Here is a 217,686-nt window from a genome sequence, read left to right as displayed (position 1 = left end):
ACTGCTTCCTCCCTGGCTGTCGGGCTGTCAGACTCCGCCTGGCTAAATTTCCACCCAGGGTGGGCGCGCTGCACTTTGGGACGTGTGGTCTTCCGAGGATCTCGGGCGGGTCCCGGGATCCCGCTTCCCCTGGCGTTCTGCAACCAGCTGTCCCTCAGTGGGCTGCCGAGTCCCTCGGAACCCGTCAGGTCTTTATCCCTCTTCTTGCGAATGACGTTTCCCTGGAGACTGGCAGAATGAGGCTCACATGTCTCCGGGTCCGTGCTGCACGTCTTAGGCGTGCGTTGGAGTATATAGCGTTGGAGTATATAGCGTTGGAGTAGTCCTCTGCGCTCAGGGAGATTGCAAAGCAATAACAGCAAAAAAGAATTGAGCCTTTGACGGCACTGTGCTGAGTTTTACTTGCATTCTCTCCTGCACTCTTCTAAACTCTAGTAGGTAAGTACTACCATCCCCATTTTGCAAACGAGGAAACCGAGGCTAGAGAAGTTAGGTAACAAGTCCTCGTCACACTCCTGGATGAGATTCCAACCAGCCTCCGTGACTCCGAAGCCCTTGCGTGTGACCACGTCTTTGTGCAGGACCACAGGGATGAAGGCGGGCACGTGAGGCCTCGAACAGGATTAATAATAGTTATTGTAAAAGCTCAATGTAGGGAGAGTAGTGTGAGTGCAAGAAAGTTTAATGAAGGAGAATGGAACTTGCGATTTCTTTTGATAACTGTCTCAGGTTAATCATTGGTAAAATGACGAGTAGGCTCCTTTTGAAAAACCACGTTGTTTTTCTTGCGTGATAATTCAGTAGGTAGGTGCGGAGTCTAGGAGCGTGGATGTGACCTCTATCACCACAGTCAATCGCTCATTCGTCCTCCTCAGCAACTTTCAGCTTTCTGGAAGCTTTCCTCCTTGATTTCTATGACCTTGTATCATCTGCTTCCCTCTCGGACCTCCCATTCAGGTTACATCAATGACCTCTTCCTTCACTCCCCCTCTCTACAGGTGTTCCCTGCATTTTAAGGTTTACTTTTTGTCTTTTTTCTCTTTGTACTCTATTCCCTGGTGATTTCTTCCACTTATGTGGATTCAACCATCATATCCCTGTGGTTGATTTCTAAATCAGTATGTGTCCTGGTCTCTAAACCCACATTTCCACCTCCCTAATAGAAATTACCTTTCTGTCTCGCCCAAGGGTACCTCAAATGTAATATGTTCACTGGTGCAAATTAATGCATCAAAATCAACAACTTCTCCTCCTCCTTCATCGTTCCTGCCCAGTCAGTTGCCAGGTTATACAGATCCTACTTCTGCTATCACTAGTTTTCTTTCTACTCCCACTTCTTCTCTGTTTGAGTCTCCATTACCTCTTTCCTGAACCACTGCAATGGCCTCCTAAATTATTTCCCTGCTGCTCTCCTTTTCTCTACATTGCTACCGGAGTTGGCATTCAAGGACATCTACCAACCCTCTGAACACATCCTCTCCCTTCTACTGCTGCCCTGCCGTCAAATCCTATGTGATAAGTAACAGATTTTCGTGTTATTTCCCTTCTCTGCCTTTGCTCTTACCATCCCTTCTGCTATCCCACCATCTGTCTGTAGAATACCCACTACCCATTAAGTCTGCTCAGATTCCTTCCACAAAACCCTTCCAAAACCTTCCAGTCATTAGAAGTCACCCTCTCCCCTGTTCTTCCACTGTATTCTGTGTCTTTATTATTGCATTTTCACAGTCTTCCACGTCCACTAGATGGTGACCAGTTGGAGGATATTGACTTTAGCTTATTTACGTATACGTTCTAAAACTCAGCACTGTGCCTCTCCCATTATAGATGCTCAATAAACGTTGAATATACTTATTTCCTTATGCCTTCAGTTTCCTTATCTATAAAGTGGGAATAATATAGTTCTTTTATTTACTTACATGGATGCTGTGAAAACACATGAGGTCATTTCTGTACAATATTTAATTTTATCCTTTTTATGGACACGGGTTCCATCCTGGATCCTCTTGAACGGCTTTAATGATGAAGTTAGCTAAATAAATAATACCTGTGAATTTTTGTTGGCTCTGGCATAGAGAACATGACAAACTAAAGGTCAACATTAATCATCCAGTATTTGAAAACTAGGAAGAAAGCAAGTAGAAAAATGGGCAGTGACCTTCAGTTATATTGAAATGTAGTCAAGTCAATTATTTATAGTGGATTATTGGCAGTAATTCAGTTTTCTTTAACTCCCTGATGTTCCAAGCCTTTATAAGAAGTCAAAATTTACTATTAATTATCATTAAGAAACAATGTACTCAAGAAGGAGAAGTACTGGCTTTTAATGTGGAGCATTTTCTGGGGTTTTTCTCCTTGGCTTATTTGTTTTCAAGCTAACATTGCATTTTAAAAAGTGTATAATGAGAACCCAGAACACGTTCTTTGTTGACTTGCTAAAAAATAAGCACCTTTTTCTCCCTTACTGAAATTCAATTTCTAGCCGATGGTTGAGTCCATTTTTCACTAATCTCGGCAAAACCATATGTAGAAAAGCTTGTGTGGCCTAAAAAGCATTGCAACTTATCACATCTGCTGTGGAGCCCATGGAAGTAAAAGGAAAACATGTTTACAAAGTGCATTTCAAAAGAGAATCCATTTTAACCCCTTAATGGAAATAATAGACATTCTTAGCAAATTGGCAGTTTATGGACACTAGGAAAAATTTACATTCCTTATTTTAAAACCTATACACTTAGTGATAAAAAGGATATGGAAGTTAAAACACTGGTGGAAAGCATTAAGGAGAATAAAGATAGGGACTTATAAAGAATATGGAAGAGATTTTAGATGTGTAAAGCCCATTAAAAATGGTGAGAAATAAGATCCGTTTATAAAATGCCCTTTAACCGGTTAAGAGTTTGTTTGCACAGCCTTGTAGCTTATGTAAATATGTATGCTCACCTGGCCGTTCTCTTTACTTTCTTGCCTGGATGGATCAGGAGTTAGGGAGGGGTGGGAACCCTGGTTAGTCATATGGATTCACAAACATAAGGGAGAATGTCCACTTTAATATTATGGCTTGGAAATCGTCGCAGGAGGCTGTGACCAGCTGTGTGAGACTGACCATACAGCAGCAGTTGCCCCTAAACAACTTGAATTCTTTAGTACAAGAGATCTAGTTACTCCTCAAACTCTAGCATGGAATTTGGGAGTGGTGATTTTGTCATTCTTCAAATCGCTTTTCCTATTATTTGATAGTGTGTGGAATTTATAGAACACTTGTTTTCTTGAGAACCCAATCTTGCAAACATTAAATACAGTACTTATTCTACGTTTACAACTAGGGATTTTAAGACCCCATAAAGAGTGCTTCATGAAAAAGTATTCAGTGAGTGTTGTAGACTGACTCCATGCTTGGCTGTCTGACTTATGCAAATTCCAAGAAACAGAATGGGAAATTCAGATGATTCACTACCCCCAAAGATGTCCCCAGGGCTTTTTCCACCTCTCAATCATGATTCAGGATCTTCAAAATCACTTCAGCTTCAGATTATTATCTCCCTTCCCTCAGTGACACCTGCACGAACTCTTTCAGGCAAGAGATTTTGCTCCTACATCATGTTTACTGTTAAGCTCACTTTTGTGGTTGGGTCTCTGGTTTAGTAGCCATTTTCCATTTACTCCATGTATCAGAAACAAAGCAAAGTCATATGGCTCTTCACAAGCAAGTGCGTCTTGCCCCTGCCCCTTATCCTAAATCCCCGTTTGCATCACCGACATAGTTCCCACTTCGCATTTCAGTCTGGCCACGAGGTTTTAAGTCAGCACCGTTCAACCACATTCCGCACAGGTGGCATAGCTAGTGGAGTAGCCAAGAACAATGGCTCTGAGCCGGCTCTGCCGTGTTATCTTAAGCAAATTGTTGAATTCCTTTGTGCCTTAGTTTCCTCATTTGTAGAATGGGAATAAGAATAGTACCTACCTCACAGGGTTTTTGAGAAGGATTAAATGGTTTAATTGTTGTAATACCTTTCTTCTAGGGGTGTTATGAAGATGATGAGATGATGTATGTAAAATATTTAACACAATTTGAGAGAGCTCAATAAATAGTAGTGTTGAGGAAGAGGGAGAATCCCCCCTCTGCCCTTTCCCTTAAGGTTCTTATGGCTGGCCAAATAATTAAAAAGGCAGGTTAGCAGGAGAAAATGATACCAAGTTTAATAACATGTATACATGGGAGAAACTCAGAACTGAGCAACTCATCATTCTGTCTAACTGCTTGCTTAAGTATTTTAGCTAAAGGCGTGGAAGGTGTTGGGAGGCGAGTGGTTTGGGATTTCAGAGAGGAAGAAGACAATTCACGTGGAGATGGAAATGCAAATGGTTGTCTGACAACTCTTCAGGGCCACCTAGAGAATGTGGCTGGGGAGAGACAGAATTTTTGATAAAATGGACTTGGTGCCTTTCCTATCTTTCCTATCACAGCATCTTATTTTACATTATACTACAGCTATCATATGGTAGTAGCTCCTTCCTGAAACAGATCTTCTATGTGAAATTCTTTAGGTGGTTTGGGAGGGGAAACTCAAATGTTCTTCCCGAGTCTTCTGAGCCTTTATTGTCTTTAGCTCGAAGTAATCCACGTACCAGAGTGGCCCATATTGGGGTGGCCTGCCCTGAACACCATCAGTTGTTACTGATATTCTCATTATTATGAGGTAGAAAGGAAAAGTTACCATTGCTGAGAGCAAGACTGAAAGGTAGGCACATAGGGCCCTGATTCTACTCTCAGCCCCAAATCTTGTCCACTTCCTTGGCTTGCTAACCTTGTGGCCACCACTGCAGGCTGCCTGTCCTAAAATGTAGCCTTCCTAGACCTTCAACTGAAGAGACCATTGAATTCAGGCTCGGTTTCTGCCGTGGAGACCTTGTACGAGCTATAGAGCCTCGTCCATGTGTTAGAGAAACATACATACAAATGCAAGGTATTTTTCTCCCCTCTTAAACTTAAAAGTGCCCTCATCTGCAGGGCATGTGAAATCATGGAGGTTGTGAAACAGAGTTGTCAGAAAATCTTTTCAGCTCTTTGTTTGTGTGACTTTCCCCAGTTTTACTTTGTTTTTGCAAAAGCACATCTTACCTCCACTCTCTATGGGATTTAGAATTTAATCAATTTTATGTTATTTTAATTATATATGAAATTGGGGATCAAAGTGAAAGATGCCCAGGTGATCAGGTCAAAAAGCTTTAGGTAGAGCAATCTCAGCATTCTGACACTTAAGAATTAAAAATAAGCTATTTCTGTAGTGATGCTGACGTTACTCATTATCCAAATCCGAAATTCTTACTTCCTAGAAACCCCCTTTGCATATACATGTATACACATATATAAAATTTGTACACACCTAATACTATCTTTTCAGGCTTTCTTCCTCTTATCCCATAATCCTCAGATGGAGTGATCCAAATTGGTCGAACCCCATCCTTTGTTAACCTCGGATGTCTGCTTTCCATTGAAATAAATGCTGACAGTCCTTAAATATTAAATATTTCCTGGCTTTCTTCTCCAGCTTAAAGTTGTATGAAAATAGTACTTTATTTCTATTTCTTCTCCAAATGTCTTGAAAGGTTTTTGTGGTTTTTTTGTTGTGATTTTTTAATTTGTTTTTCTGCTTTTGTTTTTTATTAGCAGAGCTTTTAGTATTTTCGGTGATAAGCCAGAGAGAGGGAAGATTTGTCATGGATGAAAAATAGAATAAATAGTTCTTAGTTTCTTTGCAGATCAATCTCCTTGTGATGTTTTAAACTCAGTGTACAACCTCCAACACACATGATTGTACTTAAAACTTGGAGAGATGTGGGTTTAGATACCACTGCCCTCTTGACCATGATTTTTGTGGCATCAGGCAGTGAGACAAGCACAGTTACATTTTGCTTGGAAATGTACTATTGTTAGTCTACTGCTAAAGATTAATATACTTTATTATTTATAGAACTAGCTCTTAAGCACATATTATCTTCAGAGCCTTCCTAGCCCTTCTTTGGGGCTTCCACTCAATTTTAGCACCCTCTTTGGGTTCCCAGAGCATCCCACTCTAATGTCTGATGTGTTTTTCTGTTTTTTCTCTGTGTTCCTCTCATCATTTCCCTTTCCTTCCCACATCATCCTTTCATTTGGCATGGGTGCAGGAACATGCATGCTTGTGCGCGCGCGCGCACACACACACACACACACACACACACACACACTTGCTTTGTGCCTACTCCTGAGCGTTGAACTTCAAATCACATGACTTGAGTGCTGGACCTGGGTCTGCCATTTTCCATCCTTTGCCAGTCAGTTTCTCTAAGACACGGTTTTTTGTTTTGTCTTTTTTTTTTCATTCCATATGGCCAACAGAGGTGGGCAGGAGTTTCAGATGTAGAATCATATTAGTGGTTAAAAAGAGGGAAATAACTTCCAAATAGTTAAATCATGCAAAACTGCTGGCTTATTTTTGGTAGATAGTGATAGCAGCCAAATTACAGGAATTGGGGTGAAAATGAACTATTCTCCAACAACCTCATAACCAGTTTATAATTAAACCAAGTCTTAGGCCAATTTCTGTCATACATACAGACATTTATTAAACAAACATTTGTTAGCAGAGACAGGTAACACATACTGCCTGTTCTGTGAGTCTGAGCAAGTGCCAGTTCTCAATACTTTTAGGTTCTGCAATCAGGGCCTTGCCTGAAAGATTCACTGGAGGCATACGAATAATAATCCAGACTCGGGATTCTATTACTGTTATAGTAAGCATCAGACAACTGGAAGTCTTCCATCCCACACACCATTCTTAACGGTCCAGCCTCTTACCACTTATTCATACAAGGGTGGGAGTACCTCTAAAATATTTTAGCTAGTCCATGTATCTTGGAAATCACTAATTCTATCAATGAGAGCTTATTTCTAACATCCATTATGATGACTAACAAACCATAATTTCAACAATGAAAATTCATTTTTGACATTTGTTGTATGAAATACAATGATCTTTGGTCATAGTAGAGATAAGATGGAGAGATGTGCTTGTGGTACCTACCTCTATAGTCTTCCTGATGAGACCACTAGCTGCCACCCCGGAGTGGGGATTTCTTTCTTTCTTTCTTTCTTTTTTTTTTTTTGTGAGGAAGATTAGCCCTGAGCTAACATCGATGCCAATCCTCTTCTTTTTGCTGAGGAAGATTGGGCCTGGGCTTACATCTGTGCCCATCTTCCTCTACTTTATATGGGACGCGGCCTCAGCATGGCTTGACAAGCGGTGCTTCGGTGTGTGCCCAGCATCGGGGCCTGTGAACCCCCAGCTGCCCCCGAGGCGGAGTGCACGCACTTAACCACTAAGCCACTGGACTGGCCCCTGGAGTGGGAATTTCTGATTGGGGCAACTGACTGCACCTCCAGTATAACTTCACCTAATCCATTTATAATATCATCCTGATTATGTTGAAGAATTTTAAGCAAAAATGCAGACATCATCATGCTAATATTTGTGAAGAATATACACTATGTCAGGCACTTCCCCCCTCCCTGAACACATGAGAATTATTATCCTTGTTTTACAGAAAGTTTAGAGAAGTTATATCACTTTGCACAGGTCAAAATCAGGGAAATGATACAGTCAAGACTCAGATATAAGTCCAGACCATTTCTACCGTACTAGGATGACCATAAATTCTGGTTTGCTGTGACAATTTTTTTTTTTGTGTGAGGAAGATTGGCCCTGAGCTAACACCTGTGGTCATCTTCCTCTATTTTGTATGTAGGATGCCTGCCACAGCATGGACTGCTGAGTGGTGTGTAGATCCACGCGTGGGATCCGAACCTGTGAACCCCAGGCCGCCAAAGCGAAGCACGCAAACTTAACCACTATGCCACCAGGCCAGCCCTTGTGACAGTCTTTTTGTGTGTGTGCCAATCTTCCTCTATTTTGTAGGTGAATCACCGCCACAACATGGCCACCAACAAGTGGTGTATGTCCACATAGGGCCGGCGCCAATGACAGTCTTGATTTATATCATTGTCCTGTTATCCTATCTGATTAGTACCTCCTTTCATTTTCAAAAATGTCCAAATTTAAACAATAAGTTATATGATCACGCAAACTATACAACATTGCCTCCAAAGTCCAAGGACCTCCATCCCCCAACTATGTCAGATTCTATCAGATGTATGAACACAACATAGCAAGTGCTCCTGGCCTGGCTTCTTCTTGCCCCACCACACTATTTTGAATAAAAGGGAGAAAAAACGGTGTAATTAGGTGGCACAAATTCAGAAAAAGAAAGTCCTGCTAACAGGAAATACAAGTAGTCTCCTCCGTTACTAAGAAAAATGTGATAATGAGTCACCAGGAAATTAGACAGACTGAAGTAATCAATGCAATGAAACTTATAGAAGGAAGAATAAGACCAATATTGAAATTAAGCTATAATTTCAACCAGGTTTGCCCAAGTACATTCATATTGACTAAATTTGGTGTCTGTTTTGTCTGTTTCCATTTATACTTACCCTGGAACACTAAGGGGAAAAAATAATTTTGCACCAAAATTTTACCACTTTAGATAAAATATATAACTCACACCTTGGGTTACAAACTTCCAGTTATAAATTAAATAAGTCATATGGATGTAATATACAGCGTGGTGACTATAGTTAATAATGCTGTATAGCATATTTGAAAATTGCTATAAGTAGAAAAGTTTTCATCACAAGAAAAAAAAATTTGTAACTATGTGTGGTGATGGATATTAACTAGACTTATTGTGGTGATCATTTTGCAATATATACAAATATTGAATCATGTCATACATCTGAAACCAATATAATGTTATATGTCAATTATATCTCAATTAAAAAAAAATCATACCTTTGGTATGGCATTAGATTTACCAGTCAATTGTGGGAACTGGAAAGCACTTCTCTAGGATGCATTGAAAATTTACTCAAAGAACATTCCTTTTCCAAGCAAAACTAAAATCCCTTATCCCTGCCATGACCTTTTCCTGAAATGATAAAGATAGCTGTCTGTGGATGTGTATGGGTTGAGAAATGCTGACTTTTTCTCATCTGTGGGTTCACCATGGCAGAAACACATTGCCATGTGACCCAGTGGTGAGCAGGCCTCCAGAACTAAGTGCTCCTGTGTGAGGCAAAGGCGGCCCTCTGTCACTCATCATCCCATGACTGGGTTGACTATCAGAGGCTATTGTTCCATTGGTTTTACTGGCCCCTTCTCTGAAGTTGACTGTTTGGAGCTTCTGCACCAAGATTAAGCTGCAGCCACACTCTCTTCCAACCTCTGACATTGCCTGAGACCTTGCCAACAGTGGGCTCTCAACAGTGACTGGCAGCAATGGCAGACTGAGACATTGGAGGAGGCCAACAAGGCCAGCTAGACAACCTGGAATTCTCGGATTTATTCTTTGCATTGTGCCTTAGATTTGTTTAGATCCAATCTCTTTCTTTAAATTCTAGGAATCTTTTGTGGGGAGTCAGGTAGGGAGGACGAGAGAAGGAGACAACCACACAATAAAATCTGTTACCTTGGTCTGAGAGGGGAAATAAGTCTTTTTGAGTAGGGAATGCTAAAAAGGATAGAACACAATTTGTGCAGAACTTACACCTATTTGATTTATAATAAAATGTGTTTCAACTCTTACCTACATCTTGATAATACCTACTAGGCATTTGTGATGTCATGGACAAGGTGGGGGTCAAGGGGGTGTTTTTAGCTGGGAAGATAGGAGAAATGTCTATATCACATTTTCCAAAGAAGAAAATTCCATTCTTTCCTAATCCAATAAATGATTGTGACCCGCTTTCTTCTTGTTAGGATTATAAGAAAATGATGGTTATGGTCTAATGAGTTCTCACACCATTCTGGGCGCTTTATGTGTATACATTATTTTTCATCCTTTTAACAATTCTGTGAAATAAGTACTATTATGATTCTCATTTTCCAGATGAGGAAAGCGAGGGACCAAGAGGCCCTCAGCCTCCCAGCCGTTGAGGGCAAAGCCAGGTTTCAAACCCATGCAAACCTGGCCCTGGAGGCAGCATTCAACCAGCCAATACCTTGCCTCACAAACAACTTTCTAAGATGAGTTGGCATGCTCCCCGCTGCCTTAAAGTACTAAAACAAAAATCTATAATTTACTTAAATGTGCAGTATGCTACTTTCATGTTGGAAAACATTACAAACTTGATAACACAGTTTACTTGACTTATAGGACATTTGATACTACCGTTAAATGAGTTTTAGTGATATGGAAAAACATTCATTGACTCAATATTTACTGTTCTCCTTCCACATATAAGGCACAAAATTGAGTATGCACAGAGTCTGTGTCGGGGGGGGTGGGGAATCTCTCTGATAAGAGAAATAGGCTATGCACACAAATTATCATCAAATGAAGCAGAAAATAAGTGCCATCAGAGAAAGGCAAATAAAGAGCTAAGGGAGTTCAAGGAGGCAAAGCTGCCAAATGTAATGACCTTAAACTCCAAAAAGTGTCCTGTCTTCTCGAGTATCCATTGGAATAGCTAATGTGTATAAACTCTGATGAAATCTTTGAAGGTATCATAACAAGGAGCAAGACCCTAGAAAAGCTATTAATAATTTAGCATTTCTTGGTCAGGAGGTAAGATTAACTGAACGTAAGTAAATAATATTCGTCCCACTTAAAATACTATGACTACTCTTTTCTGACAAACCATGTTCCTCATTTCCCTGAAAATATTGTTGAAGTCTAATCCTTAATGAAGTCAGTGTCTAGCACACTGCCTTGTACTAATAGGCACTTAATAAATACATATAAATTTGGTTGAAGAATTTGTTTAATTAAACCAGCCTTTAGCACTTGTGTGCACATTTGAACACAAGCTCCATCAGATCATTCTCAATAGTTACCCTGTTTTCTTCATCATACTTGATCCGTCTTTCTATTCATTCATTAATTTGGTCGTTCAACAAACATTTTTTCAGAAGTAGTAATATGGGTTGATACTTTTATTTCTTTATAACTTGAGCAATTTCTTGGATGGTGGTGCCACTCACCAAAATGGAAACTGTAGGATGAGGGGCACTTAGGGAGAGGAGGATAGATGATGAGCTCAATTGGGACATGATGAGTTTGAGTTTAAGGTGCCTGTTTGACAACCAAGCGAAGGAATGCAATAAGCAGCTGGATATAGGGGTCTGGAGGGAGGGAGAGAGAGAGGGAGAGAGGGAGGGGGAGGGAGGGAGGGAGAGGAGGAGGGGGAGGAAGGGAGGGAGAGAGAGAGAGAGGGACCCCAGCTAAAATAGAAAAGATTTGAGAGTCTTCAAGCACCATAGCTGGTAGTTAAAGCCATGGAAAAGTAGTTCTTAACCTGAGGGGTAAGGACCCTCAGGGAGTCACCAGTTGCTTCAGGATGTCCACGTAATCCTAAAATTACTTGCAACAAGCCCTCCCCCGAGAATGTACTTCATCCCATTCTCCAAGGGGTTCATGACTCCAAAAAGGCTAAGAATGAAGAGTGAAAAGAGAAGGTTCAGGAAGGGACACTGGGAATCTCCAACATTTCAAAAAGTGGAAGAGTAGCAAAGAAAAGAAAATGAGGAAGTTTGGAAGCAAACCAGGGAAAAGAGTCACAGAAGTCAAAGGATGAGGAAGTTTCAAGGAGGGAGTGACCGATAGTGTCCCCTGCAGCAGAAAGGCCAAGTGAGATAAGGACTGAAAGGTCCTTATCTGACTTGCAAATTCCCTCAGGGTGGGTTCTGTATGCAGTGGATACTCGGTAAATGCTGACAGAAAAATTATATCCATGAAATAATTTGAGAGGAATAAAGTAAAAATTGATAAAATGATATGCCGATGTCGGGTTTAATTAGGTTTGCCTTTACGTCAACAAGTGAAACACATATGAAGTCAGACAGTTGCACCTTACGAGGTGATTTTATAAAGTCTCTTTCAAGTGGTGAACTGAATCAGTTTCCCAAATAACTAGCGCCAACTTTATACATGGGTAAAGTAAGCAGCCACTTCCATGGAGTAATTGAAAAGATATAGGTCTCTGTATGCTTCAGTATCCCTCCTCTGCCAAGTGACAATGCCTGAAAAGCCAATTATTCTGGAAGCATGTGCATGTGGACTGGATTATGTCACCTGGGAGGTGGGCCACATTAGCTGGCTAAAATGTTTGCATAAATACCATTAACCCACTACTCTCACAGATTGTTAGCTTGAGATTAACATAATGACTTTGTTTTTGGTTTTTTTGGTGACGAAGACTGGCCTTGAGCTAACACCTGCTGCCAATCTTCCTCTTTTTGCTTGAGGAAGAATGGCCCTAAGCTAACATCTGTGCCCATCTTCCTCTATTTCTGTATATGGGTCGCCGCCACAGTGTGGCTTGATGAGTGGTCTGGGTCTGTGCCCAGGATCCGAACCCACAAACCCAGGCTGCCGAAGTGGAGTGCGCTGAACTTAAGCCACCGGGCCAGCCCTAACATAATTACTTTTTATTTGCAACCCTTTTAAGTTTACAAAGACTTCATGAATATTGTATTGTATCATTTCATACTAACAATCCCCCCAAGCAAGTAGTCATAGAAGCCTTCTAAGTTAAAAAAAAAAAAAAAAAAGTCCCCATGTTTTTTAAGGAGATAGTTTCATATGTAAAGACAGTAAAATATAATAGACAAAAGCTTTGAACATAGTACAAATGATAGTGATGATGATGCTAAACGCTTTTATTAGTTGTGGTATAAGACAAGCTGCTACAAGAAAGAGATCCCAAATATGATGATTTATATAAGATAGAAAATTGTTTCTCTCCCAGACAGCATTCGGAAGCAGGTGGGTGATTCAGGGCTGATGGGCAATTCTATTCCACGAAGTCATCCAGCAACTCAGGTTGCTATTCTATGCCCTGGTAGGCCTCTGTATGATAGAAGCTGGTTTGCCAGCATCACATAAACCTTCCAGCCAGCCTGAAGGGGAAAGACAGAGAGGAGGACAAGCAGTTTCTTTTATAACGGCTATGACCAGGAAGTTGCATACATCGCTTATGCTCACATCTCATTGGAAAGGAGTGAATCACTTGGTCACAACTGGCTGCAAGGAAGGCTGAGATCTTTATCCTCTAACTGGGCAGCCATGTGCCCAGCTTAAACTCAGGAGATTCTAGAACTAGAAAGGAGAAGAGGGTACAGGTATTGGCAGACACTTGGCAGTCTGGGCCAAACTCTTGCTTTGGTGGTTTTACAGTCATGATTATACTTATGGTGAAGATGCAAATATGAGTTTTTGGTATGTTCATGGATTCCTAAAATGGATTAACTGTGGAAAATCTGTCCCATTTTACTTTTCATTTTGCATATTATATATAGTTTATCTGTCAAATCCCTAAACAGTGTAAATAACTAATAGGAACTCCTTACAGAGGTGTTAAAAAAACATCATCATTTTGACTGAGACTTGGGGAAATTTTACAACCACAAGGGTAGCCCAGCTTATCTTTATGATTTCCTCATCCTTTCTCCTCTGTATAAGATGCATAGAGATAACATGTTACTGGAAAGACTGCAAGGCAGCTTCCCTTGAGAGTACTTAAATCCCGTGGTGATGAGACATACAGCGAGTACACAGTAAAAGCTGTAATATGAGTAATTGCAGTTGCTCCTAGAATAAAAGAATTAAATTAAAAATAAAGTTAAATAAAAGAATTAAATATTAAATACTCCTAAAAAGTAGGAGTAACATAAAAGTACTAGAGGGTTGTTATTTACTGTTCCACTTTTAGAGAGATGGAGCCTGTTAGAAGTTGATAAGAAAACTTAGTGGTTGGCAAAGTTATTTAATTTACTTAATATTAGCTTTTGGTGAGAAAGCAGGGAAATTATGAGAGAAGTTACCTAAGGAAGTGTGAATGTACACAAGTTAAACAGAAGTGTTTTCCCATCACTTCCGTTCCTCCAGTATGCCAGGGAACCTGGATTCTAGAAACCATTTTTGTGCATTCCTGAAGATTTTTTTTTTTTGCTCCCAGAAACGTGATTCATGATTTCATTAACAGCATATTTTAGAACCCTACTTTCCAATATGGTAGCCATAGCCACATGTGGCTGAGCACTTGAAATGTGGTTAGTTCATAAATATAAGTAAATGTACACTGGATTTCGAAGACTTGTTATGAAAAAATAATGTAGAATATCTGATGATTTTTAACATTGATTACATGTTTGATAATATTTTAGATATATTGGTTTAAATAAAATATATTATGAACATTAACTTCACCTGTTTCTTTTCACTTTTTTAATGTGACTACTAGAAGATTTTAAATTACATGGTGACTCGTATCATGTTTCTGTTGGACAGTGCTGGTTTAGAAGCTACATGAGAGAAAGGATAGACAATCTCTTTTTCCAGGCTTGAATTATCTATTCTACGGCACATTGTCTTAGTTCAAAGGTTATAGAGTTTCAAAACAACGGCTTCTCCAGCCTACACTCTCTCATACCCCACATCAGTGTATCCCAGGGTCATTGGCCTTGGGTTGAAAAATTTCTAAAGGTGGATGTCTCACTATTCTGCATGATGACCCTTTCCACTTATGGACAATTCTAACTTTCAGAAACCCTTTCTCTACAGTGGGAAGAAATCTGGCTTTCTATACTTTCAACTTCTTGTAAGATCTTTTCCTTTAGAATAATTCAATCTAATCCTTCTTGCCATATGTGTCTTACCATTTAATTCAATTTAAAACTTGCAAGGTACTGTGTAAGGAACTATAAACAGTATTGTGCCCTCTCCGTCTTTTCCAGCTCAAGTCTATTCCTCCCCAGGACAAACAGAACAATTCCTGTTCCTCTCACTTGTTTGACACATTCTCATTTGTCAAAGAAGTTCTTTTATCAGAATATTCATTCTCCAAAACTCTGCAAATACAAGTTTGTGGAGGAAAACAAGTGTTTTATATTTTTTTATATAATATATTTATTTATATATATTTATATTTATTATAAGATGAAAATGTTCATTAATGAACTGACCTCTAAAAAAGCTAGTCTGCACTCAAACATCATTTTCAGTTTAATACCAGTGTCTCTAGGACACAATAGGTTCTTCCGAAAAGAGTGATTTAAATATCAAAGGATTGAGAAGCACCAGGAGAAAATTGATGAAGCCCTTCAAAGAATGATTTTTATGATGGTGTAGCAAAATTCATATGATGTGAATTGTCTCCTATACTATCAAACAACTTTTGGGGAAAGATTTGTTATAAAACAACAAAAAAACACCACCACACTTGTATGATAGGTTGAAAAACATGGCCTAAATATTAGATGAAGGAATGAATCAGGGAATATCTAGGAATGTAAATTTGACATCCTGGAAAATAGGATATTGTATTTTCTTGAAATTCTACTACATTTTCTTTCTCAATCCTGCATCCTTCATTTTTGAGAAGAAAAATCCCAAATCATTACCCTTTCATCCCTTCCCTCTTGCCACCCTCTTGATGTTTTTAAGTACCTTGTGATACCTTGTAAGGCCTTTGTAAGTTGTGGTTTGAATGGTGGCCCCCAAAAGATGTGTTTATTTCCTCACCCCTGTAACCTGTGAATGTGATCTTATTTGGATAAGGGGTCTTTGCAGATATAATTGAATTAAGGGTCTCATGAGATCCTGTTGGCCTAGCAGTTAAAGTTTGGCATGCTCCACTTCGGCTGCCTGGCCCGGTTCCTGGGTGTGGAACCGCACCACTCGTCTGTCAGTCAGTAGCCCTCCTGTGGCGAAGGCTCACGTAGAACAACTAGAAGGACTTAAAACTAGAATATACAACTATGTACTGGAGCTTTGGGGAAATAAAAAAAAGAGAGAGAGGAAGATTGGCAACAGATGTTAGCTCAGGGCGAATCTTTCCCAGCAAAAGAAAAGAAAAGAAAAGAAACAGAAGAGAAGACACAGAGGAGAAGGCCATGTGAAGACTGATGCAGAGATTTGAGCCATGCAGCCACAAAGCCAAGAACACCTGGAGCCACCAGGAGCTGGAAGAGGCAAGCAAGGATTTGCCCCTAGAGCCTTCAGAGGGAGCACGGCCTTGCTGACACCTTGATTTCGAACTTCCAGAACGGTGAAAAAATAAATTTCTGTTGCTTTAAGCCACCAAGTTTGCCGTAACTTGTTATGGCAGCTGGAGGAAACGAACCCAGCGTTGCTTGTGATAAAAAGCCTTAATTTATAAACTAGCTGAGGAGAGGGGAAGGAAATAGTCAACTTTCATTCTTTACTTTTGGACCAGGTAGCCATTATACTTTTTCTTGGTATCCAGGTTGGATTAAAGGTATAACATGTCAAGTTTCTCAGCCCTAAATCATAATCCCTACTCTGCCACTATCTTGGTAATTTAAGCAAGTTATTTTTTCTCTTTGGGTCTAAGTTTGCCCATCCCTAAAATTAAGATAGCAAATTACATCAGAACATCCCAAACTGATATCTGGAGGAATTCTGTTTTGAAGGATATAAATGGGTGTACCCCACAATACCCTCCCTTAAACCCAGGGACTGGGAGTGGATAACGTTCTGTGTTCAAATAAATTTAGGAAGCTCTGCGCCAGATGTGTGCAATGTTTCCTCAGCCCCTGGTTACAGCTGATTTGGATGACGGGTAGAAACCTGACCCAAATTGGGCCTCACAGAATCTCCCTCCCAGGAATTTGGAATCAAGATTCAGAAATTATAGTCTTTGCTAAAAGACTATATTTCTAGAAATGGGGATAAGTAAACTCAGGGGCTATGAGTTAGTCACAGTCCTCCCTATGTACAGAAAAGTAGAGAAAGCTACATACATTGCAGATAGATGAGAATGGAGCAAATATGCAGAGAGAAGCAAAGATGGGAGACCAGCTAGCCTCAGAGAGAAAGGTGGAGAAATTATCTCATGGTGGATTTTGGGTGCTTTAGTTTCCATGAGATACTTCTATAAATGTAAAATAAACTCTCCTCTTTTTGCCTAAGCTAGTTTGAGTAGGGTTTTGTTACTTGCATCCAAAATAGCATTGACTGGGACAGGAAGATCAGCACCTGGTAACTAACATCCTATTGGTGAATCTAAAATACTATAGAGAGAAAAGTATTGCAAAACAAATCCTAGCTAAAGGCCTAGGGATGGGAGTTAAAGGTCCAGGCAATTAATGGAGGAGAAGAAAGCAAATTTTACATACTTCACATTTAACCTCATCACTTACATCTTAGCACTAGTTTAGTCAGCAAGAGGTAAGCATAAAATTTAATGCATAATCCCTGCTCTCAAGGATTTTATTATAACACTGCTGATTCCAAACTAATATTTTTCAAAATAGATTCTTAATGGCAGCTGTGTATAATTTATAAAGGGTCACCAGTTTTAATCTAGTGGAACAAAGTTATTACTCTCAAGATAACTAGTATATAACTAGGAGTGAAAAAATATTTCATTTAAAGGAGTGTCTCTCCAAATTTTATGGGTTTACTAAATTTTAAAGAGTAATTACGAGATTGTCTTGTTCATGGAGATGTGTTTAAAATGCTTTGTATCCATGTGTTTAATCTCATCCTCTTAATGGAGTCTAGCAACTTTATCTTGAGGTGATATTTACCCACTGAGAGAAAGTTTCCATCTGTGGTTTTGATCTAGAAACTGCTATTTTTCAAAGAATATAAAAGGACACGTTTATACATCAAAGGATATTCAGATGAAAAATTTAGAACTCAGTAGGCTTTTCAGACTTTGAATAACCATATGTTGTGTTTTTCACAGCATGTCATGTTGTGCCTTAATGAGTGTGATCTCTTTCATATTTGTAATTTCTTAAGGCATATCAAGCAAGCAGTAATGGGCTTAAGTCAAGTCAGCTTTGATGTTAGACCTCTTGTGGGATTCCTCAGTAATACAAGCCTGAAAATAGAACCCAGGAGTTCTTAACCTCCCACTGGGCAGTCTGTCAGATCTTGCCATGCCCAGGTGCCTGGCTCTCCATGGTGGGAAGAAAGTACCAGCAAGGTGGTCTGGCAGATGCCAGGGCATCACCATTGGAATTCTGGTGAAGATTTGAGTCAAGACCAGAACTTCAAAGAAGCAGCAGAGCCCATTAGAGCAGCACTCGTCAAGTGGTTATCTTAGGAGCCAATTTTAACTTGGCAAAGGTTTCTAGTGACTTTTTCCCTTTCGCTTATATATCACTCCCAGTTATACACTGTTGTTAACGGGCCTAAGGATAGGAGTAAATGCACCCAAAGAATCCCTTAACTTATAGGATTCTAGGAAAACATAGGACCTTTTTGCCAAATATAAATTCAAATTTAAAATATCTTTAAACATCCATGTTTTTCTGATTTTGACAGTAATACATCTTCACTGTGAAACATGGAGGTCAGGGTGGAGGATACAGAAGACAATAATAACCACTTAAAACCTCACCAGCCCAAACCAATGTTTTCACTTCAGCAAATTTTCGTCCAGGCTTTGTTGCCTATCCACATGCATTTAGTCTTCTTGTGATTTTTTAAAAACTCAAAACCATGGCTAAGCCTTTCCCACATTATCACAAACTATTTGTAAACAATTCTTTTCAAGGTTAGTACCCAGCTATATTAAAAATAAAATAGCTCAGCAGAAAGATTTAAATGACTCTTCTTGGTGTTTTGAAGTTCGATGCAGCTGAGTTTGGAGACCTGCAGGGGAAGACAGTTCTTTCTCCTCTCTCTTCTTCCTGCAGTTTAAATGGAGACTCTGAATCCACTTTATTAGATGAGTGACGTAGGCTGTATCTTGCAGAGCTTCTTGCTGGGGAGAGTGGCATTCACATCCTACATAAGCTCATGGTGTGGAAGTCATCGCCAGGCACAGGTCACATTTCTCAGTGATAGTCTAAGCCACCGTATTCGTGATGTAGTCTTAGCTCATGTTGGTAAGAATCTGGTCATAAACATAATTTTTAAATGACTGTTCTATCAGTCCAGGTTCTTGGTTGCAAACAACACTCTAGCTAATTAAATTAATTAACTTAAAATTTAAATTAATGTAAATATGTTAATCTCCTGGAGGGCCCAAGAGCCAGGCTTGAGGAATATACATCCCAAATTACAGCACCGGGATGCTTCAGGAATTTAACAGCACCACTGACTTGGGAGGTGGGATACTGCTGCTAGGCCCTCTGTCACTGCCCCTCTGAGAGCTGAATGTCTCTCTGCCGCAATCCACCACCGTCAGCAGAAAGGATTTTTCACAGACATCTTCTTCTTCCTACCACTCTTTTGAACTGCAATTTTATAAAAGTGGGTCTGACTGACCACATACCCATGCCCTAACTGCAAGGGAAAGTGGAAAACACGTTGATGACTTCTGATTTAGAAAGGGAAAAATTTTGCACATATATGAAGGCTGTTCATAAGCTGCTGGGCAAAGAAAAGGTACATCAAAGTCCAAAACAACTGTGTAGTGCTTTATTGTGTAAATATTTAATAATTTCCTTATGGTTGAAAATTTGGGCCATTTAAGAAAATACATTTTTTTAGTCATGTTTATTGAGGTATAATTTACATACTACTAAAATTCACCCTTTTCAGCATACAGTTTTGTGAGTATTGACAAATGCGTGTAGTCGTGGAGCAACCACCATAATCAATATATACAACCGTTCTATCACCCCCCAAAATTCCCTCCCATGCCATCTCATAGTCAGTCACTCCCACCAACCCCAACTGCAAGCAACCAACAATCTGTTTTTATCCCTATAGTTTTTCCTTTCTCAGAATGTCATATAAAAGGATTGTCCTTTTTTGCAGGAGTTCCTCTTATCCAGTTTTCAGTTCCATCTCAGGGGTAATTTTTCCACGAGTAGTTGTAAATTGGCTGTGTCTGTGGAAGGAGATGAGTTCAGAGTCTGCCTACGCCGCCATCTTGACTTCTCCCCTCTAAAAGGAATCATATAGTATGTATCCTTTGTTGTCTGGCTTTTTTCACTCTGCCTAATTATTTTGAGACTTGTCCGTGTTATTGTATATGTCACTAGAGCATTCATTTTTATTTTTGAGTAGTAATCCATCATAGGGATGTACCACAGTTTGTTTGTCCATTCACCAGCTGAAGGACATTTGGATAACAGCTAGAACCCTCATACACTGCAGGTGGGGAAGCGAACTGCTGCATCCACTATAGAAAACAGTATGGAGGTTCCTCATAAAATTAAAAATAGATCCAGCTATTCTACTTCTGGGTATTTATCCAAAGAACATGAAAAAACTAATTTGAAAAGATATATGCACCCCTATGTTCATTGCAACATTATTCACAATAGCCAAGACTTGGAAACAACCTAGGTGACCCTCATGGATGAATGGTTAAAGATGTGGTATATATATACAATGGAATACTACTCAGCCATTAAAAAAGATGAAATCTTGCCATTTGCGACAACATGGATGGACCTTGAGGGCATTATGCTAAGTGAAATAAGTCAGATGAAGAAAGACATATACCATATGATTTCACTTATATGTGGAAGATAAAAAAAAAAAACATACAAACACATACATAACAGAGAACAGATTGGTGGTTACCAAAGGGGAAAGTGGGAGGGGGAGAGCAACAGGGGTAAAGGGGCACATGTCTATGGTGAGGATGGCAATTAGACTTTGGGTGGTAAACACGATGTAGTCTATACAGAAATCGAAATATAATGATGTACACCTGAAATTTATATAATGTTATAAACCAATGTTACCCCAATACAAATTAATTAAATTAAAAAATATATATATAGAAATACAGCAACTGTAGACATTGGCATACAGGTTTTTGTGTGAACGAAAGTTTTCATTTCTCTTCAGTAAACACCTAGGAATGGTATTACTGGGTCACATGGTAAGGGTATATTTAACTTTGTAAGAAACTGCCAAACTGTTTTCTAAAATGGACATCCCATTTTGCGTTCCCACTGGCAGTTTATGAGAGTTCTAGCTACATCCTCACCAACACTCAGTTTTGTTTTCGTTTTAGCTATGATAATGTGTTAAAAATAATATTGATATTAATCTTTGATGAAATTCTAGGACAGAAAAGATATACAACCTAAGATCCTCAGTGAGAAGTCACTCTCCTTCCCCCACTTTCCCCTCTTTGCTCCTCTATTCCTGCTCCCCACCAACTTTCCTTATAAAGGCTCATCTCCTTGCGGACAGGAAGAGAAATATGAAGTAGCTGCTAGTAGAGTTTGGTGAATTTGTAACTGGTTACCTGATCAACCCAAAAAAAGTTCCACGTGGGAGAAGGTCCTTAGAAAAGAGCTAGAAGACCTGTCTTGTACCAGATTTTTGTTTATCAAAAGCCCTTGTGGGGTTGATCTCCATAATATATAAAGAACTCACACAATTGAACAACAAAAAAACAAACAACCCGATCAAAAAATGGGCAGAGGAAATGAACAGACACTTCTCCAAGGAAGATATACAGATGGCCAATAGGCACATGAAAAGATGCTCAACATCACTAATCATCAGGGAAATGCAAATCAAAACAACACTAAGATACCACCTCACGCCCGTTAGAATGGCTATAATCACCAAGACAAAAAACAACAAATGTTGGAGAGGATGTGGAGAAACAGGAACCCTCATACACAGCTGGTGGGAATGCAAATTGGTGCAGCCTCTATCGAAAACGGTATGGAGATTCCTCAAAGAATTAAAAATAGAGATGCCCTATGATCCAGCCATCCCACTACTGGGAATCTATCCAACGCACCTGAAATCAACAATCCAAAGAGGCTTATGCACCCCTATGTTCATTGCAGCATTATTCACCATAGCCAAGAAGTGGAAGCAACCTAAGTGTCCCTCGACTGACGATTGGATTAAGAAAATGTGGTATATATATACAATGGAATACTACTCAGCCATAAAAAAAGACAAAATCGTCCCATTTGCAACAACATGGATGGGCCTGGAGCGTATTATGTTAAGTGAAATAAGCCAGAAAGAGAAAGACAAACACTGTATGATCTCACTCATATGTGGAATATAAACCAACACATGGACAGAGAAAACTGGACTGTGGTTACCCGGGAAGTGGGGGTGGGGGGTGGGCACAAGGGGTGAAGGGAGTCATATATGGGGTGATGGACAAACAAAAATGTACAACCCAAAGTTTCACAATGTTAGAAACCATTAAAACATCAATAAAAAAAAAAAAAAAAAAAAAAAGCCCTTGTGACTTCAGACATTCCTTTACTTTCTGTAGCTTCTACATTTGTCCGTTTGTATTGAATTTGCTCATTTAGGTTGTGACTTGGCTTAGTTCCTGGCTTCTGCACCATTCCTATCCATTGTTTTTCCTCCCTTGAACAACTCTTAGTACAAAACTCACTAATTCCCCTGGCTTCGGGCCTGCTAGTGTCAGCATTTAGGCACTTGATATTGGCTTCAGACCCAGCCATGTCTTCCGGTTTCCACCCGACCCTTGCCTGAATGCTCGGGACTTGACATTACTAATGAATGACTTGGACGGAAACACCAATGATATGTAAATCAAATTTATGGATGACATAAAGCCAGGAGGATAGCTAATATGTTGGATGACAGAATTAGGACAAGGAAGATTTCCATAGGTTGGAACGTAGAACTGAAACTAACGAGGTAAATTGTAGCTGAACGGAGTTCTGAACTTAATTTTAAAACTCAACTGCGAGAGCGCAAGATGAGAAGTCATGAATTACTTCTGCTACATATGGAAATGACATCAGGTTTCAGCAGACTATGTTTCATGTGAATCATTAGAGTGATGCACTAAGTGGGACTGCCAAGAAAATCTTAACATGGCCTGAAGCTACATTAATAGACACAGAGGGGATCAGTCAAAGTGGAGACAATCCCACTTTACTCCACCAGTCAGACCACAGTTAGAATATCAGGTTCAGTTTTGGGTAAACGTTCCAAGGCAGACAGAGACAAACTGGAGTGTATCCACCTTCGCCTCCCATCACAATCTGGTGTCTGTCTTACCAAGGTACCGGTGCCTTTTTTGTCAGCCAGTGGACACATTTCAGGCCTATCACACCTGCCCTCGCTGCTGCGTTTGACACACTGACCGCTCCTTCCTTCTTCAAGTTTTCTTCTCCTTTGGTTTCTTGTCATATACTCTTCTGCTTTTTACTACTTATCTGACCATGACTTTTTCTCCTCCTGCTTCACAAATATTAATGTTCCTTGAGTTTCCCAGCCTACTTTTCTTCTATAGATTTTCCAAGGAAGATCCTATCCATTGCTGTAGCTTCAACCACCAAATATATGCCATTGACTCCCAAATCCTTATTTCTAGCCTTGACCTTTTTTGAGCCTTTGTTCTATATATCCTCTTTTTTTTTGGTGAAAATATTTGATCAATAAATGCCCAGAAGACAACAAAGGGGTCTCTAAGGGGAATGATAAAATGTCAAAAGGAGATAGATCTTCCTAGGTAAGACAAATCTAGTGGAGATTACTTGCAATCTAGAAGCCCTTCTGAATAAGATTTAACCATTGAAGCACTTGTTTTGCCTGAATTGCATTCTGGAAAGACGTGCTTTCTTGAAGGAATGGGTTCATTATGGCCTTCTCCCCAAGCTAGGGTCAGAAGTGGAGAGGGCATGTTGGTGAGCCTCACCTTTGGAAAGAAGTAGTGAGCTGACAATCCACAAGTCTTCATCTTACCTTCTCAAAAGGAGTCAAAAATGGTGGACCTGGAAACTTAAATCTAAGAACTTTACTTTTTTGTAACTTTTAGAGTTTTTTTTATCTTTATCTCCTTTATCTTCCCACAGTGCTTGAAAGCAAATGCTTTACTGTGAAAAAAAATTGCTCTTTGCTTTCCTTTGAAGATAACAAAGAAGGGAGGAAGTGACAAGAATGTGTCTTACTTGGCTGGGCTCAGGGAAAGAAGATTTTCCAGAGAAAGGGTGCTGGACTATGAGGTAGAGGCTAACAAGGGAGAGGAGGGGAGTTTTGAGGAGCTTGCTTCAAGGAAGAAAGGAAAAACACGAACTATTTTGTACCTGAGTTGTAAAAAGACTCAGCATAGGAACTCAAAGTCATGTCACATAAAAAGGAGAAGAATTTGGGGATATTTAGTCAAGAGAAGGGATCTGAGTTGTTTGGAGATGTTTAAAATCTGTCGTGCGGAGGGGCCGGCCCCGTGGCTTAGCGGTTAAGTGCGCGCACTCCGCTACTGGCGGCCCGGGTTCGGATCCCGGGCGCGCACCAACACACCGCTTCTCCGGCCATGCTGAGGCCGCGTCCCACATACAGCAACTAGAAGGATGTGCAACTATGACATAAAACTATCTACTGGGGCTTTGGGGAAAAAAAAGGAGGAAGATTGGCAATAGATGTTAGCTCAGAGCCGGTCTTCCTCAGCAAAAAGAGGAGGATTGGCATGGATGTTAGCTCAGGGCTGATCTTCCTCACCAAAAAAAAAAAAAATCTGTCGTGAGGAAAAGAGCTTAGAATGTTGTATACAGCCACGACAGACAAAATTGGACCCATGAGATGGAAATTATAGTTGAGGATGGTGGTAGAGGAGGAGTGGAGAATGAGAGAGTAAAATTTTTGCTCTCTAGCCATCAGAGCTGTCTGAAAAGGAAATGATCTCCTTTAGGAGATAGTGAGTTCCCCATCCCTGGTGGATGGACTCTCAGAAGGAACGTTTTAAAAGAAAAATGCAAGCACTATGGATGCCTTTGCACTGGATGAGCATTAGGGAATCTTCCAACCCTAAGAGTCTATGATTCTGTGAACATATTGAGAATCTAGACAGGCAGGGAAAACTCCCTCTCCTCCAAAAGTTATGGTCGAAACACATAGGAATCATTAAAAATTTCTTGGTGATATGTATTTAAGTGCAAAGATCAATGATGTCAGCCAAAGGAATAGCCAAAGGAATTCAGAGAAAGAAGGCTTGAAATGATGCTGGGAGCAGAACGTGAGTCCTGATGTGGTCCTGTGTGTTCGATGGACAGGAAAAGAAAGAACATTCTTGGTGAGAGGGCATCCTACAAGATGTGGAGCAAAACTGTTGTAAGCCCCAAAACCTTTTATTTAGCCTTGATTAAAATTTTAAAAGAAAACCATAGGTCATTAGGCACAACAATATTCTAGCAAGAAAACTAGACGGGAAAAATCTGATATAAGTGCTTTTAAAAATGTTATATCCTGGGGATCATATTTTAACAGGAAAAGGAGAGAGGTTAGGAACATTTACAAATCAGTTAGAGTTACAATGAATAAAGAATATTAAGCAGAGAGGATAAGGTTTTTCGGGTTTTTTTGTTTGTTTTTTGTTTTTGTTTTTTTGTGAGGAAGATCAGCCCTGAGCTAAACATCTGCCAATCCTCTTTTTGCTGAGGAAGACTGGCCCTGGGCTAACATCTGTGCCGATCTTCCTCCACTTTATGTGGGACGCTTCCACAGCATGGCCTGACAGGGGTGCATCTGTGCGCGCCTGGGATTCGAACCCTGGCTGCCAGCGGCAGAGCACACGTACTTAACTGCCACGCCACGGGGCCGGCCCCAGCATAAAGTTTAAGTAAGATTTACCCTTATTTAATCGTTTGGTGGCAGGAAATAGAGTTTATGGCTAGTTTTAGATTTCTGTCTTGTTTTGTTTTACTTTTGAGAAAAGAGCTTTCCTTCAAAAGTGGGTATTTTTAGTTATTGCCTCAAAACTGTAATCTTTTCTCAAGACTACGATTGTTTGCTGTGGAAAACTGCATCTGTTATTGACATTTGTTGTAGAGAATTGTGCTTCTTTATCTGAAGTTGTATACTTTATTTGTCACAGGTCAAATTTTCTCATTCACCTTGAGATAATTAAATGTTGACCATGACTACTGATCTTGTTATAATTAATCTAAGCAGTATATAAACAATATGAATTCTATTACTAAAATAGAGGGGAAAATCTCCTTTGGACTTTTCTTCTTACAAGGTTTTTAAGTTTTAAAAAATATTTTTAAATAGAAGATTCATTTTCAAAACCAATGCAAAAATCAGGATTCTTTGATAGATCAAAGCATTGGAGTTTGGAATGATCTCGTTTTGTTGACCTAATGGTGAGTGGGGCTAGAGCAGCACTAGGCATTGGGGAAGTATGTGAGGGGGACCAACGCTGGCTGTGTGAGTGTTTACAGTTAGTACAGCACGGAGACAAGAGTATCGGTTTTAGAGTCAAGCAGGTGTCATTTGAATCCTGGTGAGGTAGGCTGATTGCATTGATGGCCCCAGTTAATGGCCTCCTTGGACTTGTGCCCAACGCAATGTGACTTTGCAGCTCTTCCCATCCCTTGAATCTTGCCCAGCCTTGGGACTTGCTTTGGCCAATAGAATATGGCAGAAGTGTTGTTGCGCCAGTTCTGAGCTCAGATCTCAAGAAGCTTTTGCCTCCACTCTCTCTCCCTTGCTTCTGCCATAAGAATAAGTCTGAATCAGCCTGCTGAAAGATGAGAGACCACATGGAGTAGAGCCCAGTTGTCCCAGCTATGGCTAGGCTAGATGAACATACAGCTAGCCAACTCTCAAACATGTTGAGAGAATCAGCCAAGATCAGAACTGTGTACTAGGCGCTTGACCTGTAGTCTTCTGAGCAAACTAAATGCTTACTGTTTAAGCTACTGAGTTTTGGAGTGTTTCTTTTCTTTTCTTTTTCTTTTTTTTTTTTTTTTTTGTAGTGATTGCTAAATCACTAGTTCAACCAGTTACTAGCTGTGTAACTTTCAGGACCTTCCTTAACTTCTCTGAGTCTCATTTTATTCATCTGTGCTTAAATGTCTATTATACATTATCTCAGTTAATCCTCACAATAACTTTGTGATGTGGGTGTTATTATTCCCATTTTACAAACAAATTCTTTTAAAGGTTAAGTGAGTAACCCAAGTTCACACGATAAGTTGACAGCCATACAATTTTCTCATAAAGGATCTCAAAGACAAACTTATAAATCAAATTTATAAGCAAACGGTGAAGAATTCTAAAATGTGATCTGAAAGGTGGAGAGGCTCATTTGTATTGAGTATTTCCTTCAGTTGAAAAATTAAAATTTGCACTGCAGAAAAGATAACCCACAGTCTGAATGTAATGAGGTCAAGGGCTGATTGTTTTGTTCTCCACTCTATTCCCAGGGCCTGGCAGAGTCCATGGTACATGAGCAGATATCAATAAATATTTTTTGAAAAAATGAATCCATGAATGAATCCTGATGGTACATGGAAAATATCATTTATCCTAAGAGCTGATTCAAAAATTCAAGGGTTTAAAACTTGAAGCCTGCAATATATAGAAACGAAAATACCTTCCTTTTCCCCACATGATCTCTCTCAAACCAATGAACAGAAAAACTGTCCCCCACGTGATTCAGGCAGCAGCACAGAACAGGGGCAGGGAGTGGGGGTGCTGAAGTCTTACCAGGAGAGGTCGGCTCTTAGCTTCAAAATCACATCAGTGTCTTGTAGGAATTCCCCAACACGTAAACCCACTTTCCTACCCCGACTGTGTCTGCTCCACTTGGAATTGCTAATACAAGAAAGCCCTCACCACTACATATGCATACCCTTTTGTGTAGAGACCACAGGGGGAAAAACACAACCAGATTTGCAGAAGGTCTGGGATGGCATCCTTAGAGAACAAGATTCCTGGAAAGAGTGTGTAGAGGCTGGCATAAAAGGATCTTGATGAAAATTTTCTTCAGGGTATCTGTAGGCAGCTGGATTTTGGATTCTAGTCCATGAGAGAGAGGAAATAAAAGACGCAAGGAATAAAGGGCAGGCTTTTTAGGTTCAACAATCAAACCTGCTGTTTCTAGAGTACAGTCATTAGTTGCCACTTGTGCTGCCAGAACCCTTCCTCCTTGTCTTGCAGAACCACCATTTGCTTCTCAGTCTTCACAACTAGACTGAGTTCCCTAAAAGCATGGACCACATCTTCCCTGCTCCTTGCCCATCCTCAAGAGCAAGGCTTGCTAGAAGGCAGATGCTGTCCATTAATTCTTGGGCATTTGCTCATGTTTCACAGGCTTAGATGCAATTCAAGGGTAAACTTCTTAACTTTTTTTGCACTGTTGACTCCACAGGAACCTCAGGAAAACCCCGTAGAGGCTACTGTCCTGAAAACTAGGAGGTGGTTCACAGTAGCTAGCTTGGTTTGGGGGCAACATGGCTCTGGCACTCCCTCCCAGAGGGGTGGGGTGTGCACGAACACATGATCAAGTTTCATCAGTAAAGCAGAACTCTCTCAGTAGGCTGAGGGCGAGTAAAGTTACCAGCGTCACAGATCCTTATGGTGTGCTGGGGAATCATCAGCTATATCTCCACCTGTCTCCTACTTCTGGGATCGGTGATATTTATTCATTTATTCAACATTTATTGAGCACTCGCTATACACAAGGACCTATGCTCTGCTAGGGATACGAAGATTGAAGACAGGGTCCCTGACCCAAAGGCACAGGGAAGGTAGACGGCTGCAGTAGAGTGAGAGAGGGTGACCAGCAGTAGGAAAGTGAATTAGGGTGAGAGTTAGCGAAGTATTATTGGCGGTGGAGGCCGTGTTAGGGGATTTGTCCTGACTTTTATAGGAAAAGTAGGAAATGGCCAGATGGAGAAGGGAGGGTCAGATGTTCTTGGCAAAGGGAAGACTATGTCAAAGGTTGAGAGGTGTTCAAGCGGGAGTGGCTTCAGGCATGGCTGAGGAGAGAAGAGCTTTAGTTCACTCCTCCCAAGACCTCCATCAGTCCCATCCAAGCCACATCAAATAAAAATATAATCTAAGAAAATACTATGCAAAACTAGTAGTTTCAAATCAACCCCCTCACCTCCAATTCCAGTCTGATTATTGGCCCTATATAGACGTTCTGGAGGAGCCACTCTGGGAATGATTCTTGCATACCGGAAGTTTGGTATGGAAGGAGGAGAGGGAGCGGTGAAGTTTATGCCACATCATGTCCCCATCGCTGCTGGACTTGATTTCTCCAAGGTGTCTTCCTCTCTTGCCTGAAGCTGTTGGTGTAGATAGAGCTAAAGCTCAGATTATACACAAGGCTTATGCCAAGGAAGCAAATACCCATTCTGGGCTCTCCCTGGCCATGTCCACCGCGAGAATTTGAGTTTGCTGATGTCAGGGATCATGTCCACCATGCGCACCTCTGTTTCTCCAGCACCCACGAGAGTGCCCGCATATAAGAGATAGACAATCATTATTTTTTGGGTGGATGAATGAGCAACTGTGGATATTGGTGAGTAAATATTGTTTTACAATTATAGAAAGAATGAATGTTTCACTGTTACCCATTGAAAATAAATGTGTTTGAACAGCAGTTCAATTATGTCAAGAGTAATTGCCCATTGCTGTATTATAGACATAATCCAATTCCTAGAGAAATAAGCACATGCATTTTTAAAGCATAATTACACCTGACATGAAGTGACTGCCCCGTGGATTCCTTCCTGACAGAAAAGTACAAGTTCCATAATACAGTGACTCACCTTTTCATCTCTGAGGGCTGTTCCTCCCAGCTCAGCTGTGACATTTGCTTAAAAGATGAAACCAGCCCTATTCCAAATAAATATGACATCTGGACACCTCTTCAAAGATGAATACTTTATTGGAATATAGGTACTTGGCAGAGTAAATATGTGGTTACAAAGTGTTTTAAGTTTATTTGCTTTATATAGTGACAAGAAGAATCATTCCACAGTGTAGATTTTTTTCTTGATGTTGCAGACTTCAGAAGGCAAATCCCCAACCCATTTGTTTACAGTAAAATAAGAAGGCATATGTAGCCAACTTTTTACCTAGTGAAACTGTATTATTGTTTTAGTCATTTATGTCCGTCCCTTCCCCATATTAAAATTGCTATGTAGCATCTATCATTTAGCATTTTTTATAAAGAAATAAAATCACTTGTCTTGGAGAATTGTGAAACCTTTTGAAATCACTGGCTCCAATCTGGAGGGTTATAAAACCAGATCTGAGAAACGCTGTAATAAAATGTAGAAGACTGGGCCTAAAGACCTGCAGTTCTTCACATTCAGCCTCTTTGCAGAGCTTTTGGACAAATTGGAATTTGATCCTTGTGGTCTCCAAAATACTTTCTTTGAAAATAGAGTTTACTCTGCATAATGCAAGGCACTGCTCTATGCTGCAAAGGAAAAAATGACAAACTAATTTTTTTCAAGGAAAATGTTCTTTCTTTGTGAAAGGTCAATAGTGACATAACTTGTTTAAGGTCATGGAATTTTTGCCAAAAACCACGTCTTGAGGTTTTATGCATTTTTAATGGATTTGCCCATAGGAGGGATCCCCAGAGCAGCATGCAGAAGCTTTGCATGCTGTTCATTTAAATCACAATAACCTTGCTCCAACCTGGAAACCATTGAAGCAACACATACGAGTCTGTATTAAAAGCAAGACAAACTCTTAGCAATATGAAGTTATTCCTTTCAACATGTTAAAATGAATCAAGACAATTTTTAATGCACTTTAGTTTCCTGTTCCATCTTCAAATGGAACAATCTTCCTGCTTAGTCTAGTGAACTTGCCTTTGGTGAAATATGTACAGAAAAATTCTGTGTTCTCAAGTACGTCCTTCCACTCAGTGCCCGGTCCCCTCTGGCCTACAGGACGGGTAAAAGGAGGGCACTGATGTTCATCCGTCCAATGCAGTGAAATGTTCTCTCTTGTACAGTAGGAAAAATCTTCTAGCTTTCCGAGGGTTCACGAAGCTCTGAGGTGAGCAAAGGTGGGAAGCTGGGAAACTGCGTGGGCTCCGCCTGGGCTGGGACCTCCTCACTGGCACGATTCTCCCAGGGAGAAGGTCAGGCCTCGGCACGGCTGGGCACGGCTCCTTAGGCTCCTGGCCTTACTGGGCAGCGCATCTGACCATCTGGCCATCCACCCCTTGGACTTTATTTAAGGGAAGCCTCCACAAGGGCAGAAAGCCCAATTAAAAACGTCTGCCTGCCTGACAGTAAGCCCCAAATAGCCCCAGCACAGCAGTGTGGCGGGTGCTCCGCTCTCATGTTTCCTGAGCAGTGACACAGGCCAGGTCCTTGCAAGGCACTAGGGATATTAAAGTGACTTGAGGGGACAGGGAGCCATTATTCAAGGCTGTGTGTTTCTAGCAGGAAGCACATATGATGACTAAACCCTAGTATCTGTCCTTGAAGAGACCAGCCCCTGGGAGAGAGAGAAAGTAAACGTAATTTCAATACTCCCCGCTGAACACAAGGATATGAGCGAGCACTGGGCACTCCAGGGACAGGAGTGGCCTCTACCTCCTTCACCTGTGACGAGATCCTTTGTAGACGTGGGGATCTAAATACTCTAAGAAAAGCTGAAAAAATGCAACATGAGAGTAGACTGATCCTGATTATTTTGCATCCTTTATGACCTAGAAATCCAAGAAATTCTTCATGGGGAAGGGAAGAGCGAGATATTTTAATTCCTGGTTAAATGGTTAAACTGTGGGACAAATTCTCCAAAAAACTGCTATAAACTTACTTGCTGATGATGATGAAAATAAACCGTTAGGACAATATGTTGGCATCTAACATTAAAATTTGTGGAAGGAAATTTCCTGATGTAGTACTGGGACTGAAGCTTTAGGAAGTAATCTGGTATTTTTCTGAAGGACACTAGAACACATCTTTTTAATCTTTTGCAAGTAATTCCATTCCTCCCTTAACAGTTATAGATCATGATCCATTTAAAAGATATATTTCTGTCTATTTCCATTTAAGTGTTAACTTCGAGGAGAAAGGAACAGGGTCTTTTTCACCACAGTGTCCCAGCCCCTGGGCCATAACAGGGACTCAATTAACTTGCTGAACAACTGAACAAATGATTTCCACTTTTGGTAACCTCTTTGGAACTTGATGGTATATATCTTGTCTTCTCTCTCTCTCTCCGTCTCTTTCTTTCTCTTTTCTTTCCTTTCCTTCTTATTTATTCATTTATTTACTTATTCCCTTCTGGGAATGAAGCAGGACTGTTTCAATGGAATGACAGAAAGCTGTCATGGTTTGAAAATTGGCACCTGTTTTCCTTCTAGATTAAGTTCTTTGGGTCTTTTAATTTATACTAGACAAAGCACTTTATATTTCCTTCTTTTTTTTGTTACTATGCCAAACATAGCGCGTAGCATAGAGTAGCTTTTCAAATAATGTTGATTTAATTGGAAGGCTTTATGCTTGGTAATTTAGCTAAGGTTTCTCCGCATAGTCTAAGGCTAATTTGGAATGCTTTCAGGCTTAAACATGCCAAGGAAATTTTCTTGCCTCATCTGAATTTCCCCAAAAGGTGATTAATTAATAAGAATCAACAAGATTAATGAAAAAGAAATTGGTAGCAGAGTTAGGAACAGGCCCAGACAGTCCCACAGACCACAGCCTCCCTCCGTTTTTGCTCAGCGTCCCTGAGAGCTCTCAGGCTCCGTAGGGCTGCACACAGCAGGGGGGACTGGTGTTCCCCACCCACCCTTCCTTGCAGCCTGACTCTGGATGGACGCTGAGTCCTCATGAGACAGTGAAGTTGGTATAGTAGATGGTGAAGCTGGATTTACAGTATACGTTTGCATTCTTACAAAAAATTTAAAAGCCTGCAAGTGCATTAGAAGAAAATGTGCAGAGTGTATTGCACACCATGCTCCTATTGTTTTCTCAGTCTTCCCGGCAACACCACTTCCTCCCTCGGACACCCTCAGCTGCCTCTCACCCCAAACGCTCCACTACCTTTGTAATTCCTAGTAAAATGCGAAAGCAATAATTCATGGTAGAACAGCTCAGTTTCACAAAGGTTTGCCCTGTGTGCGTTGCCTTTGGTTTCATTATACATATTAATGAAGTCCTTAATAAAATTTTTTTTTTGGTAGCAACTTGCATGCAACCCCTAAGTGTCCCCATAACTATAACCCTTTGGCTGAGTTTGTTCCAAGAAATACTTTTGCCAAATTGTCCTTTTCACTCCTCCGAAGGCTGCTCTGGGGTGCTCTCCTTTGCATCCTCTTTTTGTGAATCTAGGATATCAGTGTCTGGAGCATTCTCGACCACCCACTGACACTCGTGAACATGGGTAGGCTTCATCTCTGCATCCATGCTGGCAGTAGCTTGGGCCATGCTGCTTTCCCCTCCCACTGCAGCTTCTTCCACAGAAACCTGGCTCTCCCTGGGGCCGATGGGGTCAGAACTTGAAATGCAATCTTCTTGTGGCTCAGCCTCACCATCCACAGTGCACGTGGTCCCTCCTCCTTCCTGGGCATCCAGTCTGGAAGCCCTCTCTGTGAGCTCCCTCTCAGTGGGCTCCCCAGCCTCTGCTTGCTCCTCTATGGGGTCTGGGCCACTGGCGCCCTCACTGAGCCCCCCACTGGCTGGCTGAGCCTCTGGAAATCCCCCTAACTCCACCCCACTGGCCTCGGCCTCCAGAGGGGGAGCATGGGCCTCCCTCTCACTGACATAACTTTCTCCACTCTTGTCCTGACTGGAGGCAGCTGCTTGATGGGGCTCTGTGTAGATTTGAGTTGTTTCCTCTTCTTTTCCAATTTCCTGGGGAACCAGGGTCTCATTATTTGTATCTTTTTCAATCGCGAGGGCGGTGGACTCCACAGGTACTTCAACGGTCATCGTCAACAAATTCCTGAGCTCCTTTAAGGAGCCTGAGGCAGAGGTGGATTCTGGCTTTTCGTGGGTGGGTTCTTCCTCCTCAGGAGTCCCTCCAAACTCCAGCTCTGACGAGTGTGCGCCCAGGGCTCCTGCCGTGTCCTCTGCAGCCACAAGACTCACAACAGGGTCATCCAGGCTTGAAACAATCACCTGCTCGTCCCCACCTGGGGGAGGACTGGGCACAGGGGAAGAAAGGCTTTCTCCTTTGGCCAACAGACTAGGGACCTCAGGCTGCTTCTTTTCCCCTGACTCCTGGAACATTTCATTACTCAGGATCTCACTATCTGGAACTCCTGGCAGAACGGCTGAGGCTCTCCTGGCAGGGCTGGCCTGGGTTGACCCCCCGGGAGTTTTTAGATCAGTTAAGCTGGACACGCTTTCACTGGGCAAGGCCATGTTGTCTTCAAATAAGTTGTGTTTCTTCAGGATAGCAGCTTCCTTAATCACTGAAAGATACCAGAAAACAAAACATGACATTAACACCCTGCCCTGACCAACCTGGATTTTCTGATTTTATCCAGAAGCCAAACTCCCCTCTTAGCTTTTCCAGCTATCCGAATTTCTCAATTTCGAGTTCCAGCTTACATCAACCCTGTTCCAGGTAGCCTTCCCTGATCACGGAAGCCTGCAAACTCATTCCAAACTCTGGACCTCTCTAGTGTTCATTCATTCATTCCTTCACTCATTCACTTATTCAAATAGCAAACATTTACTGGGCATCAACTATGTGACAGGCTCTGGGAATTCAAAGATGAATAAAATATGGCCTTTGCTTTCAAGGAGCTCACAATCTATGATCGTATCATCCGAATCACTCATGGAGGCCCCCATCGCATTTTATTAGCTGCTGATATGTGTGGTTCCAGTCTGCCCACCTCGACTGAAACTCTTCTAAGGCAGGGGCAGGCCTTACATGTCTCTGCTTTTTCTTATAATACAGTCCTGACTATGTAATGGGTACTCAGTACTGAGCATGCAGAGGGAGCCCTGTTGACCTGTAGTGTCCAAAATGAAGATCTATGTACATCCAGCTCAGTCTCAGACCCCTGAAAGAAGTAAAAACAATAATAATAACAACAGCAGCTGACACTTTTGACCAGGGGCCTCTGCTTAGGGCTGTGCAAGTCGTATAGTGCCCAACATATTACATCCAAGGGAGTGCCATTCCCATCAGAGATGGCGTAGATTTGTGTATTCAGCATAGTGATTTCCCAGGAGCTAGCAGTAGAATGTCCTGCTCTAATAAAATCAGGACATCCTGGCAATTTTTTGACAGAGAGCAGTCAAGTTCCTGGAGGAAGGGAGTCTCCTTCTAATTTTGCCCAAAGGGGCCGTGGTGGACTGGCAGTGGCCTTGACTGAGCTCTTCCTTGGTGCAGACACTGTGTTGACATCTTTACAGTCCTCATCTCATTGGATCCCCTGTGATTAGCTACTGTGACCTGGGGTTTATGCTTGGCCAGTTTTCTTTGTAGAGGGGTTTTTGTGATACTCAACACCTTCCCCATGGAGACCAGATACGTTTCAGGCCTACAGTTCTATGGATGGTCCTCTCCAGCATATTTCTATCAAAATGTTCCTATCCACACTCCTATCCCAAGCAAGACCTGATTCCACCGGGTGCCAGAGTCCTAACAAGGCTCACAGAGTACTGTGTCATCGCCCCGGGTCTTTTTCTGTCCAGCTGAGAGGAGGTGAGGAATGTGCTGAGAGAGCAGCTGTTAAGCCCTGCTATTGGAGGCACCTCCTCCCAGCTCTGGGAGGGGTTGTGAGCCTGTGGTGAGCCCTTTTTCCTTTGTTCTGTCTGGAACAGCTGGAGGAAGACAGCTGTTCATGAGACACTCCAGATTTAATCTCTCTAAAGCTCAGTTTTCTCATCTGAAAAATGAAGCTTAACATTCCCATCCCACAGAGTTCTTATTTGCATTGAAAGAGAAATAACATCCAATGGGCCAGCATAGTACGTGCCAAATCATGAATGCTCAGTCAAGGTCAGTATCCCTCCCTTTCTTCTCTGTCTCCCCAGCACACCAATGTCAATCTCTTCCCCTTTCATTCCTGTCGATAACCTAGCTGGCCTTACTGGGTCCTATTTCAGGGGTGCTCCCCGATACCTAGAGTTCCCTCCAGCACCAGATAAACCTTCCTTACCTTTCATAGTTTCATCAAGGAGGATCTGATGTAAAATCTCCTCATAAACATTTTCAACATGGATCATATTGGTATGATCTGCAAAGATGAACTGCTCATATTTCTGAAGCTCCTGGAGAGCAAGAGATAAGAATATATAGAGGACAAGGCATGAGATGTCAGTTCAGAGAGGAGATGTGGAAAGGGCCACTCCCACTCCTGGATCCCCTCCCTGGAGTGTGTGGCACTCAGCCACTGGTTGTTCCATCCCTTTCCCTAGCCACCATTCCTTGTACTGGGCACACGCTCTGTGTACTTCAACAGAGTGGACACCAGAGATTTTGACCATCTCAAGGCCTTGTCAGTGAGTTTGGGGCCCTCCCTTTTTTCCATCATAACCAAAATGTTTCCTTCTTCCTTTTTTTTTTTTAATGCCAATAGTACTTTATGAAGGTATAAGTTACACACAGTAAAATGCACACATTTTAAAAGTATAGCTCAATGAGTTTAAATATATAAATAAACCCATGAAACCAAAACCCAGATCAAGTCAGAGAACATTACCATTACTCCTATGCCCCTTTCCAGTCAACATCCCCCAAGAGATAAGCACTGATCTGATATCTATCATAATAGATTACTTTTTCTTGTTCTTCAACTTTATATAAATGGAATCATATGTTCTTTTGTGTTCGTTTTTGAGATTCATCCATGTCGCTGCATGTATTAGTAGTCTGTTCTTTTTTATTGATAAAAGGCATTCATGATATGGGCAAACTAAAATTGTTTATCCATAATCCTGTTGATGGATATTGAGATTTTTCCATTTTTTTGACTGTTATGAATATAACTGCTATGAACCTTCTTGTGCATGTTTTATTTGTGTGTGGATTTAAGGACTTATTTATTGTGAATATACACCTAGAAGTGAGATTGCTGGGTCCTAGAGTAGATGTATGTTTAACTTTATTAGAATGGGACCCCTTTTCAAGTGTGGAGAATCTCTAGTCAGGAACTTTTCAGGAACATTCTCCTCTTTCCCTCCAACTGGCCCTGGCACTCCTTGATTCCCTCTAGGACAGCCCAGGCATGATGTAAAATCCTTTAGCCTTCCTGCTTTCCAAGAGTTTCCAAATGGTTTGCCCATTATCAGCATGAGGACAGGGCAGGGATCAAAATGTACCAAATCATACCCCAGTGATTAACTCAGTAATCCTACCACCTGATGGTGCTGGAGGAAGGCTCCCAACACCTGGCTCTTAGAGGGCCAGGGACTTGGCAGCGGGATTTGATGCCTTTGGCTTAAGGGATGGGATTTACAGCAGGTGATCAGAAGCCACCACAGTCAGACAACTCTCAGTGCTAGGACTTGGGGGTCTGTGGCCCAGGACCAGATCACAGCAGGCAATAATGGGGTCCCTTTATACCCACTCTAGAGGAAGCCAAAGGATTGAAGAGACATGAGCTTCCATGACCCCAAGAGGGTCTGTGAGACAGAAATGACACACAGACAAGTACTGTATGGAAAGAACACTGCCCAGGAGACTGGACACTGCCCTGGACTAGCTGTGGGACCCCGGGCAAGCCATGTCACCACTATGCACGGGCTCTTCCTCTGCAAAATGAGGGGCACAGGCTCATGTCTGCAACAACGTTTTGTCTCCCCAGGTGGCCTCCCATTCCTTACTCCTCTGATTCTTGTTCATCCCTCAGGACTAGGCAAAAGCAAGACTCTGGGAAGTCCTCCCTGGCCCCAGAAGCAGAGTTGGGCAGCCTCCTCGGAACTCCAGCCATTACTCTTCCCCATGAGGCGGGGGAAGGCGTCCTGTGTAATCATATTTGATACATACTTAATACATGTTTGCTGAATAAATAAACAGTAGACCTTTAACACTGCAACCAGCTAAATAATTCTATGGAAAGGAATAATTCCTAGGGATGTTTATAATGTTGCAATGCATCTGACTTTATAAACCAGTCTTCTATATTGAACTGATTGAACTGTGACATATGTTTAATTCCCTGGAGCAATTAAATTGGAATCCCTGAGGGTGGGTCTTGGGGAATCAGATTTTTTAAAAAAATGTCCAGGCAATTCTAATGTGCAGCTTGGGTTGAGTACCACAGACCTAGGAAGCTGTGACTTCACCAAAGGAAACACACTTTAGTAAAATGAAGAATCCTTCTCTGAGCCAGATACTCCTGTAGTTTATCTGCTCTGTTAATCCAGATTTTAAAAAATCTCTTGACACTGATACAATTCCCTTCATTGCTGAAAACTCTGGGCCATGTGTTCTTTTGAAACCAGTCTCTCTTGAAAATCACAAGAGCCTCTTACACGTTGGATACAACTTTGCTGACGCTGGGAAAGAGGGGAGCAGATGAGAAGGGGGACTTTCTTTACCTTCTCCTCTTCTGAGAGGAGGTGGCTCTGAGGCCCCCAAACTGCGCTTGGGATTGAAAAAGAAAAACACCCTAATCAGAATGCCTGCATGCAGACATATCCAGAGGTAGACTGAGTCATCCTTTGGCCGGCTGAACTTTTCCATCCTCATAAGGCCTAGGGACAGTCATATGGACAGATTCTTTACTCCTCTGACTCAAGCAAATCTTTTTCTGTGAATGAAATATACCCCCAGAAATAAATGCCAGGTACTAGATATGCTGATGACTCTTTGAAGAAAAACAGCATTTATAGAATATAAAAATGACCAAAGAAATTTCTGCAGTAAAATAACTCATGAAAAGTATGTTACTGTCCCAATGTTTGGAGGATCTTTAAGCTGCCAAAAAGCTCTTTGTAAATTCTAAAAAGCTCTTTATCATCTGCTCCAAGAGGGAGGGGGCCTTGCAAATGTCCAGGCCCACAGATCATTTCTGAAATGTAGAAGTAGTAAAGGGAGTAGAATATACCATTTACTGAGCGCATACCATGTTATCAGTGAGTGTGAGCTGGTGGTTACCAGCTCTGTGACTTTGGGCCCCATTACTTAACCCACCAGTTTCCTCATTTGTATGGAAGGATATGAATAGCACCTCCTCACAGGGTTGTCATAAGAACCATTGAGACAATCCATACAGTGTATAAGCACATGCTAAGCACTCACCAAATGTTAACTGTATCACTCTAGTCTTCTCAATCTTAAGAAAGATACTGCAAAGTATTACTATCTCCATTTTCTAGAAGATGAAATCTAGGCCAATAGAGAGGAAAAGTGACTTTCCCAGGGCCCCAGAGCCAAGACAAGCAGGAGCCAGGACTTGAACCCAAGTCTTGACCCAGCCTCAGAGTCAGCTCACCCATTACTCTGCTCTGGAGACTAAGTCTCACACCTTCATAATCACGGGTGTCACTGGTTGCCTGGTGTTTGGAGTAGTTGAAGTTTCAGCTTCATTGATTTCACTAAACAAATGTTACTGGATTTAACAGAACAAATATCCTTCTGTAATCTTGTTATTAAGGTCTTTTCCCGGAGTAGTGGTCAAGTGTCAGAGGACACGTTGGACCTATGACTCATACTATAATGAGGAGTACCTGGCAGCCTCAGGTGTTCTAGGACAACCCTTAACTTGGCTCAAACTCAGATCATTAGCCTTTGAGATTTTGTCTTATCCAGAGGTTGGCAAATCCAGCCAGCTGCTTCTTTTTTGTAAATCAAGTTTTACTGGAACACAGACGTGCCCACTTGTTTATGTATCATCTATGGCTGCTTTTGCACTATAACAGCAGAGCTGAGTAGCTGCAACAGAAATAGTATGGCCCACGAAGCGTAAAATATTTACTACCTGACCATTTACAGAACAAGTTTGCTGACCCCTCCCTGTTCTAGTTTACTGTTTGCAAGCACATCATGGTAAAAAAAAAAAACCTGCTGGCACTTCCTAGGCAATAAGAGCAGGCTCTCTGGAGTAACCCATCCCCTTACTGGTTTGCACGTGGATGCCAGTGCCTTCTGCACGGTGGGAAGTGTGATTTGAACCAGCGCCTCTTGAAATATCCTCTTCCGGATGGTGCTGCTGTCATAATCATATTGCTGTCAATACAGAGATGGAAACATATGCTAAATAGCAACGTTGCAATCTGCTAACTTTTGCTTAAACAAAAACTCAGCTACTCACTTCGTCTCCCTTTTTCCCCTAATTTCTGAGGATCCTTGCGTTTCCAAGGTCTCAGAGATCTTTCTATGCAATTCTCTCACTCTCTAGGTGGAGGTTATGATTGATAATGACCCATCTTACCCTCCCCTCTTACAGATATGGAAATGGAGGTAAGTCAAAACAGAGTGACTTCTGCGTTATAAAGAAATTGAGGATAGAACTGGAGGATGAGTTTGTACTTTGTCACCCCTGTCCTGGGCAGGTCCATGGGAGCCATGACTATCTCCTTCTTTCCTCTATATCCTGAAAGCAGGATTAGTAGGTTGCAACGATTTCCACAAGGGAAGCGACGGTCTAGCTGATAGCTACATTAACATGGTCGCCCGTTAACCAAAGAAGTTTAGTATCTAGAACAAGAGAGATGACGATTCACTCCGTTCTGTGTGGAACATCCAAACCTAGAGACCAGAGTTTGCTTTTAGATGTCACTTTAAAGGGGTCACAGACAAACTGGAGCATTGTCACAGGCATGTGGGCAGAATGGTCAGACCAAATAAAGAATGGTTAGAGAGATGGGCATTTATACATACTGGAGATCATAACTGGGGGAAGAATTATACTCTATTCAAACAACCAAAGGATACCATGTGGAAGAAGGGCATGAACAAAGAGGGTAGGACTAGAATTACCAATGTTGAGAACTTTGGCTTAACGTTAGGAAGCATGTTCTTGTAGTTAAAAGTGTCCAGAGAAGAAATGGACTGTCCTGGGAGATATAAAGTGTCCTGCCACTGGAGGTGATATTGACATTGATACTATCTTTTCTTTCTCAACTGCAAGTTCATTATTTTTTGTGTTACCGTGATCAATACTGCTTTTAATGTCAGTGATTGGGTTGCCAGAGTTTCCTACTGCCTATGAGGCATCAAGATCAGGTCTGAAATTCAGGGACCACCTCCTAGCGTCTGTGAAACTTTCATCTTCTGTTCCAAAGCACTGTTTAGGGGAAGTAGGTAGTAAAAAATGAGTGGACTAGTTTTAGGGATAGTTTTAGCTCTAGGCTCACCATTGACTAGCCTGTTGAGCTTACACAAGTCACGTGAGCTCTTAGAGAGTCAATTTTCTCATCTCTATAATGGGGACATATTCTAATTATCTCATAAGTTCTTGTGAGGCTCAAATGAAACAGGATAGGTTAAAAAAAAGCTTTAAAAATACACCATATTTGTGCAAGCTCCTATTTTTACAACCATTTTGATATATACTTATGCATGAAGCACATTTAAAACAATTCCACATGGCAAGTATCTTTTCCTTGGAGTATTTCCTTTGCCATGAGATTTTGATTTTTCTAAAAAAATGTTGGCTAATTTAAATGAGTTTTATTATACTGTAAACTCTTTGAAGAAGTAAGCTGTGCCTTGCCTATTTTTATATTCCATATAATACCTATCACAATACTTTGCTTATAGTGGATAGACAATAAATATAAAGGCCAATTGCTATGAAAGTAAGCTGGGACACGTCCCTTGTAGCTGATGGGCAATGATGCTAAGGACCCGTGGTCCCTAAAGTAGCCACTAGATGGCAGAACAGGCAAGAAAGTCATGCTGGGGGACCTGCTGCTAGATGACGGTCACAGGTACAGATGGGAGGAAAGATCAGAAAGGAAAGGGGGTGGGTGAAAAAGAGAATTTGGGATTTTCCACTTAACAAAAGAAACAGGGGTCACATTCTTGTTTTATGCTTCCCACAAATGAGAGAACGGTTTTTACCTTTAAGACTCGAAGCTTAACCTTCTCAATGGCGACTGCAGTTTTGGAGGCCTCTCCTTGGAGATGTGGGGAAAGCAACTGCTCAAAAGTGAATACTGCGTTCTCCATTAGCTAGAAGCCAAAAGCAACACAGACATAGCGCAGTCAGAGGCTGGATCACCACCCCCAGGTCTGAGTCGGCTTGGAGAGAAGGGAGGGCATGACCATCAGAGATGAGAACCCTTGGGCACTACTGGAGGACCCAGGGCGACAGGTCCTCATCCCACTACCTGGATTGTGAAATGAACAGGCACATGGCCATGGTGTGCTCAGTGAGAGGCTAGGAAATAAACACACGCTCACACACGTGTGTATGTATGTATGTATACATATATATTTTTTTCTTGTCTCTTCTCCTTCTGCTCGGAACCGGAAAACCCAAGACCATGGGATTGAGAACACCATCATCTCCTGCTGGCACCCGCTTCCTCCTTTCTCTGGTACCTGCAGCCAGGGCTTAACAAGGTGAGGTGGGAGCCTTCTCCAACTATTTTTTGGCTGCTTTAATCCTGCACCTCCACTTCTAGGTGGATGTAAACCACTCCAGCATGTCTTTCTCTCTACTTTCCAGCCTACCACCTCACTTCTCTTCCTTTCTCTCCAGGCTGGGAGGGGAGGCAGGGGCAGGGCTTGGTGGAGACAGCGGCTGACATGCTCACCGGTCAGGAAACAGAAGCAGTTCAGATTTCTTAGTCTCTGCACTTGCGCCTGTGTGGGTTTCACCAGGGTTCAGGATTATCAAAGGGACTTCTGTTACACTGCTATCCAATATTATTCCTTGTCCGTCTTTAATCCTCACAACTCAGAGGTTAGATAATATGATGTATCACTTAATCCTGCCTATAACTTTTAAGAAAAAAATGCTCCTTTCTTCCCCAAACGTGTGATCCCAAAGCATTGAACAAATACCTTTCTCACAGCACTGTCAACACTGTCGTGAATTTATCTAAGAATCTGTCTCCCTATCAGCTCCCTGAAGTGGGATCTGGCACAATGTCCAGTCCACAGTTGGCTCCCCTGGAACATCTGTGAAATAGAACTGTGCTCTTATAGCTTCAATGATCACGCCCTTTCTTCATTTATAAAGCACTATAATATGGAAAGAGTTTGTGCTATTCATTCCTGTTCCTTTGTGGGAAAAAAAGGAACCTATTAAGTAAACTCAGGATATCCAAATATGAAGCTGTGATTGATTGGTTGATTCTTAACTAGGTTAGAGAATTCATTTAAGCCAGTGGATCTCAAACCTGGCTGCATATTAGAAGCAGTGGGAATGAGAGTATGGAAAGTTTTTTAAAAATGTCAAAAAAAAATATATATATATATAATCAGAATCACCTGGAGGTGGGGCCTAGCCATCAGCATTTCTTAAAAGCTCCTCAGATGATTCCAATGTGCAGCCAAGGTTAAAAGTTCACTGATTTGACAAATCAAGTAATTATCAATTAATGCCACTTTCTTTCCCTGAGATATCAGGGAATCAGGATATCAACATGGAAGAAAGATGAAGCTAGCTGTAGGGACAAAATATGTCCTCACTCAACGTGATGACTAAAGAAATGGGCCTCACTTTTCTGGGCTACACTAGCCCACCAGTCTCATTTGCCAGCACGTTTCTCTGCTCTCTCCATCTTCATCCACCATGGATGCCCCTGCCGCTCTCACCTCTTGCATGTAGTTCTGTGTCCTCTGGACGACCAGGTCGACGTGGGGGAATCTGAAGCGGCTCTTGAGATCCTGCAAGCGCTCCTGAAGCAGGTTGACTTGAATATAACAAGGTTCCATCTTCACAGAATCCAGTGGAAGCTCCATAAGCCTGTCGAGATGCTGCATTTTGGTAAAGCGAAAAATTAAACACGTTCAGACATAGGAACCATACTATACACCTATTACATACTACATAGATTCTAAACAATCAAATGTATATTATCGGAGTGAATCACGTCTCGCATCACTACATCTGTGATATCTTCATTGTCTGATTTCCCTCCTTCAGTGCGTCCCTGGGGCAGCTCTCTTGCTAGGACGGACACTGGTAGAAGAACCAACTGGACGATGGGAGGACCCAGGGGGGCATTCAGAGGGCTCCATCTTCTTAAGCTCTTGATGGACTCTAAGCTCCCACTTCCAGAGCTCAAGAACTAGGCAGGCAGGGTCTGTGGCACATGGAATTGCTGCTGGGCCCACGAGCCTCCAAAGCATCTTTAATGAGTGACATTCCTCTCAGAAAACTCCAAGGAGGTCAGGATGCCCTCCCTGAACTCCTGGACTCTGGGAGTGAAGCCAGAGTCCTCACAGTTCTCTGGGGCTCTGTCAGTGCCCACAAGCTTCCCTCTGCTGTAGGTTCTCTATGGTGCTAGTGGGTGGGGAGGTGCGTGATAGGAAGAGGCCTGGCCGGGGAGAGGCATCCAGTGTTAAAACTGCAGTTCCCCTCCCTCTAGTTTGCACAGGTGATAACCTGATGGATGAGCCATACGGCTTCCAGCAAGAAGACAATGGAAGACCTCGTCTGCTAAAGACCCCAAGTCTTATCAACATACTCTTACACTAGGAGTGTTGTTGCTAACTGAATGCATTCTATTTTCCAAGCTTATTTAAAAATAATTTTAAAAATTGAATATTGGAGATCTAGAAGAAACAAGAGAGTGGGCGGAGAAGGAGAAGACAGAAAGAAAGGTGCTGAAAATGGAGCCCTTAGGGAGAACTGGGGAGTGACACAGGGTGAGAGTGAATAATACAGGACGTGCTGTCTGATTTTCAGGTCACAGAAAAGAGAGACATCCAGTGGCCCGCCTGGTGGTGTAGTGGTTAAATTTGCGCGCTCAGCTTCGGCGGCCCAGGCTTGGCGGATTCGGATCCTGGGCGCGGATCAACGCGCCGCTCGTCAAGCCATGCTGTGGTGGCGTCCCATATAAAATAGAGGAAGATGGGCATGGATGTTAGCCCAGGGCCAGTCTTCCTCAGCAAAAAAGAGGAAGATTGGCAACAGATGTTAGCTCAGGGCTAGTCTTCCTCAAGAATAAAAGAAAAGAGAGACATCTAGATTTCTCTAAACAGGAATTTTTTTGTTTGCTGTGGTGTAGGTCTGCGCCCAAGAACCAAACCTGGGCTGCCGAAGCAGAGTGTGCCAAACTTAACCACTAGGCCACTGGGGCTGGCCCTAAACAGGAATTTTTAAAGGGCCCATTCTCATTGTTTTCATAAAGGGAAAACCTTACTCCTTTTAAGAAGTGAGTTATGGAGAGCTCCACTGAAGTGGAATTAATGATCACAAGCATGCTGTCAAACATGCTGTCACACAATATGTAATGTGTCTATTTTTAAGAAATATCAATTAAGCAGACAGGAGAGGAAACACAGGTTACTACTTTGCTCCATTGAGATTGGTGAAAGTTTAAACAAGTGATAACATTTAACACCGATGGGAATGTGAGGGAGCAAGTCCTCTGCCATGCACAAGTGGTGGGGATGTAAAATTTCAGTCCTTTTTTTGGAATGCAAATGGCAACATCTGTTAACATTAGAAATATACTTACCTTTCAACCAAGCAATCCTGTCCTAGTAATCTAGCCCATAGAAATGAAAGCATCAGAGTATAAGAATATATGTAACAAGGTTATTTACTGCAGCTTTTTTCATGGTGCCAGCAACATTTGGATGGTTGAATAAATCATGCTGTATCCATACATGAAATATGCAGCCAGTACAAAGAATGATTTAGAGCTGGGACAGTTAACTTGGTAACAGTTTCATGAGGTGTTTTTGAATGAGAAAAGTGATAAGCAGAGTAGTATATACAATATAATCCCATTTTTCTAAGAGCAAACAATCTAAAAAATAGCCTATAAATGTGTGTATTTTATATACTATATAAGCATGGGGAAAAGTACAGAATGGCATATGCTAGGTTGTTAACACTAGTTACTTGAGAGGCGGTGGGTGGTGTGGGGGGAAGAGGGAGGAGTTTAACTTCCTTTAGGAAGTTAAAAAAAGTCTGCAATAAGAAACCTCAAAATATTTAGGAAATGATCTTGTTTATGTACAATTACATGTTTATGTATGCATAAAGAAATAACAAAGGAAAGAAAACAGAGGTGTCTGGCTTTATCCACTGACTTGTAGGGATGTCCACTATGATATGTCAAGTTAAAACCAAGCGCTAAGTTACACCTGTCAGAGATTTTCAAACTTTAGGTGCATCAAATCCCCTGGAGGACCTGTTCAAACAGACTGCTGGGCCTACCCCAGAGTTTCTGATTCAGTAGATCATTGGTGGGGACCTGAGAATTTGCATTCTGTGTGTGTGTGTGTGTGTGTGGGTGGGTGGGTGTGTGTGTGTATGAGAGAGAGATAGAGAGACATGTCTGCAGTTGTAAACAAACCCGTTATCATTTGCCTATTTTCTTTCACAATTGCTTCAGGTTCTCTTTCTTTCTCTTTTTTTAGTATTGCTAATTAATACTGTTTGTACAAACAATTTGTACATACAGAGAATTTGCATTTTTAACAGCCAGGTGATGATGACACTGCTGGTCCTGAAACCACACTTTGAGAAACACTGGTTTTGATCATGAGTCTATACCTTCGGAAACAAACAAACCAACAAACAAAATTTATATAAATGAGGATACATGCTTAAATATTTGTATGAACAAGAAAAAAGTACATGAAAACACAGATTAAGCTATTTATATTAGTTAATTCAGGGAGTTGGGAGTAGAGGTGGCCTAGGAGTTGGGGGTGGACTAGGATTAGGTGGGAATGGGTGATTAATTCTGCCCTTATATATATATTTGAGTATATTGTTTCCCTTGTACAAGCATTGTTATTATTTTTGCAACTTGAAAACCATTAATAAAGGAAATCAGGTAGATAGATGGATGAATGGGGTGGTTGGATGAATGGAAGAATAACTAGATGTAAGGGTAGATGAATAGAAGGAAGGAAGAGAGGGGGAGAGGGAGAAAGGAAGGAAGGAAAGAATGGATGAATGCAGACAAAGCCCCACAGAAAAGGCAGCCCCAGGCAGACCATTCCCACTCAACTCCTTGGCTTCGTATCCTACCTCCTTTAGCTGGGCACCATCTTTGGTGGTCTGAAAGTTCTGGCTAAGTTCATCCACTTCTTTTTCAAAGAGCGAGCGCACTTCACTGAATCCTGAGCTCACGGGTCCCATGAGCTCCTCCAGAATGGACGCCAAGAATGGTTGCACACTCTCTGCACAGCTTCTCTCTGCTGGCTGGGCCACCATGGCTGAGGGAGGAAATAGCCAGAAAACCATGACTTACGGTGAAATTGGATTCAAAGTCACTGGAGCCAGGCCAGGGCTGGACAGTGCCCCACAGAGCCATTTAACAGCTAAGGCAAGCTCAAATGGGCAAGACAGACCAGTCCTGTGCCAGAATTTACCAGAATGGAAAACCGTTAGATGCTCTAAGATGAGAGCATCTGAGAACTGGAACAAACAGAATCTCTCCCCTCCCCAAGCTTTCCTCTGCCCTGGGATGAAATGCATTTTTCTGCTTGGTCCCTATGAACATGTAATGACTAATACAAAACAGAAAAAGTGGGTGCCCCACTTATTTACTCTCAATCATCGTCAGTATATATGCATAGTTTGTCTTCTAAAAACACAACTTACTATGTTTTTTTTAATTGAGGTATAGTTGACATATAACATTATATTGGTTTCAGGTGTACAACATATGATTAGATATTTGTATATAACAATTTCTTGTTTTAATTCATTTCTCTGAGAATTAATCAGCCGATATAATTCAATTCCTCTCTCCCCTTCTCAAGAGACTTTTTAAAAACTCAAGTACAGTCTTTTTTTCAGCAGATGGAAACAAATCCCATTCAGCTTGCCACCTCATCTCCCATTCCCAAGTTTTAAAAAAACACTATTTTTTCTGATAATCAAGGACAACATGCACAGTGTCAAAAATGTGGAGAATACAGAAAACCATAAAGAGGGATGAACAAATGTAACCATACTCCCACTCCCCAGAGGCAAATACTGCCCTCTGATTTAGACAAGGAAGAGCACAGTAAAGATTCTGATTCAGTAAGTCTGGATAGGACATGGAAATCTGCATTTTTTAAAGTGCTAAGGTGATTCTCAGGATTAGCCAGGTTTGGAAGCAGCCATCTAGTAAAGGAAGCCTGAGCTGGAAGGGGCCTGAGCTCGCTCCGCGGACCAGAAGGCCGGCTTTGTGGAGCTGGGTCAGTCATGTAGCCTTGTCACAGTATCAAAGAACTGAGAAAGGAAGCACAAACTCATCTGGGCGGCCAGGCCCTCCATTTACAGATGGAAAAGAGAGGCCTGGAGATGTGAGATGGCTTGACCAAAGTCACACCCTGATTTGCAGACACAGAACTACAATTCAAGTGCATTTCTTAAGTTTTTATTGGCAAATAACTTGCTTACAGTGAGATGACTGCCCACACTATTTCCATTTGCAGAAATATTTCACAGAGCTATGGAGGATTAGACTGCCTCTTATTCTGAGAACCTGAGGTGACCAATACTATTAATATTACGAATAACATAAATATTTGGGATATAAAATACTAAACAGGTCATAGAGTTACTAGGAAAAGAAAACCTTTCAACTGTATGATTCAAATACGAAACAATCTATGACTCTTCTTTTAATGACTTGTTTGATACCAAAATGCAAAATTGTTTGCCAGGAGAAGAAATGAATTATTCATCAATGAACTTTGAGAGAAGAACTATTTGAAGAGCATCTAACTGAAATTTCAGAGTAAGCATGAACACAGTTAATATACAGGAAAGATTTAGCAGCAGCTGGCTGATTTCCCCTGCTGAGTGGGGCAGGGCTAGGCCCAGGGAGGGGTGAGGGAGGGCATGTTCCTCTCTGCCTGACCCCGGATGCCTGTGTGCCACCATGGCTCCTGCCTCCTCTCTGTGCCCTTATTCGGCGTTCCTTTTACCTGTGCCTTCCTTCCTCCACCTCTGTTTGTAAACATCCTCCTGCCTCTTCAAGGCCCAGTTCAGATTCACCCACTAGGACAGCCTAATGCCCTGGAACCACCATGCAGCCTCCTGCACTGTGGTCTACCGAGGTTTCCTTATGGACTGAATAAATTTCACAGCCCACACAGGTATGCTCTGCTGTTTTTCAAGGTGCAGAGATGCACGTGATGAATCCCGTGTTGTGACACATTCATTCAGGCCTGTACAGAGAAGTAAAGGCAGCTGTGGAGAACCAGCTGAGCAGAGTGATTAAGAGGGAAAGCCTGGGGCTAGAGGCCCAGGTTTGGCCTGATTCTGCAAACATTCTAGCTGTGGAATCTCAGGCAAATTACTTAATCTTTGCCTCGGTTTTCTTATCTCTAAAATGGAGATCCAGAGTAATTATTCTTAGGGGTATGGTGAGGATTAAATGAGTTTACTGAGTTAAAAGTGCTTAGAACCATATGTGGCACTCTGGAAGCACTCAGTAACCGTCAGCTCTTAGGGTACCTGTGGCATTACCATTTTTTCCAATCAACCGAAACGACCACAGTACTCTAATTATGAGGGGCCCACGCGGTTTCTGAAGCTGAAATGGTTCCTGCTTGGGAACCACTGTGCCCTCTGTTCCTGCCTCTCTTGTGGCATTTGTCATATTTTCCCTTGTTTCAGTGTCTGTGACATGCCTCATATCCACTTCTACTTGTAAAATCATGTCTTCTTTGAGTCCTCATAGCCCTTGAACTCAGCAGGAGCAGAATAAATGCTTATTGAATGAACAGATAATTGTGGAGCAGAACTAAAGACTGCTCAAGAGCCTTCTGGGAGGAAATAGAGAGATCACTACTCAATACTCCCAAAGTTTTTTCAAAATCCAAAGCCCTTATCGACACAGCCTGAAGTACACTTCCTTGCTTTAAAGGTGGAGAACCTTTTAAATATATGTAAACTGTGTTTCTGATATTAAAACACTTGATCATGACTTCCTTTCAAGGCTTCTTTTAGGAAACAAACACTAGTCCAGGGCAGGATCTTTTTCCGTCTTATGTGGAACACACTGGAAACACAAAGATTTCAGCAAGAGAGAAAGAGAGAGATTGTTTTAAGTCAGGCCATGAGAATGGCCACGGTCACATCCAGCTCGGCCCCAGATAACAGGAGCGTGGGCACAGGAGTCAGGTGTTGGCAGTTTTAAGTTGTGTCAAGTATTTCAACGTATAGTCAATCTAGATCAGTTGTGCTAACGAGGAATAAGAGACCTGGATAATAGTCAACAGAAAACACTCTGAAGTTAATTTATATCTGGCTTCGGAAGGCATCATGTGGACAGACACACGCAGATTCAGACATGCGCACCTTTGCTGTAGTTAAGCCTCCTCCAATCTCCATGAAGTAGGACCTGTCAGAGGAGCCCAGTTAAGCAAGCTGGGCTGCAGTATGAACAGGGCCTGAAGTGCAGAGGATAATCCACCAAGCAGACTGTCCTCCACCTTGTGTCATTGAGGTTTCCATGGGGAGGTCCAGGCCCTTCACAGCACCTCTAGCACACTCCTATTAAAACTGTCATCACCTCTTCCCGATTCCCTCAGTTTAAGTCTCCTCTGAAACCATGCATTCCAACTACGTGGGGGAGCCCTACACGCACAGTTTATTGAGTTAGCAGGAGTACAGATTATCTCTACTGACCTTTGATCTTTCCAATTAAAAAGTTCTTTGAGTTCACAATCTGATCCATGTCTGAACGGATGGTTCCTTCCAGGCCCTTCGTCAGAGTTCTGCATTCCTCCTTCAAGGCACTTAATCCTTCTGAAACTTGATGCTGAACCAGGTTGTAGGCCTCCTCGAGGAGCTGACACAGAGAACAACACATAAATCGGGGCTCTGTCATGCGTAAGCGCCTGACAGAGTCAGTAAAGGGAGGAGGGTGAGACTCAGACTATTATAAACAAAGCTGCATACACATTCTGATTTTTCTTTCAAAGTTTGAGTCTGTTTGGATTAGTCCTCACGTAAGTGAGATTGAGCAGACTCGAGGTAGGCATTTCTCCACCCAGGGAAGGAATTATTTTAAAAAAAGAGAGAGAGAAGGGAAAGGAATGTTCATTTTGAGTAGCTCAGTCGCAGAGCAAAATCATCGCTTACACCGAACCAGGCCCTCTTTCTGTCGTTCTTCTTCCCCTTCATTTTAGGCAGAAGGTCTGTCTGAAGGGTTGGCAGGAGCTCCTCCATCACCAGGTTACTCAGGATCTGCCAAGCGGAAGAGAGCCCCAGAGTCGGTGAGTTGGTGATGGCTAAATCAGAGCATCGGGCCAACCGAAGACGATATGGTTGGCCGTCCCTATCCTGCTACATAAGATTGTCCTGGGCTACATGAAACCTGTTAGGTTAACAGTTTCACTTTGGTTCTGAGGCTACAGAGTCTCAAGAAGACAATCTTAGAGGGTAAACATTCTTAAACATCCACAAGGAACAGTAACGTCTGCTGACGTTTTCCCATCGGAAAGGACAAATTCCTCAAATTCAAACTTATCATATTCAAACTAAAAAATCTAGTGCATTTAGGGTAAGAGGAGAAACTTCAGTTATGGATAAGGGCCTCCTTAGCAAAATTGTGAAGAGTGTCAGACTCGGTTTTGGTGGCCTGAGTCCTTGTCTGTATCCCCTGAGACCATCATTCCTCCTCAAGCTCCCCTGGGATCTAAGTGTCATCAGGCTCTTTGTCTCTACTGTCCGCTGAACCTCACCCCCAACCTCTTTAAAGTTTAGAAAAAGAAGAGAGTAACAAATACTTTGGAACAACTGGACATTTGTGGGATGAGCAGAATATGGGAGGAGGTCTGAAGTTTTCAGGATGTTTTAAAATAATTTGTTCCCAAATCGCTCCTAAAATGTTGCTTGGCTCAATGAAAGTGTTTCTTTTGAATCTGAGCAGCGTTCTTCATGTCCACATATTACAACGCTCCAAGTAACATTGGCCTCTCCTTCCTTAAACCCCCCACCAGAACTGAAGCCCCTTTATTGTTTGAATTCATTCTACCATGAGTTTTTTGGGGGCTCACAGCTCAGTTTTCAGTATCAGGCTGCAGACCAAGATTTAGAAAAGAACAAGGGTAATTCTGGGAATAGAGGCAGGCGGAAAAGTAGAGAATTATTTGACATCTGTTCTACGAATTTAAAATAATATTTGTCCAAAATAATTGACCTCCTTCTCATAAAAATTCAGACTAAGCTTTGGGAATTAGGAAAGATTTTCTTGAGGTCATTGGTCAACCTCATGCTAGTGGAAATATTCATGAGCTCACTAGATTTTGCCTTTCACGAGGGTTCTGTTACGGCAGGGTGTAACGCTTTAGCTGAACTGAACAGGAACACTCCCAGGGTGGAGGTGGGCGAACTATCCAGTCCCCCTGTGCCTGTGGGTTCCTGGGAGAGACGGCTGCTCAGGTCAGTGCAGAGAGTGGGGCACCTGTCATCTGTGATGTGGAACTTTGTGTTGTGACAAAGATTATAATGGGGATAGGATTTCCACTAGTCCTGGTAATTCATTGGTGGGGATGTTTTTACCTTTCTTAACCATTCTCTGGGGGCAGTCAAGAGGTGAACTGGCATTTTTGAGGAGTTTAAGAGGAACTTGACATGTGCAAACTCCATGGAAATCAGCAGGTCTAACAATTAGATTCAAGCAGGTAATTAGTAATCGATGTACCCGCATCCTGTCAGTGGAGTAAGTTCTTGTTTGGAACATATCTGCCCAAGAGTGATGTAAGTGTGCATGGGGAGAGTGAGCTAAGAGCCTAAGGAGACTGAAGCCAGAACTTAAAACCAATGGGAAATATTATCTTAGTTGAAAAGTGTTAAATTCAAGAATCATAATAATGGCTCTAATTCATCCTTTGCAGAGATTGGTCTGAATCTGAAGATAAGCATGAAAGGGGTTTGAAAAGATGAAAATGTTACAAAGGCCAAAGAAAAAGAATGTTCCATTGGGTGGGCTTATAGTTTTCTTTTAGTCTTTCCCATACAATGTTCCAAGAAATTTGGTTCTATTTTATAACTTATGGAATTGAAAAGGAAATATGTCTGGAAAAAAAAGGAGGGGGTTGGGAGTGGGTTGCAAGGGCAGGGGGCTTAGGGAATAGCCACAGGCCAGGCAGAGCCTCTGGGTGCTGAAGCCCAACTGTGTCTCATCCTGGCACCATCATCCTCTTCCTCTAACCTTCAGCCCCACCCCACCCTGACCTTGTGCTGCCCCTCACCTGCCCAGGTCCAGCTCTGGCATTCCCTACCTTGGTCAGCTCTCCAAGAGCAGGGACCAAAGCCCTTGGGCTATTCTAGAGAAAGTAGCTAATCTAATAAATGAATCACACTAATGAAGGGGTTCTTCAACCTTCTCTCCTCAGAACAGGATCCATTGAGTTTTACTATAAGGGACCTAAAAATATCACTTTTGCTTTAAAAAAGAGTGAGTGTAAATTTAACTGCTGGGAAGTGGAGATTTTTAAATTCCATCACACATATAAGAAACCAAACATGCCATTAAATTGATCAAAATCAGCAAACCTGGGCTCACTCCTCAAAGGCCACACCAGTGTTACCTTCCAGATGCTGAAGCTGTGAGGAAGGTGTGAGGTCCAGAGAGACCACCCTCTTTCCTGAAGCTGGCCCCAAAATCCAACCAGGCTGTTGGCCTTGTGCCCTTTGTGTTAACTGAGTGGCCATGGGTGAAAGAATCCATTTAAAGGGGTCACATTCAAGGTCACTGGACAAAAGACAACTCCAGAACATATGGACAAGGCCTAAAAAATGTAGATAAGATTCTTGTCTTGAAACCACTCTGTTGTGGGGGAATTATGAGCTGCTCTTGCATATGTATCTCCCATATATTTATTATATACCAAATAACTGTAAATACTTTATATTTAGCAAAACACTTTCCCTCATAACCTCATTTGATATACTTATATTGACAAATAGAAAATATATTTACTGGTGTGCAAATATTTTCACCTTAATAGTCTGTCAGGCACGTTAGTCTAAGATATTTGCTTTGCCTGGACATTTGCCTAAAATAACCATTGCCATAAAGGCCTACCATATTTGCTGCGTGAGTCATTATAATGAAGATAATAATGTAACGACGCTGAAAATCTTCTGAATACAGGCCCCTAGGATAGAGGGGTTAGGATAATATTATGATTCAGTTCTTAGCAGACACGAAGAAAAAATGCAAATAAACCCAGTGTTTTAAACAAAACATGTCATATTCTCAAACTCAGTTATGCCATGCCATTTTCTTTAACTACTTGGTAGCTTTTTGGGGCCTCTGCCCTCTTTTTTCTGTGAGTCTTAGGACAGATGCTACTGCAGCTCCATGTATAATAGGTTATGGTCTTACCATCACCAGGCCCCACACAGGAAAGTTCTAGAAGCCATTTCCTTTCAGCAGCTTCTCCAAGGATAGTGTGACATGGCTCAAAATGCATTTCTGTCACAGACTGGCTTTGTGACTTCAGCCACTTCTCAGAACATTTTTTCTCTCACCTGGGGGATGCTGGACAAGTAATCCTGAAACGCCCTTCCAGTGTTCACATTTTATGAATCTGTGATTTCACCAAAAAAACTCAGATTCCTGGGGGAGCAAAACTTCTTATGGGGTCACTTGATAACTCCAGCTTTTACTGATCTCTTCTCTGTTTTTTGTGTTGTTCTGTTTTCCCACTTATGGTATTTTTTATACTGCAAAATTAGCACCTTCCTGTGACTGCTTCATGCACTTGCTGTATGATGTCCATATATGTACAGACCCACGTAGGTACCCACACACACTTCTAACGCTGCCGTGTTCTCTGGATGTTTCTAGGTATGCCTTGCCTCACCACGATGGCAAGCGATGAGTCATTTCGTTCTCTTGCACCTTATAGCACTTCACACATATCAGCTCAAAGCAAAAAGCAGAAAGTCAACGAAACAAAACTAACTCAATACTCAACCCCCAGAAAGGATTTATTAAGTGCCTACTTTCAATGGCATCATGAAGGAATGTGAGCTGACATGAGATTTGAAATGAAAGAAAAAAATTACGCAAGTGGTATAGCTAAATTCAAGGAGCTAAATACATGTGTAACTTAGTACATTCCCATGGCTGGTGTTGATCTTTCACTGGGCCAGGAGTCAGAAGCTATCATTTCCTTTGCCATTTATCCACTGATCATGTGACCCCAAAACTTTCAGCTCCACAGGGAGGGACCGTTCTGTCTTGGCCACCTCTGGATCGCTAGTACCCAGCACAGTGCCTGGCATATAGTGGTTCAATAAATAGTTGTTGCATGAATAAAACTGGGCAAGTCACTCAACTGCTATATGCTTTGCTCAGTTTCCTCATTTACAAAATTGAAATAATAACTCCTCTATCCACTACATGAGATTGGTAAGATGAACAGATAGAATTATGATTTGAACATTAAAAAGTATCACACAGAGGCATTTTAATAATGGTTTCTGTATTAAATATGTTTGTTTATATGAGAGGCCAATCAGTGTCAAATGCTTTAGCCTCCCCTATGCTTTCATTTTTCTCTCAGGCATAAGTACAGTTAGTCCTTAATCTTCTCACATTTATAAATGGATGTGCTTTCCCAAAATATCAGAAACCAAGAACTGGTTAAAGTTCTTGAATAAGTGTCAGGATGGGAAATAAATGAGTTTACAATCCACCAGGAAAAAAAAAAAATAGAAGATTCTGAGACATATGGTAAAACAATAAAGAACAGCCCCAACATCATGAGAAAATGCTTTTGGTTTTAGATGTTAAATGGCCATACAAAGGCAAGGCATCCTCTGGCACCTTCCAAATATTGTTCCCTAATAAGAAGTTTCACTGGCCCCCAAAAAAGGCACTCTGGGAGAGGAGGGGAAATTAAAGAATAGTATTCTTGGACCTCTGTGCGTCTAGTTAAATAATGCCCATACCCAGCCTCCTCTTCCTGGCTGAATCAGCCGTGTGACTGGTATCCTCATGGAGGATGGGGTCACATCATGAAACACAGTTTCCTTGGAAATTTGTAACAATGTCGCTGGTACCAAGCCAACCAAGGTGCTTAGCCTATGACTGGCATTTAATCAAGGTCATGGGAAGTTATACTGGATCACAGAGGATAGAAAACCAAAGAAAGTAAATGAAATGTATAGAAAACTGTCTAATGTTTTTAAAATTTCTTTCCTTTCATTACTTCATTTACAAATCATTCAATGGATAAAGACAACTATGTGTCAAATACTTTTCCAACAATATCTCGTTTAATTCTCACAACCCTGCAAGGCAAACATTATTATTCCTATTTTCTTTCAGAAGAGTAACCTGAGATTAAAAGAGGTTAAATAACTTGGCAAGATTTAACCCAAGTCTGCTCACCTAAAGCCCCACCATACACTTTACACTATGCCACACTGCCCACATTTGCTGCTAGTCTGGAAGCATGAGGTCATTTGAAGGAATAATGCTTTTTATAGAAAACAGTAGAAGCAACTCTTCCCATGGCAGCTGCAGTGTTTTGGGCTGCCCTAATTAGTACCTGGTCTGGAGACGTTGGAGAAGGTGCCCAATAGCTTGCTGACCAAATGCTTCTAGACAATGAGAGAAACGGCCTTTGGGACCACATCTCCCATTCCTGCAGTTTTTTTGGTTGTCTGCTTATTATGACCCTGACTTCCTACCAGCCAGAGAAGAGGATCCAAAATTCTGAGCCCCACATTACCTGGATTTCATCCCCAGTGAACATTTCCCACGAGCCATAGTGTCCCTTCTCCTGTCGGAAGAATTGCACAGCTTCTAAAAAGGCTTGGGCTTCAAATGTCGTCTGTTTCATGTAATCTAAAACAAAGAGGCAAGGGCCTTTAGCAAAGAAAAATACTTTATTTTACATTTTTCCCATAGTCCTTCAAATGTAATGGTTCAGAGACCTAGTATTCCCTGAATACTACAAGGGATAGAATCACGAGACAGAAAAGTTAAGCGAGTACTGAATTCAAAGTTCGTTTGCAGGTGTGTATCACATTACTTGCTCACTATAATAGCCAATTAATTCTTTCAGTTACTGGGCATACTGTTTAGGACTAGAAGCGGATCTGTCCCCCTTTATCTCTCTCATAAATGCTTCCCTCAGGCACCTACGCACCTCGAGGCCTTACGCTACCGTAACACCTCTCTAAGGCAGACTACTCCTTAACAGTGCCTCTGTATCCAAGGTATCCCCTCCTAGTTTCCTGGACAAAACTCCAATTTCTGTGCGACCTGATAACAACTTTCTGTCAAGAGGACATCAATATAATATGCTGATTTATTCAAATGAAGTATGATAATTGCTAACACACACAATGAGATACTGTTCTTCTAAGCATGTTACATATTTCATTGAAACCTCACAAAAACCTCTGACCTGAGTATTATTATCATCTCCATTTTATAGATGAGGAGACTGAAAGCACAAAAAGATGAATTAATTGGCTAGGGTCTTACAGCTAGTACGTGTGTGAACTCAGGCAATCTGACTCTAGAGCCTGTTTCTTAGCACTACCTCACATACTGGTTTTATGAGTTTGCCCTTCCAAACATATTGGATTTTAAAAGGTATTATGTCTGAGAGGTAACATCCTACCACAAAGGAGTGAATACAGGATTTTAAGTGTGGTTGAGGGAGCAGGAGCTGAATGGCCTTCCCAGAATTCCACAAATCACACCATGCATGCAGATGTCGTCATTTCTGCTATGAACTGAATGTCTGTGTCCCCCCCAATTCATATGTTGAGACCCTAATCTCCAGTGTGATGATGTTTGGAGATGGAGCCTTTGGGAGGTAATTAGGTCATGAAGGTAGAGCCCTCATGTTGGGATTAGTGCCCTTATAAGAAGAGACACAAGAGAGCGCTCTGTCTTGCTCTCTCTCTCACTCTCTCCCGCTCTCTCTCGCCAGACACTGAATCCTCCAGTGCCTTGATCTTGGACATCCAAGACTATTGTATTTTTGTCATAGCAGCCCCAATTGACCAAAACAATTTTCAACACATAAAACTAGCTTTTGGAGATACAACGGTAACAGAATTACAGAAATCTTAGCAGGTAAATGAATTTTAGAAATAAGCTAATCTAACAATAAAGAAATCAAATCTTAGAAAGGGGAGATAAAGTGGGCAAAGTGAAGTCGTTGAAAGAGCCAAGTCTCTTGCCTCCTGCTTCTCCCACTATAGGACACAAAGTTCTCTTGCCAATAGCATATGATTTGCATTTATAGGGCAATATTGGATTGGTCAGTTGAAGGCAGCTGATTCACTGAGGGGACCGTCAGAGCTTTAGACAGTGGGATTGCTCAGTCAAGGACTGAATGGTTGATATAGGGGACCAGGCAGAACTAAAAGAGATCAATCTGCTCTGAAAGATAACAATCAATTAATAGGTTGTAGATGCCTCTTTTGAGATTGGCTTACTAGGTCATAAGCCTCATGAACTTGGAAAAGAGAAAATACAATTCAAGGCACAGCCTCTACAACAGTTCAAGCAGGGCCGGCCCCGTGGCTTAGCGGTTAAGTGTGCGCGCTCCGCTACTGGCGGCCCGGGGGTCGGATCCCGGGTCCGCACAGACGCACAGCTTCTCTGGGCATGCTGAGGCCACGTCCCACATACAGCAACTAGAAGGATGTGCCACTATGACATACAACTATCTACTGGGACTTTGGGGAAAAGAAAGGAGGAGGATTGGCAATAGATGTTAGCTCAGAGCCGGTCTTCCTCAGCAAAAAGAGGGAGATTGGCACGGATGTTAGCTCAGGGCTGATTTTCCTCACAAAAAAAAAAGAGTTCAAGCAAAATTCTTCACAATGAGGATATCATGAAGCCCAGAAGCTCCACCTTCAAAAATGTGGAAGAGTAACTGACATTTCTAATAACAACATAGAGATTTGGTCAAACTCTAAATCAGAAAAAGGGCATGTCCCAAGAATCAAGTTTTTAAATTAAAGTATTTTCTTCCTTGTTATTTCTTCTGGTTTGGCCATTGATTTAGCGTTTAATCTTAGAGGTTTGGAAAACACAAATCCTGGTATAAAATTGACAACCAGGGGCCCATGATATGGGGCTCAGTACACTGGGAGGGAGTTTACCAACTGAGATGGAAACTGTAATTACTACACGGAGATTCAAGATTGACTCACGCGCTCTTATTTTTAACAGCTGTTTTCATTTCCAACTTAAGGAAACAAAGAGATGGAAGAAAATGTGGTACTTGGATGGAGTGAGCATTGCCAGACCCGCGAGCCTGGGAATGAAGTTTTAAATTCTTCACATCCTTACAAGCAGCATAAATTTACTTATTTCTTCCCCTGCTGACCTCAGTAACTGGAGGAGGTATTTGAAATCCTGCCCATACCTTCTATATAATATCAAAGCAAACAACGACACTCCCCATGATGGCTGCATTTTCAAAGATCTTTGAAAGAAATAACTAAAGAAACAGGATTTGGAGACAATGATGTGGGAGTCAGCAGTCAAAGAAGAAGCAGAAGAGCTAGAATGTACTAGTGGTGGAGGATGAAGCTCCTTAATATACGCAGAGAAGAAAAGTATTAGTAATCAAATGAACCACAAAGGAAATTATAGTAATTGAACATCAGCAAAAGCCTAAAAGAGTGAGGGCGTGGATCTGAATTCTAGACCCTTTACCATTAAGACAGACTTAAACTGGATTTTAACTACTCCTTTTCCAAAGGGAAGAAAAGGATCTAATCTACTGACTCATCATTAGATTTTCAGTTTATAAACTGACCAAATAAATTAATTTATGTAAAACTTTAAGAACAGTATCTGCACTATAGTAAGTTGCTTTATAAATATTGGTTCTTAGGATTATAAGCAAAGCTCAACGGCAACTGCCATATCATTAAGGACATAAAGAACAAAGTTTGGCTTTGTAAAAGACAGAACTATATTGCAATGGTAATACAATCTTCGTTTCTCCTAGGTTGTTTGCAAAGGCATTGCTGAACTCAGCCACAATGTACAGGTGTTTGAGAGAAACCAGATTATCAGTTATTTGATCAACTTCCTGCCACAAATCTCATGGGAACAAAGCCCAGGATCACAAGCACCCACTCTCCTGCCAACAAGCAATTGAGAGTTTAGTTCAATGGCTCCCAGAATCAACAATGGTTTTTTGGTCTTTAAGCCTTCTCCCTGCAAGCCGACTCAGAAAAACGGCAGGTATCAGCTCAAACTCTACTTTTCCAACATGCTGTAATTATGAGGATGCTCAAGGAGGCAGATGTGCTGGGGAGAACTTAGACATCATTAAATCCAGTTCCTGAGTTTTATAGATGAGGGAGCTGGAATAAGAAATGGTTAATTTCTTAGCTGAAGGTCACACAGCTGGTCAGAGTCAGAGCCAAGAATTGAAAAAGTGGCTCTGGCATGTCATAAGCGGCCTTGGCATTCATGCTTACTTAAATCATAGACTATGGGAGTTGGAAGTGATCTTAAAGGTCACCTAGCCCAAGCTTTAGTTCAGCACTGGGAGCCTTCAGAATCCCAGACAGACACTGGTCTGGCTTTAGCTTTAATACTTCCAGTGACAGGAAGCTCACAATTTAATGCAATAGTCCTTTTTGTCACTGAACTGCTCTAATTATTTGCAAAAATTTTCCTTTCAGTGAGCCAAAATCTGTTTCCATGAACTCTCTCCCATTAATCCCATTTCTGCCTTTCAGAGCAAAATAGACAAGTTTACTCCTCTTCCATATGGTAACTCTAAAAGATAGCTGAATATCCTTATTTTCCTTAAACAACATAGTTTTTAGATCTTGCAAATTTGGCCCTCCTTTTTTTTTCTTCCCTTAGTGACCAGTTCCAATTTATCAATATCTTTCTTAAATTTGGCCTCTAGACTGAATACAACACTCTGAGTATTGTCTAGGGCAAATTACGTAAAGTAGAAGGATTACCTTCCTTTTTCCTCCTAGGTTAGGTTTCCTAACCTGCTTTTTAACACAACCACATCATACTGTTGACTCATACATTTCCTGTAGTCAAATAAAATCCCTACACCTTTTTCATATAAAACGCTTGTCAGTCTATAAGCCCTTCCTAACCAGTACTTCTGCTTTTGATTTTGAAGTACAGGTTTTAACATTACCCCTATTAAATTACAACTTACCATGATCAGCTCAGTGCCCCAGAGCCTGCCAAAATCATTTAAAAAGTGTTATTCTGTCCCCAAACTTCCTTTCACCTCAGTATCATTCAAAAATTTGGTGGGCCTGCCTTCTGTGTTTCTATCCAACTCACTGATAAAAACATTCATCAGATTAGGGGCATGGAGAGAGCCCTGGGAAACTCTAAACATTTTAGGAGACATGTGGGAAACACATCTTGGCCGTTCATTCAACAATTTCATCCTCAGGACCAAGACGTGTCTATTCTCCTTAGTCTCTCCCTATTTCTCATCTTGTAGCTACACAGAAAACTCAGATTTGTGAGACATGATTAAGGATTTTGCAAGGGAAGGAAAGCTTCTCTAGGACCCTTGGGGACAGTTATTCAGGGGGCCAGACAGAGAGAAATCACTTTTGTTTTTTTCCACTTACAAGATTTACAGCACGTCTGAGTCAACTGCAACGCCAAGGCTCTAAGGCCTATGTAGTCATTCTGGGTTTTGACTCTGGCTGTTGTGTCGGGACTCCCTGACTCGGGTTTGGAAGCTGCCTTGTTATTTTATCAGTAAACTGCGCCAAGCCATGTTAGCTGATCCGCCTGGTGATTTGTAAAAGTTATGTAACAGCATTACTCACTCCACTGCTATGGGGTTCATCTCACTAATGTATACTTCTAAATTGTCTTCAGCTTCAGGTCATATGTTGTCCTTTCTAGGAAAGCTGTAGCAAGGCTGTTGGCCCTAGTTTCTACTCTAGAACAAAGGAGAAGGAGTACAGGGGAAAGTAACCAACATTTACTGAATACTATCATGGAGTAGGAACCATGTGAAATGTTCACACACACTGTCTCATATAATCCTTCAAAGAATCCCATGAGGTAGGAATTAGTAATCCTGTTTTAAAGCTGACAAAGAAACTGAGTTTCAAAAAGGTTAAATAACTTGTTTACGCTAGTATGTGGTCAAGCAAGGCCGACTTACTTCCAAAGTCCTGTTATAATACTCTATGGTTTCATTTTTTTAACTTCTTGAGATAATTATAGATTCACATGTTTTTGTAAGAAATAATACAGAGGTATCCAATACACTCTTCACTCAGTTTCTCCTAATGGGAATATCTTGCAAAAACAATATCACAACTAGGAAATTGACTCTGATGCAATCTAATCACTTTATTCAGATTTCATCAGTTTTACATGCATACACATGTGCGCACGTGTGTGTATTGAGGTTTAATTTAAAAATGACTTTAAATTTCCTTTCATTCTCAAAGTATAGAATCATATAATTCTAGAGTTTAAATATACCATAGGGATCATCTGGTCCAAACCACTCATCTAATGAGTGAGCAGACTGAGGGCCAGACAGAATGTGACATGATGTTATTAAAATCAAAAGAAAATGCTCTCACTGGAATTAAAAATGAATGGTGACCATTCTAATGAAATGGTAACAAAAGTTTTGATTTTTATTAAAAAATTTAATCATGACCAACCTAAGCAAATATTTATTGCCATACTGTAAATGATAACTCTTATGAGAACTAGCCCCAGGATTACTTAGAAGTCCCTGAATTATATTTTGTAAAATACTAGACTAAGATACTCATCTACTGAGCTGTGTATCACCTACTATGATTATATCTGTGTTAGTGGACACAGTCCTACCAGGAAGAGAAGAGGAATAAGCTAAGAAAAAAGGTACACTTCATGGAGATACAGAGACCCGAAGAAAACTTACAATGGTGTTGCTCTAGGTGAAAATACCAAGATACAAGAACTCACTCAGAGGATATAATAGACTTCTCAAATAAATGGAGGAAAGGTGTTTCTAGTGAAGATATTGTTTTGATAGAGATTTTTAACCATACAAAAAAATGCTGCATGCCTCATCCAGCTAAAAGCAGCACATCTCATGAATTCTTGACTTGTCAATAAATATTAAAAGACTGTTTGTCAACAGAGTAAAGGAAGTGGTGATGACTAGCATAAGTGAAGACAGACTACCCTCACTTCCTTTAGGTAGACATACTAGATTGGTATATTGGAAGGCTGTTGGAGTCATCCTGTATCTAGATTTTAGCAAAGCAATTATTAAAGTCTTGCATGATTTTGATTGACACACTGAGGAAATTCAGATTGGTTGATAATGCAAAAAAACATAATCAAACAGTTAAACAACCTAAATGATGGGTGCTGGTTAAAGGGCTGAGGTTACTGACATCCTAGAGGAAAATCTCTAGGGCACTTCCTTAAATATTTTCAATTACTCAGAAAAGGTAAGAAAGAGAGAGAGAGAGAACTCCAGGTTTTACTTAGCTGTGAGCCCAGTGCAAGCCAGTGGGGTGATACAGCTGTCCACACAGCAGGTGAGGCTGGGCCACAAGAATGTGAACTATACCAATGACAAGGACGGTCATAGATGGATTCCAAGATAAGCTCCTCTGAGCATATCATTCCATACTTCTAGCTCATGCTGAGCAGCAGAATATTTTACAAAAGCTTTAAAAACAAAGAAAAAAGGGTGGAGTACTTCTGAAGAAGACCGAGTGAATGAGGAATCTCACATAGAGAGGAAAAATCTAGGGGGAAGAAACTGTCATCTGCATGAAGATCTACAATGTGAAAGAGGACTGGATTTGTTCCACGGAGATTCAGATACTGGAGTCAGGATTGCGTGGTTCAGAGTAGAGTGTGGCAGATTTTGACTCAATATAGGGAACAAATTTCTAACATTTAGATTTATCTTAGAGTGAAATAGGCTCCAATAGGATGTCAAAAGTCCCCCTCAAGAGGGAGAGTTCCATGAGGGCTGTTACCTTGTAGAAAGTGTACAGACTTGCTCAGATCCCTCTATTATACACTCTCGTGACATCATGTGCCTCCTCACTATAGCACTTTCAGTAATTATAGTTTCATAGCTATTAGTGTAATCATTTGAAACATGCCTTTCCCCTAGACTACTAGCTCCAAGAGGACAGAGAATTGCTGTCTACATTCACATTGCATCCTTAATCCCTAGTCCAGTGCGTGGCACACAAGAAAGAAAGAGAGAGACAAAAGGAAGGAGGGAGGGAAGGGATGAAGAATGGGATTCAAACACTAAAGGGAGGGCTGGATTAAATTGCTTTATAAATTCCTTCTAAACCAAGATTTTTTGGTTACAAATAAAACCCAAGTGTTGCAAATGAATCAGATTCTCCTAATGAGTCCCTTCCCTACTGTTGTACAGAGCTACCAAAGGGAATTGGTATACTCTACCCCATGCTTCTCAGACTTTGGTGAGCACCAGAATTACCTGGAGGGCTTGCTAAAACAGATAACTCAGAATCCAGAGTTTCTGATTCAGTAGCTCTGGAGTGGGGCCCAAGAATTTGCATTTCTAATAAGCTGCCAGGTGATGCTGAGGCTGGGGGTCCAGAGGCACCCTCTGACAACCACTCCTCTACCCAACATTAGAGAAGTGGTTCTCAAACATCAGAGTCACCTGTGGTGCCCGTTAAAAATGCAATTCTTGACCTTACCCCAGAGATTCTGATTCAGCAGGTCTGGGATTGGGCCGAGGAATCTGCATTTAAAAAGCTGCTCAGGTGATTCTGCTGCAAGTGGTTTACAGACCAGATTTTCAGAAAAAAGTTACACAGAAGAAAGAGAGACAGTAGAAGACCGTGACTGTGGAATGCTTAGGGTCTTGCTGACCTTGTTCCCTCATTATCAGGTTAAGAAAGGGCCCCTCTGTCGACTGCTCACCCACTGAACACAAATGAACCCTTGTACTTCCTCAAAGTGACGTATAAAAATAGTACCAGGATGAAGCTTCATCAAAAGCTATGTGGTTAAGGAGATACTCTGGGCAGGTTCATAAGGACATCATCCCATAAGGTAGAACTTATGAGTGGAGGGGAACCCCACTCGCTTCAGAAGCAGTCATCATTGTCCGGACATAAGTCCTCAGGTGTAACCCTGATTGAATCTCGTCTTCCCTTTTTTGGTACTCAGTGGATATGTGGACTCCACCTTCTGTGTGGCAGCCTTCTTTTCTTTAGCATAAATGAGCTCATTTCCTTTAACTCAAGTTTTTTTCAAAGCCTTAAAAAAGTAAAAATGACCCATGCTCCTGTCTCTTCCAAAAAGTAAGGATGACGTCATCACGCTCCTGATAAGGGAGGCGAGAATATTTGCTTCTTTCTGAATAGCATGAAGATACTCTGAAAGAGTTCATCGATCACCCTCTGTGCCTTAGGTAGCTGGGCAGAGTCAGTCCAAGAGAACGACACAATCCATTATTTCCTATCTGCCCAGGACAAACATATATGGCTTGACACGGGTGAGATTTGTATTCTAAGACAGTGAGTGCAGAACTGTCTCCCAATCTCCTAAGAACTATTTGTGGAGATGGTGCTGAAATGACCTCAGGAGAAAAAAAATAATTACACCCCAAAACTAAGCAAAACAAATGAAAACGAAACTATCTAATTTTCTCTTTCAAATGTGAATTTTAAAAAGAGCTCACTATGTAATGTTTACAGGTAGTTGTGGCAGTGCCCAGGTTTGGGTAATCTTTCAGCTCATGCCACAAAAACTGGGTCGTGTGCCTCTTGCTGACGTTGTGATGAGTTGTGTGGTTTACTTCCTGCAGGCAAAAATTTACCACACAACCTGGACACCATGTAAAGTGAGCTTGAGTTTTCACATAAACAGGGAAGATGCTCCTCTAGCCATAGACTTGTCCTTCATTTTTGATGACACTTTCTCTTATTCCTGGAAATGACTGTGTACACATGGGTCTTGGTATAATTTTCACTGCAGCACAGAAAAATATTAGGGAAATTCTTCCTGACTGATTCTATGGATGACTTTCATTTTGTGGGCTCAGAACACCTTGCCTAGTCTTACCCACATCCATAGGAGCACACTTTCGACAAGCAAGGCAGACAGTGGAATGAGTTGGCCATGTTTACGTTACAGAACAAATCACTGGTGTTAACTCTTATCACTTCATCATATCCTAGCCTGACACACCCACAGAGTGTAGCACTGTCTGATGATGGTCTCTGGGGATTTTCCACTCATCATCATTACCAACGATGAATAATAGCATCCACCTTGTACTTGTCAGAAGATTTTACAGTCTACATCTCATTTCATTCTCACAGCAATCTCATGAGACAGGTAAGCCAGATGTAATCACTCCCAGGCTGAACATAGAAAAAAACTGAAAATCAAAGAAGTTTAAGTCATTGCCCAAGGTCATATGAATACATAATTCATTTTATCGAGTCATCAAATAAGAGTAAAAATCATAGGCAGAAAATAAATTTCTACTCCCATACAGACTCAACTCCAAAAAGGACCTAACCTTACTTAAAACATTTAACTACCGCAGAAGTTGTAACTACTTTTCTAGGATAAAATATCTCAGTTTCCTTATTTGTAACTTTTTCCCAGACCTAAAAAATTAAACTGACACATGCTCCATTCCTTTCCTAAGTAGGGATGGCAGCCACAGGTTCCTGGAAACCCATTACCCTGCCCTGATCAGGAAGGTGAGACTGGCCAATTTCATGGTAAATAATAGAGGTTTAAATCCTCTTATTTCTAGAATTATAGCAATTGAACCTACTCCTAAGAATTCAAAAATCCTCCTCCTTAGGTTTGAAGGGGGCAGTATACAACTCAGTCCTCAGGTTCTAAGGGACCAGATCATTTTTTAAAAACTGGGAACTTCAGCAGTCATGTACCAATAAAAATAGTGTCTACATTCCTGACCTATTACAAGAAGGGGCAGTGCTGCCAAAAGAGTTCTTTTTAATTTCTGGGTTAGCTGGGCCCACAATGTGTACCCATTTTGCATAATCGGTTTAAGCCAAAAGACACTTGGAAAGTATCTTGTTGTTGGGATGGTCAAAGGCCTATGAATCTGCATCAGCATACATTGTCTCACTAAGGGATCCACTGAACGTAGAGTAAATATGCAATTTTATCGTGAAAACTCTAAGCATTTACAATTATTTTCAGTAAAGTCCAAGGAGCATCTTGTTTAATAACTTGGCTAATAACAAGTTTAAGCAAAACGTGATAGGAATACTGAATGGAATATTATGCAGTCACTAAAATAACAATTATGATGACTGAGATGCATCATGGAAAACCAGTTTGGAGATCATTCTAATCGCAAAAACCAGATGATAAAATTACACATATATCTTGATTAAGCAATGTAAAATATTCACCCATATGAGCAACGATTGAAAGAGAACACATAAGAAATGAAAAGTAAGTTATGGGAGATTTTGTATTTGTGGCTCAAACTTTATGAAGTGTTATACTGTTATCCTTAGGGAGATCCATGCTGATCTAATAATTTTTTTTTTTTTACCACTCCTCTCATGACCATGAGCAATATTTGCCTTTCCAGAGGCAAAATGCTCCTGTGGGAGTTCGCCTCTTAGAAACTTAGAGAGCCCCCATGACCACCGGCAGCTGCCAAACCATGGCACGTTCCAGGGTCCCGACATTCAGGGTCTTACTGAGGTGTCTGTAAAGTAAATTAACTGCAGTGAGTGGCACGGCCTTTCTCTCCCTCAGGACGGGTGGAGTGCGAGCCTGGCTCCTCATTCAGTCCAACAAGCAGTGTCCAGTGTGATTTCAGCTGAGGAGGTCATTCTTTTTTCCCTCTCCTTAAGGGTATTGTTTACTGTGGTTTATTCAGAATAGGTCTCTGCCGCCTCCGAGTGTTTTCTTTTCATGAATGGAGGGAAAACCCTTACATCTTTTGGGCTTGTCACAAATGTCCTTTAAAGTATTACTACCATTCCCTGCTTGCCACGAAAACTGAGCAAGGTCATGGGACGACACAAGTGTAACATGCATCAGAAGTTGGAGGGTCATCTGTGACACAACCGGATGAACTCGTGTCCCTCTACACTATAATGTCCTTGAGGACAAGGAATGTCATATTCATCACTGTATCTTAAGGCCGTGGCACAGTGCCTGGCACTGAATGTTCTTTTTTGTGTGTGTGAGGAAGATCAGCCCTGAGCTAACATCTGTTGCCAATCCTCCCCTTTTTGCTGAGGAAGATTGGCCCTGGGCTAACATCTGTGCTCTCTACTTTATATGGGACACCGCCACAGCATGGCTTGACAAGCGGTGCGTCGGTGCATGCCCGGATCCGAACCCGAGAACCCCAGGCCGCCAAAGAGGAGCGTGCACACTTAACTACTATGCCACCAGCCCGGCCCCCAAATGTTCTTTTGAACAGACCAATGAACAAAGAAATAAATGACTCAATAATATGGAGGCAGCATGGAATAGTGGGGACAACTGTCTAGTGGGAATCAAAACTGGGTGCTATTTCTACTTCTGCCACTTCGGCTGCGGGACTTGAGGTGAGTTACTTTGCTTCTCTGGGCCTAATTTATCTCACTTGAAATGAGAGGCAGACTGTCAGGTCTCCTTTTTCAGCTATAAAATAGTGTAATTCTCTGAAACTGCAAATACAGTTAGTTTATCAACATTTGGATAGTGCTTTCCATGACAGTGTCCCAACTTGGGGACACAAAGTTCCAGCTGCAGGACCACCTTATCCTTTTCTTCCCACTAAACCTTCTCTCTCTTTCAATATGCATCTTTCTCTGGGCTGCAGAAAGTAATCGATGTGGCTACTAGACAATAGTAAATGACACATGTGGCTTTCAGTACATTTCTATTGGACAGCACTAATCTGAGTCCCTTTGCCCTTCCCTTTTCCCCTTCCGTTAACCTGATTAACAGTTCAGTTTCTGGTTATTTCCATTGGGCTCACCACATGGGCTATTTCATTAATTAAGCTAATAAAATAGTGAAAATATTCAAGTTTGCCGTTTCATGGTCTATGACAGGGTTATAGTAAAACTGATTTGTCTTATGTAAAATACTCAATCATTAACAGACAGTCATATGGACTTGGTCTCTAAAATACATCCTTTTTTTTTTTCTTGAAAAAGTAGAATCTGCCTGATATCTCTTAATTTAACATTTAACAAAAGCACCGTGATTTACAAAATCTTCCAGTTCTCCAGAAAAGCCACCATATTAGTTTGGGTGTTTGAGTCTAAACTTAAAAGATTAAAAGATTCTGTCTCAGCCAGAAATTTCTCTTTTACGAAATGCTACAGAACACAACACATTACACCCTTTGTCCAAATCAGGACTCTCAACTGGGATGTAGGTCAGTTCTTATTATCTTTGTTAACTAAAGAAAGCGATGACAATGATACTTCTTAAAACTTTATGTTTGCTTCTGTACTGAAGTTATGGAAACTTTGTGAGTATTTACATTTGAATTCTGATGAATCCGATTCACCCTATTTTAAAACAAGAGCAAAGTTGCCTTGTGGAGAACTAACTTGTCCTCAGCTATTCCTCCTTATTTCCTTTCAGTGAGAGTGGACGGCATCTCAGAACAACGCTGGTCGAAACTGCCCACTTCTCTTCCCTTTTTTGTTCCTTATCCTTCTCACTGAACATTCTCCTGCGCCCACGCATGCACTCACATGTGCACACACATACACACAAACAAATCTCCCTGGGCTGCAGAAAGAAATCAATACTGGTTTTAAAGGCCCCCTCCAGGATAAGTAAGGGCCAAGTGGGAGGGCAAAGAGACTCTGCCAAATCATGGTACATTCTAGGGTCCCAACATTCAGGGTCCATACTAAGGTGTTCATAAAGTAAATTAATTGAAGTGAATGAACAGCCTTTCTCTCCCTCAGGATGGGTGGAGCTCAAGCCTGGCTCCTCATTCAGTCCACAAAGCAGTTTCCGTTGTGATTTCAGCTGAAGAGGTCATTCTTTTTTCCCTCCCCTTAAAGATTTTGTTTAGTGGCCCACTGGCCCAATGATAAAAAAAAATTGAGATATTTTACACTCTTTTTTTTAGTACTAAGTTTTTGAAACCTGGTGTGTATTTTACACTGACAGCACATTTCATTTTGGACTAGCCACAATTCACATGATCAGTAGCCAATATGTGGCTGGTGGCCACCATATTAGACAGCACAGCTCTTAATGCTCATGGTTTGAGTTACACTGTTTATCTGAGTGGGGAGAGAGGAGGGAGGCAATAAAAGAGAGCACACCACTGCATACCTGAACCATATTCACGCAGCATCATTACAAAGGGGATCTGCTCAGGTGTACTACTACTCTAAATCATGATAAATAAACGAAAAGCAATAGGATAAATTGGAGTATATGAGGAAGCCATTTGGTTTAAAACTAATTCGGCCTGACCTTGTTTTTCCAAAAGGGCCTGACGTGGCCTGTTGAGCGTGCATTGTACATCTGCTTTAAACATTTACTACGTCCCAAAGACAAGAATGATGCCCTTGAAGATAAGGATCCCCCCATATAAGCATTTCTTCAAGGATAAGCATCCCTTCCTGGGAACTAACAATTAATTACCAACCTGCTGTGCTCACTTTGTGACCACTGATCTGCTGTGCCAGCTAAGCATCTTGTGACAATTATAAAAGGCACATTCCTATCATATGTGATGTATGCTCTTTGTTCCAAGCCAGTACATAATCACTCTGTACACCCCACTTCTTTGGTGCCTTTCCTTCCTTGGGGAAGGAAGGCCCCGGGTGGTCTTCAGATCTGGCTCATAATAAACTCACCTCAATTTTGATTTATAGATTGATTATGGATTATTTGCATCGACAATCAATAAAGAAGGAAGAAACCTGACTTTATCTCTAATTCATCATTACACACATAGCACAGTTCATCTAATAGAACAGTCCCAGGATCAGAGTAATGCACAAAAATAAGAAATAATATGACTTGTAACAAGTCCCTATATAGATTAAGTTTAGAGTTCAAGAACCTTGACAATAATAGCTCACTCATAAACCCTGCCTTATGGGCAGTGGGGAATCCTGTGGCTTCAACTCTGAGGGCTCTCTCACAACAATGCCATATCATAATAGTCCTGCTCAGTTCAGTAGAAAACTGCTAACCACCAACAGACATATTAGATGAGATCATTTCCAAACAGGATACAGCCTTACAACAATCTGCTATATTTATAGCAACAAATTGTTCACCCCCCTCTTACTCTCTGCCAAGAAGAAAAACAGCTAAAAAGCTTGATGGATTTAGGTGTTCCTATTGTAGACAATCTCAATAGTTACTGTAGACTTGAATTACGTGATTATGTTCCATTAAACTATTTGGAAGAATTGGCCCAATGATCTAATTCCCTGATGATAAAACAGAGAAAGAGGAAATAAAAACAAAACCTCAATCCCTGTGTTGGAAGTGTCAAAGCTTTTGAATGTATGAAAGAGAGAGAGAGACAGAGAGGCAGAGAGGGAGACAGAGAGAGACAGAGGGAGAGAGGGAGAGAGGGAGAGAAGGAGGGAGGGAGGGTAGGAGGGAGAATGTGTATGTTTATACATTTCCTATGAGGATGTGTTAGTTATAAGTAAATGCCTTTTGGGTGTTCACAGTTCCTAATGGTATTTTTACCATTAAGGAAGACATGATAGAATCAGAACTAGAAGGGGCTTTTAATGTCTAGTTCATTTCTCTACTAATAGGGCCGCTTTCATTTATTAAATAACTGTAACAGCATATAAATTATTCCAGACCTATGATCATAGTAAAAGCTAATATTTATTAAGTAGTGCATTCCATGTGGGTTTACAAATTAAAATTAATCAAAGTCATTCAGAAGACATTCCCTCAATCTCTCCATATATCACATTTTAGAACATTATCAGGCAGTTCTCCCTCATGGGTAACCTACATTTCTCATGTTACAATTGAGGACATTTCTGCAAGTAGCATCTTCAATGGAGTTAGAAATACCATTGGAAAGTCATTATTGTGTCTTCCCAGACCTTTTCTTTCAAGCTGAGTAATACGGGTAATTCTAATATTCCTCACAGTTTTTATTTTTCAATCTTATACTTACATTTTTGGATCTCCTCTGATAGCACTCTACAACTCCACATTTCTTAAGTTTTAGGCTGGGCATAGTTCTCCTTGTTTAATTCTGTGCATATTTAATATAACCTTACTTCATCCTGCAGCCTGCCCTCATCCCTCCACTCCAGCACTCTTGAACCCCCTTCATCTACTCTATTTTTCCATAACACTTATTACCTTCTATCATATTACATAATTTGCTTATGTTTATGATTTATTTTCTGTCTCCACCACCTGTCCCTAACTAGAAAATAAGTGTCATGAGGACAGGGATCTTTGTTTTGCTCACTGCTGTATCCTGAGTGTCTAGAACATGCTTGGCATGTTGTAGATGCTCAATAATATTTGTTGAATAAATGAATGTAGAGCTGATCAGTGTGAATCCACATGGTTTCAATTAAATTAATATATAAGTATTCATCTAGACCCATGTTTCTATTTGATTAAAAAGTATAGTGGGCAAGACAAAATCAAATGTCTAAATTAAAGATAAACATTTATTTTATTATGATAGAAGAAAACTGGCTTATTCTGGCAGTATTCATTCTTCAAAAAGTTTCTTATTCTTTAGTATCAAGAATTGGGAGTACTTATTATTTCCGATTTATTCCCATATTTTTCTATTTATAAACACTGAGTCCACAAGTCTATAATGTTCAGACTTATGCTCATTCATTTCTCAATTTAAATATAGGTATGAAATATTAAATCTATTTTAGGGTCCTGACTGACATCTTTACCTATTTTATAAATCAGATCTCACAATTTTAGATTAAAAAATATTGTGCCTACATGCTATCTGGAGAAAACAGACCCAACTTTCATTTTTTTAAGTGGCAATTCTATGGATGTGGGTTTATTTGGGATCCGCATTTTATCCCCAATGCTTATTATGGTGCTTGAAATCAAGTAAGGGCTCTAAAAATATTTATTTATTTATTAATGAAAAATAATTCTGGCAAACTTGGAAAAATCTGACCAAGGACATTAAGGGGAAAAAGCAATAAATATAGTATATTCAAAAAAATTTTAAAGCTGGGAAAAAAGTGATAATTGATTGATGTAGAACTGAGAAAATCATATTTCAACCTGAATTATTGCTTCCATGGCCTAATCCCTATTGTATATTTAGTCACTCACCAAACACTGGTTGAACATATTCTACATATGAGTCACTGTGAGGAATTCTCTGAGTACAAGGGAACAAGATGTGGTTCATGGGCGTGAAGTTTAGTGTGGGAAGCAATGAGAAATCCACCACCTGTTCACCATTGTATCCTCAGCACCCCAAACAACCACAAGGCAGATGCTCAATTTGGTACAAGTTTGGTAAAAAGAATGCATAATTATCCATAATACAATAAAGAGTGAAATAAGTGCTATTAGAGAAAGCAAAGAGCCATGCGAGTTCGGAAGAGGAAGGGGTCTCCCCGGTTTGGGATGGGGACGTTTTCCTGGAACAGGGTTAAGTCGACAAGGGTAGGCTGGACTGTGGCAGGTGGCAGGTGTTCAAGGCAAAGGGAAGAGCGTGACCCAAAGCACAGAGGCAACCCACACAGAGCACACACGGTCTGTCGTCATCAAACAGCACTTCCTGTTCTTAAACACCCAAGCTGTGAAATTTTCAAACCGACCTGTAGAAAGAATTTAATTTATATTAGGTGCAAATATAAAATTATGTGGTTATGAAGGCTTCTGACAGAGTGCAAGGCAGTGGGCTCTGGAGTCCAAGAAGCCTAGGGGCTTCCTAACTGTGACCAAGATGCTGTTGTGTTATGTGAGACACCATGAGCAAAGGACAGAGGACAGAGCTTGGCACTTGGTGGGTTCTTGATGGTGCTAATGACTTTCCTTTCTCTCCTTCACTCAGTGTCCTAACTGCAGCCTTGGGCTTAGTACTGGCAGGGAAAGCATAATAACATTTAATCTACCCCATCAGTGTGAGTCTGGTCTTTCAAGTGAATTTTTAAAATCCTCCATTGAATAGGACATGACATTAATAATATTTTCCAAAGTAATTTATAAATTAATGTGATTACAATTAGAAACCAGCAGGCATTAGAGGATAATTAGCTACAATGAATGTAAATTCACAAAGAGTATTTCCACTCCTGAGTATTGACCCAAATTAAATATAAACATATGTTCACAAAGATAGTTTCATAATAATGTTCATAGCCACTTTACTCATAATAGCTGGAAACAACCCAAATGTCCATCTAAAGGAGAATGGATAAATAAATTATGGATATTCATACAATGAAATATTACTCAGCAATAAATGGGAATGAAACATTGCTACGACCAGATGAATCTCCAAAACAGTATTCTAAAGAAAAGAGACTGAGACACAAGAGTGTATACTGTATGATACTATACATATGAAGTTTTAGAACAGGCAAAACTAATCTATGACGGAAAAAACACCAAAACAGTATTTCTTCAAGGTTCAGGGGGATGGGGACTTACTGGAAAGAAGCATGAGGGAACTTTCCGGGGTGATGGAAATATTGTTTATCTTGATGGGGGTGGGTATACATATTTGTCAGAACTCACTGAACTGTACACTTAAGATCTGTGCATTTCACTGTATGAAATTAAATTCAATTTTCTAAAAAAGAAATAAAGCAGAATGGAAAAAACAAACAAAAAAACAAAACAAAAAAGAATAAATGCCTAAAAATAGTCAAGAAAAGTATAATATAAGTGAATTGTAGAAAGGGGAAACTTCTCTTATCAGAACATATAACAAAAATTTACTTGTAATAAAATCAAAATGGCATTAACATGAGAATAAATAGATCAATAGGAAAGAAAAGAGGATACCCAGATAATGTCAATATTATATACAATATCATATTATAAATTATATATATATAATTTTTTTATGTCAAGTTGATGATTCTTTTATTTTTACTATATTTTTTAAATTTTTTTAAATTCTTGTTTATTGCAGTAACAGTGGTTTATAACATTGTATAAATTTCAGGTGTACATCATCATACTTCTATTTCTGCATAGATTACATCATGTTCTCATGTTCACCATCCAAATACTAATTACAATCCAACACCACACACATGTGCCTAATTATCCCTTTTGCCCTCCTTCCTCCCCCCTTCCCCTCTGGTAACCACCAATCCAATCTCTGTCTCTATGTGTTTGTTTGTTGTTGTTATTATCTACTACTTAATGAGTGAGATCATATGGTATTTGACCTTCTCCCTCTGACTTATTTCACTTTGCATAATACCCTCAATGTCCATCCATCTTGTCACAAATGGCTGGATTTCATCGTTTCTTATGGCTGAGTAGTATTCCATTGTGTATATATACCACATCTTCTTTATCCATTTGTCCCTTGATGGGCACTTAGGTTGCTTCCAAGTCTTGGCTATTGTGAATAACACTGCAATGAACATAGTGGTCCATGTATCTTTACACATTGGTGTTTTCAAGTTCTTTGGTATATATATAATTTTATATGGCAAAGACAGTAGCTTAATTCAACAGAGAAGGTTAGAATTAATAAATGGTGCTGGCACAATTGGTTATCCATTTAAAGATAAAATTCTAGACCACTGACATACATATATACACATGACTTCCAAGCAGAATAGAGACTTAAATGTTAAAAATAAAGCGATATAAAAACTTGAAGAAAAATCAAGGAAATTAGATATATGATCTAGGGTCAGCGGAAATCTTCGTAACAAAGGCAGGATATCCAAAAGCCACTAAAAGAAAAGATGACCATATTTGACTATAAAAATGAGACACCTTTGCATGGTACAATATATTATAATTAAAGGTTAATGATGATATAAGTAGTCAATGATAACAGACAAATGGAGAATTTGAGAAAAATGTTTTTAATAAAGATATAGAAAAGAGTTAATGTCTAAATTTTCACAGAGTTCTTACAGGGACAAAAGAATGAATGAATGAATGAAAATGGAACTGAGCAAAGAGCATTGATGGACAATTCACATAAAAGTAAACCCAGATGGCCCATAAATATCGGAGAAGATGGTTGACTCACTGGTGGTCAGCAAAAGGGCCTCAGAGTAACAAGGAGATTCGCTCCTCCCCTATCAGCTTGTCAGGGCAGAAAAGAACAAAAAGGCCTACTGGTGACAGAGAGGCAGGAAAAAGAGTGCTCTCCTACACTGTAGAAATGTGGACTTTTACATGCCATCTGAAAATTAATCTGGCCACATCTACTAAATTAAAAATACATTTACCTTTAAACCTAGCAGTCCCACTTCCTGGACACTGCCTCACAGAAACAAGAACATGAGGATATATGTATGCACAAGGATATTTATTTCATCACAGATTATAGTGCATGGCAAAGATGGAAACAAAGTGAAGGCCATCGATAAGAGAATGGTTGAATGATGTAGGATACAAACCACGGGATATTACAGAGCCACTAATAAATGAATTATAGCTATTTCAATTCGCTCGGACAGATTTCCCGTGAGGCCCCACTAAGGGAGAAAAACAAAATGCAGAAAAGTATGTATCCCATAGTCCTTTGTTTTTAAAACAGTGACCAAAAAACATCCCTATAATATATGTATGTATGTATTCGGAGAAAAATATGGAAAGATACATATAGGCTTTTTAATACTGTTTATGGAGAAGGGAATAGAATGCAGGAGAGAGCAAGCGAAAAAAAAAAAAAACCCTAGCATTTAATGATATGATCCAATTTATACATTTACATAAAATTATGTGTGTGTTGTGTATATATATATATCTGTCGATGGATGGATAGACAGATGAGAGAATTTTAAAATTAAATTAGAAAGGGGGAAACAACATTTGTCTCAAAAAATCATTTGGCTCATTAAAACCCTCTGCTGCCTGCACATCTGTCCTTAGCCCACCCACATTTATCCATGCCACGCCTCCTCCATGTGATCCTGGTAAGGTGCTCAGCTGCCCTGCGTCCTTATCTATCAGATGATGGCAGTGGAGCACATGATCACTAAGGTTCTTTCCAGCTCCGGCACCATCATTTGATGCCCCTGATTCTCATGTCACTGGGCTCAGAGAACACAAGTCTACGTTTATATTTCCCCAGTAACCATGTAGCCTATGGAAACAAACCAAAAAGAGTCAGAAAGCAGAAGCAAAGTACATCCCACTACCTGATTTCTGTTTTACCAGTTCTGATTTTTTTTCTTGACTAAGCAATCAGGTCAATGATTGTTTTCATGGTGCTGTGAAGCCATCACCATGGTGTGTAACACGCTCACTTGCCATGCACTGCTGGTGTGCTCTGCAATGCTCACTAAATTTCTGTGGGGTGACTGCTGCCCACCAAATAGGCATTTCAAGGGAAGGGCTGGGTGCCAGTTGCATGGACAGCATGGTGAGAACACCATTGCTGGGCAGGCAACTGAGGTCTGAAACAGGAAAGGGGACAGCTGAGTGGGTGTGTGCAAGTCGTCAGTGCCACCCCTTCGCCTCACAGCTTTTTAGATGATAATCAATCAGCACCCATGTGCGCCTGCACGTCACAGTCATAGGATACTGGAACCAAAGCCAGAACTTCAGAGCAGAAGGAGCTAGGGTGAGGTGGGGTAAGGTAGAGGGGAGGCGTGGTCAGTACAAGGACTGTAGATAACAAAGAGAGACAGAAAATAAGAAAAGGTTAGAAGAATAAGCCCTCTCATGAATAGCTGAAAATAAACCCAGAACTGTGGGGTTGAATTAAAGCTATAGGGTTAATTAACATAGGCTGAGGGAACAATGAGGAGGAAGATATGCCTTGATGGGCATTTAGAGAAATACAAAGCTGCAGGCAGTTGGGAGTAAGCATGGAGCTAAGAAGTAAACACCCCCTAAGAATAGCACTGAGAGAGGGAGATAGGGGAGACATAGTAAGCAAATCCCTCAAATTTCCAGGGTTAAAAAAAATATTAAAGTTTTAAACATGCTAAAAATTTCAAAATATTGCAAAATCAGCTTCAAAAGATTATAAAATAGTGACTTAAAAGTCACCACTGTTATTGATCTTCAGACATCGTGGGAAAAATGTGTTTTACTAGGATAGAAAATAAAACAAAGAAAAACTATGAACACTGTTTATGGAATGACATTACAAAAATTGACGTGTTGGGGCTGGCCCCGTGGCTTAGCGGTTGGGTGCGCGCACTCCGCTGATGGCGGCCTGGGTTCGGATCCCGGGCGCGCACCGACGCACTACTTCTCTGGCCATGCTGGGGCCGCGTCCCACATGCAGCAACTAGAAGGATATGCAGCTATGACATACAACTATCTGCTGGGGCTTTGGGGGAAAAATAAATAAATTAATTAATTAATTAAAAAAAAATTGGGGCCGGCCCCATGGCTTAGTGGTTAAGTGCGCGCACTCCACTACTGGCGGCCCAGGTTCGGATCCCGGGCGCGCACCGACGCACCGCTTCTCCGGCCATGCTGAGGCCGCGTCCCACATACAGCAACCAGAAGGATGTGCAACTATGACATACAGCTATCTACTGGGGCTTTGGGGGAAAAATAAATAAATAAAATTATTAAAAAAAAAATTGACGTGTTATTTCATGAAAATATTTTTGTATCTTAAAAATAACAATAATGCATGACATGTTTTAAGCATTTGCTGTTATGTCAGTCATTCACTAAGTACTTTCCTTGCATTATCTCATGTGATTTTCACAATAACTGTATGGAGTAGGCACTTTGAGTACTTCTGTCTTACTGGTGAGGAAATTGAACAGAAATGAGGGTAAATAGCACAGCTCCGAGGTGGTGGAGCCAGAATTTGAATCCAAAATAACCTGATTCCAAATTTAAAGCTTATGACCACCAAGCCATAACACTCTCCACAAACAGGACATCCATTTCAAATATGCAATGTTAAGTTTCAGAGAAAGCTTCTTGTCTGTTTAAGGCCTACTTCATGAAGAAACATACACTACCACATCCAAATAATTTGTGCCCAGTCATGCAAAGTCTATGGGCCCAGGCTGCTGGAATATGCATGGGTCAGACTAAAAACCATAGCTCTTATTTTCACGTATTTTCTAGACCAGGAGTCACAAAGCTTTTTCTGTAAAAGGCAAAATAGTAAATATTTTAGGTTTTATAGGACATAGGGTCTCTGCTACAACTACTCACCTCTGCCATGGTATAACAAAAGCAGCCATAGAATACCCAAGCTTCACACAAAACAGGTGGCGGCCAGCTTTGTCCCATAGACCATTGTTTGCCAAATACTATTCTAGACCATACATTCTTCAGTGCTAATTTGCCATGTTTCTCCTTCATAGAATTCTTCCCTTGAACCAATCTAAACCAAGTTCTTCTGTTATAATTTTTTGGTGCATCTTTTACCCACACATCTCAAATTGTAATGACTTTTTTTCTTTATTGTTCCTAGTTTGTAACCTCTAAGAAGGCAGGGATCATATTCGTTTTGTACGCCATTGGATTCCCAGCAATGTGCTTGATATTCAAAAAGGTGTGCAGTGAGTATTTGCGGGAGGGAGGAAGGGAAGGAGGAGGGAGGGAGGAAGGAAAGAAGGAAGAGAGGAAGGAAGGAAAGAAGGCAGGAAGGCAGGAAGGAAGGCAGGCAGGAAGGCAGGCAGGAAGGAAGGCAGGAAGGAAGGAAGGAAGGAAGGAAGGAAGGAAGGAAAGAAAGACAGCAGGCAGCAGTTCCTCATACTTAACCTGGTTCTGTGTTTTGGAGTGGAATTAGTGTGCTCCAGAAAGACACTTTCCCCAGCACCTCGGTGACAAATACTGTGCAGTCTTATGGTATCATTAGAAACCAAGTGCCCCAATGTCCTTTTATATTTAAAAAAAATTTCTACCCTTTTCTCCGCAGGTGCAAGGGCACCCACAGTTATTTTACCATCAAAGAGAGGGAATAATGGTAAGATTCATCTGGTCTTTTCCTTGCAACAAGTCAACATCAGATCAAGCCCAGGTACATGAGAAAATAGCCTGCAGACCTTCCCTTGGTGCTGCCCATTTATCCTTAAACGCTCCCCCCTGCCTGGTTAACATCAGCCCCTGTATTGTGAGGGGAAGGGACTAGTCAACCATGAGGCTGCCTAACACTCAGTCTCTTGATCCTTCTCACATCACTTCCTAGTCGGTGCTCAATCTCTCACCAGGCTTTATTAATTCAACATTACATGCCTCCTCTAAGGAGCTCCAAGAACTTCATGTTTAGCAGTTGACTCAACTCATCACCACCACGTTGTGGTAAGTGTTACTAGTTGACTTGACCAATGTCCTCTGCCTTATGAAGGCTTTGAACACTGTCCTACTCCATCAGTTGGCTTTACCTTCATTTGGAACTACTGACACCTTATTCTCAGAAGGACAAAAAAATATATAGATGAGATTATTTTTGTTTTCATTCTGGCAGATATAGAACAGACTCGAGGCTTTACCTCTGTCATTCTGGAAGTGTTGTTCTTTGTTTTTTTTTTGGATATTTCTACTTTCTATGCTGTCTTATGTAGTGCTTTTATTTCTTGAGGAAGATTAGCCCTGCGCTAACATCTGCTGCCAATCTTCCTCTTTTTCTTTTTTCTCCCAAAGCCCCAGTAGATAGCTGTATGTCATAGTTGCACATCCATCTAGTTGCTCTATGTGGGACGCTGCCTCAGCACGGCTTGATGAGCGGTGAGCAAGTCTGCACCCAGGATCCGAACTGGTGAACCCTGGGCCACTGAAGCAGAATGCACGAACTTAACCGCTGCGCCACCGGGTTGGCCCCATCTCTTCTAATACAATAAAAAAGCGATGGCAACTTTAGAAGATGCATGAGATAGATGCCACTCAGGGGCTTTACCTGAGCTCACATTTGGTTTGTAGTAATTTTAAATTAAAGATTCAATTTCTACTTTTAATTAAACAAAACTCCTGTTTTTGTGATTGCAATTGCGATTTCAGAATCTGTATTGCCTACGTTATAAGAGACACTGCCTTTTGGAGCAAAAGAAAATATGCCTGCTCCTTCTTCTATGTGACAGAAGATATTTGAAGGTTTTCCCCTCCTCAACCATTGTGCAGCTACACATACCCAGTTTTCTCACACACATACAACCTGGTTTCCTGACCTCACGCTATTCAGCACCTCTCTGAACACACTAGTATATTGCAGTAGCAAGAATACAGATCCATGTATGAATCAGGCTTAGCTATCTAATAGCCTTGTGACCTTAAACAAATTTCTTAATTTCCATGAGTCTCAGTTTCTTCATCTGCAAAATGGGGCTAAAAAATTAATTCTCCTAACTACTGTCATGGAGATTGACAGAGCACGTATCAAGCACCCAGTACCTTACCTGGCAGCGTAGATGTTCAATAATTGGTTGCTAGTATTATTACTTTCTAAAATCCCTCTTGAAATGTGGCAGGGAAAACTGAGCTTTTTAACACACATCAGTTAGGAGCATGGGCTTCAGAGTCAAACACTTAGGATTGAATTCTGAGTCCACCACTGGATAACTGTCTACTCATAGGCAGGTTCCTTCACCTGTCCCAGCCTCAGTTTCCTCAGGATATTAACACTAACCCATACAATTGTTGTCAGCCTTAGCACAGTGCCTGTCACATAGTAGTGCTCAATAAATATTAGCAATGTTAGCTAATATTTTACCATTACAATTGGCAATTCTATCTCTGACAAGCTGTAACATACAAAACATTTCATTTCCATTTTCTTCCTCTATGAGCTATCTAATGATAAATAAACACTTTATACATGCATTATTTCAGTCAGTGAACAAGTGTGAATTGCACATTTGAATAGGGTAGAGTTGGAGGAAGATATTATCTTCCCTGGCATCATTCCAGTAAAGCTTTGTGGAGTGGGTAGGGTTTCAGAAGCCACTTCAATGTGAGAGGAAAAAATGTGGAGGTGAAGAAACGTTGTTTGTGTTTTTCTTTTGTTTAGTTATTTATTCAAAAGTGATGGTAAAGTTATAGTTAACCCATGTGACTTTAAAGAATTATGCATAAAATTAAAAGATGTATGAAAAAAAGAAAGAAGTTTTTTAAACAAAAAGAACGGATGTTTAATGGGGTACAGCCAGCAAAACATTTAATTTAAATAATAGCATCATGCAACAAATTTCACTTTGCCTGGCCAGTCTTAGTGGTCAGAAATCTGACTAGGAAGATTGATTTTCACAAATTATCTAAATAATAAGCCAAAAGTACTGTTTTATATCAAGAAAAAAGACTAAATAGAAATGATAGGAAGTGATGAGGAGCATGAGAAAAAGTTGCAAAGTTGACATATTTTTGGAGAAATGGAAAATATGCCAATAACTGCATAGAGAGTCAAGGAAGAAAGCTAAGTCTTCCAAGAAAATCCCTGCTGTTAATATAGCTAAAATGGACCCTCCTCCCAAACACTCTGGATAGCTTTATTAACTATTCTTATCCTTTGCAGACACTTCTTCAAATAATGACCTCCTCCCTATTCTCATCCATTCACCTAAAAAAAGAAAATGCACGCATTCTCACTGTGCCCCAGGCCTGGTGCTGGGGGCTGAGATGCAATAGCAGATAGGCAGTGGCCTGGATTCTAGGATCTTGGAGTTTCAGGAGTCAGACAAGTAAACAGTCAACAACAACACAGTGGTTAGTACTGTGATGGAAGTAAGAACAGGGAGGAAAGAAGGAAGGACAGATGAATGCACAGACAGAAAGAAGTAAACCAGAGGAGACTTCATCTAACCCTGATAGATTAAGGAAGGCTTTCCAGGGGAAATGACATAAAAACCAAGGCCTCTAGAAAATCAAACTAAGGACCCCCAAAGTGAGATCCTGGCCCAGGATTTATTTCTAAGGAGAGAAAGAAACAAAGGGCAGTGAAAAAAGTGTTGTAATTCTAGAATATGTTCTTTGAAGGAAAATTAAGAAGAGAAGAAATATACTTTCAAGATTATAATGTGTAACAGTCCATTTAACCCAATCGTTAGCTCCCTATTATAATATTTCAATTTCAAATTTGTTCCCTTCTCTCCAGTTTTGAAAATTCACTTTTCCAGTGATATTTTAATTAGATTGTAAGAAACTTAGAATCCTGACCTGGTAAAAGGATCAATGTATGAACAGAGCAGTACCGTGTTCATTTAAAACCACCAGATATGAACTAGAAATCAGAAGAGAAACCAGAGACGGAAAAATTTTAGACCGCCTTCTCTGTCCAATGACAACTCACTCATCTATGCTGGAATTTTCCCTATACTTCATCATGACCAAACCCAACCATAAATGTCAATCAACCTATTTCAAAATTAATGATATTAACGATATTTAGAACTTCCTGGCAATCCTAAGAAGTTTTTGGTTTGCAAGGTAACTATAGAAGAAATCATGGAAATTTTGCACTTCTCTCAGCCAATCAGAATTCAGTATTTCTTTTCCCTTCTATTGTTCATTCATCAGCACACATGTGGGTAAACTGGTTCATTTTAAAGTCAAACATAAAATATGACCTGCATCTACACGAAAGATATGAAGTGCAGCACTTGTACTAATGTAGGGTCATTAACAAGGCCAACCAGGAAGCTGGGGTATAGCCCCCATCACATACAACACAACACACACACACACAATACACACATCAAAAGTAGCCCAACTGTAATACTGAATGCCTTAATTTGCCCTTGTTGGCTAATTTTGTGGTTTGTGACTAGGGTACTTAGTGCCAGGAAATGCAGCTTACTCCGTGTATATTAAGCTTCTTCTGACAAGAAGCGCTAGACAGACGTAAACTACCTATGTTCTCGGCAAGAATGACTCATTACTATTGCCAAAAGGAGTCTACAACTTTGTGGAAAGGCTTCTGATTCTCTATACTTGAAAATATCTAATCTGATGTCTTACAGAGTGGAAAAGAAAAGAAGAGGGGAGACCTTCAACTATTATCCTCCTCCCAAGGGATTGAAGAAGGAAAGGACTAGGGTTAAGATGTGTTATAGGAGCGCATCTGGCCTGACTCATCACATTCTCTGGAACAGAACCACTTCACGTTGGGCAAGAGTTGACTCGATGTGAAATGGAATGAGGTGAAATAACGTTCCTGGTCTACTTTCCAGTTCTGTTATTCCATGACTTCTTGAAAGTCAGGAGAAAATAATTCCAAAAGCTTTCCACTATTGATTGAATGGCCTAGCCTTATGACTGAGTCTTGTTTACAAGCATGGCTGTGTGTTTTTAGTTTGTTTTCCCCCACCCAGCATCTAAGACAATGTTCTGGATAGAACAGACACTTCATAAAGGTTCTTTGTTCCAACTTTTCCCTACCTTGTCACTTAAGTTATCATTTACCCCTGACATATATGCACAAAGCTAGCAGAAAAGCGATTATCATCAATGTAGGAACATGGGCAGTCCTCTACTTTCTGTGGAAAGCCGGGGAAGGAACAGGGAAGTACAACGAAGAGAAGTCACAGTTCTTTTCTTAGCTGGTACTTGCACAGACCATGACCTGATCGCCCACAGAAAAGGGAACTTGGTAGGGAGTGGCTTGGTCTGAAAGTGGGCGTTATGATGTCATTGCTCCTCTCCAACTTCCTTCTCTTTCACCTCCCTTTCTAAGCCCCTTAAAATAGGAATGTCCCCCTAACAGCCAGATAGTGGTCACTTGATGTATAATTTGTGGTCTCCATAAGAAAACACTAAAATAATCAGGTCAAGTCAAGACTTCTCCCTGGCAATAACCAATATAGGAATCCAGATAGCATAAGAAACTGCTGAAAGGAAAAAAAAAATAAATGGCTAAGTATTCAAAACATAAGGAGATGGTAATACATAAGTACCATGAATTTTCAATCCCACTCCTGCAACACACCCCACAAAATTATTATCAGCTGTATATTTGGCCAAGCCAAGAAAACTCTGACTTTGGAGAGCATTTTTACAGTACCCAAATTACCACAGGAACACGCATCTGGCTTAAGGCACAACTTCATTTTTAAAAGCAGAGAAAAGACTTAACTTCTGTATCTCAACTGCCACCTGAATTTCAGCAAATGTACAACAGGTCACTTCCCTCTCAGACAGATATTACGAAATGAACCATGCTGGTGTCAAGTTCAGTCAGAAGTGACTAACCTTAAATCATCTGGGCCCAGATAAGGAATTAGATTAGACTTTTTTTATAGCAGCTAATCAAATAATGGGCTTAATAAGCATAGTTGGTGCTTAATAAGCACTTGCTGACTGAGAAGCCACATGGCACAGTGGGTTAGACAGAGCGTGGGCTTTGGAGTCAGACTGCCTGGGTTTAAAATCTTGTACTGATCACCAGCTGTCTTCCCAGCTGCCTCAGAATCCTCATCTATAAAGTGATGATGAAAACAATAGGGCACAGGATTCCTGGGAGGATTAACTGAATTAATACAGCAGTTTTTCAAGTATGGAAGCCTCATCTGAGAACACATTAGAAATGCAGATTCTTAGGACCCAACCCAGACTTGCTGACTCAGAAACTCTGGGATGAGGCCGAGGAATCTGTGTTTTACCAGGCCGTCCAGGGGATTCTGATGCCCAGTGAAGTTGGAGAATCACTGGGTTAACGCCTGTAAGGCAAAGAGCACAGCTGCTTTTGTTCCTGGACGCATGGGGCCACTCAGGGAGCCCTCACTGACTGTTAACTCATTACTGATCCATATAACTCAAAAGAAGGAGCTAGGTTAACTCAAGTTTTTGCAAGACAATTCCTCTAAATAACTTTTAGAGGATTTTATGGCCATCTCTAAGTTAGAGGTGGTAGACAGTGATGAGGTTCAGAACATGCTACCCCAAAGTATGGCACCTTGACATACTGAATATTCCAAGCTGAAGGAATCTGAGAAAACGGCAGAAGCAGGAAAGGCCCTCTGACCTCCCCCCACTCTCCTTCCCTAAAGCAGGTCATGAGATGAACGGGCCTTGCTGTTTCCCCCAGTTTATGACACGTGGCTCACACTCTTTGTCCTATCATATCTTTCCGCTCTTCATCCAACCCAGCATAAAACACTCAGGTTCAACTGTTTCTTCAGATCTTCATTTCCTTACGAAAGTTCCCGTGTCACGTAAAACTTATGTTCAATAAATTTATATGCTTTCTCTTGTTAATCTTTGTCAGTCTAATATTCAGACCCAGTCAGGGACCCTAAGAGGGTCAAGAAAAATTTTTTCCTCCCCTAGAATAGTCTCTGAATCAGACAGAAGGAAAGGACAAGGGCAGAAGGGGAGAGAGGTATTTCGTCTTACTGGAGGAGATCATCCATATACACATACACATGTACAGCTTGCCAGAGCAAGCTTTTACATAAAATTGGATAATACAGTATAAAAGAAAAAGGCTCAGGGGCCAGCCTGGCAGCGCAAGCCGTTAAGTGCACGTGCTCCATTGCAGTGGCCCGGGGTTCACCGGTTCGGATCCCGGGCGCACACCGACGCACTGCTTGTCAGGCCATGCTGTGGCGGCATCCCATATAAAGTGGAGGAAGATGGGCACGGATGTTAGCCCAGGGCCAGTCCTCCTCAGAAAAAAAAGAGGAGGATTGGCAGATATTAGCACAGGGCTGATCTCCTCACAAAAAGAAGAGAAAAGGGAACAGAAGGGAAGGGAAGGGGAGGGGAGGGGAGGGGAGGGGAGGGGAGGGGAGGAAAAGAAAAGAAAAGAAAAGAAAAGAAAAGAAAAGAAAAAGGCTCACACTGGAAATGCAAAACTCAGTAAATAAATAAAATATATCTCAATTGTACTTGCCATGAGATTTAAGATTATTTTTAAAAAGGAAATTCTATGAAGTTGTGGTACCCTAACTAAAATATTATAAATGGTTTGATTTTATCATATAATTGCTAAGCATACTGTGGCCATTCACTACTTTTTAATTGTTTTATTGAATATCACTTCAAACATCAATTTCGTATATAAGAATCATGACTCTCTATGCAAAATGTAAGTTAAGAAAAATAAAAATTAAGTTGCTTAAAGCAAAATACCTTATATTGGGAAGGAAGACCCTAGGCAGCAAACATTGGCTAACTTTGAAAGGGTGCTGGTTTAAAATACAGATTTCTGGGCTCTCTTCCTCAGAGGTTCTAATTTAGTAGATCTGGGTAAAGCCAGGGAATATGAAATTTTAACAGCCTCTTCATCTCCACCCTGACCCCACGCCAAGTCATTCAGAGGCAAATGGTTGACAGATCACATTTTGAAAAGCATTGCTAAAACTCCTTGTCTATGGATAACCCTAAATGAATAAGAGCCTCTGATTAAGCAAGGTTTCTAGATAGCTGAGAGTTAATCCTTTATGTATAGGAAAGGTTTGTACTATTTTTAATGGAAAGCTTTCTAAAATATATTCTACCTTTCTCTATCATCTTATACATAGCATACAGGGTATAACTTAATCTTGATGACGGAGGCTTCTTTGTTATTATTGTTATGGTTGATATGTAGTATAGTCACAGAGAGCATTCAACACAGAGTTGACTGAAACATGATTCCTAAAGTGGCCCTAGAGCTTGAAAATGTTCTGAATGTCAGCTTTAGCTTTTGAGACTTTTTCCCAAGGGCAGGGTGACAAATGTGGAGCTGCAGAACCTCAACGGCAATGTGACACGGCTGCAAAATGAATGAGTGCCTCAAAGATGCAAGCAGCCTTTGTAAAACTGCTATTAGTGACAATTAACTTTTCAAAACCATCCCAATTTTATCTATGACTGTCCAGCCACACGGCAGGGTCTATATCTTAACCAATCCTCCCATTGAAAGAAAAAATATGCTGGATAAATTACACTGTAAAAAATAATTTTAAATGCCTTGATGAGCTGGTGATTAAGTAAGGAACCTGTTACACGCTGAACTGTACTCCCCCAAAATTCATATGTTAAAGTCCTGACCCCCAGTATCTCAGAAAGTGACCGTATTTGGAAATAAGTTCTTTGTAGATGCAATTAGTTAAGATGAGGTCATTCTGGAGTGGGTTAAGCTCATAATCCAATATGACTGGTGCCCTATAAAAAGGGGAAATTTGGTCACAGACACGCACATAACGAGAATGCCATGTGAAGATCAAAGCGGAGATTGGCGTGATGCTTCTATAAGCCAAGGAGAGAAGCCTGAAATGGATCCTTCCCTGACAGCCCTCAGAAGGAACCAACCCAGCCAAAATCTTGATTTCAAACTTCTTGCCTCCAGAACTCTGAGATAATAAGGTCATGGTGGTCATAATAAGGTCATAGTTTGTGGTACTTTGTTCTGGCAGCCCTAGCAAACTAATACAAAACCAAAACATGTAAGCCAAACCTTGAAGCTAACTTTCACTTTAGAAAAGTAAAGGCATTAATAGACCTAATGCCTCTACTACTAACAACAATAAATATTTGTCCTCTCTCATAGTTTTTGTGAGTTAAGGAATTCGAAAGCCCCATGGCTGGGTGGTTCTGGCTTGAGGTGTTTCATTAGGTTGCAATCACATATTGGCCAAAGCTGCAATCATCTGAAGGCTTGACTGGAACAGAAGCATCCACTTCCAGGATAATTTACTCACATGGCTGGCCAGTTGGTGCTGGCTGTTGGCAGGAGGCCTCACTTTCTCTCCACATGGCCCTCTCTAGAGGGCTGCTTTTGTGTTCTCACTAGATGATGGCTGGGTTTTCCCAAGTGAGTGATCCAAAAGAGAAAAAGCCAAGCAAAAGCTATTTTTTTTGTGACCTATTCTTGAAAGCCACATACTTCTTACAAATAGAATGTGGTAGAGGTCATGGTAAGTCACTAAATCTGGCCCACATTCAAGAGGGGGAAAATTAGGCTTCATTTTTCTGAAGGAAAGAGTGTCAAAGAATTTGCAAGTATTTTAAAACAATCACAAGGAGCTAAGCATCTACCTGAAGAGGTGAGAAAAATAATCCCAGCAAAATAAAGCCCAAGGAAATAGAAGAAAGCCAATTAAAAAGATAACATCAGAAATTAGCATAATATAAAACCAATATGCAATAATCTGCAAAGTCTAAATTTGGTTGTTTGAAAAAGCTGACAAAATTGACAAACTTCTAGTAAGACTGACCAAGAAAAAAAGAAAGGGGGGTACAAATAAACAATATTAGAAAGAAGGAGGGAACAACTACAGATGCTGCAGAGAATAAGGGGGGCACCGTGAATATATTCTTAAAAAATAAGAGGATATTACGCAAAACTTTATGCCTCTAAATTTTAAAACATAAACAAAATGGATAAATTTCTACAAAACTGTAACATACTAAAACTGACTTAATAAACAGAAGAACTGAATACTCCTATAACAATTTAAAAACCTAAGCCAGTAGTTTAAAAAGTTCCCTCAAAAAGAACACCAAGATGAGATGGTTTTACAGGCAAGCTCCACCAAATATCAAAAATACAAGTAATTCCAGGCTTACACAAACTATTCCAGATTACAGAAAAGGAAAAAGAGGAGGGGGAACACTCTATAACTCATTTTATGAAGCAAAAATAACCTTGACAGCAAAATCTAAAAATGTCATTGCAAAATAGGAAAATTACAGGCCAGATACACTCAACACAGACATGAACATTCCTTAAGATATTAGCAAATCAGATCAAAATTAAATTTCTATAAACCAGCAACAAACAGAAAGTGTTCATTTATTACTGTTAGTAATAAATAATGGAAACAACCCAAATGCCTATCAACAGTAAAATGGATATCAGACATTAAGGTATGTTAATATAATGGAATATATTCAGCAATGAAAATCAATGAAATACAGCTACAGGCAATAATACAGGTCAATCACTGGAGTAAAATATTGAAAAAGGAAGTCATGAAAGAAGACATATAATAAATTCCAAAGGATAAATTCTAAAAACATGGAAAATGAGGGGCCAGGCCAGTGGCGTAGTGGTTAAGCGTGCGTGCTCCACTTCGGCAGCCTGGGGTTTGCAGATTTGGATCCCCAGCACTCACCGACGCACCACTTGTCAAGTCATGCTGTGGCAGTGTCCCATAGAAATTGGAGGAAGATGGGCACAGATGTTAGCCCAGGGCCAGTCTTCCTCAGCAGAAAGAGGAAGATTGGCATCGGATGTTAGCTCAGGGCTAATCTTCCTCACAAAAAAAAACAAACGAACATGCAAAATGATTAAACATACAAGATAAAGCGATAAAGAAAAGCAAAATACAAAACCCAGGATGGTGCTCTCTCAAAGGGAAAAGACGGTAATAAGATCAAGGAGGGGCACATAAGAAATTACAAGGGTAACAGTAATGTTCGTTATACCCTGTACATACTTCATAAGCATTCTTTTATAGCTACTCAACAGTTAATTTTAAAAAACTCAAAACAATGAATAGAACCAGCTCCCAGCATGGTTCTCTTCCCTCTCACATGCTCCAAATCTGTTCACAGTGTGAGAAGGAGAACCGTGGCTCACCATTCCATAAAATAGGTGAGGATTTTCTCCAAGCTCTCCTGAATGTTGATTTTTTTTTTTTGTGAGGAAGATCAGCCCTGAGCTAACATCCGTGCTAATCCTCCTCTTTTTGCTGAGGAAGACCGGCTCTGAGCTAACATCTATTGCCAATCCTCCTCCTTTTTTTTCCCCAAAGCCCCAGTAGATAGTTGTATGTCATAGTTGCACACCCTTCTAGTTGCTGTATGTGGGATGCGGCCTCAGCATGGCCGGAGAAGCCGAGCGTCAGTGTGCGCCCGGGATCCGAACCCGGGCCGCCAGTAGTGGAGTGCGCGCACTTAACCACTAAGCCGTGCGGCCGGCCCCTGAATGTTGATTTTTAAAAGAAATTTTGGAATATATGCCAAATAGAGTTCTTTCATAATGTTGATTATCTAGCCACACATTAAAAGATCTAGCCCGTTTGCTCTGTCATTTTAATAAGTATGTCTCAATCTTACCTTATTCCAGTCACAAATAAAAAAACTTGAAAGCTATTCAAGCTTTGCCAAAGTCAGTCATAATAACATTAAAAACTGTCCAGTGATTTTGGAATTTACCCAATCCAAATAGCACAGACAAAAAATTTTGCTTGAATTAACTTCAACTCTCTGCTTGTTTAATCTTTTTTATCATTGTTCCAATTTGTCACCACTTACTACCATAAGAATACAACTTTTAGACATTCATACCAAAATAACTACTTGGTTCACTGGAATTCGGGGGTGGAAGGTGAGGAGTGGTGGGTGGGCAGGAATCAGTGGTTTCACTGAACCCGAAACGAGTCTGACAGGCCAAAAGAAGTATTCAAAATAGTTCCATGGCAACATAGCTTAAGGCAACAAATGAACTTAAGACTATATATGTACTGGTGCTGACAAATGCTAAATAGCTGAGAGAAACCAGTTCTATTTATTTTAGTTTCTGATGGAGACCTGTTCTCTCAGTTCCAACTCTTAGACTGTTTGAGAGCTTCAGGTAATTTAAGTAAATCCATAAGCACAAATAATGTGAATAAAACATGTTTTAGATCTATTATTTTTTAAATTTCAGCTTTATTGAGGTATAATTGACATATAAAATTGTAAGCTATTTGAAGTATACATAGTGATGATTTGATACAGTATACGTTGTGAAAGGATACCCCTCATCTAGTTAATTAACACATCTATCACCTCACATATTTGTTTGGGTTTTGTGTGTGTGTGAGAACATTTAAGTTCTACTCTCAGTGAATTTCAACTATACAATACAGTGTTATCAACTATAGTCACCATGTTTTACATTAGATCCTCAGACCAAATTCATCTGATAGCTGAAAAAAAAAAGCTGTACCCTTTTACCAACCTCTCCCTATTTCCCCCACCCCTTAGCCCATCAACCACTTTTTTACTGTCTTTCTATGAGTTTGACTTTTCTTTTTTTTTTAAGATTCCACATATAAGTGATACCATGCAGTATTTATCTTTCTCTGTCTGGTTTATTTTAGATCTATTATTTTTAAAATATTCCAACCTATGTCCTCAGAAGCAGTATAATCTTCCTTTACAAATCAGAGTTTTTATTTAAATTGTATAAAACCATATATGGTTTGCATTCTTCACAAAATTTAACTAGTAAACAAGCTACATTATCAAATATTTTACCTTCAGAGCAAATCTAAACTAAAAGATATAGTTATGTTTAGCTGGTGGACAAAATATCGACTTAAAACTCACTGCTTCTCAAGAAACCAGGCATCTCCCAGGTCTCAAATGACCACAACGGAATAGCTCCGGGTTTGCTTCACTTTGGATCATGCAAAGGTATCACAAGAGTATTTTGATTTAACAGTAATGTGTTTTATTTTATTTTATTTTATTTTTTGTAAGGAGCACTAGCCCTGAGCTAACATCCGATGCCAATCCTCCCCTTTCTTCTTGAGGAAGAGTGGCCTGGAGCTAACATCCGTGCCCATCTTCCTCTACTTTATATGGGACGCCGCCACAGCATGGCTTACCAAGCGGTGCGTTGGTGCACACCCAGGATCCAAACCTGTGAACCCGGGGCCGCCGAAGCGGAGCGTGCGCACTTAACCGCTTGCGCCACTGGGCCGGCCCCCAACAGTAATGTGTTTTAAATGGCCAAGCGATGAAAGAGTCTTTTAAAAAGTAATGCTGAAAAGATATGATATGTATAGTTGAAACAGATGTCAAGGACTAGGTGTCAGGACAACTGGTCCTTTACTACTAACTAGGTGGGCTTTAGGCAAATAAGTCACTATTTGAGCCTTATCATAAATAAACTAGGTGTGACCTTGGGCAAATAAGTCATTATTTGAGACTTATCATAAATAAGCTTTATCATAAATAAATGTTGAGACTTAGAATATGTGACCACAAAGGTGTCTTCCAAATTTAGAGTTTTAGGAACAGCAAGCAAGGGTCAGAGAGGGGGAAGTGATAACTTATTTAGAGAAAATGACATATTCATCAAGAGACAGAGAGAAATACCTATAATTTGTAGAGTATTAACTATGCAAGGCAAAAAGCACAAACTAACTCAAGGAGAGAATGTAATCTCCAAGCAGAGAGAACCCTTTTAAAGAATTTTGTTTGAGACAGTCCTATGAAAACTGGAAATTGATATCTCCTTATTTACTAAACAGCAAGTTAGCAAGCATTTTTGTTTACAATGTGTAGAGGTTTTTATGCATTGCAACAAAAGTACACCATAGAATACTTTTTATAAGGAAAAGCATACAAAGAGATGTTTACAAAAACTGTACTTTCATTTATCTATGTCCAGTCAAACACTAATCATTTGCAGCAAGGTGTCCAAAAGAGCCCAAGCATAGTTAGAATTTTCTAACTCATAGATACGTGTCTATAAATACAAGCATGTGCCACAAATTCAGGAGTATGTTTTCATATATAACAAAATAAAATTTATTGTGTATTTTCAGTTAAAATCAGTTAATGCCCACATCAGACACTTAGGCCCTCAAGAAATGAACTTGTTTCATGGGTGATAATGGGCTGAGGAGTTAGTGCTCCAAGAAGTTAGTGAAATATTTCTGAGATCTACTGTAATGGAGAGCATAAAACATGGTGTTCAAATGAGCACCCCAAAAAGGATTTGCTCTATCTAATCTGAATTGTTAAGATCCTTTTCTATTTTAAAATTCAATATAATTCAGCAACATTTTTTGAATATCTAAAATGTGCAAGTGTCAAAATCAAATCTAATAAAGGTGTTTGATTTGACTTAGGACTTCTGGGATAAGAGCTCAAGGCATACAACCCTGATAGCAACAAATTCCAAAGTTTAATCAGTTTTAGCTCTACATTCAACCTGACTCACTCCATCACAAGCAGCCTTGGATGTCATAATTATCGTAGGTGATTGAATGAGTCTAATTTGGAGTAGAGGTTTGCAGAGTGTCTTTATGTGTCTGTGTTCTTTTCATCAAAATCCACCGGGCTCTTCTTTTATAAAACGTAGATTTCAACCCATGTGCACTCATGCTTCCCAGATATTCTACTGTCCTCTCTTCCTTAGTGTTTATGATGTTGGCGACACTGGCATTTGCTTAGTGGCAGTCCTGGCTGTCCTCCAAGCTAACACAGTACTGTTGAACAAAACTTTGCCAGCATTCCATCTCCGTTCCAGAATCACCTTCATCCGGTGGTGGCTTCCTTCTAACATCTGACTCCCTGGTTCCCTAAACCCTTTAGGCTTTATATCAATAAATCTCTTCACTCACTCATGCCAATGTGTTTATGAAATAGATCAAACCACATTTCTAACTGTCATGTCTAAAATCACACAAATTCTGAAATCAGCTTTACTTTAGTATGAGTTATTAATTCATTAGTATCTTAGAACCATTTTATGAACACAAGATAACTGTCTGAGCACTATAGGGGGATACAAAGGTTGACACAAGATTTCCCTTGAGGAACTTGAAATAGAGTTTGAGAAACAGGACAACTAGACATGAAAATGAATAATGGAAGACAGAAGGTGGTGAGTATCCAATCCGTGGGACGGCTGATGGGTGCTAGTGAAGTCATCCCTGTGGACTTCACAGCAGGGGTGAGACTGGAGCTTGTTCTTAAAGGAGCAAGAGAGAATTTGAATAGGTGAGGAGTGGGGGTCCCAGGTGTGTGAAAATGCCAAAGATGTCCAAGTAAAACTTCCATTCAAAGAAGGTGGGCAGGGTGGGGCGGCAAGGTGGGGGGAAAGGAGGCTTATGCTTGAGAGGAGCAGGAAACCAGCCACAGCCAGTCTCTTGGGATTAAGTATTGCATCTTGTTGACAATGGCAGTACCATTGAAGGATTTTAATCAAAAATTGTGTTTAAAGATGATTTATCCGACTGTCACATGTAGAAGGAGGTGGCAGTAATTGGAAAAAGTAAGATCAACTAAAAGCCCTGGGGAATGATTTTTATATGAGTCCCAAAGCAGGCTGGTAGCAGTGAACTTGAAATAAAATACAGAAGAGACACTGGCAATTGAGTAGGTATATGTATGAAGAGGGTGAGTCAGAGAGCCTGACTTACTGAATTTCACAGGGGCTTTGTATTCCCGATGAACATGTTGCTTAAAGGTTCAATAGTAAAATCGCAGATCCATGTAATGAATGAATAAGTTAGTATTCACTTAATGTAAAAGCACCAACCCATTCTACTTTAATGTTGACAGATTTTAAGCACAAACATCCCTACACTGCTCCCACACATGCTCCATGCTTTTTCACGCATGGACATATTTGCAACTATACCTAAGGAGGGAGGGAGGAAATATTTACAGAGCCTGTACCAGGTGCCAGGCCCTCAGCCGACTGTTGGGGCTACACAGATAAAAGCCTCTGCCTTTGAGGGGCTCACAAGCTACATCCTTCCCACAAAGTCAGCCACAGCTTCAGTGACACACACCGGCTGCTGACTTCCCACCTGTGTCTCCACTCCAGATGGCCTTCCTGCTCTCCAGCCTTGTCCATGCATCTGTCTACCAGACTTCCTCACCTGGATGTCCATGGACTTCTCCAAACAACATCTGCAACACTGGACACATTATCTCCTTTCTATGGAACCTGCTCCTCCTCACGCAAGGTTCCCATCTCAGAGAATGGCAGAAACAGGGGACTCCTCCAATGGCCTCACTCCCCACACTATCTCTCCTCAAGTTCTGCTGATTCTACTTCTTGGCTATTTCTCTTATCCAGCCACCTCTCACCACCTGCACTCTCTGGTGTAGGCTACCACCATCTGTTGCCTGCCAAAGCTTCCTAAGTGGCCTCCTGGCATCCCAGCACGCTACCCTCCTATCCACTCCCCACACAGCAGCTAGTGTGACCTTTCTAAAATGAATATATAACTAAGTCACTTATCTGCTTAAAATCCTTCAATGGTTTCCTATCACTGTTAGAATAAAGTAAAATCTCTTAATATGCATCGCAAAGCCCTTTATAGACTGGATCCTGCCCATCTCCCCGTCCTCACTTGTTTCCTCTCTCCTCTCCAAGCACCAGTCACACAAAATTCTTTCAGTTCCTCTGACTGTCCATGCTCTGACTCTCCTCTTGTCCCCCATATATCCTATTCCTCCTGCTAGGAACACTTTCCCCCTTTCTGCAAATTCCCATGCCAAGGAAAGATTATCCTGAGCTGAAAGGATGCATTGATAATGACCATTATTCCATATTGCATGTGTACAGCCCTCTATATTAAGAGTATTAACTATATCCCTGTAACTACAATGATCATATTTTGCAAACTAAAATTCTGAAGAATAGGACTGAATTTTGGACAACAGGGCTGTCTTGGAACATCTTGGGTTGATGTAAGTCCCATTTTGTGGCAGTGGACTTTTAGAATACTGGCCTTCCCTCATCAGAGACAAAGGATTGCAGTGTGATTCCAAAGGGGACAGAGGGCAACAGCTGCTCTAGGCACATGTCATGCAATGGGCTTGATATTTAGTCCAGCGTGTTGGGGCAGGATGTTCTACTCAAGATTAACCCATGGAGTTTTCTTATGCGTGCCCAATGAAGAGGTGCTAAAAACAAAACACACACACACACACACACACACATACCTTCATGCTCCTTAAGAGTGTAAATAATCTTTGAGGCACCCAGAGGCAGCTCCCTCTCTTGAAGGAGGGAGGAGCAGAGAGTCTCTACCTGCCCTTACCTACCTTAGGACAGCCTTATTGTCCCAAAACAGGGTATAATCAGGCCCTTTGTCAGGGCTGAATAGGAAACACCCACCCAATAAGGAGGAATAGGAGACGTGGTTCTGGATTCAGAACGAATGGATGTGGATACCTGGACCAAGTCGAACTAGAACTCCTAGGGCAAGTGGGCTGGGTTGTGGTGGGATTTGAGCACTAGGGACGTATCCTGGGGACCCCAAGTGACAAACATCCTTGGTGGAATTTACCACAAAGGCAATGAAATGATCTTCTCTCGAAGATTCCTTGAGGCCACTATGCTAAGTGAAATAAGTCAGACAGAGACAGACAAATACTTATAATCTCACTTATATGTTGAATCTAAAAAAACTGAACTCACAGAAACAGAACAGCTTGGCAGTTGCCAGATGTCAGGGGTGGAGGGGTGGGGGAAATGGGTAAAGGTGGTCAAAAGGTACAAACTTTTGGGGCCGGCCCCATGGCCGAGTAGTTAAAGTTCCATGTGCTCCTCTTCAGCAGCCCAGGTTCACAGGTTTGGATCCTGGTCACAGATCTACACCACTCTTCAAGTCATGCCGTGGCGGCAACCCACATACAAAATAGAGGAAGACTGGCACAGATGTTAGCTCAGGGCCAATCTTCCTCAAGCAAGAAAAGAGGAAGATTGGCAATGGATGTTAGCTCAGCTCAAAAAAAAAGTACAAACTCTCAGTTATAAGACAAATAAATTCTGGGAATGTAATGTACAGCATGGTGACTATGGTTAACAATACTGTGTTGTATATTAAAAGTTGCTAAGAGAGCAGATCTTAAAAGCTCTCATCACAAGAAAAAAATTGTAACTGTGAGGTGATGGGTGTTTGTGGTAATCATTTTGCAATATATACATATATTGAATCATTATGTTTTACACCTTGGACTAATACAATGTTATATGTCAATTATATCTCAATAAAACTGGGGGCTCAATCTTGGCCCAGCATCAGCTGCTAGAATGTCTTGGACCGGTTCTCAACAGAAGTGCGTGATGGCCTGAGAGCGAATGAGACAACAGCAGGCTGACAGTCCTTACTCTACTTGCCTGGGGGTGGAAGTCAGCAGCCTCCTCGTACCCCCTCAGAGTTTCTAGCCCTTATCATGGCCCTAACTTTCCATCTATTTCTAAACTCTTCTGGTAATTATGGAAAAAACAATGTTTAACAGGGAGTTTGTGAAACCTCTTACTGATTTACTCAATACCATACAATGAATAACAGGTAGATACTGAAACAAAAAAGTGATTCTGGAAAGATGGGTGGTACCTTGTGCTGTCAAAAACATAGAAACAGGTGAGAAGGGAAAGACCCAGGAGCTCATCGGCCCATGACACTCAAGGACTGTTTCCTACAATGTTATGAAGGTCTCTGGTTCTGACTGGAGCTACTGGAAGATATGTCAAATCACATTAAGTCTGCACAAAGCCTCAGTGAAGAAAAAGCGGTTTATGGACAGAGGAATGTGACACAGAACCAGGGCAATGTGACTAGACCCCATTATCTGAGTGCTTTTGATAACACACTGGAAAGCAGAGTTGGGTTTTGAATCAACTGAAATCTTCCATAAATGGAGTCTAAATCCAGGCTACATAGCATCCCAAAACTCCCCAGAGAAATTCCTATTATGTACACGGAAAGGGGAGTGTAGCAAGTCCCATCTGGCTGGGCAGAGAACATTCTCTGCTTAGCAAAACTTCGTGGTTCTTGTGTTTAGTGCCAACTAACTGCATGTTCGTACTAGACCCAGGCCCTGCACACAGAGGTGTAAGTGTATTGAAAAATGAGCTAGATAGAGCAGGCAGTGCTGGGCAATGCTTAGTCTCTCAAACATCAAAACCACAAAGCAAGATATTAATAAGGGTATTATTTTTATAAAGTCCCTAACTGGTTATGAGCCAATATTATGACCAATGTTATTCAGAGTTGCTATAGCAAAATAAAGTGACATCTTTTCCATTAGCCTCTCATCAATACACAAGCTAAAATCAAGAACAGACTGACATGCATCACTGGTGACTTTTGCTCTGTGGGACTGACGCTGTCCGAGAAACCTCAGAACTTTAAAGTAAATGTACAATGCTGTTAGCCTTATTAGGAAACAAAGGTACAGGCGGATGAGGTGACTCAACTCGAATGTCACCTGCTCCATGAGGCCTCCTCCGACAAGCTGAAAGTACTGACCTCCCTTCTTCACGATGTAACCTCTAGTTATTCTGCAACACATTAACTCTGACAACTATCAAGTGATCTTGTGAATTTAGGCATGTTTTGTCCCTCCCTCCGTGTGAATTTAGACCCCAGAGAGAGGAACTTTGCGTGGTTTGTTCCTCTGTTCCTCACACCTACAGAGTTTGGCACAGAGTGAGCCCTCAGTGATATTTGACTGGTTAACTTTGCAACTTGCCACAGGACAAAGAGTTCAATTATCTGTGCCTGAAGGCTTCACAGAGTCCAGAAAACCAGCATTCACATCAGTTCATCAAACACCACACATTGGAATGAAAAGTGTTTTCATGATAGACATAACGTTAATTAAATTCATACCTAGAGGCAAAGTGGTCTGAAGCAACACAGCTGCAAGTGTGGGCCGTGGACCAATGGCATCAGCATCACTTGGCAGTTTGTTAGAAAAGCAAAATCGGGGGCCTGCCAAAGACCCAGTGAACCAGAGTATCTGAGGACAGAGCCCAAAAATCTGTGTTTAAGTTTTCCAGGTGACGCTTATGTACCCTAAAGTTTTGAATAACTGTTATTCAGAAATAAAGGTGAGAATAAACAAGAAATGTCATAGGGGCCAGCCCAGTGGCATAGCGGTTAAGTTCGCACTCTCTGCTTTGGCGGCCCGGGGTTCGCAGGTTCAGATCCCAATCGCGGACCAATGCACCGCTTGTCAAGCCATGCTGTGGCGGCATCCCATATAAAGTGGAGGAAGATGGGCATGGATGTTAGCCCAGGGCCAATCTTCATCAGCAAAAAGAGGAGGATTGGCAACGGATGTTATCTCAGGGCTAATCTTCACACACACACACACAAAATGTCATAAGGACTAAGATTTTGCCAGGGACAACTGGCACATTCTTGCTGTCATTTAAGTTAAAAAAAATCAGGGAAAAGGAGGAGGATGAATTACAGGCAAAATTACATGCATGACTATGGCACTCCAAATGCATGCCCATGGGTGCCATCAGATAATTCTCCACATTCTGTTTCACTGAGGCTTCCAGACCTCACCAAACAACCAGCAAGTTGACGACACTTCTTGCATACAAAACTCTCCCTCTGCTTGGTTTCCCTCTCCTTCCCAGGGGCAGTACCCTCTGTGGCTCTTTCCAGGAATCATTCTAACAGAGGACTGACCAGGCCAACTGAGAAAAAGCAGCCCAGCTGGGGATGAGAGGGCAGCCATGCCATACCATGGTTTAGATGTCGGATGCAGTCACTCAGGAGAGCGCTGAACTTCTTCTGGTCAGCGGCATCATGGAAGCAGAAGTAGCCGTGTCTGAGGAATGGCTGCCACAGGTACACCGGGAATTCCTTTGGCAGGACCACAAAGGGCTGAGCATTCTCCTTCTCACTGGATGCTAAAGAAATATTGAAATCACAAAGACGTTTTAAAACATGTATCTTTTATTTAAAATACTTATTTCAGGCTGTGAAGGTAACTCTCTGGGGCAGGCCACGGGATGGAAAGGCAGTGTGAGGTGTCTTCACAGGGAGGAGGTAAATGAGAGTTGTGGCTCCTCTCGTATCCCTTTGCCAGCTCACCTGTCTCACTCCAGCAGGTGGCCTCACCTCCTACTCCACAGGAATAACCAAGGCCATCAGACACAATCTTTCTCACTTCACCTCAAAATGACCCGCAAACAGAGCTTGCTCTTCCCTAATGGCCCTCTTCAGGCTCCGCTGTCCACCTGTGCAGACACTCACCTACCCTCCCCACAGGCTCCCACTACACCAGGCCTGCTCTCTGCCCTGCACTCTCTCCCTCCTCCCTGTCATTGCCAAACCAGCCCTTGCTGTCTTCATGCCATCAACTCCTACTCTCACCTCACTCTTGTCCCTGCCCCACCAGTCCCGAAACCCAATTGCTGAGGTCACTCCTGTCATCCTAACTGCCAGCCTTGCTTCTTCTTCATTATCTATTCTTTTAACCTGATCTGAAACATCTCTTATTGCTAATGACCCTTCTTTTGTTAACATTTTCTTCTCAAATTCCAGGAGCATCTCTTTCCTGGTGTCCTTCATGCTTTTTAAAAATTGTTTCTTTGTTGTCACCTTTATTGGCTCCTTTGCCCCTTCTCTGCACCCCCCCATTAGGTGTTGGTGTTTGCCCTGTTCTGTACTGGTTTCGCTCCACTCTCAGTCTCTCCTCTCTCTAGGCATGGTCACCCATTCCATGACTTTGTATCTTGTTTCTGCAGTTCATATTACCTTTTCCTTCTTCCTTTCCACCATGTTTTTGAATAGAAAATTCTCATTCATCTTTCAAGTCAGTTCAAAATCTGCCTCCTCTGAGGCACCTTTGTTGGCACCTCCCCTGCCACCAGAGAAAGAGTTGGGTGCTCCCTGACTTGTTTTCCCAAGATATTGTAATGACCTGTTTCCACACCTGGCACCCACAGGGTGGGGGAGCAGGGTGAGATAAGCTCCCCCACCGGTTCCCACACGGTTCCCCTCCTCAAGAAGCAGAAGCACTGCTCCCCAAGAAGCAGAGTCCCTGGAGCATGGAGACTGCACCTTACATATCTTTGTATCCTCAGTCCATGTTTCAGTCATGGAACCTAGCAGATGTTCAGCTACAGTTTGTTGAATGAATAAAAGTGCTACACTGTCTAGGAAATTTTAAAAGCCTTAAACAATGAACTTTTACCTCTTCCCTCAAAATCAATTCCAAGAAACTCATGTTAAACTGTACTACTATTCAGATCCCCTACCTAAACTTTATTCCCTTCCATGCATTCGAATTATGTGATATTGTATTGGTTAAATGAGTCCCAGCTTACTTCCAGAGTTAGGAAGAGCAAGCAGAAGAAAAAATTAGCTCTCTGCTCCCTGCCTACGTAATGGACACCAATCTCAGGGAAAGGAAGGGAAGAAGGACCCTCTAAGAGGTAATTGAAAGCCCTGGGCATACTAAGAAACGGATCATAACCATAAAGGAGGCTCCAGAAACCGAGTCTTGCTACTGGCAAATTAATAAATCAAAATTGGCTTAGATAAAGAATAGATTTCCTAGGGCACGTAGGGGAGCCCTGTTTCAGTGTCCTGAAATCTGAAGGTAACAGAGTAGAATGCACTGAGAGCACAAACGATGGCCCCTCAGTACCCAGCAAAATACCTGGCACATCATAACACAAGAAGGAATCAGCATATGAATGAACAAGTAAATGAATGAATGATTGAATGCTGTAGCAGAGACCTCTAGTTGTAACACATTACCTATCCTCCCGTTCTTTCTCAGTAATAAAATCCTGATTTTTAGTTGAGCAAGTGACTGCATAGAATAAAGACTACATTTCCTGCCTCCATTGCAGCTTGGTGCGCCACAGCCACTAAGTTCTGGCCAATGGGATGTAAATTGAAGTGGCAGTGAAACTTCCTGAAAATATCCTTAAAGAGAGGGAATGTCCTCGCCTCCTCCCCTTTTCTCCTTCCTGCTCTCTGGGATGAGAAAGCCATGGCTGGGCTGGCCCCGTGGCTTGGCGGTTAAGTGCGTGCACTCTGCTGCTGGTGGCCCGGGTTCGGATCCCGGGTACGCACAGATGCGCCGCCTCTCCGGCCATGCTGAGGCCACGTCCCACATACAGCAACTGGAAGGATGTGCAGCTATGACATACAACTATCTACTCGGGCTTTGGAGGAAAAAATAAATAAAATTAAAAAAAAAAAAAAAAAGCCATGGCTGCTGCTCCAGCACCCACCCTGGACTACGTAAAACTATCACAACCTAGAGATAAAGGGGGAGAAAGCTAGAAAGAGTCCCTGGCATTTATGGAACTGCCACAGCAGCCCTGGACCACTAATCTCCAAATATTTTTAGCAAGATAATAAAACCTTATGTATTTCATTTGAGTTTTTTGTTGTGTGTAGCAAACTAGATTCTAACTAGTAAAATGCCAAATAAATGAATCACTTTAGCAAAATGTGGGGGCATTTTTGATACATCATCTTAGCAGACTATTGTATAAAGAAGACATATTTATTAATAAACCTCTAGTGCTTTTTCTCGAGTGAGGTTAATTCCTACCATCTTTATTGTGCCTTTATTCTTTGTAATGGAATTATATCATACAGTGAGTGCTCCTGTTAACGTGGTTTTGTGAAACAATTCTCCTTGCCCTTTCCAAGATGTCACAATTTTGTGCAAATGGCTGAAAGCAACATTGACCCTTTGCATCTAAAAGATACAGCAAGCCCCATAAAATTCATTCCTATTAGCCTCTAGTTATCTCCTATTTAACCTTTTACAATTTTCCAGATGCCATTAGCCTGCATTTTTTCTGAGTTGAGTTACAAGGATATCACAAATGATCTACTGTAGAATATTCTATTTTTAAAACTTAAAAGGCCACACCATACAATAAAAAAAGTCACTCAAATGCCCCAATCTGAAGCCCAGGGCCAAATGGCACTAGTTACACAGGCCTTCCTTTTCATTCCTTCTGTTATGATTTCATCAATAAATCAATAAATATATTGTCTGTTCTGACTGATTTCATTGGAAAGTTCTTTTGGAGACGTTCTGAAGAGTCAACATGTTGGTATTCCCATTTCTAGCAGCAGCTCCAGAGCCAAAATCACATATAAGTAGATGTTGAAAGAAAATATAATAATATGTACAGTGCACATAAAGTGTTGCTTTAGCTTAAATTACTCAGTAATAATTTGTTAATCTAGGTTTATGGTCCATGTACTAACCCTATAATAGTGTTATTAAAAACACTATGCTAAGAATTCTGTAAAAATTGCTGAAATTATTATATTTTTCTCCATAAATTCCAATGAAATTATTATACCCATTAATAAGAACCAGGGCTCTTTTCAGGAAACCAAGTAATTACTGTATGGCATGATTTACACAAAGCCAGATGGAGTTATTACATAATCCACAGTTCATGAATCTCTATGAAATGTGCTATTTGGTCTATATATTATCTACTATTTTCTCTACATGGTACAAGTGGAATGAATGAGAATCAAAGTATGTTACAGCTGGAAGGATCCTTGTAGATTTTCAAGTTCAAGGCCCTAGAGTTGGAGAAACAGAAACCAGAGAGTTTCGGCCACTGCTAGAGAAAACACTTGATAAAAATCTAGTCTCCAAGGTTACAACAGACACCTCAGAAATACAAAAGATTATAAGAGAATACTATGAAAAGCTATATGCCAACCAATTCGACAATCTGGAAGAAATGGATAAATTCCTAGAATCATACAACCTTCCAAAACTGGATCAAGAAGAAGTAGAGAATTTGAATAGACCAATCACCAGTAAGGAGATCGAAACAGTAATCACAAACCTCCCCAAAAATAAAAGTCCAGGACCAGACGGCTTCCCTGGTGAATTCTACCAAACATTCAAAGAAGACTTAATACCTATCCTTCTCAAACTCTTCCAAAAAGTTGAGGAGGGGGGGAAGCTCTCTGACTCATTCTACGAAGCTGACATTACCCTGATACGAAAACCAGACAACGACAACACACAAAAAAAGAAAATTACAGGCCAATGTCACTGATGAACATCGATGCAAAAATCCTCAACAAAATACTAGCAAATCGCATACAACAATACGTTAAAAAGATTATACACCATGATGAAGTGGGATTTATTCCAGGTATGCAGGGATGGTTTAACATTCGCAAATCAATCAACGTAAAACACCACATTAATAAAATGAAGAATAAAAATCACATGATCATCTCAATAGATGCAGAGAAAGCATTTGACAAGATACAGCATCCATTTATGATAAAAACTCTGAATAAAATGGGTATAGAAGGAAAGTACCTCAACATAATAAAGACCATATATGAGAAACCCACAGCTAATATCATCCTCAGTGGTGAAAAACTGAAAGCCATCCCTCTAAGAACAGGAACCAGACAAGGATGCCCACTCTCACCACTCCTATTTAAAATAGTACTGGAAGTCCTAGCCAGAGCAATCAGGCAAGAGAAAGAAATAAAAGGGATCCAAATGGGAAAGGAAGAAGTGAAACTCTCACTATTTGCAGATGACATGATTTTATATATAGAAAACCCTAAAGAATCCACCAGAAAACTTTTAGAAGTAATAAACGAATATGGTAAAGTTGCAGGATACAAAATCAACATACAAAAATCAGTTGCATTTCTGTACACTAACAACGAAGTAGCAGAAAGAGAAATTAAGAATACAATCCCATTTACAATTGCAACAAAAAGAATAAAATACCTAGGAATAAACTTAACCAAAGAGGTGAAAGATCTGTACACCGAAAACTATAAAACATTGCTGAAAGAAATTGAAAAAGACACAAAGAAATGGAAAGATATTCTGTGCTCTTGGATTGGAAGAATTAACATAGTTAAGATGTCCATACTTCCTAAAGCCATCTATAGATTCAAGGCAATCCCTATCAAAGTTCCAACAACATTTTTCACAGAAATAGAACAAAGTATCCTAAAATTTATATGGAACAACAAAAGACCCCGAATAGCTAAAGGAATCCTGAGGAAAAAGAACAAAGCTGGAGGTATCACACTCCCTGATTTCAAAATATACTACAAAGCTATAGTAACCAAAACAGCATGGTACTGGCACAACAACGGACACACAGATCAATGGAATAGAATCGAAAGCCCAGAAATAAACCCACACATCTATGGACAGCTAATCTTTGACAAAGGAGCCAAGAACTTACAATGGGGAAAAGAAAGTCTCTTCAACAAATAGTGTTGGGAAAACTGGATAGCCACATGTAAAAAAATGAAAGTAGACCCTTACCTTACACCATAGACAGAAATTAACTCCAAATGGATTAAAGACTTGAATGCAAGACCTGAAACTGTGAAACTTCTAGAAGAAAACATAGGCAGTACACTCTTTGACATCGGTCTTAGCAACATCTTTTCAAACACCATGTCTGACCGGGCAAGAGAAACAATAGAAAAAATAAACAAATGGGACTATATCAAACTAAAAAGCTTCTGCACAGCAAAGGAAACCATCAACAAAACGAAAAGACAACCTAACAATTGGGAGAATATATTTGCAAACTGATATTTGCATCTGATAAGGGCTTAATCTCCAAAATATATAAAGAACTCATGCATCTCAACAACAACAAAACTACCAACCCAATTAAAAAATGGGCAAAAGACCTGAACAGACATTTCTCCAAAGAAGATATACAGATGGCCAACAGGCACATGAAAAGATGTTCAACATCATTAATTATCAGGGAAATGCAAATCAAAACTACAATGAGATATCACCTCACGCCGTCAGAAGAGGATGTGGAGAGAAGGGAACTCTCATACACTGCTGGTGGGAGTGCAAACTGGTGCAGCCACTAGGGAAAACACTATGGAGATTCCTCAAAAAATCAAGGATAGAACTACCATATGATCCAGCTATTCCACTGCTGGGTATTTATCCAAAGAACTTGAAAACACCAATGCGTAAAGATACATGCACCCCTGTGTTCATTGCAGCGTTATTCACAATAGCCAAGACTTGGAAGCAACCTAAGTTCCCATCAAGGGACGAATGGATAAAGAAGATGTGGTATATACACATAATGGAATACTACTCAGCCATAAGAAACGATGAAATCCAGCCATTTGTGACAACGTGGATGGACACTGAAGGTATAATGCAAAGTGAAATGAGTCAGAGGGAGAAGGTCAAATACCGTATGATTTCCTTCATCAAGTAGTAGATAATAACAACAATAAACAAACACATAGGGACAGAGATTGGATTGGTGGTTACCAGAGGGGAAGGGGGGAGGGAGGAGGGTGAAAGGGATAATTCGGTACATGTGTGTGGTGATGGGTTGTAATTAGTATTTTGGTGGTGAACATGATGTAATCTATGCAGAAATAGAAGTATAATGATGTACACCTGAAATTTATACAATGTTATAAACCAATGTTACTGCAATAAACAAAAAATTAAAAAAAAAAAAATCTAGTCTCCAAATTCTCAGTTCAATGCTCTTTCTGTGGAGTCATTCAGCTATTATTTATAGATATGCTAATTAATGCAACGCTTTTTTACACAGTAGCTGTGAGTTACTGTAATGCTTATTAAAAGTACTTTGTCGATTCAGGATATTTTATTGCATATCATCCTAAAATTAGTAAAATAATATTCCCTGATAGGTCCGGGCTTTCTTACTGAAAGATGGGCTTGTGCATTTCACAGACGGGGTCTTATTTATTTCTGCTGTCCTATTGTGTAGTGCTATAAAGCTTGCAATATATTCCAAAGCCTCAGGATGTCTGACCAATGGTGCATTTTCTATGTGCTAGAAGCACAGTAATTGACTTGTGTATTACTGAATGTGATTTAAAATAATAGAAGCGGTACAATGTTTACCTAAATTAGAGAAACGACATCTTCCATTTGCCTACGGAGAATATGTGTCTAGCCCAGGGTTTCTCAACCTTGGCAACTATTGTTATTTTATGCCAGATAATTCTTCATTGTGAGGGGCTGTCCTGTGCATTAAAGAATGTTTAGCAGCACCACTGGCCTCTACCTACTAAATGCCTGTAGCACCATCCTCCCAAATAGTGACAACCAAAAATGTCTCCAGACACTGTCAAATGTTCCTGAAGAGGGAAATCCCTCCCCCCACCCCATTGAGAACCACTGGTCTAGCTAAACAAAGCAAGTTTAGGAATTTTGCCTTGGGAAAGAATTCTCAGCAACTCACCAATAGGGTCTGGGAAGTGCCGATCAGATAATAAATTGTATTCCTCTTCTGATATTAACACCTTGCCACCAGCTGCAAGAATTCGGCTTTTAGGAGCAGCTCCTCTCTGATAGGCCTGGGAAAGGAAAGGCATAAATGAGTGATTTTTTTTCCCCATTTGTATTTTTGGAAAATAACAAGAATATTAGAAATAGACAGACAAACCCAGACACTTACACTCAGAGGCAGCAATTCCTATACTACGTCATTGAGTAAGAGCCATTTACTTAAAATATATATTTTTTGCATACCTGCTACTTGCAAAGTATTACTTTGGTACTTTTGTGTGCTGATCACAACAGAGTAAGTCACAGTCCCTAATCTCAGGGAGATTCTCTGTAGGTATGTTTCTCAAATGGGAAAAAGAGAATCTCAGTATACTTCTAGAAATTCTGCACCATACTTACCATGTCAGACACTAGCACCTGAATCATTCTAATAACCACAAGGGTGACGACGCATACAGACACTGTGCAAAATGCTTGGAGACTGATGACTCAGGAGACGCAGGACATGTAACTGCAATTATGGTTGCCATGGGTTCTCACCAAAAACATAAAAGTGTTGCTATGACAAAATATGCCACCACTTTGCCCTCAAGACATGAGACTGTTTTACAGTAAAATGATCTGGGATGGAAGTGCAACATCTATAACATCAATACAAATTCTGGCCAACAGACAAAAAGCTCTGCTGTTTGGGAAATGTAAGAGGGGCAGAGCATTGCTAAAGCACGAAAGCTGTTTGTTAAGCAGATAAACCCACAAGGACATACAGATAAGATAAAATGTAAGTACATGCATCTGATGGGAGGGCTCAAGTCAAGGCAAAATTTTGAGACTAACAAGCTAAAAGCAGGTTGAGAATTGAACCTAGAAACTGTGGGACCCAAAATCTAGAGTGCACTCTTGGGAATAACTAAAATAATGTTGATCAGGGCAAGAAAATCAGAATAACAATAATACATTCTGCGTCTATAGATAGTGACCAAAGAGACTCAAACAAAACAAACTCTCATATCTAAGAAGGTTGTTTTCATACTTGTAAGAACCATTAATCACCTGCTTCAGCACATCAGGGACCCAGAGCATTACAGACAAGAATCTAAAGTTGTGTGAATTTGAGAAAGTCTAGGAGCAATTTGATTCAGACTGGCCCCAAATCTGAATTGTGTTATTTGTTATAACAGACCCCAATCAAGGCTTTTATAAACATTATATTATTTAATCCTCAAAACAGCACTATGAATTAGTTATTATCTCCATTTTATAAAGGAGAAAAATGAAGCCCAAAGAAGTTAAATAACTTGCCAATGGCCCAGTGGTGAGTAGGTGACAAAGCCAGGATTCATGCCAGGATCTGTCTAGCCCCACACACGTATACAGGAAGCAGGAAGTGATTATCAAAGGAGAATGCTTCATTTTTTCCTGCTTAATTACCAGCCAAAACCAGACTCTCAATAAAATAATAGGCAATTTATAGGTACTTAATATCTAACTCTCAGGTATAATAAAAAAAATGCACCCCTCTATAAATTAAAAAAAAAAACAGGATATTATTAAAACTTTGAGGAATTATGGCAAGCTGCATGGGCATTTTTTTTAATTTCCAAGTTTTTTTTAATGTTTGGTTATTAGCAAATTCAGTGGCCATACCTTAACAAGCGAAACAAGTTCATTTGAAAATGATGAACAAAGCAAAGAAAGCAGTATCGTCCATAAATTGCAAGTTGAGAGACCAGGCTTTAAAAAAATGAAAAGAGGAAAAACACCAAAATTTGACTCAAAATGAAACTTCCGTTAGTGCCAAGTGTGGTGAAAACCTTAATAAATCCAAAAGCACGCTCTATGAGTGTTTCCTCCCAATTAGTTAGTAGTCATCATACCAACAACTGCAATATTGGGCTCTGCCAGCGCTTGGCCATATGCTAAGTGTTTCGATGCATTCATTTGTTTAATCCTCACCACATAGTGATGAAGAGATCATGCTCAGCATTTTATATATGATGAGAAAACTGAGGCTCGAAGAGATTTATAACTTTCACAAGGACACATATCTAGTAACTGGTAAAGGTGTGATTCAAAGTGCGTAATATTAACCATTACGCATACTGCCTCTTCTCAAGCTTCCCTGAGACGACACTGTAACATGACATACAAAATATAAGGTGATTTGGGGCCAGTGGCATAGTGGTTAAGTTCACGCACTCTGCTTCGGCAGCCTAGGGTTCATAGGTCGGGATACAGGGCGCAGACCGAGGCACCGCTTATGAACCCATGCTGTGGTGGCGTCCCATATAAAGTAGAGGAAGATGGACACGGATGTTAGCCCAGGGCCAATCTTCCTCAGCAAAAAAAGAGGAGGATTGGCAACAGATGTTAGCTCAGGGCTAATCTTCCTCAAAAAAAAAAAAAATATATATATATATAATAGGCATAGGGTGGCTGACTGGATAAAACAACAAGACCCATATATATGCTGCATACAAGAGACACACTTCAGACTTAAAGACACTCACAAACTGAAAGTGAAGGGATGGAAAAAGATACTTGGGAGAAGATATTTGCAAACCATACTTCTGATAAGGGCATAATCTCCAAAATATATAAAGAACTCATGCATCTCACCAACAACAAAACTACCAACCCAATTAAAAAATGGGCAAAAGACCTGAACAGACATTTCTCCAAAGAAGATATACAGATGGCCAACAGACACATGAAAAGATGTTCAAAATCACTAACTATCAGGGAAATGCAAATCAAAACTACAATGAGATATCACCTGACGCCCGTCAGGATGGCTATAATTAACAAGACAGGAAACAACATGTGTTGGAGAGGATGTGGAGAGAAGGGAACTCTCATACACTGCTGGTGGGAGTGCAAACTGGTGCAGCCACTAGGGAAAACACTATGGAGATTCCTCAAAAAATCAAGGATAGAACTACCATATGATCCAGCTATTCCACTGCTGGGTATTTATCCAAAGAACTTGAAAACACCAATGCGTAAAGGTACATGCACCCCTGTGTTCATTGCAGTGTTATTCACAATAGCCAAGACTTGGAAGCAACCTAAGTGCCCATCAAGGGATGAATAGATAAAGAAGATGTGGTATATATACACAATGGAATACTACTCAGCCATAAGAAACGATGAAATCCAGCCATTTGTGACAACATGGATGGACATTGAGGGTATAATGCAAAGTGAAATAAGTCAGAGGGAGAAGGTCAAATACCGTATGATTTCCTTCATTAAGTAGTAGATAATAACAACAATAAACAAACACATAGGGACAGAGATTGGATTGGTGGTTACCAGAGGGGAAGGGGGGAGGGAGGAGGGTGAAAGGGATAATTCGGTACATGTGTGTGGTGATGGGTTGTAATTAGTATTTTGGTGGTGAACATGATGTAATCTATGCAGAAACAGAAGTACAATGATGTACACCTGAAATTTTTACAATGTTATAAACCAATGTTACTGCAATAAACAAAAAATTAAAAAAAATAAAATAAAAAAATAAAAAATAAAGAAAAAAAGAAAAAAAGAAAAAGATACTCCACGCAATGGCAATGAAAAGAAAGCTGGGGTAGCAATAGTCATATCAGACAAAATAGACTTTAAAACAAAAACTGTAAAAAGAGACAAAGAAGGGCACTACATAATGATCAAGGGAACAACACAACAAGAGGATATAACACCTGTAAATATCTACGCACCCAATGTAGGTGCACCTAAATATATAAAGCAATTATTAACAGACATAAAAACAGAAATAGACAGTAACACAATAATAGTAGGGGACTTTAACACTCCACTTACACCAACGGATAGATCATCCAAACAGAAGATCAATAAGGAAACATTGGCCTTAAATGACACACTAGAACAGACGGACCTAGTAGATATATACAGAGCATTCCATCCAAAAACCAAAGAATACACGTTCCTTTCAAATGCACATGGAACATTCTCCAGGATTGATCACATATTAGGCCACAAAACAAGTCTCCATAAATTTAAGAAGATTGAAATAATACCAAGCATCTTTTCTGACCACAACGGTATGAAACTGGAAATAAACTATAGGAAGAAAATCAGAAGAGCCACAAATACGTGGAGATTAAACAAAATTCTACTGAACAACGATTGGGTCAACGAAGAAATCAAAGGAGAAATCAAAAAATACCTGGAGATAAATGAAAATGAAAATATGACATGCCAGAATTTATGGGATACCGCAAAAGCGGTTCTAAGAGGGAAGTTTATAGCCCTACAGGCCTATCTCAACAAACAAGAAAAATCTCAAATAAACAATCTAACAATGCACCTAAAGGAACAGGAAAAAGAAGAACAAATAAAGCCCAAAATAGTAGAAGGAGGGAAATAATAAAAATCAGAGCAGAAATAAATGAAATAGAGACTAAAAAAAAATAGGAAAAATTAATAAAACCAAGAGCTGGTTCTTCGAAAGGATAAAGAAAATTGACAAACCTTTAGCTAGACTCACCAAGAAAAAAAGAGAGAAGGCTCAAATAAGTAAAATAAGAAATGAAAGAGGAGAAATTACAACAGACACCTCAGAAATACAAAAGATTATAAGGGAATAGTATGAAAAGCTATACGCCAACAAATTAGACAATCTGGAAGAAATGGATAAATTCTTAGACTCATACAACCTTCCAAAACTGGATCAAGAAGAAATACAGAATTTGAATACACCAATCACCAGTAAGGAGATTGAAACAGTAATCAAAAACCTCCCCAAAAATAAAAGTCCAGGACCAGATGGCTTCCCTGGTGAATTCTACCAAACATTCAAAGAAGACTTAATACCTATCCTTCTCAAACTCTTCCAAAAAATTGAGGAGGGGGGGAAGCTCCACAACTCATTCTACGAAGCCGACATTACCCTGATACCAAAATCAGACAAGGACAACACAAAAAAAGAAAATTACAGGCCAATGTCACTGATGAACATCGATGCAAAAATCCTCAACAAAATACTAGCAAATCGCATACAACAATACGTTAAAAAGATTATACACCATGATAAAGTGGGACTTAGTCCAGGTATGCAGGGATGGTTCAACATTCGCAAATCAATCAACGTAATACACCACATTAATAAAATGAAGAATAAAAATCACATGATCATCTCAATAGATGCAGAGAAAGCATTTGACAAGATACAGCATCCATTTATGATAAAAACTCTGAATAAAATGGGTATAGAAGGAAAGTACCTCAACATAACAAAGGCCATATATAACAAACCCACAGCTAATATCATCCTCAATGGTGAAAAACTGAAAGCTATCCCTCTAAGAACAGGAACCAGACAAGGATGCCCACTCTCACCACTCCTATTTAACATAGTACTGGAAGTCCTAGCCAGAGCAATCAGGCAAGAGAAAGAAATAAAAGGGATCCAAATGGGAAAGGAAGAAGTGAAACTCTCACTATTTGCAGATGACATGATTTTATATATAGAAAACCCTAAAGAATCCACCAGAAAACTTTTAGAAGTAATAAACGAATACGGTGAAGTTGCAGGATACAAAATCAACATACAAAAATCAGTTGCATTTCTGTACACTAACAACGAAGTAGCAGAAAGAGAAATTAAGAATACAATCCCATTTACAATTGCAACAAAAAGAATAAAATACCTAGGAATAAACTTAACCAAAGAGGTGAAAGATCTGTACACCGAAAACTATAAAACATTGCTGAAAGAAATTGAAGAAATCACAAAGAAATGGAAAGATATTCCATGCTCTTGGATTGGAAGAATTAACATAGTTAAGATGTCCATACTTCCTAAAGCCATCTATAGATTCAATGCAATACCTATCAAAGTTCCAACAACAATTTTTCACAGAAATAGTACAAAGAATCCTAAAATTTATATGGAACAACAAAAGACCCCGAATAGCTAAAGGAATTCTGAGAAAAAAGAACAAAGCTGGAGGTATCACACTCCCTGATTTCAAAATATACTACAAAGCTATAGTAACCAAAACAGCATGGTACTGGTACAAAAACAGACACACAGATCAATGGAATAGAATCGAAAGCCCAGAAATAAACCCACACATCTATGGACAGCTAATCTTTGACAAAGGAGCCAAGACCATACAATGGGGAAAAGAAAGTCTCTTCAACAAATAGTGTTGGGAAAACTGGATAGCCACATGCAAAAAAATGATAATAGGCCCTTACCTTACACCATACACAAAAATTAACTCAAAATAGATTAAAGACTTGAATGTAAGACCTGAAACTATGAAACTTCTAGAGGAAAACATAGGCAGTACGCTCTTTGACATCGGTCTTAGCAACATATTTTAAAGCACCACGTTTGACCGGGCAAGAGCAACAATAGAAAAAATAAACAAGTGGGACTACATCAAACTAAAAGCTTCTGCACAGCAAAGTAAACCATCAACAAAACGAAAAGACAACCTAACAATTGGGAGAATATATTTGCAAACCATACATCTGATAAGGGCTTAATCTCCAAAATATATAAAGAACTCATGCATCTCAACAACAACAAAACTACCAACCCAATTAAAAAATGGGCAAAAGACCTGAACAGACATTTCTCCAAAGAAGATATACAGATGGCCAACAGGCACATGAAAAGATGTTCAACATCATTAACTATCAGGGAAATGCAAATCAAAACTACAATGAGATATCACCTCACGCCCCTCAGAATGGCTATAATTAACAAGACAGGAAACAACAAGTGTTGGAGAGGATGTGGAGAGAAAGGAACTCTCATACACTGCTGGTGGGAGTGCAAACTGGTGCAGTCACTATGGAAAACAGTATGGAGATTCCTCAAAAAATTAAAGATAGAACTACCATATGATCCAGCTATTCCACTGTTGGGTATTTATCCAAAGAACTTGAAAACACCAATGCGTAAAGATGCATGCACCCCTGTGTTCATTGCAGTGTTATTCACAATAGCCAAGACTTGGAAGCAACCTAAGTGCCCATCAAGGGACGAATGGATAAAGAAGATGGAATACTACTCAGCCATAAGAAACGATGAAATCCAGCCATTTGTGACAACATGGATGGACATTGAGGGTATTATGCAAAGTGAAATAAGTCAGAGGGAGAAGGTCAAATACCATATGATATCCCTCATTAAGTAGTAGATAATAACAACAACAAACAAACACATAGAGACAGAGATTGGATTGGTGGTAACCAGAGGGGAATGGGGGAGGGAGGAGGGCAAAAGGGATAATTCGGCACATGTGTGTGGTGATGGGTTGTAATTAGTATTTGGGTGGTGAACATGATATGATCTATGCAGAAATAGAAGTATAATGATGTACACCTGAAATTTATACAATGTTATAAACCAGTGTTACTGCAATAAACAAAAAATAAAAAAATAAAAAATATATATATATGGTGATTTGTTATTAATATCATTATTATTTGTAGTGTATTGATAATTTGCTTCAGAGAACATACCAAGTGTTGAATAAAATCCTAATAGAGATAGGCAGAGAAAATATTAGCTCAATGAATATTGAAAAGAATAAGACCACCCGAGAGAGCATCTGAGCATTGCCTGGTAGCCTGTGAATAAGTTTGTACTACATTTTATTTCTATTTTCCATCAGAAATGGGATGGAAAAACATTGGTCTGCCAGCCTGAAGCCTCTTTCTAAGGGTTTAGCATCAGGGGTACTGCTCAGTGTTGAGGTTGTCCTGACTGCTCTTGAACTTAGAGTCAAGAGAGCAGAGTTTTAATCTGTTACTACGTTTAACTGATGAATAGTAACTGTTCCTTTCAAAAGGAGCTTGAGAATCTATGTAGATGAAAAATGTGTACAATATGAGATCTGGAAAAAATCAATGGGATCATTCAGCCTAACTCTCTAGTCTAATTGAAGCCTGAACTAAACTTTAGGTTTCCTAACTCACTGCCTAAGGTTCTTTCTCCTATACCACGCTACATCCCTACTTGTGGAAAGAAATGGAAACCAATAAAAACTGAAGTCCTCCCGGGATGCTAGGCACTTTACACACACGTTATCTCATTTTCTCCACATTTTACAGACAAGGAAAATAATGAGATAACCAGGAAAAAGTTAAATGAAAAAAATCCATAAGTGGAATAAAGTATGTGAAATGTCGGAATTCCTAGGAACCCATGCAAATTCTATCACAATCTTATTAAATAACTCCTCAGCCACCTGTCATATAGGAGGCTTGAGACTGGGAAGACATGGAGACACAGAGCAGAGAGGGGGAGCTATCAGGGAGGTGACTGAGACAGACCTCAAGGCTGAAGGATCATAGGAAAGGCTCCCACACTGGTCACTCAGTATAACCCATTTTCACACTCACCTGCAATTACTTGTTCCAAGTCTGTCTTACCCACTAGACTGCAAGCATCTGTCTAATCTACTGCTAAATGCCCAGAACCTCCTATAATACTTTTCACATAATAGGTACTCAATAATACTGAATAATAATTCAGTCTGTTAACTGAAATGAGTACCTGCATGAGCGAGTGCTTACAGAATCAATCTTGAAGGAGAGGGCATGCCAATCACCCCAGCCAATGTTTAAGAATATTTCGGGAACCAATGGTAACAAGGAAACGTCTTACCTCTTTGTTCTCATAGCTCTCCACAGCAAAATCGTTTTTAACCACAATGTATCTCTCCTTCCATTTCTTTATGTCTTCAGCAAACTGGGATAGCTCTGCTTCATACAAAACAGTTCCAGGCTCCAATGGTGGCTTAAAGAAGATGAATACAATTAACCATCACAACAAAAGATCACATACCCACGCCACCACTAAGTCTATCCATGGTATTTCAAGGAATAGTCTAGGAAACTGTCTTGTGCTGAGATCCTGGGGAAACTGTTGCTTCCTTCCCTCCCTCCACACTTGCCTTTCCTTCTCCTCCTGACCAAATACAAATATCTGTCTTGGTATTTTTGTGATTTCCATTCCCTTCCATTTCGCTACAGGAACAGAAGTATATGGTAGAAAGGATTATAATAATAAAGTTGTGCCTTGTATACCTGTGGCACTTAATAAATCCTTGATAAACTCTGTGGAAGAGAGGGAGTGAGGCAGTTAAGTGTAAGCTGTGGATATTTACCCCAACACCCTGAATGTGCCTCAGGGTTAATTCATGAAAAACAGGATAGTTAACAGGCTATTTCCCCTATTTGTCACATCTTCAGGCGCAGCCTCAAGAGTCAGTGCTCAATGGTTCTCCCAGACCCAAAAGTCCTGGGGATCCAGGCTATAAACACCTAACTCATCTCTGCGCTCCTCGAGGAGACCATGTTTGCTCTCTGGTTAAAGAACAAGCAGCCAAGACAGCAAACCTCCGTTCTACCTCTTCTACCTAAAAGTTTGAGGATTTTTTGTTAACCCTGGTGACACATGTGCTGTAGGAGAGTCTCTGTTAGATTCCTAGTTGGGTCTTCCATTGGGCTAACTGCCTAAGGGATAATTCCCTTCCTGCCTCATGGTGCAATTCCTGTATTATCTCAAAATATAGGAATGGGCCTCCTGTCTTTCATATGTCACTGAATTTACATCTATTTTCCCTTTATTAAAAAGTCATAGTGCCTTTAGAAACTCATCGCTCTACTTTCAAGCAAAATTTGCATGAACCATATGGAGAAGATAGATATGCCAATCTTTCTAAGAATAGTCTAAGGGATGAAATAAATCCCCTTACAAATTCCAGGGCTCACTGTTTTGTCCTGACAGATAATGAGGCTCTTGCGGACCTCACTTTTCTCTTTAAATGAGACTGAAACCACATATAAGCTGAACTTGATAGTTCTTATGTACAGCATTTCTTAAACCTGGTCCACTTAAATCAACTAATACACGTTAAAAATGCGGCCTCACCCTAGACTTGCTATATCATAATCTCTGGGGGTGTGGGCCAGAATTTGCATTTTTATCAATGCTCCCTAAATTTTGAGAATAGCTGCTTTTTGCTTTTGTTTTGTTTTGTTTTTTGGTGAGGAAGATTATTCCTGAGCTAACATCTATTGCCAATCCTCCTCTTTTTGCTGAGGAAGATTGGCCCTGGGCTAACATCCATGCCCATCTTCCTCCACTTTATACGTGGGACGCCTGCCACAGCATGGCTTGATATGTGGTGCATAGGTCCGCGCCCCAGATCCAAACCTGCAAACCCTGGGGCGTCAAAGCAGAGTGCACAAACTTAACCACTACGCCACCAGGCTGGCCCCAAGAATAGCTGTTTTATGGAGAAAACAATCAGTTATCCTACACACTCATGCTGCTAAATCTATTGGTCAACTTAACCTTTCAGCAGCATTTGACCCATTTGTCACTCCCTCCTTCTTGAAACCCCTTCTTTATTTGCCTTCCGGCACATTATACTTTCTGGATTTTTCCCCTATTCCACAGGCTATTTCTTCTGGATTCTTTTCCTTTTTCTGATCTCCAGATGCTGGAGGCGCCAGGGCTAGGTGATGGAATCTCTTTTCTGTGTGCATTCTCCCTCAATTATGTCCCATGGCTTCAAAACTAGTTATAAGCTAACAGCTCCCAAATTTCAACCCTCTAGCCTCAACCTCTCCACTGCACTCCAGATCAGAACATTCAACTACCTACTCAATATTTCCACTGGTATATGTCATATAAGTATCTTAAACTTAACTTGGCCAAAAGTGAACTCATGATTCCCATCCACCTCTGACTCTTCTATCTGAGTAAAAGGCAACTCCATCCACTTATTTGCTCACGCTAAAAACCAAGAAGTCATCACTGAGTTCTCTCTTCCTCTGTGATCTCATACCTAACCCATCAGCAAGTCTGTCAGCTCTATCTCAAATACATCTTCACTTGGACCTTTCCTCACAACCGCGACCACCACCACCCTGGTCCAATTTGCCATCCTCCTTCTCTTGGACTGCAACAGTGTCCTCTTCTTCAATCTCCAATTTCACCTCTTGTCCCTCCCCATAGTCTATTCGCTGTAGAGAGACCAGAAAGATCACTCAAAACTGTAAGTCACTCTGTATTCATTACCCTCCAATAACTTCCTATCACACTAAAAATAAAAGCACTTATCGTGGTCTATGTGTCCCTCTCTGTCGCTCTGCAGTCATTTCTCATCCCTTTTCCGTTGCTCACACTGTTCTCAGCACACTACCCTTTCTGATGTGCTGCAGAGTCTTTGCACTTGCTGTTCCATCTGCCTGGAACACTCTTCCCACAGATATTCACACAGCCTACTCTTTTTTCACTCCAGTTTGTACTCATATGTGATCTCCATAGAGGGCTTCTCTGACCATCTTCTCTAAAATAAGACTCCTCCTTTATTATTTTTTTTGTAGCATTTCTTATCCCCTGATCTTCATTAGTTTATTTGTTTATTGTTTGTCTCCTACATTTGAATATAAACAAGAAGGAAGAGAATTTGTCTTGTTCCCCAGTTCTTGGAATACGGCCTGGCACATAGTGGGTGTCAATAAATATTTGTTGAGGTTGTGGGTAATGATTATAATGGAGCAAAGGAGAAAGAATAAGTTAGGGGATTAGAAGAGAAAGTCATACTTGATCAATGACCAAAATAAAAATGCCCATAGTACAAGGCACTGAAATTATGACTTTTTTTTATTAAACTTCTCTATAGCAAGTCAAATTTCCTGACATCAAAGCATCAACATGGGAAAAACCTAGTAAAATTAGATCATGCTAGTTTTCTTTTTATATAGATTACACCATCAACAAGAAAACATACACTCTAACTTCCGGGCAAATAGTTGTCTGAGCATGAAATGATTTGAGAAGATTTTTTTAAACTGCCATTCAAATTATTGTTTATTTTGGAAATATTATGAGTCATAAAGCATTCGTCAGTGGGAGAAATATGTAAAGCAAATGTCCATGAGTTACCTTGGTCTTCAAAAATTGTGATGTTAAATCTCTTTGCTGTTCTACTTCACTGCGTACATGATTGCAGAAGGCCACAGAGTACTGGCGACTGTAGTAGGGACTGAAGTTTTTGATAGCAGCCTCAGTTTTCCCTGGAAAAACATGAAAATGAGAATTTAGAAATGTAGCATCTCTCACAGAATAGACTCATATCTACATAATTCTATAAACACCCCTCCAGTCTCCCTAACACCACTGTTTCCCAGGCATTTGTTACTAGCACACATTCCCTGAGAACTTTGATACCCACTGCACATGTCTTTATCACTCCTTCCCCTTCTGGCATCATCCTGAAAGACTTCTGGGTCCCTATGAACCACTCATCCAGTAACCAATAGAATTTTTCTTTATTTTATGTCAACAACCCATTGCCATGGCCATAAACTCAACCATCCTCCTAATCCTTCTACACTGCCATTCTACCTCACCCCGTTCTCCACTTCGACTTGCTCTTCATTACCCTCTACTTCCAGTCATTCAAATCCCAAACAACAATAATCCTGGGGTCCACCATTTCAACTCGGCACACACATCACTCCGTTTTTCTTCAGATCCCCGAGGCCGCTCCTCTAGTCTTGCTAATCCACAGCCCTGGATAAAATCAACAAACTGTTTCTTCTAGTTCTGCTCCTATGTTTCTGGCTTAAAAGTTTTTGTGATCCAAAGCATTATATAATTACCATGAGGTAGAGGGAAATGCTTTGGTTTAAGAATCTAGAGACCCAAGTTCTGGTCCCAGTTCTAGCGAGATAGAAAACAGCTATTCGACCTCAGTCATCACTCATGCTCTCTGGGCTCCAGTGTCCCTAACTATGTAGGAAGGTGCTCACTAGTCCACACTTTTCTTGGAAGCTATGTGACAATGAAGTATACCCATGGAAGTACAGCCGCCTCACATTAGTGACCAGCAACTGCAATGTGGTCTCTCAGCACCAGAAGAAAATAAAGCCCAGGACCAACCATGTGGGAGGACCTGAGGACTTGAGATGGAGGGAGAGGGAGAGTCAGGCACGGGGAATATTCTTGAGCTTTTCTAACCCGTGTTTACCTTTCGATAGTAGGGAAGTTGCAAAGGAGAAGGAGAAATAGGGGATAAAGGGCAAAGGAACACTCTGTGAGGATTAGAAATCCTCACAATGTTTCAAGGACTTGCTACAGAGCATAGAAATAAATACAGGTCCCACTGACTGTGCTTACAAGCTGCTGGTCCTTGGAATAAGACATTAGCTTGAGAAAAAATATACCTGATATAACATTCCAAAATACTTTTAAATACTTTCATGTGAACTTGGCATAATTTTTGTTTTCAAATTTGATATTACAGTCACAGAGAAATATTAAAATATAACATACTGGCAAGATTTGTTTAGAGCTATTATGCATGGAAAATTTCAAAAATTAGTGGAGTTCTAACCACATAGATGGAGATAATACAAGAACCTTGAATCTATAGCTGCCAACTGTCTTTTTTTAGTTTTTAATTACTTTTTTTATTAATGTAACATTGGTTTATAACATTATACAAATTTCAGGTGTACATCATTATATTTTGATTTCTGTGAAGACTATGTTGTGTTCACCACCCAAAGTCTAATTGCCATCCATCACTGTACACATGTGGTCTTTTACCCCTTTCACTTCTATACCTATGGAATCACAGCCCAACATACTCATAGTGTATAAATATTCTCTGTATATGGAGAATTCTAATTTAGCTCAGGTATTTAGGTCTCATAATATGTATGAGGTAAAGGAGAATTCTTGCTTATTCCCTCAGTGAAATGACATTTTCTGCTCATATTTATGGGCTTTAATAATTATTACTTGCAAGTTTCTTTGAGATCCACTAATAATAGGTTCTGTAGAAATGCAAATAAAAGCTCCTATAATTTGAATCAGGCATGCTTTTGCTTGCTCTGTGAGTTTATGGTATTACGATTAATCAGTATTTACATAATACTTTAATATACTCTGGCTTTGTAACTATCTAATTGGTTATTATTTTTATTAGCTTTTATATAGTGAACAAGAAATAAAATTCTATATACCTGTCTATAATTTTCTTACATAGGAGTGGGACATCTTTGAGAATTCCCACAATGAGAATGTCTCAGCTCACTGAAACATATAAACGTTTAACAAAATTTGCCCTTTAGGTCTAAGTGACCACTATTTTGTCTATCAAAAGAGATGCTTGTTAATTTCTGATGCTAATTTTTGCACTCTTACAAGCACTTGGATTTAAATGAAAGGAGGTGGATGTCATTTTATGATGAGCTCTAAAAAGCTTTGAAACTTGATTTCCTGCCACATCACAAAGCCTGCCTCAAGGATGCCCTGCTTCTACTGAGGTGCTATGATGACACCACTCCCTCCCAATGTATGAGAAATGTGCTTCTGTGATTTGAATATTTGCATATGGTACCATCGACCCATCATCCACCAGGCAGCATTTATAAAAAAAGGATTACAGCTTCCTTGGGTAATTAACCTAATGACTGGTTCAAAACGTGAATACAACAGCTAGTTTCAGGGTGAAATCACAAGTTCTAGGGGAAAAAGAACCCAAAGTGATTCCCAAAATGTATCTTGATTTTAGATTAAGCCTATATAAACCAAAATAAAGGAATGCCCAATGTAGGAATCTTGACAATTAGAGAAAAGCCTGGTGTTGGGACAAAATATCCCTGTGGTTAGGAAGATGGACTCTGGAGCACACAGACATGGGTTTGGGTCCCATCTCTGCTACTTACCAGCAGTGGGACCTCATTCAATTCACTTCCCCTAGTACAAAATACAAATAATAAGAGGAGCAAACTCACAGTGTTATGGTAGTAATTACATGAAATAATGCAGTCAAGTGCTCAGCTCTATAGCTGGCACGTAGACAGTGTTCAACAATCCACAGTAATTAAATCAATGATGATAATGGTGATGATGGAGCACTCAAGCCAACCACCAGGGGAAGGTCCTTCAGCTGAACTAAGGAAGCAAGAAGAAGCCAAAAGCAGGCTGTCTACTGTAACTCCAACTGGGGCCATGCTGCCTAGCTGCATACACAAGAGCCGTCTCACTCATTGCAGGCTCGAAACAAACATAACCCACGTTTTCACAGACGTCAGGAACACTTACCGGCACATAAGAGGCCCTAAGTGCATCCTTGAATTAAATCCAACTAAATAAAACATTAGCATTAATGAGCCGAAGCAAAAAGCATGAGTTAGTAGCTGTGTTACATCGAGTCTTTCTCTCTGAGCCTCGATTTTCTCACCTATTAAATGGGGTTAATAATATGCCCATTTTCACAGGGTTTTGTGAGGATTAAATGAGATATTCTGTGGGTAAAAAAGTGCCCAGAGCAGTGCCTGATACTTTAGTTGCTCAATAAATTTTGACTATTAATACTGTTATTTAATATTCCACCGTGAAAACATTCAAATAAGTGGATCACCCACAGGCACCACATAAAATAACCTCAGCTGAAACCAGCTTGTTTTCCACAATTTTTCAAGATTCTTAGGCACTGAATTGCCTTCATCCTCCCCCCCATTTAGTATCACATTCCTTTTCCTAAATTGTTTGTAAAACACAGTGCCAAGTCTTTCACTAAAAAGAGGTTACTCAATAATAGAAACACTAGAACCAATGGAAGGGCTTTTTCCCCGTTTTCGTATAGCAGCATTTTTGGCACAGGCCTATTTCTTTTAAACCTATTATTATTGCAGCCTGTGCTGGGCACAGTATTGGTACAACCAGCTTGACCAGGCTGCTCATAACACCCTTCAGGGTGATCATCACTAAAGCTAAAAGAAGCCTTTTCAACAGCTCTGTCCACAACACTTAGCTTCAGTTCAATTTTGTAAAAGTAAGAAAAGTATCTTCTGGCCCTTTTAAAACCATTTGAATTCATACAGACTCAAAGACTCAGCACTATCATTCGATGCCTTCTCCCTCACATCCATATTCAATCGTCAGATCTCGTCACTTCTATTTCCACAATATTTCTTGAGTCCATCGCCCTTTCTCCATCCCAACCACCACACCTTCAATCAAGTATTTATTATCTCTCAACAACATAGTGAAAGTCTCTTAATCTGCCCTATCTCAGCATCACAGCAGAGCAAAAAAACTTACTAGCTCTCAGCTCTAAAAGGGGAACAAAAAAGCCAAAACCAGGGTGGGAGGGAGGAGTGCCAGCGCTGACACATAGATCCTAGAGGATTGTAGGTAATAAGGCAAATCTTGGTCTGTGTGGCAGAAGTAGATTCTGTGAAATGGCCAGAGTGAGGCCAGGGCTGAAGGAGCTGAATCCAACTTGGCTACCATCGTCCCACTCAAGAGAAAGCCAGCAGAAGTTACCAGGGCCCAGATGTTAAAGTGAGGAACCGTCCTTCAGAACCAAGTCTTGCCATTAATGCTCCTAGGGAACTTTTGAAAGCCGTAAGAGGCACACCTCATAGTCCTAGAGGCACAATCCTCTGTGTCCTGGCCAGACAAATTTCATTTGACACGTTGCAGCAAGATCTGTCAGTACCTTTGTAAACCCCTTCAACAGTCCCCACTGCCTAGAGTAATAACCAAAGGCCCTGTGATCTGGCCCCAACTGTCCTTATTTCCCACCTCTCCTGCTCAAACTACACCCCCTGTCCTCTGTACACGCCCATGCCTTCACTCCTCTTTTCTCCCCCTAAATGCCCTGCCAGCCATTTTCGATCCTTCAAGCCCAGATGGCACTCCCAAGCCGAGAAGAAGCAATTTTGGCTTTCCCCAGCTGGAAACAATCTCACCTGCTTTGGCTTTCTCCCAAAACTGTGCAACACTTTTGCTACAGCTGTTTAAATACAGTTTCTCTCTCCTCCAAGGGTATACCATATTTACGTACTCAGCAAACATTTGTTGAACGAATGAAAGAATAGTTGAGCAATAATTAAGACAATGCATTATAATCATGAAACCCAAGCCAACGCCTCAAGAAAGGAGAAAGGTACAGTTCTCAGCTTGAATATTCATTATTAAAAATATCCACTCTCCAAGCTCAACTCATTTATTTTTTTTAAAAATCACACTCTTACAAATTAATTCCTTTTAAGCTTTTAGATGAATTTATCCATGAAATTATATGTGGGGAATTATTTACAAACAAAAGCCTTTCTTGGTTTGTTTGTTTATTTTCCTTGATCAGTCTGTAAACACGGGAAATATATAAGGGTCTAAATAAAACATATGAAGTCTGAAGAACCTGACAGATTTGTATATCTTCTTATTCTAGAAAGTTCTCTGTTAGCTTTCCAGTTCTGTAGTAGTTCAACTCAAATTTACTCTTTATCAATAGTTTTCTCCTTTGAAAGATATTGTTTCTAGTGGATTATTCCTAGTTCATCATCATTCCCAGTGTCAACACAAATATGAGACATTCTAAAATTTTCTCTAAAACATTCAGATTTCTCCCTGGTTCAATCACTTTTAGAAAAGTGGCTCATAAGTACAGAAAGATATAAAAGATCTAAACACTACTTTTGCTGTATTTCCTTCTAATCTTTTCTTACAATTTTTTTAAATAGTTGAGATGATTATATTTTGTATCCAGTTTTATTTACTTGACATTTCATCTTCGGTTTTTCCTATGACGTTACCAAAAACAAAAATCACAGTTTTCAGATGTTGTATTTTTATTGTTACTATGAAGGAGAAATACATAGAAATAAAAAGATAGATTTATTTTAACAAAGTAGCTATTTCCTGGGAACTAAAGCAAATCCACAGATGCGGAGAGGATCAACTACGCCTGTGGCACAGTTTCTTAAAAATTGTTGAAGTTTTAGGTAAAGACTAATTTGGGGGAATAAGAGAAGAGGTTCTAAAAAGTAAAATATTTTTAATATTTATAAAATAGAGTATAATATTCACTATTATATATTTTCCTCAGAGTTCCTCAAATTATACAAGTTTAAAAGCCCTGATGAATTAGAACATCAGCTATAGTCTCAGGTTTTTTGCACCTTAGGGTGGAGAAATCAGAAATCCCAATTCACAATATAAAGGTGCAAAAATCTAATTACACAGAATCATGCCCAAGGATTCTCTCTCTCTTCTAGCAAATGCCTTAGAGAATGGGGATAAATTGGATTCTCCATAATTGAACTAAATGGTGTGTTTTATTTTTTTTTAAGCACATTTATTATTGGTGCTGACTGATAGGTTTTTGAATAGACTCTACTAGGAAAAGTCAAAAATTCTTCATGGGCAGCTTTGATGCCAGTAAGTCCCTGCATCCTACCCGGCAGCAATTTCACTTTGAGTTAAAAACAAGAGACATATAAATCAACTTAAGTTCTCTATGATTTACTTCAGATATTAATTCACAGAAGAGAAGCATACAAACACACTCCCAAGAATTTATATTAAATATATCAAAGTCATGCCAAGACCCTCCCTGGACTCAGAAAGCATCTGGATAGAAAGCAGATGGGCCTCGGAACAAAGGATAGAACAGTTTCCTCTTTTCCAAAACTCACACTCATAGAGATCCAAAACTCTGAGTTAAGCCTGTAATGGACTTGCCCATGGACTGTTAGAGACCCTCAATTTTTCCCAATCCCTGTTCTAAAGGCAGGCCCTGTATCTTTAATATGGCCACAAACCTTAGCCCATTAAGGGCATTCAATGAATCTACGCGTACTTACAGATTGCACGTAAGGAACCAGGCACCAGCTCCAGGGGGAGAGCAGAAGCAAAAACGATGTTTCCCACAAATGACCACAGCTACTGACATAAATTAGGGTTCCCATCTGCACTAGTATTTAGTGGAAGAAAAGCTTCACAGGTTAATATAAGTAAGAGAAATGGGGGAGACATCAAGGGAGGAAAAACACACTACCATTTTATACGTTACAATTCCCACTATCTTATTCTATGGAAAAATAAAAACCCCACTGCGGTCAGCTAGAAAGAATAGCTTTCTAGAACTGTAAGACTTTAAGTCGGGCCTCTTCTTTTTTAGGGGAAGAAACTGAAATATTTATATGCCAGTACATTTATGCACACATCTTTCTTCAGCCATAATTAGATGGAAGCTAACTTTAAATTTTCCTCCACTTCACTTGGAAAAAGGACTTGGAAAATTTCAAGATTTTGCCATTACCTCACAGCATGCCTCCAATTTTCTCATGACATATCTGATGAGAATAAATCTTGTTTATTTTGCCACTTCTCTAAGCTGTCTAATGTCCCCCCAAAGAAGCTGCAGATTGGCTGTCTTTTTCTTTACAAAAATGAGAGAGCAGAGTGTGAAAAAGAAAATTAAACCAATCTGACACAGCTGCTTTTTCAGAAAGCATCACAAGAACTATGAATTCAGAAGGAATAATATTTTTGCCCATGAGACAACCTTTTTTTGTTTGGAAGAAAATATATAATTGAAATTTAAAAACTGAAATAATAAGATTCCTCTTGCTCTTTTTGAGCCTAATTATAGTTATCAATTTTTTTCCTGCACATATTTTATCAGACGCTCTCAGATTATTCCAAAATCCTAAAAAATATTCTTTGCTTTGAGATTGCAAATGCAAATGAACACAATATGCTCATTAAAAGAAATCAGGCCAGATTTTAAATAAACTGGGCAACAAGCCTAGGAATTTAACTAAGTGATTCCCCTTCCAACACAATAGGTTCTCTGGTGCCTCCTCCAGGTTTCTCTTTTATTTTCCTATGTCCTTTCTTTTTTCTTATTTCATTCCACTTCTCTTCTCTCTGCACAGGATGTGTATTTGTTTGAAATCCTCCTATTATAGTTTTTACTTCTTCTCTTCAAGATTCTGTGCCATTAATGTAAAAAAGAAAAAGTACATTTCTAGACAACTGTATTTGGGGCCCAGATATGCTGTGTTTTCTTAGTCTGGGGATATAAATAACAATAAGAAGGAGGAAACTTGGCTAGAAAATGAAAGGAGGCATTGCTAGGCTTGGGAGGGTCCAGGAAAAACTTTGTAAACTATTCAACACTTCTGCAGGCCAGCTGACGTTTTTGAAACTATTTACAAGACAGATAAAGTACTCATTAATGAAAATTATTTTTGCATGCTCTAACTGATCCTCACAAGAATGTAAGAACTGCCAAAATGGTTCTGACCCCTGTCCACTTGATTAGGTCGGGCACTGTCTCTCTCAATACAGTTTTCTTGATAAGACCCAAACATCTCTAATGATAAAGTCTGACCAAATACACCTCATCACATAGTCCAATTTTGCTTTTTCGACAATCTAATGATTGCCAGTCACTGGATCAGTTTATCACTAAATTAAAAAAATCTTGAGTAATGTATATTAGGGAACAATTATCCAAAAGGTATTGTAGGTGATGCTCTAAAAACAGAGACAGAAAAAGACCCACCAAATGCCCCCAATAGTACTAACTGGTTAGATAGAACCAGGATCTTTCAAGTCACCCCTTTTTTCTATGGAAATTGCTCTTCTGTAAAATGAGTTCACGTGGCACTTAATGAAATTGCTAGAACATCATAAGATTAGCTCTGCTTGGAGTCCAAGCCTCCCAAGCGAAATTCACTTATTCCAAACTAGTCATTATATGCACCAAGGAGATTAAATATGAAGTAGAACTGTTAATAATTGAGACTGCCTTCCACAACACACCTAAGAAAGCAACTTGAGTTCATCTGGACGGAAGCACAGGCATGCCAACGCCAGTTACATTCCAACTTCCATATACGGATGAAAAGATCAAAGATTATGGATCTCTAGAGCTGAAGGGGATCATAATGGTCATCTCCAACCCTATCCTATTTTCAGATCAAGAAATTAATTAGCCCATGGTCACAAAACTTGTTAGTAATAGAACATTTATGAAAAAATTTTAAAAATCAATGTCAATGTTTTTAACAGAGTTTTTCTTTCCACTAATACCACATTGATTATTATGGAGGAATTTAAGCACTTCTTTTTTATTAATGGAGGAATGTAAGTACTCTTTAATAAATACCAGTGTGGTAATAAAACCCACATTGTCAAGAAGCCTTGTGAAATGATCTTAAATTTGGGTAAAAGATGTTGGTAATGGTTAACTTTATGTGTCAACTTTACCGGGCCATGGGGAGCCGAGATATTTGGTCAAACGTTATTCTGGATGTGTCTGTGAGGGTGTTTCTGAATGAGATTAACATTTGAATCACAAGACTGAATAATGCAGATTGTCCTCCCTAATGTGGGTGGGCCTCATCCAATCAGTTGAAGACCTGAACAGAAAAAAAGGCTAAGAGGGAATTTCCTCCCGCCTGACTGCCTTGAGCTGGGGCATTGGTCTTTTCTGGCCTTCAAACTTGGATTGAAACATCCGCTGTTCCTGGGTCTCTAGCGTGTCGCCTCTTAGCCTGGAACAATACCACCAGCCCTCCTGGGTTTCCAGCTTGCCAACCTCAGATCTTGGGATTTGTCAGCCTCCATAATTGCGTGAAACAATTCCTTATTTAAAAAATCTCTCTCTCCTCTCTCTATACACACACACACACACACCTACACACACACACACACACACACACACACACAGCCTATTGGTTCTGTTTCTCTGGAGAATCCTGAATAATACAGATACAATCAGTTGAAAAACATTATTGAATCCCAACACAATTATCAATTTCCTTCATTTTACATATATTAAACTGTTGGATCAGTAACAAGTTAAAAGCAATGCAAATGTCTAGTGCTTCAATGTAATGAGTTCTAAAATTTAGAATCAGCATGCCAATGTGTTTCAGAATACACCCTGAAACACATGGAATCTGTATTTAAAACATTCCATTAAGTGATTTATGAAGGACAATAAAAGCATTGGCTCAGCTTCATCCCAATTGGCAGAGGTTGCCAGCAAGAAGGCAGAGACCAAGAAAAGCTCTGGGTGCCAGGCAAATGAGTTGACCTCATCTGAGTAACCCTTAATCTCATTCAGGTGTTCCAATTAAGTGGCATCACTGTCTCAATTAAGGCTGAAGTCTTTGCTGGCTAATACCGTTAGGATCCTTGGGAAATGCATTAATTAAGTAGATTTTCTTATCTACTGATTAAGAATCTGTTTTGCACAAAATCAAGGTTAAAAGGTACTGCTAAGGACCACCCCATAATCTTCACGAAATGTCTTTAACAAAGTTTCTCTAGTCTCTTCTCTGTATCATACTTATACAAGCCAAGAGATATGTTGAGTTATAGACCACAAATAACAAGAGTTTTGTGTATGTGTGTGTTTTCTTTAATTTTAAACTATTTCAAACCTACAGAACAGTAAAGCGAATAATATATATCCCCATTATCCAGCTAATAAAATCTTTTTTTTTTTAAAGATTTTATTTATTTATATTTTTTCCCACCAAAGCCCCAGTAGATAGTTGTATGTCATAGCTGCACATCCTTCTAGTTGTTGTATGTGGGACGTGGCCTCAGCATGGCCGGAAAAGCAGTGCCTCGGTGCGCGCCCGGGATCCGAACCCGGGCCGCCAGCAGCGGAGCGCGCGCACTTAACCGCTAAGCCACGGGGCCGGCCCCTAGCTAATAAAATCTTAAAATTATGCTATATTTGCATCAAACAAATTTAAACAAAATACTATAGCTACATTTGTAGCCCCCTCTACCCCACCCCACAACGCTACTAGGCACCACTATGCTCAAAGTAATGTCTATTCCTGCAAGTCATATTAGACACTTACAACTTGTATCCAGATATAATTAATAGCATTGTTATGCATATTTTCAACCTTGACTCTACCTGTCTTTCTGCAGCTTGCCTTTTTCACCCATATTATGCCATATTTATTTATTTACCTATTTATTTACCAATTTATTTATCTCCTGTTGATGGACCTCTCACTTGTTTCCTCTCTTTTACTCTTTTAACCAATGATGATGAGAAAATTAGCTCATGTATCGCCTGGTGCATATATGCGCGAGTTTCCCTAGAGTGTGTGTCTAGAACACAGGGGAAAAGCATGGATCTTCACCTGCACTTGATATTGCCAAATTTCTCTCCAACATGGCTGTGCAAGTCACATCCCACCAGCAGAGGATGAGAGTTTTCTCCTCCCACATCCTTAGAAACTCTCAGTACTGTCCCACTGACACATTTTGGTCTATTTCAACAGGTGAAAAATGGTGCCCTAATTTACATTTATCAGATTACTAGTGAGTTGAGCATCTTTTATTTATTGGCCATGCAGGTTTCTTAGTCTGTGAATTCATAGCCTCTTCCCATATGTCTTCTTCTTACTGACATGTAGGCATTGTTTATCAATTTTAGGTCTGAATCCTTCTCAGATGTAAACACTGCATTTGTCTTTTCCCAATTTGTGGCTTGTCTTTTCCTTTTTTTTTTTTTTTTTTAGATTTTATTTATTTATTTTTTTTCCCCCAAAGCCCCAGTAGATAGTTGTATGTCATAGCTGCACATCCTTCTAGTTGCTGTACGTGGGACGCGGCCTCAGCATGGCTGGACAAGCGGTGCCTCGGTGCACACCCGGGATCTGAACCCGGGCCGCCAGCAGTGGAGCGCGCGCACTTAACTGCTAAGCCACGGGGCCGGCCCTTTCCTTTTGATTATAGTGTTCTGTTGAACAAATTTTAAAGTTTAATGGAGTCAGATTTAACTATCCTATTCACTCTGGTTTGCATTCTTAGTATCTGGCTTAGGAAATCCTTCCTTACTCTTTTCTTCATAAGGATGTTCTATATTTTCTTCTAAAAGTGCTTTTAGCATCAAGGCTTTTTACAACTTGGAATTAATTTTTGTGTAGAGTATGATTTAGGAATCCATAATTTTACATACAGATAACTAATTATTCCAGCACTATTTACTGAATAGTCCACATTTCTCCCAATATGTATAGCCTCTGATATATAACAGGTTTCCATATTTGAATGGGTTGTTTTTGAGCTTTCTAGTCTGTTCCATTGGTCTGTTGTCTATCCTTGTACCATTACTACCATACTGTCTTAATTATTATAGTGTTATAATAATTTCTGACATCTGAAGAGTAAAGTCTTCCCATTTGGTTCTTCTTCAAATTTTTTTAGACATTATTCAGCAGTGCTCTTCTACATGAATCTAGGGGGAATTACATCAAGTCCCAGGAAAAAACAATGTTCGGATTTTGATTGAAATAACAATGAATTTGTGATTATTATGAGGCTAATTGATAGCTTTATGACATAACCTTCCCATCTAAGACTGCAGCTAGTTCATATAGCACTTAAGTGCAAACTAGGAAAAGGTACCCCTTCCTCAGGGCAGATGCAGCCAGCCCCACATGAACGGAGAACGCAGCACAGGCTAGATTCTAGCCTCTGCCTGTCCCTCCTTGGTTAGGAGGCTTGTGCTGTGAATCTCCTGGACGATTGTAGATAGCAGCCCTGTTTCCATTCATTAGCATGGCATACCTCTTCACTTATTCAAGTCTTTTTTAATCTTCTTTAACAAGGTTTTGTTGTTTTTATTCATAAAGATTTCTGCACATCTTTGTTAGATTTATTCCTAATTCCCAATTTTATATGGATTTTTCTTGCTTCTATGAATGGAATCTCTTTTCTTTTACATTTACTAATTGGTTATTACTAGCTCTTAACTTTTATTTATTTATTTATTTATTTATTTTTTTAAAGATTTTATTTATTTATGTTTTCCCCCCAAAGCCCCAGTAGATAGTTTTATGTCATAGCTGCACATCCCTCTAGTTGCTGTATGTGGGACGCGGCCCCAGCATGGCCGGAGAAGTGGTGCGTCAGTGCGCGCCCGGGATCCGAACCCAGGCCGCCAGCAGCGGAGCGCGCGCACTTAACCGCTAAGCCACGGGGCCAGCCCAGCTCTTAACTTTTATACAGTAGTCCCCCGTTATCTGTGGGGCAAACGTTCCAAGACCTCCAGTACCTGAAACTGCCGATAGTATCGAACCCTATATATACTATGTTTTTTCCTAACTAATTGGCTAATGGTGGGAGTATACAGCGTGGATACGCTGGACAAAGGGATGGTTCATGTGCAGAGCTGGAAGGAGCAGGACAACTGGAGATTTCATCACACTACTCAAAACGGTGTGCAATTTAAAACTTACAAAGTGTTTAATTTTCCATTTAATATTTTTTGATCTCAGGTAACTGAAACCACGAATGATAAACTGTGGATAAGGGGGGACTACTGTTTGTCCTATATCCGGAAACTTTAAAAAAACTCTCTAAATTAATTTATCTTTAAATTATCTTGGATTTTCTACGTACTCAATCATATCTTCTGCAACAAAGTTTAAAAATTCTCATTCACACTTCACACACTATTCATACTGTAGAGTTTATTAAACCCCAACATGAAGCCACATTTTAATTCTATGCGGAGATTAAATCAAATGGGTTATTTCAGTTTAGAAAATGTTTGTGTGTTCCTGTGGAACAGATCTAGAAAATATACAGACAGAGTAGTCTGGTTTTGTTTGCTGTTTTTTGCCCTGTCATTACTTCATTATTAAATTTAAAAAATCAAGATTTGTTTTGCATTGAGTTCATTAAATAAGTGTGGCTCAGTTTGAGACCCTGTACATTTTATGAAAAGCCTTCCTTTTAAAACAACTTTTGTAGCCACTACAATGTATTCTTTTTTAAATTAAGAGATCTGGAAAAAACTGGGATTAAAAGTACTTCCCATAGTAATACATAGGTACTACAGAAATACTACAATATACAGTGTTTTCTCCAAAATTTTCCTATGTTAATAGAATAATATGCTATGGCGGGGGGGTGGAATAGATGAAAACGAAATCTGAAAGGCAGTATGACTCCCCAAAAAGGAGTGGACAAATTATGGAATACTTTTGGTGTTAATGCCAAAGCAGGCTAAAGAGTAATTGGATTCTACACACTCAATTGCCTTTCCAATTCAATCCAACAAATAATTAGTTCCTTTTTCTTTAAGGTCCTTCCAGGTACTACAAGGTTAAAGCCAAGTAACAGTCCATGAAGTCAAGGAGCACACAGCCTGGAAAGGAGGAATAAAAGAGGTACAGAAGTCACTGTAAGGAAGATGGCACGGATGTTAGCTCAGGGCCAGTCTTCCTCAGCAAAAAGAGGAGGATTGGCAGATGTTAGCTCAGGGCTGATCTTCCTCACAAAAAAAAAAAAAAGAAGTCATTGTATTCAAAAGACTATGACAGGGTTGGCCCCGTGGCTTAGCGGTTAAGTGCGCGCATTCTGCTACTGGCGGCCCGGGTTCAGATCCCAGGCGCGTACCGACGCACCGCTTCTCCGGCCATGCTGAGGCGGCATCCCACAGACAGCAACTAGAAGGATCTGCAACTATGACATACAACTATCTACTGGGGCTTTGGGGAAAAAAAGGAGGAGGATTGGCAATAGATGTTAGCTCAGAGCCAGTCTTCCTCAGCAAAAAGAGGAGGATTAGCATGGATGTTAGCTCAGGCCTGATCTTCCTCACACACACAAAAAAAAGACTATGACACAAGGAAGACTATGAGAAGCATTAAAAGAAAAGCATAAAAAACATGGATTCTGGCTTCATAAAGGAGGGATATCGATTGAACCATTTAAGAATTTTTAGGTTTTTGGCGAGTGGAGTGGAGATGGTAAGATTGTCAGCTGTGAGCTTTGCACCTCTCTTAGACATTATATGGAGCTGTAGGGCCCGGCTATTGTTGTACAACTAGACAAGCTCCCAGAATGAGCCCCTTGAGCCCAGTGTGCCCCATGGAAGGGACCCCTACTCTACCCAGCTGCATGCAGAATGTATGGCAGCAAGGCGCTGATCAGAGAGTGTAGGAAGAGCTAACATGATGTTCAAAGAAGTAGACTAGCAAGAATGATAATAATAGCGAGCATCTGAGCCCTTTATGTTATTGACTTATCTAATATATCTATTTTACAGATGAGAACATTAAAGCAGACAAGAAATGCTTATATTTCAGGCAAAAGCAGAAACTGAATTGTTTTCGATCCTGAAAATCTCAGAAACAGCAGAATTCTGAGGATGAAATGAATAATTCATAAAAGACACTTGGCAAAGTGCCTGGTACACTATAAGCCCTAAATAAATATTAGTAAATATTTGAAAAAGTCCTATTAGATAATTGCAAAATGGCCCTTTTAGATCCTACTGAGAATCATTGGCCTTGATTGATTTATTTTTTTATCTTTCATTAACTTTATTTTTAATCATGTTTATTTTATTAAATAGGTAATATATTCATATAGTTCAAAAATAAAAGTAATATAAAAGATTTACTTTGAGGCATATTCCTCCCACCCCATCCTTGTCCATTCCATTTCTGCCCATCTCTTTAATGGAATCACTTTTATTATTTTTTTTATATATCCTTCCAGTGTTTTATTGTATATATTCTTATTTTCACCTATTTCTTACACAAAGGTTAGCATGTTTATACACTGCTCTGAACCTTGCTTTTTCACTTAACAGTATATCCTGAAGATTTTTCAGTACGGATACACAGAAAGTGTCCTCATTCTTTTTGTTAACACCTGCATGGTATAAGATTATATGGATGAACCAACGATTTAATCTGATGATTCTCAAAGTGTGGACCCTAGACCAGCCTCATCAGCACCTCTTAGAAATTTGTTAGAAATGCCAATTCTCAGGCCCAGCCCCAGACCTACTGAATCAGAAACTCTAGGGGTGGGCCCAGCAATCTGTTTTAACAAGCTCTCCAGCTGATTCTCATGCATGCTAAGGTTTGGAACCATTGGTTTAATCAGTCCCCTATTGATGAAGACTTGGGCAGTTTCCTTTGTCTAGTATCAGCAATGCTGTCAAGAATCATCTCATATGTGCCTTTCATACCTGTGTAAGTATACATGTAGGTAAAATTGCAGAAATGAAAATGCTAAGTCAAAGAGTAAATGCATTTGTAATTTTAATAAAAATGGATAAATTGCTCTCCACAGTAGTTAGACCATATTGAACTGCCACCGGTATCATATGAGATGTCCTTTACCCAGACTCACCAGCAGCATGTTCTCAAACTTTTGTATTTTTGCCAATGAGGGATGCCTCTTTTGGGCAGGCGTAAGGAGTTAATAAGAATCCAGACATATCATCCCACCTACCTGAGCTTATGTCCTCCATTAAAACTACTAAGGATTAACAGAGAATGGGAAGAATTATTTCCAGCATAGAGAATTGGAATGGTCATTGTGTAGTCTCACAAGAGAAGAGTGGTAAATGGCAGTTACGTATAACTAATACTGTACTTACACTTCTGTATTATAATTTGGGGGCATCATTTCTTTTACGTACATTGCAGATTTTTGTAGGCCAGCCTGGAAACCAAACCAACAGTTATAATATTGTTTCTACAGGAAAAGGTATTCCAAAATCCAAACCACTGACTTATAATAGAAATATTTGGAGCACATGAAGGACCGTCTAGACATGAGAAAAGAAACTGTTATTTCCATATTGCAAAGGAAAATATTTTACAAGTAGATTCTCTCTTGGACCAGGTGAACTTCCTGTGGTTGTTGGATACAGACAAGAGGTGGATTGCTCCCATGGATACAAATTTAACTTATTGTGTAGTCAGATTAGTGGCTGTCATCTGTCTGCATTCCACCAAGTATGTCAACATTAGAAATTTCCACCAAGCACTCTCAGAGGGCCCATTCGGTTTCAGAGCTAACACCCAAAATGGGAGACTTCTGGGGTTTCAGATATATCTGCAGAAGGCTGGTTCAGTCTCAGCAGAGTGGATCCTCAAGCCTTTCCCTTGAGCTGTTTCAGTCTCTGCAGAATGAAGCTGGACTTACAGTGGCAAGATTCTATTTCAGAGAGGTGTCAGTCCAAATCCCCCGTAAGTTGTTTCCACCACTTATAAATTAGATGACCTTTGGCAAATTCCTTTATCACTAGGACAGTGCTGTTTAATAGAAATTTCTGCCATGATGAAGATGTTCTACATCTGTTCTGTGTAGTACAGCAGCTACTAGTCACACTAGTACTACTGAGCTACTAGCCACACTAAGCAACTGAGCACTTCAAATACAGCTAGTGTGACTGAGAAACTGAATTAATATTTTAGTTAGTTTTAGTTAATTTTAATTTTAATAGCCACATGTGGCTAGTGGCTACCATGCTGAGCAGTGCGGCACTAGAAAACCTTCCTATCTTCCTCTTAAAATGCAAATAAAAATCACCCATCTCAGCGTTTCTTTCATCCTCCTGGTCATATGATTTTCCTAGGCTGCCTGATAAAAAACAGAAAATTCCATTCCCTACCTCAGACCTGTTGAATCAGAAGGTACCCAAGAGAGGCCAGAGACCCTGTATTTTCAATATGTTCCTCCAGTCGATTCTTATGATCAGGCCAGTTGGGTATTTAATAGCATTGTAATGAAGACTAGATACCGATATCTGTAAGCACTAGCAAGATGCCTGGCACAGTACACATCCCAGAGAGAGAAGGCTCATAATTCGGAGAAGTCAGTTTGTTATGCTAACATATGTGCTCACTAGTATCTAAGGACAGAAGGGGGTCGGAATATGCAACCCCAAAATATGCCACTTTGACATAAGGATTATTTTGTGCTGAAGGCAATTAAGAAGTAGCAAATGCAGAAAGAGCTCTTTGCTATCCCCTATCAGCCTAAAAGCAGGACATAAATTTCCCTTTGTGAAGATGTCCCTCCTCCCCTCTTCCGTACCTAGAGGAAGAAAACAACCATTATCACTAGAGACAGAAAGCTGGCACCGAGATGGGTCTGCACAAACAAACCTTACTAAAATAACCCTATCTTCCATTAGTTCCCCCCAAATAGTTACTTTACCACAATTTACCTAGAAGCCCAAACCCCTTTTCCTTTGTCTTGTCACTTCTCCACAAATTTATCACCCTTTATTAAGATGGTATTTAACCTCCATATTCTAACCATTCCTTTGAGATACTCATCATTGAGTTCTTCCACATGTATGTGTGTTTCACGCATAAATAAACTCTGTTTTTTCCTCCTGTTATTCTTTTTGTCAGCTTAAATCACAAGCCCTAGTCACTGAACTTCAGAGGGTAGAGGAACTTTGCTTTTTCCTCCCCTACAGTACCCAATTCAAAGCTCTCTGACATATGGTAAGACAGGCCAGTACTTCTGGGGGTGGGAGGGTGTTCAAGAAGGTTGAGGGCACTTTATCAGGTTTCCTTTGTTTTGTTTTAACGGGAAGGAGTAGAACAATATAAGCTATGAATCTTATTATGGGTAACTTGAAGGCTGGAGGATCTTGAATCTATTTGATGGGGTAAATTATTTTTGAAATCTGGTGAAGGAACTTGGAATGGGAGGTAAGAGAAAACTACTAACATGCAAATATACCATCAAGGTAATTTGAAAAACAGATGTAAAAGAGAAAGAGAGAAAGGCAGGTTGAAAGAAAAATTTTACATAGCAAAGGATTCTTTAATGGCAAAGTTGTTAACTTTATGAAATAGAGAGAAAAAAAATGATCTCAACAGGATTTAAGGATGGCTTTTTGGCAAATGGCCTGTATTCTAGGCCATTCCTGAATTTGCTGCTGTTTCAAGGACCATATTATATACCACCATAGGGAATTCTGAAATTTCAATATAGTTTCAGAAACCTATGAACATTCCCATTTTGCAGATGTGGAAGCCATCTACTCGTCTACTTTCCTTAAGGGAATATAATGTGATTCTTTCAGAGTACTTGAAGCTCTCCAAATAAAATATACAAACATTACAAGAAAGAAAGGTTGTTACTTGCAGAAGCAGAAACATCATAAGCTAATAAATATGTCGATTGTGGCTTCTGTGGGCTCTCTGCATCAAGGAAACTGATCTGGGATAGTATAAATAGATACCATTGTGTCTGCTTTGTAGTAGAGATGTGGAAATGAGGGAATAAAAAGATGGTAATGAGGGGAAGAAGAAAGCTGCCACAGGTAAATAAATTATATATGTGTAAAGTTGAAAGGAGCTTGGGCTGGGAACTGCACTTGAGTTTACATTTTAAATTTCACTTTATTTAATTGTAACATGTGTATGTTTGGCCAACCACAAATTTTGACTTAGTTTACCGCTACAGTAGATGGCAGATAAACTAGCTATGAGCAAAAATGTAAAATAATTCATTAATTCTTCACTATGCCCTCTGAATAATTGATTTATACTAAGAAAACCAAATTATATATAACTTGCCCAAAGCTTTAAAATAAGGGTTTTTTAAAAAATGTAAAATATTTAATTTCTGAGATGAGAGGGAAGATTGCTTGTTCCATCAAATATAACAAAATACAAATATTCTATATTTATAATAATATAACAAAAATAAATATTTTTATTGAATGAGTGAACATATGAATGAATGAACTGGGTATATGCAAAACACCACTCCTTGCCCACAATATTCTCTCCTCCTTCTTCCTCATTCTCTCTCTCTCTCTCTCCTTTTAAACCTATTTTTCTACTCTTCACCTCCTTCAGTCCTCCAGGCACTTGCCCCTCCTGATACTCCCAGGCCCTAGGACTCCTCCAGGCTTAACTTCCTTCACTATCTATCCTAGATCTCTAGGACACCACGGTTTATCCTTTAGTACCACAGTTAAGAATATCCTTGATTTTTCTTACCCCTGACTATCTTCCAAATCTGCCCAGTCTCTCACCCTGGGTCAACTCGTCTGCCCATTTTCCCAGCTGCTTCTTGCAGGCTTCTCGGCAGCACAGAAGACATCGCAAAGCCGTGCATTTGGCTCCACTACAAATGAGCTCCAGTCTGGGCTGGACCCAACACTATCCAGCAAACCTTTTCTAACCCTCGGTGACTCCCTCGTCCACTCTCCACAGCAGCTACTGCATCTTCATCAGCATCCTCAAACTCCCCTCCCCACTCTCTCTTTACTCTCAGAAGACTTCCTCTTATAAGAAAATAGAGATAAGTCCCAATTCTCTCCTAGCCACTTCCAAGTTCCTCTCACCATCAACTATACTTTCCCCCTTCCTGCCTGTCCCAAAAGGAAGACATCCCAATCTTCTTCCTCCAAACTCTTATCCCTTCAATTATGTCCTTTTTCATGGATTGTCGTTATCTTCCTCTCCACTGATTTTTACCTTCAAGCCCCCAAAAATGTACTCAAGTCCTGAAGGAAAAAAAAATACTCATCTACTTCTCAGGCAACTGCCCTCTTTTCCTCCCTTCACCATCAAACATCTTGAAACAGTATCCCAAATCCACTGTTCCCAGATCTATCACCTCCTATCTACTTCTTAATCAGCCACTCTCTCCCTTAGAAACACAACCCCACTGCACAGGCTACATACCTGAAGACTCCTACATGTGTGTTTGCCATCCCAACCTCTCCTGAACACCGTCATGTATTTCCAGCTGTCTCCTACTAAATAATTCCACATAGAAGTCCTTAGAGGCACTTCAAACTTGCTCCTCTATCTCAGTTAACAGATTCCCCAACACCTGGGTGCCTGCAGTAGAAATCTCAGAATCATCCTTTACTCTCTTCCTCCTTTTGGTGCCACAGACACCAAATCTTGCCCATTTGACCTCAAGAATCTCTCTCAAATGGGAGAGGGCTGCTACCAAAGATTTTTCAGCGCCTCGTCTCTTGCAAGAACAATTACTGGGACGAGCTCCTAATTTGTCTCCTGCCTCTGACCTCGTCCTTTTCAAATCTGTTCTTCACAGTACCAGCAAAGGTATTGTTGTGAAGCACATAACCGATCAGGTCCCTCCCCTGATAAAACCCATCTTGGGCTCTTTAGGCCCTTCTCAAGTCATCCCCATCCCACCTCTCTAGCCCCTTCTCTATCCACAGAGCACAGTGTGCACTGGCTACACCACATTTCCCCATCGTTGTTGAGCATATCACTTCTCTGACCCTTTGCCTCTACCATTCACTCTTCCCGGAACCCATAGATCCAAACTCCTATTCATCTTCAAAGTGAAATTGAAAATCTACCCTGAAGCTTCTCTTCCCTTCACCCACCACCTCAGTCAGAATTAATTGCTCTCTTTTGTACATGTACAGACCTTTACGGGAACCTCCAGTTTGCCCCCTTCCACACTGTACTGTAGTGATTTGTTTACATGCCCTCTCGCCAGCACAGCAGCTCATGGACAGTGCATTTCTCGTCCTTGACTCCTGAGAGCCTAGAGAGGCCAGCGCCCGGGACTGGGTATCAAGCATGCCTCAATAAATATTTGCTGAATTGATATTGTAAATATTAGCTCTACATCAAATGTATTTCCCCTGCTCATCTTCCCAACCTCCACCACACAGGGCTAAGGGAAAAGCAAATGGAAAATGAATTTGCCACACTAATGGAGCATTTACAAGAACATTTAAACTTGTAAGTACCTCTATCATTCTTTAGAAAACTGTATTCCCAAACTGTTCTGTTTCTTACATACTATGAGTGTATTTTCCCTTCATTGAGAACCAGACAGGCTTCTAATAATCAATCATTTCTTGGAAAGATTCATCCTAAAGCAATATGTTTAGCTATGTAGTGCTTTGGTATGAGACGAATTGAAAGAACAATCAGTAATCTTAATGATTTAGATGCCTGGTACAAACTGGACTATCCTGACCTGTCAATGACTCAAGCCGACGTGCTCACAGCAGCTTGGGGCTCCAGGAGAGGAGCTCACAGAAGGGGTATTTTATTCCTTTTCTCCAAATCTGATCTGAAGTTTACCGTTTCTTGGGGAGCAAATCATCAAAACTATACATTTACAAAGAATGTTGTAAGGTGAAAATTTAGATTAAGACCAGGCTTATGTGGCATAAAAACACTTGGTTGATTTCATCCAACTCAGCATGAAGGGGGAAAGAATCAAGTTTAAACAGTCTGAATATTCAAAATGTGTTACTTATTAGAAAAACAAGACAGATTTATGCTGGAAATCATTTTAAAAGAGAGACTCCTAAAAAAAAAAAAAAAAAAGCAGTGAGCTACTTAGTCATCTGTTTTTCTGTTTTCCATGAGGGGTTACTGTGCTGCTTTGGGCTTGTCCATATTTGAGTAATGGCAACAGGTGAGGAATAAGAAGCAGCTGCACATGAGCTCCCTGGGGGAGGGGAAGTGCTGTAAACAGCCTAGGTAATGAGTATAAAATACGTCTGCATACACAATGCCTTATGAGTCACAGGCTCTTTACTAATCTCCAGATAAATAAACAAGCGAAACAAACACTAAACAATAACCAAAAAAAATCTTTTTAACCACTCAAAAATAATCTCCAGATTGAAAAACTTCCCTTAGGAGGGAAAGAGATGAAAAGTCTTATCTCATTCAGTTATCCAGGGCTAGAAGGAAAAGAAAAAAATATATATATATATATATATATTTATATATATCTTGGTTGTTATGGTTTTAAATAAATAAAACCTGCCAACCAAAGCCAGGGAAATGAATGGACAGGAAATGAGGCAAACTTTAAAGAGGAAGTGGTTTTGAACCGTCAACGAGAGGGGATTAAGGAGCAGAAAACCCACAAGATGTCTAAAAATGGAAAATCAAGGGCCTCAACTTAAGTAGAAAACTCAGAGCCCATGGCTAGATTATCACAACGATGCAAAATACAACCAGTCTTTTATGGCTGTTTGAAGAGACCTTAAGAAGATAAGAGAGACCAAGAGGATAGAAGGCGTATTATATATAAAACCTTCTAAATTTGCCATCAAAATGTATGTAAATCATTAAAAATCTAAAGGAAACATTTTAAATGTGGAAGATGAACACCTCTTTTTTGATTATATAGTCACCTGGGATTATTTAAAATTCAGTAGTTTGAACTTAGATATCTCAATTGTTATAAAATTTGGTAGTTTATCTGCTGCTTTAAAGTTACAATATAAAAGTTGAAGCAAATAAAAATTTTCTTCCATCAAAAAGTAATATATTTCCTGATCTAATTATGTATAATAAAGTATAATAAAGTAGTAAGATCAGAGACATAAAGTATGGTATATTTTAAGTTGAATGCAACCATTAAAAATATATTTGTGAAAATGAACTAACACGTAAAAACGCATGTCATAAAACTAAGCAACACCAACAAAAAAGTGAACATAGACTTTTATAGAAAGAGCTCACAAAGAAGTAAAAGAAACAAAACCCGCTTGGCAGAGAAAAAAGACAAAGGAACTATACCAAAACAATAACGGTGGTTATCATTGAGTAATAGGCCCATGGATGAATTTTTTTTCCTTCTATTTTTATAAAGGGCTATGCTTTGCAGACATATTTTATTTTAAAATGGGTAAGAAAGAAAAATGGGTAAGAAAAACTCTCTCCAGAGAAACAATACAGACAAAATAATAACCTGCTTAGTAAAGGTCTAAAAAACCTGCTTAGAGAGAGAGCACACAATGGCCCAAATAAAACCATTACACATTATTAAATTAGTATTTAAAAATCAAGGCAAATGGATGTCATGCCAAACGTGGCATGATCAATCCAATCGTTTTAAGAGTAGTAATAATCAATAGTAATCTCCAAAACAGCATCAATTCTGCCATCATTTTCAAGAACATTCAGACAGTTGAAATAAGTAATCAATTTGGCTAAACTCTGGTTCTGAGCTCTGGTTATTTTAAGCATGCAGTTCCAATTTTAAAGAACCAGTAATTATATAATAATACCAATTTTGGCTTAACTGTTTCCTTTCTCATTTTTGCTTCTGTATTACAATTTTAACACATGATTCTTTCAAAATATAGTAAATGTTTATTATATGTGCATAATTATAGTAAGCGAATTGATGAAAGTAGAAGCAGAAGGAATAGTTTTCCCCACTTTCCACCCTCACTCTACCTTCTTCATTCCCTCCACTTTTATGTGAGGCACACGCACGCCACCCCTTCATCTCATCCCACTCCGCCTCCAGACGCACAAATAATTATAATGTCCCTGAGGGAAGAACTCAAACGTACTGGGAAATATAATAAGCATGTAAAATACAATGACACTAAATTATTTTTCTTAATAGTTTCATTACATTTGGCTTCTGATTAAAATAATAATTTCTGCTCCCATCTATGACCTTGGTGCCATAGTTTGCCCATAGAAACCCCGTTCTTGGAATTTCAGCCAGTCCTTTTCTAAATCCCAAAATATTTTATTTATTTTGTCAGTATTACTGACATACAATTTACATACAATAAAATTCACCAATTTTAAGAGTACAATTCAATAAGTTTTGACAAATGTTTATAACTGTACAACCACCACGTGATCATGATATAAAATATTTTTATCACCCTCAAAACCCAACTTTAAAAAACCAATTCAGGGGCTGGCCTGGTGGCATAGTGGTTAAATTTGTGCACTCCGCTTCAGTGGCCTGGGGTTCGCAGGTTCAGACCCCGGGCATGGACCTACGCACCACTTATCAAGCCATGCTGTGGCAGGTGTCCCATATATAAAGTAGAGGAAGATGGGCACAGATGTTAGCTCAGGGCCAATATTCCTCAGCAAAAAGAGGATTGGCAACAGATGTTAGCTCAGTGCTAATCTTCCTCTCTCTCTCACATACACACACACACACACACACACACACACACACACACACAAAACCAATTCAGGCCATCTAATAAATAATTACTTTTATTCCATTTAAATGTTCGAGTACCCTAAAATCACAATGTTTAAAATGCTTCCACATAGTGTTTTCTTTTGACTTTCTAAGTGGGATTTAGTAAGTCTAATTCCTAAAAGTCTGAAAAGAAGGTCTATGCCACTTATTTTTTGTAAATAGCAACTTTCTGGAAGATTTTTATTCACCTCAAAGAAAGAATATAGTTTTAATACACTCATTTAATTTTTAAGATATAAAACTCATTTGTATAAGAATTTCCCCCTGAAAGTATGTCCACTAAATAGATTTTCACTTAAATTTAAATTTTGTTTTTTTCTTAATATAACAATAAAACAAGTGCAGGCTAGTTGTGTCAGCAACATTAATGCTTAGTTGAAAATATTAAAGAATGTATCTGATAGATTAGATTATCATGAAATGCTAATAGGAAGAAGATTTGTCTAACTTTTACTGATGTTGTGCTTGGTGCTTTAAACACTATCACATTTCATCCTCTAACCGGCTGTAAGACTGCACCCAGCAGATTAGAGCAGAAGCAACTTTCCAGAGATAGGAATAGGAGTAAGATCAAAAACAGGAATCAAGGGCCCTTCCACCCCAAGAGAACGTCCAAAGGTTCTGTACATCCAGCTCCAAGCTGAAGTTGTCCTCTTCATGCTCCAGTGACCTTGGCTGCCTGAAACTAAAGCCACCACTATGTCTCCCTTACACATCGTCTCTCGCAGACTTTTCAAGACTATCCAGTTTGCTGGGTTCTTCTTTATCCTCTTTCACAACTTCGTACTCAGTATTTCTTTTACCAGTAAGTGACTGGAGAAAAATGGATAGAGTAAAACTCAAATCTATCCATCTTTTAAATGATCAGCAAAGAAAAAAACGTCTTTGGAGATTAAACTGTAGGCAGACTACTGAGGGGAAGGTTTGGAATCCACTCAATGCCGAGTGAAGGCTGCCAAACATAGATGTCTCTATCAGCTTTCAGCCTGGAAGAGAAAGAGCCTGACAGTTTGATTTCTTTTGGCAGGGTTCCCACATCTCTATTTGTGGGGCACATTCTGTAGTACACAGATGCCTGAAATGAGCATGCTCAAAGGGATAAGAGTGAAACTGATGTAAGGAGGGTAAGTTATATGATTTCACCAAATACTTCCTATATGTTTATGAAAAGATGTGCTTTACTAAATGAGGACCATCAAGAAGTAAATCAGACAAGAAAAGCACAAAATGATCTATTAAATAAACTCCTAACTGGTGCACATTATGGAAGGGAGAAAGGGCAAGTATGTCTGTGATGCCTCTACACATAAACATGCAACCACCAACCTGGGAAGCAGAGGGTAGGAGTATGGATGTACAGCCTCCCTCTTGGCCAGAGCCTTTTGGTAAGATGACTGTGTCACCAAATGTACATTATGGTTTTAGGACACATGTTAGTGCACACCAAAAAACCAGAACCACAAAGGGATGTGGCTCATCTAATTTAGTTGTTAGTGATAGAGGCAATACTTCAGCAAGAGGTAGGCTGGACCCTGGGCATGTTTTAAAGTTAGTGTATTTCATTGCTCCTAAAATGCACAGTTTTTTCACATTTTAACATCTCTAAATTGGGAGTGTGTCTTATAATTGTCTTCCATGCAGTTGCTATCCTGACGTGTAGCATGTGCACAAACTTGGTCATAGTTGTTCATACTGCTGTCACTTTAACTGAGCTTTGTTTATAGTTAGTGTTGAATTTAATTGCCATTTTTACATGTCTTTAAAAGATTATACTGGTTCGGCATCGAAACAAAAAATTATGATATAAATGGAAAGGCATGGAAATGGAGTTGCAGGATAAATTTGATATCAGTGGAATAAATATTTATCTTTGGAAAAATGACCACAATTCCTTATTTGATTACAAAGCAACAATCAATTTTTTATGGGATCTAAACAAGAGGTAGAGGAAGATGAGTTACAAGTTGTTACAAAGATACATGCAAAGGACTGTCTACCTCACGCCAAGCAATACAAAACTGAAAGCAGGTGAAAGTGCCAAATATCTCAGAAGAGATGTCAAAGCAATGAGAAGCCAGTATAGCCAATTCATGTGTAGTGCAAAATGATCATTCAACATAATTGGCCGCACTTTTTTTCCTTAACGTTACATAAAATAGTGGTGCACTTACAGCTGAGATCATTTGCAAGTCAGTGAAATACCATAGTCAAGTTTGTCTTCACTACCCTCTCTGCAGTTCTCCCCTCCTTCAGACAGCTCAATACACTCACTCCTGAGCTGTTTCTGCATGTTAGTATTATCTCTCTCAGGGATACTAATATTTGAAATATACATCTAATTATGAAATGAGTTATGGACAAGGCTGGCTTGAGCTATAAACTGTTTTGCATTTTTCCTTGAAACAATCTAGAATATATGGAAAATCAGAGGTTCAATTATATTTGAATCCTTTATTGGTGGCTACAGAGTGACAATTCATCCCAAAATCTTAATTCTTCCCTTTTGTATATTTGGCTTCTTTGACTTGAATTTTATGATTTTTTTAAAAGCTTGAAAGCTATTAATGTTTAGCACAGTATTTAAGAAAGACAAAGTTTGGGCATAATCAAAGAAAAACTTATCTGCCTTTCTTTTCCTTCTTAGTACCAGTCTCTCTATATCTGTTTTCTTTAGCATCCAAAAAGTTATCCCTTTATCCCTGCCAAGGACTGCCTACAACTCTTTCAAGAAAAAGTGGAAACACAACAGATGGTAATTATAATGGTAAACTCTCCATAACCCAGAAAGCCTGATAAAAAAGCTCCTTCCCTCAAATCTGGCTGGGGACAGAGAAATTAAAGAGTAACTATACCGAATTAAGTACAAACTCCCCAGACTAACAGTGGAAACCCTTTCAATACCCACGCAATATTCCCAGCTTACATTTTACTCTCATTTCTACTACTTCCCTACACTCCCATCAATCTATTGTTCTGCCAGCATGACCTGCACCTTCCTGGCTAAAATACCCTTTCTCTAAGTCCAATTCAACCCTCCAGATCCTATCCATCCTTCAAAGTCCATTCATTCAATATATATTTAGCACAGTCTATGTGTAGAATACTAAGGATAAAAAAAAGTAATTTGTAAGGTTCCTGCGCTGAGGAGCCAGCAGCCTGACCTATCTTAAATGCTGTGTCTTCCACAAAGGATCCACTCAACCACCTGTGATCTCTCCTTCCTTTAAATCCTCTTTTCTTGAATTATTTCAATTTAAGAATCTCTTGCTGACCTCCTACTATATACCAGAGATAATACTGGACACCTTCACACACATTTACATCATTTAATCCATACAACAGCTTCACTAAGTAGAGTCTCCACAGACCCACTGGGCATATGAGAAAACTGATGCTCATAAATTCACATTCATCGCAAGTATCCTCTTACAGACCAGAAGCAAGTTCCGTTGACTTTTGGGTCCAGGGCTATTTCCATCAATATTTCAGCAGCATTCACTTGATCTTATTATGTGTGTGGTTATCTTACCTTCTCTATCATGGTGAAATCTTAAAACAAGAATTGAATCTTACTCATTCTAAAGTATAGTTTGAGCACAAACTATATGAAATTTCTGGTTTATAGTAGGCACTCAAAATGTGTTTACAAAGAAAATTGTGTTCCAAGTATACTGGTGAATGCTGATGCTGGTTCATAATGATGCAGAGACGAGGGTCTGACACCAACTGACCTCCCTGACACTGTGAGAAGTAGGGACATACCCAACCCTTATGGGAAGTTGGGATAAGAGGAAAGATAGAGTTGTGAAGGATCTCAGAATGTAAATGGGGAAATCATTGGTTCATGAAAGGGGAAATAATCTATGTCAACCTGATTGAAACTGGAAGGTCTAAAGTAAGCAACATGCTAGAAATGTACTAAAAGAAAAAAAAATGTGAAAAAGACAGTAAAAGCTTGCAAGAATTCAGACTGGCTTGATCAAATGATCAAGCATTTCACAGGTGAAATGCAGGTACCTGGGAACAAAGAAAGCCTAGCTGAGTACCTTCCAAAGTCTGAATCCAGGACACCAAATTAGTCAAGAGCTAAGGTTTTTTTAAGCTTTGACCAGGACCTGGGATCCAGAAAGAAAAACAATCCTCCTTCTCTAGGAACTTCTGTAGCTGAGAGAGAGTTCAACTTGGGTCTAGAGGTAGAAGAAGCAGCCACACAGTGAGAAAGGGCCACAGGCTCATGGTTGAAAGCAAATGCAGACTAGCGAGAGAGTGACAGGATTTCAGAGTTGGAAGGAACCATAGCCATTATCTAATCAAACCTATTCTTGTGATAGACACAAAAACAGGGGAAAGTTGAGTCTATTTAAAGGTTTACACTTATGCTAAACTAATAAAGTAACATGAGCTTGCCCACTTATAACTGACCTCATCCAAATATTGCTGTGTTCCCAGATTCCATCACCAGGCAATGAGAGCCATATGCACTCAAAAGGAATGCCTGTACACCCTGCCTGGACTGTGATGGATACCAGGATCAGAGGATCGTGAGAGAGAAAAGAACTACTGGAGAGCTCACAAATTCCAGGAGTGTAATTCTAGAGGCAGACACGCTCCGTTTTTGATCCCCTGGAAAGTGAGAATAGAACACTTTCCAGGGGAAGTGGGATGGAGAGCCATCCAAAGGAGCTCTCTGTTTGGGGTGAGGGGGGTATCTCATAATTGTCACAGTCCCACACTGCTGCCTCCCAGTGTGTACTAGTTTCCTGTGGCTGCTGTGACAAATTATCACAAACTTAAAATAACAGAAACTTATTGTTTGACTAAAATAGCAGAACCTTATTCTCTCACAGTTCTGGAAACCAGAATCAGTATCACTGGGATGAAATCAAGGTGTCAGCAGGCCCACCCTCCCTCTGGCAGGGCCATGCTCCCTCCAGAGGCTCCAAGGGAGAATCTGTTCCTCGCCTCTTCCAGCTTCTAGTAGCTGCTGGCATTCCTTGGTTTGTGGCCACATCACTCAAATCTCTGCCTCCATCTTCACATTGCCTTCTCGTGTGTGTGTGTGTGTGTTTGTGTGTGTGTGTGTGTGTGTTCCTAATCTCCCCATCCCTCTCTCTTATAAGGATACACATGTTTGCGTTTCATCACCTCATCTCAAGATCCTTAACTTAATCACATCTGCAAAGGCTCTTATTCTAAATAAGTTAAAATTTACAGGTTTCAGGGATTAGAACCTGATATCTTTGGGTGACATTCTTCAGTCTACTATACCATGTTAACAGAAGTCACTCCCACTGTTAATATAAAAATATTTTCAAATAAAGAAACTTAGGGTCTCGTATGAAGCCACACTGCAAGACTCTTCTCCATTCTATTCCTGTTTCTCCTATGCCCCTTTGTTAGTGCACTGGCACATTTCTTTATAAGGATTAATTATAAATTCATCTAAGAAAGCAATAAATGTTAGGCAGTACAAACATTCAAAAAATCTAATAAAATTATCTAGGAATTCATTCCTGACTTCTTTTAGCAGCTGACTTTAAAATCCTACCTAAGATGGTTCTGGAGGTTGCACAATCCTTCTGTTGTCCTACAATAACCTTTTACTCCAGAAAGTGGCCCCCATTAGTTCTCTCTTTCTCCTGCTTCTCCATACCACCACACAGACAAGACCGACATCTATTACCCACTTACAGACAGTTGGAGTTTGCATATTGTTTGCATATTGTTTGGTTCATTCATTACCTCAATAAATATTTCTTAACTACCTATCATGAGCCAGACACTGTGCTAATCCTTAGAGATATAAAGATGAAAAGTGAGCTGATGCCCCCAATGAGTGTAGCAGAAGTGGAGAACTGTAAACACAGTAGGTGTGATGAAGGCCGTAATGAAAGTAAACACGGGTGCCAGGGCAAGCTACAGCCATGGAGCTACATGTTGCAGAAAAAGCTCAGTTTCTTGAAACAGAAAGAAGTGGGTTCAAATCCCACCTTACCACTTACAGTCTTACTGTGTGACCTTAGGCAAATTACTTAAACTCTTTGAGCTTCACTTTTCTTACCTGTAAAATGGCAACAAAGGCTACCCACTTTAAACAGCTACTGCGAGAACTAAACAATAGAATGTATGTAAAGGCCCTGGCACACTGCAGGTGCAGGAAGCATCTAAACCGGCCTGAGGGACTTGGAGAAGCTTGACAGAGACCTTAGGCTTGAACTGAAACTTGATGGCACGTAAAAGTTTGTCAGGCCAGTCCAGGGAAAGGCTAAAAGCTCAAGATACGTAATTGGAAAGCAAGTCATGAAATGAGGCTGGAGACGTGGGCAGGAGTCAGTCACGAGGTTAACAGGGAGCCATTGGAGACCTTCTAACGGGGAAGTGACACCTTCAGATTTATACAGACGTGTCAAGGATGGTTTGGGGAACACACAAAAATGAGAGTTAGGGAGATCAGTTACAACTTGGTGTAATAATCCTGGCAAAAGTTCATATAGGCTTGAACTTGGACCGTGACACAGAAGAGGATAAGAGAGGAGGAATATTAGAGACATTTTGGAGTTAGAATTTACTATTTAGTGGGGGATTGTCTGTGGCAGTAATGGAGAGTAAGGAGATCAGGATGGCGCCAAGATTCTCAAGCTACATCTGCATGACAGCAAAACAACAAAGAGAACTCATTTTTTCCTTTCCTCCTTCCTCCCTCCCTCCCTCCCTTCCTTCCTTTCTTCCTTCCTTCCTTCCCCTCTCTCTTTCCCTCAGTCCCTCTATCTATATCTCTCTCTGTTTTCTTTCTTTCTAATAAAATCAAATGAAATCTTTCCTTTTGAGCCAAAAAAGAAACTCAAACTGGGACATAAATACAAAAGTATGTTGAACATATATTTCAGCTTCCAAGCAGTTGTTTGACAGCATGAAGCCACTCTAAAAATATTTCTAAATCCTGTTAAACTTTCTCTTCAGCAAATTTAATGATTCTGATGGAGTTCTTAAGTTAAAGTATTCTTTTCACCAATAAGAAGTTACAGAGTGCTGAGAGGCCCTAGATGCCAAATATAAATAAAAATTTAAAGGTAGCATTTTAGGGTTCACCCCGGTAATCATGACCAACATCCCATGGCCAGTGGATAAAGAGTATCTTTAAAAGCCAGCTACAGCAGCTAAACCAAGGTACCTGGAATAGGCTACGTTATCAAACATCCATTGGCTTATTTACTCCTGAGGTAAATTAATTACCATTCCATTTTATGGATTATTTTGACTTACTTTTCCAATAATTTTACTTCTCTTACCCTGATTAACATCCATTCGATATTCAATAAGTGTGTCTTGATTGCTATTATATGCAACTGTACAAGAAGCCACAGAATGATAAAGAAGAACACAATTTGGTGCTGAGGCAGAGGTGAGATACAGCATGTTCAGTACAAAGCAGGATGCACTGGGCACCACTGGTCCATAACCAAGACTCTCAGAATTCAGAGGAGAGTTACATTTCCAAGGGAAATATAAGAGATGAAGGTAGAAAAAATCTCAGGCAGAGAGAACCACAGAAACAAAAAGGCAGAAAGTGATAAACCCAAGGCCTCTCACCTATTTTTACAGTTGCCCCAACAGAGCAGGTTTCTTCTCACTGAGGCTCCTTTGCCTAAAATGCCTCCCTTCCTTCCTTCCTCCTTCTGCTGGTCTCAATTCAAATTTTATTTCCTCTAGAAAACCTTCTTTGACCTTTTTAGGTAGAATTTAAAGTTTCCTTTTTGTAACTCACAAAGCCCCTCCAGACACACCTTAAATCTATGTATCACGTATTATTTAAGAATGACTGCCTGGTTTTAAGTCCCTCACTTTTGCCACTTGACATCCAAAGGACTTTGGGCAAGTTACTTAACCTTTCTGTGCTTTGATTCCTCATCTATGAAATGGAGAGACTGATACCTTCTGGATTGGTTCAGATGACACGGGGTAAATTATGTCAAGGGCTTAGCATCAAACCTACCAATGTCAGTGCTCAAGAAATGCTAACCACTGTTATCATCACATACTTAGCATGCTGTCTCCCACACTAGACTGTAAACCTGTGGTAGGTAGAGACATATCTTATTCATCTTTGTATCTCCAGACTCTAGCACGGCACTTGGAAAATGCTGAATAAATTAAAATTTTCAGTGGCCAATATCTAATTCTGGGAGCATCTCTGAGAAGATCTTCCAGAGAAAATATCCAATAAGCAGATGATGATTCAGAATTAGCACTTAGAAGAAAATCATCTACATTGATGTGTAGATTTGAAGGTTATGTTCACAACAGTGATATCAAAAGGTGAAATACAGAGGCAGAAGAAAGAGAAAGAGAAGGTAGAGCCTAGAATAATCTCACATTTCCCGACTTGGAGAAGAAGAAAAATCGGGGATGATGTGAGAGGGGGATTGGCTAGAGAGGAAGGGAAACCTTGTTCACGGAAATTAAGGTAAAAAAGAGATTCAAATGAAAGCAGTTACCTCAACAGTGGAGAAAAGAAAAAGGAAGACAGAGAAAAATGGATTTCATGAATAAAGGCCACTGATCACATGCAAGTAGTAGTTTTAGTAGACTAATGAAGGTGGAGACAGGAATACAGGGTGATAAGGTGTGAGAGTGAGAGACAGTAATGAATATAAAATCCTAGTCTTCAGGAAAGGTTGGTGGTGACGGAAAGTAGAGAAAGATGAGATGAGAGCTCAAGGGAGAGCAACTCAAAAGGTCAAAGGAAGGGATTTCTTGGTGGTGAGGGTGGAAGTGGTGATGATGGTGTATATGATAGGCAAGACTTTAACCTGTTTCCAAGGTGAAGGGAAGAAACCAGTGAGGAGGCAAAGACTCCAGATAGAGTAAGAGGGAATGGATGAGGAGGTCAGGTCCTGAGCTAACTTGAGATTATGAGGAGACACCCCTTGCCCTGAAAAAGGACGGTGTGGGTAAGTGGCCATTCAGAGACCATTATGGCAAGAGACCCCAGCAGCCAAAGCCCCTGGATTACTAGAACCGCTCCTCCTGGTGCTGGCGCCAACAGAATTGTGGCTGGACCTCAGAGGCTAAAGAAGAATCTGCACATCCACTGCAAGACACCCAGTTTTGAAGAAATCAGCAATTGTAAATGGTAGCAAGGAAGCATTATAGTGAACAAATTTCCCCAAATTACTGTTGCAGGCCTGGCAGTGATCTGGAACTTTTAAAATTCCTCAAATGCTGTAATACCACAGACTCCCCCCACACCACTCAGTAGCAAGTGGCTTAAAAATATGTGAAAAAAACAATTCACAATTTATTGCTTTTAAACGCTTTTCTGATGAAAGCGCAGTGATAGGTATATAGGACCTTAATTAGTATAAATCAGTATACCCTAATTTATTTTACCAGGGGGCTGGGGAGAGGACTACTATTGTCTTAAAACCTTGTGACAATAATTTGATCCATATTAACTTACTATTAAAGCAGGCATTTGGCAAGAAAGTTAAGCAAACACTTGTATAATAAAAATTTTTTTAAACTTGTTCTCATTAGTTCTGTGAGTAAAAACACTCAGGCACATTCTGCATTCTCAGTTAATAGACAAAATAGATAATCTTTGTAAAAACGTGAAAAGACCCTTTCTATTTCTGAGCGGGAAAATACAGTGAAATCATCAACATTTTGTCACTCATTCTGCTTGAGGTGAGTTGAATGGTCGACTTCTTACATCTCCTAGCTGGTTAAAGGGGCAACATGCTGCAAACACAGAGACCACAGACAAGGCATCTGGACCCACGTCAGTCTACTCTTTCTTATGTCCCAATTATTTTCTGCTTCACATTATGAAAAAGTGTGATCAACATTTTATTGACTCTATACATCACTTAGAACATGATCCAAACCACTTAGGAGTCAGCAAACAGAAGAAGGAAAACAAAAGAGGAGAGTTTAAAGAAAGGCGAGAAGAAATTGAGGCAAGTAAACTAAAGTCAATTAAAGCTCTTTGGCATTCCTTTGCCTCTCAACTCCAACAAGTCTTGTTCTAAATTAGGAAAGTTAAACATCTAAAACGTCAACACTTTCATTTAAACAATCTGGAGAGATTCCATGGAGCTCCTGAATTCAGATGGGGGGAGGGACACAACACATATATCTTACAATACTAGTTACTCTGTTGTTGTTACTAAAAACCAATTAGAAGTGCTTCCCTATGTCCCATGCTAAATGATATCACAGATTGGTGTCTGTTGTCTTGTTCCTGCAACATTCTCAGAGATGCATCTATAATTGGGCTTAAGCAACAGGTCAGCTGCTCAGAGATGGAGGAGATCATATATGCCCTAATCTGTAGCAAATTCTTCAGCCATTCATTTTGCAGCTCTCCGACCACCTCTCACTTAATTCAGGCTTGGTCTTCTCAATTCTTTTTAAGAAATAAGTTGTGTGACGGTATCGTTCCCATCGTGAATTGTGTTTCTAGGACCTGGAAAGATGTACAATAGTATAAGTGATGATGGGCAAGTCTATAATTGAAGTGTTGGAGGTTACAGCTGGGTTGATAGGGTCAGTGCTCTAACAGGGAAGTGCAGAGAGCAGCTGAATCTCCCACAAGAAGCATGTTCATAGTTCTCAGGAGAAGAGGGAAGTTTTTAACCACAGAGAAGGATATGGAGACAGCTCAAAGAGAGGTGATGCTAAAAGAGAGACTGATCCTGACTCAAGTTCCCACAGCTCACAGTCCAATGACAGAAACTATATTAAGACAATGCATGGTACACAACAGGGCCTGAAGTTTTAAAAAAAACAAATGAAGTAGTACAATTTAAAGTTTCCTGAGGTCCCTGAGCTATCACTGACTCAAATACACAAAAATTATTGACCTGGAGAACAATTTCTCAGGGAACTGATAGAGTTCATAATGAAAACTGTGTAGGCCAAGAAATACAATAATAAACTATCAGAAAGAGAACATAGGAATTACTGTATCTTTCTACTTCCTGTGTGCATGAAAGTTATGCTTTTTTTAGTCTATTTAGCTGTTTTCAGTGTAAAAGAGGAGATGCATTTTGCAGGTTATAAAATACAAGAACACTTAGCTTTGGAGCAAATCTGGAGCCTAGCAGGAAGAAGACAAATGAAATAAACAGAAGCCTCGAATTTCATCACCTGTTTGAAGAAATCTTTACAAGTCTATTTATTGAGTAAACTTTAATCTTAGATGTACGTGCAGTAAAAATATGCTAAGGGCTGCCATTTTTTAAAGCATCACATTTCGCCTGGACTCTGTCTACTGACAGGCCTGACTAACTCCCACATTTAGTACCAAGGTAATGACGGTGGGAGGGGGGGACATGGGGGAGCAGTCTCTCACACTCTGTGCACTAACAATACAGCCAGCCCCTATGGTTTGTCACATCAAATATAAGAAAGTCACCTCCATGTGACTTGAAAATCAATGATGTTTCAGAAAAATCCTCAACCCAGAATAGGAAAAAGAAACGTGCATAGATAAGAACATCAATGAGAATGTGAGCTAAGTGTTTTGCTTATTTTGGAGAGAAAGTGATATTTTTTCTTGTAATCTAAGATGTCCAGAAAAATGGTTCAGTTTTTTGGTTCCTAGGCCCCTTTAATAATATGCTGAAAGTTTTGGATATGAGAAAAATGTGTATAGACACAAAATTCTGCCACTTCAAATTCCCTGGCCCCAAGTCAAGACATTTTGATTTAAATGTCTGTGAAGAATCCTTTTGAAGCCAGCAAGCCTAATATTCTCAGTTATAAAATTAGATCCGAATGAGTTCTGTGGGAAGCCTGCATTGGCCAACAAATGGAAAAACAATGGGCTTATCCTGAAAGAGTAAAGGAAAAGAGGAGATTACATCTAAATTTTACTAATATTTTATTTCAAACTTAAATTCAATTTTTAAAATGGTGACTCTTTGGAATTAATACAGGCCCCAATCACTGCAACTTTAAAATACCAATGCATCAGTGCCATTTCTTAGAGAGAAATTTCTATTTTCTTAATAGAAGCAGAGAGGTTGTATTTAGGGTTTATTAATGAAACTAGCAAATGTTAATGCTGAACGACACCAAAAAAAAGCAACCATACTGTTTAGAAGTTGACCACATATCTTGCTGATTGAATATTTGCAACTTGCTAAGGAAATGCAGTATAGCAAGGCAAAACCAATAACTCAGCAACTGCAAATTACTGTTCAAAAATGACTTCCAAAATCTTTGCTCATACAGGTAGTGGGATCTTATATACATTAATTAACTTTAAAAATCTTTATTAAGTGCTAAATTTTCTACCACACTATACTAGATACTGTGGGTGATACAAAGAGTATAGTTCACTGTGGAAGAATGTGACCCAGAGGGAAAAAAACAAAGCTCAGGATTGAAGCTTATCACAAAAATAGAGGTAGGGTAGGTAGGATGATCCTCCAAAAAGAAAAATCAGGTACTACATTTATCCCTGCCATGTTGTACAGCAACTGCTATACAGTTACCTCTACGGCACTGCTGATTGCTGTCTTTGTGTATGTGGAGCATCAGGGAGTCATATCCAAGATACCCAAGCACCACTAGAATAAAGAAATCTGCTACTGCTCTGGGAAGAAAAGGGTGGGTGATGGTCACCACTCCTTGTTGGGGGTATTAAGGGCTCTGGGAAGATAAGATATGGTCAGTCATGCTTGCTATTCATCTTTCTGGTGACTAGTTCTGGAATATAATAGTCTATTGAAACTCACTAAGCCCCCCTAAGCCACGATTCAGTCCTTGGATCTTCATGGGAATGAATCACATTGCTAGAAGACAAAAGGAGCATAATTAGCACCTAAGAAGTCACAGACTGGAGACTAAAAGACCCAGGAGCACAAGTGGGGTTCTTATACCTCTTCCTCTCAATAGTTAGGACTTTTGAAAAGTGAGACTATTAGGGAAGCGAACAGCTTACCATGAAGAAGTGATTGGCGAATAGGATGTCATTTTCTGTTTGATGCTTTATGTACGGCAATGATGGACTTTGGGTAGGGTTAGAGTACCTCTCATGAGGACGGGGAAGAAAGTCTTAGAAACTACTATGTGGTCTTTAAATTGAACATGGAAGAAAAGAGAAAGCAATTCTCATGTAAAACCATGAAACCAGTTACCAGAAAGGTCTGCAGTCATATCGTGGGAAAAAGAATAGCTCAGGAGGAGCCATGAGACTCCTATAAGAAAACAATCAGGAAAAGTTCCCAAAATGATACTCTCAAGGGTCTCATAGTTGTATGGGACCAGTACAGAGCATGGGAACTTGAGAATAAGATGGTAAATACGATCTCATAATAATTGATGGGAGTTGGTAGTATTCCAAAGAAATATCTGTAAGGAAGGGAGGTAAAGAAATATCACTTATCACTGTGTGAAAATCTAGGAGCCTAGGTAGTCAGGATGATGAAGAAACATTCAAATGAGGATTAAATGTGTGGAGATTATCATATTGTTGATGAAATCAACATTAACAGACTATCTGGCCAAATGGACGGAAGGCATGATGTGTTCCTAATTTAGTTTACGATGCTGGCATAGAGGCACAAAACAGTTGTGATGGGAAATTTCAACTACCCAAACATTTAATTGGAGACTCTAAACTGAACGCAGAATATCTGACAAGTTACTGCCTGGACTGGATAGCAATTTTATTTCTATGTAGAGAGAGGAAGTAACCAGGGGAACTGGATCTAACGACTAAACAAGAAAGATATCAGCTAGTGAAGTGAAATAATGAAATTTGGGTGAAAGTAATGACGTCATTATAGCATATGACAGAGTCCTCTTAACCATCCTCCATTCACCAAGGCTTTTCACTATCTTTGTAAAACACATTTGCTGATGCACAGCGACCAAGGGCTCATACTTTCATAGACTACTCTCTAGTACCTCTGCTCCACCTGCCAAGTTGTGTTCCTTTCAAATATCTGTTGTGTTTCCTTCCAAACCTATTCATGCCAGTTGTACTGGATATTGTAGATAAGTAACTTAAATTAAATACACAAACTGACTAAATATTAGTGCAAAAAGAAAAGAACTATTATTAACTAAGTTGAATGCTTTGGAAAGTTTGATAAAGAGTTCTAAAAAGAATTGTTATGAAATTAGGTGTAGGCAATTCAACAGTAAACTTGTTTGAAAACTTAAAAACCACAAAAAATAGGGGCCGGCTCAGTGGTGTAGTGGTTAAGGTCGCGCATTACACTTCGGCGGCTGGGGTCTGCCAGTTGGGATCCTGGGTGCAGACCTACTCACCACTCATCAAGCCATGCTGAGACGGCGTCCCACCTAGAAGAGCTACAACTCTACAACTATGATATACAACTATGTACTGGGGCTTTGGGGAGAAAAAAGAAAAAGAGGTGGATTGGCAACAGATGTTAGCACAGAGCCGATCTTCCTCAAAAAGCAAACAAACAAACAAAAACTATAGATCTAGATGGATTCTGTGATCAGATTTATTTACAAGATCTTGCTCAACTTAAAGGAAATCAAAACCAAAAATTTAGATGACACAAAAATGACGACGTGGAACTCTAACTGATTTAAAAAAAAGACCTTTATCCTATGTCAAAAGATTATGAATGAATGAATAGATCAAATTTATCAAAATATAATGAATGAATATACTTGTTTCATTAATATATTTTAAGTTAAAATAAAATATTCAAGGTACATGTATCTTTTTATGATTCGCTACTTTAATTGTCTTTTTGATTAATTGTCCAGTTCCATTCCAACAGCAACAGATAAAAGTCTTCTATCCTGGCATTTTTGATAGCCAGGTAGGGGGTGGTTGAAAATATGATGATAAAACCTGGACTACAGGAAGGCAGACTTCAAAAGGCTCAGCAGAAACAGAACCATGACTCTGGTTCAAAAGACTCTAAAAGAGGTTTGAGTGGCTCCCATCTGTCCACATAGTCTGTAATTCTGTCTACACAATCACAGCTTGATTCCACCAAGGGAGAAATGATGGGGGTTCCTACATAGTTCTACTATGACCTCTGATTTCAACAGGGCTAGGATAAAAAGTAGAAAGAGGGGCTCCCCAAGAACAAACATAAGAGAGTGCTGGGGCTGCCCAACAATAATGACAGATAGACTGAGATCTATAATGTATAAGAACAAGAAAAAGTGTTCTTTTAGTTACATTAAGCACAAAAGGAATACCAGGAAGAGATAAGTTAGATGTTTGGCACCAACGACATGATGTTGGTAGAATAACAAAGAGAAAGAAGAATGCTCCACTGTTATTTTTGTCCTTGTCTCCTCTCCCAAGAAGAATGATTTTTGGACTTAAACTAGTAGACTAAATATGGTAAGAGAAAAAGAAAGCCCAAGATTGGTAAAGAGATTTAATGTGAGCAGTGGGACACTGTAAAATAATTACAATCCACTGTACTGAGAAAATTCACAAATAAGATTGCTAAGCTATTGCTGACCAGCAGAAGCGTTGGAAGAGTTGAATGGACAAACGTAGATCTGCTTCTCAAAAAAAGAAAAGAGGAGGAATGAATGCAGATTTTGCAATCTAAAGGCCTTTGAACTTAATTTTAATACCAGGAAAGATTATAGAATTGATATTAATGGGATGGCTTGAAATTTCAAAATAAAAAAAAGATCATAAATAGTGTCTGTTTCAAACTAAAAGCCACTATCAAATTTATTGGAGAAATAATAGAGGCATTTCTTTTAAAAAGCGGGATCAAAACCAGAATGACTGCTATTGGGGGTGAGGGGACACTTATTCTCTACTCTTCATATTTTCATAAAAGAAGATCTGATATAACAGGAAGGAGAAATTGCCTAAAGAGGAGTTTAGAGTTCAAAACAAAGAAATGCATTGTCTCTCCTGCCTTGATTTCTATTGGAGCAAATGACACGCAGTCAAAGCCTTTGAGATCATTGCAAAAGTGCGGCAGTTCTTGGAACCAAATGAGTTTAGGAAGCCTTAACACACAAAATGCATTAGTGATGGAGAACGATGCTATGAAGATGGGTTTCTGTAGTAAAAAGAGGTCGTCTGGCTTTAGACACAGAAGGACCAATATTGTATGATCCCACTTATATGAGGTGAATAGGCAAATTCATAGACAAAGTAAAATAAAGGTTTTCATTTAAGGGGTATAGAGTTTACATTGGGAATAATGAAAAAGTTTTGGATATAGATAGTGGCAATGGTTACACAACCAATGCTACCTAAGTGTACCTTCACAAATGGTTAAAATGATAGATATTATGTTATATACATTTTACCACAAATAAAAAAGAAGTCTGGCTTTGACCATTCAGACCTGTGTTTGAATCCCTTATTCTTATAGGTTGAGCTCCCTTCCTGTATACACAGGAGCCTGGGTGCTGACCAGGGGCTGAAGACCAGGCAGAATTGGCTGGGACTGGGAAAGAGAGGGTGGCCCAGGGCATGGCACAAGAGCTAAGAGTGAGCCAAGAGGCAGGGTGGTAACTAGAAAGAATTCAGTTCTGGCACAGTTCACTAACAAAATAACTGTCCAAATATGGATTGATTGGCTTTAGGAGATAATGAGTTTCCCATTACTGGAGGTATTGAAAGCTGCTCATGGGCTTCGTAAAGGCATTCAAGTATGAGATGACCTCTAATAACCTTTAAATTCCCTTCCAAAGGGGCAAGTATTTATTCCTTTACCATAATCTCCTTAAACTATGAGACATCTACAGCAATGCCCCCAAATAGTGGTGAGGTAGAAAAATACTGGGAATGGAAAAAGAACTCTAAGATTATTTGGTTATTCAACCTACTCCCAGACAAGCACAATTAAGATATTCAAGAATATGTTGGAAGAAGAAAAGATCCTTAGGAACAAGAATTGTCAAATACAATAATCATTATTAAATACGCTTACGGAATTGTTTTTCAAGAGATCCTTAGATATATACGATACTTAGAAATGGCTAATTCAGGTTCATTTATGTCTGAAAGAGGTCTAGATTCTATTAATTCCTGTTCAAAGCAAATATTTATTCATTTATTCATTCATTTAACAAACAAGTTTTGAGGGCAGATATCATGGAATACAAAGGGGGTAGGAAAAGGCGTAAGACAAAACTTCTGCTATCAAGAGCTCAGATTAGTTACCACATTCCAGGAGGTTCAGAAATTCCGTGTGGCTGATACATTGTGCTTCTATTATGCCTTTCGTTTTAAAGCTATAATTTTTAAAATTGTTCACACTCTTTGACACCTAAGAAGTACTTCTAAGAAAATAATAAGAGATCTGCATAGATATTTATGCATTAGGATGCTCACTAAAATACTATGTATAATAATTAAAATTTGAAAATGACCTACACGTCCAACAAGAGGAGAATGGTTAAATAAACTTTAAAATATATGGAAGCCAGCATCCTCCATAGCCAATAAAACTTATGCCTTAGAAGAATATTCAGTGATAAGGGAATTGTTTGCGACATAATGTGGAGCAGCAGTATACAGATTTGTATATAAAATATGATCCAAGGAGAAAGCACACTGTACTGCCCTCTCAAAACAAAGCAGTTATTAATTTTCTGATAAAGCTTTCCTTCAGAGTACCTATCAAAACTGAACTAGGACGATGCTAAGGGGCATGAATTGCACATATTTAAGTGTAAAATCACAAGCTAGAATTTAAGTCTCAGTTCCTAATCTGGAAATTGGGGATGATAATATTTATAGAAAATGATGTAGAACTGGGTTTGGGTCCCTGCTCTGCCACAGACCAGCTATAAATAAGGCTCTTGCACCACCAGGAGACAGTAATCATCACCATCACTACTGCCATTATCATTATTGAATGGAGGCCAAGAAAGGAGCAATAAAGAGATAATTCAATGGAGCGTTTATTTAAAATAACTCAAAAAAGGTAATGATTTTTTATCCACTTTATCTCCAAAATAGTTTTTTAAAACCAAAAGTTATAAAGGTAAGGACCCCACTTACCCTCAACCCAAGCGACAGTATTTGCCCCATTCACTAGTGCAGAGAAGTCTTCATTAATTTAGAAGTAGATGGTCTCATGATTGACCACCTATTAGCTTGACGCTGAGCAAGGAATCTGAGCCTGTTGGTGAGAGGGTACAAATTTTTTTTCCAGGCCATCCAGGATTGTTTAGCCTAGTGAGATGAAATTTGTAAAAGGTAACTGAATAATGAGAAAGAGCTAATGTAATTTATTCCCCACTGTAATTTACTTCACATTCTTAAACAGGCAGGCCCCGGACACACTGCCTTTTCACTCCATCATTCTCCTGATAAATAACAGGGGCCATTAAGCTAGGTAAGAAGATGAATTGCTAGAGATGATTATGCATGCCTTCAGCAGCCCATGAAACGTACCCAAGAACAATAAAGATATCTGATGACCTGTCAGGGAGCTGCTTATGCAAATGAGAACATCATGATTATACTTCTGCTTGTTCATCTAAGGGCTACATAATATATAGACGGAAAAACTTCACTTGCTTGGTAGCATCACAAATAAGAAGCTCGTTTCAGATTAGGAAATGCTAGAAATGAAAATTCATGGCCAAATGCCTAATGCAGCTATAAAAAATGGACACAGAGCAGCATCCAAGCTTATTTCCTTTGAAAACAATAATTTCATCAGATGACAGTTCTTACTGCTCTCCTGAACTATAGTATTTGGCACTAAAAATTATCTGTAATCCTCAGAAGTAAGGTATGTTGTAAATATATGTCATCAGCATCTTTCTGCTCTTAAATAATAAATGGTATTTCTGACCTGAAATCAACAACCTTTAAGGTGTCCATGAGAATTAAGACAAAAAGAGGTCAAGGCAACTGATATAAAGCCTACAGCAAACTCCTTGCGGGAGCAGGAACTCAGCGTGGTTATTCTGAAGCCCAGCCTCCTCTGGTCCACTACACAGTGACATTCTAAGGGCAGAGCTTTGGCTTCAGGGAGAACTCCATCCACTAAATATCAGACGTGTGGCGTTAACCACAGACTTAATCTCCCTGCACCTCAGTCTCACCACCTGCAAAATGAGCATGATAACAGTCCCTGTCTCAGAGGGTTATTGTGAGGATTTAAATGATGTAACATGTATAAAGTTCTTAACATAGTGCCTGGCAGGTAATTAAAGGTCTTATTTATTATTATGCTATTATTATTATTATTATTAATCCATCTGCCGATTTGTTATCTCCACTTGGATCTCAACTTTAGCATGGTCAAATATGAACTCAAACTTCACCATCAAATGTGTTTCCCCAGTCTTCCTTGTTTCAGTAAGTGGTAATTCCATTCTTCCTATTTCTCAGCCAGAAATCATGGAATCATCCTTGAAGCCACTTTTTTTCCTGCTATCCCACAGACCTCATCGGCAAATCCTGTCAGCTCTGCCTTCAAAATGCCAACCACTTCTCATTACCTCTAGCTGCTCCTAGTCCAAGCCATCCTTGAGCTAGATTATAGCTCGAGCATCCTAACTGCCCTCCTGCTTTCTCCTTTGTCCCTCTTACAGTCTGTTCTCTACGCAGCAGTCAGAGAAAGTAGAATACGTCACTTCTCTGCTCAAAACTCCCCATGGTTTCTCTTCTCACTCAGAGTAAAAGCCCAAGTCCTTACAATGGCCTACAAGTCCCTCTGTGATGTGACCCCACCTATCTCCCTGCCTTTGCTTTTCCCATAGTTCCTTCCTCTCTAACCACATTGGCTTTTTGCTGTTCCTAAGACAAGCTCATTTCCAAATTCAGAGGCTTTGAACTTGCTATTTCCTCTGCCTGGGATGTGCTTGCCCCAAATAGTCCTATGTCCCATTCTGGCACTTCATTCAAATATTAGAGAGGGCTTCCTTGACCCCTTATCTGAAGTAGTAGCCTCATCATACTCTTTCCTCTTCCCTGTTCTTATGTTTCTTCATAATATTTATTATCACATACCCTCTTATTATTTATTTTATTTCTCTCCACCACCACCTCCACGAAGTCCCTTGAGAGCAGTTTAGTCTGTTTGGTTCACCTCAATTCATAGAACAGGGCACACTCTATTTGATGACTAGAATGAGAGATATGCAATGAATGCCTCACCATAAGAAACAGATGTGTTCCATGAAGTTATAAGTTCATCCTAAGTAAGATTCTTTGGAGAGACAATCAATTAAATGATTTGTTTCACTAATGAGAAAACTGAAGCCTAAAGCCAAGCCCAAAGTCATCCAGTAAGTATTAGAACCAGGACTCAGGTAAGTTCTTCTGTACCAAATTTTATGTACTTGCCCCTAAAGTCCATGCTTTCTATTGAGTTTGGAGCATGTTGTCATCTCAATTCCATAAATTATAGAAACTGTATGTAAGTTCAGTTCTGGTTCCAACTGTTGACTAAGGACCTTAAGGGAAAAGATTTTATTTGATGTACAGTTTATTTAAAATATTTTATGTTGGTTTTAGAATGAATAAGCTATACTAGGTAAATGATAAAACAGCTAACAGTTGTTGAGAACCCATGTCCCCATCACAGTGTTAAGTACTTTACAAGAATTAGCACAATGAATCCTTACAACCACCTTCTTGGGTAGTACTATTATCTCCATTTTACAGTGGAAGAAACCAAGGTTAGAAGAGGTTAGGTACCTTGCAAAAGGTCGCACAGCCAGCAAGTGATGGGGCCAGTACCTGATCCTGAATAGTCTGCCTGCAGAGCCAATGTTCTGTTGAATCAAGAAAGCTGCACAGTTAGCATTTTATGATGAATGTTTTATAAGGATTTCTCTGCTCTGTAAGTTCATTTTTTTGGTCTGCTTTTCTGAAAAGGGGACACGTATGTATTATAAATATCATTTTGAAAGTTTTTATTACAAATCTTAGTCACACTCATTTGCAAAATACGTCATATGTATATATTTCTCCTTTTAATTAATAATGCAAAGTTTAAAAAGAGTATCCCTGGAGAGCTGCTGAGTTTGGTCATCAACACATCTCAAGGCATCATATATGTTCACAAAAACCATATGGAGACCAGTAAGGGTTTGTGCTCCCTTTCTCAGACATCCATCGGTGTCAATAGCTGTGATGATCCGAAATAGGCAAAGTAGTTAATTATGGTATGCCTCAAGAGTTTCTCATGAAAGTGCGAAATAACAATATTGAAGAGAGGTGATGCCAAAATATGAAACACGTTGGTAAGTGGGTCACTAAAGTTGCCATGGGTCAGGATGCATTGTTTATGGCTCTTCTCAGAACTTAGAATTCTAGAGACCACTGAAAATGCAGAGAAATGCAAGTTCAGAGAAAACGGGATATCTCAGAGTGTAGGTGGCATATAATCTTTTCCAAAGAGTGCCAAGTAAGGCAAACTATGTTATTTCAATTTCAACAGCAAATTATATGATTCAAGAAGCATTTATAGTATTTAAAATTCCTAAGAGGGGAAAAAATGATGTACTGGCAATACATCATTTAAGGTAAGGTTTTTTTTTTTTTAATTTAAACTCTTATCTTAAATATTATTTAAATACACAATGGCCCCAATGCAATCCTATGAAAATTGGTGTCTTACAGAGGAAGAGTGAGTCGGAGGGGGGAAAATCCATGGGATGGAATATTCCAGAACAAAAAGGTCAGTAAAGATTCCAGACATCTTCTCAAATTTGGCTGTAGAGTCCAGAGTGGGAGCCAAGAAGAGAAAATGGGAGAAAAGAAAATGAAGCTCATCATTTATTTCTTTTCATTGCTATCCACTTTGCCATTCCCGGCTGGGAGAAAGGGGTGGTCATGTTAAGTTCCAGAGTTCCACAAGTTTCTATCCCTTTAAGACAAAATCCAGAGGAGAGAAGAATAGTTTAGCATTTCTTTATGAGCTTAAACATTCAACAGAGGGAAATGCAGGAGACCAGGGACAGAGGAGAATGACCTCAGGGCTTCTTTTTTCTGGGTTCATGAGGGAACTACCAGCCAGCAGTACCAGCCAGTCTGACTGCCCGCCTATGCCTGCAATTCTTCAGTAGCAAGGAGAAGCTATACTTAATTTTAAATCCAGGGCTGAATAATACAACAGATTGAAAAAAGACCTGCCATTTTCAGGATTTTTATGCGTCAATCTGACTATATTCTGGTTTGGACTGGAAATTTAAAGCTTGGAGATTTTTGGTTTGGTTTGGTTTGGTTTGACTGAAATACCAAGGACTATGAAAAGAGCTCTGTACCAGGAGTGTGGAGACCTGAGTTCCAGTCTCACACCTGCCATTACTAGCTACGCAGACAGGGGCAACTCACTCAGTCTCTCTGATTACAATAAAGGGGTTGGATTAGATGCTTATCTCTAAGGTCTCTTGCAGCTCTATAAATCTTCTACGAATCTTTATTCAAGAGCAGGAGTCTAAAAGAAATATCCTGTGAGTCACAGACGTGAGCCTCAAACGTAATTTTAAGTTTTCTAGTAGCACATTAAAATTTTTTAAACAGATTAAATTCATTTTAAATTATTTTATTTATATTTATATTTAATATATTTTATTTAGATATTTATTTAACCCAGTAGGACTAAAATAGTATCATTTTAATACGTAATTGTTTTTAAATAATACTAATGAGATATTTTACATTCTTTTCTTGGTACTAAGTCTTCAAAGTCTGATATGTATTTTATACTTGCATCATATCTTAATTTGGACTAGCCACATTTCAAGTGCTCAATAGTCAAGTTTAGAGGGGTTGAACTTTTCTTACCTAAAAATAAAGTAAGAATACACTTCAAAGTAAGAATACACTTAAAGTAGAAAAGCTATTCATTAAAATGTTAGGGTCAACATATTAAGGGGATGTAAGGAAAGAGGTAATCAACAAAGGGATAGGACTTTTGATGGGAAATGCCAAACGGAAAGATACAGAAGGAAGCTGTGTCATGTGGAAATTTGAAGGCTGGACAGAAATGACATATGCCACCTCCAGGCCTGGTCAATAAAATGTTTGCACCTAATCCACCATTGTTCCTCTTCTCTTATCTGCAGACATATGCAGGGTATCCAGTTAAGGTCTTTGTAGCTCTAAGAATAATGGAGCCACTAGATCAGGGATTCCTAATCTGGAGGCTATGGACTTTTATGGGATCTGCAGATAGAATTCAAGGGGTCCAAAAGTTGACCAGGGGGAAATATCTTTATTTTTATTAATTTTCAACTCAAATTCATCATTTCTTTCAATTATGAATGTAGGCAACAAACCACAGCAGAATTTAACAGTACTTGTGACTTTGTCATCAATAGAGATCACAGATGTATTCACAGCACATTTCATTTGCTATCTTAGAATATCTTAGAATAGCACTTCATCAAAGTGACAGCAGTTATTAGACCCACCAAGAGACCTTGTCATTGAATGCATTAAAAGAAGTGGGTATATTATTATATCACAGATTTTAAAAATATTTTGATAGCTGCATTTTAATAAAATTGGTTTCTTTTGTAATCCTGGGTAATTTTTTATTCCTTTAAAAATGTTATCCTGAGGGGTGGCCCAGTGGTGTAGTGATTAAGTTCGTGCACTCCGCTTCGACAGCCCGGGGTTCGCAGGTGCAGATCCCAGGCACGGACCTATGCACTGCTCATCAAGCCATGCTGTGGCAGGCATCCCACATAAAATAGAGGAAGATGGGCACAGATGTTAGTGCAGCGCCAATCTTCCTCAGCAAAAAGAGGAGGATTGGCAATGGATGTTAGCTCATGGCTAGTCTTCCTCACAAAAAAAAAAAAAAATGTTATTCTGAGAAGGGGTCCATAGGTTTCACCAGACTGCCAAAGGGGTCCACAGCATAAATGCACTAAACAGAAAGCGTCTGGGTCCCTGAATGACCCCACCCCCTTTCTCTGTCCCAAAACAAATCACATTGGATTGTGTAATGAGTGAGATATAAATAGCTATCATGTCAAGCCACTGAGATTTGGAGAGTGTTAGTTTCAGCAGTTAGCCCATTCTGACTAAGGTACAACTGAAATCTGGCTTCAGTCCACTGCCAATTGGTTACGACTGCAACCAGATTCCATGCGCTGAAGAGAAGGGCACTGGCAGTGATGTGCTGGTAAATTGGGTCTCAAAAAAAGAGACCCACCATGGCTGATTTAAAGCTACCAATATGATGTCACTGAACCCTGAGTTAGGAAGAGATGCCCAGATTCGGCTCTTGCCAGCCAGTGTGAACTGGCTCTGGGCATACCACTGGGACTGCTCTCCTTCACAACAATTCCTAGAAAAGTGTCTTTCTATTGGCCTCCCCTGGTTTAAGGGAAAGAGTGTGTGTAGAATCTTTAGAATAGTTGTTTAAAGGCTCTTATTTAAACCATTGTATCTGACTCCTTCATAATGAATAAATAAAGCAGAATACCTTAGATGTAGTAATTTGTAAATTCAACAAGCTGTCGAAAAGAATCTAATTAGTACTAATTACAATACTAGAGTGTCCCAACAAATTATAATGCCATTGCCTCTGTAGAGGCATTGTGTTTAAACACTCCAAAACATTAATTAGTCTACAGAACAAATGTGTGAGATAGGTATTATTCGGCAGTGTCTGAAAACCAATTATTTACTCTGGGAAGGCCTGATGCCATTACTGATAGTAAAAACAAATTGATTGGCATAATAGTAGGACTGGGAAATCCGAGAACTATATTACCTTCTTTTCTGACCTCTTTATCTCCCTGGGCCTTAGCGCTGTCCCCACCTTACATATGAGAAACTGAAGGCGGCCAGTTGACAGATCCAAAATCTACAGGGAATCCGGCTTCAGATTCAGTGAGTCCTCAGGAAATTATCACATCTGTTTTTCAAATTTGAAAGCTCCATTTATGAGTCTTTTGTGCCTTGCTTCCCAAATATAAACACTTTCTTTTATAATGAAGAAGTTGCCCAAAGGTAACATTTTACTTAAAGTTAATTTAAAGTGACCTACTATGCATGCTTTCACCTGTTTCTAAGTTCCGTATTACATTTTACTAACATTTAGATGAATTTTAATTTCTGGATTAAGCTATTTATAATCTCACCCACTGAAAATATTCACTTCCAAAAATAGTCAAATCATTTAGAATTAAGATACAGAATCAAGGATTTAGTAAATGTTTTATTCCAAGGGATAAATTACTAGTTTAACAAATTTAAACTGGATAAGTCACTGTTCAAATCCTATCAAGTTGATCAAGTTGATGCTCCTTCCCATTGAAGAAAAGCTACATGGACAAGACTTGGAATTTCTGGAGAAATAATTGATGTCATGTTACCTTTCCTCTGAGACATTTACTTGCCTGGTACATAGTAGGCACTCAATAAATGTTAGTGTTTACCGTTATTATTATTATCACTCCTCAGACCAGGAGTTATCATTTTTAGTTAAGAATTGACATCCCAGTTGATATGCACGCATCTTAGTCATGCTCTAAAATTCTTATTTACTTTAAGTTTAAACAGTCCATTTCAATTAATGTTACTAATTGAATCCTTCTTTCCAATGAAACCTTTTTTTTTTTTTTGTGAGGAAGATCAGCCCTGAGCTAACATCCATGCCAATCCTCCTCTTTTTTTTGCTGAGGAAGACTGGCCCTGGGCTAACATCTGTGCCCATCTTCCTCCACTTTATATGGGACACCGCCACAGCATGGCCTGACAAGCAGTGTGCCGGTGTGTGCCCAAGATCCGAACCTGGGCCGCTAGCAGTGGAGCGCACGCACTTAACTGCTACGCCACAGGGCCGGCCCCAATGAAACCATTTTAAATATTTATACTCCAGATATTACATATTTGCCATTGTTGCTAATAAAATTTATCTTTATTCTAACTTCAAGCCTGTGTCTGTTTTGTTTAAGCAATTATTCAGACATATCTAACTCATTCAGCATGACTTACGTAGGAAATAGTTTTTTAAATAAACACATTCAGTTCAAATTGGGAAAATCTCTGAATTATTTTGAGCTAATCATAGAAATTATCACTTGCCCTGTGTGAGCCCCAGAGGTAACGACACATGACCACTACTAACAATGTCTTGTTTGAAAGAACATCCATAATTTCCCTTCATTTCTGAGTGGATCCCAGACCAGCCCCTCGTCAGCAGCTCCTCATGCAGATCTGCTCTGCTGGTCCCCCAAATCTATGGAGAATGTTGGCAGCAGGCAGTAGAGCGACATTCTCCAACAGGTGTTCCAACAGACTTCAAAAACGCACTAGTCATATTGCTCTTTCTAAAGACTGGAGACAAGAATTATTTCTTATATCTTCCATTTCTCTCCTCATTGTGTTCATGTTTTCCTCTACTTTAGCATATGGAACAGATTTATAAAAATTGTCTTAACATCCTTGTCTGCTAATTTCATCATGTCTGTAATTCATAAGTCTGTTTCTACTGATGGATTTTTTCCTGTTTCTTCATTTGTCTGGTTATTTCTGATCAGATACTGGATATTGTGACTTTTACATTGTTGAATGTGTATTTTGTTGTATTCCTATAAAGAATGCTGGCGTTTGTTCAGGCATGCAGTTAAGTTACTAAGGATCAGTTTGATCCTTGTCAGGTTTGCTTTTACATTTTTTATTAGAGCAGGTCCAGAGCAGTCTTGAAGTCTAGGGCTAATTTCTGCTCACTACTACTGAGGACTCTATACAATGCCCTATGTATTATGAGGTCTTTCTATTTTGGATGATGGGAATGTGAACTAGTCCCAGCTCTGGATAAGCTCCAGGAATTGTTTGGCTCTATAAATCCAGAGACACATGATCTTCTGTTCCAGAAAATGGTCTTGTATTAGTTCTTTGATCATTTTTTCCCCTTCATTTTCTTTGTTCTCTATTTTCTGGGACTTTAGTGAGTCAGATTAAAGTTTTTGGATTGATCTTTTAATTTTTTTAATATTGCCTCTTCTATTTTCCATCTTTTGATCTTTTTGTTCTATTTTCTGCAAGATTTCCTCAACTTCATTTTCCAAAGCAACAATTGGATTTTTTTTTTAATTTTGATCATCAGATTTGTAATTTCCAAAAGCTATTTCTTATTCTATTATTGCCGTTTCTTCATTGCATCCTGAATTTGTTTTACAAACTCAATACTTCTCTTATTTTTTAGGATATTCATTACAGTTTTTAAATTTTTTTCTCCTTTCATTCATTTATTAAGCAAATATTTATTGATGACAAACAATGTACCAGACACTGATCCATTTGCTGAGAATATAGCAGTGAATTAAAACAAAGACTCTGCTTTCATGGAGCTTACATTCTAGTGGTGGTAGGCAGGCTTTAAAAATTAACAAATAAACATACCATATGGTTGTCAGTAATAAGTGCTATGAGGGATCCCTTCCCATCAAACCCCTCTCCCCCTTGCTTACTACACTCCCACCATATCACCCTTCCTTCAGTTCCTTCAAGTTCCTTCCCCTCCTTCCTCTTCTACATGCTGTTCTCTCTACTAAAATAGTCTTCCCTTGGTTCTTCACATGGATAGTAACTTATTATTCTCCTGAGAACCATATCTTAAGCATATCTCTTCTCTTAGCCCTATTACTACCATCACTTTTCTGTCTCAGTACCCCTTTTATTCCCTTCATGACATTTATCAGAACTTGTAATGTTGGTTACCTACCTAAGACACATTTATGCTTCTTTCTTGCCAACTGAACCTGATTTTGCTCAGGTATCCATGATCTCCCTATAGCCATGTGCTTCAGAGAAGGTTGGCCCTAGCCCTAGCCAGGGATGAATCTGAATTAGTCTAACCAAATCATGATAATTCCATACTCTTGCCAGTGATGGCTTAGGAAGGAATGTGTGACACAAATCTGATCAGTAGGAGTCTGCTAACAAAGCATCTGGGAAAAGTTTGCTCTTATAAAGAGACTCAAAGAATAGATGGTCCCCTCTTCAGCCTCTGGGACACTGATTTACTGAAGAATGTATACCTTTTGCTGCTGTAGTCATCTTTCAACCACAAGGAGAGCTAGCCCACAGGAAGTAGAAAGATAAAAACAATCTGACCTTTGGAGACATCACTGAGCCACTAAATTAGTCTATCTTCATACTTCTTGTTTTTGGGAGGTTTTTTGGTGAGGAAGATTAGCCCTGAGCTAACATCCACACCCATCTTCCTCTACTTTATACATGGGACGCCTGCCACAGTATGGCTTGATAAGCAGTGCATAGGTTCGTGCCTGGGATCTGAACCTGCAAACCCCGGGCCACTGAAGCAGAGCATGTAAACTTAACCACTACACCACTAGGCCAGCCCCTCTTCATACTTCTTTATGTCTCCATGAGCTCTTCTTGAAGAATCTACTAGATAATAAGCTTCAAACACCAGAGAGACATCAACATAAGGACTGATGCATTAAACAACACTTACTCATAAAAAAAAAGAGTAAATCAGAAAAGAGAATATAATATAATGGTTATATGCTCTGACATAGTAAAATCATAAATAAAATTGGAGGAGAATTGGGGGTAGCGTATACAAAAATTTTGTTACTCATTCTTAAAACAATTTTTTCAATAGTTTTCTACAATCATAATTGGTGGCAGTATTTGTATTGTTGTCTGAGATTGTTGTATGTATTAGGTAGGATAAAGCAAATGAGAATTTGGGGATATTTAATTCTACCATCTTTTGCTTTAAGAACCAAGAAAAAGGAGATATAAATGTAATATAGAAAATACACATTTTCCTTAGTTATGTCTACTAAAAAGGTCCAGAAACAATGGCCAACCCACTCATAGCAATGAGCCTCTCTAGGCTCAAATTGTCATCTTGAAATACCACTTCCCACTAAAAGAAATCAGGGCTTCTTAAAGATATTGCTTATTCCAGGTACAGGACAGGAAATAAACAAGATGAACCTGGAACATCTTGACCTACTAGATGGCAAGGAAACTATCAAATACAACAGGGTAATTTCAAAAGGACCCAGGAGCCAACCTGAAGAGGCTTGCATTGCCAATGATGGTAAATTTGAGCTTCAATAAGGATAAGAATTACAGTGGAATTCATGAGTTCATAATGATATTTTTTAAGTTAATTGATCACCTTCAGAGGATGATAAGAAACCAATAAATTATCTTGAAAACTGGTAAATAAAAGAAAAGGATGATGTTTTTATCCTTCCTTTCCTATAGGAGCTATAATACAAGGTAACCAAATAGTACATAAGGAAAGTATCACTCCATAAAATTATTCCAGCTAATAAAAGAAAACAAAATGACATACTTAGAATATCATCCTTTTTAACTCCCAGTGAATTAATGGGTCCTGGCAATGAGCATCAATGGCTGCTAACATCACAAAAAGAGACAACCAGATATTATATGTTTCCAAATGAGGAACACAGCACCACCCATAGTCTTGACAAAAGTATTAATCCTGAGTCTGATGAAGTCTCACTATCACTCTGTCAATTTGTAGAAAATACAGGAGAAATGTGTGGAACTGCACCAAGAGCAAATTCCAGACTGTGGAAAACTCTACATGTCACATAGTCCAGATCCTTCAACAGATAATTTGCAAGTAAAAGGCAGAGATGTAGGGGAAACTTGTAGATTAAAAGACACTTAAAAGAGACATTTTTTAAGCAGGCAACACTTAACTATAGTGTTTAAAAATTCATTCTTGGGTAATAAAACCATAAGGAAATACAAGGAAGTCCTTACTATAAAATCTAGGATTAGTAGTGTGGTAGTCCGTTACAGTGGTAACCCCTAACCACAACTCTTAGTATTTATGACTTTGTGTAGTACCCTCCTCTTGAATCTGGGCTGGCCCCGAGACTTGCTTTAACCAACAGAATGTAGCAGAGTAATGCTATGCTAAGGCCTAAGCCGTAAAGGGCACTGGCAGCTTCTAGAAGCTTTTGCACCTTTGCAAACCCTGACCCACCATTTTAGAAATCTAGTACCCTACTGAAAAGATCATGTAGAAAGGCCACCTGAAGAGAGAGACAGCCTTCCCAGTTGGTCCAGCCACTAGCCAATCCGCCAGCTGAATGCAGCCACAGGAATGACCAACTGTGAAATATAAGATGTAGAACAACCCTGCTGAACCCCAGAGAAGATAGCAGAACCGTGAGCAAAACAAATAGTTGTTTTAAGAGCCAGTATCTTTTAGGGTAGTTTGTTAGGCAGAAATAGATAACTGAAAATAGTGGTTATTTTGGAAGACACAAAGGAGTCTAGGACTGGGATGGAGTACATGGAGGTTTCTGGGATGGCTAGCGAAGTTCTTTCCATTTCTTGACCTGGGTGATGGCTATAAGCATATTTGCCTTATAATGATTCACTAAGCTATGCATTTGTTTTGTGTGGTTTTCCGAACCTATGTTTTATTTTAAAATAAAAATTGTTTTAGAAAAAGAAAAAAATCCACGTGGTTTGGCATAGAGACATTTACTCTTCTTCCAAAATTCCTTCAGACCATAGACTTTTAAAAAATCACTTGGAGGTTCTTAGTAAAAACTAGTAATTTATTCTAATCCTACAGACATAAATATCCAAACAACATCAAGCATAGAAATATAAACTTCTTTGGATCCTAGACCTTGCAGTTTGCAAAATTGAATTAATTGCTTTCATATCTCTAAATCTTTTCTTTCCTTCTCTAAGTGAGAAAAAATGTGTAGTACCAAAAAAAAAAAAAAAAAAAAAAGAGGCACTTTTATAAGCTGGCTTGCATTTTCATATTGGCAGCAACTGGATAGTCTCTTTTCAAAATGAATTTTCCAGTTTCAAAGGAGAAAATCTGTATTGCATTTGGGGTTTTGTTTGGTTGTGTTTGTGTGTGTGTGTGTGTGTGTGTGTGTGTTTTAGTTTGGAACAGTTAGAATTTTAGCCCTCATGGCCTATGTTTTACTAAAGTGCTTTAAATAGATGAACTGTGCTCTTTATTCTTTTGTCTTCCTTTCCATTCTTCTTTTATCTTCACTTCTGACTTTACTTCCCATTTCACAATGCAAACTGTTGTGTGTACCTTTTTTCTTAGAATGGTGTTATCTAGCTTTACTGACAAAAAAAAATAAAATTTCTGATTAGGAGATTAAAATTAGCTGCCATAATTCACACAGCATATTTCATAAAATTTTCACAGTACATTTATTTTAATTAATTAATTAGAAACTACTATTACAAATTGAACTCCTGCTGTTGCACTTTCTACCTGGGAACACAGTTGAGACGTTCCCAAAGATTACAATAGAGGAAAACTACAATCAGTTCAGCAGTCCACAGCAAAAATAAATAAAATAATTTAAAAAATAAAAATCACTACTGTCATTTTAGGAATTACTATTACCAAAGCACCCTTGATGATATGGTCCTCTTGTAGCCTACATCCATAGAAAAGAGAAGTGTTTCATCAAGACCAGATCTTGATTTAGCATCTGACTCTATGAGGTTCATAAAGGCATGAATTGGGACCCAAGAGGGAAGGTTACTGTTTCTTCCACAAGTACAGGAGAAAATGTTAATTTGTCTCAGTATAGTGTCTTTATTTTTGATGAATCTAAGAAACTCAATTCACACTAAATTCCCGAAGTCTTGGTTTCCATTCACAAAGACTGAATGTAGTAGAAAGTAATTATTGCCAGTAGAAATTCCCAATCTGCAATAGTTTTCCTAATTCAAAACTCCTACTAGCTTCATCGGTAGTTTGCCATGCTTGAAGGCACTTTTTTAATCAAAATATAATGTGATCAATATATATTTGTGGGTTATTTACACCGAGCCTCTCCTTCTTCTTCCTCCCATCCATGCTGTTGCCACCTGGGGAGCTGCAATTCCTCACTTCTTAGGAGAATCCATTCATTTCTACAAATTAGGAACTGAGACAAATACTAACAGCATAATCTTTATCCACTTCCTACTTTCTTTGGATTAATTTTTCTTAAAGAGGCCCCAGTAAGGCAGCACTTAGTGTACTGGTTATGATGCTTTTGAGCACAAGTAACACAAGACAGTTATATAAGGTAGGATAAGATTTGTCTGTGGATAACAGTAATGCCTCAGATAACACTGGCTTAAATAAGACAAAACTTTATGTCTCTCTTATTAAGGTCCAGAGGTAAGTAGCCAGTGCTGGTATGGAGGTTCTACTAAACGAAGCCCTCAGGAACCTAGGCTCCTTTTGTCCACTTAACCCACTCTGCATGAACCCCTTCTTAAAAGGATACTTCATAGTCCAAGATGGCTATTCCTACCATGCTCACAATCTAGCCAGCAGAATGGAGGATAGGACAAAGACAGGCACACCCTTTCCTTTCAATGTTACTTTCTGGAAATAGCATACAACACTCTACCTATGTCCCATTAGCCAAGACTCAGTTACATGACCCCATCTAGTTAAAAAGGAGGCTGGGAAACAGCTTTATTCTGGGAGTTCATGTGGCTAGCTAACATGTGGAAGTTCTATTATTTTAAAAAGTCGGGGACAACAATATTGGAAGATAACTAGCCGTCTCTACCACCCCAACTCAAAGAGGATTTAGTATATCACGTAACAAGAAGTACCTAGGGAAGCCGGCCGATGGCGCAAGCAGTTAAGTGCACGCACTCCGCCGCGGCCGCCTGGGGTTTGCCGGTTCGGATCCCGGGTGCGCATCAACGCACCGCTAGGGAAGACATGCTGTGGGGCGTCCCATATAAAGTGGAGGAAGATGGGCATGGATGGGCATGGATGTCAGCCCAGGGCCAGTCTTCCTCAGCAAAAAGAGGAGGATTGGCAGATGTTAGCTCAGGGCTAATCTTCCTCACAAAAAAAAAAAAAGAAGAAGAAGAACCCAGGAGTAGGGCAGGCAGGTGATTAGCAAGCTGTGGCAGGGCTCCAGCTTCTCTTCTCTGAGACTACTTCAGCCTGGCAGTGCTCCAAGTGTTGGCTACATGTTTAAGCTAGCTTCCCTCCTGCTCATCAAGATGAAAACAGCAGTTCCAGGCATCACCAGATGCTCCAAAGTTCAAAAGAATAAGGGGAGAAAGGATGACTCTTTTCCCTTTGTCTCATTTTTAAAAGGGAAGAAAACTTTCTTAGAAGCAGCCAGCAAACTTCCCTTCAAGCTTCATTGACCAGATTGCATCACTATCCCATGTCTTGTATAATCACTGGCAAGGAGAACACACCACCATGTTAGGCTTGCACCAATAAGCACCCACCCCTCAGAAGTCATAAGTGGGACTAGCCTCTCTGAAACAGAGGGTTACACAGAGGCGGTTCAATACCCGAACAAAACCAGGGGTCTGTCATGAAAGAGGAATGGGGAAAGGATGTTGGGTTGGCATCCAACAGTGTCTATCACACTCCATATCCTAACTTTCTATTACAATATATTGCCATTACTAGCCAGAGAAGTTGGTCTCTAAGATTACATTGTCATAATTATCCAGGTAAATAAGACCAGTTCTTATGCCCATCTCCTACCAACAAATTATGAGTGAAGAATAAGCAAATGTGTGGACCAGCATTACACATGAGTAAAGTGCAAACATGCACAGCTCTCTGTATCTTCCATTCTCCTTGTTTATGGAGACTTCACTCCAGACACTGCTATCAGCATAAATTTCATATACAGCCACCTAAGTTAACCCTGATGGTATAAATATGAGAAAATTCCCCTGAGAGAAATACATGCTGTTTTTAAGCTGAAACTCATTGCTTACTTTCTAAGGATCAGATCACTGATGAGCATTTCAAAGGAAGCGACTGGGCCCTTTAGAGGTTAAGTGTGACTGACTACGCAACAGCAAGTTGAGGAAAAGAACAGTTTTCCTAACTGCTCTTTGCTGCTACCAGGCCTAGAGGTGTCCACCAGCCTCACCCAGGACCTGTGTCTCCCACAGTTCTCAGCTGCAGCACTGATTTTCCAGGCCTTTTCTGACCCTTCACAGGACTCTTATGGGAGGGTTTCCAGGTTTGTTTTCTCCTGATTCACTAACAATTCAATGCTAACTTAAAAAAGGAAATAAAATTATTGCTTGAACAGGAAAACACTGTTTTTTGAAGCTATAGTTCACTTTTAGACATACCCAAAGTTTAAAAAGAAAAAGAAAACACAACATAAACAGAGAAAAGTGCCCTAAATGGACCACTGATGCCTGGATTAGATGAGGTTTCTTTCTCATTAAAGGAAGACCATTTTAACTCAGAGCTAAAAGCATCTCTGAAGGCTAACTCATGACACTGCCCATGTGACTACAAGTGGATCTCAGTATTATTTATTACCAGAAACATCAAGGGAAGTTACTGAAAGTCTTCTAAAAACAATCCTAAAAATTTATTCTGTTGTAAGAAACATGAGTGCGGCAGTAATTTTCAAAACTAACATTGTTAGAAACGAAGTAACTCCTTAATACCTCTGATATCCCTTTACCTAGAGATTTACTAAATCCTAAGAAATACTGTACTTTCAAAACATCCATATGACAAAGATCACTATTTATATAAAGTTTTGAGGCACACGAACTGAACGGCAGCTGTTAAATAATTTGTCTAAAAGTAAATGCTGATTCAAAGTCATTAGCATACTAGAAATGCAGCTGATTATAACACGTACAAGATTAAGTTAACAAAACTCACTCCAAATACACTGACTAGTTATTCTCCATATGTTAGCAAAGTTTATCAAGCTTGGAAGAAAGTTACTGTCTCAGCTACAGGAGCTTTCAAATCCATAATATTTCACAGGCAGCTACTTTATGAGAAAGAGGTCATAAAATTGTATTTAAACTTTACCGCCATATTTTCAATTGTTCTGCTTATAATTAAATCAAAGCTTGAGAATATTTATGGGCTAAAGGATGGGCAAAGTGGTAAAGATAGGGTTATGATTTTTTTCAGGGATCTGGGACTTCAAAACCATCAGGAAATCACAGTCCCATGACCTTCATTTGCTCATGCACTAACAATTCACAACACCATGCATTTTTCCAAGGCGCTTTTCTCTTTTGGCAAGACTAGTATTCTCAAATGAGGCAACGTCTCATTTTCTCTGGAGGTGTTCTAACTTTAACTCTTCTCTTCCCTCCACCCCTACATACCTTGAAAGGGCCCTCCCAAACAAAGAATGAGGAGATAAAATTGAACAAGACAGGAGGAGGTAATGACGGCCACACAATCTGCTATAGTTTTATTCATTCAGAATACATTCATTACAAGTCCTTCCTGTGCACTAGCTATCTTATACTTTTGTACGCATAATAATTTAATTTCAGAATTAAAAAGGTAACACATTTTCTTATCACATGAGTACAATACTTGCATCAGCAGCAACGATTGTCACGGCCATGAAGTCTTCTTCAAGCAAGTTCATCCCTCACATTGCTGGACTTCCAATGATGACTGTGGATGGCCATCCTTCAACTTTAGGTATTTCTAAATTTTTCAGTGACATAAAGTCTTATAAAATAAATGCCATAAACATATTTTGCTCATAACTAAATGCAAGCTCCTTCTCATTATGTTCTCCTAGGTCGCTCTTTTCAGTCCCCTACACACTGGCGAAAACAACAAGCAAATAGCCCCATTTGTAAGCAAAGGCAGGCTTAGTTTAGCTCTTTCACTAATATAAATAAGTCATCCATCTTTTTCCCATTTTAAGTAAACAACATACTTGACCAAGATTTATCCCCTGACAGTAGGAGTTGTTGATGATCTACCTCAGAAAGCACCAGAGCAGGAATCTGGAAAATCAATTACATTGCTCTCAAGTGCCCTGATTGGATATCCTTTCTAAATGGTTTTAAATGTTGTGGTGACCGAAAACAAATATGGAATAAGGACACTACATAAATGCTTTCCTCTTAGGAAAAGGTTCAGGGGCCAGAAAGAGTTATAGGAAAAACGTAACCGTTTCTTTACAGAATTAGGGTAAAACCTAGAGTTTTAACACCTAGTTTAGAAGGTATTTCTAAAGCCAGAAAAACACTAAATTCACAAGATAACCAAATGTTAGGTAGTGGTTGTGGGCAAGGTTGCGGGGGAGGGAGGAGACAGAGGCCAAATGCACCCAGGAGATAGAGTCATGATTTCCTGCAGTTTCAGTTCAGTTCGGTTTTTGTTTTCTTCTGCCTCACACCCTTTACTGAGTCACTATATTTCTGAAAGTCTCCCAAAATGAGTTTCTCCCCGTCTATAACTTTAACAACTGTTACAAAATATGCTGGTGTTCCTCTTTTGCTTTGCCCCCTCTCCGAGAAGGGAAGGGAACCGAACAACCTGGGAGCATAATGACATTGTTCTTTCTGCCTCTGATGAAATCATCCCACAAGTGCTACTATGAAGTTCAAGTGAAGCTGTAGCCAACGCCGCGTTGTACAAAACCAGGCCAACATTACCAGGAGGGAAATTCTGCTTTACAGGCCGGGAATCCCCGGGGAAATCTCTAGAAACGAGGGACATCTCCGCTGTTCTCTTTGCAGCAAGATCAGGAAGAGCTCAGTTCTAAGTCCAGCGCCAGGTATAGGAGGGCGAGGTGTTTCTAGTCGCTGGGCAGAGCAGACACCGAGGCGGGCGGAGCGGAGGAAACGAACTCGTCCCCCACCCTGCAGCCTGCACCTGCCTCTCCAACTGTCCAGCGCGCTTCCCGAAGCATCCCCGTCCGCCCGCTCTCGGCTGCAGCGCAGCCCCACCCAAGCCAGAGCGGGCGCAGCGGCCTCCCAGGGGAGAAACCTGCTCCGCCAGGCGCCGTGCGCCCTGTGATCCCGGTGCCAGCGGGTAGAGAGTCGGGCGTGGAGCGCCGGGGGCGCGCTGCAGGCACCCGCTCGGGACGCCCCCTCTGGGGCTAGGGCCCGGGCGGCCAGCCTGGCCCAAGGGTCCCGGCGGTTTTGCAGACCCCCAGGCGGGCGGGCGTACCTCGGATGTAGGCGCACTTGCCCTCGTCCAGCTGGCTGGAGACCGCGCCGCCCATGGCTGCGGTGCGGGCGGATGCTGAGCGCCGCGGCTGCCCGACCCGCACCCCGGGCGGGACTCACAACTCTCGTCGGTGCCCGCTGCTCACTCCTGGAGGTTGGTGCGTCGGAGAACTGGGCTCTGCAATTAAATGGCAAACTTCCTCCGAGAGGCGCCGCCTTCTGGGGCGCCTCCTCCAGGTCCGCGCCCTCTGAGGATCTGTGGGCTGGCCCGGGGGCTGTCTTCCCGCCCTTGCTCCGCTGGAGAGCTCCGAGGGGATGTCTAGTCTGGAAGGACTTCCCGATCCTTCTCTTCGCCGGCTTTTCCTTCTTATTTTCACCGGGTTAGAGCAGCCGAGAAACACCTTGGAATGAGTGGACAATTCCCGTGGTGACTGGAAACCTCTGGGAGCTGGAACCTTCCCCACTCACATCCCATGAGATGGAGTTCAAGAGCCCATTGCTTTGCACACCCTCCTGTACAAGAAGCAACAGTTCTCGAGCATCACCTAAGAACTTGTTAGAAATGCAAACTTTCAGCTCTCTCCCTCTCTACCCCTCTACACACACACACACACACACACACACACACACAGCGCCCCAATTAGAAACTCTGGGGGTGAGGCCCAGCAATCTGTGTTTTCACAGGCGCTCCAAGTTATTCTGACGCGTGCTGAAGTCTGAGAACCAATGGTAAACTGTCCATTCCTGCAGCCAAGAAGTTGGGTCAAGGAGTGGGTGGGGAATGAAGGAAAAAAAGAAAAAGAGAAATTGAAAAACTTACAATATGGAAAACCTAAGGCTGGGTCCTACCATATGCTCCAGCCCTGAAGCTTAAGAATTGATCAGAGTCTGTTCTTACACCCTTAGGTTCATTTCCTCTCCTTGACAAACTGGAAATAGTTCATTCGAAAGGGCATTTGGTTCTTTTCCCACGGCCTCTATTTACCTTGGCAGCCTCTCCCAAACAAGAACTAGCTTGGGCAGAAGGGTCACCACTCGTTTCTTCCTATTCTTAGTTGTCAGATTTGAGAGACTCCTGTTGACTTAACGTCCAAGGTCAATGGTCCGTGCACACAAGAGCCAGGCCTGAGGAGGACTTGGAAGACTTTTCTCTCCAGAGTTTATTAACTAGTATTTTAACACAAAGATTTCTCACACCTCACACACAACCTCTCACACCCTACATGCCAATCTTTCAGTAAATCCTCTCAATTCTACTTTCAAAATACATCCACTATCCAACCATTTCTCATCCCCTCCACTGCTCTCATCCCCATTTCTCACCTGAATAATTACAACAGTCTCCTAACTGGTCTCCCTTCTTCAGAGAAAAAGCCACAAAGTCTATCACTGACACTAGGCCTGGTTTCCTCTCTGTCCTCATCTACTACCACTCTTCCTCTTGCTCTCTCTGTTCCAGCCCCATTGGCCTTTTTGGTCTTTTAGGACACACCAAGTTCAGGGCCTTTGCACGTGCTCTTCCTTCATGTAGGATGCTCTTCCCTCAGATATTCACATGGTTCCCTCTCTAAGTCTCTCACTTCATTCAGATCTCCATTTAAATGCTAACACCTCAGAGAGGCTTTCTTGATGCCCCATATTTAAACACCAGCTCTCATCTCTCCCTGCCCCTTACCCTTCATTATTTCTATTCATATCACTTAGCATCATCTGACATATTTCTCTGTTTGTTTCTCTCCGCAGAGATGGAAACTCCATAAGGTCAGGGATATTCTTTGTTGAGGTTGTTGTTTCTTGTTTTTTTTTTAATTATTTCTTTTCTTTTTCATTATTATTATTTTTCTTTAAGGGCAGAGATTTTTGTCTGTTATGTTCTCTGATGTATCTCAAATGCCTAGAACAGCACCTGGCACATAATAGGTACTCAATAGATAACCACTGAATAAGTGAATAAATGAAATATAAAATATAAGAATCTAGACTCAATAGAAGCTGTGATCTCAATGAATAAAGAGCATTTCCAGATAACTACTCAATAATTTAAACTATTCAATGTTCAGTTCTTTCTCAATATTCTAGTCAGCTCTTAGAATTAAGTATATCTGCTCAGAGTAGTAATTCCTTTCATTATATAAATTTCTATAATTGTGCCTCAGTATACTGTTATTGTTATTAAAGAAAACTAATTTGCATCTTCTGCCACAGTATAGTTTTAGCTTGTCACCTCTTGTTTGGGAACACTCTGAGAAAAGACTGATTATTCTGACCTATCATTCTTTTCTCATTTGTAGCATTCACAGATGGAACTAGGGACAAGGAAGGATTTGTATGGTGTAGTATTAACAAGCTTTGTAACCCAACAGTTCCAGCTTTGAATCCTAACCTGATAACGTAATAACCATGTGACTTGGTCAAGTTGCTTAACTTATCTGTCTCAGTCTCCTTATCTGTTAAATGGAGCTGATAACACTTACCTCATGGGCTGTTGTCAAAATTAAATTTGATCAGGTCTGTGAAGCACTTACCATATTCCCAGGAACATAGTAAGTTTCAGTGAATGGAAGCTAGAATTGTTATTATTAGTAAGACAAGAGTGATAAGGAAGCAGTTTTCTAGAGAAAGTGGAATTTTAATTGGACCTTGAAAATCATCGATGTTACATTAAGAAAGAACTTCTGGTGCCTTTTTTCCCCTAAACACAAATAAAGCTCTTTTTCCCCAATCGGTTTACAGGAAACATTAAGGAATGCATTATTTTAGTCATAGTATTTAATATTATGCCGCAAATCCTATGTGGGCATCATTTTATTAATCACACACTAAAAATGAGTCTCCAAGCAATTCAATAACTTTGTGAACCAGATTCAACTTCATAGGATCAAATCAGCTAGCTTAGAAAATTTCCTGTGCAGGGTTAGTTTTTGTAACATCTAAGAGTGTTTTGTATTAAGATACTCTTAAGACCATTTCTTCCAGGTATATATCACATACTAAAATGATTACCTTTTTTAACATCTTAATTGTGATATAATTCACATACCATAAAATTCACCCATTTATACTTTTCTCTGAAGGAGCAAATTAGTTTAACAGACATTTATTACCTTTAAAATGTGCATGTATTTTGGGATTCCCTTGTGTGTCATAGAACTATGAACCTCTTGTTTGCCATGTTCTCATTTGAGTTAGTGACATCTGTCTATTTGGGCATTTAACTGCCTGCAGAGCAGGGGCAATCTCAAAGTTCTTTACACTTCGCCAACTACCTTGTACTGCCCTGTGATATAGGAGAAGGTACTCTGTAATTACTTGATTGATTGATAAGTAGACACAACAGGTTACATCAGTTATCTAATTCAGTCCTCACTAAAACCTATTGAGGTGGGAATATTTATTTATCTAAAGTCACTGTCCCCTGGACTTATCTCACTTCAGAGTTTATCCTCTTAACCACGATACTACTTCTTTTATCTTAAATCTCGGTTTTGTTTATTTACATAAGTAATCCAGGTTTTACTATTAAAAAATTAGAAACTATTGATAAACGAAAAAAAGGGTTAAAAGTCACCTAAATCCCAACATCAATATCTTTAGATAACCCCAGTTGCCAGTTTGGTATAGATTCCTGCATATTTACTTATAAATATGTATGCAATTATAATTTATAATTACATATAAGCTTATTTATAATTATTTATATACCAAAATGAAATGATGCTCGATATATATTCTGTAATCTGTATTATAAATTTTCATTTAGAACATTTCCATTTAATTCAATATCGTGATCTAGGTCCATGATAGTTTATTGTATAAATGTAACTTAATTCCCCTACCAGCACTGTATGCGTGCCTGTTTCCCTACTCCTCAATCACATTGGACATTTTCGTATCTTTTATTATTATCATCATTATTTTTATTATTCCTTTTAATACTTGGCAATTTGAGAGTCAAAGTAGATATCGCATTCTATTGTTTAATTTTGAAATTCTTAATGAGAAAGATTAATTATTTTTTCCATGGACTTTCTGGCCATACATGTTCCTTTGTGATTTGGCTGTCATTATATTTTTCCGTTCTCCTATTGATTTCTTATTCTTATTGATTTGGAAGAGCTTTATATATATTAAAGACGTTGACCTGTTTACTGTAATACACATTGCAAATTAAACACATTTTGCTTATTAAAACATATCTCCCTATATTCTTTATTGAATAATCTTCTTCAAAGATTGGGCTAACCATAGGCAAACTGTAAAATCAATTAAACTTGTCCCTGGCACCCTCCCATCTTTCCTTAACACTCCCTTCCCCTCTTCTCTTTGTACAATTTCTAAAGAATGCCTAAGCTGGGGCTGGCCCCGTGGCTTAGCGGTTAAGTGCGCGAGCTCCACTGCTGGCGCTCCGGGTTCGGATCCCGGGCGCGCACCCACGCACGGCTTCTCCGGCCATGCTGAGGCCGCGTCCCACATACAGCAACTAGAAGGATGTGCAGCTGTGACATACAACTATCTACTGGGGCTTTGGGGGAAATAAAATAAATAAATAAAATTATAAAAAAAAAAAAAGAATGCCTAAGCTTATCAACAATATCTCTTATAAGTTGTTGTACAAAGGAGGTTAAATATTGAAAGTCATTTATGAATTTTTTGGGTTTTTTTAATGGAGCTCATTCACTTACTAGCAAAATTGTTGCAATAATCTAATATGTCCTGTCTTTCTCAGGGGTATAAGCTTTAGAAGCTCCAGTTCTCATTCTGATACTGATTTGCCTCATGATTTGGTGAAATAACTTAAATTTTCTACGCCTATATTCCTTATCTTCAAAATGGGTATCTGTGAAAATTAAATGAGATCATATATGTAATGCACTTAATACATATTAATAGGCCTAGCACATATTTAACATTCTCTAAATGAAGCTAGCATGACAAGAAGTAATAAATGAAAAGGTGTTTTATTAACTGTTTAACTGTATATTACTTGTTTTATTAACATATCAATGTTAAGTTCTTTTTATTCTTATGCTTAGTATAGTATCTTGGTTTTGTGACCAGCAAATCACACTTTCCAGGAGGAAGGGCACTAGGACCAATTTTGAAAGGGAAAAAAAAAGTACTATTATATTTTAATTGTATATTTGAAAGACACAAAAAGCTGTTTTCATAATACAAACTATAGAAAACTAAGCTGGATAAAATCTTTTCTAGAGAGAATGTGTAGAAGATAGAATCCAACTTCTGCTGATCAATAATTCTTAAGGGGAAGTTTCAGGAGTTCCAGGAGTGTGTGAGATTTTTATTAGAAAAAGACAGATTTTTTTTTATTGAGAACCATTGCTTTTGCTCAACATGCTTTTCAAATATGAATCATCACAATTTTATATAGCTCTCTAGCATTGCATAAGACCTTAGACACAGAGTAGAAGTCCAGGTATTTTAACAGAAACCCATAAGGCTTAGAAATAAGTACGACAAACTCTGGAACCAAAGGGGCATTTAGATGTGTAGGTACCAATCTTCAAATCTGACAAAGACCAGACCAGCACAGTTGCCCTTTTAAAAGCTGTAACCATATTATTGCCATAGATAAAAGAGATTCTATAAGTTCTTCTGAAGGCAAGGCTCTAACTACCTTGTATATGGGGAAGTTGTTTGTTCAGTACTAGTGCACAAAGAGAAGAGTGCCACCTACTGGACCAGCAATGATACTCCGTGTGGGGCAGGGCTACATGGGAATGGGGGAAATGACATAGACTCTGGTCCAAATCAAATTCATATGCTTGCACTTAGTTTAACAGCTATTTCTTATAAGCCTCTTTTGCTCAGCTGACAAAAATGAATTTCTCTTCCAGAACAGACTTCTCCTGTTGAATTTATTTTGGGGGCTAATTCTATCATTTATAATACAAGCTTATACTTATGCTTACAACACACATTTTGACATTATTTGTAATCCATTTTGTAAAGCACAGTCTTTTGATTATTTCCTCTTGGAGTCACAGTTCACTCTTTTCTTTATACCGCAAGTCACCAACACATTACATTTCATAGTTAAGTATCAATAGTTGTGAAAAGTAATATGATTTCTATTCTGGTGTGCTTGAATGGGGAGATGGGAGGAAGTATTGGCAAGGACCCCAAGAGGATGCAAGAACAGTGGGACTGGTCCATCAAGGTGGGGAGGGATATTATATCATTTACATTGTTTAGAATTTCTGCACACTGATGACAAAAAAAATGCAAGCAGACTTAGTTTCATTATTGCTTTTCTGTTCTCTACAGACAATGCATCCCTTATTACCCGAACCAAGGGTAGACCACTCCCACAGCTGTAATCCCTCTGATACAGCTCCAAATATTTGCACTCACAAATGGTGTGAGTAGTAGGGCAGAGATGTCCAGATATATATGCCTCGTGTATGGAAAGAAATATACCCTCTTCTACATTGGCATTATTTATTGTACCTGATTAAAACTGTCTCCATCCACACTGCCTTAAATTCCTTTTCTGATTTTGACATTGTACCAATTATCAGTTCATGTAGGTTAAAAATGATAAAGCTATCATATTAAATACCTTAAAGTGAATCCATTTAATCAGATTACATTCTCCTAAAATTTAGCTACAATTTAACTAATCAGCTTATTGCAGGAATAACAGTTTTGAAGGAGAAAAGAGTAATCTAGGAGCACAAGGGCTTTTAAAATACGTTTGGTTAATCTGTTTCCAAACTGGGCCAATCAGGATCTTGCCCAGGATTTCTCTATTGTTACCATTGAAAAAGACTCTTTCTTTCCCCTGGGGTTGATAAACTGGTAGGATATGAATCCCGAGCTGCTAGTGGATATTTGTCCACCAGAAGGAGAGCCCCTGATTGGAAGAAAAGAATTCTCTGATGACATGGCATTAGTCAAATCCTGGCTTGCCCAGTTACATGAAACAATAAATCCTCCCCATTTTTGTTTGTTAAGGAAGTTTGAATTGGATTTCTGTCTTCCTTCCCAAAAAGCATTTTGACCAAATAAGGCTTTAAATACAGTGCTTATATGCAAGATTAAAACACTCTATAGCTATACTGTACCCCTTTATATAATTGATGAAAGCAAATATAAGTAAACGTTGCTTCCTATGAGTGATTTACAGCATAGGCCAACAAACGGCAGTTAGCACAATATATAACAATTCACTTTTCTTAGTCATTTTTCATTCTCTATAGTCAGTTCTGAAAGTGATTTACTTTCATTCTAGACATTTGATTAATTATTGGTTCTACATATACACTAATTCCAATTCAGATTTAAAAGCAGCTGGCCCAAATTTTGGCAAGAGAATTCACAGTCCTTCTGCACATCATGACCTGAATATATACACAGACAGTCCCTTATTACTCTCATTTTGCTCATTTGTTTTAAATTAGATTCATGAAATTGAAAATTTTGGTTCAAGTCATGCTGCAATTAAATAAGGTAGCATGGCAGAATTTGCATTAGAACTAAATCAGATTGGCAGAAATTCTGCAGCCATAATGGCTGTGTTTTACATAGTGCTATTAAAGTTACAGCCACATAAATTGCATCACTTAATCCTAGAATTCTTGGAAATTAACTACTGTAAGAGCGATAATAACTTGAACTTAGAGGGAGCCATTGTGAAAGTGAAGTATCAGTGGAAAACCAGCTAGAGAACAAGGATAGCATCAACTTTCTGGGGTTTCTAAGTTTGTATGTTTTTTGTTTGTTTAAGACTAATGTACTCTAATCTTGATGGCTGTGACTTGGCCTCCAATTCCTAGAGTGCACGTAAAGAAGAGAAAACTCAGACCAGAGCCTGGAGTACTGCAAGAGGTCCACTGGAGAAGGAGGAGCCAGAAAAGAAGCTGAGAAAGAGCTACCAGGCAAGTCAGAGGAAAATCCAAAGAGTCTAACTTCATGGATGTCTACAAGGGCAACCTTAATAAGAACTGTTTCTTATCAATGTGGGGATGGGAGAATTGGGGGAGTGAGAGCCTGACTGAAGTGTATTGAGGTGAGAATGGGCACTGAAGACAAAAAAGTAGCAAATTAAACATGACTTTCAGAAATCTTTCCGTGCAATGAGGAAAAGAAATGGAGTGGTGGTTGGAGGGGGATGGAGGGCCAAGAGAGATATGTTAGACTACTGATGAAAACAGTCCAGGAGGGGGAAAGCGTTTGATGATAAAGGAGAGCCAGGGAATGACTAAAGATAAACAGCCATGTGGAAGGATTGGCCTTTGGCTTTGGATAGAGCAGGGATGCTTCTTTCACTGTAACCCAAGAGAGAGACAGGTGCCTGGGTTCAGAGGCAGGTGGGCTGCAGGATTTGGTGAGGAGCTGAGGGAGTTCTTGGCCAATTCCCTCGGAGTTGTATAAGTTTTCCCAAATCCTACTCCGGATGTAACCACATAGCCCCCATTAGAATGATAAAGTCATATTTGTTGTATTGGACACAGTAGCTGAAACTTTTGAAAGATGTGATTCCTACTTCAATTTATTTGCAGTGTAAAAATATTCTAACTACACTAAGATATCACCTTACACCCATGAGAATGGCTAGAATCACCAAGACAAAAAATAACAAACGTTGGAGAGGATGTGGAGAAAAGGGAACCCTCATTCACTGCTGGTGGGAATGCAAACTTGTGCAGCCTCTATGGAAAACAGTATGGAGATACCTCAAAAAATTAAAAATAGAAATACCTTATGATCCAGCTATCCCACTCCTGGGTATTTATCCAAAGAACTTGAAATCAACAACCCAAAGAGGCTTATGCACCCCTATGTTCATTGCAGCATTATTCACTATAGTCAAGACGTGGAAGCAACCCAGTGTCCATCAACAGATGATTGGATAAAAAAGATGTGATATATATATACAATGGAATACTACTCAGCCATAAAAAAGACAAAATTGTCCCATTTGCAACAACATGGATGGACCTGGAGGGTATTATGTTAAGTGAAATAAGCCAGACAGAGAAAGACAAAAACTGTATGACCTCTCTCATACGTGGAATATAAACTAACACACGGACAGAGAGAACAGTTTGGTGGTTACCAGGGGTAAGGGGGTTGGGGGGTGGGCACAAGGGATGAAGGGGCGCATTCATATGGTGACTGACAAATAATAATGTACAACTGGAATCTCACAATGTTATAAACTATTATGATATCAATTAAAAAAATATATTCTGCAAACCTGATAATCCAAGTTTAGTGGTACAAAAATGTCATTATCGCATTAAATGGAGTTCTTATAAGCACTAAGCTTATTTTGAGTACAGTGTAAGAGACACAGCCCTCAGTTTTTAGTTTGAATAAAGGAATAAAGTCAACACACTGAAAAAGTGGAAAGAACTTGGGTCCTTGAAGTCATTGTTGAACCACTGAATTAACCAACTCTGGAACAACCCTACTCCAGATTTCTTGTTATGTGAGTTAATAAACGTACTGATTGTTTAAGCTGTTTTTAGTTGGTTATTGTCATGTATAGCTGAAAGCATTTTAACTGACATAGTATTTTATTGGGACTACTGGTAGCCATCTGGAAAAAATAATAAAGCTCAAACTTTACACAAAAATAGATTCCAGATAGATCAAAATATAAATTAAAAAGTACTGGACAAAGCTATGGGAGAATTCTTCTATAATCTTGGATTAGCAAAAGCCTTTCCAAGTATGACACAAAACCTAGAGGCTCCACATGGATGGAATAATTGTTGAATAAACCATGATACTTTAAGACGTGTTACAAAGTTGATGTGAAAAAAAAGAGGATACACAACATGCACACACTACATACACCTTATAAAAGAATATGGATCTATGTCAGATTCTTTTTTGTTTTACTATAAAGTTTCTTAGATTTCTGATTTATTTTAAAGGTGTTGATTTAATTATCAATATAATGCAACATTAAAAAAAACCTAGAGTCCATACAAGGAAAGATTGATAAATCCCTATAAATATTATAAATTCTTCATTAAAAAAAATTACAAGTCAAAAGACAAACAAAAAGTTGAAAAAATTTCCAATTTGAACCTGAAATGAAAGGCTAATTTCTCTACCGTTAGAGTTCCTTTTAAGTCTATTTAAAAAAACACCACCACCAAAATAGAAAATGATAAATGATATTACAGGGTGTGTTGACAAACAGATGGCTCTTAAACATAGGAAAAGATGCTCAACTTATAAAAAGAGAACTTCAGATTAAAAGTACACTGAGATACTATTTCTTAGATCACATCTTCTGTTGGGGAAAGTGTGGGAAACAGGCCCTCTCATACACTGCTGGCCAGAGTGTAAACTGATACAATTGAAGAATGATTTGGCAATATCCATCAACATTAAAAATGTGCATACGCCCTGAAGTAGCAATTCCACTTTAGGAACGTATCCTATAGAATTATTTGTACACTTGTAAAATGACATTTGTACAAGGTTGTTCTTTGTAGCATTATTTGTAAAAACCAAAGATTTGAAGACCAGGTAAAGGTCCATCAAGGGGCTAGTTAAATAAATTTTGGAGCAATAGTAAAATTGAACACTATCATAGCTGTGAAAAAAAAAAGAATGAAATTTTCCTTTAAATTCTGATATGGAAAGAGCTTCATGATTTAGCGTCAAGTTAAAAAAAAAAAAAACAAGAAAGAAAGACACAGTATGTATAGTATGCTACTATTTGTATAAAAGGAAGGTTGGAGAAATATATGTACATACTTGTTCATATATGCATAAAATATCTCTGGAAGAATATTCAAGAAACTAATAACATAGGTTGCCTATGGCAGGAAGGTTGGGGACAGACAGGAAGAGGAAAAAGACCTTTTAAAATATACTCTTTTCTGGGCCGGCCCCGTGGCTCAGCGGTTAAGTGCGCGCGCTCCGCTACTGGCGGCCCGGGTTCGGATCCTGGGCGCGCACGGACACACCGCTGCTGAGGCCGCGTCCCACATACACCAACTAGAAGGATGTGCAGCTATGACATACAACTATCTACTGCGGCTTTGGGGGGAAAATAAATAAATTTAAAAAAAAATAAAAAAATAAAATATACTCTTTTACACATATTGGATTTTAAAGCATATAAATTTATGATAAAATTTTTAAATGAATATAAAAACACTGTACAGTTTAGACAAACTAAATCTCTGTTATTAAAAACTCACAATTGGGGAAATACAAAATTATTATTTTTGTGTGTGTGTGAGGAAGATCAGCCCTGAGCTAACCTCCGATGCCAATCCTCCTCTTTTTGCCGAGGAACATTGGCCCTGGGCTAATATCCAAGCCCATCTTCCTCTACTTTATATGGGACGCCACCACAGCATGGCTTGACAAGTGGTGCCTTGGTGCGCACAGGGGATCTGAACCCGCAAACCCCGGGCCCCCAAAGCGGAGCATGCGCACTTAACCACTACGCCACTAGGCCGGCCCCTACAAAATTCTTTTTGTTAAAACAAATGTTTGGAAAAAAACTTAAATGTCCATTAATAGCAGACAGATTAAATAGATTATGGGATATCCATACAATAGAATACTAGGCAAGCACTAAAAGAGAGTGAGGAAGCACTTTATATAAAAATATAGAAAGATCCTAGGATATGTTCTTGTTGTTGTTGTTTTGAGGAAGATTAGCCCTAAGTTAACACCTGTTGCCAATCCTTCCCTAGGATACATTTTTAAGAGGAAAAGGAAGATATGGAATGGGTCACATGGTAACCTACCATTTGTGTAAAAAGAGGGAAAAATTAATCTATGCATGAAAGTTTGTTGGTTGCCTATGGGAGGGAGAATAGATAGTTGACAGATGAGGTTTGGAGAGAGCTTTTTTACTGTATACTCTTTTATACCCTTTAAATTTTGAACCACATAAGAGTATTGCCTATTTTTTAATAAAATAAAATGTGACTACATGCATACTCATAGTGATGACTCAGCATTTTAGAACAGTTAAAAATAATTCCCTATAAGATGGTAGTTAAAAGGGTTCTGGAGTCAGGCTTCCCGGATTCAAACTCTGATCCTACTAGCAACCTTAGGCAAGCTACTTACCCTTCTCTCTGTGCCTCAGTTTTCCCATTTCCCAAGATAGGGATCATAAAGTCATTTTGACGACTGAAGGACAGAATAGTTGCACTGCTTAGCACAATGCTGGACCCAGAGGAAGACCATTCTAAAGGTTAGCAAGCATCATTCGTAATTTGATGTGGTTACCAAAGTAGCAGAAATTTTAAAGCAAAAGCTGTTCTCCTAAGTTTTAATTTGGTTATTCTAAGTAATACTTAAGGCATTTAAATGGCCCATTCTTAGTAACAAATGGTACACAATGGATAGATAATATAGATGCCAACAATCATAACTGACAAATATTTTGTTGTTAAGACATTTTTTCACGCGGTTCTCTCTTCTCATTTTAGTATGTTGTATTTTTCTTAGGCTATAAAATAGTATTTACTGGATGCTTGCAGACAACATCATTACCCTTTCTACAATTCAATTGGAGAACTTGGTCCTGTACATCCTGACTCCTTTCGCTCCAATTAGTTATTTCTCTTGCATTCACTCTTGTTGTCTCTCCAGTCTCAGCACCTCTAAATGAAACTGCTCTGCTCGCACAAGCCTTATATAAACATAAATATAAAATTATATATATATATATACACACATACATATATATATCATATATATATTTATATAAAATTAGTTCTGCTTCTCTGGAAAACCATGCCTGATACAGTTGCTATGCTACTTGCAACAGATCAAAATTAAACTAGTATTAAGAAGACTGAAGAAAATAGGAGTCTGTCTCTCTCCCTTGGTAGCACTTATTCAGAAACATAAATTCCAAATCTGCTTTGGAATTCTACAGTCTCCGATTATAGTACAAAAATATTCAACATTTTAAAAAATAAAATTAATTGTGAGTCATTTTAATTGTAAAAACATATGTGATTTATTGTTTTGAGAAAGGGCTAAGGTCATCATTAAATCAGACAATGAGAAAGTGATGCAACTTTAAACACTGTGAAGCACTAATTTCAGGGATCCCCCAGGATTTTTTCTCAGTTCTTAGCATCTATACAGATTATGTGCAATATCCATCTTTAGATATGCCCCAGTAAGTTTAAAACCACTAAAATATGAAATTAGGCCTATCAGAAAAGCATCTGCAGTGGCCGTGAAAAGCTGGAGGGACGTGCAATTACAGCAACGCTCTGCGTAGTTAGGTGACTGCCATTTAGCAACATCTAACAGCAAAGAGAATAAAACATAAAGTGAACTGACTTTTCTGAAAAATACACGAACCTCAAGTGTTGAAAACACGTCTGGGAGCCACCTCTCCACTTCTACACCTCTGAGAAGATTACAGTCTACTGGGGGAGACCCTCAGACAAGTCAACAAGAAATTACAACGAATTGTAACGTGCTGAGTGCCGTGATAAAATGATTTATCAAAAGATTCCATTTACAACGATTTGCGAGAACACCTTCTCTAGGTAGGAAGGACGGAAAGATTATTCTGCCAGAGAAAAAAAGATTGCAGAGGGAAGGTGACAGCCTGATTGAGAAAGTGAGGGGGCACCTCGGTCTTGAAGTTGAGGGGGCAGAGAATTTGAGGATAAAGAGAAGAGAGACCAAAGCAAGAAAAGTCGTTCTAAAACACTCCAGGCAGAAAGAGGAGATGTCCAAAGGCACAGAGTCAACCTCAGAGGCAGGCTGCCAGCTTGGCTTTGCTGTAGTGTATGTGGTGGGGCGTTGGGCAAAGTAAAGTGAGAAGGATAGGGCTCTGCGAGAGCCTGGATGTAGAAGAAGGAGGGAGACACCTGAGTGTCTGGTTTGGGGAACTGTGGCTGGTAGAGAACAGAAGGCTAAAGACAAACAGAAGGAAAAACTACTTTGGGAAGAAGAGGATGAGTTCAGATGGAGGATGATGAGATTAAAGAGCTGGTGGAAGATCCAGGTGGAGATTTCAAGTAGTCACTTAATAACCTGGGTCTGCTACTTGGGAGAGAGTTTAGGCTAAAAATATAGCTTTAGTCATCTAATTAGCAAACTGGATGAGATTCCCCAGAGGAAGAGGGCAGGACAATAAAAGGAGAGAACCCAGGACCAAAGACTGCTGAACCCTAATATTTAAGAGGCAGCCGAAAAGGGCACAGCCCTGCAGGATTTGGAAGAAGGTCAAGGAGACATTATTGTGCTGTTTTGTTTTGTTATACTGTGATAAATTATACATGACATGAAATTTACCATTTTAACCATTAAGTGTACAATTCAGTGGCATTAATCACATTCATTGTGTTGTGTAATCACTACCACTATTTCTAAAACCTTTTCCTTACTCCCAACAGAAACCCTGTAACCATTAAGCAACAGCTCCCCATTGCCCCTAACCCAAGCCCCTGGTAACTTCTAATCTACTTTCTGTCTCTGAATTTGCCTATTAAGTTACCTCATATAAGTGGAATCATACAATATTTGTCCTTTTGTGTCTGGCTTATTTCACTCAGCATAATGTCTTCAGGTTTCATTCATGTTGTAGCATATATCAGAACTTCATTTCTTTTTATATATTGTGTCTTTTCATAATCAGGAAACAGCCAGAAGCAGGGAGAACAGTAATTGTGGGTATACTAGGACTGTTATTAAGGCTCATACTCTGGAGCTCGCCAGAGGGAGGAAGGAAGGAGATAAATCAAATGGGAGGCCAGAACTGAAAGCTAAGTGCAGAAAACATGATCTATTAGCTAAGAACTCTGTGCAGAGCAGACAGGCCTCTAGGATTTGGAGGTTGCTGGGAAAATCTTCATCTGAGGACCAGATACCAGACCGTATCCAGACTGATGGATGAATCCAACACAATATTCCCCTCTTCTGATGGGAAGGCCTGGTAGGAAACAGGTCTGCCTGAACAGTTCCACAGGCCTCCAGGGGTCTCTGGGGTACCTCCACACACAGTTTCTGTCTGAAGAAGAATAAAGAGCATAAGCCAGAGAAGCACATAAAAAACAGGTCACTAAGCAAGATTAGACAGAGGAGCTGAAGGGCAGGCTCAATCCAGGTGATAGAGGAAGAGGAACATCCAGATGGAATGAGTGAAATATTCAGAAGCCAACGTCAGAGGTTAAATTCTATTAACATCAGCTTTGTGTGAGCAGAACAGCTTCATTTAGACGCTCTGAGACTGGAGAGAAAACAGGAGTGAATCCAAGAGAAATAAGTAACTGGAGCAAAAGGAGTCAAGATGTACAGATCCAAGTCCCCAAATATTTGTGCCAGATAGGCATAATGATTAGGGCACCTGCCAATCATTCCCGATTGCCCCAACACTAGCATTTTTGCCCCCAAAGCTTAAAAGATAGCGCAACTTCTGACCAAAAAAAGGTATTCTGAATGCTCTTAATTCTTACAGATGAGCATTATGAATATCCCCTCACCCAAATTATTAAATTATTGACTGAGAAGTTAACTTTCTCATTATACAGCATCTATCTCAAATAATGTAATATAGCAAATGTGCTCACTAGGCTTCTGCATCTATAAATTTATTAATTTTGCTAAATAAAGAAGCCAAAGAAAATAAAGAAGACTATAGAAGATCTGAATAACATTAACAAAGGTAATCTAATAGACACATAAAGAACACTGCACCCAGCAACTATAATCTACAGGTTATTTTCTAGGACTCGAGAAGCATTTACAAAAATTCTACATATACTGGGCCATAAAGCAAGTCATGACAAATTTCAAAGGACTGAAACCGTATGTGGTTGTGCTAGAAATAAATAATAAAAAAGATAACTAGAAATTAAGAAATGTACTTCTAAATAATTCATGGGTTAAAAAAGAAATAAGTACGGAGATTTTAAAATGCCATGAATCAAAACTTAGAGGATGCTGCTAAGTACCCAAAAGAAAATGTACAGCTTCAAATGCATAAACTATAAAATAAAAAATGCTGAAAATTTATGAGCTAAGCAGACTTCTGAAGAAGTTGGAAAAAATTACAGCAAAATAAACCCTAAGAAGGAGAAGGGAGAAAACAATAAGGTAAAAAAATATAGTGAACTAGAAAATAAACATATAATAGAGAATATCAATAAAGCCAGATGTTTCCATTAAAAGATTCAAAATTGATAAAATTCTGTCGATATGGATTAAGAAAGAACAAATAATATCAGGATGAAAAAGGGGACATAATTACAGTTGCCACAGACGTTAAAAAGTTAATCAAGATTTGAATAGACATTTCTCCAAAAAAGATATCAAAAGACCAATAAGCACACGAAAAGATGCTCAACATTGTTAGTCAGTAGAAAAATGGATATCAAAACCACAATGAGATACCACTACACACCCAGTGGGTTGGCTATAATCAAAAAAGATGGACAATAACAAGTGTCGATGAGGATTTTGAAAAGTTGGAACACTTGCTTATTGCTGATGAGAATGTAAAATTATGCAGTCACTTTGGAAAACACTCTGGCAGTTCCTCAAAATGTTAGACATAGAGTTACCATACACTTCAGCAATTCTACTCATAGGTATCCAAGAGAAATGAAAACATATGTCTACATGAAAATTTGTACATGAATGTTTATAGCAGCATTGTTCATAACAGCTAAATAGTGGAAATGAACCACTTGTCCATCGACTGAACAGAAAATAAAATGTGGCATACCCATACAATGGAATAATTATTTTGCAATAAAAAGGAATGAAGAATTGATAGTTGCTAAACATGGATGAACCACTAAAATATTATGCTAGGTGAAATAAGTCAATCACAAAAGACCACATAATTATATGATTCCATTTACATGAAAAATCCAGAATAGATAAATCTATAGAAACAGGAAGTAGATTTGTGGTTGCCTAAGGTTGAGGTGGAGGGGTGGTGGTGATGGTGGTGGATAATGAGGAGTAACTGCTAATGGGACAGGGTTTCTTTGGGGGGGTGATGAAAATGTTCTAAACTTATTTGGTGGTGTGGTTGCACAACTCTGTGAATGTACTATAAACATTGAATTGTATGCTTTAAATGGATGAATTTTATGTTATGTGGATTATATCATTATGAGTGGAATTAAGTGTCCCCAAAATTCATGTGTTGAAGCCTAACACCCAGTACCTCAGAATGTGATTGTATTTGGAGATAGGGGTCTTTAAATAGGTGATTAGGTTAAAATGAGGTCATTAGGATGGGCTCTAATCCAATCTGACTGTTGTTCTTATACAAAGAGGAAATTTGGATGTACCAGAGATGTGGGTGCATGGAGAAAAGACCATCTGAGGACAAGCGAGAGGGTAGCCATCTGCAAACCAAGAAGAGAGGTCTCAGAAAAAACCAAACCTGCTGACACCTTGATCTTGGACTTCCAGCCTCCACAACTGTGAGAAAATAAATTTCTGTTGTTTAAGCCACTCAATCTGTGGTATTTTGTTATGGCAGCCCTAGCAAACTAATGCATATCTCAATCAAGATGTTTAAAAAAAAAGTATTTTGCCAAATAGACTTGGTTTTCCCCTAAAAGAAATTGTGTATTCAGCTCTCCAAACTATTAGAAAAATGTAGGTCTCTTATAGAAATTTCCCTCTTTTTTATCTTATTTCCTAAAATTCTCTCTTGGATTCTTTATTTTCTCATTCTTCCTAATGATAATAGACTTTATTAATATAGGCCATGGTTTTCAGAGATTGGCTTTTTAGTAAAGGGCTGGGGAAAAGTGTATACAACAACACACACCATCTAAGCTTCTACCAGAGCAAAGCAACAGAGGATTCAGAAGCTCTCTTTGGTGTAATACATACCCAACCTAACGTGAAAATTCAAGTGCAGGCAATATAAATTCACTGACCTACTCTTGGAAACTAATACTTCCCTACATTTCCTCAAGGTAGAAGAAATAAAGAACATAATTTGTGAGTTTGCCAATTGTTTTTCATTTAAATAGTATCATACAATAAAAGTTGTATAAAAAACAATTTTAGTGGATATAGATTTTGTGAAATAAAGGCCACCTATGAATTTGTAAATAATAAAAAATTAATAAGATAATATTATGAACAACTTTATGCCAAAAATTTGAAAATTTAGATGAAATGGACAAATTCCTAAAATATTACAGAGGATTGAGACAAACAAAATTTAATTATATAAGCATACTAATTTAGGAGAATTATTTCTCCTAATAACTCTTCAGATATGCTGAAGTGTATTACCTATGAAGCTTAATCAAACCAGGAATACTTTCCACGTATATGAGATGTTAGCTGAGGTCACCCTGCCCATTGAAATACAGACTAGATCAGCTCAAATATTCTTTGCACTAGTAGAAAGTCCAATACCTTCCTCAAGATACCTGAAAATTTCTGGGGAGACTCATGTGGTCACCTGGCTCTGACAAAACTTAACCAAACTTTAGTCAGGCTCCTCTGAGCCCTCTTCTCAACTGGGCCTCAATCTTGGCCTATAAGAACTGCAACTTTTAGTATAATTTCATACACACACACACACACACACACACACAAACACTAAAAGACTTGAAGGAACACTAACATAGTTTCTAATAACTCAAGCCTGCATCCCTAGGATGATGCAGCCCTCTTAAGTTCCTCTCTGAGAAAACTCAATGCTGCCAAAAGAATTTAGTTTGTTTCAGCCAAAACCTGACTTAGGTCCCTGACCCCCCTTTTCTTAGAGCATTTACTTTAGAAAACGTGCAATTATAAATCCTTTCTCTGTCTCTTTGAGATATATCTTCTACAACTCAGGAATGTCTTTCTCAAGGACCTGGGAGCCATCCCTTTGAAATGTAGTCATTAAGAAAGATAGGACCCCTACCTCCCAGTCTCTGTGGGAGGGTAGGAGCTTAACTTCGATAAGCACCAGTTAGCAAACACAGATGGCCTAATCACATTGACTAAACCTTCCCCTCTGACATCCTCCAGTACTTTTCCTTTAGCACACCCCAGCGTTTAAAAAGCCTCCCAACTATTGTTTTGGCAGAGTCGAGGTCTGTTCTGAGGTCTTTCCCCTACCGAGTTCGTACGGAATAAAAAAAACTTGCTGTGTTTAACAAGTGTCTGGTGCAAAATTTTTCTTTATTTTTGCTTTGAACTGTTTGCTTCTGCTGAATTAATTCAGGTAATGAAAGGTTTCGCTCTCCCGCGTGTGCCATTTCTGTTCCATTCCACGTGGATCCTGTTGCAAAACCCAATGCCTTTCCCTAATTTCCCTAAAAGGAAAACGAAACTTCCACAAGTAATTAATGTGAACAGCCAATTTTACTGAAAATTCTGGGAGACAGAGGGAGTTGACATCACAGAAAAACAAATGGCCTAAAACAGAATATCAGAGATCTTTTTTTTTTTTTATTTTATTTATTTATTTATTTTTCTCCCAAAGCCCCAGTAGATAGTTGTCTGTCATAGTTGCACATCCTTCTAGTTGCTGTATGTGGGATGCGGCCTCAGCATGGCGGGAGAAGCAGTGCGTCGGTGCGCGCCCGGTATCCGGACCAGGGCCGCCAGCATCGGAGTGCGAGCACTTAACCGCTAAGCCATGGGGCTGGCCCAGAGATCCTTTTAAAAAATTTCTACCTCTCTGCTATGCTGTTCAGCCTTCCTCTCTTCTTCCTCCGCTTCTCCTCTCCTAGCTTTTCTGGACTCTTCCTTTCGTGTACGGAGTGGTATGCTACCTCTTTAGTTCCCATGTCTCTGGCTGACCCTGCTGAGATTCTCACCTTCCACTCCAAGTAGCTGATTTAAATATTTCCTAAAGTAAAACAATTCTCTCCCTAAGACAAATTCCAGTGCCACTTATAAAGAGAATTTTACCTTGCCACCATTCATATACATCTTCATATTCATCTATTTGCATATCATTATTGAATCCCTTATCACCATGCTTATAAAAGATCATTATAATACCTATAGATACCAACAAACAAATAAATATTCTCTGCCTTATCAGAGAGGTAAAACCGTCAATAGACAGGGGAGAGATTTCACTAAATTAAGGACACTTGCTAGTGGCAATTAAAAAGTACGTTACTTCACACATCAAAAGCACTTAAATAGCTATTTATTTGGCTGCATGAAATACATAAAAATAAAAATCACTTAGCTATTTAACAGATTATGAGGCTATTAAATGAAATATATTACAGGCTTCAGCACTCAACCATTTCTGCTCAAAACACAAAATTCACTGCACACATCTAATGCTATTTCACGTCTTCAAATAAATGTCAGCCTTGAAATAATCCATTTTCCCAAAATTCTCCAAGAGTTATTTTTTATTCTAGTGCCCTTGGACCTTTTGTCTCCATTTTCTTTTTTTCACCTTCCGGAGGCTGGCTTGGATTACTGTGGGCTGAAAATAGTGAACTACAGATTGTTTATTTTACATCCAATAGTACCCTCAGTGAGAATGACAACTTGTTAGAACTAAGCAAATTAAATTACTATAAAGTCAAATTATGATGAGTCCAGAATAGCTAGATAATCACAGATCTGGGTCACTAGTCTATCAGCCAAGAACATGCTGAATAATGAAATAGGTAACCCTCAGTAGCCACCTAGCATGTTCAGTCATTTCAGATACATATTCTCCTTTAAGCCTTACAACCTGGCTGCAGGTGAGCGTAAGTGTCCCTATTTTATAGTTTGGGAAATGAAGCTGAAAGAGGTTAAGCAACTTCCCCCTGTCTCCCAATTAAACAGCCAAGAAGTGACAGAACTTGATATATACTCCATGCTTTTTCTGACTCAAAAGCCTATGCACTTACTATGATGAGATTTTGTCATACACTAATGCTTTTTGCTTTCATACATACATTTGCACTCTCGGTATTTTTCTCTGAAATTAGGAATTAAGGCAGCTTCCTTGTTGATACTGTGGCTCAGTTAGCTGAACAGATACAATTAAGGTAACATTAGACTACTTACCAAAAAAGTGCCACTAGTTTTAAGTAATTTTAATACTTCCAAGAAACATTTAAATTATTTTTCAAATAATAACCTTATGTTTTAGTTGATGAGTTATACATATTTTCTAGACATTATTTACTGAGTCCTGGTAGGCTTTTTTTCCTCCTAAAACATAAAGAAACATACAAAATATTTTTTAAACTCATTTCTTAATAATTGTTATTAAGAAAAATTTCACTTTTCACCATCACTCTTTCATTTCCCTAAATCTTATTCATACTATACAGTAGCACTCCTGTCTCCTGTTGCTGCTGCCCACACACACATAAACACATACCCAGGATCACAAACACAAGAGTCCCTCATGACTTCAAGTCTACAAAGAAGTTAAAGGTTAGTGCTTTTTTTTCTCTCCTCTATAGCAGGAATTTCAGATACGGATTAGTCAAAAGTCTTCTGACAGACAGAGTAACTGTCTTTGGCTGCACAATACTGCTGACGTGAATTAAACAAATTTCAGGGACTTAACATGAAATTTTTAATATAAATTTTTTTTTTTGTGGTTCAAGAGGGGCTAATGCTAAATATGCAAATGAATTACAATTAATTAATGCAACAGTTGTTACTGTATTAAAGACTAATACCAAATGAGGAACACTAAGGGCTGCCAGAAGACCACAAATCTAGCCAATTATTGGGAACTCTGAGGTTTTGCTGTTAGAGTGACACAAAATTTTAAAGTTACAGTATCCATTGTGGGGGAGGTTTCAGGGAAAAAGTCACTTTTATACACTGTAGGTGAACATATAGTTAATATAACTTTTAAGTTGGAAAATTTGATAATGTTATCAAAAACTTTAAGAAGTTTAAACTCTTTGATGACCAGTATTTCCTCTTTATATATTTATTTTTTTTGGTGACGAAGATTGGCTCTGAGCTAACATCTGTGCCAGTCTTTCTCTATTGTGCATATGGGACGCCGCAACAGCATGGTTTGATGAGCATGTGTAGGTCCGTGCCTGGGATCCGAACCAGTGAACCCCCAGGCTGCCAAAGTGGAGCACGTGAACTTAACCACTGTGCAACCAGGCCAGCTCCCTAGTATTTCCTCTTTAAGGAGTTCATCCTATAGAAATATGCGCTGTTAAAGAGATTCATGTGTAAGGATGTACATAAAGCTTATATACGCAAGATGTATGTATGTGCAAGGATGTTTACCATAGATTATTCATACTAAAAAAAACTTTGAAACAACTTAAATATTTGTTTAACTGTATAGGAAATCAGTTCATTAATTGGTGGCACATCGACATGATAGCATATAATAGGAAAGGCAGTATAATATACTAGTTAGAGGATAGGCTTTCAAATCAGACAAACTAAGGTTTCACCTTGACTCAGACACTTGCTGTGTGACTTTAATAATCTTCTAGCCTCGGATTTTTCATCTGCAACGCAGTGGTAATAGTACTTACCTCAAATAGATATTATAGAAATTAGATGAAAGAATGTATATTTCTAAACATTTACACATTATCTAACACTTGAGAAGTATTATTTTCTGTCCATTACAAATTATGTTTTAAGTAGTATTTCAGAATATGGGAAAATGCTTACAATATAATATCAAGATTTAAACTATATACAGATAATGGTTGCAATTGTAATATAATTCAAATAGTCCTATAACCTATTGGTACGAATGTATTAATGCCCAACTTTTCCTTCTCATTAGCCCCTCACTGGGTAACTGCAAGACCTCAGCTCTGTCTCCCCAGTCTTCTTCAGGCATTTCTGGGAAGCCCCAGGGTATATCTCATGTGCATTCCATTCCCACAGCATCCAGGCTATTCCTGGTGTCACCATGTCCATAGCAACTGAGTTGAAATTTCTTCAGCCTCTAAGACCAGTCCCGTTGTTAAATGTGATCTGAAATTCTCTGCACTTCTTGATTTTGGTACCTGAACCTAAACTGAAATATTCTTTAACAATCCATGGAGAATTAATGATGCCTGACTTCTACTAACTTTCCTAGTAATTATTCTCTCCTTTCATTCACTTTTTGTCATTTGTACCTCCAAATCAACATCTTATTATACGCTACCCTGTTTTTAAATTGTGTTTCATAGGTATAGTTTTGTCTTTAATTGATTGAATTGTTTACTGATAGTGACTTACTCTCCTTAATTATATTATAAATTCCTTATGAGAAGAGACTAGGTTTTCGTTTTCTTTAGCATCTCCCTGTAGCGCCCAGTATAATTCTACCATAGACATAAAGTATGAACTCAGGAAATTCTTATTAATGCAGTCTCAAAAATGCAGTAAGGAATAAATTATGTAATAGATAACTGTGACTCAGCCAGAAATCCGTTTATGCTAATAGGTTGGACCCTTACATGTTGACTTCTCCCCTTCTCTCCCCACACTACCACTACTCAGCCCAGCCTAAAATCATGGAAAGGCACCAAACCTTTGTTCTGGGTACCTCTGACCTGGCAAATTACTCCTTTCCATGGGCCGCTGAGGCTGCTGAACCTGAGACATGCTTCCAAAAGGAACAAGGCAGGTGGAGGCACTGGGATGCTGCATTCAACGTGCACTGTCCTACATCCTTGGTTGATTTCATGTGTTATCCTTTCTTCTGATTCTTTGCTGGTTTCAGGTGAGAATAAAAATACTGTAGTCTCAACCAACTCATCATTCAAACCAAGCGTTAAACCTGGATCAGCCTCTGTGGTCTGACCTAACTCATCAGGTACAATTGTAAATCTTTTATACACATTATCTCATCTAATCCTCACAGAACAAGGGGAGATGTGGCAAAGACAGTTACTGCTCACCAATGACTCCATAACCTCCTCTACATTTCCCAGCCTCCCTTGCAGATAGGTTGAGCCATGTTACTAGTTTGGGCCAATGGATTGAGTAGAAATAACACGTTTCTTTGGGGCCAAGGAAGTTAAAAGCTGGTATGCCTCCTCCATTCCTCTCCTGCTATAATGATCTTGGCCTGGAAGCCAGATCCACATTGTAACATGTGAGAGCAAAACATATAATTTCATTGTGTTAAACCACTGAGATTTTACAATATGTTACTGCAGCATAGCCTATCCTGTCCTGACTAACATAGATGATATTCCAAATATTTAATAACTAGCACAGAATGGGCACTGACCTATCATAATGAATGCAATAACCAATCAGAAGAGAGATTGGCTATAAACAACTGGTAAGGCCATATGAGTGCATACTGGTTGAATAGCCCAGAAAACAACCCTACAAATTTATCCCAATTTTATAGTTGATGAAATTGAAGTTCAAAGAGGGTCAAGTCGCCTGCCTAAAATCCATGACTTGTAAGTGATATTCAACCCAACTCTGTTTGACACAAAGCCTGCTCTCTTTCTATCTCAACATTCTGCTTCCTTCCTGTTGCATTATGCCTAAATTACCTCAACAACTCATCAAAAGTTAGGCTGCAATAGAACTGTTCAAATAGCTTAACTGTTTATCTAAACCGTGGTGGTATGGCCCAATAGTATATGTTTATTATTGTTGAGTTTTCTTTAACTTGAACTCATTCTTGCCTATGTATAGAATGTCAGCATTGTATCTTGCCTTTTCGTTTAAATTTTCCTTTTGTCATTATTCGTCATTAACCCTGAAACTGTGTTATTTGATACATCCAACTTTATAATATAACATATATTAAAAAGGCAAGAGAAAATTAAATTGGAGGAAATGCTTGGCTTTTAGCATAGTTCTTTTGCTCCTGCTGCTCATTCTTCATTTAAATTCATAAGTCTCTTTTCTCCATGACAGGATAATCATCTCCACAGCAACTAACTATTATATCACAAAGGATGATGCCTGTGAGTGAGAACTGATCAGCAGGAGCTGAGCAACACTTAAGCAACAGAGATTCTATTTTCATACAAATATCTCTAATTATAATAAGCTAAGGAAGAAATATATCATTCCCCCCCTTACCCTTGAATACAAGCAGAGCTATCACTACATAATTTCTTACAAAAATATGGTACTTTCAACCACAGACAGCTTTAATAAGAGCATATTCCTCTGTAGAGATGATATCACCTGTTATTGCAAGGCAAACATGTGTCTAGACTGAAAAGCAGGCACAAGTTAAATTAAAATCACACAAATTACTGCATGATTTAAGAGTAGAAATCAAAGCAGGATCTGTGTTTTACAGATTGCTAATAACACTCAAACAACAAACCAAACATCTTTTTAAAAGTGAAAGGAAAGGTACAGAAATGGATACTTGGCCAAGGGATAAGTATGACCAGAGCTTCTCTTTCCAAAGAGGAAATTTGGAATGTGAGTGGTGTGGTCAGGAGCTTGTACGGGTGCTAATCACAGCAGTGATAACATGCATTAAATTTGAAATGGGTTTAAACACTTTACAACACAATCTCAAGGTAGCACTTTCACTGGCAGGCAGAATTCTCTAGAGAAGCTGAAACCATAGTACATACTGGGGACGGAGTCCAAGAGAGCAGTGGATGGTTACCAGAGGCTGCCTACTACCCACCGGTTTTATATTGGTTTTGGAGAATTTAAAGTCAAATAGTATTTATAATCGATAATACACAGTCTTACAAGTGACATGCATTGTCTGAAGAACATCAGTCTTGCCTCTCCCACTACATGATAAGCATCTAAAGGGTGGGTACCATGTCTTATGTGCCTATGCTATTTCCTATAATGCTCAAGACAATCCATGATAAAGAGGTACTGTCTCAATTTAATACTAAAATGACAAGGTCCTCATCCATATTATAGCAGGAAAAATATCATTGAAGTTGACACTGTCTCTTTGCCCTTTTAGCCCCAAAGTTCAAATGGGTTGGGTAGTAGACCACCATTCTCGATTTTCTCATCACTGGAGCCCCCTTAAGTCACCTAACCCATTAGTCTCATAGTGACATTTAAACCTTAACCTGGACTCCAATATCAACCATCCCAAAGAAACTCCTTCCTTGCACCTTAAATCTCTAGCTCCTGTACTCTCCTGACCACATCTGATCTTTCTAGATCATCTCTATTGTCACTTCTGTGTGCTGGTCCCCAAGCTGAGAATTGTTGCTGGAGGAAGTCATGGAACTTTGTTAACATGGCTTTCTCTAAATTCATAACCTCAACAGGGCCCATACTGCTGCCCAGGAATCTTTTTGGTCATCTCTTACTGATTCCTTAACACTGTCTATATTGGGGATGATATTCAAAAATGTTAACTAGTATAGCAGAGGCACCAACTTTGAACTGATGCAGGAGGGTCTGAGAGAAGCTCCCAGCTACACCCTGTATTTACCCTTTAATTGCTGAGTTAGGGTCCTAGAAGAGAAGCTGAGGTTGCCTGGGCAGCAGATGTTTACCAACTGATACAAAAGTATGTCCCTAACCGTTCAAACCATACAACTGTATATCAGTCCTGCTTTCAACTATGACTTTTCCAAAAACTGTCCCTCCTTTTTTCTCACCCCTATTCAACATCAAACTTTCTATTTACTCATTCAACAAGTATTTATTGAGCACCAGGCATCATTCTAAGTAAACAAAAGAGATAAAAATCCCTGCCCTGTGGCCTTACATTCTAGTGGAAGGTGACAGATAATAGAAAACAAATAGAGTAAGTAATTTTATAGTATGTTTGAAGGTGATAAGAGCTATGAAATAGAAAGAGGAGAGGATAAGGGAGTTAAGGACAGCAGAGAGCAGGTGAAGATTTTAGATATGGTGTGAGGATTGGGCTCACAGAGAAAGCGACTTGAAGAAGATGAGGGATGAGCCCCACGATGCAGAAAAGCATTCAGGACAGAGGGAGCAGGCCATGTAAAGGCTTAGATTCTAGATCTAGGAACTCTTCATTATCCAAAGATGATTTAACCTCCAACCTTCTGCTCTATAGAGATCAAAGTTATTGGTAAATGATCTCTTCGGCCTTTCTTCCTTTCCATTTCTAAAACATCTTTGCATTTTCTCTTTTCCTGCCCATCTTCCATAAATACATGTTCCTCCTTCAACGTCTTCTGCTTTCCCATCTCCTCCCCTATCCTCCTCACCTCATTTACCCTTCTTTCCATCATCTACCATCTCTTCCCATTCTGTCCCTTCAGATATGCAGAACTTTTTTCTAAATTAAAAACACCATTGTCACTTAACGTAAATGTTTATTCTAATGATAGGCTATTTCTTCCATTTAAAATCAAACACTTTCGGGGCTGGCCCCATGGCTTAGTGGTTAAGTGTGCGCACTCCGCTACTGGCGGCCCGGGTTCGGATCCTGGGTGCGCACCGACGCACCACTTCTCTGGCCATGCTGAGGCGGCGTCCCACATACAGCAACTAGAAGGATGTGCAACTATGACATACAACTATCTACTGGGGCTTTGGGGAGAAAAAGGAAAAAAGGAGGAGGATTGGCAATAGATGTTAGCTCAGGGCCTGTCTTCCTCAGCAAAAAGAGGAGGATTGGCATGGATGTTAGCTCAGGGCTGATCTTCCTCACCAAAAAAAAAAAAAAAAAGAAAAGAACTAACATTTAAAAAATGAAAATAAAATACTTTCAATTTCCTCATCACAAGTATTCTCTTTAGCCTCTTATTTCTGCCTTCTACCTCCTTCAAACAACTTAAACTGACCTCTTGACTTCTAAAATCAAACTTCACCTTTACCCTGTTCACAGTTCTGTCAATTGACAATGATCACTGTCCAGGGAAGACTGATTTGGAAAGGAATACTCATCTACAATTACTTGTCTTAAAATCAGTATTCAATTTGCTAGAGTTGTAAATCTTAAAACCCGGGTTTTTAAAAAAAACTGTTTTATTTTTTATTGTGGTAAAATACATGCAACATAAAATTTATCATTATAATCATTTTTAAGTGTACAATTCGGTGGCATTAAGTACATTTATGATGTTGTGCTTCCATGGCCACTACGCGCTTCCAGAATTTTTTCATCATCTCCAAGAGAATCTCTGTACCCATTAAACAATAACTCTGCATTCCCCCCCACTCTCTGGTAACCTCTATTCTACTTTCTGTCTCTATGAATTTGACTATTCTAGGTACCTCATATAAGTATTTGTCCTTTTGTATTTGGCTTATTTCTCTTAGCATAATATTTTCAAGGTTCATTCATGTTGTAGCATGTATCAGAATTTCATTGCTTTTTTTCTGCACAGCAAAGGAAACCATCAACAAAACGAAAAGACAACCTAACAATTGGGAGAAGATATTTGCAAACCATACATCTGATAAGGGCTTAATCTCCAAAATATATAAAGAACTCATGCATCTCAACAACAAAAAAACTAACAACCCAATTAAAAAACGGGCAAAAGACCTGAACAGACATTTCTCCAAAGAAGATATACAGATGGCCAACAGACACATGAAAAGATGTTCAAAATCATTAACTATCAGGGAAATGCAAATCAAAACTACAATGAGATATCACCTCACGCCCGTCAGAATGGCTATAATTAACAAGACAGGAAACAGCGTGTGTTGGAGAGGATGTGGAGAGGAGGGAACTCTCATACACTGCTGGTGGGAGTGCAAACTGGTGCAGCCACTAGGGAAAACACTATGGAGATTCCTCAAAAAATCAAGGATAGAACTACCATATGATCCAGCTATTCCACTGCTGGGTATTTATCCAAAGAACTTGAAAACACCAATGCATAAAGATACATGCACCCCTGTGTTCATTGCAGCGTTATTCACAATAGCCAAGACTTGGAAGCAACCTAAGTGCCCATCAAGGGACGAATGGATAAAGAAGATGTGGTATATATACACAATGGAATACTACTCAGCCATAAGAAACGATGAAATCCAGCCATTTGTGACAACATGGATGGACATTGAGGGTATTATGCAAAGCGAAATAAGTCAGAGGGAGCAGGTCAAATACCACATGATTTCCTTCATTAAGTAGTAGATAATAACAACAATAAACAAACACATAGAGATAGAGATTGGATTGGTGGTTACCAGAGGGGAAGGGGGGAGGGAGGAGGGTGAAAGGGATAATTCGGCACATGTGTGTGGTGATGGGTTGTAATTAGTATTTGGGTGATGAACATGATGTAATCTATGCAGAAACAGAAGTATAATGATGTACACCTGAAATTGATACAATGTTATAAACCAATGTTACTGCAATAAACAAAAAATTAAAAAAAAAAACGAATTTCATTGCTTTTTATGGGTGAACAATATTCCATTATATATACCACATTTTGTTTATCCATTCATCTGTTGATGGACATTTGGGTTGTTTCCACTTTTTAGCTATTGTGAATAGTGCTTCTTTGAACACTGTTGTAAAGTGTCTGTTTGAGTCCCTGCTTTCAATTCTTTAGGGGTATACACCTAGGAGTGGACTTGCTTGATCATATGGTAATTCTACATTCAACTTTTTGAGGAAATGCCAAACTGTTTTCCAGAGGGGCTGCACCATTTTACATTTCCCCCAGCAATGCACAAGGGTTTCAATTTCTCCACATTCCTGCTAACACCTAATATTTCTCGTTTTCTGATAAATGGTATCCTAACGGGTTGAAGTGGTATCTCATTGTGGTTTTAATTTGCATTTCTCTAGTGACTAGTGATGTTGAGCATCTTTTCATGTGCTTATTGGCCATGTGTATATCTTCTTTGGAGAAATGTCTATTCAAGTCCTTTCCACTCCTAAAACATCTTTACATTTTTCAATTGGGTTGTTTGTTTTTTTGTTGTTGAATTGTAGGAGTTTTTTATATAGTCTAGATTTAATCCCTTATCAGATATATGATTTGCAAATATTTTCTCCCATTCTGTAGATTGTCTTTTCATTCTCTTGATAGTGTCCTTGGATGCACAAAAGTTTTAAATTTTTGAAGTTCAATTTATCTATTTTTCCTTTTGTTGCCTTTGTTTTTGGTGTCATATCCAAGAAATCATTGCCAAATCCAATGTTATCAAGATTTCCCCGTGTTTTCTAAGAGTAAAACCTCATTTTTAAGTTCAACATATTCTATTTACAAATCTAATAATTTAAAATATAAAAGATCACTTTTATTTCTTATTAGATTAATATTCAATTAATTATAAGTTTAAAAAGATTAAATCTCCCTAAAACATTTTAAACTATGTTTTCAAATTTTGCATAATCTTCACACACTTCAAATATCTGACGGAATAGACTTTCAAACCTAAAAAGCATAATTTACGTAAACACTTAAGTAACCAACAAACACATACAAATTATCACAAAAACAATTACAAAACATATCCCTAAACTAATACAAAAATAGGAATTCTATACATTTGAGCTATATCATCATTTTCTATACATTCCCAGGGTTGCAGAATCACTTATCCAACCAAAGGTAGCAGATTTTCCATCTTACTAAGCCTAAACTTGGGGGCTACAAAAGTGCCATAGATTTGGGTCTGTCAGAGATTCTGAACCACTTACTGAGCCCTTTCTTACAATAATGGGCATTCTCCTGCCTACTCATTTTCTTGCAATCTAGAAAGTAGATAGACAACACAGATCTGAGCTCAGAAAAGAAATTAGAAATAGAGACACATATTGGAAAGTCCTGGTCAAGAACTGAGAGTTAAAGTTGCTGCAGATCCCAACAGAGAGAGGATATGCTCTCCAGGCTCTTTTTTCCTTTTATTTTATTTTATGTTTTTGGTGAGGAAGATTGGTCCTAAACTAACATCCGTTGCCAATCTTCCTCTTTTTGCTTCAGGAAGATTGTCACTGAGCTAACATCTGTGCCAATCTTCCTCTATCTCTGTATGCGAGATGCCACCACAGCATGGCTTGATGAGCGGTGTGTAGGTCTGTGCCCAGGATCTGAACCTGCAAACCCCGGGCTGCCTGAAGCGGAGCGTGCAAACTTAACCACTACACCACCAGACCAGGCCCCCTTTTTTCCTTTTAATTGCCTACTGTGACTTGATAAGAATCTTCTTTCTGCCTGATTGGATGCCATATTATTTTCTTATCTTTCTTTTGACCTCCCTTTTATTGGCAAACCCCTTGAGCTTAGAAAGCTTTAACCAATATCAACTGTCCTCCTTTTGGGAAAGTTTCCCTTGCTTTCATATGGCTACCGTCTCCCGGATTTTCTTTCATCTGTCCCCACTGCCTCTTTTGTTCTCCGATCCTTTTGCTCTTTCTGCCTCCCCGCACTGCGTAAAGGTGCTCAATCCCCACAGTTCAGAGCAGAGCCTTCTAGTTCTCTCTATATCCTCTCTCCAATGGAATCTTTAGCAACCTCAACTCTCAGCTTTTGACTAGGACTTTCCAATCTGTATCCCTATTTCCAATTTCCTTTTTGAGCTCAGATCTGCACTTTCTATCTACTGCTAGAAATTTGCACTTAGATTTCTTGCCTTTAATTCACACTCAACTCACCTAACATAAAATTTTTTATCCTTTTCACAAACTAACACCTCCTCTGACTTTCTCTTTTTGGTACTAGCACTCTCCCAGGCCGGAGACTTGAAAAGTGGTGGCCTTATAAAAAGAGAGGATTTGGGGTTTTAGGGGCAAGAAGAGAAGAAGGAATGATGGAACAAAATTAACATATCTAGCATAGAATCTGCAGAGGGAACAAAACAAAACACAGGGCTTATGGGTTGCATTCCTGATTTGTTGCTGTATGTCCTGCTAGGTTTAATTGCTATGGAACAGAGTTGCCCCAGACCAAATCAAAGCTCTGTAACTCCATCCGTTGGGGAGGGACGAGCTTCCTGGTGGGCTAAAGCTTTTCCCACTAGTTAAAACAAACAAACAAACAAACAAACAAACAAACCTATTTTAATAAAACAGAGCTCAAGTGTTTTTCTTTTCAGAACCATCCAAGCTAATCTTTGGCATCCAAGGTCACAGCTCCCTGAACTTGATCTCCGCGGGTTCTGTTGTACTCAAGCATCCTGGAGATTTCTTTGACTCCTGTCTCTTCCTCAACTTCTCATATTCGGTCTGACAGCAACTCATATTTTCTTTCTTTAATATGTCTCTCAAATGTGTGTATTCTTTTCCACTCTCTCTACCACCACCAGGCCCAGGTTTTTATGATCTTATTCCTGAAGTACTTTGGCCAATATTTGCCGATCTCTTTGCCAATGGTCTTTCTCCCTTTGATGATCAAGTCTTGCTGTCAGAAAGGACCTTGAAGTAAGTTAGTCCAAAGTCCACCCAATTCTTCTATCACTTCCCCAGTGCCTCTCACTGCTCCTCTAACCTGGGATAATTATAATCCATCTCAAGCACAGTGATGCAGTTGAGTACCATATGACTCCCTTTCTTCAAAAACCTTCAATGGGTTTTCCAGAGCACATTTGAACCCCTGACCTCATATTTAAGTAAGGCTCACACAATACAATAGTGGTCAACTTCTTCAGCCTCATATTTCACCACAGCCTCTTTCACCACCCACAGTAAACCACGTATAGTTCCTCAAATATACCACGCAATTTAACTCTGCTTATCTGTCCACTTGGTTCTCTCTCTCCTAGAATGTTCCATTCTCTGCTTACCAAAATCATGCTTATTCTTCAAGATCTAAGGTTCAAATGCTCCATTTGAAATTGTTTTCTCCTCTCTGTTCCCATAGCATTTCACTTATATTATATAGGAAATGACTTTACTAGTAGATGTGCATATGTTTAGCTCCTTCAGAAAACTGTGAACTCCTTGAGGATATATATTATGTGGTATTTTTGTCTTCTTGAGAAATTAAGAAGTCCTATTCTCCTAACTTTCTGCTTTTCAGGCATTTTGGTTGATCTTATATGCGGTTGATCTTATATTTGGTTGATCTAATTATTAATGAAACATTCAGTCTCTCACTCTGCACTGGCAGTACAGGGGCTGCAAGTTTGAATTCTTGACACAAAGAATACATTGAGGCTAATGGCTATAGTGGTAACAGTACAACTGCTTTCCTGGCACAGAATGGCAATGAGGGAGACTGTAACTTCTAGTGCCTGGTGATGGCAACATTTTCCTCATTGGACCTGCTCATGGGACATAGTTTTGAGCGTTCTTCCTAAAAGCTTAGCCTTGAGCCTAATGTTCCAACCATCCCAACCATTCTGTGAACTACCTCATACCCTTTAATAAAACTCCTTTGCCACTCAGTCAGCCAAAGTTAGTTTCTGTTCCTTACAACCAAGAACCCTGACTGATAAAAATATTTTCCTTATATACTTTCCTTTCCCTATAGACCAACTAAGTCAGGATCATAATATTTAACAAGACTTTACTGAAGGCTCAGGGATAACACAATGAAAATACAACACTGAAAATAACCCGTCACAGGCTACTAGATAATTGCTGCTCTTAAGGCCTACAAACCCAGCCTACGCTCCTAGGGAAAATTTCCCTGGCCTCTGTGTCTGGTTTCTGACATGGCTACCTGTACAGAAGCTAGCTTTACCCCTACCAGGGCCAATTATCCTTAGGCACAGAAGGCACAATGCTTAGGGCCCACAATACTTTTAGGGACTGATGAAAATGTTTTAATTTTAATTTTTTAAAATGGAATTTTAAAAATGGATATACTTATAATAAATATAACACATATAAATGATAATAAAATATAATAATGAATCCAGCCTGGATTAGGCAACAGAGTCATAAAATAAAATATATGTATGTGTGTATGTGTGTATCTGTGTATAGAGCAGAATAGTGAAATAAAAAACAGACCAACATATACAGTCAACTGAATATTTATAAAAGTACCAAGTCAATTCAATGGGATAAGAAAGCCTTTTAAACAAATCGTGTTGGAACAACTGGAAAAATTTATGGAAAAAAAATAAACCTTGAATACTTGGGCAGCACATATACTAAAATTAGAGAGATTAGAGATTAGATTACAGAAGATTAGCATGGCCTTTGGGCAAGGATGACATGCAAATTCATGAAGCTGTCCATATTGTTAAGAGAGTTGATCTAAGTGTTCTCACCACACAAAAAAATTGTAACTATGTGAGGTGATGGATATGTCAATTAGCTTGATTGTAAATAGATACTTTATCTATTTACAACATATATGTATATCAAATTCTTTAATTAGAACAATCTAATTAAATAATGGGCAAAAACCTGAACAGACACCTCACCCAAGAAGATATGCAAATAAGCCTATGAAAAGATATTCAATATCATATGTCATTAGGCAATTGCAAATTAAAACAATAATGAGATACCACTGCACACCTATTAGAATGGCCAAAATCCAAAACACTAACACCACCAAATGCTGGGAGGATGGGAAGAAACAGTAATTCTCATTCATTCCTGATGGGCATGCAAAAAGGTACAGCCACTTTGGAAGACAGTTTGGTGGTTTCTTAAAAAACTAAACATACTCTTACCATATGATCCAGCAATCACGCTCTTTGGTATTTACTCAAAGGAGTTGACAACTCTGTCCACACAAAAACCTGCACACCAATGTTTGTAGTAGCTTTATTCATAAATGTCAAAACTTGGAAGCAACCAAGATGTTCTTCAGTAGGTGAATGGATAAATAAACTGTGGTATATCCAGAGAATGGAATATTATTCAGTGCTAAAAAGAAATTATCTATCAAACCATGAAAAGACATGGAGGAACCTTAACTGTATATCACTAAGTGAAAGAAACCAATCTGAAAAGGCTATGTACTATATGATTCTAACTATGTGACATTCTGGAAAAGGCAAAACTATGGAGACGGTAGAAAGATCAATGGTTGTCAGGGGTTGGGGGGTGGGAGAGATAAATAGGCAGAGCATAGGGAATTTTAGGGCATTGAAACTATTCTGTATGATACTATAATTGTGGTTAAATGTCACTATACATTTGTCCAAATCCACTGAATGCACAATGCCAAGAATGAACCCTAATGTAAACTACGGACTTTGGGTGATAATCATGTGTCAATTGATAATAATGTGTTCATTGATTGTAGCAAATATACCACTCTGGTGCAGGATGTTGATAGTCGGGGAGACTATACATATGAAGGGGCAGGGAGTATTTGGGAATTCTCTATACTTTCTGTTCAATTTTGCTGTTAATCTAAAAGTGCTCTAAAAAAAATAAAGTCTATTAAAAATGCAAGCCATGAACTGAGAGAAAATATTCTTAATACATATATCTGATAAAGATCTTATATCATAATATATAAAGGACTCCTACAAATCAAAAATAAAAGGATAAAAAGCTCAGTTTAAAAATAGGTAAAAGAACAGACATTTCACAAAAGTAGACATACAAGTGGCCAATAAGCACGTTAAAAGACCCTCAACATCATTAGTCATCAGGGAAATATTAATTAAGACCACTCTGAAATTCTACTTCACACGCACGAAAATGGCTAAAACTAAAAAGATGGACAATATCAATTGTTGGTGAGCATGTTGTACAAGTGAAACTCTCATACACTGCTGGTGGGAGTATAAAATGACAGCATTTTTGGACAACTGTTTGGGAACTTCTTATAAAATTATACACCCACCCAATGACCCAGCAACTCCAATCCTACGTATTTATCCAAGAGAATGAAAATATACATTCACAAAAACTTGGCCAAGAATGTCAACAGCAGCTTTATTCCTAACCGCCAAAAACTGGAAGCAAATACAAACATCCATCAACAGGATTATGGACTTTTTAAAAATGTTGTATACTTATACAAAAGAATATTCCTCACTAATAAAGTGGAATGAACTACTAATACAACAATATGGATGAATCTCTAAAACATTGCACAGAGTAAAAGAACCAGATACTAAACAATACATATTGTGTAATTCCACTTACTTGACATCACAAGCAGACATACTAACCCACTGACTGAAGGAGGACATGAAGGAACTTTCTAGGGATGATGTGTCTTATACCTTGATTGGGGTGTTGGTTACATGAGTATATACATTTGTTAAAACTCATCCAATTGTACACTTTATATCTCTGCATTTCACTGCAAGTAAATTTTACCTCCGTAAGACAGAACTATGACGATATAATTACCTTAAGCTGGTTAAGCAAGACGTAGCATTTACACATCTTTTTCATTTTTTCCCTCTCATGCCTAGAAAAGTGTCCGGAACACAGTGAGTGCTCAATACATATTTGAGGAAAGTCAAACAAATGAACCAATTGTTTTGGCAGTTTATAGACATACAATGAGACATTCAGGTAGCTCCTTTTAGGCATGTGTTTAGTTTCCTACTGATAACTCCATATAAAGAGACAGACCTTCCTTCTGAGCTTTTCTTAGGCTGTCAATGATCACTCTAGCTGTGAGCATATTAACTCTCTCTCTTTTTTTTTTTTTGTGAGGAGATCAGCCCTGAGCTAACATCCGCCAATCCTCCTCTTTTTTTTTTTTTGCTGAGGAAGACGGCCCTGGGCTAACATCGGTGCCCATCTTCCTCCACTTTATATGGGACACCGCCACAGCATGGCTTACCAAGCAGTGCGTCGGTGCGCGCCCGGGATCCGAACCAGCGAACCCCGGGCCGCCGCAGCGGAGCGCGCGCACTTAACCGCTCGCGCCACCAGGCTGGCCCCAGCATATTACCTCTCTTTGGCAATCAATATACATGTATGTATGTGTGTCTCCAGAGTATAATCA

The 217,686-nt window shown here is 39.5% G+C and overlaps 1 protein-coding gene and 1 non-coding gene across 2 annotated transcripts; one reads left to right on the top strand and one right to left on the bottom strand.

Annotated features, from left to right (window-relative positions):
• Positions 1-29,655: 29,655 nt before the first annotated feature.
• On the bottom strand, positions 29,656-181,256 carry NIBAN1 (niban apoptosis regulator 1). The gene is made up of 14 exons (XM_058539883.1): positions 181,053-181,256; positions 119,509-119,639; positions 116,215-116,346; positions 107,518-107,632; positions 100,006-100,173; positions 56,506-56,621; positions 50,894-50,998; positions 50,438-50,600; positions 46,835-47,022; positions 43,435-43,596; positions 41,731-41,841; positions 39,784-39,891; positions 35,879-35,990; positions 29,656-34,174 (listed from the first exon to the last, which is right to left on the bottom strand). The coding sequence occupies exons 1-14, from the start codon at positions 181,105-181,107 to the stop codon at positions 33,030-33,032; spliced, it is 2,811 nt and encodes a 936-aa protein (XP_058395866.1). The 5' UTR covers positions 181,108-181,256; the 3' UTR covers positions 29,656-33,029.
• Positions 181,257-214,890: 33,634 nt separating this feature from the next.
• Positions 214,891-215,000, top strand: LOC131405068 (U6 spliceosomal RNA). The gene has a single exon (XR_009219929.1). It is a non-coding gene; the product is annotated as a U6 spliceosomal RNA (small nuclear RNA).
• Positions 215,001-217,686: the final 2,686 nt, after the last annotated feature.

This window comes from Diceros bicornis, chromosome 4 (genome assembly GCF_020826845.1).
Source record: "Diceros bicornis minor isolate mBicDic1 chromosome 4, mDicBic1.mat.cur, whole genome shotgun sequence".
Taxonomy (NCBI): Eukaryota; Metazoa; Chordata; class Mammalia; order Perissodactyla; family Rhinocerotidae; genus Diceros; species Diceros bicornis.
The sequence above is the reverse complement of the archived record's forward strand: the minus strand, read 5'-3'. Positions and strand labels throughout refer to the sequence as shown.

Coding starts and splice junctions, on each gene's coding strand:
- NIBAN1 (XM_058539883.1), bottom strand. CDS start 181,107: ATGGGCGGCGCGGTCTCCAGCCAGCTGGACGAGGGCAAGTGCGCCTAC. Junction 119,640..181,052: donor CAAGTGCGCCTACATCCGAG/GTACGCCCGCCC, acceptor ATGTTTTTCCAG/GGAAAACTGAGGCTGCTATC. Junction 39,892..41,730: donor TTAAGCTTCGAGTCTTAAAG/GTAAAAACCGTT, acceptor CTGTATTGACAG/CAATATGATTATGACAGCAG.